At 41.8% G+C, this 223,329-nt stretch overlaps 2 protein-coding genes across 2 annotated transcripts; both read right to left on the reverse strand.

Annotated features, from left to right (window-relative positions):
• Window positions 1-33,444: 33,444 nt before the first annotated feature.
• Window positions 33,445-188,964, reverse strand: jph3b (junctophilin 3b). The gene is made up of 5 exons (XM_068049893.1): window positions 188,583-188,964; window positions 147,629-148,403; window positions 73,096-73,220; window positions 39,996-40,882; window positions 33,445-33,525 (listed from the first exon to the last, which is right to left on the reverse strand). Exons 1-5 carry the CDS (start codon window positions 188,962-188,964, stop codon window positions 33,445-33,447), a joined length of 2,250 nt encoding a protein of 749 aa, XP_067905994.1.
• Window positions 188,965-195,083: 6,119 nt separating this feature from the next.
• Window positions 195,084-219,433, reverse strand: LOC137378857 (uncharacterized). Its single transcript, XM_068049301.1, has 4 exons — window positions 219,007-219,433; window positions 204,851-204,989; window positions 200,987-201,126; window positions 195,084-198,985 (listed from the first exon to the last, which is right to left on the reverse strand). Exons 1-4 carry the CDS (start codon window positions 219,279-219,281, stop codon window positions 198,172-198,174), a joined length of 1,368 nt encoding a protein of 455 aa, XP_067905402.1. The 5' UTR covers window positions 219,282-219,433; the 3' UTR covers window positions 195,084-198,171.
• Between the last annotated feature and the right edge of the window lie 3,896 nt (window positions 219,434-223,329).

The raw sequence follows: 223,329 nt of genomic DNA on the forward strand, positions 1-223,329 counted from the left end.
AAGATAAAGGCTTTAAAGGGATCGGTGCTGGGTCCCTTGCTGTTTGTAATGTACATTAATGATTTAGACATGTATACAGGAGGTATGATAAGTTCGCAGATGACACGAAAATTGGTGGTGTCTTAAATAGTGAGGAGGAAAGCCTTAGATTACAGGACAATATAGATGGGCTGGTAAGATGGGCGGAGCTGTGGCAAATGGAATTTAATCCTGAGAAGTGTGGGATGATGCATTTTGGGAGGACTAACAAGGCAAGGGAATACACAATGGATGGTAGGACCCTAGGAAGTACAGAGGGTCAGAGGGACCTTGGTGTACTTGTCCATAGATCACTGAAGGCAGTAAGGTAGATAAGGTGGTTAGGAAAGCATATGGGATACTTGCCTTTATTAGCCGAGGCATAGAATATAAGAGCTGGGAGGTTATGATGGAGCTGTATAAAAATAGTTAGGCCACAGCTGGAGTACTGTGTATGGTTCTGGGCACCACACTATAGGAAGGATGTGATTGCACTGGAGAGGGTGTAGAGGAGATTCACCAGGAAGTTGCTTAGGCTGGAGCATTTCAGCTATGAAGAGAGACTGAAAAGGCTAGGGTTGTTTTCCTTAGAGCAGAGAAGGCTGAGGGGAGATATGATTGAGGTATACAAAATTGATAGGTTAGATAGGAAGAAACTTATTTCCTTAGCGGAAGGATCGATAACCAGGGGGCATAGATTTAGGGTAAGGGGCAGGAGGTTTAGAGGGGATGTGAGGAAACATTTTTTCATCCAAAGGGTGGTTGGAATATGTAACGCACTGCGTGAAGAGTTGGTAGAGGCAGGAACCCTCTCAACATTTAAGAAGTATTTAGATGAGCACTTGAAATGCCATAGCGTACAAGGCTACGGGCCAAGTGCTTGAAAATGGGATTAGAATAGTTAGGTGCTTGATGGCCAGCTCAGATGAATTGGGCCGAAGGGCCTTTTTCTGTGCTGTATAACTCTATAACTCTTAAAAATTTATCGTACTATTAAACAAAACAACAACAAATGTGCATTTTTGTGAAGAAGCTTTAAAGGAGACTAATTTATTGACTTACCTTTTTTTCACTATCTTGGACACTGATTTAGTGAGATACCTGGCATTTGTTTTACTTGCACAAGTAGTCAATGTCTGCCTGCATACTAGTTTTGGTGATATGGAGTATTCCGGATAGATGTCCACCTGTCAGGTGTGATCTTGATCGTTCTCTCCCTCCTCTCTCTCTCTCTCTCTGTCTCTCTTCCCCTCCCTCTCTGTGATCCCCCGCTCTGTGTTGCCCCCCCGTCTTTACTCGTTCCCCCTCTCTGTGTGTCGTCCTCTCTCTCTGTGTCCCTCTCTCTCTCTCCCTGTCTCTCCCCCCACCCTTCCTTTTTCTGCCCCCCTCTCTCTGTCTGTTGCTGAGAGCAGGAACAGTGGTTTCCAAGCTTCAGACAGATTTGGGGTTTTCCGGTGGGCTTTAAAAAAAAATCGTAACCTGCGGGAAAACCCTGAAGTTATTCTGACAGGTGCTGGGAGCGGGACCAATGGTTTCCGTACTTCGGACAGATTCGGGGTTTTCCGGCGGGTTCTGATTTATTTTTAAAAACCTGCTGGAAAACCCTGAATCTGTCCGAAGTTCGGAAACTGCTATTCCTTCTCTCATGCAGCACCTGTCAGCTGTGAATATGGAAAGGAGTCTTAATGATTATTAGATAAAGATCTGAGCTTAGAAGTTCCAATTCAGCTGTGAAACAGACAGTGCGATTTTTTTTAAATAATAGCCGGTCTGGTCGGAAAGAAGAAGCCAATGGGAAATTTCTCATCTCTGAAATTACCAATCATGGATCCCTGATGAGGATGAGGAACGGCCCGGTGCAATTTACATCCGCAGGCCGGATGGAAACCTTTGGCGGGCCATATCCTGGCCCGCGGGCCGTATGTTGAATAACCCCAATCTACCCTATCTGCTCCCCTTAATGATCTATGTACATGGACCCCAAATCTTTTTGGACCTTCACTGTTTCTAGCTTTTCACCTTAGCTCTAGCTAATTAGGATTTATTCTGTTTATTAGAAAGTACAGTTATGTCATAAACAAACTGCAACACTAACAAACAAAAAAGACAATATTCTAACTCAACAAAATGGTGTTTTTGAAACTGCTGGACAGATATCAAAGAAAGATTACCAGTGATGATCATTAAACACTCCAGGGCATAAGTTGAGGCTCAATTAATATTTTTTTTAACAGCAACAACTGCAAAGATAATTTTCAACTATTATTGACCATTTTGGTTTTGGAAGTACTGGTAGCAAACAAATTGAAGTGCTCGAGTGTGAAAATGATTTTACATAACATAAGCAATAGCAGAATTATGCCATTCAGCCCTGCGAGCCTGCTAATCCTTTCAATAAGATCATAACTGATCTTCCACCTCAGCTACACCTTCCCACATAATCCCTCTATCCCTTGATTCCCAGAGTATCCAAAAAGCTATTGATCTCTGACTTGAATATACTCAATAATTGAGCATTCACAGCTCTATAAAGTATAGAACTGCAAAGGTTCACAACCCTTTCAGTGAAAGATTTCTCCTCATCCTAGTCCGAAATAGCCGACCCCTTATTCTAAGACTGACCCCTAGTTCCAGACTCCTCAGCCAGGGGAAATATCCTCCCAGCATCTACCCTTTCAGACCCCTTAAGAATTGTATATATTTGACTGAGATCACCTCTCATCCTTCTAAACTCTAGGGAATATAGATCTAGTCTACTCAATCTGTCCTCACAGGATAATCCCCTCATCCTAGGAATCAGACCAGTGTACCTTGGTTGCACTCCCTTTAAGGCAAGTATATCCTTCCTTAGGTAAGGAGACCAAAGCTGTACACTACTCAGGATTACTCCAGATGTGATCTCACCAAAACCCGATACATATGAACATAAAGAACGCAAGAAATAGGAATAGGCCATTCGGCCCCTTCACCCTGCCCCACCTTTCAATAAGATCATGGCTGATCTCCACCAGACCACAACTCCTCTTTCGTGCCAGCTCCTCATAGCCCTGAACTCCCCGATATTTCAAAAATCTATCTACCTCCTCTTTAAATACTTGCAGTTTTCTAGCATCCACATCTCGCTGGGGTAGAGAATTACAGACATTCACTACCTTCTGAGAGAGGAAATTCCTTCGCATTTCAGTTTTAAATGAGTGTCCCCTTATTCTGTAACTATGTCCTCTAGTTCGAGATTCCCCCACTAGTGCAAACATCTTCTCAACATTTACCCTGTTGAGCCCCCTCAGAATCTTGTACGTTTCAATAAGATCACCCTTCATTCTTCTAAACTCTAATGAATAAAGGTCTAACTTGTTCTTGATAAGTCAATCCCTTCATCCCAGGAATCAGCCTAGTGAATCTCTTTTGAACTGCTTCCAATGCCAGTATATCCTTTCTTAAATACGGGGACCAAAACTGGACACAGGACTCCAGGTGTGGCCTCACCAACACCCTGTACAGTTGTAACAAGACTTCCCTATTTTTAAACTCCAACCCCCGAGCAATAAAGGCCAAAAATCCATTTGCCTTCTTAATTACTTGATGCACCTGCATGCTAACTTTTTGTGTTTCATGCACAAGAACACCCAGATCCCTCTGTGCTTCACGTTTTTGGAGTCTCTCTCCATTTAAATAATAGTCTGCCTTTTGATTCTTCCTGCCAAAGTGCATGACCTCACACTTTCCTACATTGAACTCCATCTGCCAGGTTTTTGCCCACTCACTCAACCTATCTATACCCCCTTGCAGATTCCTTATGTCCTCATCACAACATGCCCTCCCACCTCTTTTTGTATCGTCAGCAAATTTGGATATATTACACTCTGGCCCCTCCTCCAAGTCATTAATATAGATAGTCGATAATTGAGGCCCGAGTCCTGATCCTTGTGACACTCCACTAGTTACGTCTTTCCAACCTGAAAAAGACCCATTAATCCTGACTCTCTGTCTTCTGTGAGTTAACCAATCCTCAATCCATGCTAATACATTACCCCCAAAACCATGAGCTTCTATCTTGTGCAATAATCTTTTATGTGGCACCTTATCGAATGCCTTCTGGAAATCCAAAGACACTACATCTACCAGTTCCCCTTTATCAACTCTGCTTGTTATATCCTCAAAGAACTCTAGCAAATTTGTTAAACATGATTTCCCTTTCACAAAACCATGTTGACTCTGTTTGATTGCATTAATCTTTTCTAAATGTCCTGCTATTTTTTCCTTAATAATGGACTCTAGCATTTTCCCAACGACCGATGTTAGGCTGACTGGCCTATAGTTTCCTGCTTTTTGTCTCCCTCCCTTCTTGAATAGAGGCGTCACATTAGCAGTTTTCCAATCCGTTGGGACCCTACCGGAATCCAATGACTTCTGGAATATTTCGACCAATGCCTCCACTATCTCTGCAGCCACGTCCTTTAAAACCCTTGGATGTAGGCCATCAGGTCCTGGTGACTTGTCTGCCTTTAGTCCCATTAGTTTGTCAAATACTTTGTCCCTCTTGATAGAGACTGTTACAAGATTTATCCTCCCATTAGCTCCTTGCTGATCTGATATCTGTGGGATGTTTATAGTGTCCTCCACCGTGAAGACTGATGCAAAATATTGGTTTAAATTATCTGCCATTTCCCCATTTCCCATTATCAATTCTCCAGTCACATCCTCAAAGGGTCCCACACTCACTTTAGCTACTCTTTCTTTTTATATACCCGTAGAAGCTCTTGCTGTTTGTTTTTACATTTCTTGCCAATTTACTTTCATAATCAATTTTCTCCCTCTTTATTAGCTTTTTAGTCATCTGCTGCTGGTTCCTAAAAATTCCCAATCCTCTGGCCTACCACTAGTTTTCGCCGCTTTGTATGCCTTAGTTTTTCTTTGGATACTCAGCAGTAAGTCTTCTTTACTCTCATACTCCAATCCCTTTTTAACAGGGCTAACACACCATTTGCTTTCCTAATTGCTCCTTGAACCTGCATGTTAACTTTCTGTGCTTCATGTACAAGGACTCTCAAATCCCTTATATCAACACTTACCAATATTTTTCACTATCTCACTATTTTAAAAGTATTATGCATTTCTATTTTTCATACTAAAACATTTCTCCACACTATATTCCACCTGCCACATTCTTGCCCACTTCATCTGTCTAAATCCTTTTGCAACCTATTTGTGTCCTCACAGCTTACTTTCTCACCAAATTTTGTATTGTGAGCAAACTTGGATACATTACACTTGGTCTGCTCATCTAAGTCATTGATATAGATGGTAAGTAGCTGAAGCCCAAGCACTGCTTCTTGTCATACTCCGTTACTTAAAGTCTGCCATCCTGAAAATGGCCTGTTTATTTCTGTTTTCTGTCCATTTCCCAATCCTCAATCTACGCTAATATATTACCCCCAAACCCATGAGCCCAAATTTTGTCTAATAACCTCATTCTTATCGAATGGTTTTGAAAATCCAAGTATATTACATCCACTGGTTCCCCTTATCCATCCTACTAGTTACATCTTCAAAAAACTCAATGGATTTGTCAAACACTATTTCTCTTTCATAAATCTGTGCCCAATTATTTTATTATTTTCCAAGTGCCATGTTATCAATTCCTAATAATAAATTTTAGCATTTTCCCTGCGATTACTTGTGTCGCCACACCTTCCCTTGCCACTGTTCCATGTAGGCTCTGGCTCAGGAATTGAAGACCTTCAGATCTTCAGGGCTGCATGGCTTTGGCATTCTAGGAGACGTGCCATCGTTTGGGTGCCTCTCTGCAGTCGGAATTGACAGAATTTGTTTGGCTGTATCCCACTTCTGCATAAGGGCCTTGTAGCAGCTGACACGAGTCCTGAGTTGATTGAGACACAGCCAAGTAGGCCATGTGTCATTGGCTCCTGATGGGAGGGGTTTTTCTGGGTCATTAGACAATTGGTATTACTTCGTCTGCAGATGTGTTGACCAGTCAGCAAGGCGGCAGCTATGGGGGTTACAGTTTACGGGCTGGACAGTATGTAAGAAGCTGCCCCTCGACTTGAGCCTGTTTTGTTGTTGGCTGTTTCTGGAAGAGAAGATGATGAGGATCATTGGTCTGCTTTGTCCATTGCACTCTTGATGTAACTTACCTCCTTACTTTGGATGGAGCAATACTGGTAAGCGGGTACAGATCATCAACTTTAGTAGGTTTCAGGCAGCCAGTAATAGCTCTGCAAGGTGCATTGAGGATGGAATCCCTACTCATGATGTCAGGCTAACTGGCCTATACTGTAGATGGCTAGCCTAAGGTCGGTGGTAGGAAAGATAATGAAATCTATATTTAAAAATGTAATAGAAAAACATCTAGAAACCAAAAATCTAATACAATGATTAAGGTCACAGAATGTGGAGTCGGGACAAGTAGCCCTCAGTAAAGGATGGCTTAAGGACAATAATGAGAAAGGATCTTGGCACAGAAGATCAGGAAGTAGAATTAATATGGGTGGATATTAGGAATAACAAGGGTCAGAAAATGCTGTTAGGAGTTGTTTATAGGCCCCTTAGTAGTAGTTGTACCATTGGACAGAGCATGAAACAAGAAATAACTGGTACTTGTCATAATTATTGGGGACTTTAATCTTCATATAGACTGGACCAATCAAGTTGGCAAAGGTGGTCTGGAAGATGAGTTTATAGAATGAATGTTTTCACAGCAGTTTCCTGGAACAATACATTGTGGAACCAACTAGGGTTAAAGCTATTTCAGATCCAGCATTGTATAATAAGGCAGGGTTAATTAGTAATCTTAATAGTCAAAGATCCGCTGGGAAAAAATGATCACAAACAGCTGAATTCCATATCAAGTTTGAAAGCAATTTACTCAAGTCCCAAACAAGAATCTTAAACTTAAACTAAGCCAATTACACAGGTATGAGGGGAGAGCTGGCTTAAGTTGATTGGATAAATAGACTAAAAGATATGGCAGTAAATAAACAGTGGGAAACATTTAAAGAAACAATTCAAAACATTCAACAAAAATAATTCCATTATAAAACAAAAACTCAGCATGAAAAATCCATCCGTGGTTAAGGAAGTTAAGGCCAGTGTTAGATTAAAAGTAGAAGCTTATAAAATAAACAGGTGTGAGGCTGTTGAAGAAAGGCACAGACAGCAGAAGGAGTCTGCTTATACTCGAGCCCCTCCAAACCAGGAGTTCTTGTGCCCCGACTACTCAACAGCCTGCAGATCAAGAATAGGCCTCTTTGGTCACCAATGATCCTGGCAACTACCACAGAGACAAGTCTTCCCATGATCTGCACCTGTGAACAATCTGCTATCATCCCACATCATCATAATGTGGCAAAGAATAGTACTAAGCCTGAGGATTGGGAGCATTCTAGAACCAGCAAAGGGGCACCAAAGAGTTGATAAAAAGGGAAAAAAAATAGAATGAGAGTAATCTGACCAGGAATGTAAAAGTAGATTGTAAGGGCTTTTACAAGTATATAAAATGGAGAGTAGGCAAAGCAAACATTGGTCCCTTAGAGGCAGAGACAGGAGAAGTTAACATGGGAATGAGGAAATGGCAGAGACATTAAATAAATATTTTGTGTCTGTATTCACAGTAGAAGACACAAATTACAGACTGGAAATAAAGGGTAACCAAGGGGCTAAGTAGAGTGAGGAGCTTAAGGTAATTAATATCAGCAGAGAAAAAATATTGGAGGACTAAAATCTGACAAATCCTCAAGACCTAATGGCCTACATCCTTAGGGTTCCAAAAGAGGTAGCTGCAGAGATAGTGGATGCTCTGGTTATGATTTTCCAACATTCCCTAGTTCTAGAACGGTCCCAGTGGATTGGAAGTTAGAAGAAAGGAGGGAGAGAGAAAACAGGGAGCTACAGCCAGTTAGCCTGACATCAGTCATCGGGAAAATGTTAGAATCTATTACTAAGAAAATCTGAAGTACTAAATCTTGTCATTTAATCTCTCCCATCTTCAGCTCTATCACAGACATTCCCTTTTGTTCTTTTTCCACCCTCTCTTTCACTTGCTTAAAATCTATAACATTTCGAACTTTTTCTGAGTGCTGATGAAAGGTCATCGAGCTGAAGTGTGAACTCTCTTTCTTTCTTCACAGATGCTGCCTGACCTGCAGAGCATTTCCAGTATTTTCTGTTTTCATCTCTGATTACTTCCTTGTATCTCTCACCACTCATTATCCCCTTTACCCCTTCCAACCCCACTTCCTTCTCCCTCAAATTATTTACAATGGCACTATCAAACTCCCAACTGTCCAGCCCTTTGTTTGCCAGAATACTTTCTGCAGCTTTCAATCTGCTCAATCACTTCCTCACCTCCACTTTTGGTGTTCTTGGCCCCAGTAAAACTCTTGCTCTCTCCCACCTTAATCACCCCCATTACAGTCTGATCTTCATTTCCTTAAGTCCAAGGGGCACACAATAGGTTTAGCTATTCATCGGCAAATTTGGCTGGACCAGATGAAGCACTATCGGTCTCTGCTCTCCTCTGCCAAAACTGCCCACTAGTCATGGAGTCATAGAGTCATTACAGCACAAAAGGGGGCCATTGAGCCCATTGAGTCCATGCCTGCTCTCTGCAATCTAGTCAGTTCCATTCACCCAATCTATCATGTAGACCTGCAAGTTTATTTTCCTCAAATGCCCACCAATTTCCTTTTGAAATCATTGATATTCATATGCGCTTCCACCACCCTTGTAGGCAGCGAGTTCCAGGTCATTACCACTCACTGCATAAAATAATTCTTCCTCACATCCCCCCTGCATCTCTTGTCCAAACCTTAAATCCTTTTCGCATAGTCCTTGTACCATCAGCTAATGGGAACAGCTTTTGTCTATCTTATCTAAACCTGTCATAATATTGTACACCTCTTTCAAATCTCCCCTCAATCTCCTTTACTCCAAGGAGAACAAACCCAGCTTCTCCAACCTAACCTTGTAGCCAAAATCCTTCATCCCTGGAACCATTCTGGTAACGTCCCTGCTTTTGTATTCAATACCTCTGTTTATGAAGCCCAAGATCCCATATTCTTTGCTAACTACTCTCTCAATATGTCCTGCCACCTTTGAAGATCTATGCACATGAACCTTCAGGTCCCTCTGTCCCTGCACACTCTTTAGAACTGTGCCATTTAGTCTATATTGTCTCTCCCTATCCCTTCTACCAAAATGCACCACCTCACTTCTCTGTATTAAATTCCATCTGCCATTTGCCTACCCATTCTGCTAGCCTATCTATGCCCTGTTTCAGGCAATTGGTATCATCCTCACTGTCTGCTACTCCTCCAGGTTTGGCCTCATCAGCAAATTTTGAAATTTTACTTTGTATTCCATTATCCAAGTTGTTTATATTGTGATGAAAACCCCACGTCAAATGGAAAATATTAATTTCATCGTATGGCACTTTGCCTGAGACTTTTACTGAAATGGTTACAAATAACTTTTAAAAAACAGAAAAGAGCAGCCAAGATGGCCACGCACAATTTGCACATGAAAAGCCAAAGGATCAGACAGGAGACAAAATGACTGATTCAACCGAGCCAGAAAAATGGGGATGCTCTCTGATTAAATCACCTAAAATGGTTTTGTCAACACAGTAGTCAAAAGCCATCGACACCCATTGACTTTGAAAGAGCCAAACCATCCAACCAAATATGTTTGATCAGCTTGAGAGAAGTGCCTTGGAATTTCAAAGACCATTTTCCGGAAGCTTCTGTTTCAAACAAAGAGGTGGTTGCATCACATGACTGCTTGTGTAACTCTGGGAGTTTGTGAATTGTGCCTCAGAAGGCAGTGAGTAACTGGGATCCAGCAAGAAAGCATCTCTCTCTCTCTCCCTCACTCCAGCAAAGATCCAGAGAAACCTCGGCTGCAAACCTACAGCCCAGCACAGCCAACAAACAGGCGACATGAATAAAACCCCTCTTCTGCCCTCCGATACCAGAGAAGTAAGCCCAAATTGTACCTGTGGCCCAGCAAGAACTTCAGGACTACAATTTCAACTAAAGACACTGAGACTCAGTATTTAAATTCCATTTATTACACACTTTACTCCAACCTCCCAACTCTGTTTTTTCCTCTGGAATCTATTTGTGTGTGTGTGTGTGTGTGTGCGCCTGTCGTATGGATGTGAGTGTGGATGCGTCATGTCTTTTAGTCATTTTAACCAGTTTAGAGTGATAACGTTAATAAACTTACATCTTTCTTGTTTAAACTCAAGAAAACCTGTCTGGTTCATTTGCAATTATATTAGAGGAACAGGAGCAAGTGCTTAGAGGTGGTAAATTAAATCACTGTTAAAAAGATAAACCCTGTTGCGGTCAAATCAGAGAAGGGCGAAAGAGGAGCCTGAGACCCCGTCCTCATCTGGTCATAACAATATGTGTCAAAAAAGTAGTGCTCCTTGCACTGACCCTTGGGGAACACCACTGTTTACCATTGTCCAGTATGAAAAACAACCATTTACCATGGCTTGCTGTTTTCTATTCATCTCTGCCCTCCTCCAGAATCATCATGGAATGAAAAGACTTCTTTTTTCCATTACCAACCATATCCATAAACCCCTTTCCCCTTCCCCCTTACCACCACCCTCTTTGTCACTAAGATTGAGTCTATCCATTCCACTGCCTCTGCTTCCTCTGCCCATCAAAGCCAAGATCCCTCTAGCCTAAACCTAAGTACACATTTTCTCTAGTTTTCCTCCAATCTCTCCTTATGCCCTCTCCAAGCTCATTTTGTCTGAGACCCACCTCCTCCTCTCTCAAACCCCTTCCCAATAAACTGCTAACTACATATCTTCCCTTCCTGACCCCCACACTGGTTGACTTTGTAAACAGTTCCCTCTCCTCAGTTACTTTCCTCCTCCCTTTCAAATCAGCCCTCATCAGCAGCCGCCTGAAAAAACCCACCCGACCTTTCTGTCAATGAAAATTGCGACCATATCTCCAACCTCCTTTTCCCCTCCCAAATCCTTGAATGTGTTGCTCCTATATTTGTGCCCTCCTTTTCTGCAACTCCATATTTGAACCTTTCAAATCAGGTTTCCACCCTGCCACAGTACTGAATCAGCCCTAATCAAAGTCACAAATGACATCCGCTGTGACTGTAGTGCACTATCCTTCCTTATCCTTCTTGACCTATCTGCAGCCTAACTGTCCATTCTTCAGAAGTAACTTGCCTTTTCACATTTTTTTATTGTTGTGATCTTGCTTTGCATCTTTGAATCTTAAATCTTTTAATATTCTTTGCAGCTAATTCTGCAGGTTAGTAAATTGGAGCTCCAACTATTGCAATTCATCTGACGTTTTGCAGCACTGCCCCTTTTAAGCTCTCGAATGAAGATCTAAATCCAGTTCTGGGTCTTTTAGTCTATTGTGAGATGATTTTGGGCCATTTGGTGGTGGAAAACACAGAACAGCACAAAACCACAAAATAATTCATTATTACGCAACTTAAATTCTGAAGTGATTAAAGGGAAGAAAAATACAAATGCTGGAAATCGGAAATAAAATAGAGAAAAACTACAAATTAAAAGTAGGATAATCAACATCTGAAAAGAGAAAAGACAAACTAACATTTTGACTTGCTCTGTATTTTTGACATCTTTTGGTTATTATTTCTGAATTTTTACTGTACTAGCCTACAATAGGATAAAAGATGTGCTGCAAGGGATACATTTTCCCCCAATATATATTGTTTCAATTTTTTTCCACTTTTCGTTCTTCCACCCTTACTTGGACTCCCGCTGAAATTACTAATTGGCATTTTGTTTCATGACCAACTGCTTGGTGTTACATTAGCCGAGTTCCTAATAATGCAGCCAAGACTCAGTACTTGCTATCTGGGAAAAGCTAAAGTGCAAATGCCACCTGGAACTAGGATTCAAATTAAGGTCTCCTCAGTCCTTTGCATGTTGCATCAACAAAAACCCCAAAGATGCATCCCTAATGCTAGATTTAGGTTGTGGTGTTGGACCAATGTAAGCAGGAGATTTTCATCATCTCCAACTCACAATTGACTTGGGAGCACTTAATATTTTAATTTGGTTGTAAACTGGAAAAAGATTTCATTTACTTTCACATAGTTATTCATGGTTCTGTATATCCAAAGGTACAAAGATTGAAATAGTTTGAGTTTCAAGTAGATTCTTTTGGTACTGTCTTCTGATTCAAATTGCTCAGCTTGATAACTAGCTGGAACATTCTCCTAAGAATAAAATGTAAGCAGACTAATCATCATGCTGTGGACAATCAGTCATGTCATACTGGATTAACAGAATAATCTTGTGGGATGAGCTAGCTAATAAAGACTGATTATGGGCAGAGGCTAGGACTCTAGAAACAACAGAGTTTTTCACCCAGGTCAATGTCAAAGTGCAGGAGACATGAACAGGAGTTATGGGAAATTTTGGCACTGAGAATAAACAGAGAAATTTCTGAAAATATAAATTCAATGTGGGTTTCAAAATATGAGACCAAAAAATTCTATTTGAATGCTGCAAATTATAAATATTATATAAAGTGAGTTGAGTTCTTTAGTATTTTAATGATTGTTTTGAGGCAGTGAGCTGTGTCTCCCTCCTACCTGATCACTGTCCTCCCCATGATCGATGCATCCTTCCTGATTACTTACCCCCTCTTCCAGAGCTACCCTAGGGCCACTGCAAGTAGTCTTCAATGGCGAGCTGCCTGGGAACACACACCAAGCATCTGCTACTCACCAGCCTGACAGGAATGAGGCTTCAGGCCCAATATTCAGACCCGTTCCAGCACAGGGATCATTCCCTGCAGCATGTTTGCACTGGCAGACAGGCCAAGCACTGTCCTATATGCTGTCCCATGACACTACCAGTACTACTCCAGATCCAAATTCTGAGAGATATGCAGAAACAGCTTAATCATTTTTTTGTATATAGGAATTTCCTCATGAACTGGCAACTGTTAAGAAGAGCACTGGACTGTAATTTGGAAGATTGAGTTTATATCAAAAATTTAATTCATTCAAACTTAACATTCCCAAGGGCCAGTTCTGTTTGTTAGTAGATGGACCACTAGAGGTAGTACCTTGATTTGGTGAAACATTCCAACTAGGGAAGAAATGATTGGCTGGTGGATATCACCAATTCACAAAATAGCCATCCTGTTGGTTGGAACAACATGATTAGTAATGGCTTTGGAGAAATCTACAGCCCGACCTAGTAAATCTGCTTGGCTGAATAGCTGGAAGCTGAAGTAAGGAGAAATAGTAAATCTGTTTATTATTAGCTTTGTGAGCTAACTCCTATTCTCATGAGAATTCAAAGAAAGTATAAGTAGAGTCAAGATGTGTATCATAAATGTAATGAAATATCAGCATCAAAAGTTGCGCATTGTGTGCCTTAGTAGCTGAATTGTTTAATCTTTGGATACCTAGCAGGCAGCTGGTGAGTTTACTTACAGGATGGGCACTCATATATACTTATTTTTCTTCAGTTCCTACACAGGTCACACAAAATCAGGAGGCAATTAAGACAGATAGCCATTTGACCCATTTTAATTCAGCCCCTGGCCCCTTGCTTCTTCTACTAGTCTGTCAAATTATTCTGGGTTTTAACTTCCACCACTCTGCTGGAAGCTTATTCCATGGGCAGGAGTAGAGTGGGGGCAAACAAAATGCCTAGGGGTGCCATTCCTGACATTGTCCTGGCCCTCTGCGATTTTGTCTGGCTGTGTGGAGACCTCCTAGTGAGGTTGGGGGTCACTCCTTTGGGGACAATGCATGGCTTTTGGAGAGGCCCCCAGCAGCAATAGCTGCCCCCCCCCTCCCATCCCAGCAAGACCTCCCTGACCCTCACCAAAACCCCCCACCCACAACCCGTCGCTGGGGCCTGCCTGACTGGCCCTGGCAACCCCGACCCCACTCACCTGAGTCCCGTGGTCTCCAACATCTTGTCTTCTGCAGGTCTCCTGCAGCACCAGCAGTGTCCATTGCTCACGGTGGAGCTGCCAGTGCTCCGATTGGCCAGCAGCTCTGGAGGTGGGCGCTCATCTCTTAAAGGAACGGTGTCCCCGACGGCGGGCAGGTAATTGGCTGCCCAGTAATTGGCTGCCCACCATTAAATTGCAACAGGGTTCCGACAGAATGCCAAGGAAGGGTCGTGCCTGCCGCCGGGACCCCCGTCACCAGAATAAAATCTGGCCGCAAGTGTTGATCACTCTGTGTTCAGAAGAACTTACTGATATTCGTCCTACAATTGTTATTTGCTACTTTGAACCTGTGTCTTGTTGTTCTACTTCAACATTTTAACTTAGTGTTCCAGATTCACTTTTTTGGTTCCGGATGGGGTGTAAGAGTGAGGTAGCAGGCCATTTCATCTTGTGTGAAGAGGAGGAAGAGAACTTGCAGTCAAAAAACTTTAACAACTCAAGTTGTCCCTCTTGTCAGTCATTCACAGTATCTGTTGGAAAGGTCAGCTGCTTGGACTGGGCTGTCCTCCCAGTTGAAGGATGCATGATAGCAAGCAATGCTTGGATATTTGGAGGGCAAAAAGTAAATCAATCAAAATTTTACACATTGATAGTTCTTGTATATGCATATTTGCATCATTTTGAGACTCTTGAATATTAAAACTCTAAAAGGACTTTGTAATTATGTCTCAATCTTTTAGCAGGAGTTGCATGTGATTGACTCTTGGTTGTTGATAGTATAGGAATAAAATATTTGGTTGGAGACGCAAAACCACAAACAGAACTTGCTTTTATAACTCTGTATTTTTGCTTAATTGCAGTATGAATCCAAAGAAAAAATATTTTTAAAGCGTAAAGTAATTTTTAAATGTGGACATTAATCATTTCATTATTAAATGTTTATTCTTTTGTCTTTTTTGTCTTTGGGTTGAACCAACCATCTGTCATTAATTTACTCTGGTGAGTAGTGGAATTTTGTTTCTATGTCAGTTTTTAAAAGATGACACATATGTAATTCTGTAAGAACTCGAGGCTGTTATATTGAACATGAGTGAGCTGCATGTATATTCATTGTATCAAATGTTAATAATTTAAGAACAACATTTGCGTCATCACAACTGGTTACTGGAGGGGTTTAAGTGGGGTCATTTGGTTTTAAATCAACTGTACAGAAATATTTATAAAGCAAGGCATTTTTCAGGGAGAACAAAGTGAGAAACAAATATGAAAACAAAGACAAAGACCTGGTATAACTTTGAACTATTTCTTTAAAATTAAATCAGAATGAATATAATTTGTAAGTCAACATTCCCTTTTAAAGCATAAAATCTTCACACATTATTAGAGAGTAAAGAATGAATCTTCAAACATCTGCTTACATGCAAAAAAACATTTTTAGGTTGAAAAAACTGACAGATTCATACCATTGAACTCTACTTTGAGTCACAAAAGGCAACAACTTTTTTTTTATCATAATAGGCATTTTTGTGCTGTCTGAGGCAAAGTGTATACTTGAACAAAGTTTTAGTTTGCATGTTATCAACTGCAAATAACTCTGTCATGCAATGTTCAACAAAGTTTAAAATAACACAGAAACCATAGTTGTACATTTGAGCTTATTTCAAATCTGGAAAGCATACAGAAACAGAATTGTATATTTGAGATTCATGGTACCTTGATATTGTGATTTAAAACTGCAGTATCCTATATCTGACGTATAAATTTCAGACCAATTTCAAAAGTTATTATCTATGAACCATAGATCTTAATTGGGCTGATTTAGAAGTCAACTATAAAATAATTACTGCAATCAAATTCAAAATTTGTAAAGGAAATTTGGAAATAAATATCACATTATCACTTTTTAAAAAACGACCAACAAATGGCTCCAAAACAGAAATAGTGAATATATAATGCAACCTTTGTTAATTAGAAACTTATAAACTCTACACGGATTTACACAAGTCTTGAATTTGTGTGGACTGGATTTATTAAACCAAATTAATTTGCTCTTGCAGCATTTTATAATGATACCAAACCATCACTGCTCTCTGAAGGTTGCTCATATAAGTAAGTAGACAAATAACATTTCTGTACTGTTCAATGATTTACTACAGTTTGCAGTTGAATTCTAACCAAACCTGATGAAAGCAATACCTTCTCATCGGCTGACATGTACAATGTTGCTGCCGTAGCTTTCCATGCTCTGTGCAGAGCTGCAGCATGCAGACTGTACATTAATTGGCTAGATTACAGTCTATGTACTTCATCGAAGCCCCCAGCATAATAATTATAAAGTAGACCAATGTTTTTTTTTAGCAGTCTAAAAGCTTGTTGCATTTTATCCCTGTAGATGAACTGCTATATTGATGACACATGCAAAGAAATGCACAGGGCCATTGTAATAGTCAATACTTTTAAGATTGCACTAAAAATGAAACGTATGTATTTATATATTTTCCAAGTTATTCTCTTTTCTGCCAATGTCTTCCGTGTTGTCACATTCTTCTTTCAAAAAATCAGGGCCTGCAGTGTTCTGGACTTCTCTATGACTGCAGATTGGCCAGCAGAAGGCACACTTGTAGTTGGACAACATGTACAGTATTAACAAATTGCTCACATTGCATCAATGGCTGCCAATCCTGGGTCTGAAATAATAACATTGAAAATGGAGTGCTGATACTCGGGTAGTGCTATCCTACTAACCCACAAAGGGCTTCTGCCAATTCCTCTCTGGCTGTAAGCTTTACCAGGCTACTACCTGCCAACTGAAAGTGCCCACAAAATGCATAGAAGGGTGGAAGGTTGGTACTGTAGTCTGCAGGTGGCCTCTGACTTTAAAGAACGAGTTGTAGATAGTATTTGTACATTGATAAAAGTCCAGTTATCAATGTTCAGTTGATTACACCTCTGTGAAGCACCTTGAGACTTTTTCTATTTTAAAGATGCTATATAATTGTAAGTTATTATTGTTGTACTACTTCTGGTCTCAACAATACAACTGCTGGATATCCTTGAACAAAAGATTTTATTTTGTCTGTTATGGCAGATGTGTTATATCTTATAATTATGTTTTACTTCCATTCTTCATTGAACCTTTCTCTCCATAGCATTCAGAACAGTTTGAAGTCTAGATGAAGTGCACTCGAGTATATTGTGCCCCAAGGATGATCATTTAACAAAATAAAGAGAAGAATCTTCAATATTCATGGATTTCTCTATAGTTTTAGATGTAGTTCACAGGAAAAGCAAGATCTCCATTTTAGTACCTTTGGAAGTCTGAATCTTCATGTCCAGATATAATTTCAATAACTTTATTGGAGTAAGGTGATGATGTTACACATTGTTGTACCAACCCACTGTACCTTTTAGTGGTAGGACGTGACTTCATGCCTGTGATTCTCATTCAATACGTTCCTAAACTTAGATGTGCCATTGAAGGGAGGCAGTAATTGGAAGCTGAGGAATAAAGAAGAGGGAAAATTTCAGGGTCCATCACCCTGGCCCACTTGTCTACTTGCTAAAGCTGGTTACAGTGTTTGTACATATCTTTTGTGCTCATTACTTTGACCAGGGTCAAAACAATGGGGAAATAACTAAAAAAACAAGGCTATGAAAATAAATAGTAAAAATTGCATTTTACAATAAGTTATGAGATTTTCACAAATTTGACTTGTAAAGAGTTTCAGCATTTTTTCCAAGTCTGGGAAAATATTCTGTGCATCATTTTTGTGCTCAGTATCAGCCAGACTATGGGAAATACTCTCTTCATAATTGAGGCACTTATAAAATCAACCTGGAAAGAGACTCAGTGCCTTTACTCCTCTGTTGACTTTGTTCTTTTGTCTGATACCAGGAACTGCTCAAACAAGCAAAACAGTTAACAGTCATGTCTAATCTCTGAAGTAAACTTTGAGAATTTAAGAAAACCCAACTACATTTCCTAATCTATACATTACTCAGCTGTGCTCACCATGAATGAGGCTATGATAACTCAAGCAAAAGAGCATCCAATTAAGTCTAAGATTAAAGATTTGACCTCCTCTATACATCTATTGACACTGGTTTCAACTGTGGAAGTGAGACTTGAATGTTAGTAAAGAGTATTAGACAGTTTTACTTCTGTTCTTAACAAAACATAAAATATCTCAGCAGATCCAAGAATGAAAGATGGCATACCTACATCCCGTCCAAATGAACGTTCAGGGGAAACAGCCTTTATTGTACACACTGATATTGCCAGTGTGAAAAGCAGTCATTGAAATACTCTCTCTAAGGAACATAGAATTGTGGAAATTTACAACACAGAGGAAGGCCATTCGGCCCATCATGTCTGCACCAGCTGCCAAGTAGCCATCCCACTTTCTAGTTCTTGATCCGTAGCCTTATAGGTTACGGCAAATGAAGTGCATATTCGAGTACTTTTTAAATGTTATGAGGGTTTTTGCCTGTACCACCCTTTCAGGATCCCAGCACCCTCTGGGTGAAAAAGGTTCACTCAAATCCCCTCTAAACTTTCTACCTCTTACCTTAAATCTATGCCTGTTGGTTATGGACCCCTCAACCAAGGGAAATAGGGCCTTCCTATCCACTTTACCTAGACCTCTCATAATTTTATACACTTCAATTAGGTCTCCCCCCAGCCTTCTCTGTGCCATAGAAAACAACCCTAGCCTATTCAGAGCAATACATAGCAGAACCTACCCGGGAACAGGCTATTTTAGATCTAGTAATGTGTAATGAGGTAGGATTAATAAGAGATATCGTAGTTAAGGATCCTCTAGGGGATAGCAATCACAACATAGTAGAATTTCAAATTCAGTTTGACGGTGAGCAACTCGGGTCTCAAACCAATGTCCTCAACTTAAACAAGGGCAATTACGGAGGTACAAAGAAAGAGTTGTCTAAAGCGGGCTGGGAAAATAGACTAAGGGGAAGGTCAGTGGATGAGCAGTGGCAGACATTTAAGCAGATATTTCATAAAGCTCAGCAAAATTTTATCCCGGTCAAAAAGAAGGACTCAATGAGAAGGATGAACCACCCGTGGTTAACAATAGCTGTCAAAGAGAGTATCTAATCAAAAACTAAGGCATAAAAAGCGAAGAAAACAAGTGGTAGGCCAGAGGATTGGGAATTTTTTAGGAACCAGCAGCAGATGAATAAAAAGCTAATAAAGAGGGAGAAAATTGATTATGAAAGTAAATTGGCAATAAATATAAAAACAAACAGCAAGAGCTTCTACGGGTATATAAAAAGAGAGTAGCTAAAGTGAACGTGGGACCCTTGGAGGATGCGACTAGAAAATTGATAACAGGGAACAGGGAAATGGCAGATAATTTAAACCAATATTTTGCATTGGTCTTTACGGCGGAGGACACTAGAAACATCCCAACAATAATAGACGAGCAGGGTGTAAATTAAAGGGAGGGATTTGTAACAATCCCTATCACAAGGGAAAAGGTGCTTGACAAACTGATGGGACTAAAGGCAGACGAGTTTCCAGGTCCTGATGGCCTGCTTCCAAGGGTTTTAAAGGAGGTGGCTGCAGAGATAGTGGAGGCATTGGTCGAAATATTCCAGAAGTTACTGGATTCCGGGTGACTCCTCTGTTCAAGAAGGGAGGGAGACAAAAAGCAGGAAGCTATAGGCCAGTCAGCCTAACATCAGTTGTTGGGAAAATGCTAGAGTCCATTATTAAGGAAGAAATAGCAGGAAATTTAGAAAAGCTTAACGCAGTCAGACAGAGTCAACATGGTTTTGTGAAAGGGAAATCATGTTTGACAAATTTGCTAGTGTTCTCTGAGGATATAACAAGCAGAGTTGATAAAGGGGAACTGGTAGATGTAGTGTATTTGGATTTCCTGTAAGCATTCGATAAGGTGCCACAAAATATTATTGCACAAGATAGAAGCTCATGGTATTGGGGGTAATGTATTAGCATGGATTGAGGATTGGTTAACTCACAGAAGACAGAGAGTCGGGATTAATGGGTCTTTTTCAGGTTGGGAAGACGTAACTAGTGGAGTGTCACAAGGAATAGTCCTAGGGCCTCAATTATTTACGATCAATATTAATGACTTGGAGGAGGGGGCAGAGTGTAATATATCCAAATTTGCTGATGATACAAAAATAGGTGGGAGGGCATGTTGCGATGAGGACATAAGGAATCTGCAAGGGGATATAGATAGTTTGTGTGAGTGGGCAAAAACTTGGCAGATGGAGTTCAATGTAGGAAACTGTGAGGTCATGCACTTTGGTAGGAAGAATCCAAAGGCAGACTATTATTTAAATGGAGAGAGACTCCAAAAAAGTGCAGCACGGAGGGATCTGGGTGTTCTTGTGCATGAAATACAAAAAGTTAGCATGCAGGTGCAGCAAGTAATTAAGAAGGCAAATGGGATTTTAGCCTTTATTGCTAGGGGGCTGGAGTTTAAAAATGGGGAATAAAAGCAAAATACTGCAGATGCTGGAAATCTGAAATAAAAACAAGAAATGCTGGAATCACTCAGCAGGTCTGGCAGCATCTGTGAAAAGAGAAGCAGAGTTAACGTTTCGGGTCAGTGACCCTTCTTCGGAACTGCAGTTCCGAAGAAGGGTCACTGACCCGAAACGTTAACTCTGCTTCTCTTTTCACAGATGCTGCCAGACCTGCTGAGTGATTCCAGCATTTCTTGTTTTTATTTCATAATTAAAAATAGGGAAGTCTTGTTACAACTATACAGGTGAGGCCACACCTGGAGTACTGTGTACAGTTTTGGTCCCCATATTTAAGAAAGGATATACTGGCATTGGAGGCAGTTCAAAAGAGATTCACTGGGCTGAAGGGGTTGACTTATCAAGAATGGCTAAACAGGTTAGGCCTTTATTCATTATAGTTTAGAAGAATGAAGGGTGATCTTATTGAAATGTACAAGATTCTGAGGGGGCTTGACAGGGTAGATGTTGAGAAGATGTTTCCACTAGTGGGGGAAATCTCGAACTAGGGGACATAGTTACAGAATAAGGGGACACTCATTTAAAACTGAGATGCGAAGGAATTTCTTCTCTCAGAAGGTAGTGAATGTCTGTAATTCTCTACCTCAGAGAGATGTGGAGGCTAGATCACTGCAAGTATTTAAAGAGCAGGTAGACAGATTTTTGAAATATTGGGGAGTTGAGGGCTATGAGGAGCTGGCACGAAAGAGGAGTTGAGGTCTGGTGGAGATCAGCCATGATCTTATTGAATGGCGGGGCAGGCTTGAGCGGCCGAATGGCCTACTCCTGCTCTGATTTCTTATGTTCTTATTCAATCTTTCTTCATTATTAAAATTCTCCAGTCCATGCAACATCCTCATAAAACTCCTCTGTACCCTTTCTAGTGCAATCACATCTTTTCTATAGTGCGGTGACCAGAACTGCATGCAGTAGAATCATAGAAAGCTTAAGGCACAGAAAGAGGCCACCCGGCCCATCGTGTCTGTGCTGGCTGAAAAACGATCCACCCATTCCAATCCCACTTTCCAGCATTTGGTCTATAGCCCTGCAGATTATGGCACTTAAGATGTATATCAAGACTCCTTTTGAATGAGTTGAGGGTTTCTGCCTCAACTCTCTTTTCAGGCAGTGAGTTCCAGACCTTCACCACCATCAGGGTGAAAAATATTTTCCTCATCTCCCCTCTAATTTTTCTATCAATCACTTTAAATCTAAGCCCCCTCGTCACTGACCTCTCTGCTAAGGTGAACAGGCCCTTCACCTCCACTCTATCCAGGCCCCTCAAAATTTTGGTACATTTCAATCAGATCTCCCCTCAGCCTTCTCTGTTCCAAGAAGAACAACCCCAGACTATCCAACCTTTCCTCATAGCTGCATTTTTCCAGTCCTGGCAACATCCTCGTAAATCTCCTCTCTAGTGCAATTGCATCCTTTCTATAATGAGGTGACCAGAATTGCACACAGTACTCAAGTAAAGGCCTAACCAATGAGTTATACAGTTCCAGCATAACCTCCCTGCTCTTATATTCTATACCTCAGATAACAAAGGAAACAATTCCATGTGCCTTCTTAACCACCTTACCGACCTGTCCTGCTACCTTCAGGGATCTGTGGACATTCACTCCAAGGTCCCTCACTTCCTCTATACTTCACAGTATTTTCCCATTAATCGTGTATTCCTTTGCCTATTTGACCTCCCCAAATGCATCACCTCACATTTCTCCAGGTTGAATTCCATTTGCCACTTTTCTGCCCATCTGATCAGACCATCAATATCTTCCTGCAGCCTACAGCTATCCTCCTTGCTATCTACTATACGGCTAATCTTTGTGTCGTCTGCAAACATCTTGATCATGCCCCCGACATTTACGTCCAAATCGTTAATATATACCACAAAAAGCAGGGGACCCAGTACTGAGCCCTGCGGAATGCCACTGGAAACAGACCTCCAGCCACAAAAACACCCATTAACAATTACCTGTTGTTTCCTGCCACTGATCCAATTTTGTATCGACCTTGCTGCATTTCTCTGGATCCCATAGGATTTTTTTTAACCAGTCTGCCATGTGGGACCTTGTCAAAAGCCTTGCTAAATTCCATGTGGACCACATCAACTGCACCACCCTCATCTATCTTCCCTGTTACTTCAAAAAATTCAATCAGATTGGTCAAACAATATCTTCCCTTCACAAAACCATGCTGACTAACCTTGATTAACCTGTGCCTTTCTCAGTGACAGTTTTGTCTCTCAGAATAGATTCCAATAATTTGCCCACTACTGTGGTTAGACTGACTGGCCTGTAATTATTCGGTATATCCCTCTTTTTTAAACAGAGGTACAACGTTAGCAGTTCTCCAATCCTCCAGAACCACACCTGTATCCAGTCACACCTTCCGCTATTTCCTCTTTTGCTTCTTTTAACAGCCTGGGGTACATTTCATATGGTCCTGGCAATTTATCAACTTTCAAGCATGCTATCCCATCAATACTTCCTCTCTCCCTATGTTGATCACATCCAATACTTCACACCCCTCTTCCTTAACTACAATTTCTGCATCGTCCTCCTCTTTTGTGAAGACAGACACAAGGTATTCATTAAGACCAATACAAACATCTTCCACCCTACACATAGGTTACCTTTTTGATATTTTATGGCCCTACTCTCTCCTTAGTTATCCTCTTACTCTTAATGTATTGATAAAACATCTTTGCATTTACCTTGATTTTGCTTGCCAATATTCTTTCGTGCCTTTTCTTTGCTTTCCTAATATCCTTTTTGATTTCACCCCTCCACTTTCTATACTCCTCTCAGCTTTCTGTAGTATTGACTTCTCGGTGTTGGGGATAGGCTTTCCTTTCCTGTCTTATCTTACCCTGTAAGTACTCCAGCTATTTCCAAGGAACAAGATTAACAGGGAAATTCCTCCCCCAATAGCTTGATCTTCTCCCACCAGATAATTACAGACCCAACATTTCAGTCAGGAGCAGTTACTGTACATAAGATTGCTTACCCATAATGAAGACATCCCTTCTATGTCATCAGTCAGTATTGTTGGACGTATATCATGCCTTAATCAGGAGTTATAAGAAATTTTCTTTGGTGACCCAAGAATCCGGGATGAAGCACTGATAAAGAAGAAATTTGGCAGGTGACCCATCCTGCCTTATGTTACAAGACTAAGGAGACTCAGTTCACAATATTGCTACCAAATCCCATAAAGTTTGAGTGAAATGCACCTCTCTTTGAACTGTTAATGGCAGTGTAGCAAGAAGAGGACTCGTCTGAGTATATTTAAAAAACGCTCACACTTGCTTTTTTAAGGACATTCTTAAAGTGATGTATCCAGAGCCCTCTGAATGCAGTGATAGTGTAACGTTTTTTTCGCTGGTCGGGGTGAACAATAGTTTTTTAAATTAATTATCCCAATTATATTTTTCCTTATGCCCTGGCACATTAGCCTAGAAAATTAACTTGCTTGAAGAATTTTGCCATTCAGTTAGGCAGAAAGCCTATGGAAAATCTGATGCTTTTAAAAGTAGACTTTCTGATCAACTCGCATGTCTTCTTAAGAGCTTCTTGTTTTAAAACAATATGACACAAAACTTCCAAAACATGAGGTCTGAAGTTCTAGTAGCTGTTCTTTCCTGGCCTGAAATAAACACTTTGTACTATGTATTCTCTATATTACATGTAAATGCAAAACTCTGATTTCAGGATAGAAGATCAATGGATTGAAGAGTTTGAAAGAGATATAGATATAGCCTTCGACACCTGACTGAGGTGCATATACATTTAGTTTATAATTAATACAATTCAATGAATTTCTAAAAATTGCAGATTCACACAAGGGTTGCAATATAAGGGAAATGCTCAATAGGATCCAGACATTGGCAACTTTCCCTCTAATTTGATTTTGTTGAGCGCGGGCCCTTTAAATTTCTTTTGTGCAGCCGTGCATACGTGGTAAATTAAAGGGTCGACTTGTGCTTGGCCTGCGTGGGAATTTTTGGGTTGCTGCGCAGCCACGCGGTCTCGCAGCTTAGAGGGAACATTGGTCATTGGTCTCTTCTGAAGTGATTCATGCTGGAACATGTTTTTCAGAAAAATATTCTTTGACACTAAAACTGTTGGTTCTTTGTTCTAGTTGCAATAAATAATAAAGAGGGACAATGGCAAAGTAGAAACAACTTAGATGAGGAGATACAGATAAGGATGCATGAGGGAGAAAGTAATAGAAGAATATGCTGATGGAGTTTGATAAAGAAAGGTGGGGGGATACTCATGTGGAGCATGAACACTGGCAAAGACCAATTAGATTGAATGCCTGTTTCTATATTGTATCTTCTATGTAATATAGGAAATCTGCAGCTGAAATTAATTGCTTGTGCAGGGAGGCACTGGCATACTGGTAATGTCACTAGACTAGTAAACCAGAGCCCTAGGCTAATGGTCTGGGGACATGGGTTCGAATCCCACCCACGGCAGAAGCTGGAATTTGAATTCAATTAATAAATCTGGAATTAAAAAGCTAATCTAGTGGTGATCATGAAATCCAGTTGTTGTAAAAAACCATCTGGTTCACTAATGCCCTTCAGGGAAAGAAATCTGCTGTCCTTACCTGGTCTGTCCTACATGTGACTCCAGACCCACAGCAATGTGGTTGACTGTTAAATGCCCTCTGAAATGGCCTAGCAAATCACTCAGTTGTATCAAACCGCTACAAAGTCTAATAAAAGTAATGAAACTGGTCAGAGCATTTGGCATCAACCTAAGCAGTGGAATCAACAAAAGCAAACCCAGCCCTGTCGACCCTGCAAAGCCTTCCTTACTAACATCTGGGGATTTGTACCAAAATTGGGAGAGCTGTCCCACAGACTAGTCAAGCAACAGCCTGACATAGTCATACTCACCGAATCATACCTTGCAGACAATGTCCGAGACACTGCCATCACCATCCCAGGGTTTGTTCAGTGGGATAGGACAGACCCACCAGAGCTGGCAGCACAGTGGTATATAGTCAGGAGGGTGTTGCCCTGGGAGTCCTCAACATTGACTCCGGACCCCATGAAGTCTCATGGCATCAGGTCAAACATGGGCAAGGAAACCTCCTGCTGCTTACCGCTCCCACCGCACCCGCCCCCAACCCCTGGAGAGGCCTGCTCAGGTCGGGAAAAAACAGCCCGACCCGACCATCCTTTTACCTACCTCCGACTGGGAAGCTCCACGAAGCTGCAGCGCATGCGCGATGACGTCATACTGATGTCACTCACTCACTGTGCAGACTCAGTTTCATCCCGGACTCCCAGCTCACGTAAGTTTTAAAATTTCAATACTTACCAGTAGAGCACTTACCGTGTGTGTCCGGCCCGACCTGACCCGACTTGACCTGGACTCGGCCCGACCCGACCCGACGTGAACCCGACACATGTCGGGTCCTGTCAGGTTCGGGTCAGGTAGCAGGCCTCTACACCCCCGCCCCGCAGCTGATGAATCCGTGCTTCTCCATGTTGAACACCAATTGGAAGAAGCACTGAGGGTATCCAGGGCACAAAATGTACTCTGGGTGGGGGAACTTCAATGTCCATCACCAAGAGTGGCTTGGTAGCACCACTACTTACCAAGCTGGCCGAGTCCTAAAGGACATAGATATACTGGGTCTGTGGCAGGCGGTGAGGGAACGAACTAGAAGGAAAAACCTTCTTGACCTCGTCCTCACCAATCTACCTGTCACAAATGCATTTGTCCATGACAGTATTGGTAGGAGTGATCGCGCACAGTCCTTGTGGAGACAAAGTCTCATTTTCACACTGAGGGTAACCACCATCGAGTTGTGTGGCACCACCATCGTGCTAAATGGGATAGATTTTGAACAGATCTAGCAACTCAAAACTGGGCATCCATGAGGTGCTGTGGGTCATCAGCAGCAGAATAATTGTATTCAACCACAATCTGTAACCTTATGGCCCAACATATCCCCCACTCTACCATTACCATCAAGCCGGGGGACCAACCCTAGTTCAAGAGTGCAGGAGGGCATGCCTGGAACAGCACCAGGCATACCTAAAAATGAGGTGTCAACCTGGTGAAGCTACAACACAGGACTACTTGTGTGCCAAACAGCAGAAGCAGCTTGCAATAGACAGGGTTAAGCGATCCCACAACCAACGGAGCAGATCTAAACTCTGCAGTCCTGCCACATCCAGTCATGAATAATGGGGGATGATTAAACAACTGACAGGAGGAGGAGGAGGCTCCACAAACATCCCCATACTCAATGATGGGGGAACCCAGGACATCAGTGCAAAAGACAAGGCTGAAACATTTGAATCCATCTTCAGCCAGAAATGTCAAGTGGATGATCCATCTCAGCCTCCTCCTGAGGTCCCCAGCAACACAGATGCCAGTCTTCAGCCAATCCTATTCACTCCACCTGATATTAAGAAATGGCTGAAGGCACTGGATACTGCAAAGGCTATGGGTCCTGACAACAATCCAGCAATAGTACTGAAGACTTGTGCTCCAGAACTAGCTGCACCCCTAGTCAAGCTGTTCCAATACAGCTACAATACTGGCATCTACCCAGCAATGTGGCAAATTGCCCAGGTATGTCCTGTACACAAAAAGCAGGACAAATCCGACGACCAATTACCACCCTATCAGTCTACTCTCGATCATCAGCATAGTAATGGAAGGGGTTGTCGACAATGCTGTTAAGCGGCACTTGCAATAACCTGCTCACTGACGCTCAGTTTGAGTTCCGCCAGGGCCACTCAGCACCTGACCTCATTACAGCCTTTGTCCAAACATGGACAAAAGAGCTGAACTCCAGAGGTGAAATGAGAATGACTGTCCTCGGCATCAAGGCAGCATTTGACCGAGTATGGCATCAGGGAGCCCGTGTAAAACTGGAGTCAATTGGAATCAGGGAAAAACTCTCCACTGGTTGGAGTCATACCTAGTTGCGGTTGTTGGAGGTCAATCATCTCAGTTCCAGGACATTACTGCAGGAGTTCCTCAGGGTAGTGTCCCAGGCCTAACCATCTTCAGCTGCTTCATCAATGACCTTCCCTCCATCATAAGGTCAGAAGTGGGGATGTTCACTGATAATTGCACAGTGTTCAGCACCATTTGCGACTCCTCAGATACTTAAGCAGCCCATGTCCATATACAGCAAGACCTGGACAATATCCAGGCTTGGGCTGATGTGGCAAGTAACATTCGTGCCACACAAGTTCCAGGCAATGACCATCTCCAACAAGAGAGAATCTAACCACTTCCTCTTGGCAATCAATGGCATTACGATTGCTGAATCCCCCACTATCAACATCCTGGGGGTCACCATTGACCCGAAACTGAACTGGACCAGTCACATAAATGCTGTGGCTCCCATAGCAGGTCAGAGGATAGCAATTCTGCGGCGAGTAACTCACCTCCTGACTCCCCAATGCCTGTCCACCATCTACAAGGCACAAGTCAGGAGTGTGATGGAATGCTCTCTACTTGTTTAGATGGGTGCAGCTCCAACAACACTCAAGAAGCTCGATACCATCCGGGACAAAGCAGCCCGCATGATTGGCACCCCATCCACCACCTTCAACATTCACTTCCTGAACCACTGACACACAGGGGCAGCAGTGTGTACCATCTATGAGATGCACTGCAACAACTCACCAAGGCTCCTTAGACAGCATCTTCCAAACCCGTGACCGCTAACACCTAGAAGGACAAGGGCAGCAGATGCATGGGAACACCACCATCTGCAATTCCCCTCCAAGCCACGCACCATCCTGACTTGGAACTATATCACCGTTCCTTCACTGACACTGGGTCAAAATCCTGGAAATCTCTTCCTAACAGCACTGTGGGAGTATATACACCCCAAGGACTGCAGCGGTTCAAGAAGGCAGCTCACCACCACCTTCTCAAGGGCAATTAGGGATGGGCAATAAATGTTGGCCTAGCCAGCGATGCCCACATCCCATGAACAAAAAAAAAAAATTCTTAAAGGTCACTTTCAAGCAAATAAACAAACAACTCAAGCAAGTTAACATTTGGCGTACATTCTGAAGGGAGGAGATAATGCCCATTGTTTTTTCTGTATAATGTTGGAAGTTTAAATTGCACTGAAAATCATAATGAAAGGTGATTACAATATTCTAATTTTTGTTATTTTGTCGTTTCTTATTTAGTTTGAAGTAATGAAAACTATTTGTCAATCACTATCCAGATGATATCAATAATTTTGAAATGATAGCAAAACATTTTGGATTTTATTTATTGGGGTCCAGAGGGAAGCAATGTAACCATTGGTGAACAGACTTCAAAAAATGAAGGAGGGAGCTCATAAGCTGCATTCAATATATTGTAAAAACTTACATATAGTATTATTAGTATACTCCAAAAATCTCTCTAATATGAGATACAGTCAGAATTTATCAAGGCAATGGCCATGCATAGCATTTTAAGACAAATATATATTCTGTTACTGCTGTTCTTTACATTATAATTTAATACATTTTTTATTTGGATTTTATTGATAGCAGTCACATCAGAATTACATGACCAAATCACCAGGATAAATGAAACTCAATGATCGTCCAACCACACGCACAATATTCCCAACAGTCTTATAAGATAGATACTAGAAAGGCTGATTTTAGTCAAATTAAACTGGTACTTATCAATACATCCTAGCCCCAAACTCCACACCTCTTACTGAAATCAGCTGATATACCTTCAGCAACTATACTCCCCATCCATAGTTCACACGGCTACCAGCACTTTCTGATCAACAAAAGAACAATCATTAAACGTCTGCAATTTCCCTGATAATAAAACACAACCATGCACTCAGGAGTTCTAGCAGATTGCAGCATTATAACAAAAATCCATCCCTGACTAAATGCTTTCCCATTACTATTATTAACAGTGAACTTCAAAGACAATCAGCATCTATAACGTCATCTTAATAATTAATTTCTAGTTGTACAACTGCAAATCAATATCCAATAACCAAATATATAGCAAAAAATATAATCTTGATAAAGATAAGTGTCAAATACTCATTCAGACCTTCCAACATGAGAATGGTTTTAGACTCCAGTCAATTAACCAGGTCATATAACTTTTTAAATCATCCATGGAATGTGAGCATTGCTGGCAAAGCCAGCATTCATTGCCCACCCCTAATTGCACTTGAGAAGGTGGTGGTGAGCAGCTTTCACGAGCTGAATTTGTCTTGTACAGTTCTAGCATGCTCAACTGAGTTCTAGATAGGCAAGGCAAGCCAACATAAAGCAACATATATGAGCCATGAACAGTTCCTTGTGGCTAAAAGGACTGAATTGATCAAAAGAATTCTTCATATCCAAGAGTAGCTGCATTAGTTACTGGGAAAGGCCATGGGAACAAATAGTAGAAATTAGTTAAAGATACAATGAGACATTTCTGAAGAAATTGAGGGATTCGGTGAAAAAATGGAATTGAGATCAGCCAAAAAAACAGCGTGTTTCTCTAGGTAACTGACCTTTTCACATCCCTAAAATTTAATATTTTACAATGTTGGGAATTTTTTTTTGTCTCCAGTAAAAGTAGTTCACAGAAGTGTAAAACATGACAGACATGTCCTGCAGGGTAACTTTTGACCTTGAATATTGGAATCCTACAGTGGTAATCTCCAAAAGATAAATGTTGTAAAAATGTTTAAAACAAAATAACCAAGGCCTAGATTTCTGATCCATAGTCTGTGTTGGAAAAAGTAGCCCTCTATGGTTCTGGGGAAATGGGAACTCCCAGTTGTAGGTTAGAATGGTCATACAAATGTAGCTTCATAACATAAGTGAGAAGGATATCCATCCAAAGGGATTATCAGCAGAAACAGAAAGTTGAACCAAGTCTTGACTGTATGTTAATCAGGAAGCTTCATTGGGTAACCTAAATAATTCACAGTATTTTAAATGTTGAAAGTGTGGCTCAGGTAGAATTTTTTTTACCCTTAAATTCAGATTTGTTTATGTTTGTATGCAAGTCAAAATACTATAATGAAATATACAAAATAAATATTCTTCACTTGTAAAGTGACCAAGTTGAAATATTTATACAGTACTTCTGTGTCAATTTACTAAAGTACTGGAGTGGGGCTTGGCTGTTTGTTCTGTGTACCAATGTTGATTTCCATTTAAAGTAGCTTTTTCAAAAAAAATTATTCTGTGCATGACTGGTGCCAAGGCATAAAGTGGATTGGATAACAGATCACACAGCCTGTAATTATTCCAGGTATTGCAGAAAACTGAAGTGTCAGCAGTTGCATTTACTTCTGAGTCAGAGGGTTGTGGACACAAGCCCTAATCCAGCACTTGGGCACATAATATTTCAGTGCCATACTGAAGAAGTGTTGCACTGTTGAAGGTGTCACCTTTTGGATGCGATTTTAAGCAGGCATGTCTGCTTAGGTGGCACCATTCGAGAAAGAGCATGGGAATTCTCTCAGTGTCCTGGCCAACATTTAGATCTCAAGCAAAACAGATTAACTGGTCATTTATCATATTTGTGGGACCATGCTCTGTGCAAATTGGCTGTCTTGTTTCCCTACGTTACCTCAGTGAACACATTCCAAAAATACTGAGTTGACTGAAAAGCACTCTGTAAATGCAAGTTTGTTCTTCTTTCTGTCTTGTTATGAATGCTATTTTTTATTGGTCATGTTCCCAGCTGATGTATTCATTGTACTCAAGTATGAATGTTGCTGATTTATATGTGTAGTTTGTAAAATGGTGTCAGGTATTAAAAGTGTTGGAGCTGGCAATCTATCCGAGATGGGGTAGTGGGCTGGGCGGGGGAGGGGTGGGGAGGGGGTTAATTGTATTTTTCTTGAAAATATAGTTCCATTATCTCTGTCTGGTTATAAACTCATAACTGACAACCTCAAGTAGCCATTGTTTTGTGAACAATTAATTGCAATGATTCCTTCTTCTCTTGAATTACTAATAGGGATCCATATAATACCTATATAATTATAATGATTTATAAATGCCTGCTCTGGACTGACAAGTTGTCAATGGTTAACACCTAACTGGAGGGGGAAAATTATTTATTAAAATTAGGGAAAGCTCAATTTTAACATGATTGTTATTTGATCATAGAAACATATATCAATAACAATTTCATTTTTTGTTGGACTACCAAGACTAAATTTTCTAACTATCAATTCCCTGCCCCCAGTGCAAAGTCAGATCTTCTTAAATCCATAGCCTGCATTTATATTTACAACTATTGAAAAATAAATTCACAACCATTTCAACATTTCATGTCAGCTACAGCTTTGGAAGCAGTCTTGCATTGTAGTATATCGAAGAACTATGTAAAACAATTGACAACACATTTTTTTTTAAATCAGATGCACAAGCCACAAATTCTTGGGGCAGGATTTTCCCCACAGGCTTCAGGACCCTGCTGTTAGGCTCAAATGGGAGTCAGAAACCCACACTGTATGGGGAACTATCTCTCATCTGTGATTTTCCTCGAATTGGCCAATTAATGGCTAGACGGCGAGCTTGCCATCCAATTAAGGAAAGCGGGTGGACGCTCGAAGTGGGAGGGCCAATAGGAGGCTCTCCAGCTTGGAAGCAGCAGCAGGATGCCTTTGCGGGTAAGTGAAGCAGAGGTTGCCCTCAGATGGAGGCACCCTCTCTCCAACTTTTTAAAATAAAAATGGCCTCAATAGCTAGGCCAACATTGTGGAAGGGACCCCCTTCACAGGGCAGCCTGCAGCTGGAGCTGAAGCCAGACAGGCAGGGAGGGCCTGTCTACTGCCAGGAGGCCATGTCCAGGCAGATACACTGTCCCCCAACACCTCTGAAGACCTGGAGGCTGATGGGAAAATTCCAGTCGGCCTCCAACAATAGGCCTTAGTAAGCCCTTAGCTAGTTGAGTTGGCTACCCGCCACTTGCAGGCAGGCCGTCTTGCCGCACCCACCATCCCACTTCTGGGAAAATAGACCAGGGGTGGGATGGAGCCAGGGAACTGGTACTCTGGCTGGTGGTGTGAATCTTTGTGCCCACCCTCTTCGGGGCCACAAAACCTCCCCTAGGACTCAGAATTAACTCCATAAGTCCTGAAATCTTTTTGTGACTTTCAAGATGCACAAACTTTCATGCCTGGAAAATTATTTTCATTAAAATTTCAAATATTGAATATTAAGGATTAGAATTCCAGAAATGGTCCATTTGGAGCCAGGACCAATTTTTTAACTCACATTCTCTGAAAGAACTAAAGAGTCATTTGCAGATTCTGATTTTGTTTTGGTGCAGAAATACTACTATTACTCCAAAGGTTAAATACCCTCTATCACCTTTTGAACAACTGTGGTCTTCAGAGGAATACATCTTTTTTTAAAAACTGATTAAAAATTATGAAATTATCATATAGGTTTGTAAGTCAACCTAATGAGTTGATTTCTATTATATAATTGTTGCCTTATTCAGCTCATTTTAATAAAAATACTATGAATGTTTCCACAACAATAAATAAGAGAATAGTGATAGTTTTGAAAATTGACTTGAGTAGACCAACAAAAAAATACTGTAAAGTACAGTATCTCAAGTACATTCAGAGTAAATCTTCATTGATAATCAAATGGACATTTCATGTCTTAAGTTCCTTGATGTCAGAACTAAGGTAACGTTACCTTCCTCCTAGTTTGTCTACAGTTCTTCTCTTCAAACATTGCATGTTAAATCGTTGAAGTAATGGGGAAGCATATTTCACCATTCTGTCATGCCACAGAGCTATGTTATTTATGCCATTAATTTTGACTAAAATCCAATTGTTATCTAGGAAAGGCAAAATGTGAAGAAGTTGACCATGTTCTCAGTAAAAGCTGACTTTTTCAGATTGAAGTACATCAGTTTTCTTTTATGCAATTTCATTTTTTCTCTTATTTAAATTGACAAATAGGCATTCAAATAAAAAAGTGAATAAACAAAATGGCGACACTGATGTTTAGCAAAATCACCATAGCAACCAGAATAGGATTGGAGCCCTAAAAGAGAAAAGAAACAAACACATGAGACATGGAAATAAGGTGACCCAATAGTATCATAAATAAGTATGTTTGACACAATTCTTTTACTCTTTAAGAGGAGAATTTACCCAAACTTTTCACTGATCAAAAGTGGTAGCCATTTTTAATAACAGAAACTTCTTCATGATTAGTACTCACCTGTGTTATCCCTTTATGAAGTAAACACTTCCAAAGAATTAGAATTAATCTGCATATGTTCATTTGATCTCAACTTTCTGTTAGTAACTGTCACTGTTTAAACCATAGTATTCAAATGAAAACAAATTAGTAAGCAGAGAGATGAAATTACTCCTAATGTCAAATGGATGAATGCCTCTTTTTCTCTATAATTGACCAGCCATTAAAGAAATTACATGTTTCAAAGCCTTTTGGTCTGATGATCCCATTTATGGGACATTAATTATAAAGAAAAAGTGACTTGTACCTGTCTTTTGTTAAGAGACATTTCGGCCCTCCTTATCCCAGTTTATAAAGTACCTAGGAAACCTTATTTTCTTTTGGAGAGTGGAAGGCAGAAGCCACAATGATTTCATAGGCATGTGTGCAATGATGAATACTGATCTGTTACCAATACTGATCCTGTCAGGTTTTATAAAAAAGAATGATAAGTGTCTTTCAAACTCATACCCAAAGATGGTGGCCTATTAACATAGTGGCTGGAAACTTTCGCACCACCCCCCCCCCCCACTCCCAAAGAGTGGGCTGGTGGCAGAGGGGGCGTGTAAAATGGAGTGGGAGGCTTGGGGCCCCTACCCGACCCGCTCCTGCCTCTGCCACCATTTTATGTGGGGCGGCAGCGGCGAGAAACGGCTTGCCTGCCCCAAGTCAATCAAGGCCCTTAAGTGGCCAGTTAACAGTCACTTCAGGGCCTCCAACTGCCACCACAGAGATTTTACCATTGTCAGGCAGACGGCCCAGGCCTGAGAAAAGCCACCTTTAAAAGGTAGGTGGCCTTCTGATGGCCTGGGGGTGGGGGAGGGGCCCTCCTGATCAGGCACCATGTGCCTGACTGAGGGCTGCCCCTAGCCCCCCAAATTGACCACCCCCTTGCCTCTCAGGGGCCCGACTGATCATCCCCCGCGAGGCCCCAAAAACTTACCTCTTTTCCGTTTTCTCCGTCATCTTGATCTTGAAGCTGGGTTGCAGTCCCAGCACTGGCCACTGCTCCCAGTGTCACTGCTGGGACTATGAGCTGCTGGCCCGCTGATTGGCTAGCAGCTCCATTAGGCGGAGCTTCCTGCCTCAATGAGGTGGAAGTCCCGCCTGAGACCAATTAAGGGCCTGGGGATCATAAAATGCGGTCTGGATCCCCAGGCTTGGCGGAGGCGGGATTGCCACCAATATTTCAGTTGGTGGACGGCTCCCGTCCAACAAGTGCAAAATTCCGGCCAGGGAAATTCAATCACGAAAACATTCCTAAATCTAATTTTTTTATTGTTAATTGTTGTTAATTCTGCATTTGTAATTTGTTGCTCTGGTTTGCAATAGTGAACAATTTTTAAAGTTACTGAAATTTGAATGGAGACACCATCACTCCTTGTGTGATTTCAAGCCAATTAGTTTCCAAGAAGTTATTCTGCAGTTCCAACTGGTAATTACTGTCGGGTCATTTGCACAATTAAAACACAAATTATGCTGTGTACAGACGATTTACCTCAAGTACATCTTTTGGAAGTAGATCATTATTAAACATTTTAAAGCTGTTTTCCATTAAAATTATTTGGGATATCCAGGTGCACTATTGTGCTATGACACAGAGTAAGATTTGGGTTCTCCCCTGTGAAACCTAAAACAGCAGGCTAAGAACTGGGAAAAGTGTATCTGTACCACCTTCGTTCACCATTCAGCGGCTTGTTCAAGAATGGTACACATAGAGGCCTGGGAACAAATCTCCTGCCAAACCTTATAGCTTTGAAGTGGTTCATGGAACAGGAGGAATTTTAAACACTAAAAGAAAAACTATTTAACAAAAATTGGAGGGAAAGAATGTTTTAATTACTCCTCTACCTGATTATTTACATGACTCTGCAGGAGACTGTCAATATCCGAGCAAACCATCAGCAATTGTAGCGAATATTTATTCCATTTCAATTTTTGATTTTTGGATGAAGAGTGTATTACTGTTTGAGTGCGTTAGTGCAATTTTTGTTGAGTGAGGCAAATCTCATATTACAATCTGTGTGACTGCAAGTACCTTTGTTTCCGTTCTTTGTCCTGTGTGGGATATGAAGGTATAACTGACAGGCTGTGAGTTTCCTTCCTATTCATTCATTACATGTTACACTGAAAATTAATTTCGAGTAAGGATAAGACAATTATATCTAATAATGTACCACAGTTATAAAGAGGTTAAAAGCTATTTGCCTTATACAGGCAGGCTGCCACAATTCAGAGATAATTTATTATGTCCTACAGGAACCCAGATTAAGCAGCTAATGCAAAGTATCGAACCTGAGCCTGGATTAATCAGGCCATTTCAGTTAGCTTTTGACTGTACAATGAAAAGGATGTTGTCTTTGTCAAAGGAATTGTTTCTGTTTAGATAAATTATACTCTTAAAAGTCATAACTTCCAATTTTATGACAAAAATGTATGTTAGCTATTTTCTATACAAACTAATCTTATTGAGCTGCAGGTAATTCAGTTCATTTCAGATACTTCTACTGACATACTGGGAGCCTTTAATGAAGGTATAAGCTGTTGCTAGGTAACTACTCAGAAAGCTAATGAGATGGCAGTATTTAATGGCTCAGCAGATCTTAGGCACTGAAGTAGTTGTGCTTCTTATAATGAGCTAACGAAAGGTTGGAGGAGAGATAGCCACAGTAATGTACTGAGCTGAATATCAGTATGAATTTATACATTATTCTTTAGACATATATCAGATGTTTAATGACTCCTTGTGCTGATTTCCTTTAGAGATATTAACATGAATAAAATGATATCGGCATTAATAAAGGACAAACAGCCAATTTCTAGAAACTGATTAACATCTAACAAATGAAGAAAATTTATGGCACAGAAGGAGGCCATTTGGCCCATTGTGTCTGTGCCGGACATCTCAAATCTTTCTTTAAACTATTTCCCTGCAAATGACGCATCATATTTCACATCAGCCTCACTTAGTTTATCTCATCTCTAGACTATAACAGTACTAGTACAATGTAAGACATGTATTTGAAACCTTGTCACAAATCTTTTTAGCACAATCTTGCTGCTGTAAACATAATGAAATATGTGGGATATATGCCAACCCCAAATAATCTTGTTATAGATATAAATGACTTGGACTTGGGTATAGGGAGTTGAATTTCAAGGAATTCAGATGATAACCAAACTTCTCAATATAGTAAATAATGAGCAGGATAGTAGCAGACTTCAGGAGGACACAGACTGGTGAAATGAATAGACACGTGAGGATAAGCGTGAAGTGATGCGCTTTTGAGAGAAACAAATGGAGAGGTAGTATAATCTAAATGGTGCAGTTTTGTGGGGGTTGCAAGAGCAGAGGTACCTGGGGTACATATTCACAAATCTTTGAAGGTGGTAGAGCAAGTTCATAAGGTGGTAAGGAAAGCATGGGGTACTTAGCTTTTTAAATAGAGGTATTAAATACAAAAACAAGGAAGTCATGCTAAACCTTGACAAATCTCTGGTTAGGCCTCAGCTGGAGTATTGTGTACAATTCTGAGCACCACACTTTAGGAAGACATAAGGGTACAGAGGAGGCGTACAATGGATAAAGGAGTTCAATTATTTGGAGAAGCAGGGATTGTTCTCTCCTTAAAGCAGAGAGATTAAGGGGAAAACTAATAGAGGTATTAAAAATTATGAGGGGTTTTGATAAAACAATCAGGGACATACTGTTTCCTCTGGCAAGTGGGTTGATAACCAGTGGTTATAGATTTAAAATAATTGGCAAAAGAGCTAGAGAAGGAATTAGGAGAAATTTCTTCACACAGAAAGTTAAGATCTGGAACATACTACCTGAATCAGACTCCATAGTAACTTCCAAAAGGCAACTGGACATGTGCTTGAAGAGGACTAATTTACAGGGTTATGCGAAAAAAGTTGGGGTGCAGGATTAAATTGGACAGCTCTTTCAAAGAGCCAGTCTGACAGACCAAATGGCCTCCTGTGCTGCAAGATTCTATGATTCTATGAAGTATGTGTTTCTTGGGTTGTATCAGCACAAACTTAAACTTCCACTGATGGGATTTTGAAAAAGGCAGAATCAGATTTTCTAAAGCAGGTGAAAGCAACTTTCATATGAATGGCATTGGAGGTTTTAATGCACTACCTGCCTTTACCGTAAAATTGATATAGTAATGAAATATAACTTTCATGTATTGATTTTTCTGCAACATGTATGATACAACTTTGATATGACTGGTCTACTCGCTGCTAAACTATTTAATATGGAATGTACCCTGCTGCACTGCAGGACCTACACTGGTTATTTGATTGCACCTGCTGAGTTATTTGATAGATCAATGGATATCTGCTGGGTAAGTATATCAAGGGATATGAAGTGAAGGCAGCTAAATAGAGCTGAGGTACAGGTTGGCCATGGTCCAACTGAATTGTCAAACTGCCTTGAGGGGCTGAATCCTGGTCCTCTGCTCTCCCATGAGTTAAATTATTTATTTAATAGCTTATTATTGAGTCTTGGTCAATTCTCATTTGTGAATTCAAAGCCACACTATTACTCTCTATCTGTCAGATATGTATGATCTTCTACAAGCAAACAGTATTTCCTTATCTTTTCTGATTTCACAGATTGCAATCAAATTAATAAAAAAGCAAAACTTCTAATTCTATTATGCTAAGTAATTGGATGTCTTCCCTTAAATTTATTCAGTGTACCACTTTACAGCAATTTTGTTGTGTATTTTGTGTTAGAGGTAATCCAAAAGTATAATACTTTTAAAAGGATTGAGACTGATTTTTTTGCAGATGATGGGTTGCTTATTTAATTTTATAATGATTTGACCTGAATTATGCAAAGTAAAACCATTTTCTAACTAACAGCCACATTGGCAATAAGAGATTGTTACTAGGTGGATAGAAAGGGGCAAGCGATGCCAAATTTTTCAAATTTCAGTAATCAGCTTAACACTTTAGCAGAAATCCCTCCCTCCCATTGAAAGTGCGGTATTCCCTTTCCTGGCCACTATTACTGCTTGCAGCTGACAGTAACATCACACTGTCTGCAAACTTGAAAATTCAGTATAAAATCTCAGTGGACATGGTAATTTAAATCTGAAGGTTGCTTCACTCATTGGGCTGAATTTTATGCAGGCAGCAGGAGTCCCAATGGCTGGCCAGAAAGGCAAGGGGAACCCCGCCACAGCTGTTTGGGGGACCGCGACTGCATTTTACAGCGCTCAGGCAGTTAACTGCCCAGTGCCGGGTCCCCTTCCTTATAGCTGCTGGCTAATCAGAAGACTGGCAGCTCAGCAATCTCAGCAGAACTTCTGGGTGTGGTGGCCACTGCTGGTACTGCAGCAGGTCCGGGGCAAGCAGTAACCCAAGAGCAACGCTGGAGACCCAGAGTGAAGGTAAGTGAGGCAGGCAGGCAGTCTCGCTGGGGGCAGTCAGGATTAAATTGGGGATTTAATTGGGGGATGGTGTTGGTGCAGGGGTGGCCTTTGCCACCTGGGACTCTCCGTGGGCCACAGATTGCCCAAGCAGGTGGGTCCCCACATGGTGGGGCTCCCACCTGCCACTGGTAAAATACCAGCCATGGTGGGAAGGAGTCCTTAAGTGGCCACTTAAGGGCCTCAACTGGCCTCCGGGTGGCAAGGCCATCCTCGTCCTTCCCCACCCCTGACAAAATTCAATGGTGTCGGGAAGGCAACGGGCACCCCACCCATGCCTTCCCTCGCTATTTTGTGGGTCCCCCCGCCTCCCTGCCAGTCCCTAGAGGGCTGATAAAACTCAGTCCATTGCTTCTGTTACATTAAACTGGCTTGTAGAATATTATTTTCCATAAAATCAGTCAACTGGAATCATAAAATGATTGTGCCAACCTGTTTTGAAGTTTTACTTTGATATCTATGAACTACAAGTAAAATTTACAGGTTGAATTGTAAATAATGATTATATCATCTTTATATTTTTTGTGAATTTTTGTGCTTATCAAAGCATGGGATGGCAGTGCTGGGAATTGAATAGACTGTGAGTCTGATGCATAATGGGAAGTGGACCTTACAAGTCAGAGCTACTGTTAGACCTTGTTGCTTGTTACCGAAACATACAGGGGTTGCACTTGTACCCAGGTAGCTTCAGTACGAGTACAAGATTGTCATCACCGCAAGCAATCACTTTTCATAAATTTTACTCCTTTTCCCAAACTTCAGTTTGATTCGATCAAAGTTGAAAATAGTTGCTGCTATTTACAAAGGTAAGTTTTGCAAACTACTTACTGAATTAGATTTATATTGAACCATCACTTCCTCTTCACACTGTGGTATCATTACTGACTTTGAATTTGGTGACGTACTAATATCATGCCTTGATGGTCGAGGCTCCAGCTTTACATTCATCCTCAGGGTCTCCAGCCTTTGTACATTGGGCTCGGAGGGGGACATAGGTCTGAAGTTCTCTTTGTTTTGTGTTGTGGGTTTTAGCCTCTGAACTCCGTAGCTGAGAAAGTCTGGATGGTAATCTTCCATCATGTTCTTGGAGCTGAGATTACTGTAGTGTTTTTCTGAAAATGGATCTTGCACATAGGAATCCATGCGTTGTAGGGGCTTCATTTCCATTTCGTAGTTGCTAAGTTTTTCTTCGTCCTGCTCATGCAGCTGGCTACCTGAATCGTGATTATGCAACCGATAGGATGTCCATGAAAAGGTCGGTGACTCTGTCCCTTTTCTGTCAGTGGGTCTGTGTTTGTATTTGCATTCATTACCTCTTTCCCTGATCTCCTCAGCTATTGATGGTGTATTCGAACGGCTGCTTCCTTTGCTTCCTCCCCTTCGATTGCCTGTTCGCTGCTTATCGTTCCAGTTAATAGGTCTTGGGTATTCACCCCTTCCTCCTTCCAGCAACACCTGAATGTCTTGCCCTTTGTCATGTTCTGTGTTGACTTGTCTCACAAGCCTTGAATTCTTTTTTCTGTACTTTGGTGGTGAGATGGATGGTGAGCTGGATGATCGACTTGGCACAGGGCTGTGTTCTGGAGTAAGATTTGGGGGTGTTGTTCCTTTCCTGTAGAGCTCTGGACTCTCTTCCTGAGGTGGACTTTCTGATGAAATTCTGTCTATCTCATTCTCAGTTGAGTTCTGGTGTTTCGGCCTTTGATACTCAATTCCTGATGAAAAAACAATTTCAGCATTAAATTTTCAATAGGTCCTTAATATGCACACTCCTACCCCTCTCCCTAACATCTAAATCACTGAATATTCATTTAAATGAGAATGATGCACTGTTTCTTACTGATCTAATTATGAATGGGAAGACTTGTAGTACCTCTTAATACATCTCATCATCCATTATGCTGATTATACAACCTTTGCTCATGACATGCTGATAACCATTACCCTTGTTTGGAAATTATCACTCTCTATCTCATACAATGGGCAGTATTTTGGTACAATAGCCTCACACTATAGCAGTCATTGATATACTACCATCACTAACCACATTCAATGGCATTACCATCACTGAATCCCCCACTATCAACATCCCATTGACCAGAAACTGAACTGGAGTAGCCATATAAATACCTTGGCTCCAAGAGCAGGTCAGAGGCTAGGAATCCTGTGGTGAGTAACTCACCTTCTGACTCCCCAAAGCCTGTCCACCATCCCACAAGGTACAAGTCAGGACTGTGATGGAATACACTCCACTTGCCTGGATGGGTGCAGCTCCAACAACACTCAAGAAGCTTGATACCATCCAGGACAAAGCCCACTTGATTGGCACCCCATCCACAAACATTCACTCCCTCCACCACCAACGCACAATGGCAGCAGTGTGTACCATCTACAAGATACGCTGCAGCAGCGCACCAAGGCTTTTTCGGCAGCATCTTCCAAACCCGCGACCTCTACCACCTAGAAGGACCAAGGGCAGCAAAAATGCTTGGAAACACCACCACCTGCAGGTTCCCCTCCATGTCACACACCATCTTGACTTGGAACTATATCGCTGTTCCTTCAGTGTCTCTAGGTCAAAATCCTGGAACTCCCTTCCTAACAGCACTGTGCATGTCCCTACCACACATGGACCACAGAGATTCAAGAAGGCAGCTCACCACCACCTTCTCAAGGAAAATTAGGATGGGCCTAGCCAGTGACGCCCACATCCCTTGCATGAATAATAAAAAAAAATTACATATTTTTAATAGCTCCCTCACCACTACAAAACTCACACACTATTTACGTTATTGCCTCTTAGCCTAGTAATACACTTTCATACAGTTCACAACACCTACTGCAATTTTGAGTAATATTGACCACTTCAAACATTTTTTCTGGTCAAGCTCATGTACCAGCGCACCTCATTTTCTGTAAGCACTGCATGAAGTAGAAGTATTGCCCTCTTGTAATGAAAAGTCATAATATTGCAATGTCTTTCTCGAGAGTAAATCAAAATATAGGGTCGATTTTCTGTGAGGTGTACAGCAGAGGCAGGAATACTGTGCAGCAGGTCATCTACATGATGTAGTGCATGTGGCCATTTCTGCCATTTATGGTGACTTCTGAGGAACTGGGATGCCAGCCTACAACAGGCACCTTGCTCTTTTGAATATGCTAATCACAGGCCTAACCCCTGATGTAAGATCCCAATGGCAAATTCTATAAATATCGGGTGGAACATGATTCTCAGTTCTTCCAGGTCTTCAGCAGCCTAACTAAGGACAGTTGTTGACTGCTGAAGAAGAGGGGAGTTTTTTTTTTAAACTTGCCTTTAATGTGCAGCGTTCCTCCTGGCTCCACATCAATATTGCAGGCTGCTGTCTCGTCTGATAAAAGGTCATTGACTTGAAATGTTAACCTTTCTTGCTCCACAGCTGCTGCCTGATCTGTTGAGTATTTCCAGCATTTTCTGATTTTAGGTCAGGTTTCCAGCATCTGCAGTATTTTGCTTTTGTGTTAACTGGTCTTTTATTCTTTTTACTAATTGTGGGATTTTGCTGTACACATTACAATCACAGTGACTGCATTTCAAAAGTAATTAAATCGGCAGTGAAGCAAATTGGGACATTCTGAGGATTTAAAAGGTGCTACAAAAATGAAAGTTCCTTCTTTTAACAACATGCTTAAAATAGGCATCTTTGGTTCAGCTTTCCATGTGTAGACTACCTTCTTTTTGGACATGAGTTTGATTCTGGGATTAGTCAGTGTTTCATACATTTACTAACATACTACCTGTTATCAAAATTCACTGCTGCCCTCCTGTCCTGTTCTTGTCTCCTGTTTTCTCAGCACATTTAACCTCAGATACCAGTTCTCATAGATGGAAGGTAGGAGAGGAGATGAATGTGAAAACTGAGAGGGAAAATATAGCTATGGGTTGAAGGTCAAATAAGAAATGCTTTAGCCCTGTACTACAGCATTAATTCCAGTGACCAGGCAGTGGATTATTATTTATTTGATAGAATGTTCCCATTGCTTTCTTATCAAGATAACATTACTCTACCTCCCCCAGCTGTTGAATCAGTATGAATTAAAATGATGTCAGCCATCTATTTATAGCAGAATGTTCTTTTTAATAATTACTTTCAAGAAAATTGTGGCTATTTCAAATCATTTTATCATTTAATGTTAACATCTTGTTCGTGCTGTATTCCTTTACTTGTGTGGGCAAAAAGTGCATTTTTACTATTGTCATGATCCTGTCTTTTTTTTTCTCCAGAAAATATGCGATGTGTCTTTAAGACAGCAAAGGATCATTACTGCTTTAAGAACAAGCAAGCCTCAGGAGTTACCTAGAAGGTGCATTTTGGTTGCCTTGGATACAGCCACCCAGACTGAGGATCAATATACAATGTTGCGATTAACTTTTAAACTGGCTTTTTATCTGAGACAGGCTGTTCTAACAGACTGACAGCTGGGCCAGCATGAACTGAACAGAGATCTCTGTTAATTTAAACTGAAGGAAGAGAATTTAGACTGTGACTTTTATTATCCCTCAAAATTCTAAAGCCAGATTGATTCTATTGAAAGTGGTTGTGAGTTGTTGACCTGCTGTGGTCAACACTGGAAGAAAGAGAAGTTTGAAACTTCAGATGTCGGACTGTTTTCCTTTCCTCAACAGACTCAAGAAGATTGTGAGTGGATTTTAATCAGAAGATTCTTCGTTGGGAAGTGTAAATCTGCACGGACACTAATTTTTCCTATTTTTTTAAATGTTGTTTTTATCTTAGTGTTTAAGAATTTCAATTTTCTAATAAATGGTTAATTTGTTGATCTAAAGACACCTGGTTTGGTTCACTTCATTTGGGGGTGAAGAGATGGTTCAATTCGGCAATGATTTTCTTTAATTTGGAAAGTTTAATGTGATAAGTTAGGTGATCTGTGGAGTGATGGAACTGAATTGACAGTGTGTTGCTCCCACCACAATCAGAATCATATATTTTGATTGGGGCTTTGTCTAGAGCAGTCGTGCCATATCATATTAATTGGGGGCTCACTCGCGATTGAATCATATTTTAATTAGGTGTCTCATGTCTGGGATCAGAATCAGACTAATTGGAAGACTCGTGTTTGAAATCATATTAATTACTTGTCCCTGGGATAACATTTAATTTCTGTTGCTTTTGGGATCATGTCAATTGGAAACTCAATTGTTGGGATCTAAATCTAATGCCAATTACAAAGAAAATAAAAGAACCAGTTCTCTTGTATAATAAGGTACTGTCTATACCATTGTAATGGCATTAGTGATTGCAGCAGAGTTTTTGGGAAAGCAGAATGTTTCTCTGAGTGACTTGATAACTTTAACTAAGGACAGCGAAATTGGGGTTGGAATTGAAATTAGGTGCCAAAAATGCAGCGATAATTGACATAATAGCCAAACATCTGGAATCAGTAGAAGAGGAGGATGATAATGATGAAGGGGAATATGAGGAACAAGAAAGTAGTAGGTCCAAGAGTGATGTAGTAGTATTGGCTAGGATTCAGTTAGAAATGAAAACATTTGAATTGGTAAGAGAGGAAAGGTAAAAAGCAATAGCAATGAGAAAACTTGAATTGGAGGAAAGGGAGAAAGAGAGAGCATTTCGGAGAGTAAGTGAAAGAGAAGAGAGGGAATTTAAGTTAAAATATATCGAACTAAGACAAAAGGGTAGTCTTGAATCCAGGGAAAATTTGTGTCCGGAAGAATCTGAATTTAGCACAGGACCCAGCGAAAAGTTGTTTACATTTATACAGGTTCTTCCTAAGTTTGAGAAAAGGGATGTAGAGGCATTTTTCTGATCTTTTGAAAAAAATAGCCAAAAGAAAGCTGGACACTGCTTATGCAGGGCAGGTTGGTAGGCAGAGCTCATGAAGCTTATGTCATGCTTCCTGCAGAGGCTTCTGCAGATTATGAGATGGCAAAAAAGGCTATTCTCGCTGCGTATGAGTTAGTCTCTGAAGCTTACCGTCAGAAGTTTAGGAACTTACGGAGATTGGCTGGGCAGATATATTTAGAATTTGAGAGTGTGAAGCAAATTACTTTTGACCACTGGATATGGGCATTAAAGATAGGAACCACATCTGAGAACCTTTGAGAATTGATTCTCTTAGAAGAGTTTAAAAACTCCATTCCTTCAATAGTGAGAACTCATATAGATAACCTGAATGTTTTGAAAGCTAAGCAAGCAGCGGAAATTACTGATGATTTTGAGCTTGTAAATAAGTCAACCTCTTTTGTCTGTCACCCCCATAAACCAGAGAAGGATAGAAAGTGGGAGAGTGAAAGGAAGGCAAGTAGCTGGGGACAAGAAGAAACAACTGGGAACACCCCAGGATCACCTCCTCAGGTCAGAAAGGAAGGTGCTGAAGTAGAAGTGAGGTTCATAAGCCAAAGTGTTATCATTGCCACAAAATGGGCCATCTTCGTTCAGAGTGCTGGAAATTGCAAAGTAAACACATAGGACTGGTTGGGTACGCAAAGCTAGTGGAGAAGAAAAGACTCTGACTGAGAGTATAGCAGACCAGGCTATCGCTTTAATGACAGCTGTAAAACCAGATACTAAAACTAAAAGGAGTGTAGAGGTTAAGAATAAAATGCATGAGAGTTATAATGATTTTTTGTCAAAGTGAGGCAGGAAAACCTATCATTATACTCAGGGACACAGGAGCAACCCAAATAAGGTTTCCACCAGAGACCACCTCGAATGCTCAAGTTTTAGTTAATGGAATTGGCAGGAGTATATACCCATACCTTTGTATAAAGGGAGTGACTTAATATCTGGGATAGCAACAGTAGGTGTTGTCCACAGTTTGCCAGTAGAGGGAATTGATCTACTCCTAGGAAATGATTTGGCTGGAGCAAAAGTATTAGTTTCTCCTAGAGTTACAGAGAAACCAAGTGAAATTAAGGAAACGGAGCAATTACAGGAACAAATTCTGGAAATATTTCCTGCGTGTGTAGTCACCCAAGCAATGGCTAAACAGGCACCATTGTCGGAGGTAAAAGGGACACCACAAACAGAGAGCCAAGCAACCTTGTTTGGGGATTTAGATTATTGCAGCACAGCAAGCTGATCCAGAGATATATCGAATAGCACAGACGGCTCTATCAGAAGCTGAGGCGAAAGGAGTTCTGGAAGGCTATTATATGGCAAACGTCGTTTTGAGGAGGAAATGGAGACCACCTCATAGATCTGCCGCCGAGGACTGGACAGTTGTTGAACAGATCGCGGTTCCACCTAAATATCGCCAAGGATTATTAAGGTTAGCACACAACATTCCTTTTGCAGGACATAGCGGAATTTGGAAGACCAAATCATGCATAAGCCAACATTATTACTGGCCAGGTCTTACAAAGGATGTGAGACAATTTTGTAGGGCATGCCAGACCTGTCAAATGGTGGGAAAACCACAACCTACCATAAAACCAGGGGATGAAATATTAGTGTTGTTACCATTACAGGGAGAACCATTAAAAGCACATTTCAGTGGCCCATATAGAGTGATCAAAAGCATGGGTAAGGTAGATTACTTGATTGACACCCCTAATTGCCGGATGAAGAACTGGTTGTGTCACATCAATATGCTAAAGCAATATTACCGCAGGGAGGAGGATAAGCCAGTACAGGTATGTTAGGTAATCGGGACTGTTGAGAAGGAAAAGGATAGTGAGGATGAGGTAGAAGCAGACCTAGGAAATTCTCAGATTGAACCTCCAACTATCAGGTTAGTGAATACAGAATGGTGAGGAAAATTAGACAATATGCTTTTACACTTAGAGGCAAAACAGCCTGAATACCTAACCAGGCTTTTCACAACATTTCAAAGCATTTGTAGGGATGTACAACCTTAGCCACACATGTTGTGGGTATAGGGGGAACCATTCCTTTAAAACAACATCCTTGCCGCTTAGGTCCAGACAGACAGGCCCGAGTGGAAACAGAGGTACAATGCATGCTGAAGGGCAGCTTAGTTGAACCCAGTCAGGACAGCTGGAATTCGCAGGTGTTCTTGAGACCTAAACCTGGTGGGCGGCTCAAACTTGCATAGACTATAGAAAAGTAACTGCGGTAAAGAGGGCAGACTCCTACCCAAATTTTCATTTAAAGGACTGTATGGACAAAGTGGGCAACACCACGTGTCTTAAAGAGACAAATGTGTTGGAGGGATCCAGTCAAATTCCTTTGACACCCCAAGATAAGAAAAAGTCAGCTTCTGTTATACCGGACAGGGTTTTCTAGTATCAAGTGATGCCACAGAGGTTAAGGGGTATTCAAGAAACTTCTCAGAGAATAGTAAACTCAGTGGTGGCTAAGGTGATGGAAAATAGGGACACTTGGAAGGAAAATATGAAACAACTGAAAGACTATGCTTGGAAATTTGAAATGGGTTAATTGAGACAACCTTTTGAAAATTTAAAGCCGAAAATGTTCCGGTGGAACTTGTTGCTGTAGTCCTAACATTTTAGAAAAAGTGAATATGTGTAAATGCGGGGAAAAAATGTGTTCGTGTTTTTTCAATTTGTACTTTTTACATTGTAATGAAATGCATTTCGGGAATGGCGTTTCATTCCGCAGGGGCGGAGGTGTCACGATCCTATCTTTTTTCCCCAGGAAATATGCGGTGTGTCTTTCAGACAGCAAAGGATCGGTACTGCTTTAAAAACAAGCAAGCCTCAGGAATTTCTGAGAAGGTGCATTTTGGTTACCATTGGATACAGCCATTCAGAGAGGGAACCAACCAGTTTCAGAAGGTGCTTACTGGTTGCCTTGGATACAGCCACTCAGAGACTGAGGATCGATATACAATGTTCTGATTAACTTTTAAACTGGCTTTTTATCTGAGACAGACTGTTCTAACAGACAGACAGCTGGGCCAGCATGAACTGAACAGAGATCTTTGTTAATTTAAACTGAAGAAAGAGAATTCTATTAAAAGTGGTTGCGAGTTGTTGATCTGCTGTGGTCATTACTTGAAGAAAGAGAAGTTTGAAGCTTCAGATTATTTTCCTTTCCTCATCGGACCCTGGAAGATTGCGAGTGGATTTAATCAGAGGATTGTTCATCGGGAAGTGTAAATCTGCAAGGACACTAATTTTTCCTAATTTTTAAATGTTGTTTTTGTCTTAGTAGCGTTTAAGAATTTAATTTTTCTAATAAACAGTTAATTTGTTGATCTAAAGACACCAGGGCTGAAATTTTAGCGGGTCAGATGGTGGCGTGGGGATGGCGTAAAATTGAGCAGCAGGTTCTGGGAGGCCTACCCACCCCGCATCTGCCTCCGGACAAGTTTACGGCGTTGTGCGGTGGTGGGGGGGGAGTGGGAAATGGCAAGCCCGCCCGAGGCCAATCAAGGCCCTTAAGTGGCCACTTAACGGCCACTTAAGAGCCCTCGCCCGCCTCCACGGGTATTTTACCCGTGGCAAGTGGGCGTGCTGGGGACATGAAAGGCCACCCAGCGATAGCTGCTGGCCTTTCTGTGCCCCGGTGAGGGGGTCTGGCAGTTGGGCACAGAGTGCCCGATTGAGGGCCGTCCCCACTTCCCAACCCATCCCCGGGACCCAAGACACCCCCTCCCCCCAAACGACCATTCCAGCCTCACCAGGGAAGGACCGATCCCTCTGGTGAGGCATGCTCCTACTTATCTTCCCTCCTCGATCCATGGCGTCAGCTGGGCTGCAGTCCCAGTAGTGGCCACTGCACCCGGTGATTGGCCGGCAACTCACTGAGGCGGGAGCTCCTCCCTAAAGTGGATGGAAGTCCCACCTCAGGACAATTAAAGCCCGGGGATCGTAAAATACGGAACGGATCCCCAGGCTAGGCGGAAGCGGGTTCACCACTGACTTTCACGTCAGAGTCTGGCTCCCGTCCATCCACTGTAAAATTCTGGCCCTGGTTTGGTTCGCCTCATTCAGGGGTGAAAAGGTGGTTCAATTCGGCTGTGGTTTTCTTTAATTTGGAAAGTTTAAAGTGATATGTTAGGCAATCTGTGGAGTGATGGGACTGAATTGACAGTGTGTTGCTCCCACCACAATCAGAATCATATATTTTGATTTGAGCTTTGTCTTGAGCAGTCGTGCCGTAACACAATAAATTATATAAGAAATTCCACACAACATTATCCCTCATGGAGAAATACTCATGGGACTTAATGATAAAAGGTGGGACTTCTAGCCCCGCAGAGGCAGGCAGAAGCAGATTTCACACTGCCGGTTTGCATTCCAGTGCCTCAGCCATATCCCATCCCAGGCTATTTTCCCAGAGGTGGAATGGAGCGGTGCACAGGGCTACCCGCCCGCAAGCAGCAGGTAGCCAATTGAGCTGCTTAATGGCCACTCAAGACCTGTTGTTGGAGGTTGTCTGGGATTTTCCAGTTGACCTCCAGGTCCCCGCAGACCGGGGGGCCAGTGCTCCAGGCAGGCTTAGAGACCGTCCCTTCCTGTCTGGGTTCAGCAGCAGTCACACGCCCTCCGATCCCATCAGGCTGGAAGTCCACAAATACTTGAACTAATATTAATCAAACAGTACTGCAATATCATCATGGGTAACTATATCCCAAAATACTGATTTTTGAGTACGTTATATCATAAGCATGTCCTTGTTCATAATTATATAGTTATGTTCTGATTTTGAATCTGAATGTTCATTTTCTATCATTCATTATCTCCAAACTTATCCCAATTTTGTTTTTTCAACATCATATTCAATATTGATTGCCTTCATCGACCTCTCCATCTCCATATGCCTTTGTCACTTTGTGACCAGAACTGAATGTAACCCAAATTTCATCCAAACAGCATAATCTCTGGAAGAGTAATTCAGTCAGCCTATAATGCTTTGCCATTTTGTTAATCACAACAGTCCTGTATTGTACCAGATAAATACCCCAGCATTGTATCTATCATTTTAACTGCCTTGCCATATTGTCCAGATATTGAAAGTGTTTAGTCAAATATTACTCCAAGCCCCTTTCTAAATTTCTCTCTACCAACTGAATACCATTCATATTTTGTTTTCTTGGCCAATGTGAAATAGTTTCCATTGATCAATTTTGAATTTACCTACCATTTGTCCACCCAGTGTGTCACTTAAAAATATTATTGCTATCCCTAATTTTGTGTAATCAACAAGCACTTTATGCCTTTGACTCGCTATATATATATATATATATATATAGAATATAGAATTTATATAGAATGATATGAAAGAAAATTCTGGAGAACTTTGGAAAGTTATTGAAAGATGTTTTCTATTTGCAATGTTACTTCATCCAGCCATTTTATTCACAGAAGCCCTTTAATTCCAAGCAGCCATTTTCTCAGGGTAGCATTTTGCACTTCTCTTGTACATTTCAGTATGCAGTAATACTAATTGTAAGGACAGGAAGGACTGCTTCTCCCCAGAGTGCCCACAACGAGTTTTTCCTTCAGCAGTATCATTACCAATACTTGGGAGACTCCTGCTTCATATATTGCATTTACTGTAGCTACAGAAAATGCATACAGTTGGGCCAGCAAGTTGTAAAGGCATTAATTATAGTTGCTCTGAGAACTTGGTACTCAGGCAGAATGTGCCTTCCAAGAATGTGTTTTAGTTGTAATAAAAGAAACTCTGTTCAGGTTTGTGATTAAACATCCTTGTCTAATCTGTGAATCATGGCTCGAAGATGTGAACTCTGGCATCTAGAGTTCATTAAATATGATATTTGATGAAAGTGTCCTCTATCAGTTCTCTTTTTTAAAAAACCTTCTACCTTTGAAGAGTAGTTATGTCATTTGAAACATTGTTTCCTAATTGGCAAATATACATAAATATGAGCCAAGATATTGTTCTGGTGTTGAGCTTTACTCTGGCAGAAAAAGTGTGGCAATGGCCAGCAATATAGTGCTAATTTACAGCCTGTTTTACTGCAGAATGAATTTTTCCTTTGAGTGCCAATATGGTCAATCTATGCAGAACAGCAATGAAACCATCAAATTATGCACCTGAAAGTGAAGTGTCCCATATAGCTCAATGCATAAATCTCCCTCTGACAAAAGAGACATTGCTGGAGAGACTACTTTCTGACTGAAAGCAGGAACCTTCTCCTGGACAGAGCATAGATACCCAATGATAGACATGCCTAATGAGACTAAGGGCTGGATTTTACCATAGGCGGACAGGACTTGGCCACCGGCGTAAACGTTGACAGCGAACCTGCTTCCGCCTAGCCCGGGGATCCGACCCACATTATACATTAATTGTCCCGAGGCAGGACTTCCACCCGCTTGATGGAGGAGGTCCCGCCTCAGTGAGCTGCCGGGCAATCAGCAGGCCAGCAGCTCTTAGTCCCAGTGGCGTTACCGGGAGCAGTGGCCACTGCTGGGACTGCGGCCCAGCTGATGCCATGGAGCCAGACCCTCAGGTAAATTGGGCTTGCCTCGCGGGGGGGGTGGTCGGTCGAGGTGGTGAGGCAAGGGTAATTGTTTCGGTGGGGGGGGGTCTCGGATCCCAGGGTGGGATGGGAGTCAGGGGCGGCCCTCAATTGGGCACACTGTGCACGACTGCCATGGCACACCCCCCGGCGCACGAAAAGGGCAGCAGCTATTGCAGGGTGACCTTTCATGTCCCTAGCACGCCTGCTTGCCACGGGTAAAATACCTATGGAGGCAGGCGAGGGCCCATAAGTGGGCACTTAAGGGCGTCGATTGGCCTGCGGCAGGCCATTCCCCCCAGCCGACTGCCACAAAGTTGGCCGGAGGCGGGAATGGGGCAGGAAGGCCTCCCGGAGCCACCCACTCAATTTTACGTCGCCCCCATCTGCGCCCACGACACCATCCGACCCACTGGGGTGGTGTAAAATTCAACCCCAAGGTTTAGCAGGGAGGTACTGACAGAGATGAAACTGACAGCTATTTGCCCCATATGATATGTAACATCTACATGGCATTGTCAGTAGTCGACACATCAATGTGACCCTCGCTTTTTACATGTTAGGCTCTTTCCCAGCTTGTATTGAGACCATGCACAGTGTCAGCCCGTTTGCTGTCCATATAAGTATCTGGCAGGTCACAGATGCATTATTCAGCATGGCCAATGATTTCATCAATGCCACTAACTAAGATTAGCAACAAAAAAGGGTGGTGCAACTCTGCAGAACTATTGATTGTTTTTCAGAGTCAAGAGGGCCATTAATTGCTCCCATATTTCCATTCAGACATCTGTGCACAACATGATCTAAAAGAAATTATTTTAATCTCAATGTGGACATAGCATACAACCAAGAGCACAATGCAATGCCTCGTTCCCCGTAAGCTCTCTCGGTGCCTTCGTTTTAAGGCAAGAGGAATGAAGAAGTGGAGGAATGGCTCCAGTGAAGAAGTTATGACTTATGAGGCCAGACTTTTGTTTTCAGGTTGAGACCCCAACGATCAAAGCATTTCCAGGTCCTGACCCTGCGCCGTGTTACATCAGCATTTGTTATTTTAAAATGCAAAGTAAGTAATTGGCCTGGGAATGAGTCTGACTCACAATTAGAGGCAGGAACAGGGAATTGAATACGATTTTTAAAGTCAAGCAGCAGCAATCACTGGGCTTGCCGTTGTCTATGCAAATGTGTCACCAGGGATCTCATTGGGCCGGTGTGGGCATGGGAACACATCCCCAGTGGCACAATGCTTTTCTGATGCCTCTCTGGAGGCCCTAACAGATGCTGAGAGGAGACAGGTCTTTTACCCAGCCTCAGGGAAGAGGAATCCCCCCGCAATGAGACCAGGATGGCATGGTTGGAGGTGGCCACAGAGGTCAGCAGCTGGGAATAAAAAGGACCGGGGTGCAGTGCAGGAAAATATGAAATGATCTTTTGCAGAATGGTAAGGTGAGTGACCAGGGGAAGCTGGTTGAATGGGCACAAACTCTCCAAGCACTAGAAAGCACGCGAGATGACCTCACAGCATGGCCATACATCTCCTTCACATTTTCAGTTTAAGTGCATGCTCGTGGCACGGAGACGCTCAGATGGGGACATCACTGAGGGGGACACAGCCCACTTGAATGTCATGCTGAGAGAGATGAGGGAGGCCGCAGCATATTTATGGATCTTTCTCATCTGACCCTGCAGGAGAAAAGAGCCCATAATGCAATTCAGTGGAGGAGGTGGCGCTGGAGATCACCAGGGTGCCATCGCAGCATTCAATGGGGGATGGCGGGATGGGAGGCCATGAGTAGCAGGGTTATTGGATAACTTTTTCTTGAGGTGAAGGGCATGGAGGAGATTAGAACCACTTCTCATTACCATTGTCTTCTGTCTCCCACAGGGCCAGTCATGGAAAGGCTTCCAAGGCAACGCTCTGTTTCAGCATCAACATCAACAGCTGGGGACAATTCCATGGAAACTGCACTGTCACATCCCACCTGGGCACCATCCACCAGCGCAAACACACTGACCTTGGTTGGGCCACAGATCAGTATAGAAAAGGGGAGCACTGGGTGAACCTCACACCATGCGTAAGCAGGAGGAGGAGGGTGAGGCAGAGTTAGCTGTGGCCAGTCCCCCTTGGAGGACAGAGGACAGACAAAGCAATGTTTCGCAAGGCAAAGATGTTGCACCTCAAGTGTCACAAACAAGGAGGGCCTTCCTCAAGAACCAGAGCCACATAAGTTCCAATTTGTTGGAGTTCTCTCTGGCTTTGCAGAGTCGTGGGCAGGCAATGGAGGAGTCCATGGAGCGCTTGTGCTCCGTCATGACTCAGGGCTTCGATCTCCTCCATTGAGAGATTGGGCAGCCTCTTGGAGAACGAAATGCTGCACCACTCTGAGTGGGTGCAGGAGCAGCACAGAAAGAGTGAAACACTCTGCAGCATAGATCACTCAGTGTCCCTTATGGCACAGAGGTACCCAGAGTGGATGTCAGCTGCATCCCAGCCGGTGGGCGCATCCAGCATCCAGGAACACCAGGAAAGGGCTGAGATGGACCTAGCAGAAGACAATGGTGCAACTCTTCAGGCGGCTCTGGCGTTACCCGGAACTGGATCAACCTCCTTGCTGGGAGCTTTGCATGTGCTGTTGGGGGTGGGGGGTTAAAACTAATTTGGCAGGGGGATGGGATACAGAGTGGAGGTACAGTAGGGGGTGATGCACAGTCAAATATAGAAGAGAAACTGAGTCAGTTTGGAAGGCAGAACAAATATAGACCTGTTAAGGCACAAGCGAATAATGCAAGGCTGGATTGCATCTATTTTCACACAAGGAGTCTTACTAGTAAGGCAGATGAATTGAGGGCGTTGATTAACACATGGAAATATGATATTATTGCTATCACAGAGACATGGGTGAGGGAAGGGCAGGACTGGCAGCTCAATATTCTAGGGTATAGAATCTTCAGGCATGACAGGGGAGGGGGCAATGCACTGTTGATCAAGGTGTCAATTACTGCAGTAAGGAGGGATGGTATCTTAGAAGGTTCCTCAAATGAGGCCATATCGGTAGAACTGGAAAACAAAAAGGGGGCAATCACTTGGCTGGGAGTGTACTACAGGGCTTCCAAACAGTCAGGTAGAGATAGAGGAGCAGCTATGTAGGCAAATCTCAGAGAGGTGTAAAAATAATAGGGTAATAACAGTAGGAGTTTTCAACTTCCCCAATATCAACTGGGATGATGTCAGCGCAAAAGGCTTAAAGGGAGTGGAATTTTTAAAGTGCATACAGGAGAGCTTTTTGAGCCAGCACGTAGAAAGTCCTACAAGAGAAGGGGCTGTACTGGACCTAATCCTAGGGAATGAAGCCAGACAAGTTGTAGAAGTGTCAGTGGGGGAGCATTTTGGCGATAGTGACTATAACTTTGTAAGATTTAAGGTAGTTATGGAAAAGGACAAAGTTGGACCGGAAATAAAAGTACTGAATTGGGGGAAGGCTGATATCAATATGATAAAACAGGATCTGACCAAAGTGGACTGGGAGCACCTTCTTGTAGGAGATTCTACATCAGACCAGTGGGAGTCATTCAAAAAGGAAACAGTGAGAGCTCAGGGCCAACATGTTCCCATAAAGATGAAGGGTAGGACCAACAAGCTCAGGGAACCCTGGATGTCAAAGGATATAGAGGATTGTATAAGGGGAAAAAAAGGATGCTTATGGCAGATTCAGAGCACTGAAAACAGCAGAGGCCCTAGAGGAGTATAGAAAGTGTAGGGGGGGTACTTAAAAAAGTAATTAGGAGAGCGAAGAGGGGGCATGAAAAAACATTGGCGAACAAGATAAAGGAAAATCCCAAGGCGAAATGTAAGTATATTAAAGGCAAGAGTAGGGCCCATGAGGGACCAAAGTGGCAATCTGTGTGTGGAGCCAGAGGACATAGGTGAGGTTTTAAATGATTACTTTTCAACTGTGCTCACTATGGAGAAGGACGATGTAGGTGTAGAAATCAGGGAAGGGGATTGTGATATGCTTGAACAAATTAGCATTGAAAGGGAGGAAGTATCAGCTGTTTTAGCAGACTTAAAAGTGGATAAATCCCCAGGCCCAGATGAGATGTATCCCAGGCTGTTATGTGAGGCAAGGGAGGAGATAGCAGAGGCTCCGACACAAATTTTCAAATCCTCTCTGGCCACAGGAGACGTACCAGAGGATTGGATGACAGCGAATGTGGTACAATTATTCAAGAAAGGTAGCAGGGATAAACCAGGTAATTACAGGCCAGTGAGTCTAACATCAGTGGTAGGGAAACTATTGGAAAAGGTTCTGAGGGACAGGATTAATCTCCACTTGGAGAGGCAGGGATTAATCAGGGATAGTCAGCATGGCTTTGTCAGGGGGAGATCGTGTCTAACAAACTTGATTGAATTTTTCAAGGAGGTGACTAGATGTGTAGATGAGGGTAAAGCAGTTGATGTAGTCTACATGGACATCAGTAAGGCTTTTGATAAGGTCCCCCATGGGAGATTGGTTAAGAAGCTAAGAGCCCATGGGATCTAGGGCTATTTGGCAAATTGAATCCAAAATTGGCTTAGTGGCAGGAGGCAGAGGGTGATGGTCGAAGGTTGTTTTTGCGAGTGAAAGCCTGTGACCAGTGGTGTACCACAGGGATCGGTGCTGGGACCCTTGCTGTTTGTAGTCTACATTAATGATTTAGACGTGAATATAGGAGGTATGATCAGTAAGTTCACCGATGACACGAAAATTGGTGGTGTCGTAAATAGTGAGGAGGAAAGCCTTAGATTACAGGACAATATAGATGGGCTGGTAAGATGGGCGGAGCTGTGGCAAATGGAATTTAATCCTGATATGTGTGAGGTGATGCATTTTTGGAGGACTAACAAGGCAAGGGAATATACAATGGATGGTAGGACCCTAGGGAGTACAGAGGGTCAGAGGGACCTTGGTGTACTTGTCCATAGATTACTGAAGGCAGCAACACAGTTAGGAAGGCATATGGGATACTTGCCTTTATCAGCTGAAGCATAGAATATAAGAGCAGGGAGGTTATGATGGAGCTGTATAAAATGCTAGTTAGGCCACAGCTGGAGTACTGTGTACAGTTCTGGGAACCACACTCTAGGAAGGATGTGATTGCACTGGAGAGAGTGCAGAGGAGATTCACCAGGATGTTGCCTGGGCTGGAGCATTTCAGCTATGGAGAGAGACTGGATAGGCCAAGGTTGTTTTCCTTAGAGCAGAGAAGGCTGAGAGGGGACATGATTGAGGTATACAAGATTATGAGGGGCATTGATCGGATAGATAGGAAGAAACTTTTTCCCTTAGTGGAGGGATCAATAACCAGGGGGTATAGATTTAAGGTAAGGGGCAGGAGGTTTAGAGGGGATTTGAGGAAAAATGTTTTCACCCAGAGGGTGGTTGGAATCTGGAACACACTGCCTGAAGGGGTGGTAGAGGTAGGAACCCTCACAACATTAAAGAAGTATTTAGATGAGCACTTGAAATGCCATAGCATACAAGACTACAGGCCAAGTGCTGGAAAATGGGATTAGAATAGATAGGTGCCGAAGGGCCTGTTTCTTTGCTGTATAACTCTATGACACCCCTCGCCCCCTCTGACTTGGGAGCCATCTGTGTGCCAGGGCCCTGTGACAGAGGCAGCCCCTGCCATGGCGCAGACAGGGCTGTCTGTGCAGGAACCCCCATGGGTGCCTGCAAGACAAGGAGGGAAGCCAAAGGTATTGCAGCTGGTGTCAGAGTAGGGAGCAGGCTTCCTCCACCTCATCCTCTGTCATAGCTGAAGCACCCTGTAGAAGTGTAAGGGAGAGGAAGGTGCCACGACACTGATTTCACCTTTAGGGTCACCTGGGTGTTTATGATAATTTCTGTCTTTATTTTGCATCACAATACAAATCTCTTGTCGTCACTCATACATGTGTCTTGTTGATGGATCCTCTCAAGAAGTGGATGCTGCATTGTGGCACTGGTGGTGGGTGCATGGAGATCTGAGACTGCTATGTGCCCAAGCTCTTCAATGTTGGGCATATGTCAATGGAGGAAAGCTCCAAATGCTTATTCATGGCTGCAATGGAATCCCGCAATCTAGGATCTAAGTGGTGCAATAGTTCTGTATGCTGGAGAAAGAGTAGTGAGCTTCTCAGCTGCAAAGGTTAAGTGGAGATCAGGTGAACTGCGGCTGAAACAGTATTGCTCTTGCTGCTATTCCAGGCAGGAGTTCCCGCTCCTGTTCCTCCTCTTCATTCCAGTCCTGCTCAGAGTTCGAGTGGTGTTCTTGCTCCTCCTCCTCATGCATCTCCAGGCCTCTCTGCATTGCCATGGTGTGCAGGGCACAGCAGATGACCATGAAACGAGGCACTCTGGCTGGCTGCTACTGGAGGACACCACCCAACCGGTCAAGGCAACAGAAGCGTCTCTTCAAGAATTAATTTAATCAGCCCTTCCCATAGCCCTCATGGCCCTCCACATTGCTCAGGTCTTCCCAATCCTGTCATGCTCCCCCCTGCCCCACCCCCCATGGCAGTTTCCTCATTTTCATTAAGAATTGCTCCCTACTACTAGCAAGCTTGTTAATGAGCTTTTTAATGAGCTCAACAGGTACTTAATTGGAGGTGAGCACCCAACCCATTCCTTCCCTGCCAGTGGCACTTTAAAAATTGCATTGTGTTCTGGAGGTGATGGGACCCAGTGCCAACCTCCGAGAACACAATATTCAAATCGCCCTTGCTGCCATTCTCACTCTTAGCGGGGGATTTGAAAATCTGACCCATGGTATTCACATGCCAACCAGAGACAGAAATAGGGTACAACAGAAACAAAGCTGATACTCCAAGCAGATTATCAGAATATATCATTAGTTTCTTGGTTAACATGACTGGACTTACCCTGCCCACCACTCCACAAGAGTTTCCAGTTGAATTTCATCTCCTGCTTACTCCATAATTTCACTCTAACAGATGCCTCAGCAAGCACAATGACCAGAATGACAAAAACATGGCAGAGTAAGAGGGCGACAATGACACAAAGAAATTAGCAGTGCCTGCAAGGATTGCAATAGCTGTACCATTTCGTAAAGGAGCAAACTATATATGCCAACTTACTGTGCCCAAACCACCTTGCCCTGTACTTCCATTCTCCAACTTCACTACAATCTATTGTCATCTAATGTCAGGCTCCAGTTATTTTGCAACCAATGACATAAATAATCAGAACAATGTTCAAATCAAGTGCAATGCATGTGTTTTCTCAATTAAATAGTATGTGAATGTTTGAGTTTGAGTTGGTACCATACCTGGTGCTTCTATTTTGTTTCAAAATTGCAAAACGTAACATAGTACTTGTTCTCAGTGATTTCTTTGTGGAAGGAGTAAGTGTTTTGGCTGGTTGCAGGATTTAACTGACAACATGCTAGGTTGCTGGTTGCTCTGACTCTTCTTGGGCGGTGCATTTAGAGTGTCCTGATATGAGTCAGCCATGTCCAGGCTGTCTGCTGTTGACCGCTTTCAATCAGTTTTTTCCATAGCTGGTACACCAGGAAAGGCATCAGTCCCATAAATTGTCCCACACAACTTTATATTGGGTGTATACATGGCATCTCCATGATGAATGTGCAACATATTTTCTATATAAGAGCTAAAAAGGTAAAATAATGAGAAAAAGTCTTTCAACACTTGCAAGTTATCCCATTCAGGACCTCCAGAAATTATTTTAGTGTCAATTCCACATCTTTTTATCCCCTACGTAATTTGTAAATTTTGCCTCTGCCAGGATTTTGAGTTTTCAAATGGATAAACTGCTTAACCAAACTGCAATATCTAACTGTCATAAAGGAACACTTATGGATCACTTCAGTATAACCACTGATGGTCAATTCTTAACAATGCATCAGAAGCTCATCAAGCCATTTCATTTACAATATTTGCATCCTTATCTGTGAGTCACTGCACAGGTGAAAAGTAATAAAATTTGGGTTTGGTCTGCACACACTCAACATTTTTGAAAGCAGTCCAAACTAAGTGTTTGTGTAGATTTGTTAACTTCACCCCTTTCTCAGCCCTGCCACAAAAAATGAAAATTATAGGAAAACAGTGATTACTCCTCTCTCCTAGAATTCAATTTGCACTGTGCAAATTGTATGTAAGAATTATTGTCTAGCTCCCAGTGAAATACAGGCATTTACACAAAAGATATTGTAATGGCACTCAAATACGCATGATGGGATTTAAAAAATTTCTGCTGAGATTTGGCAATCAACCCCTAAACTGACACCTTTTAACCAACACACAGATCAGAATGGCAACCAGCTAAAAATGCTGACTGGGATTTCATGATTGACAGCTTGCAAGCAACTATCAATGCTTCAATATACTCAGCAATTTAATCCACATGCTGACACTGAACAAGAGAGGGCCAAATCTGCACATGACAATAAATAAAGAATGAAACCCTCTGGGACTGTGGAACAAGAAGATCAGAACCAAGCTGACGAAGTATTTTTTTTAAGAAAAAAGGTTTATTCAGGTGAAAATTCTGTGCTACTTTTATCACAAGCTTGAATTAGAATACAACTAATAACTTCAGTCTATCATGTGGAAGTAATTTCTGTCGTGATTTTGGCTCAAAATTTCATTGTGGGACAGTTCTGTATGACTATGTCTGGGATTCCTCTCATCCCACAGGTTCACCAGAAGCATTGTCAATTTATTCTAAAACCCCTACTAAAACAGTGGAGAGGGACCTCAAATGAGCACAAAGGTTAGTAGGCCACAGCATCATTTTAAAATCCTATTGTTCTTAGTTGAAATTTTCAGAATGTAATTGCAATAATTTTTCAAATCACATGGAACTACAGTGTGCTTCAAGAAAATGAATAGTAACCCTGTTTCATGAAGCAGCTAAAGATTAATTTTCTCCTGAGAGTTTTACAGTACATGAAAAGTTGTCTCAATACTTCATATTTATAAACAATTGTTGCTGAAAGGAATCTAACCTTGTTTTGGAGAGAGGTATTGTGAAATATTTAAAATTATTCTAAAAGCAATTCATTTAGGCGAGGAAGAAAGAAGCTGCAACTTCAAGTGCATCTTTTCACAAATGCTGGTTTGCTGGAATCTGACACCATTGTTTGGAGTATGAGTCTAGTTTGGGAAAATATTTTAAATGACTTTGCATATACCAGTGAAATATACTTTGTTTCAGTAATATCCTTTTCTCATTCTGTTAAAGTTATATCTTTTCCCATTTCCCATGGTATAGTTTGACTTCCTATATTCATTTTATTGTGCAGAGAAGAACAAGAATGTGTTTAATGATATGAATGTTGATGCAAGGCTTATTTTAATTAGGTGAACTCATTAATGGAATTTTAGAGAGTTGTAACAATATTATAGTGTTATCAGTTGCAAAATAGGTGCTATAGGTAATTGGAATGCGTAGTTTGAGCACATGATTGTACTGAAAGCTGTTGAGTTCCATACATCCTTTTCTAAAATGGAATAATCTAGTCTCAGAGTGCTGAAATATTATTTTTAAAATGTCATGTATTTTTTAATAATGTTTCTGGCATCCAGCATAATAAGAACTTGTGTTCAGAAGCAGAGGATAAAGCACAATTCTGCAGGTTATTCTTGTATCAGTTTCATATTAGAAAGTGATATATCATGCATTTTAGAACTTTGGCAGGCTTGTGTGTTTGTGTTATGTGAGCTGATTTGTACACTTGTTTTGAAAATGTTTCTTGCAGGAGACAATTGTTAATTTTCTCCCAAGTAAGATGGCACTCTATCTTAAAGATTTGCTTTACAAATACAATTCTAGTATTTATTTTTTGTGTCAAATATATTATTTTGTAGTCAGAAGGTTAGTTTAACATGTTACCAGCATTAGTTACTTGAAAACATTTTTTGGCAAACTTTTATTTGGTTGGGGAGGAAGAGGGACCAGAAAAGTCATGAGTATTTTTTTGTTGCAAAAGCCCCATATACAGTGATGCAACAATGCAATTTATACTATAGCATTGTGCATTTGGTGCCAATTTTAGTATACATGTGCTATAATTTGAATGAACAACAAATGGTAGAGAAATAAATGGCATTTTGACTATTTGTTTAATTGTGTATCACTGGTATTCCAAGAATTTTATCCTTAGCTAACAGTTATATTATTTTTCAGATTAATTGCAGTAAGATCAAATTATTGCTAATGTACATGAAAGGAAAAGCTGTAATAAACCCAGAATAACATGGTTTATGTTCTCTTTCAGAGATGGCACTAATACGAACAGAGGTTATAAATATCATTTAAGCATTGTCAAATCTCTTAACCATAATGGACAATAATGATCAAAGGTTCAATCAAATTAGGTTGCATCATTATTAGTAGGTGTACTCAAATTTTGGAGATATAATCATAACATCCAAAATGTTCTATTTAATGCAAGCATGAAGAATCTTGCAGAGATCAAGTTATTTTCCCAGTTATGTTTGTACTGTTAAGATAGGCATTCCAACTTTGGCAAGAAGTATTGTTGGAAGTATTCCTTCTCATATAAAGCTTGGCTCGGGTATAAAATTAAAACCCAACCCGGGCCCAACCCAACCACAGCCAACCCGAACCAGACCTAAGCCTGAGCCCTTTAATTTTTTTTCGCGCCCGACCTGACCCAACCCAACATGAATCTCCTTCACCTGTTCCAGCAGCAGGCTATTCCTGCAGCTGGAGATGTGGGAAATCATGTGTAAGCCTGATCCCGTGACTTCCTGAAAGCAGTGTCCAGCCTGACCCGACCCGAGCCCAAATGCTGGACTCGGAATTTCGACCCGACACGTAGTCGGGTTCAGGTTGGGTAGCCAGACTTTATTCTCATGGTGAAGTAATGTATAAGCAGGATTCTGCAGGCATCAGGGGAAATTTGAAGGAGGAAGCAACTTAGTAATACAGGTTTATAAATAGAAGAATACTTTTGCAGCGAAAGTATGTTCAAGTATATTTCAAAGAACAGCCCAATAGTTTGCAACAATATGTGGAACAATGTAATTCATTTAAGTAAGTTAGGAGAAGCACAAGAAGAATCTGATAACTGTAAAAGTCTGTGACAGATGTTGACTAGAAGTTAAGAAAGTAAGGCTGCCAAATAATTGGAAAAGAAAGACTACACAGGATGATATAGATGGGCTGGAAAAATGGGCGGATCAGTGGCAAATGGAATTTAATCCAGAGAAGTGTGAGATGATGCATTTTGGGAGGAATAACAAGGCAAGGGAATATACAATGGATGGTAGGACCCTAGGGAGTACAGAGGGTCAGAGGGACCTTGGTGTACTTGTCCATAGATCACTGAAAGCAGCAGCACAGGTAGAAAGATAAGGTGGTTCGGAAAGCATATGGGATATTTGCCTTGATCAGCCGAGGCATAGAATATAACAGCAGGGTGGTTATGATGGAGCTGTATAAAATGCTAGTTAGGCCACAGCTGGAGTACTGTGTACAGTTCTGGTCACCACACTACAGGAAGGATGTGATTGCACTGGAGAGGGTGCAGAGGAGATTCATCAGGATGTTGCCTGGGCTGGAGCATTTCAGCTATGAAGAGAGACTGAAAAGGCTAGGGTTGTTTTCCTTAGAGCAGAGAAGGCTGAGGGGGGACATGATTGAGGTATAGAAAATTATGAAGGGCATTGATAGGTTAGATAAAAAGAAACTTTTTCCCTTAGCGGAGGGGTCAATAACCAGGGGGTATAGATTTAAGGTAAGGGGCAGGAGGTTTAGAGGGGATTTGAGGAAAAATGTTTTCACCCAGAGGGTGGTTGGAATCTGGAACACACTGCCTGAAGAGGTGGTAGAGGTAGGAACCCTCACAACATTTAACAAGTATTTAGATGAGCACTTGAAACGCCATAGCATATAAGGCTACGGGCCAAGTGCTGGAAAATGGGATTAGAATAGTTAGGTGCTTGATGGCTGGCACAGACATGATTGTCCAAAGGGCCTGTTTCTGTGCTTTATAACTCTGACTCTACACACAATCTGCAGAAGATGTACCCTTGAGGCTGGAATTAGTGCACTGTACAGGAAGATGGAGCTCTTTTAACATAGTAATTAAACTGCTTCTGGATTAAAGATTGAGTCTACTGAGCTCGTTGTTAATGATGGCGGTCTTCCGAGAATCGTTGATTTGTGTAAGGTCTTCCGACAGGCCAGGACACATAGTTCTGACGTTCCAGCTTGCAAAGCGAAGGGCTGGTACCTTCTTTCCTTTTTTCGTGTTGTTTGGTGCGGTGTATCAGTCCACCTTTCGGGCAATGACCCTGAGCTCCAAGCACCCATTGAAGCAGGTAGACTGTGGTGGGACAGAACCTTATTGACCGGGGGCTGCCCGGTTTGAGGCAGGCGGTAGCTGTCCAGTGAGGTGCAATGACCTCTTCCACCGACAAAGGCAACCTGTGGCGCCCAGTTTCGACGCCAATTTATCTGGACTTATAACCCGTAACTGCTGCCTTCCGTGTTGTGTCAGTCGCTGTGAGGCAACTATGGAGTGACCTCTCCATGGCGCATGCCTGGGCAAGTTTATGGAGGTTGAGAGTTGCCCAGTCGTCAAAACCCCCCTCTCGGCCTTTCTGGTGGGGTCCAAAGGAGTGCAGAGCACGACGTTTGGCACCGGTATGGCTGCAGGAACTGCCGGAAACATGCCAAAGGTGACACATGACCGCCTCCGGGGTTCCACTCCGGATTATCTGTTAGGGTTTACTCCCTTAGCCTTGGTCTCTCTGGATCTCCAGCAGAGCAAAACTACACCTTCTTCTGGCAGGGCAGGGATCCTGAAGAACCAAGACAGCATGGAGTGGGCTTCGCCATCAGAAACTCCTTGCTCAGCATGATAGAGCCTCCCTCAAATGGCTCGGAACGCATACTGTCCATCCGACTGCTCACCACCTCTGGTCCAGTACACCTACTCAGCATCTATGCTCCAACACCCTGCTCCCCTCCTGAAGCTAAAGACCAGTTCTACGAGCAACTCCATAACATCATTAGCAGCATCCCCAACACCGAACACCTATTCCTGCTGGGGGACTTCAATGCCAGGGTTGGGGCCGACCATGACTCATGGCCCTCCTGCCTTGGGCGCTATGGCGTTGGAAGGATGAATGAGAACGGGCAGAGACTGCTTGAGTTGTGTACCTATCATAACCTCTGCATCACCAACTCGTTCTTTCACACTAAACCCTGTCACCAGGTTTCATGGAGGCACCCAAGATCGCGTTGTTGGCACCAGCTAGACCTCATTGTCACAAGGCAAGCCGCCTTAAACAGTGTTCAAATCACACGCAGCTTCCACAGTGCAGACTGCGACACCGACCACTCCCTGGTGTGCAGCAAGGTTAGACTCAGACCAAAGAAGTTGCATCATTCCAAGCAGAAGGGCCACCCGCGCATCAACACTAGCAGAATTTCTCACCCACAGCTGTTAGAAAAATTTCTAAATTCACTTGTAACAGCCCTTCAAAACACTCCCACAGGGGATGCTGAGACCAAGTGGGCTCACATCAGAGACGCCATCTATGAGTCAGCTTTGACCACCTACGGCAAAAGTGCGAAGAGAAATGCAGACTGGTTTCAATCTCATAATGAAGAGCTGGAACCTGTCATAGCCGCTAAGCGCATTACACTGTTGAACTACAAGAAAGCCCCCAGCAATTTAACATCCGCAGCACTTAAAGCAGCCAGAAGCACTGCACAAAGAACAGCCAGGCGCTGCGCAAACGACTACTGGCAACACCTATGCAGTCATATTCAGCTGGCCTCAGACACCGGAAACATCAGAGGAATGTATGACGGCATGAAGAGAGCTCTTGGGCCAACCATCAAGAAGATCGCCCCCCCTCAAATCTAAATCAGGGGACATAATCACTGACCAACGCAAACAAATGGACCGCTGGGTTGAGCACTACCTAGAACTGTACTCCAGGGACAATGCTGTCACTGAGACTGCCCTCAATGCAGCCCAGCCTCTACCAGTCATGGATGAGCTGGACATACAGCCAACCAAATCAGAACTCAGTGATGCCATTGATTTTCTAGCCAGTGGAAAAGCCCCTGGGAAGGACAGCATTACCCCTGAAATAATCAAGAGTGCCAAGCCTGCTATACTCTCAGCACTACATGAACTGCTATTCCTGTGCTGGGACGAGGGAGCAGTACCCCAGGACATGCGCGATGCCAATATCATCACCCTCTATAAAAACAAAGGTGACCGCGGTGACTGCAACAACTACCGTGGAATCTCCCTGCTCAGCATAGTGGGGAAAGTCTTTGCTCGAGTCGCTCTGAACAGGCTCCAGAAGCTGGCCGAGTGCGTCTACCCTGAGGTACAGTGTGGCTTTCGTGCAGAGAGATCGACTATTGACATGATGTTCTCCCTTCGTCAGATACAGGAGAAATGCCGTGAACAACAGATGCCCCTCTACATTGCTTTCATTGATCTCACCAAAGCCTTTGACCTCGTCAGCAGACGTGGTCTCTTCAGACTACTAGAAAAGATTGGATGCCCACCAAAGCTACTAAGTATCATCACCTCATTCCATGACAATATGAAAGGCACAATTCAACATGGTGACTCCTCCTCAGAGCCCTTTCCTATCCTGAGTGGCGTGAAACAGGGCTGTGTTCTCGCACCCACACTTTTTGGGATTTTCTTCTCCCTGCTGCTTTCACATGCGTTCAAGTCCTCTGAAGAAGGAATTTTCCTCCACACAAGATCAGGGGGCAGGTTGTTCAACCTTGCCCATCTAAGAGCGAAGTCTAAAGTACGGAAAGTCCTCATCAGGGAACTCTTCTTTGCTGACGATGCTGCTTTAACATCTCACACTGAAGAGTGCCTGCAGAGTCTCATCGACAGGTTTGCGGCTGCCTGCAATGAATTTGGCCTAACCATCAGCCTCAAGAAAACAAACATCATGGGGCAGGACGTCAGAAATGCTCCATCCAACAATATTGGCGACCACGCTCTGGAAGTGGTTCAAGAGTTCACCCACCTAGGCTCAACTATCACCAGTAACCTGTCTCTAGATGCAGAAATCAACAAGCGCATGGGAAAGGCTTCCACTGCTATGTCCAGACAGGCCAAGAGAGTGTGGGAAAATGGCGCACTGACACGGAACACAAATGTCCGAGTGTATCAGGCCTGTGTCCTCAGTACCTTGCTCTATGGCAGCGAGGCCTGGACAACGTATGTCAGCCAACAGCGACGTCTCAATTCATTCCATCTTCGCTGCCTCCGGAGAATACTTGGCATCAGGTGGCAGGACCGTATTTCCAACACAGAAGTCCTCGAGGCGGCCAACATCCCCAGCTTGTACACACTACTGAGTCAGCGGCGCTTGAGATGGCTTGGCCATGTGAGCCGCATGGAAGATGGCAGGATCCCCAAAGACACATTGTACAGCGAGCTCGCCACTGGTATCAGACCCACCGGCCGTCCATGTCTCCGCTATAAAGACGTCTGCAAACGCGACATGAAATCCTGTGACATTGATCACAAGTCGTGGGAGTCAGTTGCCAGCGTTCGCCAGAGCTAGCGGGCAGCCATAAAGACGGGGTTAAAATGTGGCGAGTCGAAGAGACTTAGTAGTTGGCAGGAAAAAAGACAGAGGCGCAAGGGGAGAGCCAACTGTGCAACAGCCCCGACAAACAAATTTCTCTGCAGCACCTGTGGAAAAGCCTGTCGCTCTCGAATTGGCCTTTATAGCCACTCCAGGCGCTGCTTCACAAACCACTGACCACCTCCAGGCGCGTATCCATTGTCTCTCGAGATAAGGAGGCCCAAAAGAAAGAAGAAAAGAAAGGATTAAAGATGTTGTCTATTTTTTTATTCATGCCGTCCAAGATAGAGACTTGTACAGGAGAAGCATAGGTGCCACTTTGCTATATAAACTGAAAAGGTGCAACTTTACCAAGACTGTAACCCTGGAAACTAAGTTCCATTATATTAGAATAAAAGCAAAATACTGCGGATGCTGGAAATCTGAAATAAAAAACAAGAAATGCTGGAACCACTCAGCCGGTCTGGCAGCATCTGTGAAAAGAGAAGCAGAGTTAACGTTTCGGGTCAGTGACCCTTCTTCGGAACTGACAAATATTAGAAAAGTCACAGGTTATAAGCAAGTGAGGTGGGGGTGGGGCAAGAGATAACAAAGGAGAAGGTGTAGATTGGACAAGGCCACATAGCTGACCAAAAGGTCATGGAGCAAAGGCAAACAATATGTTAATAGTGTGTTGAAAGACAAAGCATGTGGCCTTCATCCTCATATCTCTGTCCTGGGATTGCTGTAGTGTTCCAGTGAACATCAACGCAAGCTCGAGGAACAGCATCTCATCTACCGATTAGGCACACTACAGCCTGCCGGACTGAACATTGAGTTCAATAATTTCAGAGCATGACAGCCCCCCATTTTACTTTCATTTTTAGTTATTTTTTCTTTTTTTTCTTTTTTACATTTTTTACAATCTTTTTTTTACATTTATTTAATTTCATCTTAGTTTGTTCAGTTTGCTTACCCACTGTTTTTTTTCAGGTTTGCACTTGCTGCTGTTCAATATTCAGTCCGTTAACACCTAATCTGTACTAATGCTTTGTCTTTCAACACACCGTTAACATATTGTTTGCCTTTGCTCCATGACCTTTTGGTCAGCTATGTGGCCTTGTCCAATCTACACCTTCTCCTTTGTTATCTCTTGCCCCACCCCCACCTCACTTGCTTATAACCTGTGACTTTTCTAATATTTGTCAGTTCCGAAGAGGGGTCACTGACCCGAAACGTTAACTCTGCTTCTCCTTTCACAGATGCTGCCAGACCTGCTGAGTGGTTCCAGCATTTCTTGTTTTTATTCCATTATATTAGATTGAACTACTGCTGCATGACTATGATTCTGAAATTTATTTATTGTGTTTTCGATTATTACATTGAAAATTGTATTAATATTGACTATGCAGAAGTGGTGGAATAAAATAATTGTTAGTAACATGTCAAACTATGACCCGTTTAGTCTTTGGTATATTTGAGGTGAACCGAAAGTCAAATGTTGCCTGATCAGTGCTGTACTCGATTCCTGCTAGTGATTGAGCTGTGGCTGAATCTTTCTGGTTGGATCAGTTTACAAAGAACAACTCAAGAACAGAATTGAACATTGCAAATAAACAGCAAACATGCTCTATTATTTTCACATTCAAAAACATTCCTGCGACAATATAATTTTCAGGGTTTAATATATGAACATAAAAACACCAGGACTGAGATAAAGCCACTTGAACTCTCCCATCACATCAAACAATAAAATAAAATTGTATTGAAAGATTAATATTTTGTTCACTTTCAACATGATGTGTTGTGGAGAGACAAGATGTAGTTTTGCGCTCCTTAAGTTCGCAAGTCAGGAAATTTCTTTCATCGAATCTATTGGGGAAATGCTAATTTGAGGTCAGTACTTAGCCTTTTGGGATGGTGTTGGGTGGGTGGAGGGTGCATGGTGTGGGGTAGCTGAGAAGGGAATTGAGGGATTGAGTTATTTGGCCGTATTTCTGCTTCTCTTTGTTACTGGGTTGAGAGCAGCATTGGCAGAGGATTGGCAGTATGTTATCTAACCTGCATTTCAGTTGCGGAATGGTTTATGGCACAAGGATATATGAAGAGGGGGCAGGAATTAAATTTTAAAAATGAAGGGTTGAAATGAATGCCAATATTTAGAACACCTTTTAGCCTCGGATCATTTAAGGTTGAAGTCTATTCTAACCTTCTCATGTACATCCTGAAAGTCTATTGTTCTCTTTGTTTGATTATTGGAGCATTCAGCTCAGCCAGCATGACTCTGATGGTTCCTTTGTGCTGCTAATTAAATTCATGGAGATGTTAAAATTCTGGGTCCAAATTCCATACCATTTGTGGTCTAACATCACCTGAGGCAAAGTTGTTTCTACCCATTGCCCATCCGGGAAACAAAGTGCCCAAACTTCCAATTGCGAGTTGGCCTTTGCTATGATACCCCGTCAAGTCCCCATGAATATATTGAAATGAGGGCCAGTGGCACTGCCGTTCCAAGTTTCCTGCTTTTTAACCGTGCAGTTAGAATGAGAAATATAAGGTGCAGCTGTTGCCAGCTGACTGGCAGCTGTCAGAAGTCTTTTGAGCCTGAAGACACTTGAAAACTTGAATAGCAATTACTGCAGTTGGAGTCAACTTCTGGAGAGCTTTTTATTTTGTTTTGAGCAATGACAGCCTTGAACTTCTATCTGACTGTCTAGGAGAATATGATGATACCACTGGGGAAAATTTGACCACCTCTCCACCACAGCATGAGCTTCTCAGGGGCAGGTATAACATTTCTTAGGCATTATCATAGAGGAAGATGGGGAGGAAAGGACAGAAGAAAGTAAAGTGAAGCAGAATTTAAGCAGGATGCACTCCAAGATATTGCTACCTCTATCCCGCCAGGAATATAGAGGAAACACAGGATCTATGAAGACATTGGTGAGAAGGTGTGTGCTAGGAGATTGCACTTCACCAAAGAGGAAAAAGAACAGCTGCTACCGACTTCATGAGGAGTTGCAACACCATTGTCTGAGGCTATATAGCTCACAACAACATTCAACTTATGGCACAGGATCACCTCAGGGAACCATAGGGGATCTATGTGCAGCAGCAAGGGTGCCATCCAGGCAGGCATATGTCAGGTGACTGGTGCTCTTTTCCGCAGAGTTGGGAAATTTATCCAGTTTGGCATCACAACAATTGGCAGCAGAGAGAGAGAGCCATTGTTTTGCTGCTTCTATAGTTAATTTAGTTTAGAGATACAGCACTGAAACAGGCCCTTCGGCCCACCAAGTCTGTGCCGACCATCAACCACCCATTTATACTAATCCTACACTAATCCCATATTCCTACCACATCCCCACCTTTTAGTTTAGAGATACAGCACTGAAACAGGCCCTTCGGCCCACCGAGTCTGTGCCGACCATCAACCACCCATTTATACTAATCCTACACTAATTCCATATCCCTACCACATCCCCACCTGTCCCTATATTTCCCTACCACCTACCTATACTAGGGGCAATTTATAATGGCCAATTTACCTACCAACCTGCAAGTCTTTTGGCTTGTGGGAGGAAACCGGAGCACCCGGAGGAAACCCACGCTGACACAGGGAGAACTTGCAAACTCCACACAGGCAGTACCCAGAATTGAACCCGGGTCGCTGGAGCTGTGAGGCTGCAGTGCTAACCACTGCGCCACTGTGCTGCCCCTTCCTTAACTTCCTCAACAGAAAGGGGTTCCTCTTTCTGAATGGCTAGATTTTGTGTGATCCCATGCAAAGGATCCAGGATATCAATGCACGATTTGCTGGAAGTTGCCTTGATATATTCATTTTTCAAAATTTAGTCCTCCTTGAGCTCTTTGAAGGAGAACATTATGTTAACAGATGGCTTGTGTGATGAGAAGCTTTTTATATTGTCTGATGTAACATAAATGAGATGTGTGAAGTCCAGTTGCTTGCAGTTGACAAGGACTATTCCCTGCTCCCACAGATAATGACCCTGTTAAGAGTTATAAAGAAGTGATATAACATCCCATCCGCCACCTTCAACATTCATTCCCTCCACCACCAATGCAGTGGCAGCAGTGTGTACCATCTGCAAGATGCATTGCAGCAACTCACCAAGGCTCCTTTGACAGCATCTTCCAAACCCGTGACCTCTGCCACCTAGAAGGACAAGGGCAGCAGATGCAAGGTAACACCACCACATGCAAGTTCCCCTCCAAGCCACACAGCATCCTGACTTGGAACTATATTGCCGTTCCTTCACTGTCGCTGGGTCAAAATCCTGGAATTCCCTTCCCGACAGCACTGTGGGTGTACCTACCCCACATGCACTGCAGTGGTTCAAGAAGGCACCACCTTCTCAAGGGCAATTAGGGATGGGCAATAAATGTTGTCCTAGCCAGTAATGCCCACATCCCATGAAAAAATAAAAAGAAAGACACATGCCTCAAACAGTGAGGACTGTTGGAAATATTAAAAGTGGCACTTTTGCTGCCTTCGAGGTGAGGAGAGGCTGTGCATTATTCTCCGTACAGTTGTGGTTTGCTGTGTCCTATACAATGTTGCAATCCAAAGGCCTGGATTGAAACATCTTGGATAAGTGACCCTCGCTGCTTTGAAAGGATGTAAGGAAGCATTAAGGTGACAATCACTCTGAGGATTCCTCAATTGCTGCTGCAAGGAGCATCCAAACACAAAAAATCTCTGAAGTGTTCTCATCTGTTAAACAGTCACCACTGCCTTAATTCTTTCCACCCCCACCTTCAAATAAAGGACAAAAACTTTAATACTGTATTTTCATCAGGCCTACCAAGCAACTTCTCATTGGAAAAATGACCCTGCTTTGGAACTGATCCTTCCCACTCCCAGTGACACATATAAATGAGGGGAATGCTATTAATTAAATCGCTCACTGCTGATGAAACCCACTGGCAGAAACAGCTGATCTGCCAATGGGGAATAAAACAGAATCAAACAATGCTGCAGACTTTCATAGTGGGCTGACATGTGCCTTCTGCTTCCAGCAAGTAACTCTCCCTTTCCAGTTGGTACTGTGGTCTGAATTCATGCCTGAGTCCCACGGTTTCAGAGACAAAACAGAAAAAGGGATAAAAACACAAGAGCAAGAGTAGGAAAAAGGAAGATAAAAAACAATGTGAAAAGGTAAAAGAAAATAAGTAAAGCAGCAGAGAGGATGAGGAAAAAATAAAGGAGCAGAGAAAGAGAGAGAGCTGGTGGAAAAAATAAGAAATGATATGGTTCAAGGACTCAAGAAATGTAAAATAGATTGGGAGTTGGATAAATTACTTAATTATGATTTAACTCTACAAGTTCTTCTCTCGTTGCGGAACAGTAATCGGACCACGGCTCCAAAAGATTGGACTTGGCTTCACTATGAATAAGTTACAGCACTGTAAAATCTGCAAAAGGTATAGTATTAATATAAAAACTTTATCATTTCTACTAAAATCCTGAAATTTCCAACTTGAAATCAATATTGTTTCTGTGCATTGGAATTCATTTTGTGTGGGCTTCACTTCAGAATATAAGCATCTTGAATGCATACTGAATACTAACACCTCCGTGGAGTGTTTGGTATTACACAATTGAGCTGCTCTTCTTTTGATTAAATATTAAATTAGGCTCCCCATATGCTACTGCTAGCATACAACAGAAATCTATTGTCAATATTCACAGATCCCTGAATAAAGCTTCCTGACACAGTATCAGGAACCCAGAACCATAATTTAAACTTTATTAGAACATAGATTCCATTGAGTGTTTATCTCCGTTCTACCCTGATCATTCTGGTTTATACATTGATTGCCCTAGCCAATAGTTAACAGACTGATGGTTAAACTATGTATTTTTAACATACTGACCGTTGCCTGGGTGCTGGGTGGATGGTGAGAACTCTTTGGCAGTGATCCTGGCAAGCTGCGCTTCATCCTGAGCTTTTTGAGCAGCTGTTTCAGCCACCTCCGATTTTGACTTGGCATGAGATGTTCTGTAAGGAACATGAAGCAATAAAGCTCTTTAGAACAGAAGTAAATAAATCTGAAAATGTGTAAAAAGCACAACACCATTGTGTCCAATCTATAACATTCATTCATCATGTTGAATTTAAGAGCATATTGCAGACAAATGATACATTTGGTTGTCATTCATATAGATGGAGCTGGGCCATTCAGTCCTTGTTAAAATAAACCAGGAGAATTATATGCTCTTAACCTCTTAATAGTTTTACTTGCTTTCTACATCAAAATTTGGATCACAAAATATTTCTACCTTTTGTTACTAAACTACCAATTCTGGATCTAACTCCTTGTAAATCCTGATACCCTCTGGCAGAAATTACATTGGCATATGAACAGTTCAACTGCCTCTGACTAAAACTGCAAGATTATCCTTAAAATTCTATTCTTTTCCAATAAAATAATTTTGAACATACAATGATGGAGCTATTTCCCCCAAAAAGTAAATCCATCTTTTGACATGAAGAAGATCGTTCAGGAGCATATTTTTAAAAGTTTTTTCCACTTCTTGCATTTTCCTTAAGAGAAGTTCATGTATATGATATCATTGTACAGTTTGGGTAAAAAAAACATTCACAAAGTTAGCTTAATCTCCAAATTATCTGCATGATCGAAGAAGAGTGTTACCTCATGTCCTATTTGAAAGAATGGGAGAAAAATAATTTTTAAAAATCTAAATCTTATATTTTGCTTTTTAACTCTGGAGCCTGGTTAAAACAAAGAAAGATGTTTCATTTTGTTCATCTGCTACATGATCTAGATGAAGATTAATGTCACATCATGTACTATATATCATAGTCACATTATACTTGCATGTGAGACTATTTTCTTGCCAGTGACATAATATAATTCTGATGTGATTCAGTGAAAAGCTCTGGAAGCTCAAGTAAACATAATATAGATTCACTGGTTTATAGCAGCAGTTTTTGCAATTGAATTCTCAGAGGTCTGGTTCACCAGAGGTTATAACATATCAACATGAGCACCAGTGCACTAGAAGAGACAGAAACCTGTCCGATATTGAGAACAAAATTCAGTAAACCTACATAGAAGCAGTGCTAAATTATTCAATTCATGATTGACCAGCAGGGCCTTGAATTTAACATAACCAGTACCATTTATTTAATAATGAATCCCCAGTGTGTTAAATACACCACTTCTTCCAATGTCCGATATTACATTTTTTTAGAATAAAGATTGATATGTTAATTACAATGTTCAAAGTTGTCTTAATTATTGGAACACATTTTCTATATTGTAATTACATGGGTAGTTGTTGATGGAAGGTTTGACTTTTCTCTCCATTTCCTTTTTACTTACGTGCAAAATCCTTAATTTCACAACAAACTGCCAACCAATAAAAGAAAAAGGACAAACTTTCAACGATGGAAGTCTGAAATAACAGAAAGCAGGTTAGTGCATTCAGGTATGTATCCTTCATCAGAACAGATGAATGGTCCATGCCAGAAACCTCATTAACTGTCGTCAGATGCTAACTGACCTGCTGTGTATTTCCAGCACTTTCTATTTTTATTTCAAACTTCCAACCAGGCAGCTTGAGGGTAAAATCATAAACATAACCCCACACACCCACAACTACAACACCATAGCCTTTCTTTCAAATCAAGCAGGAGGAGAAGCTGGTTCATTCCCACCCCCACCCACCCCCCCCCCCCCCCCCCCCCCCCACCCCCATCCACCCCATCTTGTTTCTTTCTTAATCCCTTTACTTTGTGTTTGGATGGCTGCTATCCTGCCATTTACACCTCATTTAAACACATCTTTTGTTTCTTTACTTGTCCCATTATCACTCCCCTTGGCTTTGGGCCATGAAACCTTTTGTTACTCTCGCCTGCCCTCCACCCTATGAAAATACAGACCTTCCCTGCTGTTCTTCTTTCCTCCCTCCACCCTTTCATTTGCTCAAGACCTATTATTTTTCTAACTTTTGCCAGTTCTGATAAAAGATCACACTGACCTGAAATGTTAACTCTCTGCACAGATGAGGGGGGCACAAAGAGGGAGGGGGAGATACAGACAGACAGGAACATGTTGGTGTCCAATAAGTTCTGTAAATGGATGTTAAATACCTAGTAGTTGAAGGTAATAGGGTGAACAGGTGGGTGTACAGATAATTGTACTCAGATATGTATATAAATAAGTGTCAGTCAGCACCAGCCGGGTGCTGTTAGGAGTGGAGTAGTAAGCTCTGTGGCAAGCAATAAAACAGGCTCCACCAAAGCATCCCAGTCTAAGTGTCTTCTTCACAAACAGGCTTGGAAGTTTTGCTAACATTGTAGCAGAGGATGGTTGCCTGAAAGTGAAGACTAAGATTTGTTTTCAGACAGGAGATTAGGATTGGAGGGTTTTTTTTGAGAAAGCTGTAATTGGAGGGGTTTTTTTGGAAGAAAGATGACTGAAACCAGGTGTAAGGTGTTGGGATATGATTTTCTATTGCTGTTTTGTGAAGCCAAATCTTATGGAAGAATGAAGTTGATCTATGGACACGAGTTACGTCTTTACCAAAAAGGAAGTAAGGAATAGCCCTTGCACGTTCACTTCCCGCTAGAAGCAAGATCAGGGACAAAGTGTCCTCTGAGCTAGAGGCTCATCATTTGGACAATGAGGAAGATTTGGACAATCGCTTAAAACTTATGGATAAAATTTATATGAAAGATGACTTATTGAATGCCTATGAGGCGTGGTCGGACTTTGATAAAATTAGAAAAATGGATGGTTCTTCCATAGAAGAATATATTATGGTGTTTAACCGATTATATGCAAGGTTGCAGTGATTCTACTTGAAAATTCCTAAATCAATACTTGCCTTTCAACACACCATTAACATATTGTTTGCCTTTGCTCCGTGACCTTTTGGTCAGCTATGTGGTCTGGTCCAATCTGCACCTTCTCCTTTGTTATCTCTTGCCCAACCCCCACCTCACTTGTTTATAATCTGTGACTTTTCTAATATTTGTCAGTTCCGAAGAAGGGTCACTGACCCGAAACGTTAACTCTGCTTCTCTTTCCACAGATGCTGCCAGACCTGCTGAGTGAATCCAGCATTTCTTGCCTTCAAATTGCTGGATTGTGCTAGGATATCAAACATGGATAGGCTCTTGATATTAACCGGAGTTAGATTCAAAGAAAGATACATTTTTTGATCCTGAAAACTTTTTTGGGAAAACGTTCCTTTCTGGCTGCTTTCATGGCACAAATGGGCTCTTCAGCAGTGACACTGAAGGTGGAGGATACAATGCTAGCAACATTTCGAGGCCATTCAAATATGGGGCCTAAATGTCCGTACGAAAGGAGAATCCCAAACAAAACCCTTTAGCCAAGTGCAACCGATGGCAGGAATTGGGCAATTATGGCAGAAGGATGAACCCCAGGAATAACCAAGGGGTGATCAACAGGTGTTTCCAATGTGACTCAAAGTATCATTATGTGTTGCATTGTCCAAAAAGGAATAACAGGGTTTTTGAGATGACACATGATGTGGAAGGTTCAGAAGGCGAGGATGATCAATCAGAAGGAATTGTACTGGTCACGAGAAGCTTCAGTCCAGTAACGAATGCCCTGGTCACAGATTTGTTCAATTGCACAGTACTAGACAGTAGGTGTATGTTCACAGAATGTGGAGTGGACTGGTTGAGATGTTATATGGATTCTTTAAGGAAGGAAGACTGAAGTAAGGTCAAAGAATACGACAGTTCTACCTGTTTCAGGCTTGGGGATGACAACACATTAAAATAAACACAATCTTCACTCGCAGAATCTTTCCCTCTATGGCTTGGATTCCATCCCCCCATTTACCTCCATTGTGAGGTACCGCGTGATGTTTTGTACTTCAACGGCTATATAATGCAAATTGTTGTTAATTATTTCAAGTGAAATGAGTTGGAATAAAATCTTCCCATTTGTTTGTGTTAGGCCTTTAATTTTTATTCAAACTGTTATTCATATGTCTTATGTTTGCACTTTATTTTAAAAGCTACAGAAGTAAAAGATTTAGCCGTAAAAAGAAATAGTGACGGGAATCCAAATAAATTGCTTTTTTTGGAGGGAGCATGTCGTTTGAATTTTCAAATGGATTTTGAACATTTCACAACATAATTGATCAGAGGTTATTGAAAGAATGCTGCTCCTTTATCTTAAAGTCATTACAGGAGATGATGACGTCATTGCGAGGTAGCCTTTTATTTAATGGCTAACTCTAATGAAATTGCTAATAAATGCCAGCTTATTCCCCAGTGCTCATTATTTCACCATAAATCATTAATGTTTGCTTAGTAATGGAGAAGAAGCTGAGTGAGAGGAAACCAGAGAGCCATCAGATTAGATTTATAGCAATTCTCTAGGATATTTGGTCTGCTTTACTCTGCTGGAGCCAGTAAACCTTGCAGTAAGATGCCTTATAATCATTTCAAAAAAACACTACAAGATGAAAATGGTCTTAATTGCAATTAATTTCAAAATGTTCCATCCATACAATATAATAAATGATTTGTCCAGTTTTCTGGTGTTTGCTGATTGATATATGTAGGATTAAAATATTTTTGAAAAGAGCTGAGGAATCATCAGAAGAATGTTCTTTCATTCCAAAAAATGTACTGTCTATTATGTCAAATTAACACAGATTAGTCATAAACCATGACTTGCTATAACAAGCAGGTTCTATTATTACCATGCATTCTAAAGACACTCTTCAAATTTTAAGAGTGGAACCAAACCAGATTTGTCTGTTAACTTGAGGGGGAGGGGGGAGGTCGGGGGGGGATAAATTCAAAACTTATTCGTGGAAACACGTTTCATTGAGTGAGTGGTCAATCTATGGGAGATTGGGAGATGGTGGATGCAGTCACTATTGATTCATTCCAATGCAAATTAGATAGATTTATTTCAGGAAACAATCTTTTGGGCTACAGTATTTGAATGATTTGACACATGACATGTGGTAAGTGTAGTATGCTTAGGAGGAAAAAGTTGGCTTTGAACCGATTGCTCCCAAAGCTCTCCAGCACCGGGGTTTTTTTGTGTCTGAGTCTGTTGCACACTAAATGATGGAGATTGATTGCTATGATTGGTCAATAGCTCCTGTATTATCGTATCACGTGACAGCAGGATGGTACAAAGGTGAACCTAATGCACCTTGGTCTTTTCTCGACCAGCAATTCCTATGATGAAACTAGGGCAGTGGGCCTATGCTGGAACAGGAGCACCAAGCTAACTGAAGCTGCAGGAATTTCTTTGCTTTCCTATATTGTTGGAAAGAACCCATAAGGTCATTCATTATAGTTTTAATGAGCTGCACCCGCCTACCACAGATTCATGCAGAAAAATGGAGTTGTAGACAAACAATTTTTTTAAGTTTACCTTCACTGGCCGGCTAAAGTCAACACAGCTCAAATTTGCCAAAAACAGGCAGGAGCTTTATTAAAATATTTAAATGGAGTTCCCACATCCTGGCACTCCAGTACAATTTTGGTAGAGTCATAGAATCATTTATTTAGCGCGGAAGGAGGCCATTCTGCCCATTGAGTCCATGCCGGCTCTCCACGGAGCTATCCAGTCAGTCCCATTCCCCTGCTCGATCCTCGTAGTGTCTCAGTGTTTCCAATGAAACTACTTGTTGTGCGGCCAAACCAGCGGTCCTTTAAGGGGCCACTGCAGGCTTCTCCAAAAAGCCCAAAATAAATATATGCCACTGGTTCTTGTTGGGCCAGGGGGAGCATGCCAGTTGTTTAGTAGTTCCCACCGCCTGCCCCCCACAACAATCCCCCAGCACACTTAAGTATTAAAACCACAGAATTTTAAGGTATAATTAATTTTCCAAATCATAAGCATTTGATTCTGAAACTATTAATGGATCTTAATGGTTGCTGGAAAGGTTGAATATTATATCATAAGATCATTGGCCATCACCTGATTTCACGGTTTGAAGTTTTATTTTACGGACATTTTCGGAATGGTCTGGATGGAGTAGCATGTTGGGGACTGGAGGACTCTAGTGAAATCAATCTCCCCTTGATTTTCCACAGAACTAGTTCTTGATCTTAGTGGAAAGTCTGCAGACAATGAATGACACATTTCTTTCATGCCTTCGTCGCAGATTCAAGCACAGAATTGCTTGAGGCCTGGAAATAGGCTGCCTGCTCTTAGCCCTGATGCTGCATGGTATACTAAGACAATTCAAAGTAACTTCAAAAATGGAAAACAAGAAGATTTTTAAAGATGTAGAAGAAAATCAATAGCATTTTATTCAATATTGCATTTCAAATTGGAGTTGCTACTGAAACTACTGTGTCAAATGATGGCTTTTGGATAGCATCACAATTCAAGCATGATCAGGAGTCTAAGGTTTTGTCCCCACTCACCTGAAGCTAATCTTATTAATAGCACTTCCCAATGAACTGAGGAAAATATTCTCTTTCCTTGTCTGAACAGATTTCAAAAAGTGCTTCACTCCCTTTCTATTGTTTTCCATATCACTGCCTAGCCGAAAGAGATTTGAGAGAAAAGCAGAAGTGTTTTCAGTCAGTAACAGCTACAGGATTATTTTGTTGCGAAATTACTGGGAACGTCTCTGTTAAATATTTACACATCAGAGCAAAGTTCAGACTTCAGAGAAACTCAGATTGCAGATTAATGGATTCTCTTTAATTCTAATATATTCAGAGTGCAGGCCAGTACTTTGATAATCTCATACAAATTATGTGAAAAAGAAGCATCATTAGTTATCTTTTTAAAGCTCTGTGGGTGTAATGTCACCACAATTAGATCTGCTAATTCACTGAGGAAATAACATTTAAAACTCAAAAGTAATACCTTTAGAGCCCACTTGTAGAACAGACCTAACATCTTATCCATGTTTTCAGTTAGCTTATCATATAATAGGCCATCATAATTCATCCACGCCTACAGTACTCATGAGTTATGAGTGTCTCATACCAGAGGAAGACTAGCCATAACTCACAGTAACTGATGAGATCCATTGTATATGTCCCTGCCATAAGTAAGGTGAGAGTACTGACAGTAACTAGGGACTGACCTAAGGATGACAACACTACTACTACGTAACATGATTTTGTAAGCATGAAGGACCTCCATATCCCTATCATGTATGTGTGAGTGATATATATATTCTTCCAAATCTTTGAGGTTTACAATGGTGAATACTCTTTAAATGCAGAATTGACTGCTTTTGTCTTTATGGCACAACACCACCTGGTCCTAATAATGACTCACAGCACCAGTCACACCAGCCTCTATCTGACATAATCTGAATTAATTTTTTTTAAGAATAGGATAAACTTTAACTCCCATTGGGAAGCTGACTGAAGTGGACAGCAATCCCACATGGGAGCCTTTGTGGGAGGCCTGGCAAAATTTAACTGCTTAGCTTTATTTGAATGCCACCGGTCAGATGCTTGGCTGTTTCCAACAGAAAGCGTCAGCTGGCCTATTGCAGGACATTGTGATGGGAATAAGGTGGGAGCCAAGGGCAGCAAAGGCCTGGACTTTCCTACAACATCACAAGGCAAGTCAGAAATGCTCACACAATGGCACAACCATCTCTCTGCCATTGACTGAGGGGTTCTGCCAGTAAAGCTTGGAGACTGGTGGTGCCCCTGAAGAATTACAGCTCCAGTAAATGATTTACAACAAAATTTAAATAACCTTTATGAGAAAAATTGGAATTATGAAGTTATTGGAAAAAAACATTCGAATGAATTTAACTATGGATCAATAAAAGAATCAGTCACTCGCATAATGCCACTTTGTTTTCACATAATGATGCTAAGTAACTAGAAAAAGGTTAAGGTGATTGAGATGGACCAATTTTATAGCCTGTTAATTAGACAATCAATTCTCTTCTAAAATGTGTATATTTATATTTTTCTCCCTATGGTAACCATCATTTACACAATATTCTTTTAGTGGGAGGGCACAGTAGTCTTGACAACAGAAATTTCCAGGACTGCTGCCAATGACACTTTGCATTAAACCAGCAAGATATCTCCTTAAGACAAATGTTTCCAATTACGATCCATTCTTTTCTTAATTGGAGAAACCTATGATCTGAAAAGATCATGCTTTTAAATTAAACTTAGTAAATGCTACCCCAATCAGGGGACTGACAGTTTCTCAAGGTCTTTGTGCCTTTTGTTCGACAAAGTTTGAAGCAATGATCTTCTCATTATCTTTGGAATAGAAGTTGCTGAGGGCAAAACAATAACAGAGTTAAAATTATTGCTATATTTTATATTCACTCATCTATGAGTTGAATTTCAATAACTAATAAATTGAAAAGAACAAGCCCAAATCTGGATACTAGATATCATGTATTGCTTAGGATGTATATATTCCTCAATAATACATATACATAACTGGATATCAGGGAGGGTGCCGGGGAGCATGTAATTGACCAAGGAATCCGAGAAAATCGGGGATGTGGAGGCCCTGCCAATTTTTGTGGCAGCCTCATTAGAGCATTGTTGGGCCACCTGCTGCTCGACAGCTCGCCAAGTTGACAGCCTGGCCGGCGAACAGAAGCAAAAACTCTCAGCAGGAGGCCATACTCAGCCATGTGAAGATGGCCCCCAGCACTCTGAAGGGAGCATCAACTCCAGCCTCTTAATCAAGAGGATTAGAAGGGGAGGCTGGAGGCTTGGGCAGTGATCTATGGGTGAGGGTGTCTTGCCGTGATCATGGCCTGCATGGAAATTTTGTTGCAATCAGAGGGAGATCCAAAGCTCGTTGTGAGGCCTTGAGTGCTCCTGACCCTTCTGGCACACAAGAAATACTGAAAACTAAATTTAAAACCTACCTGCTGGGCCTCTTTTGGCAGGTTTTGTCTGATGGGGGAGTCAAACTGCCCAGCCCCTCTGACTCGGACATTTGGTTGATATTGCAGATCGTGACTTAATGACATCATCAGATTCAATCTGCACATTTAAAACAGGACTCCACTTCTATTCCTGCAGCTGTCCTGCTCAAAAGTGTAGGTTAGTATGGATTCATGCCGGGAAGGTAGGAGTAACCAACACCAGTTATTTTAACTGCTGTCCCATTGCATTTCCGCCAGGTGGGAGCAGTTAAAATTGAGATAATAATTTCACTGTTCTAACTCTGATTCATTTGATTATATAGAAACCTAGAGATACATCTTTTTAGTGAAAGTTAGGTTTTTATCTGAGGTTAGTTATAAATCATGAAACACAGATCACATGTTTTTAACATAGAATTGCACAGAATCTACAGAAACAGATCTTTTGGCCCAACTGATCTATGCCAAGATTTACACACATGAGCTTCATCTCACTTTAATTATGTCTTACCACCCTGTCCCAGATCCTACTATTCTCCTCACCCTCGTGTATTCGTAAATCCTCAATATATCAATACTATCTGCTTCAACCACTCCATCTGACAGCAAATTTCACATTCTCACCACTCTGCCTAAAGAAATTCCTCCTAAATTCTTTATTTGATTTGTTAGTGGCTATGTTATATTTATGTCACATTGTTCTGGACTCACCCACAAGTGGAAGCAATCCCTCCACATCCACTCTATCAAATGCCTTCATAATTTTAAAGACCTTGATAACTGGAACGCCATATTGTCATTATTCAAACACTTTGCATGGTTAAAGTATCTATGAATAAAGTGTTGCTTAAACTGGCATCAGATGGTTACTGTACCAATTGTTAAATTCCTTCAGAGCATCAGAACTCAGGCAGCAGCACAGATTGTTTAGTCTTTTGAGCAGGTAGTAATGGTCTTGTAGCTGCTTCTTAAGTAAAATTATTGTTTCACCTGAGCTTCTGGCAGTCAGTGCACACTGATCAGCGATAGCGCAAGTGAAGCAATTCCAGGTCAATCCACCGGGAGGATGAGAAGATGATTGCAGCAGGACCTAGTTAGACAGATGGGGAAACACAACAGGATTGGGACTCGTGGAAGTAGCTGTGTTTCTCATATATTACTCAATGAATGCATGACAGTAATAGGGAGAGACTGCAAGAGGAAAAGTTTGAAAACCATTAAATTCAGTGAGAACAGGTTACAGGTCAACTACTCAAGGTACAGGAGATTCTGATATCCAGATGTCCTAACATTCCATTTCAAATATTTCTTTATCTTAGGAATAACAACACAAGGTTTGAGAAAAAATATGAGGAGAACCATACATTAGTGAACCTCCACTTCCCTTGAGTATCTGATCAGTATGCCCTTCATTGCAGTGCGTCTTTGATTATTGGCCATTTCCTACCAGGAATTCTTCACAATTGCAGAAAATGATCGAGGTTCCACTCTATTAAGCTGTTAGTGATTCTGAATAATAGGTACTTGCAACTGGAATATGAAAAATTGTTGATTTGTTTGAAAAAAAGAGTCTATTTTATGGTGAATTTAAACTACAGGTTCAACATTGGTGCAACATTAACTTATAGGTGTGGAGGCCCAAACAGACTTCAAAATAAGTCAAGTGCCATGCCTTCCATATTGTTGCAAGAAATGCGATCATAAGAAATAAGAGCAGAAGTAGGCCATTCGGCCCTTAATCCCTTAATATCCAAAAATCTATCAATCTTTGTCTTGAATATACTCAACAACTCAGCATCTACAGTACTCTGGGTAGGGAAATCCAAAGATTTATACCCCTTTGAATGAAGAAATCTCTCCTCCTCTCAGTCCTAAATGGCTGGTCCCTTGTTCAGAAACTGTGACCCTTAGTTCTAGACTCCCAGCTGGGGAGACATACTCCCAGCATCTATCCTGCCTGTCCCTTAAGAATTTTGTAAGTTTCAATGAGATCACCTCTCATTCTTCTAAAGTCTAGGGAATATAGACATAGTCCACTCGATCTCTCCTGATAAAACAATCCTCTCAACCCAGGAATCAGTATAGTGAACCTTTGCTGTACTCTCTCTAAGGAGTATAGCCATTCTTAGGTAAGGAGACTAAAACTGTACACAATGCTCCAGGTGTGGTGTCACCAAGGCCCTATACAATTGAAGTAAGAATTCTTCACTCTTGTACTCCAGTCCCTTTGAAATAAAGGCCAACATGCCATTTGTTTTCCTAATTGCTTGCTGTACCTGCTTGCGAACTTTCGGTGTTTCATACACAATAACACCCAGGTCCCTCTGCATACCAACATTTCCCAGTCTCTCAACATTTAAAAATGTTCTGCTTTTTAAATTTTCCTTCCAAAGTGGATAACTTCACACTTGACCACATTATATTCCATCTTTCATGTTCTTCCCAACTCACTTAACTTGTCACTTTTCCTTTGCAGCCTCTATGTCCTCCTCGCTGCTTACCTTCCCACCTAACTTTGTATTGTCAACAAGCTTGAATACATTACACTCATCTAAGCCATTGATATAGATTGTAAATAGTTGAGTCCCAATAATTGATCCTTATGGTACCCCGGTACCTGTCCTTCTGTCCTTTGGTCAATTCTCAGTCCATGTTAATATAAATACTAATTTTGTGTAATAACCTCTTGTGTGGCACCTTACTGAATGCTTTCTGAAAATCCAAATACACTACATTCACTGGTTCCTGCTTATTTACCCTGCTAGTTATAACCTTGATAAATTCAAACCAATCTGTCAAACATAATTTTGCTTTCATAAATCCATGTTGACTCTGCCTAATCATATTATGATTCTCTAAGTGCCCTGTTGCCACATCCTTAACAAAAGATTCTAGCATTTTCCCTACTACTGATATCAGGTTAACTGACCTATAGTTCCCTGTTTTCTCTCTCTCCTTCCTTTCTTGAATAGTGGGATTACATTTGCTGCCTTCCATTCCATGAGTAGTGTTCTAGAATCTAGGGAATTCTGGAAGATCAAATGTATTCACTATCTCTTTAGCTACCTCCTTTAAAAACCTGAGGTTGCAAGCCATCAGGTGCAGGATATTTGTCCATTAATGTCTCCAGTACTACTTTCTTCACTAACAATAATATCTCTAAGTTCCTCATTTTTACTAGACCCTTGGTTCCCCATTATTTTCAGAATGTTTTTTGTGTCTTCTACCGTGAAGAGAGATACAAAGTCTTCGTTTAATGACTCTGCCATTTCCTCATTCCTCATTATCATTTCTCCTGTCTATGCCTATAAGGGATCCATGTTTACTTTTGCCAATCTCTTCCTTTATACATACCTATAGAAGCTTTTACAATCTGTTTTTATTTCTCTTGCTAGTTTACTCTCATATTTCATTTTCTCTTTCTTTATCAATTTCTTGGTCATCCTTTGCTGAATTCTAAAATCCTCCCAATCCTTAGGCTTACTATTCTTCTTGGCAACATTATAATCCTTTTCCTTTAGTATAATAACATCTTTAATGTTTCTTTAAGGGAATGTATGTTTGTTGCAAATTATGGATTAATTCTTCAAGTGTTTGCCTTTGCTAATCTACTGTACTATCTTTTAATTTGATTTCCAAACTACCTTGGCCAACTCGTGGGTCATACCTACATAGTTTGCTTTGTTCAGATTTAAGATTTTAGTTGCAGTGTCAGGTCAGGTCCTAACAGTGGATTCAAGCAGATATGAAGTGAAACCACTTCACTTTGAGACTACTGTTTGAAATAAACCCTTAGACATTAACGGACCAAGCAGCAACTCCAGAAATAATTACTTAGCACATCACAATGGGAAACCAGTTTTATCCAGTTTTCTAAATTTCTGGAACTGTTGCTGACGAGGACGCTGCAGTAACATTTCCACAGCAAGCTCAATACATGCAAGCTGTGCAGTTTCATTACCACTGCATTAATCAATTGCGAAAATGTCTTCTAGGATTTTTAAAAAGCCCGAACAGAGAGGAAATATCTTCCAAGAATACTGCTGTATTTCATTCCTGCTATCATACTGTTTTGCTCCCTGCACCATCATTACTTGCTGTTAGCTGACAACCCTGTGCTGGCATATAATATAGGGCAGGAGGGAATGTTATTTACTGACATCAACAGCACAATTAACATCTGGATATTGATCAAATTCCCTTTCAACTGTGACATTAAAATGGCCTAATGCAGGGGATTTACCTTGAACAAACTCATATGTTCATTGAGTTGTACACAGACATAACATTGTTTTAAGGCTGCTGATGCAAAACAGAGGCATCAAACAAATCCTGATACAGTTTGCTTTCAGTTGATAATAGTGTTGCCTGCTAAACTGGTAAAATACACTGCAGTTTAGATTCGATCCTTTTAAATTCCTGAACTGGCTCTTGAAAAGTTGAATAATGTCCCCTAGTTCTCCTGTCTTCAATGACACATTGGCTGTCATTAAGAATTCAAATATTTCATTTGTTACCACAGCAAAGCAGCAAGATAAAATTTGTCTGGTGCACTATAAGAAATTCTTATTTCCAACTTGTTTCTATGTGTGGAATTTTTTTTATAGTTTAAATGCTACCAAGCAAACAAATAATTTTTCCTTTCAAGTCTTACAATATAATTAGCATACAATCATTAATGAGTTGTCAGTAGTTGTAAGGCAGCATTCTGTGTTCAGCAGCCACTGTAGATATTTTCCAGGGTTTATATAGGACATCCATTACTGGCAATTGGTACAATTGTGAAAATCCCTCATCTGGAAGGAATGGATTGTGTATTGAAATGGTATGTGGATCTAGTGCTCATGAGATCAGCCTAATTGCTGCCCTTACTCTTTCTTGAGTGTGCTGTGCTTCACTTCCTCAAAGTAAATTTGTCCTTGGTGGCTTTGCTTGTGCCACTTCATTTATCAAAACAACTGAATAGAATCTTGTTTCAGCCTATATTATATTTGTTAGACTTCCTTTTAGTAAAATGCATATGATAGCTAATTTCAAAAGATTAGGTTCAAAATGCTAACTCAAATCTAACTGGACAACAGTTTTAACAGTTGTATAAAATAATACCCTCAGGTGGTGCGAAAGATGGGCGGGAGTGAGGAGAAACTAAATGGGCATTAATAACACATGTTTAGCACTGAAAGCGGTAGTATAAATTTGTTACTGAATTTTATTCAGTCGATTTCTTCCCTGAAGATTTGATTTCATTGCTAATTTTCTACTTGGGTGACAATGCTTTACACATGTGATTCATTCACAATAGAGAATACCCCTAAGCACTGCTAACACTTAAAGTACATATGGCCATAGAAGTAATTTTCCAATGAGCATTAATAGAGATTGGTAAACACAACAATTAAGTGAAATTTTTTTAGAAAGAAAAACCCATGCCTCTTCCCTCCTGGAGATTTCCTTAATTTGATTTCCGACTGGTACTCTTTGTCCTTCTGTCCTTAACAAGTTCTTGTTTTCTGAAACTATGCAATCTTGGTCTGTAATTATCTGTCTGTATTGTCCCAGCAATTTAACATGCAAAAACAATTCCTTTATTATTAACCCAGCATTTCTTTATTAAAATCAAGGTAATTTTTCTGAATATTTTGTTGTTAAACTGATTGCAATTTTGAGGTACAAACGAGAGGAAGCATGCTCTGCCATCAGTTGTCCCACTAGCACAAGTGTTGAGCGATCTAAACAGCACAATGGGACTGGGAAAGGGACCGCTGAAGGCTGTTTAAAAACTGTTCCAAAGATTGTTTTAACTTTTATTCTTGGACGATTTTCAGACATTATTCAAAAACGTCATATTACACATGCGCGCTGACAATACCCAGCTCTACTTCACCAACACCTCCCTTGACCCTCCACTACTACTGACTTGTCACACTGCTTGACTGATGTCCAGTTTTGGATGCACTGAAATTCCTTCCAACTAAATATTGGGAAGAGCAAAACCATTGTCTTTGAACCCAGCCCACTTCATTTTCTAGCCCCCTTATTCCATCCCCCTCCCTGGCTACTGTCTGTGGCTGAGCCAGACTGTTTGCAGCTTTGCTGTGTCATTTGACTCTGAGCAGAGCTTCTGACCCCATATTTTTTCCATCTTCATTACCATCTATCTCATTTACCGATTAGGCACACTACAGCCTGCCGGACTGAACATTGAGTTCAATAATTTCAGAGCATGACGGGCCCCCCATTTAACTTTTATTTTTAGTTATTTTTTCTTTATTCTTTTTTATTTTTTGTGTTTATTTTATTTTAGTTTGTTCAGTTTGTTTCTACTGTGCCTATCCACTGTTTTTTTCATGTTTGTGTTTGTGGCTGTTCAGTTTTCAGTCCATTAACACTCCACCTGTACTAATGCTTTGTCTTTCAGCACATCATTAACATATTGTTTGCCTTTGCTCCATGACCTTCTGGTCAACTATTCTGTGACCTTGTCCTATCAACACCTTATCTTTTGTCATCTCTTGCCCACCCCCGCTTTACTTGGTTAAAATCTTTTACATTTCGTATAATCAGTTCTGAAGAAGGGTCACTGCCCTGAAACGTTAACTCTGCTTCTCTCTCCACAGATGCTGCCAGACCTGCTTTTATATTACCAATACCATCTACTTCTGGCTCCATAATATCACTATCCATCTGCTGTTGAAACCCTTCGTCATGCTGTTGTTACCTCCAGATGCCACAATTTCAATGTTCTCCTGGCTGGCCTCCCATCTTGCACCCTCCATTAACGTTACCTCAACAAAGATTCTGCTGTCAGTATTCTATTTTGCACCACATTCTGTTTACCCATCACCACTGTGTTTACCACCGACCGTGGTTCCTAGTCCAGCAATGCCTCCAATTAAAAATTTTCATCCTTCCGCTCATATCCCTCCATGGCCTCATTAGCACCTCGCCACTCCTCCCACCCCCCATCTCTGTAACCTCCTCTAGCCCTACAACTCTCCAAGAATTCTGTGTTTTTCCAATTCTGGCCCTTTGTGCATCTCCGATTTCCTTCACCCCATCAGCAGCTGTGCCTTCAGCTGTCCAGGTCATAAGATCTGGAATTCCCCCTCTAAACCTCTCTGTCTCTCTACCTCTCTCTCCTCCTTTAGAATGCTCCTCATTCCTTTGACAAAGCCTGTCCCAATATCTCCTTGTGTGGTTTGATGTCAGATGTTTTCTGATAATGCTCCTATGAAGCACCTTGGGAAATTTGACTACATTAAACGCATTACATAAATGTAAGTTGTTACTGTGAACTGATTTGTTCATTATATCTTTTGGTAACTAACTGATATATATGTTATTTTGCAGTTAGCTAAACAAATAATAAATTTAACAGAAATAGAATGTGGTGTTAAACATAATCGAAACTGTTACTATGTTAGAGGCACTAGAATGCTGTACACAGTACTCCAAGTGTGGTCTCATCAAAGCCCTATGTAACTGCAGTAAGACTTCTTTACTCTATACTCAAGCCTTTTGTAATAAAGGCCAACATACCATTTGCCTTCCTAATTGTTTGCTATAACTGCATGTTAACTTTCTGTTATACCTGTACACGGACACCTAAATCCCTCAGGAAACCAATATTTACGAGCCTTGCACCTTGTTAAAAATATTCTGCTTTTACATTCTTCCTACCAAAGTGAATAATTTCACATTCTCCATATTTATACTCCATCTTCTACCTTCTTGTCTATATTCCTTTGCATCCTCCTCACAGCTTACTTTCCCACCTAGCTTTGTATTATCAGCAAACTTGGATGTATTACACTTGGTCCTCTCATCTAAGCAATTGATATAGATTGCAAACAGCTCAGGCCCAAACATTGATTCTTGGGGCAGTCCACTAGTTATAGGCTGTCACCACGAAAATGACTTGTTTATTCCTGCTCTCTGTTTTCTGTTCATTAATCAATCCTCAACCCATGCTAGTATATTACCGCCAATCCTATGAGCCCTAATTTAGTGCAATAATCTGTTGCGTGACACCTTATTGAATGCTTTCTGAGAATCCAATTTTTTTAAATTCGTTTATGGGGTGTGAGCATCTCTAGCAAGGCCAGCATTTGTTGCCCATCCCTCCCTAATTGCACTTAAGAAGGTGGTGATGAGCAGCCTTCTTGAACCACTGCAACCCGCATTGCTGTGGGATGTGGGGGGGGGGGGGGGTGGGGGAGACGTTCCAGAATTTTGACCCAGCAACAGTGAAGGAACAGTGTGTGACAGGATGGTGTGTGGCTTGGAGGGGAACCTGCAGGTCATGTTATTCCCATGTATTTGCTATTCTCGTTCTTCTAGGTGGAAGAGGTTGCGTGTTTGGAAGTTGCTGTTGAAAGAGGCTTGGCAAGTTGCTGCAGTGCATCTTGTAGATGGTATATTAAATCCACTGGTTCCTCCTTATCTACCCTGTTAGTTACACCCTCAATTTCCCTTCCATACAACTGTGTAGACTTGGCCTAATACCGTGATTTTCCAAGTTCCCTGTTACGATATCCTTAGTAATAGATTCTAGCAGTTTCCCTACTACTGTTGTCTGGCTAACTGGCCTATAGTTCCCTGTTTTCTTTCTCCATCCTCTCTTGAACAGTATGGTTACATGTGCTACCATCCAACCATAGAATTATAGAAACTGACAGCATGGAAGTTGGTCATTTGGCCCACTGTGCCAGGTCTGGCTCTTTGAAAGAGCAGTCATGCTTAGTTCTACATCCCCGCTTTTTGTCTGTTACCACACTGTGCTAATCTAGCAAATTCTGGAAGATCAAAAACAAAGGATATAGGCCATCAGGTCTGTGGGATTTAATCCTATTAATTTCTCCAGTACTTTTTCATTACTCATAGTCATTACTTTAAGTTTCTCACCCTTAATGGACCCTTGCTTCACCACAATTTCCACTGAGTTCTTTGTTTCATCTACTGTGAAGACTTGTTTAATGTTACTTTTCAAATTCTCCTCTTGTTAAAGATTTACTTGTAGTTCGAGTTCATAACAAATTCAGTTGTCTTTACCAATAGTCTACCTTAAAGTAGTAGATACTGGAGGTAGAATGGCTGTTTGACTTGCCTCTGTAACTTAAATTTTCCATCCTGATTGTCTTCTGTTATCTGTTATTTTTCAAAACATTAGAGCAGTGGCAGTGATTAGTATCTAGTTCTAGCACGAGGACGGTAGATATAAAGGTTGGGCCTTATTATCCTAGGAAGACAGACGCTATTGTAACTAGATTGATCTGGTTATTCGAGTAAGCATTGTCATTCACTTTTTAAATATTGAATACAAAAGTTATTTGTAGATGAGCTAAATTAATTTCCTCTTCAGAGCTGCAATATTTTATAGGAGTTGCCATGTTATAGATATGGGGCTAGATTAGCTGCCCATTCATAGTCAATGGGTAGGAAATCTACTTTACAGGGTCCAGAGCAGAAAACTTTGAATCTGTAATTGTCACTGAGCAGCATTACTGCTGAGCAAACTAATTTGCTATACATCGAAAAATAAAATTATGTTTTACCAAAGGATCTTAAAATGCACTGTTAAAATGTGAGCAAAATCCTGCTACAATTTGCTCATGAACTTAAACCATCTCAGAAGTTCTTACCTGCATCGTTCCAACTTATCCATGGCAGTTATCAACAAGAATGGTTTCAATACATAGTCTACCATTGTAACAGCTGACCTGTGACATATCTAAATAAAAGGAATAACCATTCTTGTCCTAAAATACCGTGAACAATGTGAGGAGAGGCCCAAAGCAGTCGCCATCTCGGAGACTGAACTTATCTGTTGGGAAATCATGTAATAGATTTGATGATAGTAATGACTAAAAAGCATGAAAGGAAAATTTAGAAGTATTGACGAGTTCTTCATACTCATGTGGCACCTTACCAGATTTCTAAAGCAACCAGCATACTTGGGTTCAGTTTTCGCTTTGGGTGCAATAGGCGGTTACGGTGTAAATTGTGCCCATTTTGACAAATGTTTCTCTCCTCCACTGCCCTCCCATCACCCCCCCACACCTCCGCCGCCAAGAGTTTATGCTCAGACGCATTTGCATGCTGCTGAACATAAAATGTGCCACGAGCCAGCCTAATCAGGTAGTATCTTAAAATGCAATTATTTTTTAAAATTTGCTTCAAAAATATTCCTTGATATATTTAAAAGTGGTAACTTGGTAAAGTTTGATTAATAGTGCTGAAAATGTGTTTATCACAAAACTAAGTTTTAAATCACTGTCAATCCACCACATGTGGGAAACCGATTTTAAATTAATGAAAATGACTTTTTTAAAAAAAAGAAAACCTATCTTGTTAGTTTGGGCGGGAGGAGTGGGTACAGTAATCAGTTCCTTAGGTTTTGAATTTTTTTTAAGATACTATCAGACAGAATCCAAAAGATCCAGCTTATTTCTGGAGCCTCCTGAAGGCCTGCAAAGGTGATTAATTCACCCTGGGGTATTGCCAGTTTTGTGGGTGTGGCCAGCCTCTTGCACACTATCTTTAAAACTAAAAGATCGTGAAAACCTGAGTTACACCGAATGCAATGTGTGCTGAAAATTCTGTGATCTTTTACGCTGGCTACATTGATATTGGATAATTACACCAAAAGAACCAAAACAATCGAGCAGAAACTCCAGGCTATGATTTCCAAGGGCTTAGTTGAGCATGGCTGGAAAAGATCCAGGAATTACAATATTAATCATGTTACCTAGAATCCTGCTATGAAATCAGCTACTGGAGGACGGTATGTTAGACAGTGCCTGCTACCAAATCCTTCTACGAGAAGTATTAACATTTTTGGATGGGTAGTCACTGCTGTGGGGATTTTGTTTGTGTTCATGGAATGTGGGCATCACTGGCTAGGCCAGCATTTATTGCCCATCCCTAATAATTGATGTATCAACTGCTGAATGATTGATGACGAAGGGATGTGGGGTGAATATTGAGTTCAATACCAATTGAGGTTCAATCTCTAAGTGTACCTTGTATCTTTTGTTTGACACTGGGATTGAGGCTTCTAATCTGTATATTTGAGCAAGGGAGAGATATGTGCACTTCTAGTCAAATAATTTTAGAGTTTGTGTTTCTGGTTAATGGAGAATCATTTTTTCTACAAGGGACTATTACTGGAGATACAATTCACATAAGGGAGACTAATTGTAGACAATATAATCTGATAGGTTAAAAATAATGTATCATGGTCCTTTGTGAGAACAGGGTTTAATGAAAAGCCTACATCGAAAATAATAACCTGCCTTTTTTCTTTTCTGCTGTACCCATAAAATTCTCCAGGCTGCTTCATTACTGGTGGAACTGCTGTGTACTTCCAGAATTTCAGATTTTGTTCCAAAGTTTTATCCATAATGTCTTCAAATACCATAGCTGAATTTGGCATTCCACAAACACAGTTGGGGGAGTTATCTGGGGAGGGCCGGGATTTATACTAGCCACCCGTTTCTTCCCTGATTGACAGATGACCCGCAGAAGAACGTCCAGTGGACATCTTGGATACTCAATTGTCAGGCAGGCCATTAAATGGGCACCTGGTATTCCTGCCAAAAACAGGCTATTTAAATGTACAAATTCATTCTGTTCCAGTTGTAGGATCCTGATTGCAATTTAAATGTACAAATGGCAGAACGTGCATCATGCATGCTAGTCACAGTTGTACCAGGTGTTGAGTGCATTAACAAGCAGCCCTTAAAAGGAACTTTGGAGCCTTCACAGGAAAAGGCAAGTGTATTTTTTTTTTGGTTAATTTTTGTGAGCCCAGGATGAGCACAAAAATCTTTCAGCCTGCAGTTTGCCCATTCACATTCTCCCTGGGATCTGTACTACCTCAACAGGCCATACCTGCTGACTAGCTCATTGCAAAAGCTGGACTATTTCCCACTGTTTGGTACCAGCAATCTGCAGTCCAATGGTGCCTGCATCTCCCCAGTAAAATTCAAATGAGACCTGAACCTGAAAATGGTTTGGGCTCCCAAATGTCAGGTAGCTCAGATACACTACTGACTTCACACCTGCTTAGTGCCAAAACTAAAAATCCCCCCCCACATTTGGCCTACATGTTTCATTAGCCTTTGGTGGAATAAAATAACATTCCATATTTACCTAGACTACTGAACTTGCTGAGTTCTGAATGTTTGCGTAGACAGAAAGCTACCCCCAAGAAGAAAAGTAACAGCAATATTATATTTACACTATAGTATTAACACTGACAATTGTGCATCATCCCATATAAATAGGAGCCTACCGAACTAAGTGGTGGAATGCAAAATTGCACTACTGGAGGAATGTTTTAATATAAAATATAAGCAATTATTTCATGGTATGACTGTATAGTAAAGAAATGGTAGCTGTGAAAGAAGACTGGGTGTAAATTTGACAGGGGCTATGCATTTGTTTGTGACGAGGGTCATGTTGTACTGATGACACTCAATGAAAGTCCATGTGCTATCTAAAGTGAAAGACCATAACCATATGATGCACTATTAAAGCTTTGTTGGTCTGCTTACCTTCAATGTCAAAGAAGCACAAAGTCTTGATTCACTGCTGATTAATAGAACAATATGTTGTTATACATGTGTGTTGACAAATAGCAATTATACTATGATGTGGATGTATGGTGTCTATTAGCAAATTCTTCAGCAATTATATCTTTACCAAAATTATTTCTAGATTCCTAGTTATGTTATAAATAAGCCCCGATTCAACTGAGAAAAACAATTGCATATTAAGATGAGCGCAGTCGATAATGAAAGGTGATCACAACAGTAGGTTCATTAGCTTCCCTTTGAAATGATATTTCTCTAGCATCTTAGAGGTGATTTCAGAGCTATTGAGAGCTTTACCAGAAGTGTCAGTCTGGCTCTTCATGTATCGCAGGAACTAGGGTAGAGTCTGCCTGCCACAACCACTGCAGCCCAGAACATACCCTCTCCTCCAACGCATCCTTCCAAACACCTGTTTTCATTGGTAAAAATTACAATAATATTACTGGAGAAATCCACTGTTCCGTCCTGTTTTTTGAAGTGCCCTATAGGCTGCAGGCTGAATTATAAATTCTTGTAGAAATACCACTGATAGCTCTATGAGTTCTCCAGTAAGTACAAGAGCTAAACACATGGGTCAGTTCCAGGTTGATTCCTCCTGGTCTGTGCTCAGCTGATTGATCCTGATATGAATGCTCTGATTGACCTGCATTCCCCTGACTTACAAAGGAAAATCAATCAGAATTGGGCAGCGCAGCGGTTAGCACTGCAGCCTCACAGCTCCAGGGACCCAGGGTTCGATTCTGGGTACTGCCTGTGCGGAGTTTGCAAGTTCTCCCTGTGACCGCGTGGGTTTTCGCTGGGTGCTCTGATTTCCTCCCACAGCCAAAGACTTGCAGGCGGTAGGTAAATTGGCCGTTGTAAAAAAAATTGCCCCTAGTGTAGGTAGGTGGTAGGGAATATGAGATTACTGTAGGGTTAGTATAAATGGGTGGTTGTTGGTCGGCACAGTCTTGGTGGGCCGAAGGGCCTGTTTCAGTGCTGTATCTCTAAATAAAATAAAAGAATTGTAGTCTTGATCTCTAGTTTGTGACCTGTGCTGGAATGTCGCTTTGAGGACAGGATAGTGTTTATCAGAATTGGTGATCCTGTTCCATGTGTGCATGTGGGCAAATAGACTAAATGTTCATTGTGAAAGAGAATGATATTTGAGTGAAGTACTGGATGGTGACTGGCACCCATGGAACAATAACCCAGGAAAGGAGGGGATGGTAGAATATTGGCAGGAAAACATTCTCACTTTAAATCATTTTTGTGTGTGTGAGATTTGGAAGGAAACAATGCTACTGAGGAGCCATGTTCATTTTTAACAAGAGCTGAACTTAATCTGGCAGCCTTCCTATCCAAATCTTGATACTTGATACACATATAAGTTAAAACACAAAAACAGCTATTCGGCTCAACCAGTCTGTGTTGACATTTACTATCCGCATGAGTAAATGGTTCTAATCCTATTTATTATCCTATTTCCACATCCTTTCTATCCCCACTTTGTTCATCCATCTATCCAATCAAACCTTAAATACTGACATTTTTATTTTATTCATTCATGGGATGTGGGCGTCGCTGGCCAGGCCAGCAATTATTGCCCATCCCTAATTGCCCTTGAGAAGGTGTTGGTGAGCTGCCTTCTTGAACCGCTGCAGTCCATGTGGGGTAGGTACACCCACAGTGCTGTTAGGAAGGGAATTCCAGGATTTTGACCTGGCGACAGTGAAGGAATGGCAACAGTTCCAAGTCAGGATGGTGTGTGACTTGGAGGGGAACTTGCAGGTGGTGGTGTTCCCAGGTATTTGCTGCCCTTGTCCTTCTAGTTGGTGGAGGTCGTGGGTTTGGAAGGTGCTGTCTAAGGAGCATTGGTGCATTGCTGCAGTGCATCTTGTAGATGGTACACACTGCTGTCACTGTGCGTCGGTGGTGGAGGGAGTGAATGTTCATAGATGGGGTGCCAATCAAGCGGGTTGCTTTGTCCTGGATGGTGTCGAGCTTCTTGAGTGTTGTTGGAGCTGCACCCATCCAGGCAAGTGGAGAGTATTCCATCACACTCCTGTCTGTGCCTTGTAGATGGTGGACAGGCTTTGGGGAGTCAGGAGGTGAGTTACTCGCCTCAGGATTCCTAGCCTCTGACCTGCTCTTATAGACACGGTATTTATATGGCTACTCCAGTTCAGTCTCTGGTCAATGGTAGCCCCTAGGATGTTGATAGTGGGAGATTTTCTGCCTCAAGCATTACGTGAATTCCACTGCCTCATAACTCCAGTGTAAAAGCGTTTCTCCGACCTGTTGATTTATATCTTATATTTATTCTTGTTTCTGTAGTAGCTCTTCCTACTTGACACCTCAACTACTGAAACAGTCTGCTTTTATCTAAACTGTGCCATCTTTTTATAATTTTAAACACTTCTATTATATCTCCCCATAATCTGGATTGTTCTCATGAAATAAGACCTGGGGGAAAAATTGGATAAGGCTTGAAAATGGGCATGGCGATCACAATGCATGATTAACCCACACCCATTTGCTCCATTGCTGGCAGCCCACAAACTTTGTACTGCCTGCTCATTTACATGGTTATACTGTACAACCAGCACTAAGCATACTGTTGAGTGGCTGCATGCCCAAGTTGGAGGCACAAAATCTTGAGAGGCTAGTATGAGTTCAAGCTAGCCTGCACTATTTAAAGCAAGCCTGCACCTCTTAAAGGGGAGGTGCATTTTGGCTGCAGCAGGTGCTGGAGTTCATTTCACAAGTAACTTTGACCAGAGAGAGACACAGAAATTGCACAACTTGACACAGAGCAGTCTCCAAGGATCTCCAATGCAGCAATGGAGGCCTTTGTGCAGGAGGTTGGCAGGAGGAGTGAGGTCCTCTATCCACAGGGAGCCAGGAGGCCCTCCAGACAAACTTTGACAAGGCAATGGGAGCAGATAGCTATGCAAATCAATGCAAGCCATGTAACCCAATGACCTGGATGCAGTGCTGCAAGAAATTTAGTAATCTAACATGAGTGATTAAGGTGAGTGAATGCATCTTCAAATGCCCCATTCCGTCAACTGCACCACGAGCCTCACACACTGCTCAATGTACAACAACTCCATCTCTGACCTACCAACAATCTCCATCAATCACAACTCCTACTTCGCATTCATAGTTTCACCTCACTCTCACACATTTAGCACTGCTGCACACTCACATCTCTCAGTTTGCACAAATAGCCAACTATTCAACTGTAACAACCACATCACCCAAACACATTGCACCACACTCACTGACACACTTCCCTCTCTCTGGCAGGACAAGATGACACATAACAGCAGGCAGCAGCACCTAATTGCTGGGGGAGAGGAACAACTGCATGTCCTCATCCCAGTGGAGGAGACAGTGGCCATGACTGATATCATGGCTAGCAGTGGGGCTGAAAGGTTCAAGGATGATGATATGTTCCTACCTAATCCTCCTCCTTACGGAAGGTGTTGTCAACAGTGCTATCAAGCGGCACTTGCTCAGCAAGGGGCGGCACAGTGGCGCAGTGGTTAGCACCGCAGCCTCACAGCTCCAGCGACCCGGGTTCAATTCTGGGTACTGCCTGTGTGGAGTTTGCAAGTTCTCCCTGTGTCTGCGTGGGTTTCCTCCGGGTGCTCCGGTTTCCTCCCACATGCCAAAGACTTGCTGGTTGATAGGTTAATTGGCCATTATAAATTGCCCCTAGTATAGTTAGGTGGTAGGGAAATATAGGGACAGGTGGGGATGTGGTAGGAATATGGAATTAGTGTAGGATTAGTATAAATGGGTGGTTGATGGTCGGCACAGACTCGGTGGGCCGAAGGGCCTGTTTCAGTGCTGTATCTCTAAAAAAACTAAAAAACCTGCTCAGTGATGCTCAGTTTGGGTTCCGCCAGGGCCACTCAGCTCATGATCTCATTACATTCTTGGCTCAAACGTGGACAAAAGAGCTGAACTCGATGTGAAATGAGAGTGACTGCCCAGGACATCAAGGCATCATTTGATCAAGGTATCAAGGAGCCCTAGCAAAACTGGAGTCAATGGGAATCAGGGAGAAAACTCTCCGCTGGCTGGAGTCATACCTAGCACAAAGGAAGATGGTTGTAGTTGTTGGAGGTCAATCATCTGAGCTCCAGGACATCACTGCAGGAGTTTCTCAGGGTAGTGTCCTAGGCCCAACCACCTTCAGCTGCTTCTTCAATGACCTTCCTCAATCATAAGGTTAGAAGTGGGGATGTTCGCTGATGATTTCACAATGTTCAGCACCATTCGCGACTCCTCAGATACTGAAGCAGTTGGGTAGAAATGCAGCAAGATCTGGACAATATCCAGGCTTGGGCTGATAAGTGGCAAATAACATTCATGCCACACAAGTGCCAGGCAATGACCATCTCCAACAAGAGAGAATCTAACTATCTCCCTTTGACACTCAATGCATTACCATCGCTGAATCCTCCACTAACAACATCCTGGGGGTTACCATTGACCAGAAACTGAACTGGAGTAGCCATATAAATACCGTGGCTACAAGAGCAGGTCAGAGGCTAGGAATCCTGCGGCGAGTAACTCACCTCCTGACTCCCCAAAGCCTGTCCACCATCTACAAGGCACAAGTCAGGAGTGTGATAGAATACTGTCCATTTGCCTGGATGTGTGCAGCTCCATAACACTCAAGAAGCTCGACACCATCCAGGACAAAGCAGCCCGCTTGACTGGCACCCTATCCACAAACCTTCACTTCCTCCACCACTAATGCACAGTGGCAGCAGTGTGTGCCATCTCCAAGATGCACTGCAGCAATGCACCAAGGCTCCTTAGACAGCGGCTTCCAAACCCGTGATCTCTACCACCTAGAAGGACAAGGGCAGCAAATGCAAGGGAACATGGCAAGTTCCCCTCCAGGCCACACACCATCCTAACTTAGAACTATATCGCCGTTCCTTCACTGTTGCTGGGTCAAAATCCTGGAACTTCCTTTCTAACAGCACTGTGGGTGTACCTACTCCACATGGACCGCAGCAGTTCAAGAAGGCAGTTCATCACCACCTTCTCAAGGCATTTAGGGATGGGCAATAAATACTGGCCTAGCCAGCAAAGCCTACATCCGATGAATTAATTTTTTTAAATCAAGATTCTCAGCTGAGGATCAGAAGGACCTGAGCAAGCTATGAACATTCCTGAAGCAGCAACTGAAGGTGAAGGTAAATTTCCGAGTACATAGGCTTGAGCCTATAACCTACCACTAAGGCAAGGTGAGTCCGTTGACCAGTTTGTTGCAAGGTGCCGAAACAAGACTCGGGAATGCAACTTCACAGATATTGAATTGTCAGAATGGGTTATAGAGCTAGTAATCATGTCTACCCCACTAGAGGTCTTTCAAAAAGACTTCCTAGTAAAGAAGAAAGGGCACACCATAGATGCACTATTTAACAATGGAAGGAAATTTGAGGTCATCATGACTGGGCGCCTTAAGTTACAAGCGTTGGGGGTGGCTACGACAATTGATTTGTTAACCAAGGCTCAGTAGTCTGCTAAGCCTTGTGGCAAATGTGGACCGACTCACCCAATTCGCAGTTGTCCAGTATACCAGCACCAGCGTAAAGTTTGTAGCATGTAAGGACATTAGGCAAGGCAGTACAGAAGGCCGAGCTCAGATGCTGCACACAGGAATGGTGGCAGATCACGTGCAGAGAGAACGTCTGCAAGAAAGGATGGCAAATGCAATAAAAGGTATGCCAACACAAAACAAAAGCCCAAGCAGGTACATTAGGTCAGCAGAGAGACAGATTGTCAGGAGGACATGGATGGAGGGTGCACTCGTGTGAACAGAGAGCAATCATTTCACATAGATAATTTGTATCAACATGTCAATGCTATTATGCAATCTGAGGCATTCGCCATATCTCCGCAGAAGAGCGGCAAGCAAAAGCTTAGAGTAAAAATCGACACGGGAGCATGTGCAAATAGTCTGGCCATCACTATACTGAAGGGCATGTACTTAAAGAAATTGGAATCTATGGTACGATCCACCAAGGCTGGGCTGACCGCCTGCAATGGTTCGCCAATCAAGTGCATTGGAACAATAACCTTGCAGTACAGCTATAGGAGCTCCAAATGGCTACTACAAATGTTTTATATTGTAGGCACAATTGGACCAGCTGTCACAGGAGTTCCAGTATGCTGAGCTCTACAAATTGTCATAATACATGAAGTCAGTAACACATCGAAGATGGTAGAAAATACCCAGGTTGAGTGTATCATATATGTCTATGTGAAGAATGACACAAAGGCTGGGAGTCTTGACATGAAGAGGCAATATGATCAGGAGTATCTCCTCAGGATGCAGTTCGTTACAGTACCTGGAGGCCAAAGCATTTGCCGGTTATCGGTGATGCTGCCAGTCATAATTTTTCCGTTTTCTAAACAAGGGAAGATGAAGGCATCGTATGACAGGCGGGCAGAACCATAATTAGCTCGATCTGCGAGTAGGACAGAAGGTCAGTGTCACTCATGCGTCAGGAACTTGGTATCCTGCAGAGGTTGCGAGGATATGCGACCAGCCCAGATCATACCAGGTCCAGACACCCAATAGTGCGATTCCCAGATGGAACCAAAGTCAACTCAGAGCTGTACAACAACACTGCTTGTGACAACCCTGTGGGATCATGGACACATTGAAAGACAAAGTCTGAAGATGAATGTACAGAGGTTACAAGGACAGAGGAAGAGCATGCTAACCAGACTTCTGAGTCACTGAGTCTCAGAGGAGTCATCGAGACAAGCTTAGCTCTGAGAAAAGGTTTACAATAACAAGATCGGGATGAATAAGCAAACCTTCTTTATGTTTAAGAGTGTTGAACTTACTCACTTGTAAATAACTTTTTGTTTACATCATGTATAGTTAGTCTGAACCACAACATCATTGTATATTGTATGTATGCTTTTATTTTTGGAAAATAGGGGAATGTTGTGTGATGACCTTAAGAGCAGACCACCTTAAGAAGCTGTAAGTGAAGGTCACCGGAGGAAGTGATGTCGTGTCACACATGACCAGGGAGTTGTGGGAGTAGCCTGACAGAGTGAGATGTGTTTCGATGTGGCTCGTGCGGTAACTGTTTGTGTGTGTTATTTATTCTAGTTCTTCTTCTTCTTTGGCCTCCTTGTCTTGAGAGACAATGGGTAAGCGCCTAGAGGTGGTCAGTGGTTTGTGGAGCAGCGCCTGGAGTGGCTATAAAGGCCAATTCTAGAGTGACAGACTCTTCCACAGGCGCTGCAGATAAAATTGGTTGTCAGGGCTGTTACACAGTTGGCTCTCTCCTTGCACTTATGTCTTTTTTCCTGCCAACTGCTAAGTCTCTTCGACTCGCCACTGTTTAGCCCCGCCTTTATGGCTGCCCGCCAGCTCTGGTGATCACTGGCAACTGACTCCCACGACTTGTGGTCAATGTCACAGGACTTCATGTCGCATTTGCAGATGTCTTTAAAGCGGAGACATGGACGGCCGGTGGGCCTGATACCAGTGACGAGCTCGCTGTACAATGTGTCCTTGGGGATCCTGCCATCTTCCATGCGGCTCACATGGCCAAGCCATTTCAAGCGCCACTGGCCCAGTAGGGTGTATATGCTGGGGATGTTGGCTGCCTTGAGGACTTCTGTGTTGGAGATACGGTCCTGCCACCTGATGCCAAGGATTCTCCGGAGGCAACAAAGATGGAATGAGATGTCGCTCTTGGCTGACATACGTTGTCCAGGCTTCGCTGCCATAGAGCTAGGTACTGAGGACATAGGCTTGAAACACTTGGACTTTTGTGTTCCGTGCCAGTGCGCCATTTTCCCACACTCTCTTGGCCAGTCTGCACATAGCAGCGGACGCCTTTCCCACGCGCTTGTTGATTTCTGCATCGAGAGACAGATTACTGGTGATAGTTGAGCCTAGGTAGGTGAACTCTTGAACCGCTTCCAAAGCGTGGTCGCCAATATTGATGGATGGAGCATTTCTGACGTCCTGTCCCATGATGTTCGTTTTCTTGAGGCTGAAGGTAAGGCCAAATTCGTTGCAGGCAGCCGCAATCCTGTCGATGAGTCTCTGCAGACACTCTTCAGTGTGAGATGTTAATGCAGCATCGTCTGCAAAGAGGAGTTTCCTGATGAGGACTTTCCGTACTTAGGTCTTCGCTCTAAGACGGGCAAGGTTGAACAACCTACCATGAGTGGAAAAGCCCCTGGAAAGGATAGCATTACCCCTGAAATAATCAAGAGTGCTAAGCCTGCTATACTCTCGGCACTCCATGAACTGTTTTGCCTGTGCTGGGATGAGGGAGCAGTACCACAAGACATGCGCGATGCCAATATCATCACCCTCTATAAGAACAAGGGTGACCACGGTGACTGCAACAACTACCGTGGAATCTCCCTGCTCAGCGTAGTAGGGTAAGTCTTCACTCGAGTCATTTTAAACAGACTCCAGAAGCTGGCTCAGTGTGTCTACCCTGAGGCACAATACAGCTTTCGAGCAGAGAGATCCACCATTGGCATGCTGTTCTCCCTTCACCAGCTACAGGAGAAATGCTGCGAACAACAGATGCCCCTCTACATTACTTTCATAGATCTCACCAAAGCCTTTGACCTCGTCAGCAGACGTGGTCTCTTCAGACTACTAGCAAAGATCGGATGTCCACCAAAACTACTAAGTATCATCACCTCATTCCATGACAATATGAAAGGCACAATTCAGCATAGCGGTGCCTCATCAGACCCCGTTCCTATCCTGAGTGGCGTGAAACAGGGCTGTGTTCTCACCTACACTGTTTGGGATCTTCTTCTCACTGCTGCTCTCACATGCATTCAAGTCTTCAGAAGAAGGAATTTTCCTTATTCTAGTTAGGTTATAATAAAAACCCAAAAAATCAAAAATTTTCTTTGAATGTTACTTGTAGTCCTTTTGAGTATTATAATAGTTCACCTATCAAAATATCAAAGAAACAAGTAATATTACAGTTACAGAGCTCAAAGGGGCTTGCAGAGGCTCACAGCAGTCTAGCAATGTGTCATCCAACAGATTACGAGGTTTGCTGAGGCGCTGCCCAGGGAGGTTGCCATGGCTCCATGGAGCACCCTGTCAATGCTCAGAGTGAAAACATTCATCCTCCCACCACTGACACTCCGCCAGTGGCTTTGCTGTTGTGTCAGCTAACCAGCCCAGACTGTTGCTGCCCATGTCAAGATGCTGCAGTCCAAAACTGGACTATCTAGAGCCAGAGCTGCTCTAGGTCATTCTAGAAGGCCATCTGCAGTCTTCCGAAGTGAAAGTCAGCAGCCTTCCACCAGCCATGCTGTAGCCACTCGGGTAGCACTGTCTCGAAACATTAGGCCAGGCAAAGGCACATGGAAGACAGGTACTAAGGGAAAGCACAAAGGTGATTAGTTGAGTTTTCTATTGAATATTGGATTGTTCGTTTGCTAAAGTCCGTTCGGGATGTTTGTTTCGTGGTGGCTTTTCTTTCAGTGTTTGGCCACGAGGATGCTGTAATGGCCAGTAACAGGGGGAAGATGAGGCCCAGGACTGTTGTTGAATGGAGAATTGGGGTTGCTGGTACCGCTGTCAGATGAACCAATCACAGAAGCCCTGGTAAGAAATGAGATCTGTTGGTTGTCCCCTCCCCCTCATCCTCCTACATACCCGGTGGCAATAGCTGTGCCCTCATGATCGCAAGGTTATGCATAATGCAGAAAACCATGAAGAATCATGACACACTCCCTAGCAGGTAATTCAGGGCTCCTCCGAGGTGGTCCAGGCAGCGGACACATTGTTCAAGCACCTCAGTGGTTTGCTTGATGACATTTTATGTGGTAGAATGACTCTCGTTAAATGCGCACTGCCCAGGTGGTCAGCATGTAGGCCCTTTTCATCTCTGGTTTGACATGGTGGCTGAAATACTGATGGTATGGAGGACTGCCACAGAATAAAGGCATCATGCCAGGATACTGGGCATTCACCTGTGTGATGTGTTAAGTATGGTCACACACCAACTGTACATTCAGGGAGTGGAATCCTTTGCAGTTGCAGTACATGTCTGCATTTAGATGCTGTGCTCACAAAGCAACATGTGTGTACTCAGTGGCACACTGCACCATGGAGAAGAAGCCTGCTATCCTGGCAAAGTCACATGCACACTCCGCCTGGTTCTCTCTGCAAAGAGTGAGTGCAGTGTATTCCCCTTTCTTAACAGACAGGGTGACAGTACTCTCGCTTGCACAACAGTGGACAGCAAACTGTGAGATGTTGGAGATGTCACTTGCTCCAACCTGAAAGGATCTCGTGTGAAGAAATTCATGGCCACGGTCACCTTTACAGCCACTGGCAGTGCCATCCTTGCCCTGCTGTGAGGCTGCAGTTCTGCCTGCAACAGGTGGCAGATTTGAGTCTGTACCTCTATGTCAAATGGAGACGTCACACACACTGTTCCTCGCTGAGATTGAGGAAAGAAAAATGTTCCCTGAAGACCCTGGGTGAATATGGCCTCCTGCTGAGAGCCTTACTCCCAATCCTTCCCCTCCCTCTTTGAGCACAGTGTCCTCCTCTGTGTTGCTTCTGTCCATTATCCCTGTTATGATGCAGGCCAATGGGGATCAAAACTACAGTACTCATGACTGAGAGCAAGTAGTCTGAGCAGAACCCTTGAAATGACAGCCAAGGCCTTCATCGCATGCCATGCCACTCCCTGCAGACTTCACCAACTTTAAGTTGCAGCAGAAAACTCACAGCACTTCTACAAACACAAAAACAAACACAGAGTAGAAATCAATCAGCAATTAACCTGAAAGTGGTTGATGATCCCTTTAAGTAGTATCAATTAGAGGTCCTTCCTGCTGCTGAGTTCAGCTCCGTGAGGTTGAAAGATGGTGTTAACTTGAGCATTGAGATCGAAGATGGCACTGCTACAGTCAAATCAGTGTTACGCGCTGACTGTTGTCACGGTCTACCTACTCTGCATACTTCCTCCACTACTTCAAAAGCACATGCTAATGTCCCCAACAAGATGGCATACTGCACGTATCAGAAGTGTGCATGTGTGGCACAGATACCACTTTGCACCCAAAACTGCATCTGTAGCACAAAAAGAACTGATGCTATGGAGCAGAATTTTGTAGCCCCAATTTTTCAATTCTTTCTTCATATTTCCTCATACAAAGCGGTGTCCTCGTGAATCTGTGAACCCTGTCTCGAGCCTCAATATACCTTTCTATAGCAAGGAGCCCAATACCACACTTTAAACTAAACAGTGAGAGGGGAGGGTTCAGGTGAGGAGAATCTTTTAGAATGTTTAAGTGAAAGGACATGGCATAGTGCAGGCCAACGATATGAGTAACGATAACCAGAGTGTGACAGGAAGGGACAGAGCATGCAAACATAAGGGTGCACCAGCAAACAGGGTCAAAGTAGGGAAAAATAATAAAAAAAACAGAATAAAGGCTCTTTATCTGAATGCACACAGCACTCATAGCAAGATAGGTGAATTTGTGATGGAATACAGGTATAAAAGGCTTAATTAGGTAGCATTTAGATATAGTTAATATATTATACCTTTTAGAATTAAAGATTGAATAAATGGTCAGTTTTCAAGACTCACTGACATTCCCCTTTACGAAGGTAGAGTTAAAAATTTCAAGGTCTTTCAAGGTCCCTGTTATGAACCAGAAACAAGTTGGGAAATCCATTTGTGTCTTTGTTGTCAGGGACTTGGAAGATAAACACACACATTGAAATATCCTGTGTAACGTCAGTAAGAGGCAGCAATAAACTTAATTAGTTTATGGGGTTGTTGATGCAGAAGATCAGCTCAAAAGGTTGCTTTAAGGTACCATAAAAAGGCAATTATAGACAATAGAACAATAAATAAAATGGACTTACAGGAACAAGAGGTCAAGTAAACACAATTATAAACATTTTGACTAGGTAAATGCTCACAACTTCAAGAGCAGGGGAATTCCAGTAAAACATTAAGTAGAGAGTTAGTTAATGATACTACCAAATATGAATCTTGAAAGCAAGAAAAACACACACAGAAAGGTAACGTCTATATGCTAAGAGGTCATATGACACCTTAGAAACAACATAAACATGAGAGGTTCTGAAGCAAAAAATTAGAAGTGTTGAATTCCTCAAACAATCCTTCTTACCCTAAGGACATTGGGCCTGCCTATGCAGGAATTCTGGCTCCAAAGACACAGTCATAGGTTGTGGCAGGACACAGGCAAACAGAAAACAGGACAACAGCAGCAAAGAATGTGCCAGAGACCTGCGTAAACACAAGCCGATACATAAAGTCCACAGCAAAGACCTGAGTCAAAACTCAGAGAATCAATTCTCAGCGAGAAGACAAACAGGCGATCCACTTTGTGAACTTTACACATCACACTGATGACGTCAAACAATTGGAAGTTTTTGCCATTATTAACATCATATGCCCAAAGAAAGCTGGCAAGCATACACTCAAGGTCAAAATTGACACCGGTGCTAGTGCAAATATCCTACCAGTCCAAATCCTCAAAGGTATGTACTGGAGTCGTTGGAAATCAATGATCCAACCGACACTGCCAAGTTATCTGCATATAATGGGTCACCCATTCCTTGCAGTGGCACACTAACCATGCAATGCAGCTATGGCAAAGTTAGCTTGGAAACAACAAACATTCTACTTGGTAGATACGAGCGGACCAGAAGTGGCAGGACTACCAGCATGTAAGGATCTCAACATCATAAATATCCATGACAGCATTGCCAAGGGGAAATCTCCAAGGACTGGAACCCACTCGTAGACTCTGCCAAGACATCATCTATCCAAATTCTCTGAGATGCAGGAGACACTGCTCGAAAAACAGGGAAGAATGAAGATGGTGCATGACTGACATGGAGGGGTGGAACTACCTCAGCTACATGTAGGACAAAAGGTCAGGGTCATACACCCCCCAATGAAAACATAGTTTCCTGCAGAGGTCCGGAGTGCGCGGTGAGGTCCTACGAGATTACAACATCTAGTAGAGCAGTCTTGAGAAGGAATTGAAGCCAACTGAGAGAGGAGGTATGCAGTACTCCAATTGCGCACAGCGGACTTGAGGGTGTGACAGATCAAAAGGACAGCAGCCAGCACATTGACAACATGTCAGCAAACCCAAAAGAGGATGACATCCCCGGAATGTTACACCAAAGCTAGATCTGGAAGAGTTGTCAAACCACTGAAATGATATGTGGACTATTAAGCTTCTGTATGTGTAAAGTTCATAATCTCTATCCATGTGTAAATAATTTTGATATCTAATTTTATATGTTTTTGCTTTTAGCATACAAAACTTATCTTTGGAAAGAAGGGGGATGTTGCCTTTACGAGTGATGGCCCTTTAAGATCTTAGTATGCTAATGAGCTAAGTACCAGGATACAATCATGTGACTCAGAGCCAGAGTCACTCTGTAACTGTAACACCATGAGGCAAGTCCTGTAAATAGTTAGTTCTGCACTGTATGTATTTGTTAGCTGTTAATAAATCTGGTTGAGATCTCCAATCAACTGAACTCCATGCATCTCATTTATGTTGCATCAGACAACATAAAAAGAACTCATTACATCAAGGGTTATGGGTGGGCAAGCAGGAAAATGGAGTTGAGGCTACGATCAGATCAGTCATGATGTTATTGAATGGGGTGGAGCAGGCTCAAGGGGCCAAATGGCTTATTCCTGCTCCTATTTCTTACATTCACACACAGTACACTAACTGAGGTCCTATTAAAGTTTTACATCCGCTCAACATTACCTCTTGGCTTTTATATTTTATACCTCAAGGTAAAACCTAAACAACCATTAGCTTATTTTATAGCCTTCTTTACCTGAGATGCTGCTTTTAATGTTCTGTGAACTTGTACCTCTGCTCTTCCACAGCACCAAGCCTACTCTCATTCAGAGCATAATTACTGCTGTTACTTTTTTAAACTAAATTATTTTTAGTGTGATCAAAGTTATTGTTAAAGCCTCACAGGTTTAACATTGTTGTACACACATGCACACACCCCCCAAAAAAACTCAAAATGACATTTTGAAATTTAAACAAAGATGGGCAATTGTATTCTTTAAGCTGAGGGATTTTGAACCAAAATTAAAAGTAATATTGATTTTAATTTTATTATAATGTAGACTTCACACGGGTGTTTCTGTCAGGTGCCCACTTTTTAATCTGCAACTAAACTGCAGCCACGCACATAATGAATAATAGAAGTAGTAGTAGAGTGATACATGACAAGGATTCACAGAAAATACAAGTGATCTTTATGTCTGTATTGAAAGCACAATTAAATAATTCTGTAAAGCAGCCTCTTGTTGAGCAGAATACTACATACTAAGTCATTGATACTTTTTTAGTCTACTTGTGAGGATTGTCTGAATAACACTTGAGTAAATTATGGCCAGTCTGACTTGAAGAATAAAACCCATATCTAACTTCAGCATTTTCAATGTAGTTTCCAATAAGTGAAAATTTAACTATAAGAAAACGAATCTTCAATGTTTCAACATCTGTACGAATGAACACTGAACTATGGAAAACCTTTGTAAATTGGCTTAAAAGTTTTATGTTTGCATGAACTAAAAGGCCATTTTTTGGAGGCATTATGGACATGAAAGACATGATTGATTAAAGCTAAAATTCAAACATGATTTATTTTTCAAAAAAATCTAGCTAGAATGTTTAGGAAAAAGGCTGAAGGACTGTAAATGATACATTGTGTAGATTTGATTTTTGAGCAGAATTACAGCCTGGCTGAGTTAGTCAAAAGGGATACTGCCTTTTAAAATGGTAAACACGGCATGTAAAATCCTATAACCAGTCAGTCTGCAATTGAATTATCATCCATTAGGTTCTAGCTAAAAGCCCACAGGGACAGTTCTCAGTCTATCTATTCCATATCTTCTCCTTAGTCGTAAAAAAAACTGACCTTCACTTGAATAACTAACATCTGTTAAATGTAACTATCCACAAATCCTACTCTAATCACACCGTATCTGTCAGTTAAAAAGGAATCCAATATAATTTTGACAAAATATAATTTAAAATATTTTTTGTAAAAGTTTAAAAGTTTCTTTTGGTACTGATTAAATTTTACAATTTAAGAGTTGATAAAGAAATTATAACTGACATAAACTGAAAATCAATGCAACTTGACAAACTAAAAAAAAGAGACTATAAGAACAGAGCTGGTGTGCATTATTATTTAAAAGATGTGGTTTATCAAGACCCATTTAATGAGGCAGAAATAGTTGGTTAAAAGAATACTGTTTAGCTAAGACCGTTTATAGAAACTTACAGTCGTCATATCTTGGGACTCACTGTAGGTATTGCAAAAACCTTTCACTGTCACACTCAGGAAGCCTTCTGCTAAATTTTGCAATAACCTTGGAATCCATGTTATTTCAACACAATTACTGATCTGAGGACTGTACAATCAGCTTCTCACTGGCAATCCCACTTTACATGATGTATATATTTGGAGGAGGAAGAAGAGGAGCAGCAGGAGGCTGTAACGAAAGTCAGATTAATCAGGAAGCACTAGACAAGAGCCAGACCATCCAACAAGATCTATCAACCCAGGCATACTTTTCACGACCTCCCTCAGGGGTCTATCTCAGAATACGGTGTTTCCGTCATGAAGCTTTGGAGGATCTCTGTCTTTCTGTTGCAGCCAGATATTGCAACCAAGGTCCACAGCATGAACAGCTCTGACAGTTGCAGAGAAAGTGACAACAGCTCTCAATTTTTATGCCACAAGCTCATTTCAGTGAGTCACAGGAGACTTTTGTCCAATCAGCCAATGTGCTGTGCAGTCCTCTACAAGTCAAGTCACCAATTCAGTCTATGTTAATGCGGCTTAATTTATAGAATGTGACAGTGCTCGCACAGAGGTGACTGAAAAGGACAAATATATTTTCAGACTTGCCAGAGTTTATTCATTTATTTAGAGATACAGCACTGAAACAGGCCCTTCGGCCCACCGAGTCTGTGCTGACCATCAACCACCCATTTATACTAATCCTACATTAATCCCATATTCCTAACACATCCCCCCTTCCCTCAATTTCCCTACCACCAACCTATAGTAGGGATGGCCAATTTACCTATCAACCTGCAAGTCTTTGGTAGTGGGAGGAAACCGGAGCACCCGGCGAAAACCCACGCAGACACAGGGAGAACTTGCAAACTCCACACAGGCAGTACCCAGAATTGAACCCAGGTCACTGGAGCTGTGAGGCTGCGGTGCGAACCACTGCGCCACTGTGTTGTTGGAGTTGCACCCATGTGGCATTGAGTATTCCAAATATATACCCCCATATTTATTTGAGCTGGAAAGGCTTCCATTCCCTAAACCTACAGCTCATTTGCAATTAATAGCACAGTCCCTTGCTTGTTAATTCACTACATGCTGGGAGCTGTTCTGCTGCTTTTATATTTGTGAGTGCAGTGTCTCAGCACTATCTCAATAACAGGGGCAAGGGACAGAATGGCTGCTGGGTAACAAATGATACCTACTACTCCCTTTGTTCATCACGCCTCTTCATAGGAGCGCCCATGCTTCAGAGGGGTGCGACAATGAAGCACACATGAAGATAAGGATAAGAATTAAACAAACAAATTGGGATATTCAGAGAAAGGTTCTGGTGGAAGGATAGGTCTGGGGATGCCTTGCAGCATGCACACAGCATCATTTTGTGAATCATGGTAGCATGCAGTGTACTTCACAGCTTTGCAATCAGGAAAGGACTGATGGTAGATGCCAGAGAGCTTGATGAATACGCTGCTGATGTTATAGACCCGTCATGTGATGAACAAAAAGCAAGTGCAAGGGCAACAGCTGCTAGACACCTGAGATAGGCTCCTTTGTCACACCTTCACAGAAGAATAGATTGCCATTATTTGGAAAACTTCTCTCCACAGCTGCTGCCAGATCTGCTGAGTATTTTCAGCATTTCCTGTTTTTCTTTCAGATTTCCAGCATTCACAGTATTTTGCTTTTTTACAAAGTTATTGATTAAGTGAATGGGCAAAACTGACAAATGGATTTCAATATAGGCAAATGTGAGGTCCTCCACTTTAAATATGAAATCCTCGACTTTGGACCTCAAAAGAATATAACAGAGTACTTTCTAAATGGTGAAAATCTAGAAACAATGGCAGACTAAAGGGACCTGGGGGTCCTGGTACATAAATCATTAAAAAGTCATGGATGGGTACATGTGCAAATAAACAAAAAGGCTAATGGAATGCTGAGTTTTATATCTAGAGGACTAGAATACAAAGGGGTAGAAGTTAAATTACAGCTATACAAAGCTCTGGTTAGACCACATCTGGAATACTGTGTTCACTTCTAGGCACCATACCTTGGAGGGAGTGCAGCATAGATTTACCAGAATGATATGTGGACTCCAAGGATTAAATTGCCAGGAGAGATTACACAAACTAGCATTGTATTCCCTGTAATCTAAAAGATTAATGGGTGATTTGATCAAAGTTGTCAAAATATTAGGGGAGCAGATCGGGTAGATAGAGAGAAACTATTCTGCTGGTTGGGGAGTCTAGGCCTCGGGGGCATAGTCTAAAAATTAGAGCCAGACCTTTCATGGGGTGAAGTTAGGAAACACTTCTACACACAAAGTGTGGTAGAAATTTGGAACTCTCTTCCACAAATGGCAGTTGATGCTAGGTCAATTGTTAATTTTAAATCTGAGAATGATTGATTTTAATTGTCCAAAGGTATTAGGGGATATAGGGTAAAGGCGGGTATATTGAGTCAGGTCACAGTTCAGCCATGATTTCACTGAATGATGGAACAGACTCGAGGGGCTAATTAGCCTACTCCTGTTCCTGTGTCTTAACATGTCTGGTGGCTCTGTTCAAATACATCAGGCTCCACCTCCACTTTGGTATCTTTTGCAATCCTTGCATCTGTGGCTCAGCACATGTCAATTCCTCATTTACACTATCTTTAAGAGGTGCCCTCTGGTCTGCTAATGCAAGGAAGATGGTGAATGCTGGGTGGGTGAGTGGCCACCAGGGTACCAAAGATAGAGGGGATTGCAGAGACTTGCTCTTCAGCAATCTTCTCCGCTGTCTCCTGGATTGCAGGCTGTGGTGGAAAATAAACAGTACTATTAACTCTGGTGTATTTGAGCAGCATTCTATATTCATTAGCTACTTTGTCAATCTCTTCTAAAGAAAATGATAGTTGATGGAGGGATTGAAAACATAAATAAGAAAAAATGTGTTCTCTCAAATTCAACGAAGCCAGAGATACTCCAACATCTTCATTCCTAACTGCCAGGCCAATGTGGAAGCCAAAATGGTTATTGCTTCCTTTTCATGTGCTGTCAAATGACAGATGTTGACAGGTCCTCCTCTAAAAGCTGGCATTCTCTGGCACTGTGCACTGTCTTCTCTGGCAGGAGGAACATTTAGTAGTAATTGGCTACCAGTGTACAGATCTTGCAGTCACAATCAGTGCAATGAATGGTAGTAAAGGTAGGTGTAAGGGACCAAGGATCTGAGTTGTGAGACTTAAGTGTGCTAGCATGCATTACGGGAATTGTGACACTTAACATAAATGCAGTCTCTATATCTGTAACCTCATCCAGCCCTACAATCCTCCAAGAACATTCCTGCAACTCTGAACTCCTGCACATCTCCATTCCCTTCATCCCACTATTAGCAGCCTGGCCTTTAGCTGTTTGGGCCTGAAGGTCTGCAATTCTCACTTTAAACTTCTCCACCTCACACCAACGTACCCTCTCATTTTATTTTGGAGTGCACGGGCGATTTGTTTAAGTGCGCGGGCCCTTTAAATTCTTTTTGCAGCCACCAACGCATGGTCACTTTAAGAGTCCGACTTGTGCGAGGGAGGTTTTGGGTTGTTCCTCAGCCATGCACCTCTGGGAGGAACACTGCTCACCAACATTCTCTCATCCTTTAAAACACTCATTAAAACTCAGCTCTTTGAATAGACTTTTGAAGACCCCTCCTATTATCTTTTGCTCAATCAGTTTTTGCCTGAATATGCTTCCACATTTTTCCATGCTAAAGGCACAATATAAATGGATGTTGTTTTCACATCACCACTGTCATCATTTTTCCACATGGCCAATGCTGCCACATGTATTGGCTTCCTCCCTGTATTCCAATTATTCCACCCATCCTTTCTCTAATTTCTTTTTCTTTTTTTTTAAGAGATACAGCACTGAAACAGGCCCTTCGGCCCACCGAGTCTGTGCCGACCATCAACCACCCATTTATACTAATCCTACACTAATCCCATATTCCTACCACATCCCCACCTGTCCCTATATTTCCCTACCACCTACCTATACTAGGGGCAATTTATAATGGCCAATTTACCTACCAACCTGCAAGTCTTTTGGCTTGTGGGAGGAAACCGGAGCACCCGGAGAAAACCCACGCAGACACAGGGAGAACTTGCAAACTCCACACAGGCAGTACCCAGAATTGAACCCGGATCGCTGGAGCTGTGAGGCTGCGGTGCTAACCACTGCGCCACTGGTCAGCAGCACTTCCTCATCAGCCTCTTAAAAAATTAGAAGTTTGTCTTTTTGCCTCCTTATCTCCAGCTGTTTCAGTCTCTGTCCCAAGAGCGTGCTTAGCCTTTCAATTGGATGCATCTCTTTAAACACAGAAGTTGCGCCTTTGCTGTGCCACGTTGTCTGAATTTTCTGAGTCCCCCTAGCATAATTAGGCCTCTTGTAGATGGAACTCCCACTTTTGTCCTGCCAGCAGTATTTAAGTTAGCTGACCCCAGAATTTCTGATGGGAAAATCTAGTCCAGTATTTCTCAGTTTTGCAGTAACCATTAATGTGACAAGTACTTGTACCAATGGGTGCGACATAAATTTGTGCTGGACCAGATCAAACTGGTAAATGTTGATATTAGATTTTTAGAAATGTTTTCCTTTATTTTGTTTATAAAATGTTTTGGCAAATAGCTTACGTATAAGTTAAATTACAACTGGCTAAACAAATAATACATTTAACACTAACAGAATGTTCTGTTGCTACTGGTCGTCAGTAGCTGAGAAATTTTTAAATCCCTGGTTTACATCTTGAACTAATGCATTTCCTCCAATCCAGAGTTTAATCTTCTTTTAATTCTGTTTAATGTTTGATAAAGAAATCCTGTTTCTTTATCTAAGCCTGCTTTAATTGTGCACCCAAGTGTAGATTCACTCTGATCTCTGCAGTCTCTTGTCCCATGGGTCTTTTGAAGCAGACGCTTGCTGATCTTGCCTGAAGCACAGATTTGCATCGCTCATCATTACAAGCTCAGGGAAGCATTATTAAAATGGGCAGCACGTGTAGCTTTCTCCTAATCAGTACATTTCTGTTTGGGTGGCAGGAGGTGAGGAACTTAACCTCTAATTACCTTTGCTTAACTATCAACTCTTCAACTAGTTGCCTGGAAACCTTTAATTTCACAAGAATAAAAACAAAACATAAATTGAGAAAAGGCCATTCAGCCTGTCAGGCTTGCTCCCTCCACCAAGCATGTAAATTTAATCTATCGTAGATTCCAGCCACCCATTAGATCTGATTAATAACATTTCTGCAAATTTCTAACTGATCTTCAAAGGCAATGAACTCAGGTTCTATGATATCTAACTGTAGAACCTCAGCATAGTGGAGATGATGAGTGTTGAAGTACTAATGCTCAAATTCAGAATAGGGATAAACATACATTAGATGATCTGAGCTGTAACACAGCCAATTAATGGCTGTACTTTCTCTCTAGAATGGCAGAGGGAAAACTAGAATGGAGAGTCATGCCTGAGAAGCCTTTGGGGGTGAGCTATGAGGGTACTGATAAAATACTAATTTAGCCTAATAACTTCTAGATTCATATAAAACACTGCTAGTTGTATTCCAGATAACATTTCAAATATCTAAGCAACATTATGTTCCAAATCATTTAATTTTTTAACGAGTTAGTTGATACAACAATAATTGCTTTAGATGGAGTCTGTTTCACATATCTACTTTCTGGTGAGATTGAAATCATTCCTATCTCTCATCGAACTGCAGATTTCTTAATCTTGTATTTGCATTCTTTAGTTGAGCACTTATAATCCAAGTTAACTAGTGATCTTAATTGTATATTATTCATGTCCCTCAGAGTTTTGTAAACATAGATGGTGTTCTGTCTAATCCTTTTCCTCTAGTGTAAACAAGTTTACTTCTGCATGTTTTTCATCAGAACTGAGCCATATACTGTCTTCAATAATCAGTATTCTTTTGACACTAAAGTGCTTGAAATCACACTACTACTTACCCCAAATGCAAACAATTCTGTGTTCCCTACCTCCTGATGCTTACCCTGTACACAGAGATGTGCTGATAATGCATGAGTCCCTGAAGTGCACCCTCCAAATTCAAGAAAGGTTCTCAGAAGATACAGGATGGAAAGGGCAGGCTGCCAAGAAACACTGGAAAATGCAGATACATTGGTCTTGTAGAAATTTAGTACGTTTTGGACCCTAAATGCAGCAGGTTCATCTTCTACTCAAACGAGACTTACTCCAGAATAAAATACTTCTCCATGAAACAACTCATCTGTTCAACATCTGTAATTACAACAATCGAGTTCACAGCCATCTCATACCATGTAACAGTCACCTTGAAGCTCAAGCTTCCCAACCTGTCATCCCATTCCCAGTTAAGACATCTTGATACCACCCATCTTGGTGACCCGGGGATCCTAACCTATCTGTGTATCAGCATATAACAAAAAAAATGAAGGGCCTTTATGTGCCTGCAAATCTTTTGTGGGTAAACTACAAAAGATTATGACTGAAACACATTTGAATGGAGTATCGTTAAAATTTATAAAAGAATGAGCTAGATTGTCTGCATTTATCATTGAGTCAACAAGGCAGTCCTTGGAGGCCATACAATTGCCTAAAGCTCTGCAAAAGAAGTGTAGAATAGTGGATCTAAAGATGCAATACCAGGGATAGAGATGTGATAGCATGAGGCCCTAATTCAGGCCAGAGGCGAGAAGCACTGATGACAGCTATGGAGACATTCACTACCAAACTGTCATATTGATCTGTCTCAAGGCACATAGGGGTGAATTTCCATAGGGCTCTCCTGTAGACCCCTGTAACTTTGCCATCCTAGGAAACCTCAGACAAATGCCATTTAGTCCATTTTTTTGTGGTTTACACAACTCTTTCCATGAATGTACATCAGGCGAGCAGGAGAATCCACATGGAAATTTATCCACATGGTGTGGAGGCAGAAAAGTAAAATTACAGAAAAGTACATCCTTGGCTTAGTTTAATTCTAAAAGAGAAAAAAATCTTCAAGCATACTTCTTCTCAACCTTGGTCTCAGAGTCAAGATAGATATAAATTATATATTTGTATTGAAAACAGAGAAGTTCAGACTAAGCCATTGAATCCATAATCCAATTTCTAAACATCCCATTACTGCTTTGGAACAAATGTTTTTCTATGTAGACAGGAAAAGAAAATGAGAGTCAGAAGTCGCATAGGCTTCTTGTTCATACTTGATCCAGCTGTATTGTGACTTTTTCTGTTGTAAAAGTAACTCCACAAAACTTATGATGATTCATTGTATGATTTTATTTAAATCTTTATTCAGAAATAATGGTCATTTGTGTAAAGTACAATTTTCAGATTTATAATTACAACGCTATCTGGTACCTTATGCCTAAATGATTTTTTCACATGATTCGAGAAGTCTGATCACCCTCCATCTCAAATGCACAAATCAGAGGCTCATTACCCATTCTACATAATGATGGTCTGTTCCATTTTATTAAAATAAGGTAATGTTATAATGTCAAAAACATGAGTTCATGCATAGAGGGAGAGTTGATATTCTAATGGGAAAATGTTAATTCATTACAAATTCTTGCTGTGATATTCTGTGAACAAATCAGATGATGCACATGTCATGATGCCTGTATCGCACAATTCAGTTTGTGTCACAAGTCTGCCTTTGGGCATCTATATGTCATCTAAAATTTCCTGTTGTCATAACCTACAGTGCTCGGGATTTGACAAAGCAGTATGTCAAACCCCTGTAAAACCTACCAATGGCAGCACGGCACAAAAATAAAACCAAGCTGTTTTAAGCTTTTAAATTGGGCACTAAATATTCTAGGCTATAAGATCATGTTCGCCTCCCCTCCATCCCTCACCACTTATCTGACTGTCGGAGACCGATCTCACAGGTCCTCAACTGTGTTGCCCACTTCATCCTCACGCATACCATATTGACCCTCCACACCTTTCAAAAAACAAGGCCAATATGTTTTAAGATCAACAAGAGAACAGGCCATACCAGACTTAATTATGAGTAACAAACCAGAATTTGTTAACAATTTGATGGTAAGGAAACATCTTCCCAATAGGCCATAATATGATAGAATTTGATATTAGGTCTGAGAGGGAGAAAACGGAAACTCTAAAACCAAAATTTTAAATTTATGTAAGGCAAACTTCAGTGGGGAGGAATCAATTGACCACAGTAAACTGTGTTCAACTGTTAATGGGTAAATCTACAAGCAAACAGTGGAAAGCGTTCAATGAAATATTTGGTATGATACAAAACCAATACATACCAATGGTTAACCAACCCTAGTCAACAAATGAGGTAAAAGAGAGTATTAAGCTAAAAGAAAAGTCTTACAAAAGTGCAAGGAAAAGTGGAATTCCAGCAAATGGTAGAACTCTTAGAAACAATAATCTGGAAGAAAATTAACAGTTACTTGGACAAGCATAGACTAATAAAGGAAAACTGGCATAGATTGGTTAAGGGCAAATCGTGTTTGACTAACTTGATTAAGTTTTTTGATGACAGCAGCCTGTCAATGTTATGTATGTGGATTTTCAGAAGGCTATTGATAAAGTACCACATAATAAGTTTGTTAGAAAAATTGAAGTTCATAGGATAAAAGGGGCAGTAACAGCATGGATACAAAATTGGCTAAGGGATCAAAAACAGATAGTTGTAGAGAGTAGTTGTTCAGACTGGAGAGAGGTATATGATAGCATTCGCCAGGGTTCAGTACTGGGGCAACTGTTGTTTTTGATATACATTAATGACTTGGACTTGGGGTACATGAGGACTGGAGAATAGCCAATGTTGTTCCTTTATTTAAGAAGGGTATCAAGGATAATCCAGGAAATTGTAGACCAGTGAGCTTTACGTCAGTGGTAGGGAAATTATTAGAGAGGATTCTTCGGGACAGGATTTACTCCCATTTGGAAACAAATGAACTTATTAGCAAGAGGCAGCATGGTTTTGTGAAGGGGAGGTCGTGTCTCACTAACTTGATTGAGTTTTTTGAGGAAGTGACGAAGATGATTGATGAAGGAAGGGCAGTGGATGTTGTCTATATGGACTTCAGTAAAGCCTTTGACAAGGTCCTTCATGGCAGACTGGTACAAAAGGTGAAGTCACACGGGATCAGAGGTGAGCTGGCAAGATGGATACAGAACTGACTCGGTCATAGAAGACAGAATGTAGCAGTGGAAGGGTATTTTTCTGAATGGAGGGATGTGACTAGTGGTATTCCGCAGGGATCAGTGCTGGGACCTTTGCTGTTTGTAGTATATATAAATGATTTGGAGGAAAATGTAGCTGGTCTAATTAGTAAGTTTGCGGACAACACAAAGGTTGGTGGAGTTGCGGATAGTGATGAGGATTGTCAGAGGATACAGCAGGATATAGATCGGTTGGAGACTTGGGCAGAGAAATGGCAGATGGAGTTTAATCCGGACAAATGTGAGGTAATGCATTTTGGAAGATCTAATACAAGTGGGAAGTATACAGTAAATGGCAGAACCCTTAGGAGTATTGACAGGCAGAGATCTGGTCATATGGGTCCACAGGTCACTGAAAGTGGCAACGCAGGTGGATAAGGTAGTCAAGAAGGCATACGGCTTGCTTGCCTTCATCGGTCGGGGCATAGAGTATAAAAATTGGCAAGTCATGCTGCAGCTGTACACAACCTCAGTTAGGCCACACTTAGAATATTGCATGCAATTCTGGTCGCCACACTACCAGAAGGACGTGGAGGCTTTGGAGAGCTACAGAAGAGGTTTACCAGGATGTTGCCTGGTCTGGAGGGCATTAGCTATGAGGAGAGGTTGGATAAACTCGGATTATTTTCACTGGAACGACGGAGGTGGAGGGGCGACATGATAGAGGTTTACAAAGTTATCAGTGGCATGGTCAGAGTGGATAGTCAGAAGCTTTTTCCCAGGGTGGAAGAGTCAGTTACTCGGGGACATAGGACACAGACAGGCTGGTGGAATGGGCAGACACATGGCAGATGAAATTCAACTCAAAAAAGTGTGAGGTGATACATTTTGGTTGGAAGAATGAGAAGAAGATAATACATGCTGAATGAAACAATTTTAAAGGGGGTGCAAGAACAGAGACACTTGTGGGTGCTGCAACACAAATCTTGGAAGGTGGAAGGCAGGTTAACAAAGCTGTTCATAAAGCAAATGGGGTCCTGGACTTTATAAATACAGGCATCGAGTGCAAAAGCCATATAACACACTAGTTCAGCTCCAGCTGACATATTGTGTCCAATTCTGGGCACCACACTTCAGGAAGTACATGAAGGCTTTGGTGAGGGTACAGAACAGAGTGACCAGAATGGTTCCAGAAATGAGGGATAACAGTTACATGGATAGACTGGAGAAGCTGCAATTGTTCTTCTGAGAGCAGAGATTTGATAGAGGTATTTAAAATTATGAAGGGTAGATAGAGTAAATAAAGGGAAATTGTTTTCAATGGCTGAAAGCAATTGGCAAAAGCACCGAGACGACACGAGGAAAAACTTTATAATGTAACAAGTGGTTAGAATTTGGAATGCAGGTTGATAGGATGGTAGATACAGATTCAATAGAAGCCTTCAAAAGGGATTTGGATAAATACTTGAAGGAGAAAAAGTTATCCGATGAGATATGATGAAAGAACGGGAGACTGGGACTAACTGGATTATTCTTCGAGAGAGCTGGCACAGGCTCGATGGGCCCAATGGCATCCTTCAGTGCTGTACTATTCAATGATTCTAACTATAAAAAGCCACAATGGAATACAAATAAAATAGCGTTGCAAATGGAAAGGCATCATGGTGGCAAAATTTATGGACTAATAATTCAGAGGCCTGGGCTAATGCTCCAGAGACATTAGTTCAAATCCCACCACGGCAACTGGTGGAATTTAAACTCAATTAATTAATAAAATATGGAATAAAAAACTAGTCTCAATAACGGTGGCCATGACACTACCGGAATGTCGTAAAAACCCATCTGGTTCACTAATGTCCCTTAGGAAAGGAAATCTGCCATCCACTCCTGGTCTGGCCTCCATGTGACTCCATATCCACAACAATGTGATTGACTTTTGACTGCCCTCTGAAATGGCTTAGCAAGTCACTCAGTTGCATCAAACTGCTACAGATAAGTCAAAGAAGAATAAAATTGGAGTCACCACCGGCATTGACCTAGGCACCAGAAACGTCAAGGGCACCCCCCTACCCAGTCGACCCTGAAAAGTCCTCCTTGGGACTTCTGCCAAAATTGGGAGAGCTGTCCCACAAACTAATCAAGCAACAGCCTGATGTAGTCACACTCACTGAATCATACCTTACAGTCAATGTCCCAGACTCCTCCATCACCATCCCCGGGTATGTCCTGTCCCATCAGCAGAACAGATCCACAGAGGTGGCAGCACCCTGGTATACAGTCGAGAGGGAATTTCCATGAGAGTACTCAACATTGACTCTGGAACCCATGAAGCCTCATGGCATCAGGTCAAACATGGGCAAGGAAACCTCCTGCTGATTACCACCTACCACCCTCCCTCAGCTGATGAATCCATACTTCTCCATGTTGAACATCACTTGGAGGAAGCACTGAGGGTAGCAAGGGCACAGAATGTACTCTGAGTGGGGGACTTCAACGTCCGTCAGCAAAAGTGGCTCAGTTGCACCACTACTGACTGAGCAGGCCAAGTCCTGAAGGCCATATTTGCCAGACTGGGCCTGCGGCAGGTGGTGAGAGAACCAACAAGAGGGAAAAACCTACTTGACCTCACCCTCATCAATCTACCTGTTGCAGATGCATCCATCCATGACAGTATTGGATTCCAGATCCTAATCACTCGCTTCGTAAAACAGTTTTCTGGAATGCATTGCCTGAGAGTGTGGTGGAGGCAGTTTCAATCGAGGCCTTCAAAAGGGAATTGGACAGATATCTGAAGAGAAAAAACTTGCAGGGCAATAGGGAAAAGGCTGGGGAGTGGGACTAGATGAGTTGCTCTTGCAGAGAGCCAGCACAGACACGACAGGCCAAATGGCCTCCTTCTGTGTTATAACCATTCTATGATTTTATGATTCTAATAGCCAAGGTGGGGTTTCCACCCACTTTCCGGCCTCGCTGCCCAAATAAAATTCAGTCCTCAATGTCAGATTCCACATGTACAAGAATAACAACATCCAGTTCTACCTCACCACCACCTCTCTTGATCTCTTCACTGTCTTTGGTTTGACACACTGCTTGCCCAATATCCAGTATTGGATGAACAGAAATTTCATCCAACTCGCCCTCCCCACCTCCGCCCCCTCCTCCCCTCCCTACCCCCGCCCCACCCCCGTGCTTCACTTGCTTAAAACCTATTCTTTTCTAACCTTTGCCAGTTCTGATGAAAGATCACTGACCTGAAATATTAAATCTTCTTCTCTCTCCTCCAGGGGGGCGGCACAGTGGCGCAGTGGTTAGCACCGCAGCCTCACAGCTCCAGCGACCCGGATTCAATTCTGGGTACTGCCTGTGTGGAGTTTGCAAGTTCTCCCTGTGTCTGCGTGGGTTTCCTCCGGGTGCTCCGGTTTCCTCCCACATGCCAAAGACTTGCAGGTTGGTAGGTAAATTGGCCATTATAAATTACCCCTCGGATAGGTAGGTGGTAGGGAAATATCGGGACAGGTGGGGATGTGGTAGGAATATGGAATTAGTATAGGATTAGTATAAATGGGTGGTTGATGGTCGGCACAGACTCAGTGGGCCGAAGGGCCTGTTTCAGTGCTGTATCTCTAAAAAAAAAATGCTGAGTATTTCCAGCATTTCTTGTTTTTATTTTGGATTTCCAGCATTCGCAGTATTTTGCTTTTATTTTAATGAAGATGATATGAACTGCCTGCAGCAGGGCATAGATAGGCCAGCAGAATGGGCAGACAAGTGGCAGTTTAAATTTAATACTGACAAGTATGAGTTGATGCATTTTGGCAGAAGGGATAGGAAGAGGCAATATATACTTAATGGTACAGTTCTAAAGAGGGTGCGGGAACAGAGGGACCTGCGGGTGCCTGTGCATCGATCTTTGAAGGTGGTAGGACATATTGAGAGAGTGGTTAGTAAAGCATATGGGATCTTGGGCTTAATAAGTAGAGGCATTGAGTACAAAAGCAGGGAAGTTTTGGATAAAGCATTAGGCCCCAACTGGAGTATTGCATCCAGTTCTGGTCACCACACTTCAGAAAGGATGTGACGGTCCTTGAGAAGGTGCAGATGAGATTTACCAGAATGGTTTCAGGGATGGATGATTTTAATTAAAAGGTTTGGTTGGAAAAGCTGTGGTTGTTGTCCTTAGAACAAAGGAGATTGGGGGAGATTTAATAGAAGTGTACAAGATTATGACAGGTTTAGAAAAGTTAGGCAAGGAAGAAATGTTCCCATTAACAAATAGTACAAAGACTAAGGAACACAGGTTGAAAGTTTTGGGCAAAAGATGCAGGGGGAATATGAGGAAGCACTTTTTACACAGTGGGTGGTAATGACCTGGAATTCACTGCCCGCAAGGTTGGTGGAACCGGAGACAATCAATGACTTCAAGAGGAAGTTGGATGACCACCTGAGAGAAATAGACTTGCAGAGCTATTGGGATCGAGCTGGGAAGTGGGACTGACTGCATTGCTTCATGGCGAGCCGGCATGGACTGAATGTCCTCCTTCTGTGCCGCAAATGACTCTATGACTCTATGACAGGCATCTACCAATAATGTGGAAAATTGTCCCGATATGTCCTGTCCACAAAAAGCAGGATAAATCCAATCCAGCCAATTACTGTCCCAGCAGTCTACTCTTAATCATCAGCAAAGTGATGGAAGGTGTCAGTGACAGCTCTATCAAGCAGCATTTACTAAGCACTTGTTCACCAATGCTCAGCTTGAGTTCCATCAGAGCCGCTGAGCTCCAGACTTCATTACAGCATCAGTCCAAACATGGACAAAAGAGCTGAATTCCAGAGGTGAGATAAGATTGATTGCTTTTAGCATCAAGGCAGCATTTGACCCTGTGTAGCATCAAGTAGCCTCAGCAAAACTGAAGTCAATGTGAATCGGGGGGAAACTCTCCACTGGTTGGAGCCATACCTCACATAAAGGAAGATGGTTGTGGTGGTTGGAGGTCAATCATCTCAGCCCCAGGACATCACTGCAGGCATTCCTCAGGTTAGTGTCCTAGGCCCAACCATCTTCAGCTGTTTCATCAATGACCTTCCCTCCATCATAAGTTCAGAAGTGGGGATGCTCGTTGATGATTCTATTCGCAACTCCTCAGATAATGAAGCAGCTCATGCCGCGTGCAGCAAGACCTAGACAACATTCAGGCTTGGGCTGATAAGTGGCAAGTGACATTTGTGCCACACAAGTGCCAGGAAACGACCTTCTCCAATGAGAGAATCTAACTGTCTCCCCTTGACATTCAACAGCATTACCATCGCTGAATCCAGCACCAACCCCACACCACCCGACCTCTCTCCCCTCCACCCCCACTAGCAACATCTGGGGGTTACCATTGACCAGAAACTTAAACTGAACCAATCATATAAATACTGTGGTACAAGAGCAGGTCAGAGGCTGTGAACTCTGTGGCAATCAACTCACCTCCTGACTCCCCAAAGCCTGTCCACCACCTTAAAGGCACAAATCAGGAGCATGATGAAATACTCTCCACTTGCCTGGATGAGTGTGGCTTTAACAAGAAGCTCGATACCATCCAGGACAAAGCAGCTCGCATGATCAACACCCCATCACACCACTTTAAACATTCACTCCCTCCACTGCCGGCATACAGTGGCAGCAGTGTGTACCATCAACAAGATGCACTGCACAAATTTACCAAGCCTCCTTCGAAAGCACCTTCCAAACTCCTGGCCTTTACCACCTTAAAGGACAAGGGTAGCAGACGCATGGCAGCAGACCACCACCTGCAAGTTCACCTCCAAGCCACAAACCATCCTGACTTGGAATTATATCACCATTTCTTCACTGTTGCTAAGTTAAAAACTTGGAACTCCCTTACTAACAGCACTGTGGGTATATCTATACCACATGGACTGCAGTGTTTCAAGAAGGCAGCTCACCAGCACCTTCTCAAAGGCAATTAGGGAGGGGCAATAAATGACGGCCTTGTCAGCGACACTCACATCCCATGAATGAATATAAAAAATGGGATTATGAAAGAAACTAGCAAGGGATGTCAAATCTAACACCAAAAAGCTTTTTATAAATGTATTAAGAGAAAGAGAATGGTAAAGTGGCATGTGGGCCCATTAAAGACAGATGCAGGCAAGACTATAATGGACATAAGGAAATGGCAGACTTGTTATATCAGTACTTTGTATTTGTTTTTACAATGGTACAAGAGGAGAAAATTCAAAAGGTACAAAGGAACCTGAAAATTAGTCAAGAGGAGGAATTCAGTGGAATTAATGTAAGTAGAATAATGGTAATGGAGAAAATAATGGAAATGATGATAAACAAATCTGGAGGGCCTAATACCCAGGGTACTAAAATAAATCAGTGAGAAAATTGAAGATGTGTCATCCATAGTTTTCTAAAGCTCTCTAGATTCATAAATTGTGTCTTTGGATTGGAAAATTGCAAATGTGATTCCATTATTTAAGAAGGAAGAAAGGGAGAAATCGGGTACTACAGGATCATCAGCTAAACATTAATTGTGGGGAGTTATGGAATCGATGGTCAGCGACAGAGTGATTGAGTATTTGGACAAGTATGAATTGATCAAAGAGAGTCAATGGTCTGAATTTTACCCCCCCCCCCCCCCAAAACGTTGGGATCGTGGCAGGGGGGCCCGCAAAATACTTCCAGGAGAGGCCTGTCATGGGCCTCGATGCCACAAAGGCCCCGCCCCATGTTACCGGCGGCAGTGAGGCCTCAGGGCAGTCCCCCACCCCCCAATGGCCGCTTGGTGAAAAAACTCATTAACATATTTAAATCAATGTTAATAAAGGTATAATGACTTACATTTCCATGATGGCGGTCCCAAGCTAATATTCCGGCTGGTGGCCAGAAGTCCCGTGCCTTCGGTGGGGAGGGGGGAGGAGTGAGGCTTTAAGGTCGGGTGGGGGGGGTTACCCCAAAAACAAATGCAATTGGTTTAGGGGATGGTGGGAAGGAGTTGAAGGTCAAAGTACAGATATTTTGGGGGGGAAAGGTCGGATTCGGGACTTTACTTTTTTGGGGGAGTGGAAAAATTATTACTTGTTTATTCATTGAGTTTGGGGAGGTGGAAGAGGGGATTGCAGGTGTGAGAAAATATTTATTTTAATTTTTAAACAAACCTGGGCTTTAAAACATAGAAATGAAAGTGAAGGGTCTGAAGCCCTTTAAAAATGGCGCCTGAGCGGGCGGTCTGCCCCCTCCATGTTAATGTGCCACCGCGCAAAATATTGTGGCGGCTCCACGGCACATGTCTTGCGTGTGCGCTGCACTGTTAAATTCAGCCCAAGTTGTCTTTGTGAAGTGACCAACAGCTGGTGTAATTCCAGGCCGTGGCAAAGGTCTGGGTGTGCAATGCTTCCTTTATAAACAAAGGTTGGATTAACCTGTTTTTATCACATACTTTTTTGTAAGTTAAACAAGCTTTAATGCTGGAATAAAAATAGAAAATGCTGGAAATACTCAGCAGGTCTGGCAGCTTTTGTGGAGAGAGAAACAGAATTGACGTTTCAGGTCTATCACCTTTCATCAGACCTTTCATATATAGTGATAGATTCAAGTTCGGATTTTAAGCATCGAGTCTCTGTTCTGCCCAAAAATCACAGCTCCAAGAGGAAACAACTTCCCTTGTATTTACCATCTAACCTGCAGCAGAGCATAGAAGTACATTAGAAAGATTATTAGAAGGAAAATAATTCTCCTGAACATTTTTGTTTTATACTTTGATATAATTAAGAAATTAGAATGAGTTCACTTGTAAGCTGACCTTTTTTGGAAAAGGGGCTTTCTTTAACACATTTTAATTGTTTTTGACTATATATTTTTACAAGTGTTCGTGAAAGCCTTCTGTGTGCTTTTAAATGTTTAGCTATCTATTTCTTAAAAGTGAGGTTCAATTAGAAAGTTAAAAGCATCTTATGAAGAAATGTAGGTGAAGCATGGCAGGTATATACTCTCCCATACCATCGCAATACTTACTTTGGTCACTCATTTAGCACTCCAATCTTAGCTATAACATGGTTTCAATATCATTGTTCTGTGCAAAAACCATTATACTGCATTATAGTAATAAGCTTTACAGAAAAGAACGTCATCAGTTTTTTTCCCTCATAATGCAGAAATGTACACTTACTCAACCTTTCATTCGTCATGAAGCTCATATTTTCAACTAAATATGAAAATGCTGATGGGTGCTTGTGGCTGTGTGACATATTTCAAGAAATATTTAACAGTAATGTTTATTGTGTATAATCCCCCACCAGAATTACCATATCACTAATAGGAAATTTTTAAACCAGAAATATATTTTATAATGTAGAATTAAGCTGTCTCTTGCACATTATGATAGATACACAATAGATAAAGCAGGAGCCTGGTTCTAGTCATGGCGTAAGCCTATCTTGCTGACTTATTTTTAATATTGCTGCAGTATACATTAGCTTTACTTTGTAAGCAATTCAATTCCCAGTGCAGTTCAATGTATTGTCATGCAGATACACAGAAAATTTATTGTCCCAGACATATATACATCAGTGCAGCTACTTCACTTTGATCTGGGTTGGGTATTGGGAATCAGCTCATCTATAATCGTATTTTTTTCAATTAGTTGCAAATATTTCTCTTTGATGTTGCACCATTATAGAATCAATATGCTAAGCTTTTTTGGTATTGGATTTATTTTCTCACACTTCTCAGCCTTTCTCAAGATATTGCCATGTTGCTAGTGTTATGACCAGGTGAGAGGAGGGTATAGGGTTCTCTCTCAGCCTTCACCTGGTCTTACCTTAACAGGGTTTAATTTTAAACACATGGTGGTTTAGCTTCCCCTTGGGGAATCCTTGTTCACTGCTTTCCAATTATAAGGCAATTTATTACATATTTAAAATTGCTGAAAACAATTGCTACATTTTTATTGCAGATGATTTTCTGATCATTTTAGCTGGCCAATCCTTAAATATCATTCTATTGTTATTTGCTAACAAGGATCAAGTTACATTAAACCAATTGGGAGCAGAAAGTTTAAAAAAATGTTTAGATTACATAGGCGATCTTGATATTAACATTTGAAATGTATTATAATAAAGATTAAGATACATCTGTTCTGACGATCTCTGTCAATTTTTGATTTTGTTACATCCATGTAATGGCTGCTTGTCAAACAAATGCTCATACACTAACTTACTGAAGCAACTGGCTGGAGGCTTCTTTCACTCAACTGAAACAGAATGGTGATGAATTTCTGCAAAGGTTCTCCGGCAGATCTTTGGTAAAATAGCTGGGGGAAACCCAGATAAACAGAGTAAGTGGCATTTACACTATTTTTCCAATGTTTCAACGCTTTTCCACTAAAGTTATAGCAGATGAGCAGGAGAATTGCTGAAATAATTCATGCTCATGCATGATGCCTTTTATACAAGGCTTAGAATTTCCACAGAGGTGTCCCCATTCCTGCTGCAAAGATTGCAGAAGATTGACTGAAGCCCTGACAAAACAGTGTAAATGGGGTTTCCACTTGTCTACAAACTAAGTTATGGTAGGAGGGCAGGAAAACCCCAGTGGAAATTACAGGCAGTTTCCTTAAATCTAGGGGCTGAATCTTTGGAGAGGTTCTTCCATTTGTCTGCTGTAACTTGGAGTTTACCCACTTTTCTTTTATTTGTTCATGAGATAAAGGTTTCGCAGGCAAGGTCAGCATTTATTGCCCATCCCTAATTTCCCTTGAGAAGGTGGTGGTGAGCTACCTTCTCATATGCTGCAGTATGGTGGTGAAGGTACTCCCACCATGCTGTTAGAGAGGGAGTTCCAGGATTTTCACCCAACAATGATGAAGGGACGGTGATATAATTCCAAGTCAGGATGGTGTGAGGCTTGGAGGGGAAATTGCAGATGGTGTTCCCATACACCTGCTGCCTTGTCTTTGTGGGCAGTACAGGTAGGTTTGGAAGGTGCTGTCAAAGAAACTTTGGTGAGTTGCTGCAGTATATCTTGTAGATGGTACAGACTGCAGCCACAGTGTGCTGGTAGTAGAGGAAGTGAATTATGTTAACCAAAAATAGTTCTTACTTTTTATATTGATGACAAGAGAATCTCTGACAGGAGGGAGAAAACGGAAACAAATGGTGCTCTCCCCCCAACCCTGACCACTCACTCCTATGAAGAAGTTCTGTATTTCTAGAAGGAAGATGATAGACAGTATTAAACAAGAATGAGGGTAGCTGTCAGCTACAAGACCTTCATGAAACTGTGCTTTTCTTCATCCTACAATAACCTGCATTAACTACCAGTAAACTAGATCAGATGACCCTGCTGTCACTGCATCTACTGGAAGTTACATGAACTCTGCTCCTAATCTTTATTCCTCTTATTTTCATTCTCCCCCCTCCCCAAGATACTTGGCCAAAATATTCTCTAGCTTTGTTTTTGCTCTTGCCCATCCAGATAAAAAATGCATTCTCACCTTTTCACGCCTGTTAAGAAAACCCGAAAATTATTGTGGTGAAATTTTAGTATTTAATTGAGAAGTTAACTCTGATTGTTGTTATACAATCCAATTACCAGAGGAAAAGTTTTCAATCAATATTGGTGCTCTTTTTCATGATGGGATGCAACAGGGTGCAGTTGATCCAACTGTAATTAAGATAGATCTCTCATAAATTGGTTGCTGTTGCTATAGTAAGTGTTAGAGCTTGCATTGGATATCAACTTTAAACCATTCTGTAAATTTGAATCTCACTTTTCACGATGAAATCTCTTCTTGGAACTAGACTGGTTAATAAGCAATACTTGTTTGGTTAAATATGAAAAACACATTATCATACTTTTTTTTTTGCAATTTTTCTATTCTGTAAGTGCATTCCAAAATATTCCATCCAAAATCCTAAAATTAAGCCCTACCCAACACTTACTATAATCCAAACCTAATCAAACTAGAACGAAACATGCATAATGTAGTACTCATTGGTTAAACTATTGGTAAAGCTTGTGTTATGACCGAGGAGTGAGAAGTGCACCATCTTTCTCCAGTTACAATTCTCCACGGGTCACAACATATATTTAAATGTTTTTCCCAGTTACCAATATGACCAATTACATACTTTATCTATTCTAGTTTCAGAATAAAAATCCACCAACCAGATTTCTTTAATAAACAACAAAATTATTAATTTATTATAAAACAAAACTCATTCAATAAAGATGCAAAGCTTATTAACACACAGGCTGAAATATGAAAGTATAAATATATTCCCTTCTAAGTAACCCCAACACACACGCACACTCACACCAGTTAAAGGAAAAATAAAGAAGCTTTCCCTGCAGAGATCAACTTTATAAAAAAAACAAAAAAATATTTTGGCCAAGTACTTGTTAATGCTTGAAGAAAAGTTATAAGATATGGAATGCTCCAGTCGGTCTGGCATCCAAATACAGGTAGACAGGTGTCACTAGACACATGCAGTTGTCACTGGGATCTTTTCAGAAGCAGTTCGTTCAGGAGATGTCCAGAGAAAGTCTTGCAGAAGCTTCTCAAGAGAAATGCTGCATCAGTTTCTTCAGTTCTCACACTGGATTCTCAGGGTTTCTCAAAGAGGTGGAACAGAGTGAGCTGGTAGCCTCTCTCTCTTAGCAGGCTTACACCCCAACTGAACTCCAAACAATATCCAAAAATGAAACCAACAATTGACCACCATAAATCTAGACATGTCACTTCTCTGTAAACAACTCCAACAGTCAGCAAGGTTCCTGCTGTTTACTTAGCTTAAGACATGTGACTTCCAGTAAGTGTTTGTTTTTAAACAAAGTCCCAAGTTCCTTCCAGTGACCCTTTAAAAAAACACAAGTCCAGCATCTCCTCAGGTATTTCCACAGTCTTTTGAACATGAGTCCTCAAAAAATATTAAAAATGGAAGCACCTTCATGACACTAGGTTTTTTAAAAATGCACTTAAAGACTGTTTTGAACAAGACTTATGAAGAACCAGGCTCCACCTTAACATTTTGCAGTAAGTAAACATTTTGTCAGTTACTCTGATGGCAGCAACAGCATGATCTATTTCCTCAAAGCACTGCACTTCCTGCTGTGTTAAGTGTTAGCTTTTGGGTGCACATTTATGTTGTTGTGAAGTCTCTTCTTTGGCCTCCTTATCTCGAGAGACAATGGGTAAGCGCCTGGAGGTGGTCAGTGGTGTGTGGAGCAGTGCCTGGAGTGGCTATAAAGGCCAATTCTAGAGTGACAGGCTCTTCCACAGGTGCTGCAGATAAAATTGGTTGTCGGGGCTGTTACACAGTTGGCTCTCCCCTTGCGCTTCTGTCTTTTTTCCTGCCAACTGCTAAGTCTCTTCGACTCGCCACACTTTAGACCTGCCTTTATGGCTGCCCGCCAGCTCTGGCGAACGCTGGCAACTGACTCCCACAACTTGTGATCAATGTCACAGGAATTCATGTCGCGTTTGCAGACGTCTTTAAAGCGGAGACATGGACAGTCAGTGGGTTTGATACCAGTGGCGAGCTCACTGTACAATGTGTCTTTGGGGATCCTGCCATCTTCCATGCAGCTCACATGTTGTTGTGAAGTACAACAGACACAATCACCCAAATTTAAAACACAGCAAACTGCTATTGGAGTGTGGTCCGAAAGGAATCACTACCACCTAGCACTATCTGTAAATATTACTGAATAATTTGACCAAATAATGACAACTCATAGTCATACATAGATGACAAAGATACTAGAGTAGGAATTATTGAAAGGCTGAGAAGGTGAAAGTAGTGAGTGAGTTCTAGGCCTTTGGCAGCACCCTTTACTAATCCACCCTGTATCCTCAATCATTGGTATATTGTACTGTTGCTAACGTTGCCTTGCCCGTCTAAGAGCAAAGAGCAAAGTACGGAAAGTCCTCATCAGGGAACTTCTCTTTGCTGACGATGCCGCATTAACATCTCACACTGAAGAGTGTCTGCAGAATCTCATCGACAGGTTTGCGGCTGCCTGCAACGAATTTGGCCTAACGATCAGCCTCAAGAAAACGAACATCATGGGACAGGACATCAGTAATGCTCCATCCATCAATATCGGCGACCACGCTCTGGAAGTGGTTCAAGAGTTCACCTACCTAGGCTCAACTATCACCAGTAACCTGTCTCTCGATGCAGAAATCAACAAGCGCGTGGGAAAGGCTTCCACTGCTATGTCCAGACTGGCCAAGAGAGTGTGGGAAAATGGTGCACTGACACGGAACACAAAAGTCTGCGTGTATCAAGCCTGTGTCCTCAGTACCTTGCTCTACGGCAGCGAGGCCTGGACAACGTATGTCAGCCAAGAGCGACGTCTCAATTCATTCCATCTTCGCTGCCTCCGGAGAATCCTTGGCATCGGGTGTCAGGACCATATCTCCAACACAGAAATCCTCGAGGTGGCCAACATCCCCAGCTTATACACCCTACTGAGTCAGCGGCGCTTGAGATGGCTTGGCCATGTGAGCCGCATGGAAGATGGCAGAATCCCCAAAGACACATTGTACAGCGAGCTCGCCACTGGTATCAGACACACCGGCCGTCCATGTCGCCGCTTTAAAGACATCTGCAAACGCGACATGAAGTCCTGTGACATTGATCACAAGTCGTGGGAGTCAGTTGCCAGCGATCGCCAGAGCTGGCGGGCAGCCATAAAGGCGGGGCTAAAGTGTGGCGAGTCGAAGAGACTTAGCAGTTGGCAGGAAAAAAGACAGAAGCGCAAGGGGAGAGCCAACTGTGTAACAGCCCCGACAACCAATTTTATCTGCAGCACCTGTGGAAGAGTCTGTCACTCTAGAATTGGCCTTTATAGCCACTCCAGGCGCTGCTCCACAAACCACTGACCACCTGCAGGCGCGTATCCATTGTCTCTCGAGACAAGGAGGCCAAAGAAGAAGAAGAGGCTAAAGTTAATGGCAATAAAAGAAATTGTGAAATATGAAGCAAGATTTATTAAATTTCAAACCTATATTAAAAGTTCTGCCTCAGGTGACTCTCATAGATTAAGAACAATTCAGGATCATGTGGCTAATGTTAAGAACATCTCAATAAATTGATATTAATATTTGTGTAGTTAAAATTTGTGGATATAGATTTTGAAATTTCAGGGGAAAAAATGTCAATACATGGGTATGGAATGGAATGTTAAACGTGGCACAAAATAGACCCAAGATTTTGAACATAAAATTTATATTTCCATGACTATTTTAGATGTGCATAATGGAGGAAACGTTTGAAGGAAATTTGTGTTTCCTTGAATTTGTTTTTTTTGCACATGTAGAAACATTCTTAAAAAATTCTGCTATTCTCCAGCATACAACTGTACACTAAAAACCTGATGAAACAATAGGATCCCTTTGGTATAGTCATATTTTCAATGTGGCTTCAAACATTATTTCTTCTTCAGTGCAGATTCTCTTTACATTATGGTCAGTATAAATTCTGTACATTGCTCAGTTAGCCAAAAAAAATTAAAATCAATATTTAACAGCTGAATTAGTATCCTTATATTATGCCATTTGTTGAGGTTCAATGTTAATTCTGTTGAAAAGGTCCATGCTCCTGGCTATTTCCACTCTGACCTTCTGGGCAAAGTAATAGCACGCAAGGTTCATTTAATAATGGAAGCTGTTCCATTGTTGTAAATGTTTAAAAATGGTATTTTCTCAAATAAGGAAACAAAGCAAAGATCATTTTTTGCTTAAACAATGTAAATGATATGGCATTCAATTAAAAGAAGCAGTCATAATGAAATTAAAGTTCCCAATCTCTTTATCGCATAAATTAAAGTATAATTTTTAAATATGTATAGTATAATATAATTGTTATAATTCACCTAATTTACCCCGTACTTGCACTGCTGCTTTTTTTCAAAGGTTTATGACATTTCCAAATCCATCTGTGTGCAAAAAGCTTGCTAGTTGGTTGACTTTAAATTATTAATTAGCATGCAGGATATTTTGAGGAAGCAGTATTGCAGCTTTAATACCCAACAGTTAGAGTTTTTTTTCCCAAATGGCTCGAGCTAATCAAAGGTTTGACTGCTGTGCTGAAGAACTGGAGTATTAGATATTGAAAATCTCCTGATGAAGAAATGGATGTTAGAGATATAAGTACATCAGTCTCAAAACCTCTGACAACACAATTGCTCATATTGGCATAGTGAACTATTCATTGCTGCATAGAAACATTTCCATTTATTTAGCTTAAATTTCTTCTTTTATTATAAAGATTAGTGTTGAATGGGAACTGCATTCGGCCCAGTGTTAAGAGGGACAGTCACTTCCAGATCTCTAATCTCATACAACATATCAACCCGAAGTAATTCAATGGACTTGGTAAATTGATGTGTCCATTGTGTGCTTGTCCATTGAAATGGCATTGGTTTTCACAATAGATAATGAAAGCAATATCATACAGAACAATACCCAGACTCATATTAACCACCTGCAGATTAGTTTGTAGGGAAAGAAGTAATCAAGCCCACACATAGCCTTAGTTTAGAATTGAACTCTATTTTCCTGATTGGGCAGTATCCTTGTTTACTTTCATTCAAGTATTCCCACTTTCCCATTACCAAGTGTCCAACCAGAAGAATAGGGAGGAAGAAGCCAATATTAATGTTCCATTGAAGTATTTAAGTTCCTCAGAAATAGGACAGCGTCATTGCATCAATGGCATTTGACTGTGCAGTCGATATTCTGAGTACTGAGACCTTTCCCACAGTGAAAGTTGCAGAATATTCCTCCATTTGTACCACCAATTAAACAGTTAGTATAGTGCAAAGTAGAACACTATAGAATAGTATTTTGTAATTAATTAATTATCATGGTAGTTGTTAAGCATAACTGCTATTAAACAAAGATACAAGTTCAATTAACATGCATGTAGCATGAGGATGCCACGCTCTGTTCATTTTCTAACATAAATAACATAAAAAAACTAAATTAGGAAGCATGTGCTGCTTGTTAAGAAAATAATTTGGGGGTGGGGGGTGCACGGGTAACATCAACCGAACTTGCCCAGCAGGAAACTGATAGGGTCAGAATGGCCGTCCATTTTACGCCCCAACAGATTTTACTCTCCACTGATATCCTAAACAAATAGGGAGCCTCACACCTTCTTAAAACCGCCTTTGCAAAATTTAATTGCGACTGACGACAAGTGTCGTGCATACATAGAATATTAAAAAAATACAGCGGTCAGTTTCTTCAGACACTTAGCAGCCACATCCAAAGCTCTAAATCACCTTTAACCCCATACTTCTGTATTTTCTGCAATAGCCTACCATGGGGAACCTTATCAAACGCCTTACTGAAATCCATATACACCACATCCACTGCTTTACCCTCATCCACCTGTTTGGTCACCTTCTCGAAAAACTCAATAAGGTTTGTTTGGCACGACCTACCCTTCACAAAACCGTGCTGACTATCGCTAATGAACTTATTCTTTTCAAGATGATTATAAATCCTGTCTCTTATAACCTTTTCCAACATTTTACCCACAACCGAAGTAAGGCTCACAGGTCTATAATTAGCAGGGCTGTCTCTACTCCCCTTCTTGAACAAGGGGACAACATTTGCTATCCTCCAGTCTTCTGGCACTATTCCTGTCGACAATGACGACATAAAGATCAAGGACAAAGGCTCTGCAATCTCCTCCCTGGCTTCCCAGAGAATCCTAGGATAAATCCCATCTGGCCCAGGGGACTTATCTATTTTCACACTTTCCAAAATTGCTAACACCTCCTCCTTGTGAACCTCAATCCCATCTAGCCTAGTAGCCTGAATCTCAGTATTCTCCTCGACAACATTTTCTTTCTCTACTGTAAATACTGACGAAAAATATTCATTTAACGCTTCCCCTATCTCCTCTGATTCCACACACAACTTCCCACTACTACCCTTGATTGGCCCTAATCTAACTCTAGTCATTCTTTTATTCCTGATATACCTATAGAAAGCCTTAGGGTTTTCCTTGATCCTATCCGCCAATGACTGTCAATCGCTAAAAACTCAAAAGTACAGCAGTTTGATCTATATTTTAAAGCATTGTTGAAATTCAGTCTGGAGCCAACAAGAATCAAATGATTCAGCTTTAAATTCAATTTTGTGTGCAATCTGTTCAGCAGGAAACCAATTTCAGTTTCTGCAGATCAGCTTAATCAACACACCACATTGATCCATTTTTACCAGTTGCTGGGTAAAGGCATTAATAAAGGCCTTCATTCAGAGCCAGTGATGGGGGTCTGTAGGGAAAGCTGAGGTACAAAGAATTTGACATGAAATGGTGTCTGGTGATAATGTCCTGATGTTAAAAAGAAAAACACCTTAATAACAGCGCAGATCTTCAATGTGCATTTGAACATTTGCAGAGCTTTCAAAGAAAAATATGTCTATTTACAGACAATTACAAACAGATAATATAAAATAGCCTCTATCTACCAGAACTATCCCCTTTCTAGAAAGTCTAGAATATGCAGTGTAAATAATTCAGTAAAAAGTAACAATTAACCTCAGCTACCAGTATGGAAAAATCCAGGTGATTAAGGACCAAAATCTCATCAAAGCACTGTTAATTATGTAGGAACATGTTCTGATCCAGCAAAGATTCACCAGCGATACACTTCAATTTTTACTAGAAATACTAATAAAAGCATAAAACTTCCCGGGAAAATTAGCTATCAATTTTCCAAGATTCCATGGAGAAAAGGATTGGCTAATTGGGCTTATCGGCATTTCTTGTTCGTAGAATCATAGAGCACAGAAAAGGCCATTCGACCCATCGTGCCTGTGAAGGCTGTTTGAAAGAGCTATCCAGTTAGTCGCACTCCACTCCTCTTTCCCCATAGCCCTCCAAATTTTGCCTTTTCAAGTATTGAGCGAATTCCCTTTTGTAAGATACCACTTCCATCATTCCAGTTGATAACAATTCGCTCTGTAAAAAAATTCTCATCTCCTCTCTGGTTCTTTTGCCAATTATCTTAAATCTGTGTCCTCTGGCTACTAACTTTCCTGGCAGTGGAAAATGTTTATTCCTACTTACACCATCAAAGTCCTCAATAATCTTGAATGCCTTCATTAAATCTCCCTATAACCTTCTCTGCTCTTAGGAGAACAATCCCTGCTCATCTAGTCCTCCACATAACAGAAGTCCCTTGGCCCTGGTACCATTCTAGTAAATCCCCTTTGTACCTCTTAAATATTCTTCTGTTCTTACGTACCATAAAGTTGATTAATTGGAAAACCATGGGCTGGGAGGCGGGAGGGCTGGCAATATGGCGGGGGAAGGAGTCAAGAGGGGTGCCCGCCGCATATTGCCAGTGATGAGCACCTCAGCAGTGCGGTCACCCACTGGGCGGCCAATTGAGCCACTTAAGGACCCAATTAAGGTCTACCTCCCGCCCCCGTGGGGAGACCACCAGGTAAACCCTAGTTGGGAGGGCCCTCCTTGATGATCGCTCTGTGGCCCACAGAGGAGCCCCCTGGCAGCAATGGGCACTCCCGCGCCTAACTGGCTGTGGGTCCGCCATGACCCCGCCCCGCCAATTGATAGGGCCTGCCTGCCTGGCCCCAGCTTCCCCAAACACACTCACCGGGCTTCGAGACCGCCTCAGCATTGAGGGACCCTCATCCTTGAGCTGCAGCCACTAGCAGTGGCCACCACTAGCGGTGGTGCTGCTGAGGCTGCTAAGCTGCCAGCCCTCAGATTGGGACAGCAGCTCTGGGGAGGCAGGTCATCATCCTCAATCGGACGGCGGGCCGTCTGTTAATTGGCCGCTGCTGGTAAACTACCACTCCATGGTTCTGCCGCCCACCAAAGTGGGGTCGGCTCCCAATTTTGGCCCTGGCAGCGGGACTTGATACCCAATGGCAAAATTGAGACCTATGGTTCTGCTCGTTTCACTGAAATATTGCCAGAAAATTCCAAAACCAATGGAACCTTTTAGATCCAAATTTCTAACTCTTGGGATTAGATGGCTTTGGCCTAAGCAGTAATTGTAGTATAATAACTGTCTGGATCTTATTCTAGCATCGGCACTATTTAGTAATCCCAAATAATTAGTAAAGGTTGTTAAATACTGATCTGAATATTCTTTAGAGAGATTTTGGTGAAGGAAGCCATGGATGGCATAAGAAAATGTGCAAAGTGAAAAGGGTCATTCATCTTATCTAACTTGTTCCTTGCACAGACAATAAGTGTGGTCTAAATATCAGGCATTTGGCCTGCAGAATGAGTGAGCAGGCCAGCTGATCTCTCCACTGGGAGGCTCAGTCCATCTTTAGAGCAGACCCTCATTAACATGCCACCGACGAGCTGCACAGCCTGATTGGGCGTCTTGCTGCAGTTCACTGGCTCAGGATGCTGCAATATTAGATGGCTCAGAAACATGGCAGAAATGTGGGTCCGGGGGAGGGAACAATTGTAGAGCGGTCAATGCATGGAGGTGATGTGCTGGCTGCTTTTGAACAGGTAGAGATGGAACTAAGCATGAACAGCACCACATAGCTAGGCCATAGCAGAGTGGAGAACAGCATGTTCAATTATGCCTAATGTGAATGAGGACCAGATGTGAGGACACAGTCACAGACAATATCATTGGTGACTTGGAGCAGGGTAGATTCAGTGCTTTGAGCAAGTGGAAGGGATTCAAGAAGGGAATATGGGAGAGATGACAGCACGCTGAAAGAAATGGAGGTTGGAACTGGGACGGTAGTTGAAGAGGTCAAAGGAGTGAATGGGCCTTTTGAGGAGGTGGCTGATAGTTTCCAGGTCACATAATTATCAGTATCACTGTATCATCTTTCTACAGATTCTCTACCTCCCACTGAAGCTGATTCTTCATTCCTGTCCACCATTTATTTCAGTTTCTTCACATCAGAATTTAACTGTTGAAGAAAATGTCATCAGTTAAGAAAAACTTGTCCCAAATTCAGCTAAGTTGACATAAAACTTGTGACTGCATGCAACAGGTGAAATAGCTCAATGACAGCCTCCTTTGTGAAGCGAATGTGCCTGAGACGGTTCTGCTCAGTGAAGTTCAGGTCGGAGACCCACTGTGAGTATGGTCACTTGCACAGTGCCATCCTCCTCCCTCTTCCAGCTGCTGCTGCTCTGTTCTGTCTTCTTAACCATTCCCCCTCATCCTCCAGCCCCAAAAGCAGCCCTACCAAACCATCCATGGTTGCAGTGAAACTGTATTGAAAGTAGCCATAAGCAGTGCAGCACCAGAAAAAGTTTCTCAGAGGTCACAAGTTATAGAAGGCAGAAAATAGACACAAAAAGCTAGAAGTTAAGTAGTAGCCTAAAAGGATAAACCATCAACTTACCAATATGTAATGGATGAGCCCTTAGGCACTGCTTGAGGGTCCTTACAAATGAGTTGCTGAGCAAGTTTATCACATGGTGAATCTAGCACTGGTGCAGTCCAATTTCAGAAAAAAGCCCCCAGCAAGCCTAGGAGCCTTAATTACCATTTCACATACGTCTGGCATGCATCCTGGACGCCTACAGAAGAGCCCAATCCAACATGGCAGGTGGTGCATTCCCAGAGTCAGACGAGCATGCATGCACCACCCACCATGTTTCCTGCTTAAAACTGTGACTACTGTCAGGCAAACACCCCCATCTCCCCAGACTGAGGCACACATTATTTCGCCACATGAACATTAAAACTTAAAACTGCAAGCCCCTGACTGGAAAGACATTTGCATGGTAACAGACAATGTTGGAACAAGGGACAAAGAACCATGCCCTGACCGATTCAACCAACAATGGACTTTTGATTACCAGACGTTGAAGGTGGGGGGAGCTAGGATTCCAGGTTGACTGCTAAGATAGCAGAATCCAGAAACACAGAAGAAGTGGTCAGACCAGTTTTAGTCACATGACTAGCTGGCTGTTGAGATTTGAACTTCCAACAAGGGATTTGAACTCAGAAAACTCCTGGCTCCTGGTTTGAGAAGACATGTCTGCCTGCTCATCTCTCAGGGAACTGAATCTTGTGAAAACACGTGAACCTCAAAGAGAGAAAAGTCTCCTACGTGAACAAGGCTTAAGAAAAACACTGGGCCCCGACGAACAGCAAGATTGCCTACAATCAAGTGAGTTCAAAGCACAGGAAACAAGAAACTCTTGTGATATTGCCTCAAATCATTCTCTACTATATTTTCCTCTCCTCTTTTCTGTCCCTATTTGCATGTGTATATTGCATGTGCATGCTAGCGTGGGAGCGTCATATATCCGTAGGCCTTAACCATATTGGAGTTTAAGTTCAAGTTTTAATAAACTTCACGTTTCTCCTTTAAACCTGAGGAAACCTGCTGTGTTGGTTTCTTTGCCTTATAATTGGAAAGCTGTGTACAAGGATTCACAAACGGGGAAGCTGAAAACACAGTGTGTATAAAAAAAAAACCCTGTTACAATAAGACCGGGTAAAGACAGCAAAAGACCCCAAGACACATTTTTCATCTGGTCGTAACACTGTATTTCAAAAGTACTTCTTTACTGGCTATAAAGCACTTTGAGACATCTTGAAGTTATGGAAGGTCCTATATAAATGTAAGTCTTTCTTTCTACATTGGTCTCTCCAGCGCCAATGAATTTCTAGGCCCTGGTTTACTCATTAGACCCAATACTGACAACCACCCAGTAATCTTCGTGCATTGCAGCACTGTTTTTAAATCTGGGGTAGTTGGCTCTTACTAAGGCTTTTTAAAAAGAAGATACAATCGAGATCTGTTCCTTCTGACAGATGTTAAGGGTCATAAATGAAACTTTTTCTGCCACTCACAATGCAATTGATGTAAGACCACAGAAGAAAATTGCTAGTTTTTTTCATTTTTGAAACTAACTTGCATGACTAAACATGCTGCAAACAAAAACATCTCCCGCTCTTCGACAACTGCACTCCACATGAGTGTACACAAAAGCAGGTTTGCTAATGCCAAAAATTCACATTGACTGAACAGAACCAGGACGATTCAGTTTAGAGAATCATGTCTTCAGGTGAGTGGTTCTACTGAGCTAATGGTCCGAATTTTAAAATAATCTAGCTGCAATTTATCACTCATAAGCTACAAACTTTCTTAGTTGCTTCATGGTTATAAAAAACAGCCCAAGGCCAACATTATTTTCTTTTATAAGGATTTACAACACATTTGGCCTTGAATAGACATTCGTAGACATTTTTTGTCCAAGAAATACAAGCACTCATTTAGTTGTATCCATTTGACGCCCATCAATTATTATTTTGCCCATGCATCAACAGGAGAGAGAAATGCAGGGCTGGATTTAAGAACCCGCCGCCAAACTCAAAAATGGTATCTCGCCTGAGTGGGCCACACATCATCAGATGACATCATCAGACATATATAAGGAGGAGTCACCATTTTGAGAGACAGAGAGCAGATACAAACCAGCGAGGAAAAGACCTGCGCTCTGAAGCACGGCGGCTCATTTAAACAGCCAGGCAGCCATCTCCCCGCCCCCCACCAATCACATGGAGGGGGCGGGCTGTGCATCCCGGCAATGGCGTCAGCTGCCTGTGCGCAGGCGCTGGTGCCCTTTTCAAAGGGCAGCCAGCCCTACCAGCATATTCAAATTTTTAAAGGATGATCCTCTAAAATTAAATAAATAAATTTCTTATGCCTCTTTCCCACCCCCGAATAACAGTTGCAATAATTATTTGCCCTTTCCCCCCCAAAACACTTACCTTTTACATCTGACCTTCCCCGCCCCCAAACTGCACAAAGTTTAAGGTTCAACCCTTCCCATTATCCCCTACACCCATTACATGTAACTGACCCTCCACCCTCCACACTGCCAAACCTACCTCCTCCCCCCTCCCCACCAGTGTGGCGCCGTGTTTCCCCAGATGGGGATCTGAAGGTGCGGGAGGCCCTCAAGATCTGAGGGGTGTATTTAAATGTATATTAATTTTATTGATTGGAATACGTTAGGTGTGGTCCCATCCCCCAGCGACAGCAGGGGGGGGTGCCACCACAGAGCCTCACCGTTGTCGGGAGGATTGCGTAGGTCCCTGCCGGTGTTGAGGTCCATGGCGGGCCTCATTCGGAGCCATCTTCAGACCCCAACCTGCCACGGATCACGACATTGAGGACTTCTTAAAATCCAGCCTGTACTGTCAGCATAAACTATTCTATATTTCAATTTACAAAAACCATAGCTCCGACTGTGACAAAACATAGTTGGTATATATGCTAATCTACCCCGATACAAAACTAGATGAGAAAAGGTGAAAAAACTGTCTTTAATTTCTAACTTAAATGGTATAAATGATAAAAGGTCTAGCAAAATGTTGAATTCTTTCTCTTTGGATATTAATATTGTACACTTTCACTTTTCTGTCATCTGTCACTGAAGTACAATACTGTGCCATGTCATAACAATACAGAAGTTAATTAGTTCAAAATTATTTTACAGCTGAGTAGCTATTACAGGATTTAACCCCTTTTATTAATCCAACTCAACTTTTTTTTTCCCTCAGAAAGACCATTCACTTTCGTACATTTCTTCTCCCCTGTAATGTTCTGCACTAAGGCAACAGGAAACACTTTTCTGTGTAGCAAAAGGCTATGCTTCAGTCTACATGAAGTAAGCTACCAACTGTTCTAATTTGGAGTCTGTTGAAATTTAGAATATTTCCAGTTGTGAGGTTGAACTATCTGAGTAGTGCTTGGATTTGAACTCATGACTATCACAGTGTGAAGCAAACATCTTCACTTCTATGCTGCTTTGGTGTTTTTCTAAACAGATGTTTAATCAACTGAGGGTCTTATTGAAAATTAATGGCCAAGATACTGAAGTGATTATTTCTTACATTAGTGGAAAAGTGTCAGTTTCACAGTACATGCCAATTAAGTACGAGCATCACTGATAAGTTCATTTTGGTGTTAGTTTCAGAATTGGGCGTAGATAATATTGAGGGACCAGAGCCAGCAGAGGCTGTGGGGGGTGGAGGTGGTGATGAGTGGGGGTGCTGTGGGTGGGGGTCTGTAGTGTTGTGCTGTGTTCTTAAGTCTTCATTAAATGATAATTGCAGACTTTATATTCAGATTCAACACAAACATTATTTTCCTCGCTGGTTCGTATCTGCTCTCTGTCTCTCAAAATGGTGTCTCCTCCTGATATATGTCTGATGATATCATCAGATGCATCAGTGGCCTGATCTCTTAAAGGTATGGTTTCTTAAAGGTGAAGTCACCACTACACGACATTACAGAATCAGATTTGACTGATTTGATCCCTGGATTTGACAGTTAGTTGAGACCATTATTCACTTGTCCACTGTAAAATCGCAGCCTGGTTTATTTTAGTATGAAGGGTAAAGTTAAACTCTCCCATCAGCGCACATTCCTCTTCAGTTAGCGTCAATTTTCCTGTTTGCATGCCAGAATCCTTCTCTCTATCAGCTCAAGCCTACATTGCACTTGTCAACTCCTGCATTTTGTGCGGCATAATTCCCTTCCAGGCTTCTCCCCTGTCTCCTTCTATCTTCCAATATTACTCATCTTGTTCTCCTTTCTAAGCCTCTGAGAGTTTCAGCTTTACGAAGGTAAGAGGCGCCAGTTGGCTGTCATGGATTGGGCGGCACAGTGGTGCAGTGGTTAGCACCGCAGCCTCACAGCTCCAGCGACCCGGGTTCAATTCTGGGTACTGCCTGTGTGGAGTTTGCAAGTTCTCCCTGTGTCTGTGTGGGTTTCCTCCGGGTGCTCCGGTTTCCTCCCACATGCCAAAGACTTGCAGGTTGATAGGTAAATTGGCCATTAGCAATTGCCCCTAGTATAGGTAGGTGGTAGGGGAATATAGGGACAGGTGGGGATGTGGTAGGAATATGGAATTAGTGTAGGATTAGTATAAATGGGTGGTTGATGGTCAGCACAGACTCGGTGGGCCGAAGGGCCTGTTTCAGTGCTGTATCTCTAAACTAAACTAAACTAAAGGGATGATGGTGGATAGGCAATGGAAAACATTCAAAGAACGCATGGATTAACTGCAACAATTGTTTATTCCTGTCTGGCACAAAAGTAAAACAGGAAAGGTAGCCAAACCATGGCTTACAAGGGAAATTAGAGATAGCATTAGGTCCAAGGAAGAAGCATACAAATTTGCCAGGAAATACAACAGACCTGAGGATTGGGAGCAGTTTAGAATTCAGCAAAGGAGGACCAAGGGATTGATTAAGAAGGGGAAAATAGAGTACGAGAGCAAGCTTGCGGGGAACATAAATACTGACTGTAAAAGTTTCTATAGGCATGTGAAGAGAAAAAGATTGGTGAAGACAAATGTAGGTCCCTTACAGTCAGAAACAGGGGAATTTATTATGGGGAACAAAGAAATGGCTGACCAACTAAATGCATACTTTGGTTCTGTCTTCACAAAGAAGGACACAAATATCATACCAGAAATGTTGGGGAACACAGGGTTTAGTGAGAGGGAGGAACTGAAGGAAATCAGTATTAGTAGAGAAATGCTGTTGGGGAAATTCATGGGATTGAAGGCCGATAAATCCCCAGGGTCTGATAATCTACATCCCAGAGTACTTAAGGAAGTGGCCCTAGAATTAGTGGATGCATTGGTGGGCATCTTCCAAAATTCTATAGACTCTGGAACAGTTCCTACAGATTGGAGGGTAGCTAATGTAACCCCACTATTTAAAAAGGGAGGTAGAGAGAAAACAGGGAATTATAGACCAGTCAGCCTGACGTCAGTAGTGAGAAAAATTCTAGAGTCCATTATCAAAGATTTTATAGCAGAGCACTTGGACAACAGTGGTAGAATCGGACAGAGTCAGCATGGATTTACGACAGGGAAATCATGCTTGACAAATCTCCTAGAATTCTTCGAGGATGTAACTAGTAGAGTTGATGAGGGACAGCCAGTGGATGTGGTTTATTTGGACTTTCAGAAGGCTTTTGACAAAGTCCCACATAAGAGATTAGCATGTAAAATTAAAGCGCATGGGATTGGGGTAGTGTATTGCGATGGATAGAAAATTGGTTGGCAGACAGGGAACAAAGAGTAGGAATAAACAGATCTTTTTCCGAATGGCAGGCAGTGACCAGTGGGGTACCGCAGGGATCAGTGCTAGGACCCCAGCTATTCACAATATATATTAATGATTTAGATGAGGGAACTAAATGTAATATCTCCAAATTTGCAGATGATACAAAACTGGGTGGGAGGGTGAGATGTGAGGAGGATGCAGAGAGGCTTCAGGGTGATTTGGGCAAGTTGAGTGAGTGGGCAAATGCATGACAGATGCAGTATAATGTGGATAAATGTGAGGTTATCCACTTTGGTAGCAAAAACAGGAAGGCAGATTTTTATCTGAACGGCTATAAACTGAGAGAGGGGAATATGCAACAAGACCTGGGTGTTCTCGTACATAAGTCGCTGAAGGTAAGCATGCAGGTGCAACAAACAGTAAAAAAGGCAAATGGTATGTTGGCCTTCATAGCGAGAGGATTCGAGTACAGGAGCAGGGATGTCTTGCTGCAATTATGCAGGGCCTTGATGAGGCCACACCTGGAATATTGTGTGCAGTTTTGGTCTCCTTATTTGAGGAAGGATGTTCTTGCTATAGAGGGAGTGCAGCGAAGGTTTACCAGACTGATTCCTGGGATGGCGGGACTGACATACGAGGAGAGATTGAGTTGGTTGGGATTATATTTCACTGGAGTTCAGAAGAGTGAGGGGGGATCTCATAGAAAACTATAAAATTCTAACATGACTTGACAGGGTAGATGCAGAAAAGATGTTCCCGATGGTGGGGGAGTCCAGAACCAGGGGTCGTAGTCTAAGGATACGGGGTAAACCTTTCAGGACTGAGATGAGGAGAACTTTCTTCACCCAGAGAGTGGTGAGCCTGTGGAATTCACTACCACAGAAAGCAGTTGAGGCCAAAACATTGTATGTTTTCAGGAAGGAGTTAGATGTCGCTCTTGGGGCGAAAGGGATCAAAAGATACGGGGGGAAAGTGGGAACAGGTTACTGAGTTGGATGATCAGCCATTATCATAGTGGGCAGCACAGTGGTGCAGTGGTTAGCCCCACAGCTCCAGCAACCTGGGTTCAGTTCTGGGTATTGCCTGTGCGGACTTTGCAAGTTCTCCCTGTGCCTGTGTGTGTTTCTGCTGGGTGCTCCAGTTTCCTCCCACAGCCAAAGACTTGCAGGTTGATAGGTAAATTGGCCATTGTAAATTGCCCCTAGTGTGGGTAGGTGGTAGGAGAATTGTGGGGATGTGATATGGGATTAATGTAGGATTAGAATAAATGGGGGTTGATGGTTGGCGCAGACTCAGTCGGCTGAAGGGCCTGTTTCAGTGTTGTATCTCTCTATGACTCTAATAGTGGAGCAGGCTGAATGGCTCCTATTTTCTATGTTACTCCTTTGATCTTTTCTTCTCCTCTTAACCTAATGTCATCTATCCTCCAGTGCCATGTTGGCCAACCTCAAATTAATTTGGGGTTCATGGCCCCCGCTCCCACTCCAGCTGACCTTCTCCACTGGCTCTGCTATTGTTTAGAATCCAAGGGCTGAAGGTTTAGCCCTTGTTGGGGGCGGGCACAGCGTGGAGTGGACATGGCATTTTGCACCGCCTGCTGGCATGCTGGTTCCCGGATACATCCTGCCCCCAGGCCATTTTCCTGGAGGAGGGATGGGGTGGGAGGAGGGGTGGCGCAGCGCGCAGCAGGGATACCCAGCCGCAGGCAGGTATCCAACTGAGGCACTTGAAGGCCTATTAAGGCATATTAAGTACTCCAGGCAGACCTAGAGGCCGTCCCTGCCTGCCTGGGTTCAGCTACTTCTGCAGGGCACCCGTGGTAGCCTGGCTGCAAAGGACTTTTTTTATTTTAGCTTCAAAAAAGTTGGAGAGAGGCGCCTCCATTTTGGGGCATCCTCTCCCTCACTTAACTGCCATGGCATCCTGCTACTGCTTCCTAGCTGGAGGGCTTCTGATTGGCCCACCAACTTTGAGAGCCCGCCTGCTGTCCTTAATTGGATGGCAAGTCCACCCTCTGGTCATTAATTGGCCCATTCAGGAAAAATCACAGTTGAGTGACTGTCCCCCCACAGTGCAGGTTTCTGACCCCCATTCGAACCTGATGGCGGAATCCTGAAGTCTACAGGGAAAATCCTGCCCCAAGTAATACCCTTAGTTCTAGTCTACCGCTTATACACTTGGTCTTCAGTCTTGGCACCTCTAGTGCCATAATCAAAGCTGTCTATACCATTTGTTTACATGAAGCTAAATTCACACAAAATCATTGTAAATCTCACAGTTTGAAGTGAGTCAACGGCCAGCTTCTTACCTGGATGCAGAAATCTCAGCTTTCTGCTTGGCAATAGCTGCAGCCCGCTCAGCTGCTTCCACTGCCCTATCCACTTTGTCTCGAATCTTACTGGTCCGTAAAGGAATCAAGTTCTTCCTCTTCCCACTCACCAACACATTCTGTTTATATTTTCCTTCTTCTTTTGTCCCATCTGGAAATGTTGTACATCCATAACCATGCCTCTTGTTGCTCAGCCATTCCCCTTCGAATTTCAAGCCATCTGATCGGTGGCTTAACCCAAACCCAGAGCGTTTGTCATTTTTCCATTCTCCAACATATGTTTCTGTTGTTGTTGCATCTATATCATCTTCAATGACTGACAAATCTGTCTCGACCTCACCAAAACTAATTGTCGAGTTGATATCACTTGCTGTAGAGCTGACTGTACTCATCCCAGCTTCACTTCGAAATGAGCTCTGCTTGCTTCTTTGGCTGGCCAAGGAACTTTTGGACTCAGACTTCCGGAGTTTCAGCCCACTCAAAAGGGACCTGCGAAAAATCCCTTTCTTTTTGTTTTTGGTTGAAAGAAGATCATTGTCGCTATGCATAGTGAGAACAAAGCCCCCCCTTGATCCTGCAGGACTTCCAGCTGGAGTGTCTGGGTGTATGGCTGTGCCATTACTGTGTTCACTTCTCAGAGAGTTAATAGAAGTTCTAAGAGGAGACCTGATAACAGCAGCCATCCCATAGGGAACACTCTGACGCACACCATACCCATGGCGCATTCCTCCAACCCATTGTCCTTGATAGGTACCTGAAACAGAGAACATATTCATTTTCAATTTTTATTGTATTTATAGGATACAGTTAAATGAATAACTTTCACTGAAGTTCATAGGTAGATATGCAAGTTAATTCTTTTCGGCACTGATCAAATGTCAGACACTGACCAATTCATCAAGGTTTACTGAGCTGCCTCTCCCTTTCACAGAAGTACCCATCTCTATAACAAACTTCCTTATTTACACCACATAAACAAAAAGTTAAAAAAATGCTGGAAATCTGAAACAAAAGCAGAGAATGCTGAAACTCGCAGCAGGTCAGTCAGAAAACAGATAAGACAACATTTGAGACTGGGTATGTATTTTGTCTTCATATCTACACAGATCTACTCGCTTGACAGTAAGATTTGAAGCTGGCCAAGTGTTACTTCATTTAAGCCCATATTACTTTAACCAAGTTGCCAATCTGCTTTTAATCTACCGAGAAAATACAAAACTATCATAGATATTGTTCAGAATTTTAAGGTTAAATTGATCTTCTGAAATATCCATGGACAGAGTTTGCTTCAACCAGATCGTAAGTGCGGAAAATGTTTACTCTAATAAAAGGTGCAATCTTTAAGGAGTCTAATGGCTTCTGTAGATAGAAATGAACTCTCCTCCTCTTCGCCATTTTATAGTCACCTGTCGCTGCTGCATAATGTAGTAGGTTGGATTAGTTCAGGTGGCTTTTCATGTGAATTATCATAAGATATTTCATTGCTGACATTAACTGGGGGATTAAATGCAGGATCTTATCAGATTGGATTGGATTAAATTCTTGCCTCAGTGACCTGAAATAATTTGAAGTCCATCTGCCCCAGGAGAGGCAGCAGGACTGCTAGCTAAATACTGCATCTTATACATGCTATTTGGATTTTATTTCTTTGATCAATCAGTGTGACCTCTCAAAATATTTCGATTGATATTTTCTGGATGAAATGTTCAGAATTGTGTGAAGACCTTCGTTGGGATACCATCTGAGAATGGACAGTTTATCACTCGTCAAGCCAATAGCTGGCTGAGAATTGGAAAATTTACACATTTTATTTTGTTGTGAACCTGGCAGAGACCTAAGGCCAAAAGGTTAAACAGATCACAGATAAAGAGAGACAGTATCCTTTATTCTGACTTGTATCAAATAGATTTGAAGATATTCATAAATGTGACATTAGTAATAATACCACTTACTTTTTCAGCCCAGGACTAAGCTCAAATGAGTGACTGAAAAACATATTCTTCTATATTATATTTTTGATGTAGGAAGCTATCAGTCAGTTACTTTTTTTAAATTATTAGTACATATAGGATAGATTCTGAATTGTCTGCATTTTAGATTTATTTTTAGAAAATGTGGTTTTCAACACAAAGGATGCATAAACTTAACTTCAATAGTAGGATCAATGTAGAGGCAAGATAGGTGCAACCTTTTGGTTAGGTGGTTTCACAATACACAAAGAGGAACATTATTTTTGAGTATTGGCTCCAGTGCTTTGCTTATTGCTTTATTGAAGACTCCTAACCGGAAACAAATTAATTCTTTGCTCTTTCACAGTACCTGTATGAGTATTACTAATATTTAATATTACAGTGCAATAAAATAAATGAGTTATACTTGAAACAGCTAGCTTTTATTAGAAATTTAAATGACTCCCAGTTGGACAGAGATCTCATTTTGTAGGGGAAGCCCCAAAGCAGATCATCATGTGCTTCATGGCTTAAATATTGATGTTATTAAAGATGGGATAGATAAAAGCAAGCTGTTTCCAGTGGCTGAGGTGAAAAGACACTGAGCCATAGATACAAGATTAAATGTAAAATATTTAGTACAGTGATCAAGAGAAACTTTGTCACATCGAGAGTTGTGAGGCTGTGGAATTCAGGGTTAGTGGTTAGGGCATAAATGTTCTGTAGTGACAGTTGGTCCTCATGTTTTTTATCCAAGACAGGCCGCAGACCAGTCATTTGCTCTAAATGTTGAGGAAATGGTTCAAGGCAAGAGGTGTTAGGTACTGACTGCATCAGCAGCAGATAATAAAACCTAAATATAAGTAATTAACAATATAGTTTATCTTAATCTATTTCCATGTTAATAACTTTTGCTGGACGTGGTCCATGCCAAGTTCCAGAACAGCAGCTTAGGCCCACAATAGAAAATGGGTTTTACATAAAATACAATACAAAAGGTTCAGTAAAGCCAACTAAGTGGACCACAGCAGAATCACAGAGTAAAGTGTGCCCACTATGAAAGTACTGACCTATTCGAGAGTTTTCTGACACACAATGAAATCCCACCAGACACCACCATATCCCAAATCAATTACCTCTTGGAAAACCTGGATACATTTTTGGTAAATTAATGGGTTCTGGTCAATGAGCATTTAAAGGCACAATTTTTAAAAAATCTGCCATAATGTTTAGCACCATTCACAACTCCTCTGATACAGAAGCAGTCCATGTCCATATGTAGCAAGACCTGGACAACATTCAGGCTTGGGCTGGTAAGTGGCAAGTAACATTCGCCCCACACAAGTTCCAGGCAATGACCATCTCCAACAAGAGAGAATCTAACTATTTCCCCTTGACATTCAACAGCATTACCATCACTGGATTCCCCCACTATAAACATCCTGGGGGTTAGCATTGACCAGCAACTGACTGGAGCAGCCAGATAAATACTGTGGCTACAACAGCATGTCAGAGGATAGGAATTATGCGGCGAGGAATCCACCTCCTGACTCCCCAAAGCCTCTTGAAGATCTACAAGGCACAAGTCAGGATTGTGATGCAATAGTCTCCACTTGCCTAGATGAGTGTGGCTGCAACAACGCTCAGGAAGCTCAACACCATCCAGGACAAAGCAGCCTGCTTGATCGACACCCCATCCACCACCTTAAACATTTACTCCCTCCACCACCGATGCACAGTGTCAACAGTGTGTAACATCTACAAGGGGCAGCACAGTGGTGCAGTGGTTAGCACCGCAGCCTCACAGCTCCAGCGACCTGGGTTCGGGTCTAGGTACCGACTGTGTGGAGTTTGCAAGTTCCCCGTGTGACCGCGTGGGTTTCTGCCAGGTGCTCCGGTTTCCTCCAACTGCCAAAGACTTGCAGGTTGATAGATAAATTGGCCATTGTAAATTGCCCCTAGTGTAGGTCGGTGATAGGAGAGTGGGAGGGAATATGGGATTAATGTAGGATTAGTATAAAATGGGTGGTTGATGGTCAGCACAGACTCGGTGGGCCGAAGGGCCTGTTTCAGTGCTGTATGACTCTGTGCACTGCAGCAACTCACCACGCCTCCTTCGATAGCACCTTCTAAACCTGCAACCTCTTCCACCCAGAAGGACAAGGGCAGCAAACATGTAGGAACACCACCATCTGTAAGTTTCCCTCCAAGTCACACAACATTCTGGCTTGGAAATATGTCACTTCACCATCAGTGGATCAAAATCCTGGAACTCCCTACCTAACAGCACAGAGTGTCTACCCGCACCAGATGGAGTGCAGCTGTTCAAGAAGGCAGCTCACCACCACCTTCGTAAGGGCAATTTGTGATGGGCAACAAATGCTGGCCTTGCCAGCGACACCCACATCCCATGAAACAAAAAACAACAGTCTGCTTGAAGGATATCAGGACAATTTCCACAATCCTTTTTCCTAGCTTGCTTTCTGTATGCTAGGCAAATGTATGAGGGTAATTTTAAACTGAAATTGCAAATCCAGCATTTATGATTTAGTAAACAAATGCTGTATTTTTCTGCTGCTGTTTCTTTTCATTTTGCCATCCACATCGCAATTATTTTACAACTCTACAACAAATCTCAATAGGTGTGCTCACTAAATTGACAAGATTTTGGATTCCTGAAAAAGCTAGAACAGTCTACACCAAAACCAATTCAAGTGTTGCCATGTTGGTTAGCTGCGAAACTGCGTTATGTCACTGAAGCTGTAGTTTCTCCTTCTCTCAGAAGCTTCTTAAAACCTACCTCTTTAGCCAAGATGACCTCTGTAGGTCATCTGGCTTAATGTCTCCTATGTGGCTTGGTATCCAATTTTATTTGAAAACACTCATGTGAAACGCCTTGGGGAGTTTTACTACATTTAAAATGCTATATCAATGCAAGTTGTTGCTGTAGTTGCATTTACAATAATATTTTTCTCTTATGTAGAAGCAGCTTTCAAGACCACAACTCAGCTCAGCTTTCCATCACCTCTCTAAAAGAACCTGAGAAGTCCATTGTGTTAACTCATCTCATCTCCTGCCTTTGAAGAAAAACCTGCTAAATTAATTCTCAACGCCGCCTAAAAAGAACTGGGATATTTTAGAACAGGTGGTTTCCCAGAAAGGCTTGTTTTCCTCACAAGACCTCTCAGTGCCCCTTTTAAAAACCATTTCCATGGACTGTTTTTCAAAATCAAGTGGTCTTTACATGACTGCTTTTGAAAACCCCAAAGTTTAACATTTCTTCAATCTTTCAAAACTGAATCCTCAAAAATATATTGAACAAAACAGAGGCACTTTAATAACACATTATGTATTTATATTATTTGCTCTGCCAGCTTGTGTCGTGTGTGTAGAACTGCTGCAAACATTCAAAAAGAAGCTGGATGAATTCCTGGCTGTGACATGCAAAAGGGATGTGGCATACTGGTCAATGTATTTTAAGATCATTGCGATGTCCTGGAATTTGCTTTGTTCCCTGAGGAGGTCAGAGAGGAATATCCCAGATTCTTTTTCCCTGAATTGGTCTCGGGTTTTTGTCTCTGCTTTTTGCTTCCCCAAGGAAATTATGTAGCTGCTGTTGGGTGGAGACACTGTTGGTCATGATGCTGAGTTGCACCATGAAGGTCTGGGATAGGTTGGATGGACCAGCTAATTTTTTCCTGTCTAACATTTTCATATGTTGGTATATTTTTCCTACCTCTGTCCCAACACCTATCGTCTTTTCTGAGTTTTTTTACATTATTGTAAAATATATTTTTCTCCCCCTTATTTCCGTGGCTTAGCATTGCACCAGAGAAGATTTTCACTATCAAAGTTTCAATGACCAAGTAGTCATTTGCTGTACTTTAGGCCTGACTGACTAACTTAGACTATAGTGCCCAAGCTCTTCATCAAATTCACCCTCCAAACCTACTGTAAATATCAGGGCCCCAAATATTCTTGGCCCCACTCCCTCAGCATAAATGTGGCAGACTGTGTAACTGCCACTCTGAGCTGATTGGAATATCTGGGGTTATGACAGGGTTAGATAGTTAGAATGTCATCAGGAGCCACCTGCGCAAATGTGGGCACATCTTGGGTTCATGCTACATGTGGATAGATATCAGTGAAAAATATGCACAAGCAAGCTACTCCCTGGTCCACCAACATCACCAGCTGAAATAATCTTTTTAACATTACAGCCAATCAACCTCCTTATATAGGTAGTCAAATGGACTTTGTGTCTGATAAAATTCCCAGCATCGCAAATCCCTGCCCTTCAGTACATCAGGGGCCATTCTTGGGAAATTCCTCCCACCAAACCCCTGCACAAACATAGAAACATAGAAAATAGGAGCAGGAGTAAGCAATTCAACCCTGCTCCGCCATTCATTATGATCATCCAACTCAGTAACCTGTTCCCGCTTTCCCCACATCTCCTTTGATCCCTTTTGCCCCAAGAGCTATATCTAACTCCTTCATAAAAACGTTCAATGTTTTGGTCTCAACTGCTTTCTGTGGTAGAAAATTCCACAGGCTCACCACTCTCTGGGTGAAGAAATTTCTCCTCATCTCATTCCTGAAAGGTTTACCCCGTATCCTTAGACTACGATCCCTGGTTCTGGACTCCCCCACCATCAGGAACATCCTTCCTGCATCTACCCTGTCAAGTCCTGTTACAATTTTATAGGTTTCTATGAGTTTCCCCCTTCACTCTTCTGCACTCCAGTGAATATAATCCTAACCGACTCAATCTCTCCTCATACGTCAGTCCCACCATCCCAGGAATCAGTCTGGTAAACCTTCGCTGCACTCCCTCTATAGCAAGAACATCCTTCCTTAGATAAGGAGACCAGGTGTGGCCTCACCAAGGCCCTGTAAAATTGCAGCAAGACATCCCTGCTCCTGTACTCGAATCCTCTTGCTATGAAGGCCAACATACCATTTGCCTTTTTTACTGCCTATTGGACCTGCATGCTTACCTTCAGCAACGGGTAAATGAGAACACCCAGGTCTCGTTGCATATTCCCCTCTCTCAGTTTATAACCGTTCAGATAATAATCTGTCTTTCTGTTTTTGCTACTAAAGTGGATAACCTCACATTTATCCACATTATACTGCATCTGCCATGCATTTGCCCGCTCACTTAACTTGTCCAAATCACCCTGAAGTCTCTCTGCATCCTCCTCACATCTCACCCTCCCACCCAGTTTTGTATCATCTGCAAATTTAGAGATATTACATTTAGGTCCCTCATCTTGTTTAGTTTAGTTTAGTTTAGAGATACAGCACTGAAACAGGCCCTTCGGCCCACCGAGTCTGTGCCGACCATCAACCACCCATTTTATACTAATCCTACACTAATCCCATATTCCTACCACATCCCCACCTGTCCCTATATTTCCCTACCACCTACCTATACTAGGGGCAATTTACAATAGCCAATTTACCTACCAACCTGCAAGTCTTTTGGCTTGTGGGAGGAAACCGGAGCACCCGGAGAAAACCCACGCAGACACAGGGAGAACTTGCAAACTCCACACAGGCAGTACCCAGAATTGAACCCGGGTCGCTGGAGCTGTGAGGCTACAGTGCTAACCACTGCGCCACTGTGCCGCCCTAAATCATTAATATATATTGTGAATAGCTGGGGTCCTAGTACCGATCCCTGCGATACCCCATTAGTCACTGCCTGCCATTCGGAAAAAGACCCATTTATTCCTACTCTTTGTTCCCTGTCTGCCAACCAATTTTCTATCCATCGCAATACACGACCCCCAATCCCATGCGTTTAATTTTACACGCTAATCTCTTATCTGGGACTTTGTCAAAAGCCTTCTGGAAGTCCAAATAAACCACATCCACTGGCTGTCCCTCATCAACTCTACCAGTTACATCCTCAAAGAATTCTCGGAGATTTGTGAAGCATGATTTCCCTGTCGTAAATCCATGCTGACTCTGCACGATTCTACCATTGTTCTCCAAGTGCTCTGCTATAAAATCTTTGATAATGGACTCTAGAATTTTCTCCACTACCGACGTCAGGCTGACTGGTCTATAATTCCCTGTTTTCTCTCTACCTCCCTTTTTAAATAGTGGGGTTACATTAGCTACCCTCCAATCTGTAGCAACTGTTCCTGAGTCTATAGAATCTTGGAAGATGACCACCAATGCATCCATTATTTCTAGGGCCACTTTCTTAAGTATTCTGGGATGCAGATTATCAGGCCCTGGGGATTTATCAGCCTTCAATCCCATGAATTTCCCCAACAGCATTTCTCTACTAATACTGATTTCCTTCAGTTCCTCCCTCTCACTAAACCCTGTGTTCCCCAACATTTCTGGTATGATATTTGTGTCCTCCCTTGTGAAGACAGAACCAAAGTATGCATTTAGTTGGTCAGCCATTTCTTTGTTCCCCATAATAAATTCCCTTGTTTCTGACTGTAAGGGACCTACATTTGTCTTCACCAATCTTTTTCTCTTCACATGCCTATAGAAACTTTTACTGTCAGTTTTTATGTTCCCCGCAATCTTACTCTCGTACACTATTTTCCCCTTCTTAATTAATCCCTTGGTCCTCCTTTGCTGAATTCTAAACTGCTCCCAATCCTCAGGTCTGTTGTTTTATCTGACGAATTTGTATGCCTCTTCCTTGGATCTAATGCTATCTCTAATTTCCCTTCCTTGTAAGCCATGGTTTGGCTACTTTTCCCATTTTGCTTTTGTGCCAGACATGAATAAACAATTCCGAAGAAGGGTCACTGACCCGAAACGTTAACTCTGCTTCTCTTTCCACAGATGCTGCCAGACCTGCTGAGTGATTCCAGCATTTCTTGTTTTTGTTTCAGATTTCCAGCATCCGCAGTATTTTGCTTTTATTATATGAATAAACAATTGTTGTAGTTCATCCATGCGCTCTTTGAATGTTTGCCATTGCCTATCCACTGTCATCCCTTTGAGTTTCCCAATCCATCATAGCCAACTCACGCCTCAGACCTTCGTAGTTTCCTTTATTAGGACCCTAGTCTCAATTTCAACTTCATCACTCCCCATCTTGATGAAGAATTCTATCATATTATGGTCACTCATCCCCAAGGGGTCTCGCACAACTAGATTGTCAATTATTCTTCTCTCATTACACAATACCCAGTCTAGGATAGCCTGTTCTCTAGTTGGATGAAAGCAATTTTCTGGGTGGACGCCACACATTTCTGGTCACTACCAAGATTTATGACTTTGCTGGGCAAATGAAAAATAGTAAAACTTCCAACTCTCTGTCTGAACCAAACTCAAGTGTTATTGACTGTGCAAAGGGAAATTCTCCAAGGCATTTTTAACATTAATTAACTAATTTTATTGATTTGGGGTAGAGTTTCCACTAGTTGGCAATAGCTTTATCAATGCAATCCAGGTGAAACCAGTCGAACCAGCACAAAAGATCGTGCAGTTTTAAACATGCTATGTCAATGATAATTGAGTTTCCACAATCTTTAACGTTGGTTTAAGAATTATTTCACCTGAGGTTAGCCACGCCCATAAAACTGACCATGCCCTCAGTCGAAATAATGAGAATGGCGAATTTCTGCCTGTTTCTCCCATTTACAGTTGTTTGAGGATTCAAATTAAACATGTTTTCTCATGCGCACAGGCACTAGTAAGCACATTTTAAAGATTTTACATCTTAAAACTATGTAATTTACTAATAAACTAAAGAAATTCGGAAATGGTTTAGTATAGTTGATTTTAAAAGTAATTTTCAGTGATTTTAAATCAGGTTGCTCACAGGTGGAGAACTGAACATTCTTATTAAAAATGCTTTTTTTGGTGATAAACCCATTTTCAACTATATTAATAAAACTGCACCAGTTTAAATACATCAATTAATACTTTTTAATGCAAAAAAGTAAACAACTGCATTCTGTTATGTTAAATGATTCTGTTGTTTCATGGAAGATTTTATGTTTTTGATTATGCAGATCAATTTTAGCAGAAACGTGGACTATAACCTAACTAGAGAAATTTGCACCCAATTTTCCAATTTTGTCTAAAGTGGACACTTAACCCCAAAGTGATTTTTCTCAGAATTGCTAACTTTTTATATAGGAAGGAAAGAAAATGTAAATGCAAGAAATCTGAAATAAAAACAGTTTGCTCGACTTATATTAATGACATTGTTTTTAGCTTCATCAATTGGCCTCAGTGAAAAGGGGAAATGGCAGGAAAAAGTAATTATTTGATTGGATTTGATTTGCTCACCTTGAGGTGGTCCTTGGTTGCCAATTGCAGGTTTTGACAAAGAGCTGATTGACTGATTCTGTGGTACTTGTTCATTGATGAGTGGTAGCATTCCCACCCTTGCCCAGTGAATGGAAATTATTATTGATTCCTTTGCATTTAGTCAGGGGGACATTTGAGCTAAAATGCTGGTCACATGAGCCAATCACTACTTTTTTGCTTCACATTCACTTTTGTGTAATTGCCTATAGGTGCATACTATAGACAATGCTTTGCCAAAGACAGATAATTGCAATACCATATTGAGTTCAAAGTTATGCTTGGAAAACCTATATTTGCAAAATACTGTAGAGGTGATTTATTCTGTCAGGACTTTAGCACATCATACCCTTCACGACAAAAGAACATCAGAAATAGGTGCAGGAGTAAGTCATTCATGCCTGCTTCACCTTTCAAGAACATCATCGCAGATCTTCTACCTCAACTCCACCTTCCCGTACCATTTCCATATCCCTTGATTCCTTTAGTATCCAAAAATCTATCTATCCATCTCTGTCTTGAATATACTCAATGACTGAGCATCTACAGCACTCTGGGTAGAGAATTCCTAAGATTTACAACCGTTTGAATGAAGAAATTTTTCCTCATCGCTGTCCTAAATGGCCGACCCCTTATTCTGAGATTCATAGAGTCATAGGGTCATAGAGTTATACAGCACAGAAACAGGCCCTTCGGCCCATTGTGTCTGTGCCAACCATCAAGCACCTAACTATTCTAATCCCATTTTCCAGCACTTGGCCCGTAGCCTTGTATGCTATGGCGGATGGTGACCCCTGAGTTCTACGCTCTGCAGTCAGGAGGAAACATCCTCCCAGCATCTACCCAATCAAAGCCCTAAGAATTTTATATGTTTCAATGAGATCACAACTCATTCTTCTAAATTCTAGGGAATATAGGCCTAGTCTACTCAATCTCTCCTGATAGAACAATCCCTTCATCCCAGGAATCAGTCTGGTGAAACATTCATTGCACTCTCTATAAGGCAAATATATACTTCCTTAGGTAAGGGGACCAAAGCCATGCAGAGTACTCCATGTCCGGTCTCACCAAAGCTCATTATAATTGTAGTAAAGCATCTTTATTCTTGTACACCAATCTTTTTGTAATAAAGGCGAACATATCATTTGCTTTCCTAATTGGTTGCTGTACCTGCATGTCAACTTTCTGTGATTCATGTACAAGAATACCCAGGTTCCTCTGAATAGCAGCATTTCCCAGTCTCTCACCATTTAAAAAAATTCATCTTTTCAACTTTTTCCTACCAAGGTGGATAATTCACACTTCTCATTATACTCCATTTGTCATGTTTATGCTCACTCACTTAACCTGTCTACATCTCTTTGCAATCTCTTTGGGTTCTCCTCACAGCTTACTTTCCTACCTAACTTTCTATCATCAGCAAACTTGGATACGTTACATTTGGTACCATCATCTAAGTCATTGGTATGCATTGTAAATAGCTAAGGCCCAAACACTGATCCTTACAGTACTCCACTTGTTACAGCCTGCCAACCTGAAAATGATCCATTTATTCCTAATCTCCATTATTTGTCCCTTAATCAATTCTCAATCCATGCTAATATATTACCTCAATCCCATAAGCCATAATTTTGTGTAACAACCTCTTGTTTTGCACCTTATCAAATGCTTTTTGAAAATCCAAATACATTACATCCACTGGCTTCCCCTTATCTACCCTGCTAGTTACAACCTCATAAAACTCTGACAGATTTGTAAAACAGAATTTCTCTTTCATAAATCCATGTTGACTCTGCCTAATCATATTATGATATTCTATGTGCCCTGTTACCACATCCTTAATAATAGATTCTAGCATTTTCCCTATTCTTGATGTCAAGCTAAATGGCCTGTTTTCTCTCTAGCTCCTTGCTTGAACAGTGGGGTTACATTTGCTATCCTCCAACCCATGGGGATTGTTCTAGAATCTAGGGAATTCTGAAAGATCAAATGCATTCGCTATCTCTGCAGCTACCTCTTTTAAAACCCTAGGATGCAGGTCATCAGGTCCAGGGCACTTATCCATTAATTTCTCCAGCACTATTTCTTCACTAACAATAATATCCCTAAGTTCCTCATTCTCACAAGACCTTTGGTTCTCCACTATTTTCGGAATTTTTTTGTCTTTTACTGTGAAGGTGGATACAAAGTATTTGTCTAACGTCGCTACCATTTCCTAATTCCTCGTTATAATTTCTCCTGTCTCAGTCTTTAAGGATTCACATGTACTTTCACTATTTGCTTCCTTTTTACATACCTAGAGAAGCTTTTACAATCTGTTTATATATATCTTTATAGTTTACTCTCATATTCTCTTTTCTCTTTCTTTAGCAATTTCTTGGTCTTTCTTTGTTGAATTCTAAAATCCTGATAATCTTCAGGATTACTAATCTTTTTGGCAAAGAGAGACTTACCCAGCATGGTGCCTGGAAGGCAGCTGGGCCAGACTGCCCCAATATCAGCCAAGGTGCAACAGAATGCAGCTGGGCCTCAGAGACAGGAGCATTCAGAAGTCATTGGCCACAAATATCTAAGAGTTCCAACATATGCAACAGCAGCCTTCCATCAGCTTTGTTGAAGCCACTAGAGAGCATCTTGCAGGAGTATTAGAGTTACGAAACTTTCTTTTAAGAAAGACATCATTCATTTACAATAAAAACAGAAAATTCTGGGAATACTCAGCAGGTCAGGCAGCATTTGTGTAGAAAGAAACAAAGTTAACTTTTCAGGTCGATGCTCTTTCATCAGAAAGGTCATCCACCTGAAACATTGGGCAGGATTTGCCCATAGGCTACGGGACCCCAATGTTGGGGCCAAATGGGTGTCCTGAGCCTGCACTTGCAGGGAGCCAGATGCAGGGAGCTATTTTCCTGGAGGCAGCCTCCTAATTGGCTGTGTCCACCCTCGCCGTCCAATTAAGGATGGCAGGCAGGCTCCCAATCACAGGGTTGGCATTTCTAGAGCCTCAGCAGCCTCATTGCTCCACCCCTGGCAAAATGCCCTCTAAATTGCCCCTAATTGGGGGCTTAATTATTTAAATTGGCTACCCGCCTCAGTTCAGTGGGCAGCCAATCTGCATGTCAAGCCACTGCTGGGAAACTTCCTGGGCAGCCATCCCAACATGGCTCCCTACTATTTTTCCAGCCACCAAGTTCGCCACTCACGAACATTCAGCCCATTAACTCTGTTTCTCTCTCCACAGATGCTGCCTGACCTACTGAGTACTTCCAGCATTTTCTATTTCAGATTTCCAGCTTCTGCAGTATTTTGCTTTTGTACCATTGGTTTACACTTGGGTGAAAAATAAATTCAAGGCAATTATTGTGTTTGCCATGAAATTAATCACCTTTATCACATTAGACACTTGGGTCTGCAGTGTGGTTTAATAGCAACTTCTAAATATGCAATGTCACTATGTCATCGATATGGTGGCTGAATGGCTTCAACGTTCTTTAATGCAGGATTAAGGGAGTGATGAACGATGCTACAAGGATGTTAATCCTAAGGGTCTTTATGTCAATTTTCAGGCCAGAGCAATGAGCAGGTCACCAGAATTGCTCTTCAATTATTTCATCCCTGGTATCTCTGGCTGCAAGGCATTGAGGTGGCCCTCCTTCTACTCCTTCCTTGCCTTCACCCTGGTCTTTCTCATTGAAATGCGAACTGCTGCTCTTGCTCTGCCTTCTCCAAATACAGCCCTCTCTGAATGGATAGATTGTGCAGAATGCAGCATACCACTATGATGCAAGAAACTCTTTGTGGGTCTTATTATAGGAGAGTCCTAGATATGTCCAGAAACCTGAACCTCTGTTTGAGGAACCCTGTAGTGCACTCAATCATGATCTTGGTGGTCCCATAGCTTTGATTATACAAGTGGCATTCAGGCATGAAGAGGTTGTTGAGGGGTGTCAGGAGCTATTATGCAGGTAGGTACTGCACTGTGCCAGCTGGACTGTCATATTCCTGTCAGGGTCAACTATTGGGGTAAATAGTTGAGTATTGCGGGATAAAAGCACCACAACACCTGCCTGAGTACTTTACACAGACGTAAACTATCCTTGGCCATGTGAGCCGCATGGAAGATGGCAGGATCCCCAAAGACACATTGTACAGCGAGCTCGCCACTGGTATCAGACCCACCGGCCGTCCATGTCTCCGTTATAAAGACGTCTGCAAACGCGACATGAAATCGTGTGACATTGATCACAAGTCGTGGGAGTCAGTTGCCAGCATTCGCCAGAGCTGGCGGGCAGCCATAAAGACAGGGCTAAATTGTGGCGAGTCGAAGAGACTTAGTAGTTGGCAGGAAAAAAGACAGAGGCGCAAGGGGAGAGCCAACTGTGCAACAGCCCCAACAAACAAATTTCTCTGCAGCACCTGTGGAAGAGCCTGTCACTCCAGAATTGGCCTTTATAGCCACTCCAGGCGCTGCTTCACAAACCACTGACCACCTCCAGGCGCGTATCCATTGTCTCTCGAGATAAGGAGGCCCAAAAGAAACTATCCTATCTCTGTGACTGGAGATGAGCTACACATTTACTGAGTGGTAGCCCTTTTTATTTACAAAGGTTGCTGGCTGGTACTCTAGTGCTCTGATGGAAACATGTGTGCAGTCTGTTGTGGCCTGGAAGTGGGTGAAACCGGACACTGCTGTAAATCCCTCAGCCTGTTGGGGTCAGATTTTCAAAGCCGAGTGCGGGTACAGAGGCGAGTATGATTTGAAGATTGCGTTCACAGAGGTTGGCACTGGGATCTGCCACCATTTTTAAAGCGATACCAGCAGCAAGGGAACGGGGTCGGGTGCACACTTCCATTTAATTGCCTGTTGAGCTCATTAAAGAGCTCATTAACAGGCTTGTCAGTATCAGCGAGCAATCTTTGAAGGTTGGGAATGGGGAAGAAGCCCACGGGGTTGTGAAGACATGAACCGTGTGGAGGGCCATGAGGGCTATGGGAAGGGCTGATTAGCAAACAAAGCTCAGCTGCTTCAGATGTGCATTGGTGTGGCTTTGCTACAACTGCAAGAGTTGAATTTCTCATTGGTAAGTGGCAGGAAACTGGAGAGGGATGTGAGCCCACTGGCATCACAGGGACAGCTGGGATTGGCAGGGGAAGACCTGGTGAACGCACAAAGCCCAGCTGAGGGAGTTCAGATGGGAACAGGCTACTCTGACATTGGACAGAGCAACCAGGATGAGCTACGGCAGATGCAACCTCTTGGTCAGGAGGAGGCCAGAGGGGCACAGTGGGGGGCTACAAGGGGATGAAGATGCTACCCAAGACATGGGTGCACATCCAAAGAGTCAGCTACCTGCAAATAACAAAGCTTCAGTGCCATAGGAGGCTGTGCCTATCCAGGCAAATGGTCTCGGTCCTGTGTGCTCTGATGCACAATGACCTGAGACCTCACAGCTCCCATGGCAGTCCCCAACCTACAACTGTCAAGGTCTCCATTGACCTAAATTTCTATTCAACCAGGACATTCCAGGGATCAGCTGTGGATTCAGGTGGCATCTCACAGTCAGCATCTCATTAGGCCATCAAGCAGGTCATGGACGCCATTTTCAGAAGAGCAGGGAACTACACCCACTTTGACACAAATGAGCCAGCACAGAGGGTATTGGGTTCAGCCTCCGTCACTGGATTCCCCCAGGTGCAAGGCATCATCAGTTGCACCCATGTGGCCATCAAGGCATCCACCGACCAGCCAGTGAGATCCATCAATAGGAAAGGCTTCCGCTCCCTCAACGTCCAACTGGTCCGTGAGCATAACAAGAGCTTCCTCTATGTGTGCGCTCGATTTCCTGGCAGCTGCCACAACTCCTTCATCCTCTGCCAGTCCAGGCTGCCTCAGTCCTATACTCCATACCCCAAAATGTATGGCTGGCTCCAAAGGGACATGGAAAATCCCTTGAAGAGATGGCTATTGACCTTTCTACAGGAGCCCCAGACAGAGGCACGGAGGTGAAACAACCAATACCACTTGCTCAGGAGGCCAACCATTGAGCAGGCCAACGAGTTTCTGAGGATGTGAATCTGGAGACTGGATCGGTCAGGTGGCATCCTCCATAACCTTTCTGCAAGGGTCTCAGTCATTATGGTGGTTTGCTGCGCTCTCCATAACATGGCCCTCCAGAAAGGTGTCGATCTTGTTATGAAAGTGATTCCATTTTTTAAAATATTTTTTGCGGACTCGTGTTTAAAAATTGAGGAAATTGATTCATTTGAAAGACTGAAGAGAATCCATAGATGTTGGATTTTGTTTTTTTTTAAAGGTCACTGGAAGGATTTGAGATTTTGTTTAACAACAAATCCTTACTGGATGTCACATGTCTTAAGCTAAATAAACAGCAGGAGCCTTGGTGACTAGGGGAGTTGTTTACAGAGAAGTGACATGTCAAGATTTATGGTGGTCAAGAGTTGATTTCGTTTTGGATATTGCTTTGAGTCAGTTGGGGGTCAGTCTGCTAAGAGAGAAGCCACCATCTCATCCTTTTCCACCCCTTTGAGAAACCCTGAGAATCCAGTGTGTGGACTGGAGAAATTGATGACGCAGTTTTCCTGAAAAGCCTGCCTGACTAATCCTCAATGTTGCCTGAAGAAAACTCCAAAGCTCCAAAAAAGATCCCAGTGACAGCCATCTACGAGTATCTGGACGCCAGACTAAAAGGGCCAGCAGAGAACATCGCATATCTTGTCCTTTTTTCCTTCAAGAATTAACAAGTACTTGGCCAAAGTACTTTTTTGTCTTTTTGTAAAGCGATTTCTGTGGAGAAAACGTCTTTATTTTGTTCTTTAATCAGTGTCTGTGTGTATGTGTGTTGGGCTCATTTAGAATTTAAATTAATCATTTTGTTGTTTATTAAAGAAAGCTGGTTAGTGGCTTTTAAGAAAGTGCACTCCTCCAGCCTCAGCCGTAACAACCTTGAGGACAGTGAGGAGACAATTCATTGGGGGAGGAGCAGGAGGTAAGAGAGGAGGAGGACGAGGGACCGGAGGGGGATAACACTGAACAGAGCGGTGTCCCTGCTGCATGATGAGGTGGCCTCCTCCTTCCACCTCCCGGAAAGAGGACCTTCCTCTTCTCTCTCACAGCCTCCAGCATTAGATCCAGTTGGGCATCAATGAAACGAGGATCTGCACTGCCCCTAGTGCCAAGCCTCCAACTCCTCTGTGACATCTCACTTCCCTCTGGTGCTGTGGTCTGAACTATATCTGATTCCCATCCCATAACAATGTGGTTGATGCTTAACTACCCTCTACAGCAAGCCACTCAGTTATATCAAACCACTACTCAGTGGCTCAAGAAGAAGGTCCACCTCCACTTTTTCAGAATAACAAAGGATGGGTAATAAATGCCATTCTTGCCAGTGATGCCTTTATCCTAAGAATGAAGAAAAGAGGACAAAATAACTATCCTGGATGGATTCAGTGGATCTGGTGCTGTCCAATCTAATGAGGTTTGGTGGCTCCTAAGAACAATCTTCATGGTCAATTTATTCCTCGATAGGCAATATTTGTCACAAAACTGTTCCTGAAGCAAAACTTTTGCTGACATCCTCCTGGTAAAAGCCACTGAAGACTGATCAGAACCATGGTGAGCTCCCTATCAATAAGATGTCATCTACGAAGTTTTCCTATGGGGCTGAAATATTTACTTCTAGTTCTATAAATTTCATCAAAATAATGTGAGACTAATAGTGTGATTAATCTGTCAGTGTTCTCAGGTTGCCCTTGGCAAAGGAATCTAAGATGTGGAACCCACCAAAACAAATCCTGCAGGAATACACAGTTTGGTGGTAATAATATTAGTTTCTCAACCAAATGCTCAGGGGTTTTGAGCCATCAACCTGCTTGTCATTCAGACACACGGCTTTTGTTGCCTTTTAAAAATATATTTGTCCTGGAGTTTGGTTGATCAACTCATAGCAGTAGAGAAGAACAGCTATTGTGCATGTTACTCTGCTACAAATACTCTTTCAGCCAGCCATGTAATCATGAATAAACCTTCAGTTTTGACTGCTCTGTCATCATACCTGAAGGAGACTGTGAAAATAAAGGCCAGCATGGGAGGGAGAGACAGGACAAATGCAACAATAAAACTATCACTTAACAGATTTGGTTGACAGTAAATCCAAGCCAAAAGCACTGATTACAACATATATATTTACATATATTGTCAAAAATCAAATCCATTATGCTGAGTTTCAGTACTATGGTACAATTCACAGTTCTATAAAGTCTTACTACTGTACACTCTATTTATTGTTCTTAATAAATACAAGAAAAGAAAACTAATAATTTTATTCAGTGATATATATATTTTCTAATGTAGGCAAACTAGTATTTATTGTTCCAGAGAATGAATATCAATGTATGGTAAACCAGAGATAAGCGAATTTATAGTGATATTTAAGGGTGGCAAAGGTAGTTTAATCAACCAATGGATCCCCTATGGTATTGTTCGTGGTAACCTGAAGGATATGTTTTTTTTTCTAATGACAAGATTGTTGTGCTACGTAACATATAAACTATGATTGAATGCATTTCTTCCATTCAACCTGTCTGATTGTTCTGATAGGTCCAGCATTACCCTCTGAACAATCTGCTTTCTTAATACTGACAAGCTCCAATCCCAGAGGGAAAAGTTGATTTTTTTCTTCTAAAACTCTGATTGGCAGTTTTAAAAGGTGACAATTGACATGCATACTTGTGCAGTGAAAACCCAGTAATAAGCTGGTATTGTCACTGAGGTGTATAATGATTCATTGTTAGATTTGTAGAGTCATGAATGAACAATGCCAAACGCACTTGGAATATTGGAACATCTCTCCCCTTCAGAGTCGGCTTGGGAAATTTTCACCCACATTGTATGAAGAAAGTCCAAAAAGCATTTTTAATTATTTGAATGTCAAGATGGTCTCTGGAGAGGCAGGAATGCAGCTGCACAGCACCATAATTTTACTAGTATTTTCCCTATCAGCCATATTCAATGAAATTTTAAAACTTTTTATAAAAAATCTGTTTTCAATTTTGTTCGACCTTACACAGAGGAATTTTTACCCCACTGTCTGCACAAATGTGGTCTTAATTCCTTGTAGGAATGTAGGAATATAGGAACATAGGAGCAGGAGTAGGCCATTCAGCCCATCGAGCCTGCTCCATCATTCAATCTGATCATGTCTGATCATCCACTTCAATGCCTTTTTCCCACACTATCCCCATATCCCTTTATGTCATTTGTATTTAGAAATCTATCAATCTCTACATTAAACATACTCAATGACTGAGCTTCCACAGCCCTCTGGGGTAGAGAATTCCAAAGATTCACAACCCTCTGAGTAAAGAAATTTCTCCTCATCTCTGCCCTTAGTGGCTTCCCCCTTATTTTGAAATTGTGTCCCCTGGTTCTAGACACCCCAACCAGGGGAAACATCTTACCTGCATCTACCCTGTCGATCTAGATTTACCACTTTCCATTCCATGAACCATCTTTTAAGCCTTTATAAGATCACTGCACACACATCTCCTTTCCAAGGCTCTTGACCCTTGGGACTCCGCTCTGCTCCCAGCACTTTAATGTTTCCCTTTGTATTTGTGACCAGATGGGACCCAGCGCTCAAGATGTGGTCTGAACAGAATTGGACCCAGCACTCAGGGTATGGCTTGATCATGGCCTTATTGGACATATTTTACTACTTTGACTATTGGCTTTGTTGATTGCTGTGCTGCATTTGTTGAACATGGTGAGTGTTGAATTTACAAAGAGTCCTGGGCCTATTTTAGCTTCATCCCATGCTATTTCAGCTCCATTCATGGATCATGTTTGTTGCCTGATTGCCCTTCCCATGCTCAGTACTTTTCACTTGTCTACATTAAGTTTCATTTATTATTAACCCCGCTGACACATTTTGTCCAATGTATTCTGTGATTTCTGAGCTGCCTTATTATTTTATTTATTTTATTTAGTAAAACTAATAAAAGTTCCATTTAGTGGTGCAGTTGAAAGTCTGGTATGTCAAATAAACATCGGATTTCTTCTTTTCTTTATATCCATCATACTTTCATATTGATGTCAAAATTGTAACAATGTCACAGGGAAAAATTGTTATATAATACAGAAAGATTAAGGGATTGCAGAACAAAGTTTGGAAAAGGAAGATATTGATTTATATAAGTATATATTCTTTTTCGATTTATGTTGAGATTGTTTTGATTTTTGCATCATCTATTTATTACATATATTTATGGTGGATTGTAGATTTCATAAAATTGCATTGCTATAACATTGATGATGAATTTAAAAAAACATGTTCTTGCCATCTACAGATCAATGTGTTCATATAACTGAGTGCCATATAATTGTGCACAAGTCGGTGCTGAATTGAAAACTTAAAGTGACCTAAATTAAGACACTTCAGCATTATTTGAAAAATTTAAACTTGACTCAATGCAGGCTACTTCAGGTCATTTTTATTAAAATGCTCCCCAGTAGGCCAGTGAAGACTACAACACTAATGCAAATAAATAGAATGCCCCAAGTTTGATTCTTCGGGGTAAAATGTTGTCTTTACTGCCTGGGCATTAAGTCTCATCTAGGCAGAGCACAGAGAGGAAATTCTGGTCAAGAGAATCATATGCCACTAACAGAATCCAGCCTGATTTTCATTCCATTTAAATTAATTGAAAGAAAATCAGGCCAGTTTTGAAAGGGATGTTGCAATCTTCCCCCCAAAATTTTTTTCTCTGCATTCCACCCAGGTGATGTTTAATGTCCAAAAAAATAAAGACAAAAGTCTACCTTCCTCACCTCTTAGCTGATTATAGCCGGATGTTGGAGTGCTACAATGGACTTCAGTGTCCCTGGGTTAGGAAGAGAAAAGTCAACTCCTGATCATTATCCAGTTATTCCTCCTGCAAGATGCTTGTTTGGATTAAAGAGACATTAGGCTACAGTGTGATGCCCATCACAGTCAACATCCTGCAGGCACTCACTGTTTAAGTTCAAATATGTAAATTTCCCACTGGGCAAAGGACCAAAGACCAACCAATGACCCTTATACCACTGCACAGCAAGCGATCAATCATGTTGTCATGAAATAAAGGGAGATAACTGAGTTATAAAAAAAACTGTATTAAATGATGGTGGCCATTTAATATACAATGTATGTCACAAATCATATAAATTTCTATATGTAGGCTAGTATTTGTTTCCATAGTGACAGTCTACCAACATGGAGGGTTGGATGGCAAGGAAAACTCCATTACAGGATTGGCTGTTAGCAAAAATGAATAAGGATCTCCATGTGAAATTATGGTTTTAAAATGTACCACTACAACACACACTTGAAGCAATAAATTGCTTGTTACATGCATGGTTGGTGTCCATCCAGAAGATCCTCGCCATTAAATCTGTTATTTGTGGATGAAAGCAATGCTGTTTTCTTGACCTGGAATTTGCAGATTTTTGACAGTGAACTGACAGTGTTTACCGTCATTACCCCTCTGAATCTGACCACAGCTTCAGGATTTAGCGCAAGTGTAAATTAAAGTTGCAGTCAGTCATTCACTGCTCCACCACAGGCTGTGCTGTGGATGTATGACACCCAAGAGCTTTAAGATACACGTGCTAACTGTTGGCTAACACTCTTCCAACTGCTATATCACATGTTGGCTTACAACACTTCCTGTGATGATGTATACTAAAGTATTTACATATTCAACAGTATGTTAACTAATGCTCAAGCAGTTAAAGCAATATCACAACAAGAACTTGTGCTTTTTCACTCTCCTTTTGCTGTTAGAAAACACATAAAAAGGTAAGCATTGTTGAATGAGGTGTAACTGGGTTTTTAGCAGTGATTTGATTCATAACTATTGCTGAACAAACAATCTGGCCTTGAAAAAATAATTTTATATTTGTGGAATGTTATTAAATGTCCCAATTATGACTAATTATAGAATCATAGTCATAGAATCATTATGGCACAGAAGGAAGCCATTCAGCCGATCGAGTTCATGCCGGCTCTCTGTAGAGCTAGCCAATCAGTCCCATCCCCTCGCTCTATTCCCATATTCCCCAAAGTTTATTTCCCTCAAATGCCCATCCAATTTCCTTTTGGAATCATTCATTATCTCCATTTCCACCACATTCGTAGGCAGCAAGTTCTAGATCATTACCACTCACTGCATAAAGGTTCCATCTCACATCCCCCGCATCTCTTGCCCAAAACCTTGGCCAGAATTCTATTCTGCCCTTGGAGACGGGAACGAAGGTGTGGGGGGGGAACAGGGGGGGAGCAAATAAAATGGTAAGGAGCACTGAACCCAACGTTGCCCAGGCCCCTGCCATTTTGTTCAGGGTGGATAAGGCTGAGGACAGCATTCTCACACCAGGCTAATTGAGGACCTTAAGTGATCAATTAATGGCCTCTTCCTGTCTCCGCACTGATTTAATTGAAGGCGAAGGCTTTGCTGCCCCATAGAGATGTCACCAGGTGAGACCTGGAAGCCTCCTAGCAGGGTCTGGGGGGGCCCTCCTTTTGGGGACAATCCAGGGACCCCGGAGGGCCCCCCAGCAGTGATGGCTACCCACACCACCCCCACCCCCAGGAAGAACCCCCCCCCCGACCCTCACTGAACCACCCCATGACCAAGTCCAATCAGGACCACACTTACCTACCCTGGAATCTCCTCCTCCTTTGGTACAGTAGGACCTTGTGCAGCACCAGCAGTGGCCTCCACTCCCGGTGGCGCTGCTGATACTCCAGAACTGCTGGCCTTCCGATTGGCTCTGGAGGCAGGAGGGGGTCCAACGCAGGGCCAATGTGGATTCTCCCCCAACCCTCTGTCTTCCAGCCCACCACTAGGGCCCCTGTCATTGAATAAAATCTGGCCCCTTAAATCTGTGTCCTTGTACCATCAGCTAATGGGAACAACTTTTGTTTTTCTACCTTATCTAAACCTGTCAAAATCTTGTAAACCTCTATCAAATCTCCCCTCAACGTCCTTTGCTACAAGGAGAACAACCCCAGCTTCACCAATCTAATTTTGTAACTAAAATCCCCCATCCATTGAAACATTCTGGTAACTCTCCCCTGCACCCTCTCAAGGACTGTCACATCCTTCCAAAAATGTGGTGAGCAGAACTGGATACAATACTTTAGTCGTGGCCTAACCAGCGCTTTATAAGTGTTCAGCATATCTTCCCTGTTTTTCTATTTAATGCCTCTATTTATGAAGCCCAAGATCTCTCAACTGCTCTCTCAATATGTCTTGCCAGATGTAAAGATCTATGCACATGAATCCCTCAGGTCCCTCTGTACCTGCACACTTTTTAGAACTGTGCCTTTAAGTCTATATTGCCTCTCCCTATCCCTTCTGCCAGGATGCATCACCTCACAATTCTTTGTATTAAGTTCCATCTACCATTTGTCTGCCCATTCTGCTAACCCATCTATGTCCTGTTGCAGTCAATTGGTATCATTCTCACTGTCGGCTGCACCTCCAAGTTTGGTATAGTTGGAAAGTTTTGATGTTTTGCTCTGTATTCCAAAGTCAAAGTCATTTATGTATGTTAAAAAAAAGTGGTCATGGCCTTGAAACTTGGGAACACCACTACCATCCTCCTGTCAGAAAAACAACCACTTACTGCAGATGCTGGAACTCTGAAATGAAGGCTTGAGGTTTCCTCCAAAAGAAAAGGTGTTGCTATGGGTGCCCGTATGGGTCCTAGTTATGCCTGTCTTTTTAATGGGATATGTCGAACATTTCTTGTTCCAATCCTACTCAGGTCCCCGACCCCAACTTATTTTCTGGTGCATTGAGCTGCTTCCTGCACTCGCCCCAAATGGGAAAATTTCATCAACTTTGCTTCTGATTTCCACTCTTCTCTCACCTTTACATGGGCTATCTCCAACACTTCCCTTCCCTTCCTCGACTTCTCTGTCTCCATTTCTGGGGATAGGCTGTCCACTAATATTCATTATAAGCCCACCGACTCCCACAGCTACCTTGACTACTCTTCCTCACTCCCTGCCCTCTTTAAGAACTCCGTTCGATTCTCCCAGTTTCTCTGTCTCTGATGCATCTGTTCTGATGATACAACCTTCCACAACAGCTCCACTGATAAGTCTTCCTTTTTCCTCAACCAAGGATTCGCCCCCACCCCACTCCCCCACCCCCCCCCCACTATGGTTGACAAGGTCCTTGACCGTGTCTGACCCATTTTCTGCACTTCTGCCCTCACCCCTTCCTCTCCCTCCCAGAACCGCAACAGGGTTCCCCTTGTCCTCACTTTCCACCCTACCAGCCTCCACATCCAAAGGATCATCCACCGCCATTTCTGCCACCTCTAATGTGATGCCATTGCTAAACATATCTTCCCCTCCCCTCCCCTGTATTCCAAAGGGACCACTCCCTCCGCAACACCCTGGCCCACTCCTCCATCACCCCTGACACCTCTTTCCTTTCCCACGGCTCCTTCCCATGCAATTGCAGGAGGTGTAATACCTGCCCTTTTACCTCCTCTCTCCTCACCATCTATGGCCCAAACTCTCCTTCCAGGTGAAGCAGCGATTTACTTGCACCTCTTTCAATTTAGTATACTCTATTTGCTGCTCACAGTGCAGTCTCCTCTATATTGGGGAGACCAAGCGTTGATTGGGTGACCGCTTTGCAGAACACCTCCGCTCGGTCTGCAAGCATGATCCCGAGCTTCCGATTGCTTGCCATTTTAATTCACCATCTTGTTCTCATGCCCATATTTCTGTCCTCGGCCTGCATCAGTGTTCCAGTGTACCTCAAGACAAGCTTGACGAATAGAACGTCATCTTTTGATTAGGCACTCTCCAGCCTTCTGGACTCAATATTGAGTTCAATAATTTCAGACTATGAGCCCCATTATTTTTTGTTTATTTGTTATTTTTATTTTTATTTTTATTATATATTTTCTTTTTTTTAACCATGTGCTCGTCTTAAACTTCTCATGTTTTTGCTTTCATACAGAGCTGTTCATTATTCTGCCATTAGCACTCTCTCTGGACTCATGCTTTGTCTTTCGCTACAACTATTTAGCACTCCATTTGCATTCTGTTCCATGACATCTGTCATTTAATCTCTCCCCCCTCCGTCCGATCACAGTCCTTCCTTTTTGTTCTTCTTTCCCCCTCTCCCTTTCACGTGTTTAAAGACTGTTACTTTTCTAACTTTTGCCAGTTCTGATGAAGGGTCACAGACCTGAAATGTTAATTCTGTTTCTCTCTACATAGATGCTGCCAGACTTGCTGAGTATTTCCAGCACTTTCTGTTCCCACTTACCATGACTTGCTGTTTTCTGTCCTTAAGCCAATTTTTTTATCCAATTGGACACTGACCCTCCTTTCTTGAGACTCAATTTTGTTAACCAACCTTTTATATGGTATTTTCTCAAACGCTTTCTTAAAATCCACATAGACATCATCCATTGCTTTCCCTTCATCAACCTTCTCTGTTACTTCATCAGAACATTCAATTAGATTAGTCAAGCATGATCTGTCCTTTACAAATCTGTGCTGGCTATCCTTAATTAACTCAAACCTCTCCAAGTGCCTGTTCATTTTCTCCCCCTAATTATTGTTTCTAAAACCTTACATGCCACCGATGTTAAACTGACCAGCCTGTAGTTACTAGGAATGTCCTTACACCCTTTCTTGCATAAGGGTGTCATGTTGGCCACTCTCCAATCCTCTGGCACCTCCCCTGTACCGAAGGAAGATTGGCAGATTTTGCCAAACCCTTCCGTGACCTCCACTCCCACTTTCTAAAGCAACTTGGGGTGCAAGCCATCCAGACTTATCCAATCTACGTACAGCCAGCCTTTTCAGTACATCCTTCCTATCAATTTTCACCCCATCCATTACTTCTACCATCTCCACTTCTACCGATATTTTGGCAGCATCCTCTTCCTTAGTAAACACCAGTACAAAGTACTGATTAAGTATTCTACACTCCTAAGCATATTTCACTTTCTTTGTCCCTAATAGGATCCACCACATGTCTTACTATCCGCTTAATAGTTACGTGAAGGTTTTGGGTGACCTTTTATATTAATTGCCATTCTATTTTTATATGCTCTCTTTGCCAGTCTTATTTTCCTCTTCATGTCCCCTCTCACCTTACTGAATTTGGCCTTGTTCTTGCTTGAGGAATTTACCTGACTTGCATTGTACATCCCCTTTTTTTGTGTCCTCATATTCTCTATCTCCCTCATCATCCAAGGAGCCCTGGCTTTGGTTCTCTTACCTTTCACCCTTGTTGGAATGTACCTAGCCTGTACCTGAAACATCTTCTTCTTAAAGATCACCCATTGTTCCGTTACAGTTTTTCCTGTGAATCTTTGGTCCCATTTCACCCTGGCTAGATCCCCTCTCATCACATTGAAGTTAGCCCTCTTCCAGTTTAGAAGTTCTACTTTAGATTTATTTATTTATTTAGAAATACAGCACTGAAACAGGCCCTTCGGCCCACCGAGTCTGTGCCAACCAACAACCACCCATTTATACTAACCCTACAGTAATCCCATATTCCCTATCACCTACCTATACTAGGGGCAATTTACAACGGCCAATTTACCTATCACCTGCAAGTCTTTGGATGTGGGAGGAAACTGGAGCACCCGGCGAAAACCCACACAGACACAGGGAGAACTTGCAAACTCCGCACAGGCAGTACCCAGAATCGAGCCCGGGTCCCTGGAGTTGTGAGGCTGCGGTGCTAACCACTGCGCCACTGTGCCGCCCACTCAGATTGTTCCTTGCTCTTCTCTGTTACTAATCTAAACCTTATGATACAATGATCACTCTTACCCAAATATTTCCCCTGTCTGACATGGGTTCACTTGCCCCACCTCATTTCCCAGTACCAGATCTAACAATGCCTTCTTTCTCGTTGGACCGAGAATTTCAGAAATTCCTCCCCATCCTTACCCAATTGATATTTGAGCAATTAAAGTCCTCAAATATCACCTCTCTATAATTCTTGCACATCTCTGTGATTTCCCTGCCGGCATGGACTCGATGAGCCAAATAGCCTCCTTCTGTGCCATTATGACGCTATGATTTGCTCCTCTATCTCTCCCTCTCACTATTTTGAGGCATATAGAATACACCTGGTAGTGTGATCAGACCCTTTTGCTTCTCAATTCTAACCAATTGGATTCTGTCTTTGCCCCTGAAGGACATCCTCTATTTTCAACACTACAATGTCTTCCCTAATCAATACTGCCAACCAACCTCCCTTTTTACCTCCCCTATCTTTTCTGAGCACTTTGTCTCCTTGAAAATTAAGCACTCAGTCCTCACCATTTTTAAGCCATGTTTACATTATTGCTACGACATCATATTCCCACACAGCTATTTGTGCTTATAGCTCACCAACCTTATTCACCACATTTTGAGGGGTTTACATACATGCATTCTAAACCTGTCTTTGTATTCCTCGTAGTCCTTCTGAGTCTGCTCCTATCTAATATGTTACCACTTCCTACTCTAGTACTGTCCAACACTCTCACACCTTTATGTACCTTCTTCCTCTTTCCTACTTCTATTAGCTGGTGCCCACCCACCCCCTGCCAATTTAGTTTAAACCCTTCCTAACCACACTAGTGATCCTCCCCATGAGGATGGTGGTCCCAGTCTTGCTGAGGTGCAAACTCTCCCTTTTGAATAGGTGCCTCCTCCCTCAGAACTGGCCCCAATATTCCAAGAATCTGAAGCCCTCCCTTCTGCATCATGCCTCAAGCCATGTATTGATCCTTCCTATCTTGTTATTTGTACTCTCGTTAGTGCGTGGCACAGGCAGTAATCCAGAAATTACTACCTTTGAGGTCCTATTCTTTAACTTCCTCCCCAGCTCCTGAAAATCTGACTGCAGGACCTCAATACCTGCTCTCTTTATGTCATTAGTACCAATGTGTACCACAACTTCTGGCTCACTCCCTTCCCCCTGCAGAATATTCTGCATCCTCGCTGTGATGTTCTTTTACCCTGGCACAAGGGAACCAACACACCATGTGGGACTCACGATGATGGTTACAGAATACCTAACTGTGGAATCTCCTACGTTTCTACTCTTTGCTGTTCCCTTCTGTGCCTTACCAATTAGTGCCATGGTCTGGACTGCACTCTTTCAAGGTGTCGTCACTCCCAACAGTCTCCAAGGCTGAGTATCAGTTTGAGAGTGGCACACACCCGAAGTCCCCTGCAGCTACTGCCTCTTTTTACTCTTCCAGATGGCCACCCATCTACTATGAAATCTTATTGCCTGTGGGTTAAACACCTCACACCTCCTGGAACGTATGACCCAGGAATCTCTCATCCTCGCTGATGCTCCGCAGTGACTCCAGCTTCCACTGAAGCTCAAGCAGTTGGAGGCACTTCCTACACACACAGTCCCCCAAGACACATGAAGTGTCCTGAAGTTTCCACATGGCGCAGGAATTGCAAACAATAGGTCTCAGCTGCCCATCCATGATCTACAAAGACACTCCATTCCCTCTTTTAGAATCTAGTTAGTAGCTTGTTTAACCTATTAATTTTAATTAATGCCTCTAGACCTGCTCTGTGTTAATACTCTTATGAATTCACTTAGTGCTATACTTATCCCGATTGAAATTTTATTAATTAGTTAAGCTATATAATTGATCATTTCCTGGTCCTAGTTTAAACCATTGACCTAGTTTTTAAAAACAAACTAATATTCACCAACCAATCACCTACCTGCTGTCCTCTGACGTCACTCCTTGCTTTTTTGGAAATACACCAATCAGATCTGCAATATACTCCTGCTCTCCCTCTCTTTCTCTCTTTTATACCCACTGCTGGTGTCTCTGATCAGGTCTGTGCTGTCCCCCCCCCTCCCCCACCCCCACCCCCACCCCACCGTCTCTCTCTCTCTCTCTCTCTCTTTCTCTGATCAGGTCCATCATTAGATTTTTTTTTAACAAATTTTTTTAAAGATGATTTGTTAAGAATATTTCAGCATCTACCTTAATCCCATGTGTATACCTCAGTATTTATTCTGTGCTCTCTGAAAATTTTTAAAAATTGATTTGATTATTAGTGCTTTTCATTTCCTGGCTGGCTGTCTATAAGAATTCTTTCATGTAATTGGCTGTTTGGACAGCTTGATGACATCACTGCAGCTTGACGCTGAGAATCCCCATTAAAGAGCACTACAATTGCATACTGAGAGAGGTAAAATTCTCACTACATTGATTGCTAGATCTCTCAATGAGACTTTCTTCGACGTCAGCCCTTGCTTTCTGCTGGCTACATAATCTGGATCCTTGTATTGTTTTCCATAGCTAGTGATATAGTGGGAGTGATAGAATGAGTGCAAGTTTTCCATTTCATCCCAAGCAATCTGGGGATCGGGCTATGAGCAATGCAAATATATTTTCTGATAATCTGGGGGGAGAATGTACCCAAATTACCTGAAGATCCCAGGGATGTTCCTTCAATGATCTTTGCTATTGGGAATAATTTACAAATTCCTCTTCATGAAGAGTCAGATTTAAGTGTTACTAAAAGCACAAAATAATGCATCGACCATAATATTTCAAGGTTTATTTCAGAGGGTAATTAAACTGTTTTAAGTCAGAGACTTTCATTATTTGACCTACTTTTGTCACATTTGATTCTGAAACCTATCAAACTTTCCAAACTTAAGTGAATTGTAAGTATAGCACCAATTAAAACTGCCAAAATGTCCTTTAAAGTCTTCATACAATGGTGGAAATTTGTATTCCCTGAAAAGCAATTTCTGCACTATATGCTAAGTCTGAACAAAAGTCTTCAGGCAGTCCCACATTGTCAGAACAGCCTTCAAATCTTGTACGATTATATATGTAAATTCTGCAAATCCTGTGATTCTTGACTCTGTTGAGTTTGTTGCATACCAGTATCTGTGGAATTTTATAACAAACAGAATAATCCAATTATCTCAGCCAACCAAAGATTAAATGGCCCATCAAAGTTGTCCATGGTACTCATTAGTTATTCATATGTCAAGCATCTTGCAGTCAAGTCATTTTCTTTCTAACAGCAACAGTATTTGGTGAAGCCCAAAGTGTCTTTAAATCAGGATGGAACCAATCCAATTTGTGCAAACTCAATGTGGTAGTTTTGACGTTTGGGTGACCAACTGGCAGAGTTTGTGGGCCTGCTGCCCATCCCAGTGGCCAAGAAGCCCCCCTGATTTTGAGTCCCAGCCTTTAGTTAAATTTTGTAGGTCAGCTGTCGAGTGAAAACGGGCGCCTTGATGCAGCTCGTTGGATTGAGGCATCAAGATCAGCCAGGTTGACTGCCAGCGAGGTAAGTTGCAGGGAGAGGGAGGAGATTGCAATTGTGGAGGTTGGGATCCTGGAGTAGCAGTGACCCAAATGATTTTTGTTGGTTCAGAAAAGCATTCCTATCCATCTTGGGCCCACAAAAATAATTTGACACTTACCTTTGACAGGCTTCTTTGGTTCCATCACCTGTAGAACTGATTGGCGCCCACACAGACTCTGACCAATTCTTTCCGAAAATGGCAATCAGGGTCCTATTTACATCAGAGGGCCCTGATTCCAGATTCAAAAGAGCTCATTGCTGAAACAAGTAGGTGCATTGGACACCTGATGAGAAACCCCTTTCAAAATGGAGCTGGCCACATTGCAGGTGTTAACAGGGTGGCAATGGTTACAGACCCTATCTTGATGCCTTTTTGCCTCATTAACACCAGGCAAAGGCAGTGAAAATCAATCCCCATATCTTCAAGTTGGCTCACATGCACCTCGATGACTGTTCACCCAACATCATCAGAATTTGCTCCTTAAACTTGAACTTAAGTAATTATTTTAAATACTCTGCAGAAAGACAAAATTAATCATAGAATCATAGAAAGTGTAAGGCACAAAGAGGCCATTTGGCCCATCGTGTGTATGCCGGCCGATAAACAAACCACCCATTTTAATCCTAACTTCCAGCATTTGGTCCGTAGCCCTGCAGATTACGGCACCTGAGGTACATATCCAGACTCCTTTTAAATGAGTTGAGGGTTTCTGCTTCAACTACCCTTTCAGGCAGTGAGTTCCAGACCCCCACCACCCTCTGGGTAAAAATTATTTCCTCATCTCCCCTCTAATTTTTCTATCAATTACAGTAAATCTATGCCCGTTCGTCACTGACCTCTCTGCTAAGTTGAATAGACCCTTCACCTTCACTCTATCCAGGCCCCTCAAAATTTTGTACGTTTCAATCAAATCTCCCCTCAGCCTTCTCTGTTCCAAGGAGAACAACCCCAGCCTATCCAATTTTTCCTCATAGCTGTATTTTTCCAGTCCTGGCAACATCCTCGTAAATCTCCTCTCTCCCTCTCCAGTGCAATTACATCCTTTCTGTAATGAGGTGACCAGAACTGCACACAGTACTCAGTTCATGGCCTAACCAATGAGTAATACAGTTCCAACATAACTTCCCTGCTCTTATATTCCATAATAAAAGCAAAATACTGCGGATGCTGGAAATCTGAAACAAAAACAAGAAATGCTGGATTCACTCAGCAGGTCTGGCAGCATCTGTGGAAAGAGAAGCAGAGTTAACGTTTCGGGTCAGTGACCCTTCTTCGGAACTGACAAATATTAGAAAAGTCACAGATTATAAACAAGTGAGGTGGGGGTTGGGCAAGAGATAACAAAGGTCATTTTTAGTTATTTTTTCTTCCTTTTTTTTTACATTCCTTTTTACATTTTTTACAATCTTTTTTTGCATTTATTTCATTTCATCTTAGTTTGTTCAGTTTGCTTACCCACTGTTTTTTTCAGGTTGTTTTTCTTCAGGTTTGCACTTGCTGCTGTTCAATATTCAGTATATTCACACCTAATCTGTACTAATGCTTTGTCTTTCAACACACCATTAACATATTGTTTGCCTTTGCTCCGTGACCTTTTGGTCAGCTATGTGGCCTGGTCCAATCTGCACCTTCTCCTTTGTTATCTCTTGCCCAACCCCCACATCACTTGTTTATAATCTGTGACTTTTCTAATATTTGTCAGTTCCGAAGAAGGGTCACTGACCCGAAACATTAACTCTGCTTCTCTTTCCACAGATGCTGCCAGACCTGCTGAGTGAATCCAGCATTTCTTGTTTTTGTTTCTTATATTCTATACCTTGTCTAATAAAGGAAAGGATTCCGCATGCCTTCTTAACCACCTTATCAGCCTGTCCTGCTACCTTCAGGGATCTGTGAACATTCACTCCAAGGTCCCTCACTTCCTCTACACTTCTCAGCTCTTCTTCTTCTTTGGCCTCCTTATCTCGAGAGACAATGGATACGCGCCTGGAGGTGGTCAGTGGTTTGTCACTTCTCAGTATTCTCCCCTTAATCGTGTATTCCTTTGCCTTTTTTGACCTCCCCAAATGCATCACCTCACACTTCTCCAGATTGAATTCCATTTGCCACTTTTCTGCCCATCTGGTCAGACCATCAATATCTTCCTGCAACCAACAGCTATCCTCCTCGCTATCTACCACACAGCCAATCTTGTGTCGTCTGCACTGGAAACAGCCGTCCAGTCGCAAAAACACCCGTCAACAGTTACCCTTTGTTTCCTGCCACTGAGCCAATTTTGTATCCACCTTGCTGCATTTCCCTGGATCCCATGGGATTTTATTTTTTTAACCAGTCTGCCATGTGGGACCTTGTCAAAAGCCTTGCTAAAATCCATGTAAATCACATCAATTGCACCAACTTCATCTATATTCCATGTTACTTCCTCAAAATATTTGATCAAGTTGGTTTAAGGAAGTGGCTGCAGAGATAGTGGAGGCATTGGTCGAAATATTCCAGAACTCACTGGATTCCAGAGGGTCCCAGCGGATTGGAAAACCACTAATGTGACACCCCTGTTCAAGAAAGGAGGGAGACAAAAAGCAGGAAGCTATAGGCCAGTCAGCCTAACATCGATCATTGGGAAAATGCTGGAGTCCATTATTAAGGAAGAAATAGCAGGACATTTAGAAAAACTTAACACAATCAAACAGAGTCAACATGGTTTTGTGAAAGGGAAATCATGTTTGACAAATTTGCTAGAGTTCTTTGAGGATATAACAAGCAGAGTTGATAAAGGGGAACCGGCAGATGTAGTGTATTTGGATTTCCAGAAGGCATTCGATAAGGTGTCACATAAAAGAATATTACACAAGATAGGAGCTCACGGTATTGGGGGTAATGTATTAGCATGGATTGAGGATTGATTAACTCACAGAAGACAGAGAGTCGGGATTAATGGGTCTTTTTCATGTTGGAAAGACATAACTAGTGGAGTGCCACAAGGACCAGTCCTAGGGCCTCAATTATTTATTATCTATATTAATGACTTGGAGTAGGGGGCAGAGTGAAATATATCCAAATTTGCTAATGATATAAAAATAGGTGGGAGGGCATGTTGTGATGCGGACATAAGGGGATGGATTTTACCCTAGGTGGATGGGAATTTGCCACCTATGCAAAAGTCGGTGGTAAACCTGCTTCCGCCTAGCCTGGGGATCCGTCCCGTATTTTACAGGTCCTCGGGCTTTACTTGTCCCAAGGTGGGACTTCCACCCGCTTGAGGGAGGAGGTTCCGCCTCAGTGAGCTGCCGGCCAATCAGTGGGCCGGCAGCTCTTAGTCCCAGCAGCGCCATTGGGAATGGTGGGAACACTGCTGGGACTGCAGCCCAGCCAACACCATGGACTCTAGAGAGTGGGTAAGTTGGGGCATGCTTCATCAGGGGGGTTGATCATGCCCTGGTGAGGCTAGGGTGGTCGTTTGGGGGGAGGGGGCGTCTTGGGTCCTGGGGGTGGATTGGGAGGCAGGGGTGGCCCTCAATCGGGCACCCTATACCCAACTGCCATGGCCCCGCTCCCCCCGGGACACAGAAAGGCCTTTCACACCCCCAGCACGCCCGCTTGCCACAGGTAAAGTACCCATGGAGGCGGGCGAGGGCCCTTAAGTGGCCGTTAAGTGGCCACTAAAGGGCGTTGATTGGCCTCGGGCGGGCAGGCGGGCTGTTTCCTCTCCCCGCCCGACCGCCATAAAGTTCACCGGAGGCGGGAGCGGGGCGGGTAAGCCTCCCGGAGCCTCCCGCTCAACTTTACGACGCCCCCACGCCATCATCCGACCCGCTGGGGCAGCATAAAATTCAGCCCAAGGAATCTGCAAGGGGATATAGATAGGTTGAGTGAGTGGGCAAAAACTTGGCAGATGGAATTTAATGTAGAAAGTGTGAGGTCATGTACTTTGGTAGGAAGAATCAAAAAGCAGACTATTATTTAAATGGAGAGAGACTCCAAAAAAGTGCAGCAAAGAGGGATCTGGGTGTTTTTGTGCATGAAACACAAAAAGTTAGCATGCAGGTGCAGCAAGTAATAAAGAAGGCAAATGGAATTTTGGCCTTTATTGCTAGACGGTCAGAGTTTAAAAATAGGAAAGTCTTGTTACAACTGTACAGGGTGTTGGTGAGGCCGCACCTGGAATACTGTGTACAGTTTTGATCCTTGTATTTAAGAAAGGATATACTGGCATTGGAGGCAATTCAAAAGAGATTCACTAGGCTGATTCCTGGGATGAAGGGGTTGATTTATCAAGAACGGCTAAACAGGTTAGGCCTTTATTCATTAAAGTTTAGAAGAATGACAGGTGATCTTATTGAAACATACAAGATTCTGAGGGGGCTTGACAGGGTTGATGTTGAGAAAATGTTTCCACTCATGGCCGAATCTTGAACTAGGGGACATAGTTACAGAATAAGGGGGCACTCATTTAAAATTGAGATACGAAGGAATTTCTTCTCTCAGAGGGTAGTGAATGTCTGGAATTCTCTACCCCAGAGAGTTGTGGAGGCTAGATCACTGGAAGTATTTAAAGAGGAGGTAGATAAATTTATGAAATATCGGGGAGTTGAGGGCTATGAGGAGGTGGCATGAAAGAGGAGTTGAGGTGTGGGGCAGATCAGCCATGATCTTATTGAATGGCGGGGCAGGCTTGAGGGGCCGAATGGCCTACTCCTGCCCATATTTCTTATGTTCTTATGTCAAACAAGATCTTCCCTCAACAAATCCATGCTGACTATCCTTGATTAACCTGTGTCTTTCTAAGTGAGCCTTACTTCGGTTGTGGGTAAAATGTTGGAAAAGGTTATAAGAGATAGGATTTATAATCATCTTGAAAAGAATAAGTTCATTAGAGATAGTCAGCACGGTTTTATGAAGGGTAGGTCGTGCCTCACAAACCTTATTGAGTTTTTTGAGAAGGTGACCAAACAGGTGGATGAGGGTAAAGCCGTGGATGTGGTGTATATGGATTTCAGTAAGGCGTTTGATAAGGTTCCCCACGGTAGGCTATTGCAGAAAATACGGAAGTATGGGATTGAAGGTGATTTAGTGCTTTGGATCAGAAATTGGCTAGCTGAAAGAAGACAGAGGGTGGTGGTTGATGGCAAATGTTCATCCTGGAGTTTAGTTACTAGTGGTGTACCGCAAGGATCTGTTTTGGGGCCACTGCTGTTTGTCATTTTTATAAATGACCTGGATGAGGGTGTAGAAGGGTGGGTTAGTAAATTTGCGGATGACACGAAGGTCGGTGGAGTTGTGGATAGTGCCAAAGGATGTTGTAGGTTACAGAGGGACATAGATAGGCTGCAGAGCTGGGCTGAGAGATGGCAAATGGAGTTTAATGCGGAAAAGTGTGAGGTGATTCACTTTGGAAGGAGTAACAGGAACGCAGAGTACTGGGCTAATGGGAAGGTTCTTGGTAGTGTAGATGAGCAGAGAGATCTTGGTGTCCAGGTACATAAATCCCTGAAAGTTGCCACCCAGGTTAATAGGGCTGTTAAGAAGGCAGATGGTGTGTTAGCTCTTATTAGTAGGGGGATCGAGTTTCGGAGCCACGAGGTCATGCTGCAGCTGTACAAAACTCTGGTGAGACCGCACCTGGAGTATTGCGTGCAGTTCTGGTCACCGCATTATAGGAAGGATGTGGAAGCTATGGAAAGGGTGCAGAGGAGATTTACTAGGATGTTGCCTGGTATGGAGGGAAGGTCTTACGAGGAAAGGCTGAGGGACTTGAGGTTGTTTTCATTGGAGAGAAAGTGGAGGAGAGGTGACTTAATAGAGACATATAAGATAATCAGAGGGTTAGATAGGGTGGATAGTGAGAGTCTTTTTCCTCGGATGGTGATGGCAAACACGAAGGGACATAGCTTTAAGTTGAGGGGTCATAGATATAGGACAGATGTCAGAGGTAGTTTCTTTACTCAGAGAGTAGTAGGGGCGTGGAACGCCCTGCCTGCAACAGTAGTAGACTCGCCAACTTTAAGGGCATTTAAGTGGTCATTGGATAGATATATGGATGAAAATGGAATAGTGTAGGTCAGATGGTTTCACAGGTCGGCGCAAAATCGAGGGCCGAAGGGCCTGTACTGCGCTGTAATGTTCTATGTTCTATGTTCTATGATTGTTTATCCTGTCTCTCAGAATAGATTCTAATAAGTTTCCCACTACTGAGGTTAGACTGACTGGCCTGTAATTATTCAGTCTATCCCTTGCTCCCTTTTTGAAACAGAGGTACAATGTTAGAAGTTCTCCAATCCTCCGGCACCACACCTTTATCCAGTGAAAATGATGGTCAGACCTTCCACTATTTCCTCTCGCTTCATTTAACAGCCTGGGGTACATTTCATCCAGCCCTGGTGCTTTATCAACTTTCAAGGATGCTAATCTCACTAATACTTCCTCCGTCCCTATGTTTATCACATCCAATACTTCACACCTCCCTTCCTTAACCAGAATATCTGCATTGTCCCCCTCCTTTGTGAAGATAGACGCCAAGTGTTCATTAAGAACAATATCAAAGGATTTTTTGTAATGGATGAATAAAAACAGTGACTGATGCATATTTTAGTGTCAGGCTATTAAATTAGGAAAAATAGTTTTCTGATAGTTATCAGATATGCCCAGGTAGCGTGATTTTGAGAATCTGCGTCTTTTAAGTGAATCATAACTTAAGCAATGGATGCTTACCGCCAGTCAGCACAATTTTATGTTCCATTTTCATATTTTACTCCAGACATAAGACATTACTGTTAAAGTTGACTCTATTTGCATACTTTTTACCTATGTTTGTTCTTGTTTTGTTTTGTTTTCTTTACGCCAATCCTAACACTTTTGCCATAAAGGTTTTATCCTCCAGTTGAAACCATATTGAAAAAAAAATTCCAAAAGCATAATGAAAAACAGTGCATTTTTGAAAAGTTAACAATCATATAGCAGATTTTTATAAACAGCTTCAAGGCAAGATATTCACAAGGGTACTTTGAAGTTGTTCAGTTTTATGTAAGACATTTTCTGTTTCATATTCACTGTGATAATTGCATTGAATGATGCATATTAGCATATTATTGTGTGAAATTTACATCCCCGTGGGTTTAGTGTCTTTAGTGAAATGAAGAAAGTCCTGTATTTATAAAATCAATATCACAGCAAGAAATTCATTTTCACATAAATAAAGCATACAGTATCCTATGCTTTATTAATCGGGGCATAGAGTACAAGAGCAAGGAGGTTATGTTGAACTTGTGTAAGACACTAGTTCAGCCTTAGCTGGAGTATTGTGTCCAGTTCTGGGCACCACATTTAAGGAAAGATGTGAAGGCATTAGGGACAGTGCAGAAAAGATGCACGAGAATGGTTCCAGGGATGAGGAACTTCATTTACGAAGATAGATTGGAGAAGTTGGGACTGTGTTCCTAGGAGATGGCTGAGAGGAGATTTGACAGAGATATTCAAAATCCTGAGGGGTCTGGACAGAGTAGATAGAAACTGTTCCCACTCGTGAAAGGATCAAGAATGAGAGGGTGCAGATTTAAGATAATTGGCAAAAGAAGCAATGGTGACATGAGGACAAACGTTTTCATGCAGCAGTGTTTAGGATCTGGAATGCACTGCCTGAGAGTGCGGTGGAGGCAGATTCAATCGAGGCATTGAAAAGGAAATTAAATAATTACCTCAAAAAGAATAATGTACAGAGTTATGGGGAGAAGGCAGGGAAATGGCATCAAGTGAATGCTCACTCAGAGAGCCTGTGCAGACACGGTGGGACAAATGGTCTCCTTCTGTGCTGTAACAATTCTGTGATTCTGTGAAATTCCTATCATGTCTGGAAGTATGGTTTATTTCCTCTAGTAGTTTACTGTAGTGACCCGCAGATCTCTTGGGATGCTCCCTATAATAAGTCAATTGGTATTCTGCTTTATAATGACAGGCGTGTTATACCATGTAATATACATTATTGTGCTCTTGGGGTCAGGTTATGTTTAGTTACCTGTTTCTTTAAGTCACAAAGTTGAATTGCTGCAAATATTGAGGTCAATTACTGATTAATTGCTGTTGGTGTGAAAAGTTTACAGATTGGTGAGTTCTTATAAATTTCTGGCTCTAGATTAAAAGAAACTCGCATGATATGAATGCATTTCTTTTTAAAAGTATTCTGGATTCACGTAGTGCGTGGGATGCAAAACTTGTACTTACATATTAATTTACTTATGTATAGATACACATTCCTCCTATCCTCAATCCTAAAGAAGGTCCAGTAATCACACTATAAAACAACAACAACTTGTATTTATATAGCCCCTTCAACGTAATAAAACGTCCCTAGGCGATACACGGGAATATATAGCAAAATTTGACATCGGGTGACATAAGGCGATATGAGGGCAGATGGCCAAAAGCTTGGTGCAAGAGGTTGGTCTAAAAGTGGAAAAGTCTGTTGTCCTCCACTTCCTACAACTCATGTAAAATCTCTACTGTAGCAGGTGGAAGAGTAGTGCCAGGGATGACGGAAAACAGCTCCATCAACTTAACATTAATTCAAATTGACATATTTTACTGCAGGCTCAGTGAACTGAACACGAAGAACAATTAGTATAATTTTGTCCGTTTCCACTCGTCTATGAAAGCAAGTATTGTGATAATTTTGACGCGGTTTCTCTGCAATTCAGTTTTAAGATGACATTTTCCAGTGCCAATTGCCAGTTTTTTTCTGTGCAATGTCTGCTGCAGGAATGAGGCAATTTATGAATTCATTGACAACCTTCTGGTTACGTTCGGTTTTTTTCATCGAACCAATTTCCGCTTCCATCCGACTTTTTGTAATTTAAAACCATAAACGTTTTGTAATCGGAGTAAACTAATAAAGCCTTGTTTCTGGTTGCTTATAAATTAATAATGTATCACATACTCATCAGAAGAAAATGTTACTTTCAGCATCCTCATAATTTTCTTGGTCCTACCCAATGATTCTTTAAATCTGTGCCACTATCTCGGCATCTTATGTGTTTTGTTAATCGATGTTACTTGTCTTATGTGTTCCCTTTAAGGTCATTTCCTATCTCTTGCGTTTTTCACACAGATATTTGGTGGCACCGTGACTCTACTGTGGCCAGCGCCATGGGACTGAAGCCCCGGGCCTCCTTAGTCCATGCTGAGTTGAAACACAACCAATTGCTTCGCTACTCTTTCGGTTACAGCTGAAGATAATAGCTCCACAATCAGAACAGTACTAAGAATATTCGAAAAACTCATTTTATTCCACAATATAGGATGCGGTAAATGTTCTGTACGATCGCCAAGGCAACACAATTGGAGTTTATGTGAATAAATCGAAACCTTCAGATGCAATAATTACACGGTTTCTGCAAAGTCAGCAGACCCGCGATTTAACTTGAAATCTTTGCCTAGTCATCACTAGCCTATCACGATGCCTTCGCGTTTACCTCAACCTGCCTTCTCATTCTGTCTGGAGCCCACTTGCTCTATTCATGATTAAACCTTATGGTTTTCTTTCCCTACCCAGCTCAGTGGTTGCTTTCTGCACATTTCTTTTCAATCGCCGGCTGTTTTTGTGGAAAACCAATCACTCATTCACATCTGGTATTGCAGATAAATAATATAATAGCATTTTGTGGGAGGATCAATTTCTTGCATTGCATTCCATGTTCTCTTGACAAGAAAATATTCATTTTATTTATTTGTGCGTCTTTCTAATAAGCACCACCCTTATTATAATCTTTGATTTTGTCAAGTTTTTTTCTTTAGAAATGAGTAATGGCTGAGCGAACTAACAAGTATGGATCTATTAGGAACCCATCCTCAGCTGCACTTTTTTTTTAACTGTAGTGGAAATTTTAGTCTTCGTTTTTAGTTTTCTTCTCCTGATCTTGCACTGATTCGATCTCCATTATTGTTATGTACATAACATTGTGGCTTTCCTTTTGATTTGGACCTGCAATCGAGTTCTCCAGTTTCACAAGTGATTCACATTGATCAATTTGGAAACCTCACACGTTCTCATTTTGGAATTTATGATTGGAAATGGAAGAGATTTCAACATTTATTACAAACTTATAGATCATGAGACTTTTTTCTGGGATCCCCTTAAGAGAACTGCCTCCAAATATCAACTTTTTAGCACGCCCAAAAACGGTTTAATACAGCCTTATTACTATTTTCCTCTCCTCCAATCTTTTATTTCGCCAAAAAAAGGTTTATTGTGACACCGTTTGAATGTGTAGTATTAAGTTTTCTTCTCTTACCTCCATCTCTGTAGGTCTCTGTTCCGTATCCATCTTGTAGTCCATTGTTCCAGGTTCCCTCGTACTTGGCTCCACTGCCAGTGCTCTCCCGAACCCCATATCGTCCTTTGAATCCATGACACCATTCGCCTTTGTACACCCACTTTCCTTTGCTCTCCACTCCGATGCCATGCCTCTTTCCCTGTGCCCATGTCCCCTGGTAAGTATTACCACTTGGCCAGGTGTACACTCCCACTACCTCGAAGCCATGGCTCCAAGAACCCGCGTACTCTCCTTGGCCCTTTGGGCCGGTGCAGATACCATGTCCATGAGCCTTGCCATCTTCCCAACCTCCACAATACGACCCTCCATCGTCAAAATCGAACCTGCCACCCCTGGACATGCATGAAATGAGGATCACAATTCAGAGCAAGAAGGCGCCTGGACAATTAAAGAAGCCGGGCAACAAAACAAAAACAAACAAGAAAGAAGAAGCCCAAGCAACGCCTTCAACAAAGATGATGAGTTCACCAAAAATTAACTAACGTTCGGTTACTACAAAAATCCAGTCATCTGGGATTCGACCGCCTGTGATAATTATTCAAAAATGTTGGCATATTTATAAGGAAATCTTCTAAAGAGACGACGAGATTCAGTTAGGAAGATTACGCCTTTTGGCACAGCAATGCGTCTCTACACCTCAAGAGAAAAACAACAGACCTGATGTTTTTTTCCAATCTTGCAGCATTGCTCTAATGCTGGAGGGAGGATGCTTGTGTTTTCTGAGCAGTCTGGAGTGGATGGTGCTGAATCAAGGGATCCTCCGAGATGGACTCTCTCCCTCTCCTGAGTCCTGATGGCTCTGTTTATAAAATCCTGTTAGAGCGAACAGGGCTCCTCTCAACCCTACTCGATGGATTGAAGGCGCAGGATCTTGCGTAATGTTCATGTACACTTAGAGAATCCCATTGCTCGGATCTGTTTTTGCTATAGAGACCAGGCTAATCTCTCAACACTGGGATTTTTTTATAGCCTCACCGAGCGTGCTTCCGTGCATTCAGAAAATGGTCAGTGCTAGCTATGCTGAGTATTGGTTCGGTGTACATTTACATCTGGAATTTGATATTATGCTTACGTTTTGTACTAGCGTTTTTTTATTTTTAAATATATGTTTTGAACATGATGCCGCTATTTTTAAAAACAAAATAAGCAATACGGTATGTACCTTTAATTTTATAATAATGCCTATATTCTATTTTTTATTGTAACTTCAGTTGCCGAATTGATTCGTATTCGAGAGCTGGAGGCCTACTTCCTTCGTATCAATTAGAAGGGTGTCTCGTAAACGCCGGCGTTTTGTTTATTGAAACAGATGCAACCACCAAATATTACAAATAGTGTTAAGACAGTAACATGCATTGCTCGCCATTTTTGTGTTTATAGCCACAGTTCTTTTTAATGAAATTAAACTGTTATATTTCGTCGATTACGTAAACAATTTTTGCACTATATGTGATTGCTTGCACATTGGTAAATGATACGTTAATCAATAAGGACAAACCAGCCTTGAGGCAGAATCAGATTAAATAATCATTCTAGTTAGCTAGCTGTTTTCTGGTTACATTTCCTCGACATGAAGATTATGTTCGTCCGGAACTACACTGGCTTTATTTGAGAAAAAAACCCGACATAAAATGCAATGGCAGTTGCTTTTGTCATCAGAATGTGTTCATGGTGTGTTGCTTGTAACTCGCAATGAGTCTAATTAGCTCCACTGTTTCCCTTCCGGCCCATTGCCAGCAAATCAGATCAGCTTAACTTGTCAAAAATAATCATCCTTAGAAACATGTCACACAAAGTCATGTGTTTTTAACTGCTTTTTCCTTTTTTTGTGTGAATAGCATAAAATTTGTCCCTTTCTGTGCATTCGACAAAGTGTGTTGTGTTTGTTATAATGTGTGTTGGGAATCATCCAAGATGATTGCTTTGTTAGAAAAAGCGGTAGAGTGCGAACGGGAGAGGCACCAACTGGACACAAGTCTTCTTTACAATTCGGTTGCCAGAAAGTCAAATTCAAACAATAGCAAAAAAGCATAAAGGGTTTCTTATTGCAACCCAATTATTTTTGTGTGCCCAAATTATTTTAATTTTAAGCAAAGGAAAATCCCCAATCATTAAATTAGTCCTTCAGTACTTAGCGAAAGGCAAGAACTGCAACAAAGATTAAAGATGATCATTTTTAAAATTAAATTGCATCGTGTAAATCCTTCCGAAATACTGTACAATTCCTGTTGCAGACTATATCGATCACATGGCACCGAAATCGCAAACTGCCAGTTATGGTTGGCAGCACTCAAACAGCAAAATCGCGCAAGATTGATAATGATCAAGTGTCAGAAGCGCGATTGTGAATCCACGATTTATTAGATGTAGGAAGGCGCTGCTGAACGTCACTTTCACACACTCCAACTAAACCCCACCACAATTAGAAGATGTAGGGACCTGCTGGCACTCCAGCTTATAATAACGAACCCCATCCCAAGTAGAAGCTATAGGGACCCGCTCACTGAAATTTATAATCGTCAGGAGTCTTAAAACTTGACATGAGTTTCCCATTGCACAGAAAACCCAAAATAATCCCCCATAAAAGATAATTATTTAATTATTATTGCACCCCAATGAGAAAACGAGTGCCATTGACATTTGTATTTTCGAATATTTTTCAAGGCAAGAAATGGCACAAAAGTCTGCGGATTTTAGCTTCCCACCCAACAAAACGATTCCAATATGGTGCTCAATCAAAAGGGAGTCGAGCGGTATATCGATAACGTAATTAAATTCAATACCAGCTCACAGCTTATCTCTGATACTTCCAGTAAAAGAAAAATTGTCAGTACAAGATTTATACAGATTGTGTATTGACCCAGGTGGCACCCAATGATAATCCGTTACCAGTAATTGCTGATAAACTACATAGGCGTTCGAACAAAATCTATTTTTTAAAGTTTATTTGCTTAGGAAGATCCTTTATTTCGAAGTATTTCCCTTACTAAGAGGTATCTTAATATGAAGGAAAGTCTTAAAATTGAATAAAATAGACAAGTGCAGTTAAGTAGACAGTCTTGACAGGGGAGAGCTACAAACAAATCAGAAAAATTAGGTGCAGTTTTAAAAAAGGGTGGTGGGGTTGGTGGTTCGGGGAAAGAGCTAAGGACATGAACTGGCAGAATAAACTCGTCCTACCAGTAAGCAGGTTTTAGCTCACTAATGCTGGGCAGTAACATGCCTTAACATTTAAGGATTTACCATACCTTATTACAGACGTTTCAGGACCCATCTATTCTCTATTGGTGCTGGAGTAGCTTCTGCAACCTCTGGGAGTATTTGAGTTTCATTGTATTAGGCGAGAGCATGAGAGGATGTAAGTGCATGCCAACAATCCCACAAGTTGTCACCAATCTCAGTCAAGTTATTATGGTGTGGGGCAAGCAAATGGTAGAGGATATGTAGGCAAATCTCTCAGAAGTGCAAGTAATAGTAGGGGATTTTAACTACCCCAATATTAACTGGGATAGTTTTAGTGTGAAAGGAATTGAGGGAGCAGAATTCTGGAGGTGCATTCAGGGGCGGCGCAGTGGTTAGCACCGCAGCCTCACAGCTCCAGCAACCCGGTTTCAATTCTGGGTACTGCCTGTGTGGAGTTTGCAAGCTCTCCCTGTGTCTGCGTGGGTTTCCTCCGGGTGCTCCGGTTTCCTCCCACATGCCAAAAGACTTGCAGGTTGGTAGGTTAATCGGCTGTTATAAATTGTCCCTAGTATAGGTAGGTGGTAGGGAAATATAGGGATCTGGTAGGAATATAGAATTAGTGTAGGATTACTATGGATGGGTGGTCGATGGTCGGTACAGACTCGGTGGGCCAAAGGGCCTGTTTCAGTGCTGTATCTCTAAACTAAACTAAACTTTTTTGGCCAGTATGTAGCAAAGTCAACAAGAGAGGGCGCAGTTTTAGACTTAGTTTTAGGAAATGAAGATGGGCAGGTGGAAAGAGTGGCAGTGGGAGAGCATTTTGGTGGTAGTGATCATAATTCAGTCAGATTTAACATAATTTTGGAAAAGGACAGAGACAGAACAGGAGTTAGAATTCTCAATTGGGGCAAGGCCAAATTTACTAAAATGAGGAGTGCTTTAGTGAAAGTGGACTGGAAACAGCTACTTGAAGGTACAGTGTCAGAGCAGTGGGAGGAATTCAAAGGGGAGATTCAAGGGGTTCAGAGAGTAAACATATTTCCACAAAGGAAAAGGGTGAGCCGGTCAAATCTAGAGCCCCATGATGTGAAGGAGATAACAGAGTAAGATAAGGCAGAAAAGGAAAGCTTATGTCCGACACAGAGAACTCAAAACTACAGAAAGCTGAGAGGAGTATAGAAAATGGAGGGGTGAAATAATAAATGAAATTAGGAAATCAAAGAGTACATGAAAAAATATTGGCAAGCAAAATCAAGGTGAACCCAAAGATATTTTATCAATACATTGAGTAAGAGGACAACTAAGGAGAGAGTAGGACCGATAAAAGACCAAAAAGGTAACCTATCTGTAGGAGCAGAAGATGTTGGTATTGTTCTTAATGAATACATGGTGCCTGTCTTCACAAAAGAGGGGGCCGATGCAGATATTGTAGTTAAGGAGGAGTGTGAAGTATTGGATGTGATAAAACATAGGGAGAGAGGAAGTATTATTGGGATTAGCATCCTTGAAAGTTGATAAATCACCAGGGCCGGATGAAATGTACCCCAGGCTGTTAAGAAAAGCCAGAGGAAATAGCGGAAGGTCTGACCATCATTTTCCAGTCCTCACTGGATACAGGTGCAGTGCCGGAGAACTGCTAACGTTGTACTTCTGTTAAAAAAGGGAGGGAGGGATAGACCAAATAATTACAGGCCAGTCAATCTAACCTCAGTAGTGGCAAATTATTGGAATCTATTCTGAGAGACAGGATAAACTGTCACTTAGAAAGGCACAGGTTAATCAAGGATAGTCAGCATGGATTTGTTAAGGGAAGTTCTTGTTTGACTAAAATGATCAAATTTTTGGAAGAAGTAATAAGAATATAGGAGGGTAATGCAGTTGATGTGGTCTACATGGATTTTAGCAAGGCTTTTGACAAGGTCCCACATGGCAGGTTAAAAAAATAAAATCCCTTGGGACTCAAAGAAATCCAGTAAGGTGGATACAAAATTGGTTCAGTGGCAGAAAACAAAGGGTAATTGTTGACGGGTGTTTTTGTGACTGGAGAGCTGATTCCAGTGACATTCTGCAGGACTCAGTATTGGGTCCCCTGTTTTTTGTGGTATATATTAATGATTTGGATGTAAATGTAGGGGGCATGATCAAGAAGTTTGCAGATGACACAAAGATTGGCCGTGTCGTAGATAGCGAGGAGGATAGCTGTGGGCTGCAGGAAGATATTGATGGTGTGGTCAGATGGGCAGAAAAGTGGCAAATGGAATTCAACCTGGAGAGCTATGAGGTGATCCATTTGGGGAGGCCAAACAATGCAAAGGAATACACGATTAATGGGAAAATATTGAGAAGTGTAGAGGAAGTGAGGGACCTTGGATTGAATGTCCACAGATCCCCGAAGGTAGTAGGACAGGTCGATAAGATGGTTAAGAAGGCATATGGAATCCTTTCCTTTATTAGCTGAGGTGTAGGATATAAGAGCAGGGAGGTTATGCTGAAACTGTATAACTCATTGGTTAGCACACAACTTGAGTACTGTGTGCCGTTCTGGTTACCTCATTACAGAAAGGATGTAATTGCACTAGAGAGGGTACAGAGGAGATTTACGAGGATGTTGCCAGGACTGGAAAAATGCAGCTATGAGGAAAGATTGGATAGGCTGGGGTTGTTCTCCTTGGAACAAAGAAGGCTGAGGGGAGACCTGATTGAAATGTACAAAATTTTGAGGGGCCTGGATAGAGTGAAGGTGAAGGGCCTATTCACCTTAACAGAGAGGCCAGTGACTAGGGGGCATAGATTTAAAGTGATTGGTAGAAAAATTAGAGAGGAGATGAGGAAAGAGTTTTTCACCCAGAGGGTGGTGGGGGTCTGGAACTCACTGCCTGAAAGGGTAGTTGAGGCAGAAACACTCAACTCATTCAAAAGGAGTCTGGATATGCACCTCAAGTGCCGTAATCTGCAGGGCTACGGACCAAATGCTGGAAGGTGGGATCAGAACGGGTGGATCGTTTTTTGGCCGGCACAAACACAATGGGCCAAGTGGCCACTTTCTGTGCTTAAACCTCCTATGATTTCTATGATTCTATGACCTAGAATCCAATGTTGGGAAATAAGATAGGAAGAGGGGAAAGAGAAAATACAAAGTGCAATGTTTTTCCTAAGTTATTTTCTTCAGTAATGTAATTCATGAACCTATATTATGAACATGCTATACACTGTAGATCCTAAAATTGACAAATGAGTCATGTAATGCTATTTTTTAAAGAACACAGGTAATCCTAGCAGTGTCAAACATTTTAATTGATTTGAAAATTACAGCATAATTATAAGATCTGCTACCTCTTGGTGTTTTACACAGGCTGAAGGCACTGTACTGTATACAATGCAATGACCTAACCCTTCAGTGTTATTCTGTTTCTGTTTATCAGTCATTAGGTTAAATCCTTACCTTCTGTCAGGCTCATTACTGTATCATTAGCACAAAACAAATTCCTTTGGAAATTTGACAGGCTGTATTCATCAATCTCTGTTATAGTAGCAAATCAGTAGCAACAATAAGTTTTACAATTGAATATTCTGCCCAACCACTTTCAAGGTTGTGATGCTAGTTAATATGTCCAGCTTCGGCAACAACTGCCATAGTGCAATACTACCTCACCAAAAAGGACAGTTAACAGGAAGTCATTAATAAACTTGCAGAATAAGCACGTAATTGGCAAATGAACTTCAAAATAGATAAGTGAGAGGTGGTACATTTTGGTAGGAAAAATAAAGAGGCCACATACTCATTGGAAAATAAGTGTCTAAATGGAGTACAGCAGAGAGGGATCTGGAAGTACAGATAGACAAATAATTCAAAGAAGCAACTCATTAACATGGTCATAAAAATAAGGAAATGGGTTTCAGTTCTAGAGGGAAAAGCAGAGAAGTTATTTTGAACTTGTATAGAATCTTGGTTAGACTACACTTCCTGTATTGTGAACAGTTCTGGTCTTCATATTATAAGAAAAAATTGAAGCACTGGAGAAGGTACAAAAAAGATTTTCTGAAATGATAGCGGAACAGAGAGGGTATACCCATCAGGAAAGATTGAACAGGCTGGGTCTCTTTTCTCTAGAAAAATGACTGAGGCAATCTGATAGAGGTCTTTTAGATTATGAAGGGGTTTGAAAGGGTAGGCGTCGGGATGATGTTTCCACTTGAGAGCAAGACCAGAACTAGGGACCATAAATATAAGATAGTCATTAATAAATTCAATAGGGTATTCAGGATGAACTTCTTTATCCAGAACATAGATGCAATCGAGGGGAAGTTACCTAAAGCGCATGAGGTAGAAAGGAATAGGATATGTTGATGGGGTTAGATGAAGGAGGGCGGGAGTAGCCTCGTATGGAGCATAAACGCCAGCATGGACCTGTTGGGTTGAATGGCCTGTTTCTATGCTGTAAATACTTTGTAATATTATACATGTGATTATATTATTGTTTGTAGCTATGTTTAATGAGAATGCATTCATAAATACCAGCTTGTTCAGATGAAGGATCACTGACCTGAAACGTTAACTCTGTTTCTCTCTCCACAGATGCTGCTTGACCTGCTGAGTATTTTTAGCATTTTTTGTTTTGATTTTAGATTTCCAGCATCTGCAGTATTTTGCTCTAATATTCAGAATGTTGTTTTTGATAGAAAACCAAAAACAAACTGACATTTTAAATTTTTTAATTTTAACTGGTTATATTTTTTTTCTGCTCAGGGTCGTATTAAGAGTTTTGTATCTCTCTGGCTGTTTCCAATGAAAGCTAGTCAGAATTACATCAGCTATTGCTTGCAGGCTTTATTGAAATCAATACATTTTCCCTTTGCAAGATGCCAGTTCTTGCTCAGGTATGATCCCATGAATACCAGCAGCAACTCTAAGGGGGCATGCTTGAAGTGTAAGTCTAGACAGTACTTATGTTGCAGTTGGTCTGTCTGTGAATTGAAAGAAGAAACCCAGTCTTTGAATAGGGCCAAGATGGCTGCTACTGTGAAAGAGTCCTGTAGGTGGTGCAGTTTGATCACCTCTCAAAACCTCAGCAATGTGCTTGTGAAATGAAAAGTGACAGTCTCGTAATTGCTGGGACTAATATAAGCAGATTCTTTTGCATAGTTGTCAACTCCTGCCCATAGTCTTCATCTAGTTTTCAGTTGGGAAAATAGTTAGGAAGTCATTGACGTGAAAGCTCAGATACCAAGATCAGAAGATGAATATCCAATTCCTAAGGATGGCTGTGGTTCTTCTTCATGCTCTGCATAATGTAGGAAACAAGGTGCATACACTCCTTAAAGGTACATTTAGCAACCAGATGCAAATCTGGTAAGCTATGGCATCATGTTTGTGCAACAAACATTTTAGCTAACTATAAATGTCCACAATAATGAATAGATTCCATCTTGTACAGTACTTAAAGCCTTTCGCAGATGCTGGAGCAGAAGTGCTGACCCATTTAATTTGTATGATGCAGGCTATAGTTTATGGGTTGTTGCAAAAGGATCTCTCTATTCACACCCACCTGGGGCTCACATTTTCCACTGAATGTAAAATTTCAAATTATGTCTTAGCCTGTTGTATAGTTTTTTTGATTTTGCTTATTTGCTGTCTGTATGGCTGTCCATTTAACAAAGAATTGATTATGGCTGTCATCACATGATCAAAAAACTATATAGTTTTTCTTTCTTTTGCATACTTGGCCTGAAAAGGAGGCCAGTTGATTCTTTCTCGAGTTTTGTTATGTCGTCTTCTGGGAAACCTGAACAATTCAGATAATAGAACATTCTGTCCAAGTTAAACTACTTCTGTATATAGCCTCAAAGATTTGTCCCAAACTTTGGCAACAATAGCAAGAAGCAAGTAATATTTAGTAAAGTAAAAACAAACTGACCCAATGCCATAGCTCCTGGGGCTTTATAGGAAATAGGATTCAGAGATTTTGGGCAGCACTACTTCTCTGCATTGTTATGACAATAATTTGCATTTGCACACACAACACATTGAACACATTTTCCAGATACTGCAGCTGGCTATCTTGATCATCTGACTAAGTTAGATTATTTATATACAGTGAAAAGAGAAAAACTGGACAGGAAGGATTATATACATGTGAGGAGGCATGCCTAATTTTCCAGCCATTTAAGTTAATGGACAGGAAATTGGACAGGCTTCCTTACAATGTGTGATCGTCCCTGCCCACTTTTCCTCTATTTAATGCACACAGCAGATCTGATAAGTCCCAGCAAAAGGATGGGAAAATCTGCACCATGGTTTCCCCAGAACTTATCAAGCTGGCCTATACCCTAGTGGCTGGAGGATGCAAATTAAAGTGAGTCAGTTTTATAATGGTTTAGGGTTCACTGTTATCCATGTATCATTGCTTACTATCTTATAGTTAGACCTTTTATAATTACACAGATCTTGCTTTCTTATTTTCTTGTTTGCTTCATACAAATCTCTTGTAACAGGCGGCATGGGGTCAGTTTTGGATAGATGGGCTAACTCAGCATTGTAACTCCACTGAAGACTATCCAATTTATGAAAATGTCTGTGTGCAATTCCACTTTGCAAAGAGGTCTGGTATTCATGTTCTGTAACTGCATCCATTTCAGCTTTAGGTGGTAGCTTGTAGGTACCATCTAAAGATGCCAAAACAAACAAGACCTGGCTTTGGAAGAAAGGAAAAGGACAAACTGTTTTGCATAACCCAATAAAAAAGAGAGTCGGAAAGCTGGTGTGAACAATATGTTTATAAAGTGGGGTAACCCTGTGATCTTTGACCTTTAAGCCCACCTCTTCTCCAAGAAAAGGAAAAGAATAGTTATAACCAGTGCAGAACATGAATACATCTGCAGGATACTCCATTCCATCATTACAAATCACTCCAGTCTCTGAAAATCTGTTCACACCTTTCACTAGCAGGAAATTTGGAGGCAGCGGTGAGGATATCGGCGAATGATTGTGTATCAGGACAACTTTATTTGCAACTAAGCTTAATTCCAGTGCTATGTCAATTCCAGATGAACCAGCACCAAGCAGAACCAGATTCTTCCCGGTGAAAGGCTCAGCAAACCTGTATTCATGACTGTGCATTATCTGTCCTTTGAAATGTTCAATTTCAGAGATGTGCGGGATGAAAGGGTCAGAATAGTGGCTGAAAATACAAAATTTAAAACATAATAAAAACCTGATTATTAGGACATTTTACAAGGCATCTAAATATAACAAGAAAACTTGCTTACTAGGTGTTACATCTTTCTGCTTGCTATAATTCGGTGTTCAATTGATTAACAGAATTTTGATTTTCAAAATTCTCAGTTTTGTTATTAAGGGAACCATGACACAAATTTTGTGGTCAGTGGTGAAGAAATGGCACTCACCATTCTTCACACTTACAGCTGCCCATAGACTTTCTGTGAGCTTTTGAGCATCAATTTATGGTAATTAGAGATCCTTTGCAGCATGGCCTCCGTTACAGGAGATCTGTGGCATATGCGAGCAAAGCAAGCAACAGCATGTCTAAACACGGAAGTATAAATTAGAATATTTAATTGATGCAAAATCATGTACAGAAAGCAAAATAATGAATGAAAGAAAGACGGGATTAAGACAGAGAGAAATAAGGGACAGAAAGAAAGAGCATAAAATGTTTTAATTTTTAAAAAATCTCCTAACATAAATTCTGAAAGAATGGCATGTCATGGGCTGGATTTTGTGCAGGAGGCAGAGCTCCCGGCTCTGGACCGAAAAGGCAGGGGGAGCCTGCCTCTGCATTTTTTGGACCCCAGAGGAATCCTCCAGTCTTTTGGGGTCAAACATTTAGGAGGTGGGATCCTCATCCCTTTAAAGACTTCATAGGGACGGAGAATCCACCTCCAAGAGCTACCGGCCAATCAGAGGGCTGGCAGCTCAGCAGTATCAAGTGCCACCGGGAACGGTAGTCACTGCCGGTACTGCAGAGGCCTCAGACCAACACCCAGCGGTGGACCCTGGAACAAAGGAAGGTGAGGTGGAGTCGTTGGGGCCAGTCTGGAAGGCCCCGGCGAGTGGGTGTGGGGAGGTGGTAGTTCAATCCAGGGGGAGGGGTGTCCTGGAGGGTACAGTTGTTATGGGGTTGGGGGTGGTCCTCTATGGGTCATAAATTGCCCAAGGAGGAGGGACCCCACCCCAAGGCCACAGGAAGGGTGCCTCATTTTACAAGGCATCCTCCCAGCATGGCAGATGCCCCCCCCCACCCCCCCGCCGCTGGCAAGATCCCAGCAACAGCGGGAAGAGGCCCTTATTTGGCCGTTAATAGGCCGTTTAAAAGCCTCAATTGGCGTCTGGGTGGGAAGGTCACTCCCGGGAAGATTGGAACTGGGAATCCCAGCCTCGTATTCCGTGGTTCCGCTTCAATTCTCTGGCCCCCATCCCACCATGAAACCAGTCTTCCGGACGAGCACAAGATCTGGCCCGACGTGTGCAAAATTAAATTTTCTGGGCCAGAGACCATATTTGGCAGTAATTAAGACTTAACACACCGTTTTCAAATTCACTTGAACCTGAATGTACCAGCCCTAACTTTTACAGCCCTTGTTTAGTGGTTAACTAGTGGGTAAGTACCATAACTTCATGCCCTTCATGTGTTTTAATGCTGAATCTATTGGCGAGGTACTGGTGTAGCAAAGCTTGTGGAGAAGCAGGGAAAATACAGACAGCATGAATGAACTCCAGAAGTTGCTGTCCAATTTATTCCATAATAATGGCGTGCTAATAGCCTCACTGTTATTCCTAACGTGAAATCTGGGCCATTATAGAGGGGAGTGCACACTGTTCACTTGTTTCACTAATAAACAACTAAATGTATTCAATGGTAGCAAAGATAATACCATTTACTTCATAGTCTGGATGCAACCCTATCCTGCTTCTTTCAGCTGTGATAAATGCATTCAATTAGATTGATAGACAATATGTCTTGCAGCTACAATGCTTCACAGCAGATAGCATTCAGACCCTGTCTCATCCTCTGAGCCAAAGGTGGCCGTGAGAAAATGGGCTGTCAAAATTATGTGAAAAATGGGTGTGGGGAAAACAAATGACTCTTAAATTTATTTCAGAAATCTTGGAAATAAAAATAAGCATTTCACATTGTTAAAGTTTAACACTACACACTCACCCATTGCAAACAATAACAGAATCAAATCTCTCTGTACTACGACAATGACTGTTCAGATTCAAAGACGTTACTTCCCATGAACTCTGAGCATCTCCAGTGGTTTCAAAAACAGGATTCAACTGTTCAACATGTGTGCGAAACTGTGAAAAGATTTGCCAAGTATTCACATATTTCTCATAGATACAAACAAAAGAAATCTTTAAAAAAAACTCTACCCTCTGAACATAAGAAATAGGAGCAGAAGTAGGCCAAATGGCCCCTCGAGCCTGCTCCACCATTTGATACGATTATGGCTGATCTTCTGCCTCAACTCCATTTTCTCGCTCGCTCCTCATATCCCCTGATTCCCTGACTGACCAAAAAGCTGTCTATCTCAGCCTTAAATATATTCAATTGTGGAGCATCCACAACCCTATGGGATATAGAATTCCAGAGATTCACAATCCTTTTGAGTGAAGAAATGTCTCCTTATCTCAGTTCTAAATGATCGGCCCCTTATCCTTAGACTGTGCCAGCAAGTTCGAGATTCTCCAGCCAGGGAAAACAACCTCTCAATGTCTGTCTACCCTGTTAAGCCCCTTCAAAATCTTGTATGTTTCAATGAGATCACCGCTCATCCTTCCAAACTCCAGAGAGTATATACTCAATTTATTCAGCCTCTTCTCATAGGACAACCTGCTCATCTCAGGTATCAATCTAGTGAACCTTCGCTGTACCACCTCAAAGGCAAGTAGATCCTTCCTTAAATATGGAGACCAAAACAGCACACAGAACTCCAGGTGTGGTCTCACCAAAGCCCTGTACAACTGTAGCAAGACTTTCTCATTCTTGTATTCCTATCCCTTTGCAACAACAGCCAACATGCCAATTGTCTTCCTAATTGCTTGCTGTACCTGCATGCTAACTTTCAGTGATCCTTGTACGAGTACACCCAAGTCCCTCTGATCATCAACGTTTCCAAGTTCCACGCCTTTTAAAAAATATTCCGCTGTTTTATTCTTGCCACTAAAATGAATAACCTCACACTTCCCCACATTATACTCCATCTGCCACCTTGTTGGCCACTCACTTAACCTGTCTATATCTTTCTGCAGCCTCTTTGAGTCCTCCTCACAGCTTACATTCCTACCTAGCTTTGTATCGTCAACAATCTTGCGGCACAGTGGCGCAGTGGTTAGCACCGCAGCCTCACAGCTCCAGCGATCCGGGTTCAATTCTGGGTACTGCCTGTGTGGAGTTTGCAAGTTCTCCCTGTGTCTGCGTGGGTTTCCTCCGGGTGCTCCGGTTTCCTCCCACAGCCAAAAGACTTGCAGGTTGATAGGTAAATTGGCCATTATAAATTGCCCCTAGTATAGGTAGGTGGTAGGGAATATAGGGGCAGGTGGGGATGTGGTAGGAATATGGGATTAGTGTAGGATTAGTATAAATGGGTGGTTAATGGTCGGCACAGACTCGGTGGGCCGAAGGGCCTGTTTCAGTGCTGTATATCTAAATCTAAATCTTAGATACTTGAAAATCCCCCACTTATCCCTACTCTCTGCTTCCTGTCCATTAATCAGTCCTCTATCTATGCTAATATATTACCCCCAACTCCATGAGCACTTGTCTTGTGTATTAACCTTTTGTGTGGCACCTTATGGAATACCTTTAGGAAATCCAAGTATACTACATCTACTGGTTCCCCTTTATCTACCTTACTAATTGCATCCTCAAAATACTCCAAGAAATTTGCCAAACATGATTTCATGTTTGGAAAATCATGCGGACTTTGTCGGATCATATGGCGATTTTCTAAGTGCATTGTTAAGACTTCCTTAATAACAGATTCCAGCATTTTCCTGATGACTGATGTCAGGCTAATTGGCCTGTAGTTCCCCATTTTCTCTCCCCCCTCCTTTCTTGAATAGCAGTGTTATAGTTGCTATCTTCCAATCTGCTGGGACCATTCTAGATTCTAGGGAATTTCGGAAAATCATAACTAGTGCATCCACAATCTCTTTTAGAACCCGAGGATGTAGGCCATCAGGTCCTGGGAATTTGTTGGATTTCGGTCCCTTAAGTTCTCCAACACTTTTCTGATATTAATTACCTTAAGTTCCTCACTCTTATTAGCCCCTTGGAAACTCTCTATTTCTGGTATGTAATTTTTGACTTCCAGCGAAGACAGGCACAAGGTATCTATTGAATGTCTGCCATTTTCTCATTCCCCATAATTTTTCCTGTCTCTGCCTCTAAAGGACCAATGTTTACTTTAGCTGCTCCCCTCCTCTTTATATATGTGTAAAAGCGCTTACAATCTGTTTTTATATTCCTGGCTAGTTTACTCCCATGTTCTATTTTCTTCTCTTTTTTTATCAACTTTTTGGTCACCTTTTGCTGGTTTCCTCAGGCTTAGTACTATTCTTTGTAACATTATAAATCTCTGCTTTTAATCTAATACTATCCTTAACTTTCCTAGTAAGCCAGGGATGGATCTTTCTTGCTCAGTTTTTGTTTTCTAAGGGAATGTATTTTTGTTGAACATTTTGAATTGTTTCTTTAAATGTTTCCCACTGTTTATTTACTGCCATACCTTTTCCTTCCAATCGTCCACACGGTAGAATATTTTTCTGTAACCAAGAAATGTGCTAAAGATTTGGGCAGGGTGGAGGTTGTGGGAAGGTTATAATGTGGGGTGTAAAGAAAGAAATGTAATGGAGATTAAAAGAGCTATTTCAATAATCCTTGTAAAGCATCACCACCAGGACTGCTGCACTGTTGCCAACTCATGAATGTTATTTAAACATGTTCTCAGCAGAGCACAAGCCTTGTGCAAGAAATATAAATGAAAGAACACTAGCAGAATTTTAATAGCTGCTGAAAATTAAAGGAATGTGGCCATTTAAGTGTGTGCAGAATGTCCATGCATCATTAGGGAACAGTCAAGATGTAATGTGTAATTGAAAGCTTTGCTTCACTCATCTTCCAAGGGTCTCGTGTCAACCATCAGTGATCCCCTGTATTTTGCAACAGTGTGTAGCATTGAATAACGCATTATGTTATTCAGGGGAAAAAGGAGATCCTTGCTTTGTCGGCCAGTGACTCAAATGTGCAGCCTAATGTAACTTGCATACAAAATGGGTGAACACTTCAGCCCACTAAAATGGATGAGTGCCAAATTGCAGGTCAAAAATAAATTGGTAAAGAACCTTCTTGTCCAATTCAATATTCCTTGCATTCCAATTGCACACACATTGGTCTGCTGCATGGGACCACTGAATTGGTCTCAATAATTTGTCTCCAGGAAGGGAAAAGAAATTTGGAGAGTCACCTCTTGCATAACTGATTCAGGAATGCTGGTGGTAGAAGCCGGCAACAGGCTGCTTGCTACTTTTCACCAACAAGGAATATGATGAAAGACACTGGGAGGTAGAGAAGGGAACAGCATAGCCACAGGTGGCGTAGGCCATTCAGCTCCTGAACCTGTTCCACCAGTCAGTTTGATTATGGGTGATCTGTATCTCAACTTCATTGACCCACCTTGGTTCCGTAAGCCTTAATGCCCTTGCTAACAAAAATCAGGGTAGGGCATATTTATTTAAGAACCGTTATCTAGAACAATGGTCGGGTTAAACAACCTCCTCAGCTTGAACAGCAATGCTATCACACAGTCTGAAGTTGAACTCCCTTCACTATACTTTGTGTCGGAATTCTAACCAATTAACAGGTCAGAACTGAAAATGACTAAGGCCCAACACTGTGACTTTACAGAAGAGATAATGTTCTCAGACAATTTTCTGGGTTTTTTTGGTTCCTGTTCCATCTATTTTAGATGACTGTTTTTGCACTTTACAAAAGCACTAGTGCAAAATTTAGTACTGATACCTTGATGTGGGGTTTAATTTCAAAATGATCCGTGTATTGCTCCAGGTACAATTTCACATCACTGTGATGAATGAAAGAAGGGAGCCGAGTGTCAAATGAAAAATCTGGGAAGCACATGACCTCTTTTGGAATGTTTGTCCTAAAGGAAAGATGAGAGACAAAAACAAAATCATACTTTTGGAATTAAATACTTCGTCACTCAACAAATAAGAGTTGGTTTTCATAATAAGCAGTTAATATAAGGGCCAATTTCAGACTTCGTGCAGATCTGAGATTTTGACATACATTTCTAGTAGAGGTTCCTTTGCAGGAGCATGAAGTTTGACAATGATGCCATCTTACTTATATTAATTGAGCCTTTTTGAATCCTTTAGTATAAAATTTAATGAACTATCATTGTTTGATTACAAACTGGATCCTGGTCATTGGCAAGAGTTGGTTATGAGCTATAATAAAACACAAGTTTAAGGTAATTGGCAAACGAACCAGAGACTATGTGAAGACAGAAAAAGTTCCGCAGCAAGTCATTACGATCTGGAAGCACTGCACCGGAAGCAGATTTAATAACTTTCAAAAATGAACTGGAAAAAAATTGTAGGGCTGCGGGAATAACATGAAAGTGGGAATAACTGGATAGCTCTTTCAAAGAGCCAGCCAATGGGCCAAATAGCCTCCTTCTGTGTTTTATCTTTCTGATTCTATACAACTAGTCTATCACTGTCTATCTGGAAAGAAAACTTTTTAGGTGGTCTTCATCGAAATATTAATGATTTATTCTCCTTTCAGATATCGATGAATAGACTGTACTTCCCCCATTCTTGTTTTTCTTACTGATTTCCAGAGTATCCAGTAATGTTCTTTGTGCCTTATATTTTTAACTGGTTAAGAGCCTGTGCTGGAAATGCCATCACTGTCACTGCTTTTTGATGGATTGTAGTAAAGCAGACACTAGCACCATTTATAACTAAGAACTTTATTTACAAGATTACCAGTTACTTTGTTTATCCTCAAGTGTTGAGTAGTTTGTTGCCAAATACATTTATGGGCAGAAAAATGCCCAAAGCTGAATTTGTTACTTTTCCACCATCATCATTGATTTTCCATTTAGAGTTCTAGCATCAGTGCACCTACCAGGTAAGACGGCAAGGATACTGGTAAAAGATTATTCCAAAATGCTAAGATTAATCGGAGATTGGAAACTAAAGCCAAAAATAAAAGAAAAAGTTGTATTTCTATAGTGCCCATCATGTCATTAGGATACAGCAAAACACATCAGTCACTGAATTCCAGTTGAACTGTAGTTATTGTTTTACCCATAAACACAGCTTTCACAATTTTCAAACAGCAAGGAGATGAATGATCAGTTAACCTGTTCGGTATTATTGGTAGAGGAATGAACATTGACTTGAATACCAGAACATTTCTCTTTTTTGAATAGATCTTGTATGCCCAATTCAACATATGGGGTCTCACTTTAATGTCTCATGTGAAAAACAGTACCTCTGATGAAAGGTCACAGATCTGAAATGTTAACTCTGTTTCTCTCTCCACAGATGCTGCCAGACTTGCTGAGTATTTCCAGCACTTTCCGTTTTTATTTCAGATTTCCAATATCTGTAGTATTTTACTTTTATTACATGAATCATGGTAGGTTCTTCCTTTACCTTGCATAAAGGCAATCAGGACTCTTGGATTTTTTTTTTTGTTTAGAGATACAGCACTGAAACAGGCCCTTCGGCCCACCAAGTCTGTGCCGACCATTAGGGGATAAAATGAAGTGAATGATAAAGAAAAATGACTAATGAACCATATAATGGTAATTTTAAAAGGGTTTGTTTCCAGTGAAGTCCAGATCTGAGTGGGAACCCTCGAGTTCATTGTTAGCTGCCCTTCTCTTCACTATATTAATTCAGGATCTGGAGAGGAAATTAATTAAATTTGCAGATTACATCAAATCATGTGAAAAATAAGGACCTCAAGGGAAAATAGAAGCATAGAAAATTTAGGGCACAGAAGGCAGCCATCTATGCGACCCATAGATTACATTAGAAATTAAATGACAAATGGATTTACATAAATAAGGAAAGCGAGTACAAGATTCAATAAATTGGAAAACTCGGCCCCGAGACTGGCATATGTCTCTCGATCTAACACATAGGTAAACAAAATAAGGCCACAGAGTAGTGTTAGTCAAAGGTAATTAAGAAGGGGAACGTTTTTCCAGTGATCATTGATCACATCTTCAAGATTCAAGCTCAGTGTTAGCAGGCCATGGTCAAAGCAAATAGGGTTCTGGGTTGGATTGTACAGATTATTTATAGTACTGGGTCCAGTTTTAGTCCTCCCTCAAGAAGGACAAAGTGATGCTGAAGAAGATGCAGAAAAGGGCAACAAAGATGACTGCTGATCTAAAATTATTGAGCTATGAAGATAAACTTGATACCTTGGCTGTATACTTGCTTTGAGGGAATCTGGTTAAAGTATTTATGATTATTAAAGAAATGAACATCATACCAGTAGATGGTATGTTTGAACTTATGGGGTCAGGTAAAACTAAGGACCACAGATACAGCCTGAGGAAGCAGGGGGCTATGTTTGGATGTCTGGAAGTTTTACTTTACCCAGAGGTTGATTAACCTGTGCAGCAGGATTCTAGTGGAGCTGGTGAAGATGGGTTTCCTACAGTCCTTCAAGAAGGTATTAGATATATTTCTCAAAAATTAAGTGAACACAACATACAGAAGGCAAGATTAAAATGTTCTGGAAAATAATGCAAGCATATTGGGGTTTGTCTGACGTTTCATGGGAAGTTGGAGAAGAATTTATAACAGTGGTCTCCATAATTGGCTGCCAAAAGAATGGCAAACTGTCTTCAAAGGAAGCATCCAAAATTAAAGTTAATCAGGCATTCATATATCTTAGTAATGTCATTAAGCCTGTTGGTCCATGTTTCCTCTGGGAAAAGGAGCCTCCATCTGCCAAAATAAGGTCAAGTTACCTCTGTTTGCAGATACAACAATTCAAGCACCAGTGGGTTGGGACAAAGGATCTATTTTGTCACCCAAACTTCCTGGCAGCCCTCCACAGGTCATTCACTTCTTCCAGTCATGCCAAATAGGAAAGGAAGTTCCATTTGGAAATCCATTAATGCAAGTTATGGTGCTGGATGTAAAACATTACTTTATGACAATTGGTTCAAAGGCTCATGCCAACTAAGAGCCAACAGAAGAAAAGCCTTAAGAAATGGCTGAAATATACTTACCTTTGTATTACTGTGCCATTACTGTTGTCTAGCAACCCTAGATAACTATTTCACATCCTGTATACCACAATGTTGGGAAATGGCATGCAAACAGACATGCCCCCAAATATTGAAATGAAATGTTTGAGGAAGACACTTACATTACTGCTGACCCTGTCAACCAGAAAATACATTAGGACACAAACTGTACATAATTCAGACCAGATAGAAATTCTGACCATTTTCCATTTCTGACTGATCAATTGCTGCCTAAAAAAAAAAATCATGCATTAAAAGGCAAGAAATTTAGGGTTATGACTTAATGTAATTGAAGGAAGCCCTTTTGCATTTTTGGGACTGACTTGCACCAAGATCCATCTTAGATTTTTTTTTAAAAGCACAAAATTAAAGATTTTCAACAGTCCTTACACTTCAGTCATTAAAGTACACTGGGGTCAGTCACACGAAATGCAATACTTGAAGCCCAAAGTATCATATCAGATAGTTTATTTTTGGAACTAAATTTGTGATCTGCTTGTACTCAGCGAGGATTCTACATCCACCAGAGGCTAATGCTGAGTCACTGTTTGTCTTTAGGAGTGGAGAGCTCATATAACAGCGGTGTAAAAAAGTGAACTACTCAGCAGCGTCTCCATGCTAAGTATGCGCTTATCCTGACAAGCCTAGATTTTTTTTAAAAAAGGTTCTCACGCATGTCTCTTTCCAAAGCTGTTTTAACCTACACGATCCCTCCGTCCAATCCAATCCCCCAACTTGACTTTCTCTGTTAACTGTTCCTGTTAAGTCAACTGGGGGCATATCACCAGTCCGTTCCCCCCACCTACCCGACCACTATGTTGTTTAAAAATAAAATCTAGGGCAACCTGTTAGCTACAATGTTGCAGTTACAACTGGGATCAAATTCCAATCCAGGCTTGATTGATATTCAAGCTTAGGCTTCCTATAATGAGAAGATTTTTCTGGTGTTTTCAAGTTATTTATGGAAGGAAAGAAAAGCTGGAACTAGAAAGCTCTTTATGCATGAAGAGCTGATCAAACAATTGCAATGAGATATTCACAACATTCATTATTTCACTCAGTCATCCAAGGTGGGCAGTGTATATATAAGCTGGTTTGGGGAAAGACCAAATAAGAACAAAAAATAGAGGAAAAAAATACATAAAGCTCAAGCTGTAAAAGACTGGGAAACTTTCTACACTACCAGTGATAATAGCATCCTGCAAACTTAAAGTCTCATTGAATAAGTTTGCAATTCAATTTAGAAAACTGATTTACAAATGCAGTAAAACAGGACATCAACTTCATAAGGTAAACTGCTTGACGAAGATCAATTTACTATCCTTAGAAAGTTATAATTCTAATGAACCAGAATTAGGCAGGTACCTCCACAGAGAGAATAATGTGTCCTTCCTGATAGCATAAAGCTTAAACTTTTTTTTTAAATGGACTGGAACATACAGGGTGAAAATATAAACAAAAATAATCAAAATGTGAGAAAAGCAGACAGAGGCAAAGAACAAAAGTTGGTACTTTCTAAAAATTATTATAATTTGTACAAATTGCAAGAGTGTAAAATTTAGATGTACTGAAATTTGATTAGCTCAATCAAAGTGTTATTCAAGTTAATTTGGCTTAATGTCATCAGTTCTTGACTTTGCTTCATGCTGCAGCGCTGAATAGAAGCTGGATATTCCACATCCTTCAAGTTTGCACTATATAGACATGATATTAGAAATCTCAAAGTAAGGTAAGGTAAGGTAGAGGTTTATAAAGATAGCACTAATTTCTATTAATCTTGAAGAGGAATAATCTTTGCCATTTCTGACTAATCACCTAAAGTTTACTGCTTAGCTCTTCGCTGTTTAGCAGGTACTAATTTCACTATACATGGAGAGTTATTCCATTCAGTTATCAGTTTTTTTTCCTCCCCAGTTTCCTCTCCTGACTTTACTGGGGCACATTTCCATTGCTGCCAGCCACCAGCTGCCCTTGATTACCATGGGTGAACCGAGACAGTCTTGGCATGCTAATCAACTGTAGGTAACATCATGACGGTGCTACATCCAATTCTCATCCAGTTTTCACTTGTACATTTTCCTGCAATCATCAGTGAGCAATAATCAACTGCAGGAATCCTGGATGATCTCCCTCCAACCACCGACCCCCACTAACCTTTTTTTAAAGCCCAAGGGTGTTGGCACCAAGTTAAGTACCTTTTATCACTCTCCAATGAAATTGGCTAATGCAGTACAGAGATGAAACTGAACCTAAGGCTTTCATCTAGCTCACTACAAAACCTTCATTTGCTTCTTTTCTGATTATAACTACTTGTTTTTACCCAATCCACAGCAATTAGTGGGTTAGGCACAGGAGCTATGCAATCCTCCACAACAGCTGATAAAGCATTTTCACTCAGATACTGGTGAATTCAAAATCCTCTTCCTCCTTTCTCTGGCCTCACTCCAACCTATTTCTACAACTCCTTCCCGTTCTCAAACTCTACCGTGTACTCATTCCCCAACTCTGCTCCCAGGGTGGCACAACCTTCAGCCATTACAGCTCGCCGCTATGGAATTCTCTTCCTAAATCCCTCTGCCTAACCCCATCTCCATAATCCTTTTCAGAATTTACTTCTCATCACATCTTTAGTCACTTCCCCTAACCTTCTCCCCATTCTTGCTGTGTCCAATCCATACCTTTGCAAAGTAGTTACTTTTGAGACACTGCATAAATGAAAGTTGATGTTATTTTTGGTAATTCCATACTAATATGAACATCTTCTACAAAACAAAAATAATTGAAATTACAATTTCAGACAGCTAAGGTAAGAAAAAGGAGCAAATCAAATTTCCAATCGCTTAAATACTTCTACTGCAGATTCTCCAACCTGCAGCCCCATGGCTTTACCCCACCAAGCCCTGGCAATTCAAAGCACATGCAACCCAGTTCAAATGGTGCTTATTTATTTTTGCAACTTTTTCTTGTTTGAATTTTAGTCCCAGAAGATTGAGAGAAACTTTTTCTAGCATTGTTGACTTATTGATAGATAAATTCCAAATCAGTACACCAAGATTGGTTAATCTGGGTAGCCGGATATATGCAAGATAATGAGAACGTGATGTCATGAACACGTGATATGCTGAATGATGAATTTTAATCCATCAGTTGGAAACCTAAATTAAACTTTTAAAATGAAAGCGGCTAAAATGGCCACCGCAATTTGCATTGAAATACCTCACATTCCAAGGTATCGAGGTGGAGATGAATGTCTGGTTAATCTCCCACCAGAACAATGGCTTGCTAATTTTGAATGAGCTACCTGCTTTACCTCCATTAACAAAACATTCAAATCTGTCTTGGAACATTAACAATGGTGGAGATGAACCTCAAAAGGTAAATACTGGAACAATAGGACCCGAGAAAGAGATTGGAATTCTTAAGACTTGAACTAATTAAGATGCAAAAGACAATATACACTGGACAATCATGTGATAGTTTCTCCATCTGTGTGAAAACTTGGAGTTTCTTTTGGCTATAGCAGACAAGCACGAGTTCAACCAGTGCAGGACCCAAGTGGGGGTCTGTCTCTCTCTCTTATTCTCTCGAGGCAAAGTTGTAAGTTCGAACCCTGCCTGCGAGCTACAAACATCCAAGTTTGTCATTGCAGCAGACAGAGACTCCAGGGAGAAAGCCATCTACATCACTGTCTCCAAGAAAACCCTGAACATCAGGACCACGAGTTCAGCCAGAAGACCACTATATTACCAGACTCAACAAACTGTATATTCTTTTATTTGTGCTGGATTCTAGTCCAACCAATCTATTCTTCTTCACTCTGTAACCTATTTGTGTGTGTGATTCTTGTGTGTGTGTGAAAGTTGGAGCGTAGTTTATTTTACTTAGATCGGGTTTTGGTTTTAAGTACAATAAACTAAACTCCTCCTTGTTTAAATACGCGAAAACCTGAGCAATTGGTTATTTTATGATCATAGCACCTTAATAGGGTTAAACACTCACTGAATTGGTAAGCATATCCACTGTTTAAATGAAATAAACCCTGTTGCAGTCAAACAAGGAGAGGGGAGCCTTTCGACCCCTCCTCATCTGATCAGAACAATGAAGTTAAACATTTTAATTGCCCCCTATGGCTCACTGGTATACATCTAAGCAGCCCATGAGGACAAAAGCAAATATGCTTCTGCTCTACTGAATCTGGATTGCTCTGCTGAATTGACACGACGACCACCAGATGTGATAACTACTGTGGTGTTGGACTGGAAATCACACAGAGACTCTACTTAATCGGCCATGTTGTCTCCCTCCTTTCTTCATATATCCTCCCAATAGAGGGTAGTATTGCAATAAGATTACTCTTACCATATACTACACTACCTCCCCCACTTAAAATATGATTACCTCAAAATACAATATGGCTCAAACAATCTCAATAATACCTGCAATTTTACAGGTTTGGTTGAATTTTTGTTTTGCTGTAATCACAACAAATACATATATGAACGGTACAACCAGAGTAAATTACACATAAAAAACATTTCTTTTGCCTCAACACCAGTATATGTTGAATGAAAATCATTTGACAAGAAATAATGAAAAGAACAACTTCTTTCCTGAAATAACACTGCAATATGTATAAGTATCTTGTGTTTTGTGCACCATTTGGATACACACACCATCAAACTGCACTACTTCAAGTATTTCAACATACCATTTAGTCTAATGGCCTTTTATTCGACAAAACAAAATAATAAAAACTTAACCGCTCTTGGATTGGGAAGTAGGCGTATATTTCTAAATTCCCAATTCCTCTTTCACTTCTTGCTTCCTACATACTCTCAATAAGTCCATCTGGTTTCTTTCTCTTTCTTTCTTTCTGGGTATCTCCTCCCATTTCCATTTCTGTAACTTGATTCTGCTCGCTCAACATCTGACTGTGTCAAACCTGAACTTTTGATTACCAACTCCACTTAATGATTGGGACTGTGACATTGACTGATTAGTCTTGCTCTCAGTGTAGATTCTGAGATATCAGCAAACCTTCAGTTTCTTTGTGACTTTCCCTCTTCCTGATTTCTACTTTGAACTGTAGGAGGAATTCGGACACGAGAAGGGTTATCATGCTCTCCTTTCGTTGGATTCCCTTGTTAAAGCAAATGATCTACATAACACTGAGTCTTTCTCCAATCTTCACTAGCTATATGAATGCACCTAGTTTCTTTACAATAACTCCAAATACATACTTTTCCCTACCATCTTGGTGGTTTTTCACCAAAACCTTCTAACCAGCACTGAACTTGGAAGTTTCAGGCCTCGTGTATCATGACTCATATTCACTTTGTCTTGCTTTTCTCTTACTTTGCTATTGATGTCAGGCTTAAACAAACTAAACCTTGTCCTAAGAGCATGTTTAAACACTAACTCATAAGGTGAGCAACCTATTGTAGACTGTTGGGTTATTCTGTAAGAGAACAGAAAATTGTCAGCCTGTGTTGAAGAGAAGCATGGGAATCACTGCCTAGCTTGTCACCTAGCAAATACCTTTGCAAAGACCTCGTCACAATCGGCACACTCCTTTCTGCAGCACTATTCAATGCTGGGTGATACAGTGGTACCAGAGTGTGTTTGACTTCATTCTTACTCAGAAATATTCAGAACTCTTTTGATGTAAACTGCAGGCTGTTGTCTGACACCAACACCTCTGGCAACCTATAAATTGCAAACCAATTTCTCAAAACATCAACAGTTTTGGCACTTGTAGTATGGGGCATAAACGCAACATTAATCCACTTGCTATAGCTATCTCCTAAAACAAAGTACTCTTGCCCTTCCAAATCAAAGAAATCAACAAGTACTCATTTCCTTGGTTTCCTGTGTTTGAACATGGAATAAAAGGAACTTTGGGTGGATCATTTCTCATTCTGAGACACACTTCACAACTTTTCATCAATTCTTCAATATCCCTGTCTACCTATGGATAGCAAAAATAGCTTCTTGCTACTGCTTTTATACAGACTATCTGTGTGTGCTCTTGATGTAGTTCCTGTAACAATCTCTCTCTAAATCTTGGTGGAATAATGTCTCAAACTCCAAAGGGAACAGCCTTGATCCACACTCAGTTCATTTTTACATACGCAATACAACTGTAGTTTCTCATCATCACAATGTTTAGGTCAGTCATCCATGACATAACTTAGCACTTTACTGAGCATCCTTGCGAGTTTCTTCACTAACTTCTCTGGCCAACAGTGGCATGTCATTTGTGTATGTACAGTAATTCACAAGTAACTCAGTAGCTAAGAATGAAATCAGTCTTCATGAGAAATCTTGAAAGAATGTTTGCATTAGCATGATCTGCTTACGATATTTAATACTGTACTCAAGGGCCATCAAAATCAATGCCCACCTCTGAAGCCGTGCTGCCACAAGGGATGGTCGGATTAGATTGGGCGGCTAATTTTTTCGGCTGGCGCAGACAAGATGGGTGAATGGCCTCCTTCTGTGCCATAATTTGTCTTTGGTTCTATGGTACCCTTTCTTTGAACCAAATATAATCAGAAGGGCTTGGTAGTCAGTTAACAAAGTGAATTTCCTATCGACAGGTACTTATGGGACTTTGTAACACCATATATGATGGTTAACGCCTCTTGCTCAATTTGTGAGTAATTTTACTCTGATTTTGTTAATGTACATGAAGCATATGCTACAGGCCTCTCCACACCATCTTCCATTATGTGAGATAACACCACACCTAACCCTTGTGGTGAGGTATCATATCTTAAAACCAGTTGTTTCTTGGAATCATAGTGGGCCAAAACAGCATCAATAGTCAGTACTTTCTTCACTTCAAAGGCTTTCTGGCACGCTACAGACCAATCCTAAGCGATTCTGTTTTTGAGCAGTTCATACAGTGGGGCGAATGTGTTAGCTAAGTCAGAGATGAACTCAGAATAATACACAACGATCCTTATAAATATTCTAAGTTCTGCTTTGCTCTCGGGTCTCTTTGCTTTCAAAATCCCCTTAATCTTCTCCTGCGTTCGGTGGATACCATTTGGTAACACCATGAAGCAACATTTGTGCTTTTTTGCTTTGATGCCATACTCAAAGTCAATCTAGGACTTTGTTCAACCTTACAATGTGCCCTTCTTCCAGTTTACTACCCATTAGAATGTCTAAGAAGCAGCACATTCCCTTCATCTCACATAGTACCTGATCCATGACACTCTGGAAAACTGTGGGGGCAGTAGACGCCCCAAATGGTAACCTTTCATGCTGGTGCAACCCTTTGTGTGTCAGTTAATTCCAATTGCAAGCTTGCATTTGACACATCCATCTAACTGAATACCTTCCCATTGGCTAAATTAGAAAACAAATCTTCACTGGTAGGCAGTGAGTAATGTTCTGAACGCTGGTCTTGATAAGCATGATGATGTTTAAAAAGCTGTGATTTTTAATGTTGTCAAAATGGAGTCAGAAGAAACATGTGACCTCACAGCAACTCTTCTTAAGGACAAGACAGGGATCTTGGTTACCAGGACAACAAAAAACGCAGATCAAAGACCCTTTGAAAACAAGAAGGCAAAGTTGTAACACCTGAAGAACAATGGGTTTCACTCTCCCAGACTTTCACATTGTAAACAAGGAGTCAGTGGCTCTGAAAATGAAAATGCGATTTGCAATTGGAAACAAAGAAAAGCCTGGGTGGCTCTGCTGTAGCCAGACTTGTGGGCTCTGCATATAACTCATTGGTTAGGCCACAACTTGAGTACTGTGTGCAGTTCTGGTCACCTCATTACAGAAAGAATGTAAATGCACTAGAGAAGGTACAGAGGAGATTTACGAGGATGTTGCAAAGACTGGAAAAATGCAGCTATAAGGAAAGATTGGATAGGCTGGGATTATTCTCCTTGGAACAGAGAAGGCTGAGGGGAGACCTGATTGAAATGTACAAAATTTTGAGGGGCCTGAATAAAGTGAAGGTGAAGGGCCTATTCATCTTAGCAGAAAGGTCAGTGACTAGGGTGCACATAGATTTAAAGTGATTGGTAGAAAAATTAGAGAGGAGATGAGGAAAAATGTTTTCACCCAGATGGTGGTGGGGGTCTGGAACTCACTGCCCGAAAGGGTCGTTGAGGCAGAAACACTCAACTCATTCAAAAGGAGTATGGATATGCACCTCAAGTGTCGTAATCTGCAGGGCTACAGACCAAATGCTGGAAGGTGGGATTAGAATGGGTAGATCGTTTTTCAGCCAGCATAGACACGATGGGCCAAGTGGCCTCTTTCTGTGCCTTAAACGTTCTAAGATTCAATGATAAAAATCAAATAGCTATTGACCACCTGATTCTGGATAAATTCTACGGACTGTGAGAAATCTGCAGGCTGTAAGGATGACTAGAAGACAATGACCAGTAATTGCTGCCTCAAGGGAGACAGAGAAGGAACACCTGCTCTCAGAACACTGATATAGTGAAAGGCTGCGAAGACTGAACCTAATTTGAAAGTGGAAGTTTGCGGAGAAGGTAAAAAATGACCAACAGGATCACCAGACACCCCCATATTCATGGAAGTCCAGGTCGAAAGTGCTCGGAAGAAGTGAGCCAATAAGACATTGACTTTGAGAAGGTCTGAGAGATCTCACCCATTGCAACTGAGAAGAGTTTGGGACTTTTAGATGCAAAGAATTTGCTTCAGGGAGGACTGTGTAATGTATAAATGTGGTGTGAGGTTTTCAGGTGTTTTAATAAGTGAAGAAAATACCTTTCTCTAATTTAGAGTATTAGCTACTTACAAAGTACTATTTAGTTAATGGTGATTTTTAGTTTAGTTGTTATAAGTCTTAACAATGTGAAATCTTGTCGTGTAATTCTATAAATTGGTCTGGGGAGTTCATATCTCATGTTTTATTAACTGTCTCATTGAGATCATAACAGTATCATTTTCAACCACTTTATTTACCGCTTGCTTATAATCTTCGTAAATCTGAATGGGCCCGTCTGCTTTTTTAACTACTACAATGGGTGCACCCCGTTCACTGCTCTTCACCTTCTTAATTGGCCCTGATCTTTCTAATCTATCCAACTGTTCAATTACTGCTTCTAACGGGTGTAAGGCACTAGCCTAATCTTGCAAAATGTCAACTGTACATTTTCCTTTATCTTAACTTTATTTTGTCCTCTTTGCTCAAAAATCACTTTCTGCTCTCTTCGCACTGTCAATGTTGGACCTCAACCGTAAATAACTCAGCCCAGCTTAAGTGTATCTTCTTAAGCCAATTCCTTCCTATAAGGGAGACTTTATTCCGTCCAATTACTACCAATGGCAAGTAACAGGAAGCATCATCATATTCCACACAAACACTAACCTGACTACCACTGGGATACTGTTATTGGAATAAAAAGTCAGTTTCACTTTGCATAAGGGAATGTGACTTAGGAATTTTTTTGTACTCTCCTTCCGAGATAACAGACACTGCTTCAAGCTGTATCAATGATTAAAGTAAGTTGTGAATCTTCTACTTTCATTTCTAAATTGGCGCTGGAATTATATCTTCAGTCCTATTACTCTAATCTCCAATGTGTTATTTTTGTTGCTCTCTGACAGAGTACAACTCAATCTCCTTGTGCATTCAAGGTCTTCCAGGCTCCCGAACTAGCTTTTGATCTACTCCGACTTCGACCTGGTGCTTGACCTTGACTTGATGCTTGACTACAACCTGCAGCATTATTGTTTCCTCTACTCCAGCATTCCGTCTGGATATGGCTGACGCTCCCAAAGGCATAGCACTGGAAATGGAAATACTGGAATAGTTTGTGGCTACCATGGTAATGGTAAGATCTGATTTCTGACTCCAAGACTGTGGACCTGGCTGCCAAGGCCTAGATCCCACTGAAATCCAGTGGTCCTCACCTGGCAGTTTGGAAAATGAACTCCCTTGCAATTTGCAACTCTCTCTTTCCCACATCACAGGCCTCCCTCTAAGTCAGCTCATTTCCTTTACTCAACAGCTTGGCCTGGATTTTACTGTTCTTTTCAGGCCTCCTCCGAAAATGTCTCTTTCATGCCATACCTACCGTGGCTGGAGAGTTTCTTTAACTCAAGAATTTAATCCGCTACAGACTCACTTGGCAACTTTTCCTTTGACAAACTCTTGTTCATGGGCCGTGAGCATCGCTGGCTCGGTCAGCATTTATTGCCGATCCTCAATTGCCCTTGAGAAGGTGGTGGTGAGCTGCCTTCTTGAATTGCTGCAGTCTTTGGGGTGTAGGTACACCCACAGTGCTGTTAGGAAGGGAGTTCCAGGATTTTGACCCAGCAACAGTGAAGGAACGGCACTATAGTTCCAAGTCAGGATGGTGTACAGCTTGGAGGGGAACTTGCAGTGGTGCAGCTGTGCAGGAATGCAACATGCACACAAAGCAATCTTCCTAAACTGCTCAAACATCCCCAAATTTAACTTCAGGGGGTCCAAAAAGTGTCATAATGTTCTACAGTCCAATGAAATATTTAAAAAAATGCCTTCCTCGTCGCCATCTTTCTGTGGTATTTGGCCTGGAAATAATTCACACGAAGACGCTACTCAATCGGCCATATTGTCTCCCTCCTTAATTAATATATCCTCCCAACAGAAAGGGCAGTATTACAATATAATCAGCTCTTACCAAATAATACACCTACCACGTAGGAAACAAAAAAAAGTCAGATTCATGTCACCTGGATTATTCTTGCAGGCGAAGGCAAAATCCAATGGGCATCAAAAGAGTGAGAGCTCATCCTGATGTACCAACCGGAGGATCTAGCTTTGTGTTCATGAAATTCTTATCTAATTGGTACATCAAATTACCGTCCCCTTATTTTGGCACGTCATGCATATTACCTTAAGTCCCTGTACATGCTGGAATGTATAGGCAGACCATTGACATCCTTTCCCACTCTGTCTGTGTAAACCCAGGTGCCTCCAACACAGTCAGAGAGCTCATATACCACAGGGAGAGCGAAGATCTGTGGCCTGGACAGCAGGTGACGAGCAGCGCAGAGTCCGCTCGCCCCTGCTCCTATTACCGCCACCTTTAGCTTGTGATAACTCATTTTTAATGACTTTACAAAAATGTGAACTTTAGTCATTCCCCAGGTCCTTTGCTCGATAGGCATTTATTTGTCCAACGCGTTGCCTGTTGCTGGAGATCTTTTAGTTAAGCCCGTGCGACACTCTCTCGATTCCAGTAAAATTCCGTCTCATTACCGGAAACATTAATTAGTAATTTTAGTCCTAAAACTTGAGAAAGTTATCCCTTTAAATGTCTAACAGCTCTGACGGAGTTACCGTGTCTGCTATACTACTCCACGCCCCCATTTGGTGGGTGTTCTTTGTAACCCAATACCTTCTGCGGACTGCTGTCAATCATCAGCTACTGTGGGCGTTACCAAAGGAAAAAGGCAACGCATTTTATTGACTGTTTTTAAAGGTCTCTGAAGACGTTTTAAATCGTATTTTTTTCTTAGAACATTTTACGCAATTTCTGTTGCAATGTTTTGTGATTTTTTTTTTCCCTCTTCGCTATTGATATCCTCCGCCCTCACACTTCACTTTCGCAGCCGATCCGCAAAACAAGTCCGTGTACACTCAAGTGTCCGAATGGTGTGTGTGTTTTAATTTAATGGCTCTGATTCTCCTATGACCGCTTTCCAGCACCACATCCAAATAACCCCTTAATGTGTTAGTCTAGACCAGGAGTCAGCACCCTTTTGTTTAAACTGACGAACCTTTTTAAAAAAAAGTCTACAATAAAAACTATTTGGAGCTGCAAGACAAAATTTCCACATTTCTAACCCAAATACTTGGCAAACTGCCAAATAGTTCCAGTAGAATGCATAATTTGCATAAAAATAAATGAAATATATGTACTGAATTTATGTCAATAGAAAAAACGGATTGAAATTAAAATAGACCTAACTCTGAATTATTGTTTTTTTTTACATTTTAACTATAATTTTGTCAGTAAAGTCATCTTTAAAACAAACTATAACTTAATATGCGTAGAATTAAGATTTTTTCGGTAACTGATTCTTCTGATTTAAAAAATAGCTAATATCAGATTCAGAATAATTTATCATCTCAACTATATTAGAAACAATAATGGTCGCAACCATAAAACCTGCTCCTCGAACCAAAGGCATTGTCTATAACCATGGTGTAGTTATAACCATTCAAATAGCTATATTTAGAGCATAATGATATTTTTTATTAAAATAATCACTTGAATCCGTAAAGTGCAGCAGAATGTAAATGGATAGCTTTTTATCCCCACGATAAAAACACATCTATTACTTTTCTTAATTTTTTTAGGCTTTTTTCATATTAATGCGATCCAACTGGAAAAGGTTGGGAGCCACAAATGAGATGTTAAGGAGTCACATGTGGCTCAGAGCTGCAGGTTGCACATCCCTGGTCTAGACAGTGCGTGCTCACAGGCCAGTCCCGTGACTCTTTTCCACAAGGTCGCTAGATGGCAAGCAGGAGTGGGAATTCTCACTGATTTGTCCTCTCTGGCTTGAGAATAGCTTGAGTTATACTCTATAGTTATAGAGTCCAAACTGCTGCCCCAGCTCAGATCAGCTCACTCATCACCTACAGGTTGGACATAAAACCTAAGACTTTCTGATCACTGGTGTAAGATTATTAGGTTGCTAAAAGTTACTAACCAGCATATTAATTGTTAAAATCTAGCTATTATAAACTAACAAATGACTTCTTACCATAAACTAACATTTAGCTTTATTAGAACCCTTCTTTGTAGTATGATAAAGTGGAACAACCTAGGAAATAGGGCAGTATAGACAAGATATCAAGGCAGAGGGATTCTGGGAGATTATGTCATTTTAAAATGGTTACTTGCAACAAAAAGTGTGAGACCGTGGGAACAGACAGTGAAAACAGCTTCTGTGTAGATTTGTCTCGTAGTGAGATAAGGCATCCTCGAAATGTAAAAGCATTTAGATAAAAGTAGTCAACACAAAGACCTCTGTTGTGTACTACTTGCATAAATTCGAAAGGTTGGCAACCATCTCAAAACGATCCTTGCTTGGTTAAGAAAGGCATCTTTTAATTCAAGACTAATCACTGATTGGGAGAGGGGAGGGTTAACTGTAAAGCTGCCAGGATAAAAGAAGTCCATTCCTTTGCTACTGCGTGACAGAGAATTTTGAACAAGAGAAACTACGAGTGAGAGAGAGACAAAACCACGAGGACCCAAAGCTGCAAGAGAGTTGTACGCTCTGCCGTCCAGTCTCTAAAATGGGTAGTATCTGTGTTAGACTGTTAATTACTGCCTGAGTTTGTGACTATGGTTTATCTGAGAATTTAACAAACTTGTCCTTACCTTTATCTCAATAAAGTCGATTCACAATAAGCTGTTGTGCTGCCAAGTCTGTTCCCACCTTAGAAGGGGGTATAAAACACCCCTATCTTACCTTACACTGGGTTTGTAGACAATTGCAATGTATAACTGTATACATTTATTTTGTAAAATGGGCCAGGCCCAAAGAAGCACTGAAGATATAAGGTTAATGTCAAAAAGCAGACAGCTGCAAGTTGTTCACATATACGTCTAAAACAGGCATTAGGTCATTCATTTACACATGAGGAGCAAAATGCCTGTTTAAGCAGCTGCCAGAGACCCCTGAAAACTCACCTGACCCAATATTGGGTTAGGTGTTCTTTGGGCCCTAAAATTGGTTCTCATATCTGTTTCAAGATGCAACAAGGTCCAATTCTTACTCCTTTCTCTTCACCTCCTACCCTCGCCTCTTTCCCACTCAATTTTTCAATTCAACCTGGCATTTGTTCCCTCCCACTCTCAACCTTGTTAAGCTTCTATCCCTTTTCCATTTTCCCAGTTCATGCTGCCATTTTTTTCCCATTCCCTGTTTCATTGCTTGCACTCTCCCTCCCTCCTTCTGGCTCTTCAGTTAAAAAAAAAAGTTGCTGACCCCTAGTCTAGGCTAAAGGCCTGCTCGGGTCTGGAAAAAAAACCCGACCTGAACCCAACAGAACCACATCAGACCTGAGCCCAACCCGGCCCGAGTCCTTCCATTTTTTCCCACACCCAACCCAACCCTGAACCAACTGTACTTACCACTCTTGGATGGATGGAATGGATGGAAGCTGCACTGCTGCAGCATGAGCACGATGACATCATAGAGACGTTCACTCACTCACTGCGCAGAGTCAGAGTCTGTGGAGTACTGCGTGTGTCTGACCCAGACCCGGCCCGACCTGGACCCAGCCCCACCCTGAAAGCTGGACCCGGAAGAGCGACCCGACCCCACCCCACCCCGACACGTCGTCGGGTCCCATCGGGTTCAGGTCGGGTAGCAGGCCTTTAGTCTAGACTAACACCTGTTTCATTGCTGGCACTCTCCCTCTCCCACCCAAAGTGCTACTCTATGCTTCTGCATGACACATGTCCCATGTGCGATTCTTAATTGAGCTTTTCAGTTGTTGGCCCAGGTATTATATTTGAACCAGAATGAACACAACACAGTATCACAAAAATTTCCTGCTGACGTACCACCAGTCCTACAATTCAATTTTATGGTAAGATTGCACATTTACTGCAATGTCGTCAGCACAAAGTTTTATCATGGGGCTGGAGTCATGGACTCATACTTATCAATTTCAACAGACAAAGCCATAAAGTAAAGTGATAAATGTGTACAAAACATTGGTTAGGCTACAATTAGAGTACTGTGGGCACTTTTTGGCACTCCACATTAGAAAGGACATTAAACCATACAGAGCACTCAGCGTAGACGATGCCAGGAAAAGGAAATTCTGAGGAAACTTGAGATGTTAGGACTATTTACATGGGAGCAGCGAAAATGAAAAGATTTAATAATGCTTTTTACAATGTGGCTGACTCTTAAAAATGTCCTCTGAAAAGGTCTAGCAAGGCACTCAGTTCAAGGGCAATTAGGGATGGGCAACAAATGCTGACCAAGCCAGCAGTGCCCACATCCCACAAACAAATAAAAAAAAGTAACAAGGGGTCAGCAATTTAAAATTGTCATGAAGAGTGAGGAGAATGGTTAGGAGAAAGGGTTTTTGGATTATAAGAAGCTTTGAAACAGGGAATGGTTACATAAGAAATAGGAGCAGGGCCATTTGGCCCCTCGAACCTGCTCTGCCATTCAATAAGAT

This window comes from Heterodontus francisci, chromosome 17, assembly GCF_036365525.1.
Source record: "Heterodontus francisci isolate sHetFra1 chromosome 17, sHetFra1.hap1, whole genome shotgun sequence".
NCBI lineage: Eukaryota > Metazoa > Chordata > Chondrichthyes > Heterodontiformes > Heterodontidae > Heterodontus > Heterodontus francisci.

What these genes read in the sequence shown, in the direction of transcription:
- LOC137378857 (XM_068049301.1), bottom strand. Translation starts at nt 219,281, where the DNA reads ATGCCTATCGAGCAAAGGACCTGGGGAATGACTAAAGTTCACATTTTT. An exon ending in AGCATGTACAGGGACTTAAG is followed by an intron (nt 204,990 to 219,006) that starts GTAATATGCATG and finishes TCTTTCCTTTAG; the next exon opens with GACAAACATTCCAAAAGAGG. An exon ending in TCTGTTATTGTTTGCAATGG is followed by an intron (nt 198,986 to 200,986) that starts GTGAGTGTGTAG and finishes TTGTATTTTCAG; the next exon opens with CCACTATTCTGACCCTTTCA.
- jph3b (XM_068049893.1), bottom strand. Translation starts at nt 188,964, where the DNA reads ATGTCCAGGGGTGGCAGGTTCGATTTTGACGATGGAGGGTCGTATTGT. An exon ending in GCTGAGATTTCTGCATCCAG is followed by an intron (nt 73,221 to 147,628) that starts GTAAGAAGCTGG and finishes TGTTCCTTACAG; the next exon opens with AACATCTCATGCCAAGTCAA. An exon ending in CACCCAGCACCCAGGCAACG is followed by an intron (nt 40,883 to 73,095) that starts GTCAGTATGTTA and finishes TTTTTTCATCAG; the next exon opens with GAATTGAGTATCAAAGGCCG.